The sequence below is a fragment of the Heterodontus francisci genome, chromosome 34 (assembly GCF_036365525.1).
Source record: "Heterodontus francisci isolate sHetFra1 chromosome 34, sHetFra1.hap1, whole genome shotgun sequence".
Lineage (NCBI taxonomy): Eukaryota > Metazoa > Chordata > Chondrichthyes > Heterodontiformes > Heterodontidae > Heterodontus > Heterodontus francisci.
The window spans coordinates 5197890-5481641 of NC_090404.1; the positions used below are offsets into that span (position 1 = coordinate 5197890).

Consider the following 283752-nt stretch of genomic DNA (forward strand, 5'->3'; position numbering starts at 1 on the left):
TTTCCTGCCACAGGGCAATTTTTGTATCCACCTTGCTGCATTTCCCTGGATCCCATGGGATTTTATTTTTTTAACCAGTTTGTCATGTGGGACCTTGTCAAAAGCCTTGCTAAAATCCATGTAGACCACATCAACTGCACTACCCTCATCTATCTTCCTTGTTACCTCTTCAAAAAATTCGGTCAAGTTGGTCAAACAAGATCTCCCCTTAACAAATCCATGCAGATTAGTGTGCCTCTCTAAGTGACAGTTTATCCTGTCTCTCAGAATAGGTTCCAATAATTAGCCCACTACTGAGGTTAGATTGACTGGCCTGTAATTATTCAGTTTATCCTTCGCTCCCCTTTTAAACAGAGGTACAACGTTAGCAGTTCTCCAATCCTCCTTTACCACACCTGTATCCAGCGAGGACTGGAAAATAATGGTCAGACCTTCTGCTATTTCCTCTCTTGCTTCCTTTATGAATTTTGACCCAGTGAGGATGAAGGAATGGCAATATATGTCCAAGTCAGGATGGTGAGTGTCTTGGAGGGGAACTTGGAGCTGATGGTTTCCCATGTACCCACTTTCCTTGTCTTTCTCACTGGTGGAAGTTACGGGTTTGGGAGGTTCTGTCTAAGTACTGGATGAGTTGCAGTCGTATGAAGTCCCTCTTCTTCACTCTTATCCCCCCTCACTCTCTCCCCTCTCATAGAGTCTTTTGTAGGCCCAGGCCGGGTGGCAGGTCCCCTTCCCCGAGGACACTAGTGAACTAGTTGGGTTTTTACGACATTCCAGCAGCTTTCATGGTCACTTGTCCCTCGTGCCGGCCCCACAAATTACCAGATTCATCCAGCTCAATTTCACACCCTGTCTTTGTGTTTATGTGGAATCTCTCTCACTCCCTTTGTTCTGTTTTAAATCAATTTCATAGGGTATTAGAAGGGAAAGATTTGTAGCCAGGAAACTCAAATATCACACCAGGATCTGACAGAGTTGACCAAATTGTCATAACCTGAATATCATTGTTTTTTGAATGTGGAAGCAAAAAGCACCATTCACAGCGGGGAGAAACTGTACACGTGTTCTGTGATTGGACGAAGCTTCAACCATTCATGTCACCTGCTGTAACACAAGTGCAGTCACACCAGGGAGAAATGGTGTAAATGTGGGGACTGTGGGAAGGGATTCGATTTACCCATATGAGCTGGAAACTCATTGACGCAGCCACACAGGGGAGAGATTGTTCACCTGCTCCATGTGTGGGAAGGGATTCACTGATACAGCCAACTTGCTGACACACCAACGAGTTCACACCAAGGACAGGCCATTCACCTGCATTGTCGATGGGAAGGGATTCACTCCGTCATCCCACCTGCTGACACACCAGTGAATGCACACTAAGTTTGAGACCATCCAATCAGCTGCCTCTGTTGCTTCCCTCCCTTCTACTGGTTCACCAAACTGCCTCTAAAGTTTAATAAAAGCAAAATACTGTGGATGCTGGAAATCTGAAATAAAAACAAGAAATGCTGGAACCACTCAGCAGGTCTGGCAGCATCTGTGAAAAGAGAAGCAGAGTTAACGTTTCGGGTCAGTGACCCTTCTTCGGAACTGACAAATATTAGAAAAGTCACAGGTTATAAGTAGGTGAGGTGGGGGTGGGGCAAGAGATAACAAAAGAGGTCGAGATTGGACCAGGCCACATTGCTGACCAAAAGGTCATGGAGCAAAGGCAAACAATATGTTAATGGTGTGTTGAAAGACAAAGCATTAGTACAGATTAGGTGTTCATACACCGAAGCCTCTAAAGTTTCCCTTTGCCCAAGACCTGAACTCACATCTTTCTCTAGTTTCTCTGCTATCTCCCCTCTTTCCATCTCTGAGTTCACCTTGTCCATGAGCCCCACCTCCTGCTCCCTGGACCCTAGTCCCACTAAACTGCTGAACATACAACATCTGCATGGCCACTGATATTGTTAATGGTTGTCTCTCTCTTCAAGTACTGTCCCTCTCTCTAAATCTGCTATCATCACCCCATCCTCAAAAGAACAACCCTTGACCCCACCATTCTTGCAAACTAAAGCCCCATCTCCAACCTCCGTTTCCTCTCCAAAGTCCTTGAAGGTTTTGCGGTCTCCCAAATCCATTCCCATTTCTCCAGAAATTCCATGTTTCAATACCTCCAGTCAGATTTCCGGCCCGTACCACAATCCCAAAACGACTCCGATCAAAGTCACAAATGACTCCTATGTGACTTGGACAAAGGTAAACTATCCCTCCTTATCCTTCTCGACCTGTCTGCAGCCTTTGATGTGATTGACCACACCATCCAACTCCAACACCTTTCCAGTGTTGTCCAGCTGGGTGTGACTTCACTGTCCTGGTTCCTTTCTTATCTACTAATCATAGACAGAGTATCATCTGCAATGACCTCTTCCCACTCCCACACCGTTACCTCTAGTATCGCACAAGGATCTATCCGTGGATCTCTCTTATTTCACATCAACATGCCCCTTGGTGACATCATCTGTCAAACACATCATCAGTTTCCATATATACACTAATGACACCCAGCTTTACCTCACCACCAACTCTCACCTCCTTCGCTTTTGCTGAATTATCAGACTATTTGCCTGATAGTCAGTGGTGCATGAGCATAAATTTCCTTTAATTAAATATTTGGATGACTGAAGCTATTGTTTTCACTCCCTAGTGACCAACTCCATTCCTCTCCCTGGTAACTGTCTGAGACTAAACCAGACTTTTTACAAATTTGGTGTCATATTTGATTCCGAGATGAGCTTCCAACCACTTTGCCATCACTAAGACTGCCTATTTCCACCTCTGTACCATTGCCCAACTCTGCCCCTGCCTCAACTCATCTGCTGCTGAAAACCTCACCTGTGCCTTTGTTACCTCTACACTTGACTATTCCAATGTACTCCTGACCATCCTCCCACATTCTATCCTCTGTAAACTCGAGGTCATCCAAAGTTTTGCTGCTGCGTCCTAAAACACACCAAATCCTGTTCACCTACCGTCCCTGTGCTCGCTGACCTACATTGGCTCCCGGTCAAACAACAGGTTCTCAGCCTTATTTTCAATCACTGCAGGGCCTCACCTCTCCCTGTCTCTGTAATCTCGTCCAGCCCCACAACTCTTGAGATGTCTGCTCTCTTCCAATCTGGACTCTTTTGCATCCTCTATTTTGTTTGCTCCATCATTGGTGGCCGTGCTTTCAGCTGCTTAGTCCCTAAGCTCGGGAGTTCCCTCCCTAAACCTCTCTGCCTCTGTCCCTCTTTCTTCTCTTTTAAGATGCTCCTTAGAATTTACTTTTTTTGACTATGCTTTGATCATCTGCCCAAATTTCCCTTTGTGTGGCTCATTGTCAAATTTTGTTTGATATTTCTCCTTGGGATCTTTTACTAAGGTAGAAGCACTACATGAAAGCAAGTTGTTGTTGCATATGATTAGCAACAGCATTAACAGCAGAATTCAACCCCTGCAGTCACTTGTGAACTCACTGGTGTCTCAGCAGGGTGGATGACTGACTGAATCCCTTCCCACACACGAAGCAGGTGAACGACCCCCTCCCCAGTGTGACTGTGTCGATGTGTTTGGAGTTCTGATTTATAACTGAATTCTTTTCCACAGTCCCCACATTTCCACGGTTTCCCGCTTGGTAAGTGACCAGATTTCACTGAAATTTGGTGCAAAAAGTAAAGAATTGTATTTATATAGTACATTTCATGACCATCAGACGTCTCAAAGTGCTTTACAGCCAGTGAAGTGCTTTTGAAGTGTAGTCACTATTGTAATGTAGGAAGCATGGCAGGCAATTTACGCACAGCAAGCTCCCACAAACAGCAATGTGATAATGGCCAGATAATCTGCTTTTGTGATGTTGATTAAGGAATAAATATTGTCCAAAACACTAGGGATAACACCCCTGCTCTTCTTTAGAATAGTCCCATTAGATCTTTTACATCCGCCGAAGGAGGCAGACAGGCTTCAGTTTAACATCTCATCTGAAAGCCAGCACCTTCAGTAGTGCAGCATTCCCTCAATACTGCACTGCCAGCCTTGATTTTTGTGCTCAAGCCTGGAGTGAGACTTAAGCCCAGAAGTTTATGACTCAGAGGTGAGACTGCTACCAACTGAGCCAAAGTGACACAAGCTGGGGCGCTGCCGAAGAAGGGTCACTGACCCGAAACGTTAACTCTGCTTCTCTTTCCACAGATGCTGTCAGACCTGCTGAGTGATTCCAGCATTTCTTGTTTTTGTTTCAGATTTCCAGCATCCGCAGTATTTTGCTTTTATACAGTATCCGAGGCTTTATTAGGAGGGGATCAGAGTACAAGAGCAAGGACGTTATGTTGAACTTGTATAAGACACTAGTTCGGCCTCAGCTGGAGTATTGCGTCGAGTTCTGTGCGCCGCACTTAAGGAAAGTTGTGAAGGCATTGGAGAGAGTACAGAAAACAATGGTTCCAGAATGAGGAACTTCAGTTACGCAGATAGATTGGGGCTATTTTCTTTGAAAGCTGAGAGGTGATTTGATAGAGGTATTGAAGATCATGAGGAGGGGCTCTGGGCAGAATAGATCGGGTGGCACAGTGGCGTAGTGGTTAGCACTGCAGCCTCACAGCTCCAGCGACCTAGATTCAATTCTGGGTACTGCCTCTGTGGAGTTTGCAAGTTCTCCCTGTGTCTGTGTGGGTTTTCTCTGGGTGCTCCTTCTTTCAATGACCCTTCTGACGTTAACTCTGCTTCTCTTTCCACCGATGTTGCCAGAGCTGCTGAGTGGTTCTAGCATTTCTTGTTTTGATTTCCAGCATCCGCAGTATTTTGCTTTTATTTCTCTCTTTATAAACCCCGCCCCTCCAGGGGTTTAGGAACCAACTCACTCCCACCAGCGACCTTTCACCTGTCAGCTCACAATACCCGGGTGATTGACGGGCGCTCCAGGCCAATAGAAAGAGGAGGCGAAGCTAGAGACCCAATGGGGAACCAACCTAGTCCATGCCGCCAGCCACGCCCCGCGCTCACTCCGATTGGTTGGAGCGTCCTCCTGTCCCGCCCCTCCTCTGACTATTGGTCCAGAGTGGTCGTCAATCACCCGGGCTTGCGGTGTAAGCTGAGCATGCGCAGCCGGCTGTTTTGGGGGGGGGTGGGGGGGATTGGGGCAGAGCGCATTTCCAGCAGGTGGGCTAATAAAAGCAAGATGTATTTTGAAAGGAAGATTGAGGACAGGCAAAATAAACTAAACGGTACAATTTTAAATGGACTGCAGGATCAGGCAGACCTGGAGATGTATGTATACACATCTCTGACTAGCTGCATGTAAATCCCTGGTGGTCTAGTGGTTAGGATTCGGCGCTTTCACCGCCGCGGCCCGGGTTCGATTCCCGGTCAGGGAAATGTGTTTTATGCAATGAGGGAAACTTGAATTTCTCTTTCGGAGAGCCGATGCTGACACAATGGGCCGAGTGTGGCCTTGCTTCTGCTCTGTAACAATTCCCTCATTCTGCAAAGTGATAAAGCTGTTTAAAAAGCAGACACAAGGAGAACAAAAGTTAAACCTTTATAAATCACGGGTTAAATCTCAGCTAGAGTAATGGGCACCAGGCTTTGGCAAGGACATCAAGGCCAGGGAGATGGTGTAGAGGAGATTTACTAGAATGATACCAGCGATGAGGGGTTTCAGTTCTCCTGAGAGCAGAGAAGGTTATTGGGAGATTTAATAGAGGTGTTCAAAATTCTGAGGTTTAATAGAGTAGAGAGGGGCAGAACAGTCGGTCACCAGAGCACAAAGATGTAAATTCATTTTTCAAAATTGGCAGGGGTGGGTTGGGGGTAGGAGAAATGATTTGAGGCAATGAGTTGTTCTGATTTGGAATGCACTGCCTGAAAGGGCAGAGGAATCAGACTCAATAATAACTTTCAAAAGAGAACTAGATAAAAAGAAATTCAAAGTGGAACTTTCCAAGGCTCTGGGGAAAGCCAGGAGGAATGGGACTAGTTGGATTGCTGTTTCAGAGAACCAGCACAGGCAGAATGGACTGAACAACCTCCTTCTGTGCTGTACAATTCTGTCAAATAGTGAGAATCAGGGAGTGTCTGTATAAGAGAGAATGGACAGTGATCAGGGAGAGACCATCCCTATAACTGGGAGATATTACAATAGACAGGGAGGACCACAGTTTTGGAGAAGGGGGAGAAAGCACATACACCCAGCCAGAGTCAGCATCTTCAGGGGAGGATAGAAAAGTTGTCTGACAGGTAAAATGTTAGAGATGGTGCGATGGGTTTGGATTTCAGCATAGGAAAGAGGGAGAGAGTGTGGGATGGGGATTTACAGCTTTAGGAAATGAGAGAGGAAAGAACGTTCCATAAAAATAGAATTCCCTGTTCTGAATTTCTATCCTGTACTTACAGTGCTGACTTTTGTAAACTCCTTTTGCAGGGGATTAGAAAGGGAAGATTTTCAGATGGGAAACTCAAACCAAAGATCACGTCAAGAGCTAACAGGGTCACTCGATTCATCAGGACCTGAATATCACCAGCCTTTGAATGTGGAAGGAGAAATGTTTGTTTGTCTCTTCTGTCCGTGGGAAAAGATTTCAAACATCAATGTGACTGGAAAAGCACCGAGACACACACACCCGAGTGAGAGTGTTCCAGTGAACTGACTGTGGAAAGAGTTTTATCCAGTTACACAGCCTGAGAAATCTTGCCCCCATTCACAGTGGGGAGAAACTGTACACATGTTCTGTGTGCTGACGAGGTTTGAACAGGTCATACTGTGGAAATGAGCAGAAAGACATGGCACTATGCTTAATGGGAAATTTAGCCAAGTTAGGAATAGTAGCTTTGCTGAGCTTTGATAGTATGATTTTAAAGTGGCAGAAACCACAATGAAATAGTTAAAAGTAAAGGCTGAGAGTGTGAGATTGTAAAGACTAGCCGACACCAGTAATTACAAGGACATCTGTTCTTTTATGGCCTGATTGTGTGGCTCCCTGTGGTTTGGAACAAATGGACTCCTGTGAATCAAATGCTGTCCATCCCTGTGTGAGTGAGAATAAGGAATGAAGGGCCCCTCTTATCTTCGTATACGACCACTGCTTGATGTAACTGCAGACTGCATGAAGCACTCAGGAATGCAAACTTGATAAGATAGCAGGATGCGCCGCAATTACCTGTCACAAGGTAGAGACAGAACTCATGATGGATTTAGGGAGTGAGACTAGAATGTTTGTTGCTGACTTCTCTCCTTTCTGCTAAATTATCTTGCTTGTCTGCTTTCTTTTATCTTACTGGTGCAAAACAATATTATGTTAGTAACAAGTAGGTATTAAGAAAGGAGTGTATTGTTAACCTCAATAACAGATGTACTGCATGTTATCTCGTGGTTGAAGTTGAATTGTACTGCACTGATTGGTTAAACAAGGAGGTGTAGCATGAATCTTAATGTATAAACAGTAGTATCTGTATCACGAACAGACACTTACTCTGGTGGATCCGACAGACTCTGGTGGAGTCAGTGCCGCTGTATCAGAGTAAGTCCGCCGGCGACTGCGCAAATAAAGTAATTGATTTTACCTACACATCTGACTCGGTATATTTACTGAACCAGACTGAGGGCAAAAAGAACTCAGATTGTCAATACAACTTGGAGAGTCACTAGGACGCCTGCACCACAGAGAAACAGTGGAAATGTGGGGCCTGTGAGAAGGGATTCATTTCTCCATCCCAGCTGGAAGCTCATCACTGCAGTTACACTGGGGAGAGGCCGTTCACCTGCTCCGTGTGTGGGAAGGGATTCACTGTGTCCTCCAGCATTCAGTTAGACCAGCGAGTTCACATTAACGAATGGCCTTTTAAATGTTCAGACTGTGGGAACCACTTTAAAATCTCACCAGATCTAATTAAACCCCAGCTTGTTCACACTGACGAGAGAGCATTCAGTTGCTCTCACTGTGAGAAGAGCTTCAGACAATCAACTTGCCTGATTGAACACCAGTGAGTTCAGACTGCAGAGAGACCACTTACCTGCTCCATGTGTGGGAAAAGATTCACTCGATCATCTCACTTACTGATTCACCAGCGAGTTCACATGTGACTGCCTGGGTTGGATTCTGCTGTTAATCACATCCTTTGTTTCTGCAGATGTTAATAACCCCTCTAACTGGGCTGGAGTTTAATATTCTGGATCTCTGTCAAATGAAATAGTTTTAGTGGAAATGCAGTGTGTCCTGTTCTATATTTCTCCAGGATAAGAGGAGACAAGTTGACGTCGTGTTAGTGACTGATCCATTTTTGGGTCTTTTCTCCTTTCAAACTCTAGATTATTTCAGTTGACATACCTTTGGGTACTCTTATAGACAAGTCCCAGCTCCCCATACTTTCCAGCGTGCCTCTCCTAGCCTTGGGATCCAGGGAAAGTATCAATATCACAACTTGGAACACTAAACACAAAACCCAGTCTGTTAATCACTTTCAGCTACTGGACTTAGTGTGTGTCCCACTGCATCTCTCTCACCTTTGATGTGTGAATAGAGCATCACACTTGCAAACTTGGTTTAAATTTAAATCCACTATATATTTAACTGGAGCCTGCAGGCTGATGAGACTCTGTTAAGCTGCCAGTGTGCTGCTGGACTGCTCTGTATTTTACCTGTAATGGAAAATAACTGAACTTTGTCCCAGTGTAACCTTTACTGTTATGAAAGGTGCGTATAAATTAATGAGCCTCACATCCTTGCTCATGTCTGCTGCAATTGTGTAGAAAGTGGATGTGTAAAGAGATGTTTTTTTGCGTTGAGATGTGAAACAAGGAAACAGTATCTGTGTCTAATAGTGACACAGACTTGTGCTCACAGTCAAAGCAATGCACAGATATCCTTGTGGTTATGGTTTGATCAGGGTCAGATCACAAATGAAGTGAGCAGGTTAAATATAAATATCACCAGTGTAGCTGCAGCTTGTTCGATCAGATCTGGGGAGAGGAGAGCTCTGAATCCACTGTATTATCTCTGTTCTCCGGATCGGGTAACTATACTCTGTCTGTATTATTGCAGTGCTGTTAATAAAGTCAGTAAAAGACAATCTGTTGATGTGAGCTTGATTATCTGGTGTCTGGAACCACAAGATTCAATATGTAGAGTCAACAAGATAACACATCACAGTCCATTTTTTATCTTCTTTCATGGGATGTGGGTGTTGCTGGCAGGCCAGCATTTGTTGCCCATCCCTGAATGCCCTTGAACTGAGTGACTTGCTAGACCATTTCAGAGGGCAGTTAAGAGTCAATCACGTTGTGGCCTTCTTGCCAATTTCAGGATTCAATTTAATCCAACAAGTGTGACTTGTCTGTCATTACAACAAACCAGTAAGGGTACAGGCATACTTTGGATATAAGTGTAGTAGATTTACCAAGTAGTTTACATTCAGTGCAAAGAAATAATGCTTAACCAAGACAATAGTCACAGTGTGATCCTCAGAACCTCGGCAGCTGCCCTCTGAGTGACTGTGGCTCGGTCTCTTTCTCTTGCTGTGTTCTGTTGACTGATGATTCACTTCTTTCTTTCTCCGGGTTTTTCGTGCTGCTTCTCATGTTCAATATCTATTCTTTTATATCCCTTTTCTCCTTTGAGCCTACGTGGCAACTGATATAACAAGCAGAGTGGATAAAGGGGAACCGGTAGATGTAGTGTATTTGGATTTTCAGAAGGCATTTGATAAGGTGTCACATAAAAGGTTATTGCACAAAATAAAAGCTCAGGGTATTGGGGGTAATGTGTTGGCATGGATTGAGGACTGGCTAACACACAGAAGGCAGAGAGTCGGGATCAATGTGTCTTTTTCAGGTTGGAAAGCCGTAACTAGTGGGGTGCCACAAGGATTGGTCCTAGGGCCTCAACTATTTACTATCTATATTAATGACTTGGAGGAAGGGACAGAGTGTGGTGCATCCAGATTTGCTGACAATACAAAAATAGGTGGGAAGGCATGTTGTGATGAGGACACAAAGGCTCTGCAAAGGGATATAGATAGGTTAAGTGAGTGGGCAAAAACTTGGCAGATGGAGTTCAATGTGGGAAAGTGTGAGGTAATCCACTTTGACAGGAAGAATATAAAGGCAGATTATTATTTAGATGGAGAAAGACTACAAAATATTGCAGTACAGAGGGATCTGGGTGTTCTTGTACATGAAACACAAAAAGTTAGCATGCAGGTGCAGCAAGTAATTAAGAAGGCAAATGGAAGTTTGGCCTTTATTGCTAGGGGGTTAGAGTTTAAAAATAGGGAAGTCTTGTTACAACTGTACAGGGTGTTGGTGAGGCCACACCTGGAGTACTGCGTATAGTTTTGGTCCCTGTCTTTAAGGAAGGATATACTAGCATTGGAGACTGTGTAAATAAAGCGCGATTGGAGAGCTGCAGTCGGGGAATTTTCCATTCGAGAATCTTAAATTCCGATTGACTCCATGTAACCCATGTGGTTAACCAATAGTACACAGCCTTCTTTGACTGGTCGCCCAGGCGTCCCTCCTTTCCGTCAAAGTCAAATAAGTGGAATGTAACAGCTGTATTACAAATAATGAATTATATTCTGTAGCAGATTAAAAAGCAGGACCTCAAAAGGTTGTAATCTCTGGATTACTCCCTGTGCCACCCGAACCGGAAAGGGACCAACATCCTTGCTGGGAGGTTTGCTAGTGCTGTTGGGGGTGGTGGGGGGGGGGGGGGGGGGCGGTTAAACTAATTTGGCAGGGGGATGGGATACAGAGTGGAGGTACAGTAGGGGGTGAGGCACAGCCAAATATAGAAGAGAAACTGAGTCAGTCTGGAAGGCAGAGCAAATATAGACCTGTTAAGTTACAAGTGAAAAATGCAAGGCTGGATTGCATATACTTCAATACTAATAAGGCAGATGAATTGAGGGTATTGATCAGCACATGGGATTATGATATTATTGCTATCACAGAGACATGGCTGAGGGAGGGGCAGGACTAGAAACTCAATATTCCAGGGTATAGAATCTTCAAGCGTGATAGGGGAGGGGATAAAAGAGGAGGTGGTATTGCACTGTTGATCAAGGAGTCAATTACTGCAGTGAGGAGGGATGATATCTTAGAAGGTTCCTCAAATGAGGCCATATGGGTAGAACTACAAAAGGGGGGCAATCACTTGGCTGGGCATGTGCTACAGACCTCCAAATAGTCAGGGAAAGATAGAGGAACAGATATGTAGGCAAATCTCAGGAGAGGTGTAAAAATAATAGGTAATAATAGTAGGGGATTTCAACTTGCCTAATATCAACTGGGATAGTCTTAGTGCAAAAGGCTGAAAGGGGGTGGAATTCTTAAAATGCATACAAGACAACTTTTTGAGCCAGTACGTAGAAAGTCCCACAAGAGAAGGGGCGGTACTGGACCTAATCCTAAGGAATGAAGCTGGACAAATGGTAGCAGTATCAGTGGGGGAGCATTTCAGGGATGGTGACCATGACTCTAAGATTTAAGATAGTTATGGAAAAGGACAAAGACGGGCCAGAAATAAAAGGTACTGAATTGGGGGAAGGCCGATTTCAATTTGATAAAACAGGATCTGGCCAAACTGGACGGCGCAGTGGTTAGCACCGCAGCCTCACAGCTCCAGCGACCCAGGTTCAGCTCTGGGTACTGCCTGTGCGGAGTTTGCAAGTTCTCCCAGTGACCGCCTGGGTTTCCGCCGGGTGCTCCGGTTTCCTCCCGCAGCCAAAGACTTGCAGGGTTGATAGGTAAATTGGCTATTGCAAATTGCCCCTAGTGTAGGTAGGTGGTAGGAGAATTGTGGGGATGTGGTAAGGAATATGGGATTAATGTAGGATTAGTATAAATGGGTGGTTGTTGGTCGGCACAAACTCGGTGGGCCGAAGGGCCTGTTTCAGTGCTGTATCTCTCTATGACAGTTCAGAAAAGGTTCACTTGGCTGATTCCTGGGATGAAGGGGTTGTCTTATCAAGAATGGCTAACCAGGTTAGGCCTATATTCATTGGAGTTTAGAAGAATGAGAGGTGATCTTATTGAAACATATAAGACTTTAAGGGGGCTTGACAGGGTAGACGTTGAGAATGTTTCCAATGGTGGTGGAATCTCGAACTAGGGGTAATAGTTACAGAATAAGGGGTCACACATTTAAAACTGAGATGTGAAGGAATTTCTTCTCTCAGAGGGTGGTGAATCTCTGGAATTCTCTACCTCTGAGAGTTGTGGAGGCTAGATCACTAAATGTATTTAAGGAGGAGGTAGATAGATTTTTGAAATCTCGGGCAGTCGAGGGTTACGCTGAGCAGGCCTGAAAGAGGAGTTGAGGCCTCGGACAGATCAGCCATGATCTTATTGAATCGGGGCAGGCTTGAGGGGCTGAATGGCCTACTCCTGCTCCTATTTCTTATGTTCTTATGATAATCGCCTGGGCTATCTCACTCATTCTGTTTAATCATCATTTTTAAAAACTTTAACATTAAATTTATGCTTAATTTTCTGGTATCACTTTGTCCCATTTTCTTGCAACTTAGTTCTTCCTTATCTAGAAACTTTATACAAACAGTTGTTACACGAATTACAGCAATGTCTTTAATTCTAGTGATAATAGATGTTAGAAGCTTTAAACTTTCTGTTTTAATTGTAACTTAACTAATGTTCTGTTTTTCATTATCTTTTAGTTTCAAACATACCACTACGTTCTTTTCATATTTAACTCAAGGTTTCTTTTTCGCTGCTCCGCCACTTTTTTTCACATAACCTTGGCTTGCTTCTCAGCCTCAAAGCATGTTTAACTGAGCTTACACATATTATAGTTACTTTAACAATTTTTAAAGCAATATTACTTATCATAATCACTTCGAATTAAGCTTATACTTTTTAAGACACTACACCAAGCAGCGATCTATCTTACAAAATTGCCCTGGTCTGTAGTCACATGTAGGCCAGACCAGGCAAGGACAGAGTAATTTCTTTCCCTCAGGGACATTAGTGAACCAGATGGGTTTTTGTAACAATCAATGATAGTTTCATAACACCATTACTGAGACTAGCTTTCAATTCCAGATTTTTTAATTAATTGAATTTAAATTCCACCAGCTGCCATGGTAGGGTTTGAATCCATACCCCCAGGGTATTAGCCAGTGACATACCACCATCTCCTCAACACTGCAGCTCACTGCGCACAGGAGAATGTCTGTTCTTTAACACCTCGAGGGGACAGAACAGAAAACGATCCCAAATGGAAGAAACCCTCCAATCATTTGTAAATATCGTTCAAATGCTGACAAGTTCCAACTGTCAGTTTCCATTACACTGAAGTTCTCTTTCTTAAATGTTGCTGAGGCTGCGTTCATCCCGTTCCATTTCCGGGAGCCGCACCACACATGCTCCGCGTCGATCGGCATCCTCTGGGGGCGGGGCCTTCTGGCGCCTGCGCATTTCCGCCCTTCTGATGGAGATACACAGTGTTCAACCCCGCAGAGCATTCTGGATAGCGCTGTCCGCCACTCTTTCACAACGGCCCGCATAGAGGAAAGCTCTTTGTTAGAATAATTGCATTAGATACCTACCAGTGAGTGTTGAACTGAACCCAGCCAGAGACAGCATCTTCAGTGGTAAAGGAGCCTTCTGTCCTGTGCCCAGGAGCTCTGAACCATGGAAGTGTGAGACTGGGACACATTTCTTACAGGACTCAGGATCAATCTTTCTTTCTTTTGGGCCTCCTTATCTCGAGAGACAACGGATACGCGCCTGGAGGTGGTCAGTGGTTTGTGAAGCAGCGCCTGGAGTGGCTATATGGGGACATTGCTGTCAGTGAAAAGAAATCTCTAATGGACAGAGTTACTTAACAAAAGCAGAAGAATATGTTACACTGACTATTCAGTGATTGACAGTAAATCAGTATTTATGGAATTTATGGATACTGAGTATTAATTACAGCAGGGACCAGAGGTTATAAATTGGTGAGACGAATAGTAATTCCGTTGATAGCTAACAAGTTCACAGCTTTGAACAGCCCATCTAGCAAATGCCTTAAGTCTACTTGTGATTACCAACATTCAGAGCTTACACGGCCTCATCTCAAGTTACAGAACTGACTTTCTCCTGTCAATATCGTGCTGCAGAATTGTCTTGTGATCTGTTTACTTGTTCATCTTTTGTTCAATACAATTGTGACTTGGACTTAAATTTAAAATAATGTCGGCAGAAATGATTGTCTATTCACACATGAATGAGAGATGCTATGGGGCACACGCCAAGTCCGGAGACCAAAGCAGGAGACCATTCAGTCCATCATGTCTGTGCTGGCTCTCTGAAGGAGTAATTAACCTCGTGCCAATCCCCGGCCTTCTCGCTGTAGCACTGCACATTCTTCTTTTTCCGATTATAATCCAGTTCTCTCTTAAATGCCTCGATTGAACCTGCCTCCACCACACTCTCAGGCAGTTCATTCCAGATCCTAATGACCTGCTGCATGTAAAAGCTTTTCCTCGTGTCACCATTGCATCTTTTCCAATTACCTTAAATCTGTGCCCTCTGGTTCGCGATCCTTCCAACAATGGGAACAGTTTCTCCCTATCTACTCTGTCTAGACCTCACACGATTATGAACGCGTCTGTCAAATCTCATTTCAACCCTGTCCAGTCCATGGAAAAGTCCCAATTTCTCCAAACTGTCTATGTAACTGAAGTTCCTGATCCCTAGAACCATTCTCTTGCACCCTCTCTTATGCTTTCACTTCCTTCCTAAAGTGTGGTGCCTGGTACCCCAGTTGAGGCTGATCCAGGGTTTTATACAAGTTTAACATAACTTCTTTGCTTTTGTACTCTGTGCCTCTGTTGATAAAGCCGAGGATGCTGTATGCTTTATTAACCGTTCTCTCAACTTGTCCTGCTACCTTCAATGATTTATGCACACATACACCCTTAATCACATAGACTTGAGATATTTGATAGACAAGCTATTAGCATGTCAAATATTGAAGAAATTACTCAAATTATTCTCACCAATTTATAACCTCAGACTCCGGTCCCTGCTATAATTAATACTCAGCTTCCAATGGTGCTGATTTACGGTGAATCACCGAATAGCCTGTGTAACCTTTGTTCCTTGCTTTGTGAAATAGCTCTCCCCCTTAGTGCTCAACTGCTGGATAATGATTATATTTATATAGCTTTTCTTGGTGCAGCTTCATGTTAAAATACTACATAGAAAATTCTAAGAGTAAACATATATAAGAAGGCTGGTTAGAGACCAAAATGTGGGTATGATTCTTAAGGAATATTTTGCATCTGTTTGCACAAAAGCGAGGGATGAAGCAGACATTTTAGTTAAAGAGGAGACGTGTGAAATATTGAATGGGATAAACACAGTGAGGGAGGAAATATTAAGCTGTTTAGTAGCCTTGAAAGTGGATAAATCACCAGGCCCAGATGAAATGTATCCCAGTTCACTAAGAGAAGGAAGGGAGTAGCTAGCATAGGCTCTGACCATCATTTTCATTCTCCTCCGGCTGCAGATGTGGTGCTAGGGGACTGCTAACGTTGTACAATTGCTTAAAAAGGGAAACGGGTGAGACCGAGAAAATACAGGCCAGTCAGTAATGGGAAATTATTGAAAAATATTTCGTAAAAGTTGTGATTGAACTTTTATTTTCCTGTTTATTGCGAGAACTCTGACAGCAGTAGAAACAATTCCTAATGTCCGAGGGATTTCAGTTTGGTCTATTTTTATTTATTAATTCATTCTCTCGATGTCCCCATTATCCTAACCACTGGATCACAACTACTCAGTCTCAGTCTGTTTCAATGTTGCTCAGTGAGAATTTCAATCATCATCCGCTTTGCAGCATACGGGCACTGAGTCACTAAATAGTCTCCACTGAAGACAATACAGAAAGATGCCATCTCCTCTTGTATCTATTTATCCTGATATTTTCATCCGTAATATTTGAATATGAAACAACATAAATAATAGGAATACAGGCCGAGATGGTAAAAATGTGTTCACCCCTTGGGGGACTGAAAGACATAGAGACACATAGAGCAAAAGACAAAGACACATAGACCAAGAGTGATGGAGGGCTAATGAGAGACAGAATGAGAGAGAAAGCGAGTCGCCCACTTGGCTCATTTTTCTTCCATTTGTGACCGCAAGTTTCATGAAGTCTTGCAGCGAAATGGAAATGAGAAACCCCTGTAGCGGTGGGAAGGCGGAGGATTTTTTTTTTCCCCACACAACTGACGATTTGCTTGTCAAACACCCCGTTAAAATTCGAAATAACCACTCCCCCTTTCGCTTGCTCAAAGACTGTTACATTTCTACCCTTTACCAGTTCTGATGAACTGTCACAGACCTGAAATGGAAACTGTTTTTGTTTCCACTGATGCTGCCAGACCTGTTGAGTATTTCTAGCACTTTGTTTCAATTATAGTCCCATTCCTTTACGCTTTTGCCACAGTATTGGCAAATTTCCTCTTTTTTGAAAGTTATTATTGAGTCTGCTTCCTTCGCCCTTTCAGGCAGTGCAGTCCAGATCAGAACTCACTGGCTAAATTCATTTCTCCGCCCCCATGCACTCCCCCACCCCTGGCGTTTTTGGCCAATTATTTTAAATCTGTGTCCTCTGGTTACTGACCGTCCTGCCAGAGGAAACAGTTTCTCTCTCTCTACTCTATGAAAACCCCTCAGAATTTTGAACACCTCTATTAAATCTCCCATTAACCTTCTCTGCTCTCAGAACAATCCCAGCTTCTCCACAGAACTGAAACCCCTCATCCTGGGTATCATTCTAGTACCCTTTGTACCCTCACCAAGGCCTTGATGTCCTTTCCAAAGATTGGTGCCCGGAACTGGACACAATACTCTACCTGAGATCTAACTAGTGGTTTATAAAGATTTACCATAACCTCCTTACCTTTGTTCTCTCTGCTTCTATTTATAAAGCCAAGGATCAGGTCTGCATTTTAAACAATAATACAAAAGCAAAATACTGCAGATGCTGGAAATCGGAAATAAAAACAAGAAATACTGGAAATACTCAGCAGGTCTGGCAGCATCTGTGGAGGGAGAAGCAGAGTTAACATTTCAGGTCAGTGACCCTTCATCAGAACTGGCAAAGGTTAGAAATGTAATCGGTTTTAAGCAAATAAAGCAGGGGTGGGGCAAGAGATAACAAAAGTAAAGATGTTGATAGGACAGGGTCACAGAGAATAACTGACCAGAAGGTCATGCAGCGAAGGCAAACGGTATGTTAACAGTGTATTGAAAGATAAAGTGTTAGTGCAGAGAGGGTGTTAATGGACAGAAACATTACAGCCCTGGCCCAAAGCACAAACATGAAATAAAAACAGCAGGCAGGCACATGGTAAGAAAAATGAATGATGAAACAAATGAAAACAAAATAAAAAGAAAAAAAAACAAAATAAAAAAGGGGGCCCGCCATGCTCTGAAATTATTGAACTCAATGTTCAGTCCGGCAGGCTGTAGCGTGCCTAATCGGTAAGTGAGATGCTGTTCCTCAAGCTTGCGTTGATGTTCACTGGAACACTGCAGCAATCCCAGAACAGATGGCTGGGTATGAGAGCAGGGGGGAGTGTTGAAATGGCAAGCAACCAGAAGCTCGGGGTCAGGCTTTCGGACTGAGCAGAGGTGTTCCGCAAAGTGGTCACCCACTCCGTGTTTGGTCTCCCCAATGTAGAGGAGACCACATTGTGAGCAGCGAATACAGTATACTACATTGAAAGAAGTACAAGTAAATCGCTGCCTCACCAGAAAGGAGTGTTTGGGACCTTGGATTGTGAGGAGAGAGGAGGTAAAAGTGGAGGTATTACACCTCCTGCAATTGCAGGCTAAGGGGACAAGGTGTTGGGGGTAATGGAGGAATGGACCAGGGTGTCACGGAGGGAATGATCTCTGCGAAATGCTTACAGGGGAGGGGAAGTGGTGGCATCACGCTGGACGTGGCGGAAATGGCGGAGAATGATCCCTTGGATGTGGAGGCTGGTGGGGTGGAAAGTGAGGACAAGGGGGAACCCTGTTGCGGTTCTGGGCGGGAGAGGAAGGGGTGAGGGTAGAGGTGCAGGAAATGGGCCGGACACAAAGAACAAAGATAATTACAGCACAGGAACAGTCCCTTCGGCCCTTCAAGCCTGCGCCGATCCAGATCCTCTCTCTAAACATGTCGCCTATTTTCTAAGGTTCTGTATCTCTTTTCTTCCTACCCATTCATGTATCTGTCTAGATACATCTTAAAAGGCGCCATCGTGCCCGCATCTACCACCTCCGCTGGCAACGCGTTCCAGGCACCCACCACCCTCTGCGTAAAGAACTTTCCACGCATATCCCCCCTAAACTTTTCCCCTTTCACTTTGAACTCGTGTCCTCTAGTAATTGAATCCCCCACAGTTGAGAACCCTGTCAACCACAGTGGGGGGAATCCTCGGTTGAGAAAAAAGGAAGACTTATCAGAAGCGCTGTCGTGGAAAGTAGCATCGTCAGAACAGATGCGTCGGAGACGGAGAATGGAATGGAGTCCTTACAGGAAGCAGGGTGTGAAGAAGTGTAGTCGAGGTAGCTGTGGGAGTTGGTGGGCTTATAATGAATATTAATAGACAGTCTATCCCCAGAGATGGAGACAGAGAAGTCGAGGAAGGGAAGTCAAGTGTCGGAGATGGACCATGTAAAGGTGAGAGAAGGGCGGAAATGGGAAGCAAATTTGATGGGCCGAATAGCCTCCTGCACTGTAACGATTCTGTGAACTAGCTACCTAAGCAACTGTGCAGCTGACACCAGCAGGCAGCTTGTTTACCATTGACTAAGACTGAAAGGAACTACAATTTAATGTTAAAGTCAAGTTAAATGGAAACTTGACCAGATTTTGGAAACAGCTCAACCCTTGAAATGTCCACACTTACCAAATTCTGAATTAAACACACTGTCACATAGCACTCAGCCGTGGTTCTGTTACATTAATCCAGAGGTTGAGAGTTCGACTCCAGCCATGGCAGTTTGAGAATTGAAAGTCAATATCTGGGTAATAAATACCAGCTTTACCAGTGATGCCCACATCCCAAGAATGAATTAGTAAAAACTTGCAGCCAGTCCTTTCCTCAAAGGGACTGGTGGAAAATCTGAAGCCCACTCACTGGAGACACCAAAACCCATCCAAGCTCAGTCATTATCAACCAGGTTTTCTCACACCCATTGCCTCCGCCTCAAAGGCTGTGACATTAAAATCCCCGTGTTTCAGTGTTTTGGGTGGCCCCAGTCAGAGTGGTGTCCTCCCCAGGAGAGAGGCCAGCCCGGGGCCTGCCGGCTGCCGCCTCCCACTCGAGCCCCAGGCTCTCTCCGCGGCCTTGCTCCTGGCCGCTCACCTGCTGCTGCTGCTGCTCAGCTCGAGGGCCCACCTGTGCCAGCACGCGCCATTACCAAGCCCCGCCCCCGCAGCCATGGCAACGCCGGCGACCGTTAAACCGTTTCCCGTTCAAACTTCTCGAAGCGGAAAAAATAACCCGCGCGCCCCCGACAACCGCATGCGCAGCAGCTCCGCCCGGGGAGAAACGTCAAACCCCGCCCCCGTCGCCGCCATCTTTGTTTGGGGCAAATCTGCACGAACGCGATTAAACCAGGCGAAATGAAGCAGCGCAGCCCCGTAGAAAGATGGACGCCATCCCAAAAAGGACATTTCACATTATTACTTGTTCCATTGAAGAAAAGTATTTATCTTTTGCAAGCTGGTGTGGATTTTATTTTCAGTTCTTCTTGGGCGAAATGTTATGCAGGTATATTTTAATTTTATTGTTGATTTACTTGTACCCATTCGTCTCTCTTTACAAAGATGTCTGAAATCTCTGAACCTGCCTTTGGGGTTTTCAATGGCGGGTTGGTTGACATCCTTCCATCTACAGAAAGATGAAGGACTCGCAGCAAACAATACATTTAAGTGAGGTGTCTTCTCTTGGTTCACCTTTGCTGATGCTGTGAAGGCCAGTATTTAAGAGGCAGATTCTGCCACAAGTGCTGCAGGTGAAGCTGCCGAGTGACTCTGAGAGTTGTTGTTTTTGACATTGGCGCCTGTTGTGAAGCTGCTGCAGTAACTGGTCATCGTGGTCATAGAGTCGTACAGCATAGAAACAGGCCCACCGCGTCCATGCCGACCATAATGTCTATCTATACTAATCCCACCTGCCTGCATTAATTCCATATCCCTCTATGCCTTGCTCATTCAAGTACCTGTCCAGATGCCTCTTAAATGTCACTACTGTTCCTGCCTCCACCACCTCCTCAGGCAGCTCATTCCAGATACCCACTATTCTTTGTGTGAAAAATTTACCCCTTTGATCCCCTTTAAACCTCCTCCCTTTCACCTTAAATCTATGCCCTCTAGTTTTGGTCATCGCTTCCATGGGAAACAGACTCTGGCTATCTACGCCTCTCATCATTTTATATACCTCTATCACGTCCCCTCGCAGCCTCCTTCGCTCCGGGGAAAACAGACCCAGCTTATCCAATCTCTCTTTACAACTCAAGCCCTCCAAACCAGGCAACATCCTTGTGAATCTTTTCTGCACCCTCTCTAGCTTAATCACATCTTTCCTGTAGTGCGGCGACCAGAACTGTACACAGTACTCCAAATGCGGCCTAACCAACGTTATGTACAACTCTAACATGACGTCCCAACTCTTGTACTCAATGCCTTGGCTGATGAAGGCAAGCATGTCATACGCCTTCTTCACCACCCTGTCTACCTGTGTTGCCACTTTCAGGGAACAATGTACTTACACCCCAAGGTCTCTCTGCTCAACAACACGCCCCACGGCCCTGCCATTCACTGTATATGTCCTGCCCTAGTTTAACTTCCCAAAATGCATCACTTCGCACTTGTCTGGGTTAAATTCCATTTGCCAATCCCTTACCCACTTTCCCAGTTGGTCTATATCCTGTTGTAACCTCAGACAACCTTCTTCACTGTCCACTATACCACCAATTTTGGTGTCATCTGCAAACGTACTAATCATGCCCCCTACATTCACATCTAAGTCATTAATATATATGACAAACAACAGAGGGCCCAGCACCGATCCCTGCGGCACACCACCGGTCACCAGCCTCCAATCTGAATAACAACCCTCCACTACCACCTCCTAGCTAGCCTCCTAGCACCAAGCCAATTTTGTATCCAATTGGCTCGCTCAACCTGGATCCCATCTTCTGGACCAGCCGACCATGCGGGACCTTTTTAAAGGCCTTGCTAACGTCCATGTAGACAACGTCCATCGCCCTGCTCTCGTCACTCCTCTTGGTCACCTCCTCGAAAAACTCAATCAAATTTGTGAGACATGATTTCCCACACACAAAACCATGCTGACTATCCCTAATCAGACCATGCCTTTCCAAGTGCATAGAAATCCTGTCTCTCAGAATCCTTTCCAATAACTTTCCCACCACTGATGTAAGGCTCACCGGCCTGTAGTTCCCTGGCTTATCCCTGCTGCCCTTCTTAAATAAAGGCACAACATTAGCTAACCTCTAGTCTTCCGGTACCTCACCCGTGGCTAACGATGATACGAAAATCTCTGCCAGGGCCCCAGCCATCTCCTCCCTTGCTTCCCATAGCATCCTAGGATACACCTGGTCAGGCTCTGGGGATTTATCCACCTTAATGCGCTTCAACACCTCCTTTGTAATGTTGATATGCTCCAGGATATCGCTGTTCCCTCCCTTGAACTCACTAGCTTCCATGACTGTCATGGTAAATACAGACGAGAAGTATTCATTTAAGACTTCGCCCATTTCCCGTGTCTCCACACATAGATTACCACACTGATCCTTAATGGAACGTACTCTCTCCCTAGCTACCCTTTTACTCTTAATATACTTATAGAATCTTTTAGGTTTCTCCTTTATCTTATCTGCCAGGGAAATCTCATGGCCCCTTTTTGCCCTCCTAATTTCCTTCTTAAGTGTACTCCTACATCCCCTATACTCCTCGACACCAGTCCACAGGACGTGTCGCCATTTCCCTCTTTCGTCAGCTAGTGACTCCCAGGTGCGATAGTTGACATTTGTCCTTCATGTCATACTTGCAAACAACTTTAAAACGGAGTTTTAGACGCCCACTGGTGATCTGGTCCCAGCCACCTCACCATACAGAAGGTCCTTGATCATGCGACCATCTTCCATGCTGCTGACGTGTCTGATCATTCCCCACAGATGTGAATGTGCCTTATTCACACTACAGGAGCCCCGCGGGCAGGCACAGTGCTGGACTGTATCTGGGGCTTGCACAGTGTCACTTTGATCAAAGCTGAGAGTGTGCTGGAGTCACTTTCACAGCGGCTGAGAGCAGGTACAGACACCAACATGTTGCAGCCACGGACATGGGCAATTAAGCCATATATAAAGTCTATTGCCAATTTAATGCCATCAAAAAACAGTCCTATTTAAAGCACATTTCTCCCTATAAATAAAGTAGCTAAGCATACAAACATCAGTGGAGAGCAGCACAACTGTATTAGCTTGCTCGCAAGCAAAATATTATGCAATGCCAATGCGAATTATTTTTGTTGACAGAATAGAGCTAGCTGCATCATGTCACAGGGTGGCAGATGGACCTTACTGGATGATCTCTGTGGATTCACACTATGTCAGGAGTGCAGATGCATCCAATTAACCAAGATACTCAAGGAGAGGATTGTTATTGTGGTTATTGAGGTAAGGCAGTAGAAAAATTAGCAATAGGAAGATGTATCATTTCTCACCATTGTTGTCACAAGACAATTTAACTCATTGTGGTCTCTGTGCAACATTTCCACCTGCTTGTAATATGTATCTGAAGACAGCCAACAAAAGGGCAGTGATCTCCAAATCAGGAGAATTTTCTCGGATAAAGCAGATTGTACTTCAGAAGAGTCATGTAAAACAGAAAAGCAGAGTGGGACATGAAGGGACAGAGAGATTAACGTTAGGAGGCCAAGGCTAGTTTATTCATCCTGACAGGCTTTGAAACCAGGTTCTGGATTCTAAAATAGAGAAGCAACAGAATCTCTCATGGACAAAATATCATTTGCTCACCAAATCTAGTGACAAAATTAGATAAACACAATTACAAATAAAGAGCACCCTTCAGTTTCTCCAATAAAGCGATTCTCTTAAATTCACATATATCTGTATCTCAGTCTATCACTGTCGATTCATATGCAGCTCTGACAAGATAATTAACAAAAAACTTTTCTGCAAGAAGTTGAGCGGTTGTTACTGCATGTATTATTCAGTTACAAAATGTTTAGTCACTATTTGTAAGATTGTACTCCAGACTCACCAATTTTTGTCCAAGCCAAATCTCTTACCTGCTAGCAAAGGTGCACTTTTAAATGTAATGCAATTATATGATACAGACAACTTTCAAATGACATTGGCTACTCAGGTTATCTGCCCTCAAACTGGATAGTAAATGAAGCACATTGCAGACTCTGAGCTTTGACATACTTGTACAACTTGCTGCAGCAAAAAAACATCAGTTCATTGACTGTTTCCAACTTGGTCACTGAAACATAATAAATTTTTATTTTATGTTCCCAGTTTTTAAACCTGCAAATGCAAAATAGATTTTGTTAAGGAACCATAGCCAGTCCATCATAGATTAAGGTCTATTAAAGCTCCCTGATACATGGTATTTACTAACTATTGTATATGGGTCAGCAGCATCTGTTATTGCCAATATCACTCAGCCCCATTACACTGTATTTATGAGGAACTTACAGTGCTGACTTCTGGAGAGTCCTTGGATTTTCTTGCCTGTTTTCCCCACAATAAGAGTTCTGGAACAATGCAATTCCAAACGAATAGCAGCGGAGTTGCGACATTTATATAGAAGTAGAAGTTTAGCCATGTTCAACATGTCACTGAGCTTGTGTCCCAGGTGAAAGTAATGCGCGCCAGAGCGTCGAAATCGAGACATTCCCTAAGTGACTTTTGCCATTTTAAAATGAGTTTACATAACACAAGCCTTTAAATTTGTCTTTTAAAATAACCTAGCTGGTTAAAGGCTTGAAGCAAGAGTGTCCAACCTATTTGTGTGGGAGCCGTATTACAATTTTTGCCTTGCATTGGGAGCCTGTGAGACAATTTCAGAAAGATAAAGCCATTAAAAATTTATCTTACTATTAATCAAAACACCAACAAATGTGCATTTTTGTCAAGAAGCTTTAAGTGAGTAGACTAATTTATTGAGTTACGCTCTCTGAACTATGCTGGACACTGATGTAGTGAGATACCTGGCATTTGTTTGGCTTGCAGAAGTAGTCAATGTTTTCCCACACACTTGTAGCGATGTGGTGTATTCCGGATAGATGTCCATCTGTCAGGAGCGATCTTGATCACTTTCTCTCCCTCCTTTCTCTGTCTCTCTCCACCTCCCTCTCTGTGTTCCCCCTCTGTCATCTCCCCCTCTCGCTGCCCCCCTCTCTCTGTCCCCCCTTCTCTCTCTCTGTGCCCCCACTTTCTCTAACTGTCCTCCCTCCCTCTCTCTGCCCCACATCTCTCTCTCCTTGCCCCCCCCATCCCTCTCACTGTCCCTCTCAGTCCCCTCTTTTCTTTCTCTCTCCCCCCCCGCCTCATTCTACCTCTCCCTGCCCCTCTGTCTCTCTCCCTCCCCTCTCTCCCTGTTCCCCCCCCACCCCACCCCACCCAATCCTTCTCCCTCCATGTCCCTCTATCTCCATGCCTGACAGTCGCAGAGAGCAGGACCTCTCAGCTGAGCAGCTTCATGGTTGGTCCATTCTTTAAAAAATAAAATCACAGCTGTCAGTTCCACAGCTGACAAGTACTTCAAGCAGAGACTGCGCTTCCAAACCACAAACAGGTTCGGGGTTTACGACAGGCTTTTAAAAAAAATTGGAACCCTCCGGAAAACCATGAAGTTGTCTGAGGTTCGGAAGTGCTATCTCCACTCTAAGCTCGTCAGCTCTGAAACGGACACTTGCATTTTTTTTTTTAAAAAGCTGGTCTGGTTGGAAAGAAGAAGAAAATGGGAAATTTCTCATCCCGGAAATTACCAGTCACAGACCTCAAAAACTTTACCAGACTCTGGTGTCTGTGTACGGACATGTTGCCGACCCCTGGCCACACCTCTCTGAGGGAGCTGCCTGTCTATTCAGAGTCTGGAACATGGTCACCTCCAGTCAGGGCGCTCCCCTGCCGGCAGAGGAGGGGGCTCTGGTTGTCCAGTCAGCCGACTCTGGGGATGAACTGACAGGTGCAGGAGAAGCCAAAGCCTCCGGGATGCCCCTCAGTGCAGGTGCTGAGGGTGTGTGGAGCACTCCAGGCTGAGGTGACCCTTGATCGGCCGGAACTGCTCATTGGAACCAGGCTCCGAAATCCTCCACAGGAGTCGGTCCCACACAACCTGAGCCAGCTCTCGGAAATGCCTTCCGTGCCATTCCATACTGTGCAGCGCAGTTTCCTGTATGGGCTGTACCTGCACACTCTCCATTTCCTCGCTCTAGTCTGCCGCCTGGACATGTCGTGGCAGTCCGTGATGCCATCTGGCAGCGAGGGGAATCCCCGGTGGAGGTCCCTCTACTTGGGTGCCCTCACCCTGGTTGGAGAGTGCTGCACAGGGCAGTCCCATGCAATAGGCTTTTCAGAAGGTTCACAGACTCCCAGGCCGCCTGTAATTTCTGCAGCCTGGATGAGTCCGGATACCATGTGTATGTGGAGAGTGCGAGGTTACAGCCCCTCTGATTATCTAAAGGGGCTGCTCCTTAAGTTTTGGTTGCACTTCAGCTCCATGCTCCTGATCTTTGGGCACCTGCTACAGAGGGGGACAGGCTGGGAGGAGGATCTCCTCATCTGTCTGCTCCTGAGCCTAGCCAAGAGGCAGTCGTCCTTCGGGGGGGTCCATCCGCCCTGATTGACCACTCCACTTCTGAGGTTACATTTGCGGCCAGGTGTCCCTGGAAAGGGAACATGGGGTGTCCACTGGTTCGCTCGAGGCCTTCTACGACCGGTGGGCACTGCAGGGGCTGGAGTGCATCATAGATGTGGAGAATTGTATTTTAATTTGAGTTCAGTTTTATTTATCTATTTTTAAATCAAGTTATTTATTTAAAATGTGTATAAATGGGGCCTGGGGAATAAAGGCCCCTTGACAAAATAAAAGGGGTCTGAGGTATAAAGACTTTCTGAAAAAAATAAATAAAAAGGGTTAGTTACAGAGTAAAGTTACCTCTACACTGTCCCAAATACTCTCAGGACAGGTACAGTACGGGTTAGATAGAGTAGAACTCCCTCTACACTATCCCCATCAAACACTCTCAGGACAGGTACAGCACACATTAGATACAGAGTAAAGCTCCCTCTACACTGTCCCCATCAAACATGCCCAGGGCAGGTACAGCACACGTTAGATACAGAGTAATGCTCCCTCTACACTGTCCCCATCAAACACGCCCAGGGCAGCTACAGCACACGTTAGATACAGAGTAAAGCTCCCTCTACACTATCCCCATCAAACACTCTCAGGACAGGTACAGCATACATTAGATACAGAGTAAAGCTCCCTCTACACTGTCCCCATCAAACACGCCCAGGGCAGGTACAGCGTATGTTAGATACAGAGTAAAGCTCCCTCTACACTGTCCCCATCAAACACGCCCAGGGTAGGTACAGCGTATGTTAGATACAGAGTAAAGCTCCCTCTACACTGTCCCCATCAAATACTCCCAGGGCAGGTACAGCATGGGCTGGACAAAGAGACCAAAAGAAATAGGAGCTGGACTTGGCCATTTGGGGTAAAGCTCCTTCTAAACTTCATCGGCTGTAAAGTGTTTTGAGACGTCCTGATGTCATGAAAGGAGCTACAAAAATACAAGTCTTTCTTTAACAGAAGAGAAAAGGCCCAAAACTGGAACAGTCAACAGCAGCATTTCAATTAGTCTCCTCTTTTCCTGGAAACAAATACTCCACACACTGTGTGTTGGAAACAAAGCTGATTTATTTCACATTTATCCAGAATATTAAATTCCAGCTGAGTTATAGGGGTTGTTTACATCATCAGAAATAAACTCCAATTGTCAGAATGAACATGGTTCCGTCCTGGATGTGATTAACAGCAGCAATAACAGCAGAATCCAGTAACCCTGCAGTTACTTGTGAACTCGCTGGTGTCTCAGCAGGTTTGATGAATTGTTGAATCCCTTCCCACACTCAGAGCAAGTGAACGGCCTCTCTCCGGTGTGAGTGTGTTGGTGTTTCAACAGATGATTTCTACTTTTAAAGCTTTTCTCACAGTCAGAACAGTTAAATGGTCTCTCCCCAGTGTGAACAAGTTGGTGTCTCAACAAGTGGGATGCATTAGTGAATCCCTTCCCACACACGGAGCAGGTGAACGGTCTCTCCCCAGTGTGAGTGCGTTGGTGTTTCAGCAGCTCATTTCTACTTTTAAAGCTCTTCTCACAGTCACAACAGTTAAAAGGTCTCTGATCAGTGTGAACAAGTTGGTGTGTCTGCAGGTTGGATGGATAACTAAATCCCTTCCCACAGTCAGAGCAGGTAAACGGCTTCTCCCCAGTGTGAGTGCGTTGGTGTGCGAGAAGGTTCGAATGCCGAGTGAATCCTTTCCCACACAGAGAACAGGTGAATGGCCTCTCCCCGGTGTGAGTGCGTTGATGTTTCAGCAACTCATTTCTGCTTTTAAAGCTCTTCTCACAGTGAGAACATGGAAAAGGTCTCTCCTCAGTGTGAACTCGTTGGTGTGTCAGCAGCTCATTTCTGCTTTTAAAGCTCTTCCCACAGTCAGAACATTTAAAAGGTCTCTCATCAGTGTGAACCCGCTGGTGAGTCAGCAGATCAGATGACTGAGTGAATCCTTTCCCACACAGGGAGCAGGTGAACGGCCTCTCCCCAGTGTGAACTCGCTGGTGTTTCAGCAGAGAGGATGACCGAGTGAATCCCTTCTCACACACAGAGCAGGTGAACGGTCTCTCCCCAGTGTGAACTCGCTGGTGTGTCAATAGATCTTTTTTTCTTTTAAATGTCTTCTCACAGTCAGAACATTTAAAAGGTCTCTGATCGGAGTGAATAAGTTGGTGTCTCAGAAGGTCGGAAGACTGAGTGAATCCCTTTCCACACATGGAGGGGGTGAACAGCCTCTCCCCAATGTGACTGCACCAATGAGTTTCCAGCTGGGATGGGGAATTGAATCCCTTCACACAGTCTCCACGGTTTCTCCTTGGTGCGGGTATCCTTGTGTCTCTCCAGGTTGGGCGCTCACTTGAAGCCTGTCCACACACAGAACAGGTCTATAGCTTCTTCCTGCTGTGAATGGTGCGACGTTTTTTCAGTCTGTGTAACTGGTCAAAGCTCTTTCCACAGTCAGTTCACTGGAACACTCTCACTCAGTGCGTGTGTCTCAGTACTTTTTCAGTCACACTGATGTTTGAAATCTTTTCCCACAGACTGAATAGACAGACATTTGATATTCAGGTCCTGATGAATTGTGTGACTCTGCACGATCTTGATGTGATGCTTGTTTTGAGTTTCCTGCCTTTAAATCCTCCCCTTCTAATCCCCTGTAAAAGAAGTTTACAAAAGCCATCACCGTCAGTCCAGGATAGAAATTCACAACATTCTCTCCTCTTGCTTCCTGTCCCAGGATGGCCACGCAGGCATCCTGCTGAACTCTGCCTCCTATAAAGATGGCGGCTGTTAAACCGGGCCTGTTACTGGGAGAAGCCCCACAGCTGCCGCTCCACTTGGTGCAAACACGGGACCGGGAGCTTCTTATTCGGAGTTTGAGGCCCACACCAGGTGTCTGTAATTGGATAATGTTCCCTGTTTTATCATGGGGGTCTGGGGCTGCACTCGGTCTGCGTTGCCTCAGAGTTTATTAACCCGCTCCCTCCAGCCTCCTCCTTCCTGTTCCATTCCACTTGTCACACTTTTTCTCTCATCCCTTCCCCACCTCCCAGAAGCACGATAGGGTTCTTCTGTCCTCACCTTCCACCTCACCAGCCTCCACATTCAACACATCATCCTCCATCATTTCCCCCACCTCCAGTGTGATTCCACCACCAAACATATCTTCCCCTCCCTTTCAGCATTCCCCCTGGTTCATACCTCTGCAACCCCCTGGTTTATACCTCTATCACATCCAACACCCACTTTCTTCCCAAGCAAGCACAGGAGATGTAACACTTGCCTTTTAACTCCTCCCTTCTCACTGTCCAAGGCCACAAACACTCCCTCAAGGTGTAACAACAATTTATTTGTATTAATGTCAATATACTGTATTCACTGCCCACAATGCGGTCTCCAATACATGGGGAGACCAAATGCAGATTAGATGACTGCTTTCAGTTCGCAAGCATGACTCTGAGCTTCTGCTCGCCTGTCATTTTTATTCCCTGTTCCACGCCCACTCAAACATCTCTGCCCTCGGCCTGTACACTGTTCTAATAAAGTTCAACAGAAGCTCAAGGAACAGCAGCTCATCTTTCAATTTGGCATTTCAGTCTTCCAGACTCAACGTTGAGTTCAACAATTCAGATCATTTCCATTACAATTCAGTGGAAAGTAAACAGTAACCCTGGCACTTACCAGCACCTTCAGGAGAGATGGTGAGAAATCCCCTGTGTGCAGAGTGAGAATAAAATCATTGTCTGCAGATCCTCCCTTTCTAATACCCTGTAAAAGGAGTTTAGAAAAGTCATCACTGTCAGTACAGGATAGAAATTCTGAACAGACAATTCTAGTTTCTATGGAACATTTTTTCCTCTCTTGTTCCCCCAAAGCTGTAAATCCCCGTCCCACACACTCTCCCTCCTCCCTGTGCTGAAATCCAAACCCATCGCACCATTTCTTTCCTCCATTGCCAGTTTTCTCCCTCCCTCTACTCTGACTGGGTTCAGTTCTCCAACCCGTTTGCAGAGTGAGAATCAAATCAATGAGTCAATGATTTTCTCTCCTGGTCACTGGGAGCCTGAGGCCCCGCCCATTCTCTGTAGCGTCACCAAGATGGTCACGCATGCGCTTTACTCCCCGCTCAACCAACATGGCAGCCATTAACTTGGGCCCGTTCCGGGGAAAAGCCCCGGTGCTGTAAATGCGGGACCTGTAGGTTCTTATTCGGGGCTTGCAGCCTACACCAGGTGTTTCTGAAGCCTCCCCTCCCACCCACCGACCGGCTCCGTTCCTCTCCAGCGCCCTGCCGACTCTCACCTGCTGCAAGCGTGTCTCCAGCACTCGCACAGCTCTGATCAGTGACACTGCGCATGCTCCAGATGCAGTCCAGCACCGCGCCTGCGCACTGGGCTCCTCTGGTGTGACATTCACAGAAAGGTTGGTTGACATCCTTCCATCTCCGAAAGATGATGATCCATTTAGGAGGGGTGTCTTCTCTTGGTTCACCTTTGTTGATAGCTTTGAAGGCCAATCCTTAAGAGGCAGGTTCTTCCACAAGTGCCTCACGTGAAGCTGCCAAGTGACGCTGTGAGTTAATGTCAATGGAAAATAATGCAGATGCTGGAAATCTGAAATAAAAACAGAAGGTGCTGGAAATACTCAGCAACTGGAGAGAGAAGACCAGAAACGTTAACACTGCTTCACAGTTTACACATTCTGTCTGACCTGCTGAGTAGTTCCAGCACTTTCTGTTTTTATTTTATATTGATGCTGTGAGTTGCTGTTTTTGAACTTGTCAAGCTGCTGCAGCAACCGCTCATCGTGGTTGTGCACACCAGTCCACAGGATGTGTCACCATTTCCCTCTTTCACCAGCTAGTGACTCCCAGGTGCCGACATTTAGGGCCTTCATGTCACGCTTGCAAACACCTTTGATGCTGAGCTTTGGGTGCCCCGCGGGTCGTCTCACCCAGCCACCTCACTATACAGAACGTTCTTGGGTATGCGAATGTCTTCCATCCTGCAGACTGCCCAAACCACTGAAGCCACCTCTGTTTAATGAGTGCCAACACATTTGGGAGTTCTGCCTTTGAGAGGACTGTCATGTTTGTGATTTTGTCCTGCCAGGATATACCCATTAATGTACCGCAGACAGCGAAGATGGAAATTATTGAACTTCTTTTCCTGGTAGCTCTAAGTCACCCATGTTTCACAGCCATATAGCAAAGTTTTTTTTATTCATTCGTGGGATGTGGGCGTCACTGACTAGGCCAGCATTTGTTGCCCATCTCTAATTGCCCTTGAGAAGGTGGTGGCGAGCTGCCTTCTTGAACCACTGCAGTCCATGTGAGGTAGGTACACCCACAGTGCTGTTAGGAAGGGAGTTCCAGGATTTTTACCCAGCGATAGTGAAGGAACGCGATATCGTTCCAAGTCAGGATGGTGTGTGACTTGGTGGGGAACCTGTAGGTGGTGGTGTTCCCATGTATTTGCTACCCTTGTCCTTCTAGGTGTTTGAGGTCGCGGGTTTGGAAGGTGCTGTCTAAGGAGCCTTGGTCCATTGCTAAAGTGCATCTTGTAGATAGTACACACTGCTGCCACAGTGCGTCGGTAGTGGAGGGAGTGAATGTTTGTGGATGGGGTGCCAATCAAGTGGGCTGCTTTGTCCTGGTTGTTGTTGAGCTTCTTGAGTGTTGTTGGAGCTGCACCCATCCAGGCAAGTGGATAGTATTTCATCACATTCCTGACTTGTGCCTTGTAGACGGTGGACAGGCTTTGGGGAGTCAGGAGATGCCTTATAAACAATCGGCTTGGTCCTAAGGGTTAGCTTGGTGTTATCCCATGCGCGGTTCCCAAGTCAGCCAAAAGTGGTAGCTATTTTCCCTATGCATACATCAAGGGACAGTTTGTCTGTCACTGTGGACCAAGCTATCATCATTTGCTAACCACTTCCTGTGGGGTGTTATTTTTAATATGATCAGGGCAGTGATGCAACATCTTGACCCATGACCACAGTTTTCTTGACACATAATCAAGGAGAACAAGTTACAGGCATGGGAGAGACAGTCCACAACTCTTTTTAGTTGAAGTTTCATGTGAGTGACTAGCGCAGCATCATCAGCGTAGAGGAGTTCTCTGATCAGGCAGAGACAGGAGAATTTATAATGGCAGAAAAACTAAACAAAGTCTTTGTGTATGTCTTCATGGAGGGAGATACATAAAACCTCCCAGGAATACTAGAGAACCAATTGATTAGCGAGAATGAGGAACTGACAGAAATTAGTGTTAGTAAATACGTAGTACTGTAGAAATTAATTGGACTGAAAATTCATAAATCCCTTCGACCTGATGATCTACATCCCAGAGTGTGAAAGAGGTGGCTGTAGAGATAGTGGATGCATTGGTAGTCATCTTCCAAAATTCTATAGATTCTAGAATGGTTCCTGCAGATTAGAGGCTGGGAATCTTGCGGCAAGTAACCCACCTCCTGACTGCTCAAAGCCTGCTCACCATCTACACAGTACAAGTCAGCAGTGTGTGCCATCTACAAGATGCACTGCAGCAAGGCACCAAGGCTACTCAGGCAGCACCTTCCAAACCCACGACCTCTACCAGCTAGAAGGACAAGGGCAGCCGATGCATGGGAACATCACCAGCTGCAAGTTCCCCTCCAAGCCACACACCATCCTGACTTGGAACTATATCGCTGTTCCTTCACTGTCGCTGGATTAAAATCATGGAACTCCCTTCTTAACAGCACTGTGGGTGTTCCTACCCCACAGAGACTGCAGCGGTTCAAGAAGGCAGCTCACCACCACCTTCAGCAATAAATGCTGGCCGAGCCAGTAACGTCCACATCCCATTAAACGAATTTAAAAGAATGGTAACTTCACAGAAAATGGCCATTTGGCCCATTGAATCTGTGCTGGCTCTCTGCAAGAGCCACTCACATAGTCCCACTCCTATGCCTTGTTCCTGTAGCCCTGCATTTTTTTTTCTGTTCAGGTAATTATCCAATTCACTTTTGAAGGCTTCAATTGAACCTGCCTCCACCACATTCTCAGGAAGTGCATTCCAGATCCGAACCACTTGCTGCATAAAAAAGATTTTCCTCACACTGTCTTTGCTTCTTTTGCCAATCACTTTAAACCCATGTCCTCTGGTTTGTGTCCATTCCACCAACAGGAACAGTTTCTCCCTATCTACTCTGCCCAGACTCTTCATGATTATGAACAGCTTTAACAAATTTCCTCTCCATTTTCTCTTCTCTAAGGAGAACAACCCCAGTTTCTCCACATAACTGAATTCCCTCATCGCTGGAAGCATTCTCGTAAATCCTTTTTGCACCCTCTCCAATGTCTTCACATCCTTCATAAGGTGTGGTGTCCAGATTTGGACACAATATTCCAGTTGAGGCAAAACCAGTGTTTCAGAAAAGTTCACCATAACTTCCTTGTTTTTGTACTCTATGCCTCTATTTGTAAGGCCCAGGACCCCCAATGCGTTATTAATTGCTTTCTCAACCTTTTACTGCCCCTTTTATTCCAAATTGCTATTTGTAAGGTGAAGGTACATCAGGAGCAGGAGTTAGTGAAGAGGGTGACGGTAACAACCAGGCAGACTTACTCACCAGGAAAGCTGCGATGGAGAGGATTCAATGGGATCCACCCAAAGCACAATCAATGTCACCATTATGACAGATTCCAGTTATACCTAATGTGACTATGGTCAAAGAGGCCATACAACACAGGACAGACGTTCCCTCATCTCTCTCACCAAGTAAGGACTCACATGTCCTACTTGATGAGATTTTGCTTCATAAGGTTGGCTCTAACTTGACTTGGGTCACACATTGATGATGCACGAGGATGTCCTGAACCCGAACCTGTGTCTCATCTGTGCCCAAATGAATCCAGACCCTGCCAAACGAAAGGTCTTAATGGTGAATGATAGTCCTGAGAAACATTGCAGATTAATTAGAGAGGTCCACTACCCACAGTAAAAGGAGGGGACCAGTATATCCTGGTAGTTGTTGATATGTTTAACCAGTGGATTGAAGCTTTCCCAGCCTGTAAAAATGCTGGAATAAAAACAGCTAAAATCTTATGGGAACAGATCTTTACCGGATGGGGCTTTCTGAAAAGAATAGCGAGTAATAATGGTTCTCATTTCACAGCAGAAATAATACAACAGCTCTGTCATCTTGTCAGTGTGGAACAATATTTCCACATCCCGACCACCCAGAATCTAGTAGGATGGTCGAGCTCTTTAATCACTCTATAGAAACAGCACTGAAAAAAGCTGATGATCTGGTCAAGGCCTTGCCTGGTGTCTTAATGGCCATTCGCGTCACTCCCGTTCACTCTCCCGGTCACAGCCCATTGCAGCTCATGACAGGTTGGCAAATGAAGATTGTGCCCCCACCGGGGTCCCATTCCCCATTGTTACTCATCAGACTCACGACCAGTTTCTCCAGAACTTCCAACAAATCTTAGCCTGCTCCCTGCTACACGCAGTGGAGATGATGGTGCTGCCCATCTCAACACCACCAGGCAAAACCACCCCACCCTTTACATTGACTGCTCTATGGGAGATGAAGTAACGGGAAAACATTTTTGAAAGGGGTGGGGCTGGGAGGCCAATTGGGAAGGTCCAGATGATGTTCTGGATAAATGGGGAGAAATAAATCTTAAATTGATTAATTGGAAATGAGGAAGGTAGCATAATATCTGTGGGACCAGAAATCAGTGAAAACTGTATAGAATGAAAAGGTCAGGTAACTGGATGGAGAATAAACACTGAATATGATTTTAGCCAAATGGGACAAGATGTGTATGGTCATCACGCTCTTGGGCTGTGTCCAGGCTGAAGTTCTGTTCCCACCGTACCATCCTGACTTGGAGATATATTGTCACTCGTACTGCAGCGATTCAAGAAGAAACGCCATCCTCTCCTTCTCAACAGGCAACTGGGGATTGGTGTCATGTGTAGGTCTTGCTGATGATGCCCATATCCCAAGAAAGAATGGAAAAAATTCAGTATATGTAAAATAGAGTAAAAGGCTCAACATAAATACTTCCTCCTAAAATAATGTGCTTTGTTAAGTAACCTATTCTCCCCTAGAATGTACCTCCTTTAACAGTCTCACATTGGCAAAAATACTCGCGTTAAACCAGCAGCTTCCCCTCCATCCCCACTCCAACTCAAACTGATGCAAAAAACAACACCTGCACAGGAGGACTGACTTTCCCATCCAACATCCACCCTGATACAAATCGGCTCTTAATTGGACCATCTCTGTTCTTCGGCTCAATTCTGTGAGCAATGTCTGCAATCAAACGAAAGCAAAATAGTGCGGATGCTGGAAATCTGAAATGAAAAAGAGAAAATGCTGGGAATATTCAGCAGATCAGACAGCATCTGTGGAGAGAGAAACAGAGTTAATATTTCAGGTCGCTGACGTTCCGTCAGCTTGCAATAAAACACACAGACAGGCTCTGATTAATGGCGGCCGAGGTTCCCACAATTCTCTGCGTCCCAGATATCGCTCTGTGCAACGCACTGATTTCCCTATGCGCTGAGTGCGCATGCTCCCTAGGGCCAGGCGCGGGGCATTCTGGGCGGCCTTGTCCTTTGTTGCGAGTTGAAGTCGGAAGAAACCGGGATGAGAAACCGGGAAGCGGCGGGTAGGATGGGGGAGGTGTTACACCTTCCCGGGGCCCTCTCTGCACGTCAATTCAATCCTGTTTCTCCCAACTCAGATTCATGGCCTCATTTGTTTTCTTCCTCTGAGCCCCTGAACTCTCTCTGACAGGGTCATGTTACCGAGAGCTGATTGATTGTCCTGGGAAGCAACAGGAAGAAGCTCAGAGGCCGGAGGACCAAGGGAGCAGCGGCTTCTGGAAGCAATCGCGGCCTTTGAGGGCTGCAACCTGAGGCTGTCAGTCAGGTGAGTCAGTGTGAACCCCTGGTAAACTATTTATCCTTTCAAAGTGAAATCAGTTGTTTCTTTTATCAACAAAACACTTTAACATTTGTCACTATTTTGTTTTCCTGGAATTCCTATTCTGAGTCTCAGACACTTCGGTGCCAAGTGGACCAGGTGTTTAAGGGTCATTATTTCCCTATTTCCATATCGCTGTTTGGTCAAAATACACAGATCGATTTCACCCTCGTTATCAATCTATTTGTGATATTTAGAGGGACAAACTCTCACCTTTCTGCACATTTATTAGTTAAATAAACATCCTTTTTGTTAGTAGTGAGGCACATTCTGTATTGGCTTCAGCCTTTAAAATTCTTATCCTTTAAAATTCCCTCTATGGCCTCACCCCTCCCCATCTCTGTGAACTCCTCCAACCCCACAACCCTCTTTGTAAGGAGAAACGGTTTCCGGTGGTAGAAGGGTCGGTAAGTAGATGACAGAGATTTCAGGTCATTGACAAAAGAACCAGAGCCAATATGAGGGAAAACATTATCCAGTGAGCAGTGATCTTGAGAAGACAACTTCAAAAAGCAGTGGAAGAAAATTCAATGGGAACTTTCGAAAGTTTATTTCCCTCAAGTGCCTATTGAATTCCCTTTTGAAATGATTGATGATCTCCACTTCCCCCACCCTTGAAGGCAGAGAATTTCAGGTTATTACAACTTGCTACGTCAAAAGTTCTTCACCTTTCCCCAGTATCTTCTGCTCAAAACTTTAATTCTATGTCCCCTAGTCCTGATACCATCAGCTAAACAATTTTTCTTTGTCTACCTTTTCTAAACCTGTCATTATGTTATACATCTCTATCAGATCTTCCCTCAAACACCTTTGCTCTACAGAGAACAACCCCAGCTTCTCCAAACAAATCTTGTCGCTAAATTCCCTCATCCCTGGTAAATCTCCTTTGCATCCTCTCAAGGACCTTCACATCCTTCCTAAAATTTGGTGACAGAAATGGACACAGTACTCTATTGTGGCCTAACCAGAGTTTTATAAAGGTTCTGAAGAATTTAGATTGGGGGCGGCTGTTTGAGGGTAAATCAACATCTGACATGTGGGAGTCTTTCAAACGTCAGTTGATACGAATCTAGGACCGGCATGTTCCTGTGAGGATGAAGGATAAGTATGGCAAGTTATGGGAACCTTGGATAACGAGGGATATTGTGAGCCTAGTCAAAAGACGCATTTGTAAAGGCTAGAAGGCTAGGAACAGACGAAGCCCTAGAATATTATTTAAATGGAGAGAAACTACAAAATGCTGCAGTACGGAGGGATCAGGGTGACTTTGTACATGAATCACACAAAATTAGCATGCAGGTACAGCACGTAGTTAGGAAGGCAAATGAAATGTTGGCCTTTATTGCAAGGGCAATGGAGTATTAAAGTCTGGCAGTCTTGCTGCAACTGTGCAGGGCATTGGTGAGACCACACCTTGAGTAGTGTGTACAGTATTGGCTGCCTTATTTGGGGAGGGATATACTTTCATTGCAGGCAGTTCAGAGAAGGTTCAGTGGGTTGTCTTATGAGGAAAGGTTGGGCCTACACTCTTTGGAGTTTAGAACAATGAGAGGTGATCTTATTATCATCAATTCCCGTGTGTATATTCCCACTCTCCAGTTGCTCTTTGAGAAGCTGATGGTGGGTCTTCATCCTGAACCACTGCAGTCTGTGTGGTGAAGATACACTCACAATGCAAGGATTTAGAGGTTCTTAACCCAGCAACAATGAAGGAACGGTGATAGATGTCCAACTCAGGATGGTGTGTGATATGGAGATGATGGTTTTCCCAAGAGCCTGCTGCTCTTGTCTTCCCAGGTGTTTAAATCTTCTGTCAGAATTCTGGTTGAGTTGCAGCTGCTCAGTTTGATAAGCTGCCTTTGTGTTTTTGTGGGCTCTCTCTCACGTCTCCTTTTTCCTGTTTTAAATTTATTTTAGAGTATCCGAAGGGGAGGATTTACAGACAAACTCAAACCAACCATCAGGTCAAGATCTGACACAGCCACTCGATTCGTCAGGACCTGAATATCCTTTGAACATGGAAACAAAAAGCACTGATGACAGTGGGGAGAAACAGTACAAGTGTCCTGTGTGTGGACGAGGCTTCAGCCGATCATCTGGCCTGTCGAGACACAAGCGCATTCACACAGGGGAGAAGCCATATAAATGTGGGGACTGTGGGAAGGGATTTAATTATCCAGTTGAGCTGGAAAGTCATCGACGCACTCACACTGGGGAGAGGCCGTTCACCTGCTCTGAGTGTGGAAAGGGATTCACTCAGTTATCTGGCTTGTTGACACACCAGCGAGTTCACAGCAAGGAGAGGCTGTTCATCTGCTCCGTATGTGGGAAGGGATTCACTCAGTCATCTGCTCTGCTGATACACCAGCACATTCACACTGGTGAGAGGCCATTCACCTGCTCGGTGTGTGGTAAAGGAAGTACTGATTTCTCTGCCCTGCAGAGACACCAGCGAGTTCACACTGACGTGAGAGAATTTAAATGCTCTGACTGTGAAAAAAGCTTTAAAAGTCCACGTTCACTGAGGGAGCACCAGCGCATTCACACTGGTTCCACACCGTTCAGCTGCTCTCACTGTGGGAGGAGGTTCGGGGCATCATACCACCTTGTGGTACATGAGCGTATTCACACTGGAGAGAGACCATTCACCTGCTCCGAGTGTGGGAAGGGATTTACTCTGTCATCCAACCTGCAGAAACACCAGCTGGTTCACACTGACGAGAGACCTTTTAAATGTCCAGACTGCGGGAAGTGCTTTAAAAGTACCGAGGAACTGCGGGTCCATCGACGTGTTCACACTGACGAGAGACCGTTCAGGTGCTCTCACTGCGGGGCTGGGTTCAAGCGATCAGGTGACCTCACTGTACACCAGCGCATTCACACTGGAGAGAGGCCGTTCACCTGCCCCGTGTGTGGGAAGGGATTCACTTGTTCATCCCATCTCACTGCACACCAACTTGTTCACACTGATAAGAGACCGTTTCAATGTTCGGACTGTGAGAAGAGCTTTAAGAGCAGAAAGCATCTGGAGACACACCAACGTAATCACTCTGGGGAGAGGCAGTTCACCTGCTCAGAGTGTGGGAAGGGTTTCACCCGTTCATCCACCCTGCTGAGGCATCAGCGAGTTCACACTAGGGAGAGACCGTTCACCTGCTCCGAGTGTGGGATGGGATTTGCTGAGTCAAACAATCTGCTGAGACACCAGCGAGTTCACAAGTGACTGCAGGGATTGGATTCTGCTGTTATTGCTGTTGTTAATCTCACGCAGAACTGAACTATGTTTATTCCAACAATTGGAGTTTATTTCTGCTGATGTTAATAAGCCCTAAAACTGGGCTGGGCATTGATTTTCTGCAGAAATATTGAGTAAAGGAGCTTTATTTGGAACATAATGACCAGAATTTTACATTGGGCTGGAGGCCCCGCCCACTGGCCAAACAGTTGGTGGCAAGCCCGCCTCCGCTGGGCCTGGGAGCCTCACAGTGATTTTTTTAATTAGTTTTTGTGAGATATGGGCATTTATTGCCCATCCCTAATTGCCCTTGAACTGAGTGGCTTGCTAGGCCATTTTAGAGGGCAGTTAAGAGTCAACCACATTGCTGTGGGTCTGGAGTTACATGTAGGCCAGATCAGGTAAGGACGGCAGATTTCCGTCCCTTGAGGACATTAGCGAACCAGATGGGTTTTTACAACAATTGACAATGATTTCTTGGTCACCATTAGACTACCTTTTAATTCCAGATTTATTAATTGTATTCAAATTTCAGCATCTGCCGTGGTGGGATTCGAACACATGCCCCCAGAGCATTAGCCTGAGCTCTGGATTATTAGTCTAGTGACATTACCACTACACCACCGCCTCTCCATTTTACGTGGCCCAAGCCCTTAATTAGCCTCGGGCGGGACTTCCGCCCCTCTGAGGCAGGAAGTCCCATCTTCAAGAGCTGCCGCCCGATCAGTGGACTGGCGGCTCTTAGTCCCAGCAGCACCACTGGGAGCAGTGGCCACTGCTGGGACTGCATGCGGGGAGAAGAGCAGCAATGAAGGAGGCCCCGGAATGAAGGTAAGTGTCTCCAGCGAGGCCCCGCACAATCAGCCGGGACCCGGTGAGGCAAGTGGGGTCAGTTGTAGCAGGTGGGGCGGGGGATGTGCTGCAGTGGGGCACAGGGTGCCTGATCAGGAGGGCAACCTTCCCCCTCCCCCCCGCCCCCCCCCCCCCACAGCCCGCAAGGAGTCCACCAGGATTTACTGGGCAGCCTCCTGGGGGTCGTGAGCCGGCTGCAGGAGCAGCAGGAGGAGGCTCTTAAGTGGCAGTTAATTGGCCTGGGGTGCGCGGGGCCATTTCTCCCTGCCGCCGCGGGGGTGGGAAGGCAATGGGAATGGCAACCCTCCCCTCCCCAATTGTACACCCTCCCCCCTTCCTGGCTCCCACTCAATTTTACACCCTCCCCCCACCCCACCTGCAGCCCCCTCCTACGGGGCATGTAAAATTCCTGCCACAGTATGTGGAGTATTTGTTTTCTCCATGATAAGAGAAGACTAATTGATGTTCTGTTACCGACTGTTCCATTTTTGGGCGGTTTCTTACTCTGTGATTTCAGTTGTCCTCTAATTCGCCTTCTACCATATCAAACCCCAAGCTTTCATCATTCCTAGAAATCTGTTGAAGACATTGATAGTTACTGGAATCTACCTGATGTTGGTGTCATTGCCTTTTGGAAGGTTTCCCAGTCTGCTTTTTTGAAATTCCATCGTGTTTCTGGTGTTGATGTAATGACAGGAGTTTCAATGCCAATGGTGATGATCGAGGGCCTGTGTTAACTGTTGGGGAATTTGTCAGGAACAGTTCTGGAGTCGACGATCGGGATTCCTTTGCTATCTTTGGAGAGGCTTATATTCTCTCTGCCAACTTGAGGAATGGAATGGACATCAACCCGAGGCATCAAAAAGGAGAATTTATTCTCTAGTGAAGCCCACTGTACAATTTCTTCTCCATTATCGTTGACATCTACGTTGCCCCACATTGTGTGGTTGATATTAAAGTCTCCGAGATGGATTGATGGATGTTGACGAGGAGGGAACAGTGGGTCACGTCACTGTACGAGTGGTGGTTTGTAAACATTGGAGGTTGTTCACTCTCCTACATGTATTGTTGGGGTGAAAACGCCAGCAATACTGGGTCTGCTTCAGTTCAGTGCAGCCTTTGATGCTTTGTTTGATGTAACAGGTCTGGTCTATTGGGAGGGTCTATCGAAATGCTGTAACCTGCAAGGCTACAGACCAGGTGCTGGAAGGTGGCATTAGATTGGGCGGCTAGATTTTTCAGCTGGCGCAGACATGATGGGCAGAATGGCCTCCTGTGCTGTAGGTTTTCTGTGGTTCTATGATTATATAGTGCCTTTAACAGAACAAAACATCCCAAGGTGCTTCACAGGAGCATTATAAATAAACTCTGACACAGATCCACATCAGGAGATATTAGGTCAGATGACCAAAAGCTTGGTCAGAGAGATAGGTTTTTAATGAGTGTCATAAAGGAGGAAAGTGAGGTAGCGAGGTGGAGAGGTGTTGGCAGGGTAACCTTTGGAGATATTGACATTTTGTGTGAGAGATGCCTTCGATGCTAAGTTGACAGATTCAGGTGGTTGGCCCTACATTTAGTTTTTTATGGTCCTGAAGAGGACTCTTTCATTTGCTTGATTTGCTGCTCTCACCAGGAGGTTGATTTAACAAGTTCAGTGTCCTTTCAGATGATGTTAGTTGTGATCTAAGATGATGGAGCAGGGTGAGCCGCGAGAACGCTGTCACCATCCACCGGAGATCAGCCTCAGACCCAGTCATGGTGACTGCTGCCACCTTCTCCATAGCTGGAAGATTAAAGCATCTCCATCATGGGACTGCGGAGCTCCTAAACAGACCCTGGGGAACATGGTCAAACATAGTCCTCAGAGGAGATTCACAGGCAGCCTACACCATATCCACACTGTTACACCGGAAGCTTTGGCCTGGATTTCTGACTCAGATATTGATATTTAATGTGGTTTTTTTGCTTCGACTGTATGAAAAAATAAGAAACCCCAATCTTGTTTCGTTTGAGTTCACGGTTTGTGGGTGTCATAAACTGAACTGCAGGGTCTCACTTTACAAACATCTGGAGTTCCTTTGAACCACCCTTGTGTCGAACTCTCTTGTATAAGATTTGAAATCTGTTATTTTCTGTATCATTTCACTCTTTTCAGGTCTGATTTAGTAAAACACCTCCACACATACTGTGTATGAGAGCCTTTGAAATGTTCTGATCTTTGTAATTGTTATTGCTAATTTTGATCTTGTTGATTTAATCTCTTGTTACCAACATACCATCCAGTATTTAATCAAGAGAATTGGTTCAAACTCTTCCTTTATCAGCTCTTTCGCTCCTCCAGTGACCCCTATCAATAATCCTTGGTTGGAGTTAGGGGCTGGGGGTCAGGGGTTAGCGTTTGGGACTAGTGGTTAGTGGTTAGGGATTAGGGTTCGAGATTATTGGTTCGGGGGTTAGAGATTGGGGTTAGTCGATAAGATGTTAAATTCAGGAATTAGTGCTTAGGGTTTGAAACGATTATTAACAACACCAGTGTCAGTTGACACATTTTTTTTCATTTCTTGTTTTTTATGCTCACGCAGGCGAGTCACAAAACAGCCTCGTTAATTGTTCATTGAAGGAACTTTCGTTCTGGCTTGAGCCCAATTTCCTCCCTTCTTTCACATCTCGATTTTTTTTTAAGAGAGTTACTGAAACAGGCCCTTCGGCCCACTGAGTCTGTGCCAACCAACAGGCACCCATTTATACTAACCCTGCAGTAATCCCATAATCCCTACCACCTACTTACACTAGGGGCAATTTACAATGGCCAATTTACCTATCAACCTCCAAGTCTTTGGCTGTGGGAAGAAACTGGAGCACCCGGCGAAAACCCACACGGTCACAGGGAGAACTTGCAAACTCCGCACAGGCAGTGCCCAGAATCGAACCCAGGTCCTTGGAGCTGTGAGGCTGCGGTGCTAACCACTGGGCCGCCCACTTTTACATTTCCCACAGAAAAAGACATCAAGGATATTTGACTTGATGTTGCACTGATTACATCCAATCATAGGTTTTCTGATTCCAGATCTGGTGTCTCAGTGTGAGTCCTCCCTGGATTTGGTGTTACAGTTTTAATGGTTCCTGCATTTTATGTCTCAGTGGAGATGGTCTGTGAATATAGTGTCTCTGTGGGAGTGGTTCCTGAATTTAGTGTCTGGCTTTAAGTCTGCCCTGGATTTGGTGCCTCTGTGTGAGTCCTCCCTGGATTTGGTGCCTCTGTGTGAATCCTCCCTGGATTCAGTGCCTCAGTGTCTGCTTGGGATGTGAGCATCGCTGCCAAGGCCAGAATTTGTTGCTCAACCATAATGATGTCAAAGGCATCTCACCTCAACTCTGGAATTCAGTTCTTTTGTCATGTTTAGACCGAGGCTATAATCTCCCCCTGTCTGATGTAAACAAACCCCACAGTAACTGACACCAATCTCCTCCTGTCTGATATAAACCAATCCCACAGTAACTGACACCAATCTCCTCCTGTCTGATATAAACTAACTCCACAGTCACCGACACCAATCTCCTCCTGTCTGATATAAACCAACCCACAGTCACTGACACCATTCTTCACTGTCTGATATAAACCAACCCCACAGTCACTGACGCCAATCTCCTCCTGTTTGATATAAACAAACCCCACAGTCACTGACACCAATCTCCTCCTGTCTGATATAAACCAACCCCCACAGTCACTGACACCAATTTCCTCCTGTCTGATATAAACCAATCCCACAATCACTGACACCAATCTCCTGTCTCGAACACACGAATTAGGAACAGGAGTAGGTCACTCGACCCCTCAAGCCTGCTGCGCTATTCAATAAGTTCATGGCTGAACTGGTTACTCCACATTTCCACCTACCCCTGATAACCTTCCACCCCCTTGTTTATCAAGAAGCTATCTACCTTTGCCTTAAAAATATACAAAGTCTCTGCTTCCATTGCCTTTTGAGGAAGAGAATTCCAAAGTCTCATTTATATCAATCATACAGATGTAGGAGTGAAATAAAAGTTTATAATTGTATTCAATACTAATTGCTGATGCGAGTCCCTGCATTAAGTAAAGATCACAGACAGCGGTTCTTAAAGTGACACTGCAGGTCCAAGAACACAATCAGCTAAATTCCAGAATGTTAAACTCCAGCCCGCTTACAGGTGTTATTAACATCAGCAAAAACAAGCCCCAACGGTCAGAATGAACTGTGTATAAATGGGTGGTTGATGGTCGGCACAGACTAGGTGGGCCGAAGGGCCTGTTTCAGTGCTGTATCTCTAAACTAAACTATCCGCAACTCCACCAACCTTTGTGTCATCTGCAAACCTACTAATCAGACCAGATTCATTTTCCTCCAAATCATTTATATATACTACAAACAGCAAAGGTCCCAGCACTGATCCCTGCGGAACACCACTAGTCACATCCCTCCATTCAGAAAAACACCCATCCACTGTTACCCTCTGTCTTCTGTGACTGAGCCAGTTCTGTATCCATCTTGCCAGCTCACCTCTGATCCAGTGTGACTTCACCTTTTGTACCAGTCTGCCATGAGGGACCTTGTCAAAGGCTTTACTGAAGTCCATATAGATAACATCCACTGCCCTTCCTTCATCAATCATCTTTGTCACTTCCTCAAAAAACTCAATCAAATTAGTGAGACATGACCTCCCTTCACAAAACCATGCTGCCTCTCGCTAATGTTAGTATAGAAAAAGAATTGGAGAAACTTAAGGAATATCTGACAAATCTCCAGGACCTGATGTCCTACAACCTAGGGCTCCAAAAGAAATAGCTGGAGAGATAGTGGATGAACTAGCTGTGATTTTCCAAAATTCCTCAGATTCGGCAACATTACCATCAGATTGGACGTTGGCAAATAGAATCATAGAAAGTTTAAGGCACAGAAAGAGGCCACTTGGCCCATCGTGTTTGTGCTGGCCAAAAAACGATCCACCTATTCTAATTCCACCTTCCAGCATTTGGTCCGTAGCCCTGCAGATTACAGCGCTTGAGGTGCATATCCAGACTCCCTTTCAGGCAGTGAGTTCCAAACCATCAGCACCCTCTGGGTGAAAAGGTTTTTCCCATCTCCCCTCTAAATTTTCCCCTAATCACTTTAAATCTATGCCCCCTCGTCGCTGACCTCTCTGCTAATAGACCCTTCACCTCCACTCTATCCAGGACCTTCAAAATGTTGTACATTTCAATCAGATCTCCCCTCAGCCTTCTCTGTTCCAAGGAGAACAACTTCAGCCGATCCAATATTTCCTCATAGCTGCATTTCCCCAGTCCTGGCAACATCCTCATAATCTCCTCTGTACCCTCTCTAGTGCAATTACATCCTTTCTGTAATGAGGTGACCAGAACTGCATACAGTACTCAAGTTGTGGCCTAAACAATGATTGATACAGTTCCAGCATAACCTTCCTGCTCTTATATTCTATACCACAGTTAATAATGGAAAGGATCCCGTATGCTTTCTCAATCACCCTATCGACCTGTCCTGCTATGTTCAGGGATTTGTGGACATTCATTCCAAGATCCCTCACTTCCTCTACACTTCTCAGTATTTTCCCATTAATCGTGTATTCCTTTGCCTTGTTTGACCTGCCCAGATGCATCACCTCACACTTCTCCAAGTTGAATTCCATTTGCCACTTTTCTGCCCATCTGACCAGACCATCAATATCTTCCTGCAGCCGACAGCTATCCTCCTCGCTATCTACCACACGGCCAATCTTTGTGTCATCTGCAAACTTCTTGATCATGCCCCCGACATTTATGTCCAAATCATTAATATACACCACAAAAAGCAGGGAACCCAGTACTGAGCCCTGCAGAACTCCACAGGAAACAGCCCTCCAGTCACTAAAACAGCCGTCAATAATTACCCTTTGTTTCCTCCCACTGGGTCAATTTTGTATCCACCTTGCTGCATTTCCCTGGATCCCATGGGATTTTATTTTGTTCACCAGTCTGTGATGTGGGACCTCGTCAAAAGCCTTGCTAAAATCCATGTAGGCCACATCAAATGCACTACCCTCATATATTTTCCTTGTTGCTTCTTCAAAATAATTCAATCAAGTCGATCAAACAAATCTTGATCAATCTGTGCCTTTCTATGTGACAGTTTATCCTGTCTCTCAGAATACAAAGAACAAAGATAATTACAGCACAGGAACAGGCCCTTCGGCCCTCCAAGCCTGCGCCGATCCAGATCCTCTCTCTAAACATGTCGCCTATTTTCTAAGGTTCTGTATCTCTTTTCTTCCTGCCCATTCATGTATCTGTCTAGATACATCTTAAAAGACTCCATCGTGCCCGCATCTACCACCTCCGCTGGCAATGCGTTCCAGGTGCCCACCACCCTCTGCGTAAAGAACTTTCCACGCATATCCCCCCTAAACTTTTCCCCTTTCACTTTGAACTCGTGTCCTCTAGTAATTGAAACCCCCACTCTGGGGAAAAAGCCTCTTGCTATCCACCCTGTCTATACCTCTCATGATTTTGTACACCTCAATCAGGTCCCCCCTCAACCTCCGTCTTTCTAATGAAAATAATCCTAATCTGCTCAACCTCTCTTCATAGCTAGCGCCCTCCATACCAGGCAACATCCTGGTGAACCTCCTCTGCACCCTCTCCAAAGCATCCACATCCTTTTGATAATGTGGCGACCAGAACTGTACGCAGTATTCCAAATGTGGCCGAACCAAAGTCCTATACAACTGTAACATGACCTGCCAACTCTTGTACTCAATGCCCCGTCCGATGAAGGAAAGCATGCCGTATGCCTTCTTGACCACTCTATTTACCTGCGTTGCCACCTTCAGGGAACAGTGGACCTGAACACCCAAATCTCTCTGGACATCAATTTTCCCCAGGACTTTTCCATTTACTGTATAGTTCACTCTTGAATTGGATCTTCCAAAATGCATCACCTCGCATTTGCCCTGATTGAACTCCATCTGCCATTTCTCTGCCCAACTCTCCAATCTATCTATATTCTGCTGTATTCTCTGACAGTCCCCTTCACTATCTGCTACTCCACCAATCTTAGTGTCGTCTGCAAATTTGCTAATCAGTCCACCTATACTTTCCTCCAAATCATTAATGTATATCACAAACAACAGTGGTCCCAGCACGGATCCCTGTGGAACACCACTGGTCACACGTCTCCATTTTGAGAAACTCCCTTCTACTGCTACTCTCTGTCTCCTGTTGCCCAGCCAGTTCTTTATCCATCTAGCTAGTACACCTTGGACCCCAAGCGCCTTCACTTTCTCCATCAGCCTGCCATGGGGAACCTTATCAAACGCCTTACTGAAGTCCATGTATATGACATCGACAGCCCTTCCCTCATCAATCAACTTTGTCACTTCCTCAAAGAATTCTATTAAGTTGGTAAGACATGACCTTCCCTGCACAAAACCATGTTGCCTATCACTGATGAGCCCATTTTCTTCCAAATGGGAATAGATCCTATCCCTCAGTATCTTCTCCAGCAGCTTCCCTACCACTGACGTCAGGCTCACCGGTCTATAATTACCTGGATTATCCCTGCTACCCTTCTTAAACAAGGGGACAACATTAGCAATTCTCCAGTCCTCCAGAATAGATTCCAACAATTTGCCCACGACTGAGGTTAGACTGACTGGCCTGTAATTATTCGGTCTATCCTTTGCTCCCTTTTTAAACAGAGGTAGAATGTTAGCAAGTCTCCAATCATCCGGCACCACACCTGTATCCACTGAGAACTGGAAAATGATGGTTAGACCCTTTGCTATTTCCTCTCTTGCTTCTTTTAACAGCCTAGGGTACATTTCATCTGGCCCTGGTGATCTATAAACTTTCAAGGATGCTAATCCCATTAATACATCCAATCTCCCTATGTTTATCACATCCAATACTTCACACTCTTCCTCCTTATGTGCATCATCCCCTCTTTTGTGAAGACAGATGTAAAGTATTCATTAAGAATGGAACCAATGTCCATAGTGATGTCAGCTGTCCAACCACAAAGCTGCTGTGTGGAGTGTTCCCGCTCCCTGCAACTGAGAGAGAGAGAGAGGGCACAGAGAAAGAGAAGGGGCAGAGAGAAAGAGCAAAGAGAGTGGGGGTAGATTGAGAGGGGGCAGAGAGAGAGAAGAGACAGAGAGAGAGAGGGGGCACTGAGAGACAGTGGCAGAGAGAAAGAGAGGGGGCAGAATGATAGAGAGTGGCAGAGAGAGAGGGGTCAGAGAAACAGAGAGAGAGGGATAGAGAGAAGAGGGGCAGAGAGAGAGCTGGGGAGACCGAGAGAGAGAGGGAACAGAAAGAGAGAGTGAGAGAGAGACAGGGGACAGAGAGAGAGAGAGGGGGTGGGGGGGGGGGTGGTCAGATAGAGATAAAGGGGGACAGAGAGAGAAAGGGGACAGAGCAAAAACAGGGGGAACAGAGAGAGGGGAGACACAGAGAGTGAAGACGCCACAAAGAGGGGTTATAAAAACACAGAGGGTGGGAATAACACACAGAGAGGTGACCACCACAGAGAGGGGGGTACACAGGGAGAGAGAGGGACAGAGAGAGAGCGCTCAAGATCACTCCTGCCAGGTGGACATCTATTTGGAATACTCCACATTACTACAGCAAGTGTGCAGGAAAACATTGACTACTTGTGCAAGCAAACAAATGCCAGGTATCTCATTAAATCAGTGTCAAGCATAGTGATGAGAAAGTAAGTCAATAAATTAATCTTCTCATTCAAAGTTTCTTCACAAATGCACATTGGTGTTGTTTTGATTCATAGTAAGATAAATTTTTAATGCATTTATCTTTCCAAAACTGTCTCACCGGCTCTCCTATATAATTAATATTCAGCTTTTTAATCTACAGGAACACATGTCACAGTCTGGTTACTGGACAAATAAAACACAAAGAGATTAAAAATCTAATAACAAAAACACTTGCTGCGGTCAGGTGGGAGTTGTACTGTGGAAAGCGTCCATTCCCCTCTTGGCTGTAACACTGTGTAGATCTGCCCAGTGGTGCTAGTTCCTGGGTGGCCCCGTCCCGTAGTCCTGAGTCCAGGTCCTGAGTATACCTGTCCAGCAGTGCAAATCTCTGTGTATACCTGCCCTGCAGTGCTAGTTCCTGGGTATCCCTATCCCACAGTGCTTCTTGCTGGGTATACCTGCCCTGCAGTGCTGGTTCCTGGGTATACCTGCCCTGCAGTGCTGGTTCCTGGGTATCCCTGCCCCGCAGTGCTGGTTCCTCAGTATACCTGCCCCGCAGTGCTGGTTCCTGGGTATACCTGTCCAGCTTCCCTTGTTAGAGCTGAACCATGTTGAATTTGTCCGTGAATCTCACATCCTGGGAACATTATTTTGGAGAATGTGCGGTGGAGACAACATGAAACCCACCCTATTCCCAGGATTAGAATGGTGTTTCCCGGAGGTGGAGGGCAACCGGATTCCATCCAAGTGGATAATAATGAAAAGGATCTGATTCCAAAGATTCAGGGAAGGAAATTCAGAAGCTCCTGCGGGAGTTTAATGACTTTGTAATGGATATTTTTCCAATGTGCGTTGTGTAGTTTGGAAGTGTGAAATGTTTCTCGGAGTGACTGCAGCCAACTCTGTATTTCACCTGCTTCCTGAACACTTGCTCTGAGCTGAGATGTTTCGGTTGTGTCGCGGATATCAGTTTCACCTGACACGGGAAAGGTCCCTGGTTACTTTGGAAGTATTTCCTTCAGTGTGTAACTGGATGTTGTTGGTTTGTTAACCCTGATGAAAACAATTGCCCTTCATTAAACTGCTTTAGAAGATTGATTTGGCCGGGAATCGAACCCAGGTTGCAACAATTAAACAGCTGGATTCTAACCACTAGACAACCAAGGAACAGTGAGCAAAAACATTCAACATTGCAACCATTGTGGATATAATTGAAGATATCGATATATATTTGGACCTAACTTTCTTTCTGTGCTGGATGTAAATCAATTTAGTGTCTCTGCTGCTTACAGATTTATTTACATGTGTCTCTGTTCTTCATTCACTTTTTCGGCTCAATCTGTCTTCATTCGGAAAGTAATGTCGACCTATTTATTTCTCTCTTACTTTTCATTTACTCCTAAATACATTTACACACAACATCGATACATTCAGAAATAACACACACATTTACTCAGGACCAGCACACTGTTACACCCACAATACATTTACAATTATCACGGCATCAATATTTATATATTTAGAACCTGATGTATATTATAAAATTTAAAGTAAATTTACAACTGACACACATACAAAACATCGCACTCAGAACATAAACACTCACAGTTTATATAGAAACATGACAGCCACACACACACACTCACAGTTTATATTGTCACACTGTCCTGTTTGAAGTTCTGGGAAAAGTCAACACAGCAAAAGTTGAATAGTTTTCACGAGCTGCCTGTCCTGTTGTGTATTTGGAGCAGTTTCCTACTTTCATCAACGCGAGTAAAACTCGGGAGAGATGGAAAGCAGGATCCCGGGTCATTATCACCTGTACAACACCGAGTCCAAATCTCCCCAGTAAGAGGCACTGAGACAGGATCCAGGGAGAAGGATAGATCTGAGTGAGAGAGAAATAAACAGAGAGGGAGGGAGGGAGGAACCAGTGATAGGAGCTGAGAGCAGAAGGCAGAGATATTGACAGAGAGGGAAGGGCTGGAAGAGATGGAGAGAGAGAAAATATAGAGAGGCAGAGATATAAAGGATGTCGAGAGATAGAGATACAGAGATATAAAGAAAGATGTGGAGAGTCTGAGATATGAACAGCCAGGGAGGTGCAGGATAAAGTCGCAGGAAGAGATGCAGAGAGTGAAATATACAGGTTACATTGGGTGCTGTGGAGCAGCGGTTCTCAAACTTTGTATTTCTGGGGGCCGCCTCCCCCTTGGTGTAACAGTATCTCAACACCCGTTTAAAAAATTTCTGTAGATAAGAATGAGTGACACAGAGAAACATATATCTTTATTATTATTCCGCTCTGGAGGAAGCTCTTATCAAAGGGTTCTTTTAACAGGGAGATGAGGAGAAATGTTTTTTCTGAGGGTTGTTAGTCTGTGGAATTCTCTTCCCCAGAAAAAAGTGGAGACTTTGTCATTGAATTTATTCAAGACTGAGTTAGATAGATTTTTGATAAACAAGGGAGTCAAGGGTTTGCGGGGGGAGGGTGCAGACGGGAAAGTGGAACAAAGAACAAAGAAAATTACAGCACAGGAACAGGCCCTTCAGCCCTCCAAGCCTACGCCGATCCAAATCCTCTATCTAAACCTGTCGCCTATTTTCTAAGGGTCTGTATCTCTTTACTTCCTGCCCATTCATGTATCTGTCTAGATACATCTTAAAAGACGCTATCATGCCGGCGTCTACCACCTCCGCTGGCAACGCGTTCCAGGCACCCACCACCCTCTGCGTAAAGAACTTTCCACGCATATCCCCCCTAAACTTTTCTCCTTTGTGGAGTTGAGACCACAACTAGATCAGGGCTCGAAGGGCCGAATGGCCTACTCCTGTTCCTACGTCCGATGTTCAAAACTGTCCATGGCAGCTGCAAGTTATTTATCGATTAATTAATAAGTTCAATTAATTAATAAAATCTGGAATTGAAGCTCGTCTCAGTAATGGTGCCATGAATCTATCATCAATTGTCAGAAACACCCGTCTGCTTCACTAATGTTCTTTTCGGGAAGGAAATCAGCCGTCCTTACCTGGTCTGGCCTACATATGATTCCAGACCCAGAGCAATGTGGTTGACTCTTAACTGCCCTCTGAGATAGCCGAGCAAGACACTCAGTTCAGGCGTATTTAGGAACGGGCCAGCAACGTCCACATCCCATGAAAGAAAGATATTTTTAAACATTGTGCCTTGTCGATGTTGGAGAGGCTTTGGGAGTCAGGAGGTGTGTTACTCGCCACAGAATTCCCAGCCTCTGATCTGCTCTTGCAGCCAGGGTATTTATGTGGTTGCTCCAGTTCAGTTTCTGGTCAATGGTCATCCCCAGGATGTTGTTTGTGGGGGATTCAGCGACTTCATGTCACGTTTGCAGACGTCTTTAAAGCGGAGACATGGACGGCCAGTGGGTCTGATACCAGTGACGAGCTCACTGTACAATGTGTCTTTGGGGATCCTGCCATCTTCCATGTGGCTCATATGACCAAGCCATCTCAAGCGCCGCTGACTCAGTAGTGTGTATAAGCTGGGGATGTTGGCCACCTCGAGGACTTCTGTGTTGGAGATACAATCCTGCCACCTGATGCCAAGTATTCTCCGGAGGCAGCAAAGATGGAATGAATTGCGACATCGCTCTTGGTTGACATACATTGTCCAGGCCTCGCTGCCATAGAGCAAGGTACTGAGGACACAGGCTTGATACACTCGGACTTTTGTGTTCCGTGTCAGTGCGCCATTTTCCCACACTCTCTTGGCTAGTCTGGGCATAGCAGTGGAAGCCTTTCCCATGCGCTTGTTGATTTCTGCATCTAGAGACAGGTTACTGGTGATAGTTGAGCCTAGGTAGGTGAACTCTTGAACCACTTCCAGAGCGTGGTCGCCAATATTGATGGATGGAGCATTTCTGACGTCCTGTCCCATGATGTTCGTTTTCTTGAGGCTGATTGTTAGGCCCACTACCCACAGTAAAAGGAGGGGATCGGTATATCCTGGTAGTTGTTGATATGTTTAACCAGTGGATTGAAGCTTTCCCAGCCTGTACAAATGCTGGAATAAAAACAGCTAAAATCTTATGGGAACAGATCTTTACCAGATGGGGTTTTCTGAAAAGAATAGCGAGTAATAATGGTTCTCATTTCACAGCAGAAATAATACAACAGCTCTGTCATCTTGTCAGTGTGGAACAATATTTCCACATCCCGACCACCCAGAATCTAGTGGGATGGTCGAGCTCTTTAATCACTCTATAGAAACAGCACTGAAAAAAGCTGATGATCTGGTCAAGGCCAGTGACTGGGTCACTGCCTTGCCTGATGTCTTAATGGCCATTCGCGTCACTCCCGTTCACACTCCCGGTCACAGCCCATTGCAGCTCATGACAGGTTGGCAAATGAAGATTGTGCCCCCCACCGGGGTCCCATTCCCCATTGTTACTCATCAGACTCACGACCAGTTTCTCCAGAACTTCCAACAAATCTTAGCTTGCTCCCTGCTACACGCAGTGGAGATGATGGTGCTGCCCATCTCAACACCACCAGGCAAAACCACCCCACCCTTTACATTGACTGCTCTATGGGAGATGAAGTAACGGTAAAACATTTTTGAAAGGGGTGGGGCTGGGACGCCAATTGGGTCCAGATGATGTTCTGGATAAATGGGGAGAAATAAATCTTAAATTGATTAATTGGAAATGAGGAAGGAAGCAGAATATCTGTGAGACCAGAAATCAGTGAAAACTGATCAATGAAAATGTCAGGTAACTGGATGGAGAATAAACACTGAGTTTGATTTTATCCAAATGGGACAAGATGTGTATGGTCATCACGCTCTTGGGCTGTGTCCAGGCTGAAGTTCTGTTCCCACTGTACCATCCTGACTTGGAGATATATTGTCACTCGTACTGCAGCGATTCAAGAAGAAACGCCATCCTCTCCTTCTCAACAGGCAACTGGGGATTGGTGTCATATGTAGGTCTTGCTGATGATGCCCATATCCCAAGAAAGAATGGAAAAAATTCAGTATATGTAAAATAGAGTAAAAGGCTCAACATAAATACTTCCTCCTAAAATAATGCGCTTTGTTAAGTAACCTATTCTCCCCTAGAATGTACCTCCTTTAACAGGCTCACATTGGCAAAAATACTCGCGTTAAACCAGCAGCTTCCCCTCCATCCCCACTCCAACTCAAACTGATGCAAAAAACAACACCTGCACAGGAGGACTGACTTTACCATCCAACATCCACCCTGATACAAATCGGCTCTTAATTGGACCATCTCTGTTCTTCGGCTCAATTCTGTGAGCAATGTCTGCAATCAAACGAAAGCAAAATAGTGCGGATGCTGGAAATCTGAAATGAAAAAGAGAAAATGCTGGGAATATTCAGCAGATCAGACAGCATCTGTGGAGAGAGAAACAGAGTTAATATTTCAGGTCGCTGACGTTCCGTCAGCTTGCAATAAAACACACAGACAGGCTCTGATTAATGGCGGCCGAGGTTCCCACAATTCTCTGCGTCCCAGATATCGCTCTGTGCAACGCACTGATTTCCCTATGCGCTGAGTGCGCATGCTCCCTAGGGCCAGGCGCGGGGCATTCTGGGCGGCCTTGTCCTTTGTTGCGAGTTGAAGTCGGAAGAAACCGGGATGAGAAACCGGGAAGCGGCGGGTAGGATGGGGGAGGTGTTACACCTTCCCGGGGCCCTCTCTGCACGTCAATTCAATCCTGTTTCTCCCAACTCAGATTCATGGCCTCATTTGTTTTCTTCCTCTGAGCCCCTGAACTCTCTCTGACAGGGTCATGTTACCGAGAGCTGATTGATTGTCCAGGGAAGCAACAGGAAGAAGCTCAGAGGCCGGAGGACCAAGGGAGCAGCGGCTTCTGGAAGCAATCGCGGCTTTTGAGGGCTGCAACCTGAGGCTGTCAGTCAGGTGAGTCAGTGTGAACTCCTGGCAAACTATTTATCCTTTCAAAGTGAAATCAGTTGTTTCTTTTATCAACAAAACACTTTAACATTTGTCACTATTTTGTTTTCCTGGAATTCCTATTCTGAGTCTCAGACATTTCAGTGCCAAGTGGACCAGGTGTTTAAGGGTCATTATTTCCCTATTTCCATATCGCTGTTTGGTCAAAATACACAGATCGATTTCACCCTCGTTATCAATCTATTTGTGATATTTAGAGGGACAAACTCTCACCTTTCTGCACATTTATTAGGTAAATAAACATCCTTTTTGTTAGTAGTGAGGCACATTCTGTATTGGCTTCAGCCTTTAAAATTCTTATCCTTTAAAATTCCCTCTATGGCCTCACCCCTCCCCATCTCTGTGAACTCCTCCAACCCCACAACCCTCTTTGTAAGGAGAAACGGTTTCCGGTGGTAGAAGGGTCGGTAAGTAGATGACAGAGATTTCAGGTCATTGACAAAAGAACCAGAGCCAATATGAGGGAAAACATTATCCAGTGAGCAGTGATCTTGAGAAGACAACTTCAAAAAGCAGTGGAAGAAAATTCAATGGGAACTTTCGAAAGTTTATTTCCCTCAAGTGCCTATTGAATTCCCTTTTGAAATGATTGATGATCTCCACTTCCCCCACCCTTGAAGGCAGAGAATTTCAGGTTATTACAACTTGCTACGTCAAAAGTTCTTCACCTTTCCCCAGTATCTTCTGCTCAAAACTTTAATTCTATGTCCCCTAGTCCTGATACCATCAGCTAAACAATTTTTTTTTGTCTACCTTTTCTAAACCTGTCATTGTTATACATCTCTATCAGATCTTCCCTCAAACACCTTTGCTCTACAGAGAACAACCCCAGCTTCTCCAAACAAATCTTGTAGCTAAATTCCCTCATCCCTGGTAAATCTCCTTTGCACCCTCTCAAGGACCTTCACATCCTTCCTAAAATTTGGTGACAGAAATGGACACAGTACTCTATTGTGGCCTAACCAGAGTTTTATAAAGGTTCTGAAGAATTTAGATTGGGGGCGGCTGTTTGAGGGTAAATCAACATCTGACATGTGGGAGTCTTTCAAACGTCAGTTGATACGAATCTAGGACCGGCATGTTCCTGTGAGGATGAAGGATAAGTATGGCAAGTTATGGGAACCTTGGATAACGAGGGATATTGTGAGCCCAGTTAGAAGACGCATTCGTAAGGGCTAGAAGGCTGGGAACAGATGAAGCCCTTGAGGACTATCAAGAAAGTGGGAAGGAACTTAAGCAAGGAGTCAGGATGGCTAAAAGGGGTCATGAAAAGTCATTGGCAAACAGGATTAAGGAGAATCCCAAGGCTTTTTATACGTAGATAAAGTGCAAGAGGGTAACCAGGGAAAGGGTTGGCCCACTCAAGGACAGAGGAGGGAATCTATGCGTGGAGCCAGAGGAAATGGGCGAGGTACTAAATGAGTACTTTGCATCAGTATTCACCAAAGAGAAGGACTTGGTGGATGATGAGTCTAGGGAAGGGAGTGTAGATAGTCTGGGTCATGTTGATATCAAAAAGGAGGAGGTGTTGGGCGTCTTGAAAAACATTAAGGTAGATAACTCTCCAGGGACTGATGGGATCTACCCCAGAATACTGAGGGAGGCAAGGGAGAAAATTGCTGGGGCCTTGACAGAAATCTTTGTATCCTCAGTGGCTACAGGTGAGGTCCCAGAGGACTGGAGAATAGCCAATGTTGTTCCTTTGTTTAAGAAGGGTAGCAAGGATAATCCGGGAAATTACAGGCCGGTGAGCCTTACGTCAATGGTAGGAAAATTATTGGAGAGGATTCTTCGGGGCAGGATTTACTCCCATTTGGAAACAAATGAACTTATTGGCGAGAGGCAGCATGGGTTTGTGAAGGGGAGGTTGTGTCTCACTAACTTGATCGGGTTTTTTGAGGAAGTGACGAAGATGATTTATGAAGGAAGGGCAGTGGATGTTGTCTACATGGACTTCAGTAAAGCCTTTGACAAGGTCCCTCATGGCAGACTGGTACAAAAGGTGAAGTCACACGGGATCAGAGGTGAGCTGGCAAAATGGATGCAGAACTGGCTCGGTCATAGAAGACAGAGGGTAGCAGTGGAAGGGTGCTTTTCTGAATGGAGGGATGTGACTAGTGGTGTTCTGCAGGGATCAGTGGTGGGATCTTTGCTGTTTGTAGTATATATAAATGATTTGGATGAAAATGCAGCTGGTTTGATTAATAAGTTTGCGGACAACACAAAGGTTGGTGGAGTTGCGGATAGTGATGAGGATTGTCAGAGGATACAGCAGGATATAGATCGGTTGGAGACTTGGGCGGAGAAATGGCAGATGGAGTTTAATCCGGACAAATGTGAGGTAATGCATTTTGGAAGGTCTAATATAGGTGGGAAGTATACAGTAAATGGCAGGACCCTTAGGAGTATTGACAGGCAGAGAGATCCGGGCGTACAGGTCCACAGGTCACTGAAAGTGGCAATGCAGGTGGATAAGGTAGTCAAGAAGGCATACGGTCGGGGCATCGAGTATAATAATTAGCTAGTCATGTTGCAGCTGTACAGAACCTCAGTTAGGCCACACTTGGAATATTTCGTACAATTCTGGTCGCCACACTACCAGAAAGATGTGGAGGCTTTGCAGAGGGTACAGAAAAGGTTTACCAGGATGTTGCCTGGTCTGGAGGGTATTCGCTAGAGAGGTTGGATAAACTCGGATTGTTTTCACTGGAACGACAGAGGTGGAGGGGCGACATGATAGCGGTTTACAAAGTTATGAGCGGCATGGACAGAGTGGATAGTCAGAAGCTTTTTCCCAGGGTGGAAGAGTCAGTTACTAGGGGACATAGGATTAAGGTGCGAGGGGCAAAGTTTAGAGGGGATGTGCGAGGCAAGTTATTTACACAGAGGGTGGTGAGTGCCTGGAAATGCTGCCGGGGGAGGTGGTGGAAGCACCAGATGGTGATAGCGACGTTTAAGAGACATCTTGACAAATACATGAATAGGATGGGAATAGAGGAATACGGTCCCCGGAAGTGCAGAAGGTTTTAGTTTAGACAGGCATCAAGATCGGCGCAGGCTTGGAGGGCCGAATGGCCTGTTCCTGTGCTGTACTGTTCTTTGTTCTGTGTAAATTCCCTGCTTTTGTCTCTCCATCACCGATACACAGTGGCAGCAGTGTGTACCATCTGAAAGCTGCAGTAACTCAACAAGGCTCCTTTGACAGCACTTTCCAAACCCGCAACCTCTATCACAGAGAAGGACAAAGGCAGCAGATGCATGGGAACACCTGCAAGTCCCCCTCCAAACCACACACCGTCCTGACGTGGAACTATATTGCCATTCCTTCACTGTCGCTGGGTCAAAATCCTGGAACTCCCTTCCTAACAGCACTGTGGTAGATGGGGTACAATGTGGGAAAATGTGAGGTGGTCCATTTTGGTAGGAAGAACAGAAAAGCAGAATATTATTTAAATGGAGAGAAACTACAAAATGCTGCAGTACGGAGGGATCAGGGTGACTTTGTACATGAATCACACAAAATTAGCATGCAGGTACAGCACGTAGTTAGGAAGGCAAATGAAATGTTGGCCTTTATTGCAAGGGCAATGGAGTATTAAAGTCAGGCAGTCTTGCTGCAACTGTGCAGGGCATTGGTGAGGCCACACCTTGAGTAGTGTGTACAGTGTTGGCTGCCTTATTTGGGGAGGGATATACTTTCATTGCAGGCAGTTTAGAGAAGGTTCAGTGGGGTGTCTTATGAGGAAAGGTTGGGCCTACACTCTTTGGAGTTTAGAACAATGAGAGGTGATCTTATTATCATCAATTCCCGTGTGTATATTCCTACTCTCCAGTTGCTCTTTGAGAAGGTGATGGTGGGTCTTCATCCTGAACCACTGCAGTCTGTGTGGTGAAGATACACCCACAATGCAAGGATTTAGAGGTTCTTAACCCAGCAACAATGAAGGAACGGTGATAGATGTCCAACTCAGGATGGTGTGTGATATGGAGATGATGGTTTTCCCAAGAGCCTGCTGCTCTTGTCTTCCCAGGTGTTTGAATCTTCTGTCAGAATTCTGGTTGAGTTGCAGCTGCTCAGTTTGATAAGCTGCCTTTGTGTTTTTGTGGGCTCGCTCTCACGTCTCCTTTTTCCTGTTTTAAATTTATTTTAGAGTATCCGAAGGGGAGGATTTACAGACAAACTCAAACCAACCATCAGGTCAAGATCTGACACAGCCACTCGATTCGTCAGTACCTGAATATCCTTTGAACATGGAAACAAAAAGCACCGATGACAGTGGGGAGAAACAGTACAAGTGTCCTGTGTGTGGACGAGGCTTCAGCCGATCATCTGGCCTGTCGAGACACAAGCGCATTCACACAGGGGAGAAGCCATATAAATGTGGGGACTGTGGGAAGGGATTTAATTATCCAGTTGAGCTGGAAAGTCATCGACGCACTCACACTGGGGAGAGGCCGTTCACCTGCTCTGAGTGTGGAAAGGGATTCACTCAGTTATCTGGCTTGCTGACACACCAGCGAGTTCACAGCAAGGAGAGGCTGTTCACCTGCTCCGTATGTGGGAAGGGATTCACTCAGTCATCTGCTCTGCTGATACACCAACGCATTCACACTGGTGAGAGGCCATTCACCTGCTCGGTGTGTGGTAAAGGAAGTACTGATTTCTCTGCCCTGCAGAGACACCAGCGAGTTCACACTGACGTGAGAGAATTTAAATGCTCCGACTGTGAAAAAAGCTTTAAAAGTCCACGTTCACTGAGGGAGCACCAGCGCATTCACACTGGTTCCACACCGTTCAGCTGCTCTCACTGTGGGAAGAGGTTCGGGGCATCATACCACCTTGTGGTACATGAGCGTATTCACACTGGAGAGAGACCATTCACCTGCTCCGAGTGTGGGAAGGGATTTACTCTGTCATCCAACCTGCAGAAACACCAGCTGGTTCACACTGACGAAAGACCTTTTAAATGTCCAGACTGCGGGAAGTGCTTTAAAAGTACCGAGGAACTGCGGGTCCATCGACGTGTTCACACTGACGAGAGACCGTTCAGGTGCTCTCACTGCGGGGCTGGGTTCAAGCGATCAGGTGACCTCACTGTACACCGGCGCATTCACACTGGAGAGAGGCCGTTCACCTGCCCCGTGTGTGGGAAGGGATTCACTTGTTTATCCCATCTCACTGCACACCAACTTGTTCACACTGATAAGAGACCGTTTCAATGTTCTGACTGTGAGAAGAGCTTTAAGAGCAGAAAGCATCTGGAGACACACCAACGTAATCACTCTGGGGAGAGGCAGTTCACCTGCTCAGAGTGTGGGAAGGGTTTCACCCGTTCATCCACCCTGCTGAGGCATCAGCGAGTTCACACTGGGGAGAGGCCATTCACCTGCTCCGAGTGTGGGAAGGGATTTGCTGAGTCAAACAATCTGCTGAGACACCAGCGAGTTCACAAGTGACTGCAGGGATTGGATTCTGCTGTTATTGCTGTTGTTAATCTCACGCAGAACTGAACTATGTTTATTCTAACAATTGGAGTTTATTTCTGCTGATGTTAATAAGCCCTAAAACTGGGCTGGGCATTGATATTCTGCAGAAATATTGAGTAAAGGAGCTTTATTTGGAACATAATGACCAGAATTTTACATTGGGCTGGAGGCCCCGCCCACTGGCCAAACAGTTGGTGGCAAGCCCGCCTCCGCTGGGCCTGGGAGCCTCACAGTGATTTTTTTTATTAGCTTTTGTGAGATATGGGCATTTATTGCCCATCCCTAATTGCCCTTGAACTGAGTGGCTTGCTAGGCCATTTTAGAGGGCAGTTAAGAGTCAACCACATTGCTGTGGGTCTGGAGTTACATGTAGGCCAGACCAGGTAAGGACGGCAGATTTCCGTCCCTTGGGGACATTAGCGAACCAGATGGGTTTTTACAACAATTGACAATGATTTCTTGGTCGCCATTAGACTACCTTTTAATTCCAGATTTATTAATTGTATTCAAATTTCAGCATCTGCCGTGGTGGGATTCGAACACATGCCCCCAGAGCATTAGCCTGAGCTCTGGATTATTAGTCTAGTGACATTACCACTACACCACCGCCTCTCCATTTTACGTGGCCCAGCCCCTTAATTAGCCTCGGGCGGGACTTCCGCCCCTCTGAGGCAGGAAGTCCCATCTTCAAGAGCTGCCGCCCGATCAGTGGACCGGCGGCTCTTAGTCCCAGCAGCACCACTGGGAGCAGTGGCCACTGCTGGGACTGCATGCGGGGAGAGGAGCAGCAATGAAGGAGGCCCTGGAATGAAGGTAAGTGTGTGGGGCCTCGCTGGGGACAATCAGCCGGGACCCAGTGAGGCAAGTGGGGTCAGTTGTAGCAGGTGGGGCGGGGGATGTGCTGCATTGGGGGCAGTTAGGCCGTGGGGTAGCCCTCCGGTGGGGCACAGGGTGCCTGATCAGAATTTTCCTTCCCCCCCCGCCCGCAAGGAGTCCACCAGGATTTACTGAGCAGCCTCCTGGGGGTCCTGAGCCGGCTGCAGGAGCAGCAGGAGGAGGCTCTTAAGTGGCGGTTAATTGGCCTGGGGTGCACGGGGCCATTTCTCCCTGCCGCCACGGGGGTGGGAAGGCAATGGGAACGGCAACCCTCCCCCCTCCTTGCCTCCCACTCAATTTTACACCCTCCCCCTACCCCACCTCCAGCCCACTCCTGCGGGGCATGTAAAATTCCTGCCACAGTATGTGGAGTATTTGTTTTCTCCATGATAAGAGAAGATTAATTGATGTTCTGTTACTGACTGTTCCATTTTTGGACGTTTTCTTACTCTGTGATTTCAGTTGTCCTCTAATTCACCTTCTACCATATCAAACCCCAAGCTTTCATCATTCCTAGAAATCTGTTGAAGACATTGATAGTTGCTGGAATCTACCTGATGTTGGTGTCATTGCCTTTTGGAAGGTTTCCCAGTCTTCTTTTTTGAAATTCCATCGTGGTTCTGGTATTGATGTAATGACAGGAGTTTCAATGCCAATGGTGATGATCGAGGGCCTGTGTTAACTGTTGGGGAATTTGTCAGGAACAGTTCTGGAGCAGATGATCGGGATTCCTTTGCTATCTTTGGAGAGGAAACATAGATCTGGCTTATATTCTCTCTGCCAACTTGAGGAATGGAATGGACATCAACCCTTGGCATCAAAAAGGAGAATTTATTCTCTAGTGAAGCCCGCTGTACAATTTCTTCTCCATTATCGTTGACATCTACGTTGCCCCACATTGTGTGGTGGATATTAAAGTCTCCGAGATGTATTGATGGATGTTGATGAGGAGGGAACAGTGGGTCACGTCACTGTACGAGTGGTGGTTTGTAAACATTGGAGATTGTTCACCCTCCTACGTGTATTGTGGTGAAAACGCCAGCAATACTAGGTCTGCTTCAGCTCAGTGCAGCCTTTGATGCTTTGTTTGATGTAACAGGTCTGGTCTATTGGGAGGGTCTATTGAAATGCTGTAACCTGCAAGGCTACAGACCAGGTGCTGGAAGGTGGCATTAGATTGGGCGGCTAGATTTTTCAGCTGGCGCAGACATGATGGGCAGAATGGCCTCCTGTGCTGTAAGTTTTCTGTGGTTCTATGATTATATAGTGCCTTTAACAGAACAAAACATCCCAAGGTGCTTCACAGGAGCATTATAAATAAACTCTGACACAGATCCACATAAGGAGATATTAGGTCAGATGACCAAAAGCTTAGTCAGAGAGATAGGTTTTTAATGAGTGTCATAAAGGAGGAAAGTGAGGTAGCGAGGTGGAGAGGTGTTGGCAGGGTAACCTTTGGAGATATTGACATTTTGTGTGAAAGATGCCTTCGATGCTAAGTTGACAGATTCAGGTGGTTGGCCCTACATTTAGTTTTTTATGGTCCTGAAGAGGACTCTTTCATTTGCTTGATTTGCTGCTCTCACCAGGAGGTTGATTTAACAAGTTCAGTGTCCTTTCAGATGATGTTAGTTGTGATCTAAGATGACGGAACAGGGTGAGCCGCGAGAACGCTGTCACCATCCACCGGAGAACAGCCTCAGACCCAGTCATGGTGACTGCTGCCACCTTCTCCATAGCTGGAAGATTAAAGCATCTCCATCATGGGACTGTGGAGCTCCTGAACAGACCCTGGAGAACATGGTCAAACACTGTCCTCAGAGGAGATTCACAGGCAGCCTACACCATATCCACACTGTTACACCGGAAGCTTTGGCCTGGATTTCTGACTCAGATATTGATATTTAATGTGGTTTTTTGCTTCTACTGTATGAAAAAAATAAGAAACCCCAATCTTGTTTCGTTTGAGTTCACGGTTTGTGGGTGTCATAAACTGAACTGCAGGGTCTCACTTTACAAACATCTGGAGTTCCTTTGAACCACCCTTGTATAGAACTCTCTTGTATAAGATTTGAAATCTGTTATTTTCTGTATCATTTCACTCTTTTCAGGTCTGATTTAGTAAAACACCTCCACACGTACTGTGTATGAGAGCCTTTGAAATGTTCTGATCTTTGTAATTGTTATTGCTAATTTTGATCTTGTTGATTTAATCTCTTGTTACCAACATACCATCCAGTATTTAATCAAGAGAATTGGTTCAAACTCTTGCTTTATCAGCTCTTTCGCTCCTCCAGTGACCCCTATCAATGATCCTTGGTTGGAGTGAGGGGCTGGGTGTTTGGGGTTAGCGTTTGGGACTAGTGGTTATTGGTTAGGGATTGGGGTTAGTCGATAGGATGTTAGATTTAGGAATTAGTGCTTAGGGTTTGAAACGATTATTAACAACACCAGTGTCAGTTGACACATTTTTTTTTTCATTTCTTGTTTTTTATGCTCACGCAGGCGAGTCACAAAACAGCCTCGTTAATTGTTCATTGAAGGAACTTTCGTTCTGGCCCGAACCCAATTTCCTCCCTTCTTTCACATCTCGATTTGTTTTTTAGAGAGATACTGACACAGACCCTTCAGCCCACCAAGTCTGTGCCAACGAACAGGCACCCATTTATACTAACCCTGCAGTAATACCATAATCCCTACCACCTACCTACACTAGGGGCAATTTACAATGGCCAATTTACCGATTAACCTCCAAGTCTTTGGCTGTGGGAAGAAACTGGAGCACCCGGCGAAAACCCACACGGTCACAGGGAGAACTTGCAAACTCCGCACAGGCAGTGCCCAGAATCGAACCCAGGTCCTTGGAGCTGTGAGGCTGCGGTGCTAACCACTGGGCCGCCCACTTCTACATTTCCCACAGAAAAAGACATCAAGGACATTAGACTTGATGTTGCACTGGTTACATCCAATCATAGGCTTTCTGATTCCAGATCTGGTGTCTCAGTGCGAGTTCTCCCTGGATTTGGTGTTACAGTTTTAATGGTTCCTGCATTTGGTGTCTCAGTGGAGATGGTCCCTGAATATAGTGTCTCAGTGGAAGTGGTTCCTGGATTTAGTGTCTGGCTTGAAGTCCGCCCTCGATTTGGTGCCTCTGTGTGAATCCTCCCTGGATTTGGTGCCTCTGTGTGAATCCTCCCTTGACTTGGTGCCTCTGTGTGAATCCTCCCTGGATTCGGTGCCTCAGTGTCAGTGCTTGGGATGTGAGCATCGCTGCCAAGGCCAGAATTAGTTGCTCAACCATATTGATGTCAAAGACGGTCACTCTCACCTCAACTCTGGAATTCAGTTCTTCTGTCATGTTTAGACCAAGGCTGCAATCTCCCCCTTTCTGATGTAAACAAACCCCACAGTCACCGACACCAATCTCCTCCTGTCTGATGTAAACAAACCCCACAGTCACCGACACCAATCTCCTCCTGTCTGATATAAACCAACCCCACAGTCACTGACACCAATCTCCCACTGTCTGATATAAACCAACCCCACAGTCACTGACACCAATCTCCTCCTGTCTGATATAAACCAACCCCACAGTCACTGACACCAATCTCCCACTGTCTGATATAAACCAACCCCACAGTCACTGACACCAATCTCCTCCTGTCTGATATAAACCAACCCCACAGTCACTGACACCAATCTCCCACTGTCTGATATAAACCAACCCCACAGTCACTGACACCAATCTCCCACTGTCTGATATAAACCAACCCCACAGTCACTGACACCAATCTCCTCCTGTCTGATATGAACCAACCCCACAATCACTGACATCAATCTTCTCCTGTCTGATATAAACCAACCCCACAGTCACTGACACCAATCTCCTCCTGTCTGATATAAACCAACCCCACAGTCACTGACACCAATCTCCTCCTGTCTGATATAAACCAACCCCACAGTCACTGATACCAATCTCCTCCTGTCTGATATAAACCAACCGCACAGTCACTGACACCAATCTCCTCCTGTCTGATATGAACCAACCCCACAGTCACTGACATCAATCTCCCACTGTCTGATATAAACCAACCCCACAGTCACTGACACCAATCTCCCACTGTCTGATATAAACCAAACCCACAATCACTGACACCAATCTCCTCCTGTCTGATATAAACCAACCCCACAGTCACTGACACCAATCTCCTCCTGTCTGATATGAACCAACCCCACAATCACTGACATCAATCTCCCACTGTCTGATATAAACCAACCCCACAGTCACTGACACCAATCTCCTCCTGTCTGATATAAACCAACCCCACAGTCACTGACACCAATCTCCTCCTGTCTGATAGAAACCAACCCTACAGTCACTGACACCAATCTCCTCCTGTCTGATATAAACCAACCCCACAGTCACTGACACCAATCTCCTCCTGTCTGATATAAACCAACCCCACAGTCACTGACACCAATCTCCTCCTGTCTGATATAAACCAACCCACAGTCACTGACACCAATCTCCTCCTGTCTGATATAAACCAACCCCACAGTCACTGACACCAATCTCCTCCTGTCTGATATAAACCAACCCCACAGTCACTGACACCAATCTCCTCCTGTCTGATATAAACCAACCCCACAGTCACTGACACCAATCTCCTCCTGTCTGATATAAACCAACCCCACAGTCACTGACACCAATCTCCTCTTGTCTGATATAAACCAACCCCACAGTCACTGACACCAATCTCCATCTGTCTGATATAAACCAACCCCACAGTCACTGACACCAATCTCCTCCTGTCTGATATAAACCAACCCCACAGTCACTGACACCAATCTCCTCCTGTCTGATATAAACAAACCACACAGTCACTGACACCAATCTCCTCCTGTCTGATATAAACCAACCCCACAGTCACTGACACCAATCTCCTCCTGTCTGATATAAACAAACCACACAGTCACTGACACCAATCTCCTCCTGTCTGATATAAACCATCCCCACAATCACTGACACCAATCTCCTCCTGTCTGATATAAACCAACCCCACAGTCACTGACACCAATCTCCTCCTGTCTGATATAAACTAACTCCACAATCACTGACACCAATCTCCTCCTGTCTGATATAAACCAACTCCACAGTCACTGACACCAATCTCCTCCTGTCTGATATAAACCAACCCCACAGTCACTGACACCAATCTCCTCCTGTCTGATATAAACCAATCCCACAGTCACTGACACCAATCTCCTCCTGTCTGATATAAACCAACCCCACAGTCACTGACACCAATCTCCTCCTGTCTGATATAAACCATCCCCACAGTCACTGACACCAATCTCCCTGTCTGATATAAACCAACCCCACAGTCACTGACACCAATCTCCTCCTGTCTGATATAAACCATCCCCACAGTCACTGACACCAATCTCCCTGTCTGATATAAACCATCCCCACAGTCACTGACACCAATCTCCCACTGTCTGATATAAACCAACCCCACAGTCACTGACACCAATCTCCTCCTGTCTGATATAAACCATCCCCACAATCACTGACACCAATCTCCTCCTGTCTGATATAAACCAACCCCACAGTCACTGACACCAATCTCCCACTGTCTGATATAAACCAACCCCACAGTCACTGACACCAATCTCCATCTGTCTGATATAAACCAATCCCACAGTCACTGACACCAATCTCCTCCTGTCTGATATAAACCAACCCCACAGTCACTGACACCAATCTCCTCCTGTCTGATATAAACCAACCCCACAGTCACTGACACCAATCTCCTCCTGTCTGATATAAACCAACCCCACAGTCACTGACACCAATCTCCATCTGTCTGATATAAACCAACCCCACAGTCACTGACACCAATCTCCTCCTGTCTGATATAAACCAACCCCACAGTCACTGACACCAATCTCATCCTGTCTGATATAAACCAACCCCACAGTCACTGACACCAATCTCCATCTGTCTGATATAAACCAACCCCACAATCACTGACACCAATCTCCTTCTGTCTGAAATAAACCAACCCCACAATCACTGACACCAATCTCCTCCTGTCTGATATAAACCCACCCCACAGTCACTGACACCAATCTCCTCCTGTCTGATATAAACCAACCCCACAGTCACTGACACCAATCTCCTTCTGTCTGAAATAAACCAACCCCACAATCATTGACACCAATCTCCATCTGTCTGATATAAACCAAACCCACTGTCACTGACACCAATCTCCTCCTGTCTGATATAAACCAACCCCACAGTCACTGACACCAATATCCTCCTGTCTGATATAAACCAAACCCACTGTCACTGACACCAATCTCCTCCTGTCTGATATAAACCAACCCCACAGTCACTGACACCAATCTCCTCCTGTCTGATATAAACCGACCCCACAGTCACTGACACCAATCTCCTCCTGTCTGATATAAACCAACCCCACAGTCACTGACACCAATCTCCCACTGTCTGATATAAACCAACCCCACAGTCACTGACACCAATCTCCATCTGTCTGATATAAACCAATCCCACAGTCACTGACACCAATCTCCATCTGTCTGATATAAACCAACCCCACAGTCACTGACACCAATCTCCTCCTGTCTGATATAAACCAACCCCACAGTCACTGACACCAATCTCCTCCTGCCTGATATAAACCCACCCCACAATCACTGACACCAATCTCCTCCTGTCTGATATAAACCAACCCCACAGTCACTGACACCAATCTCCTCCTGTCTGATATAAACCAACCCCACAGTCACTGACACCAATCTCCTCCTGCTTGATATAAACCCACCCCACAATCACTGACACCAATCTCCATCTGTCTGATATAAACCATCCCCACAATCACTGACACCAATCTCCATCTGTCTGATATAAACCAACCCCACAGTCACTGACACCAATCTCCTCCTGTCTGATATAAACCAACCCTACAGTCACTGACACCAATCTCCTCCTGTCTGATATAAACCAACCCCACAGTCACTGACACCAATCTCCTCCTGTCAGATATAAACCAAGCCCACAGTCACTGACACCAATCTCCCACAGAGAAAGAGAAGGGGCAGAGAGACAGAGAGAGAGAGAGAAGGAGCAAAGGGAGTGGGGGTAGATTGAGAGGAGGCAGAGAAAGAGAGAGAGAAGAGACAGAGAGAGAGGGGTCAGAGAAACAGAGAGAGAGGGATGGAGAGAGGAGGGGCAGACAGAGGGAGCGGGGGAGACCGAGAGAGAGAGAACAGAGACAGAGAGTGAGAGAGAGACAGGGGACAGAGAGAGAGAGGGGGAGGGGGAGGTGGGGGGGGGGGTGGGGGGGGGGAGCTGATAAAAAAAAATCTTACCAGCTCAGGAAACCACTGTCGATTGTTGTAAAAACCCATCTGTTTCATTAATGTCCTCCAGGGACGGAAATCTGCCATTCTTTCCTGGTCTGGCCTACATGTGACTCCAGGCCCACAGCAATGTGGATGACTCTTAACCGTCCTCCGAAATGTCCGAGCCAGCCTCTCAGTTCAAGGGCAATTAGAGATGGGTAATAAATGCTGGCCTAGCCAGCGACGCCCACATCCCACGAAGGAATAAAAAAGGCAATGGATACAATAATAGTGACATGGACCCGTTCCCACTGCGAGCAGTGGTGATGCAGAGAGAATCCAACAGGAGGGAGATTGGTAAAGCTGTGTGTGTGTGTATGTGTGTGAGAGAGATAGAGAGTGTGATACAGGAATCCTCACTCAGCCTCCACACTGAACAACTTCTGCTCAGTAATTTCAACTCTCCTCCAAGCTTACTATCCTCCACTCCTCCCTAGATTTCCCTCCTGACAAATAAACCCTCTGGGCCATATTTCCACCATATACCAGGTCTTTCCATCTCCCCTTCCTCCCTGTCTCTGAACTCGCTTTAACCTGTTACATCTCTAATCTTTATCCAGTTCTGAGGAAAAGCCACTCGAAATGTTACCTCTCCTTCTCTCTCCAGATTTGATACCAGACCTGCTGAGGAGTTCCAGAATTTTCTGTTTTAAATTCAGATTTCCAGCATCCGCAGCGTATTGACTTTTGAACTCAAATGGTTGAAGGGTCATCTCGAGGTTGCTACCATTAGACCCAGCTCCCCAGGGAGACTGCCAAAAGGCAGAAGATCCATCACCCCTCCCGGATACAGACAGATGTAGCTTGGACTCTCCCATACCTGGGATGGGGCGGGGGTGGAGTGGTGGGTGGGGGGGGGGGGGGGGGGGGGGGAGTTGGTGCAGGTTCTGAGCTATTGAAAGCTACTACCTGGCAGGTGACTCACTCTGGACTGGGTGGAACGTGGTTTGAGTGACAGGCCTTATGCTATATCAGAACTGGTCAGAGCCTTTGGTCCCTCTTTTGCTCCTGGAATCTTTTGGGCCTCCTTATCTCGAGAGACAATGGATACGCGCCTGGAGGTGGTCAGTGGTTTGTGAAGCAGCGCCTGGAGTGGCTATAAAGGCCAATTCTGGAGTGACAGGCTCTTCCACAGGTGCTGCAGAGAAATTTGTTTGTTGGGGCTGTTGCACAGTTGGCTCTCCCCTTGCGCCTCTGTCTTTTTTCCTGCCAACTACTAAGTCTCTTCGACTCGCCACAATTTAGCCCTGTCTTTATGGCTGCCCGCCAGCTCTGGCGAATGCTGGCAACTGACTCCCACGACTTGTGATCAATGTCACACGATTTCATGTCGCGTTTGCAGACGTCTTTATAACGGAGACATGGACGGCCGGTGGGTCTGATACCAGTGGCGAGCTCGCTGTACAATGTGTCTTTGGGGATCCTGCCATCTTCCATGCGGCTCACATGGCCAAGCCATCTCAAGCGCCGCTGACTCAGTAGTGTGTATAAGCTGGGGATGTTGGCCGCTTCAAGGACTTCTGTGTTGGAGATATAGTCCTGCCACCTGATGCCAAGTATTCTCCGAAGGCAGCGAAGATGGAATGAATTGAGACGTCGCTCTTGGCTGGCATACGTTGTCCAGGCCTCGCTGCCGTAGAGCAAGGTACTGAGGACACAGGCCTGATACACTCGGACTTTTGTGTTCCGTGTCAGTGCGCCATTTTCCCACACTCTCTTGGCCAGTCTGAACATAGCAGTGGAAGCCTTACCCATGCGCTTGTTGATTTCTGCATCTAGAGACAGGTTACTGGTGATAGTTGAGCCTAGGTAGGTGAACTCTTGAACCACTTCCAGAGCGTGGTCGCCAATATTGATGGATGGAGCATTTCTGACATCCTGCCAATAGAGAATAGACAGGTAAAATCAGGTTGGTGAAGGTCTCTGGTTTTAAACTCCATCTCACAACAGGTATTTTAAATGTGTTGTGGGACTGTGTGAGTTCGTGTGTGTGTGAACTGTGTTGTGAGACTGTGAGTTTGTGTGCTTGTCTCCGAACCGTGTTGTGGGACTGGATGGGTTTGTGCGTGTGTCTGTGAACCATGTTGTGACACTGTGAGTTTGTGTGCAGGTCTGTAAACCGTGTTGTGGGACTGTGTGAGTTCGTGTGTGCGTGAACTGTGTTGTGAGACTGTGAGTTTGTGTGCTTGTCTCCGAACCGTGTTGTGGGACTGGATGGGTTTGTGCGTGTGTCTGTGAACCATGTTGTGACACTGTGAGTTTGTGTGCAGGTCTGTAAACCGTGTTGTGGGACTGTGTGAGTTCGTGTGTGCGTGAACTGTGTTGTGAGACTGTGAGTTTGTGTGCTTGTCTCCGAACCGTGTTGTGGGACTGGATGGGTTTGTGCGTGTGTCTGTGAACCATGTTGTGACACTGTGAGTTTGTGTGCAGGTCTGTAAACCGTGTTGTGGGACTGTGTGAGTTCGTGTGTGCGTGAACTGTGTTGTGAGACTGTGAGTTTGTGTGCTTGTCTCCGAACCGTGTTGTGGGACGGTGTGAGTTTGTGTGTGTGTCTGTGAACCGTGTTGTGGGACTGTGAGTTTGTGTGCTTGTCTCCGAACCGTGTTGTGGGACGGTGTGAGTTTGTGTGTGTGTCTGTGAACCGCGGGAGATGTGTAAATGGTGTTGGTAAGATTGTCCATGTTAGTGAGTGACAGAGAGAAAAGGAATCCTGGGAACTTGCTGTGCCTTTTATTTTTAAAAATTGCTTTGTTTTCATCAATGTTTCATTTCTCTCTCCTCAGGAGACCTTTTAGAAGCTGCAACATGTCGATGCAGAGAGAGAGAGTATGTTTTGGCAAGAGGAACCCTTTGATAAGAGCTTCCTCCAGAGTGGAATAATAATAAAGATATATGTTTCTCTGTGTCACTCATTCTTATCTACAGAAATTTTTTAAACGGGTGTTAAGATATTATTACACCAAGGGGGAGGGGGAGGGGGAGGCGGCCCTCAGAAATACAAAGGTTGAGAACCGCTGCTCCACAGCACCCAATGTAACCTGTATATTTCACTCTCTGCATCTCTTCCTGTAACTTTATCTCTGCACCTCCCTCTCTGTCAATATCTCTGCATTCTGCTCTCAGCTCCTATCACTGGTTCCTCCCTCCCTCTCTGTTTATTTCTCTCTCACTCAGATCTGTCCTTCTCCCTGGATCCTGTCTCAGTGCCTCTCACTGGGGAGATTTGGACTCGGTGTTGTACAGGTGATAATGACCCGGGATCCTGCTTTCCATCTCTCCCGAGTTTTACTCGCGTTGATGTAATAACAAGGGAGAGATGTGAAACGGGCGGTCGGTTCACAACCACCCAGTTAGCACTGTTGCACCAAGTCACACGTGGAGGATACTTATACGGAGCGGAGCGGGGGTCGGTTTACAGGGGAGGGTAACAAGACTGGTGGGAAATTGGGGTGGAAGCGGGGGTGGATTGCGAGCGGTTGCCATAAAAGCCCCTCACACAGTCCCTCAACACGGTTCAACGACACTAACACAAAGTCACCTACCAGGCAGTGGCTTTCGATGTCTCAGAACCTGCACCAACACCCTCAACCCCCCACACCCGCCCTTTCCCAGGTATGGGAGAGTCCAAGCTGCATCTGTCAGTATCCGGGAGGGGTGATGCCTTGTGGCAGTCTCCATGGGGAGCTGGGTCTAATGGTAGCGACCTCTAGATGACCCTTCAACCATTTGAGCTCAAAAGTCAATACGCTGCGGATACTGAAAATCTGAATTGAAAACAGAAAATTCCGGAAATCCTAAGCTGGTCTGGTATCAAATCTGGAGAGAGAGAGTTAACATTTCAGGTGGCTTTTCCTCAGAACTGGATAAAGATGAGATGTAACAGGTTAAAGCGAGTTCAGAGACAGTGAGAAGGGGGAGAGGGAAAGACCTGGTATATGGTGGAAATGTGGCCCAGAGGGTTTATTTGTCAGGAGAGAAATGTAGGGAGGAGTGGAGGATAGTAAGCTTGGAGGAGAGTTGAAATTACTGAGCAGAAGTTGTTCAGTGTGGAGGCTGAGTGAGGGTCCCTCTTTCACACTCTGTCCTCTCTCTCACACACACACAGCTTTACCAATCTCCCTCCTGTTGGATTCTCTCTGTATCAACGCTGCTCGCAGTGGGAACGGGTCCATGTCACTATTATTGTATCCATTGCCTTTTTTATTCCTTCGTGGGATGTGGGCGTGGCTGGCTCGGCCAGCATTTATTACCCATCCCTAATTGCTCTTGAACTGAGAGGCTGGCTCAGACATTTCGGAGTTAAGAGTCATCCACATTGCTGTGGGCCTGGAGTCACATGTAGGCCAGACCAGGTAAGAACGGCAGATTTCCGTCCCCAGAGGACATCAATGAGACAGATGGGTTTTTACAACATTCGACAGTGGTTTCCTGAGCTGGAAAGATTATTTTTATCAGTCTGGCAATGTTAAATGTGCATCATTCTGTACTAAATACAACTATTTAATTGCCACAAAAGTTTTGCTGTTGTCCCCTTCTGAATGTCTTCCAAAAGCAATGCGTCAACATCGTTCTCCAAATGCAGGGGAAATTCCTGCGGAGCAATTCTGATTTATTCCACCAGATGGCAGCAAAGCCCCCAGGAATCAGCCGGCAGAGAGTGTCTGGAAAAGCTGATCTCTGCCAAGATGATACCCGTCACACTACCTGAATCTTTAATTCACTGATATATTGCTTTGACTTATCTTGTAAAAGATTCTGACATCAGTCTCTGTGGCGCAATCGGTTAGCGCGTTCGGCTGTTAACCGAAAGGTTGGTGGTTCGAGCCCACCCAGGGACGGACGCTTACTCAGCTTTCTTTTTCACCAGTTATTGCCCCGCACCAAGACCTTGCTGGTGTCTGCTTTGGCTGCAAGAAACTATTCCTCAAACATTGCCAGCTCTGCTTCTCTCCAGTCAGATCACACCAAAATGCTTTCATGAATATTCACTTCACTTCAAATAAAGGGAGGCAATATGCAAGAAATAAATAAATGTACCGTGTACCTACATCTAAACTATCAGAAATATATTAACTGATTGCCTTCAAAAAAACGAATCTAAATTGATTCTATCAATAAACAATATGGGTTATTCTACAGCTGGTATTAGGAAAAACAATTCCCAACGCAGTAAAACATTTTAATGATGTTTTACCTGCATCAAATAACTCCATCTCTGTTGATGTAAACTCAGAATCCCTGCCTGTATTTGTTTCAGTCTCGCTGCTAACAGGTGATGAAAGTGGCTGTGGAATTGTCACTGAGAGCTGAACACTGAGCGGTGAATTTCCCTTAGCTTTCAAATCCAATTCCACACACCGAGTCCCAGAATCATCAATCAGAATCACCGCTGGGAAAGTAGGAAACTGCTCCAAATACACAACAGGACAGGCAGCTCGTGAAAAACTATTCAACTTTTGGTGTGTAGACTTTTCTAAATATATAAATATTGATGCTGTGATATTTGTAAATGTATTGTGGGTGTATGAGTGCGCTGGTCCTGAGTAAATGTGTGTGTTATTTCTGAATGTATCTGTGTTGTGTGTAAATGTATTTAGGAGTAAATGAAAAGTAAGAGAGAAATAAATAGGTCGACATTACTTTCCGAATGAAGACAGATTGAGCCGAAAAAGTGAATGAAGAACAGAGACACATGTAAATAAATCTGTAAGCAGCAGAGTCACTAAATTGATTTACATCCAGCACAGAAAGAATGTTACGTCCAAATATATATCGATATCTTCAATTATATCCACAATTGTCACAATGTTTTTGCTCACTGTTCCTTGGTTGTCTAGTGGTGAGAATCCAGCTGTTTAATTGTAGCAACCTGGGTTTGATTCCTGGTCAAAGATATCAATCTTCTAAAGCGGTTTAATGAAGGGCAATTGGTTTCATCAGGGTTAACAAACCAACAACATCCAGTTACACACTGAAGGAAATCCTTCCAAAGTAACCAGGGACCTTTCCCGTGTCAGGTGAAACTGATATCCGCGACACAACCGAAACATCTCAGCTCAGAGCAAGTGTTCAGGAAGCAGATGAAATACAGAGTCGGCTGCACTCACTTCGAGAAACATTTCACACTTCCAAACTACACAACGCACATTGGAAAAATATCCATTACAAAGTCATTAAACTCCCACAGGAGCTTCTGAATTTCCTTCCCTGAATCTTTGGAATCAGATCCTTTTCATTAAGATCCATTTGGATGGAATCCGGCTGCCTTCCGCCTCCGGGTAACACAATTCTAATTCTGGGAATGGGGTGGGTTTCATGTTGTCTCCACCGCACATTCTCCAAAATAATGTTCCCAGGATGTGAGATTCATGGACGGATTCAACATGGTTCAGCTCTAACAAGGGAAGCTGGACAGGTTTACACAGGAACCAGCACTGCGGGGCAGGTATACACAGGAACCACCACTGCAGGGCAGGTATACCCAGGAACCAGCACTGCGGGGCAGGTATACCCAGGAACTAGCACTGTGGGGCAGGTATACCCGGGAACCAGCACTGTGGGGCAGGTATACCCAGGAACCAGCACTGCGGGGCAGGTATACACAGGAACCAGCACTGCGGGGCAGGTATACCGAGGAACTAGCACTGCGGGGCAGGTATACCCGGGAACCAGCACTGCGGGGCAGGTATACCCGGGAACCAGCACTGCGGGGCAGGTATACCCGGGAACCAGCACTGCGGGGCAGGTATACACAGGAACCAGCACTGCGGGGCAGGTATACACAGGAACCACCACTGCAGGGCAGGTATACTGAGGAACCAGCACTGCGGGGCAGGGATACCCAGGAACCAGCACTGCGGGGCAGGTATACACAGGAACCAGCACTGTGGGGCAGGTATACACAGGAACCAGCACTGCGGGGCAGGTATACACAGGAACTAGCACTGCGGGGCAGGTATACACAGGAACCAGCACTGCGGGGCAGGTATACCCAGGACCTAGACTCAGGACTAGAGGACGGGGCCACCCAGGAACTAGCACCACTGGGCAGATTTACTCAGTGTTACAGTCAAGTGTTTTTGTTATTAGATTTTTAACCCCTTTGTGTTTTATTTGTCCAGTAAACAGACTGTCACATGTGTTCCTGTAGATTAAAAAGCTGAATATTAATTACAGAGGAGAGTTGGTGAGACAGTTTTGGAAAGATAAATGCATTAAAAATTTATCTTACTATGAATCAAAACAACAATAATGTGCATTTTTGTGAAGAAACTTTGAATGAGAAGATTAATTTATTGACTTACTTTCTCATCACTATGCTGGACACTGATTTCATGAGATACCTGGCATTTGTTTGCTTGCACAAGTAGTCAAGTTTTCCTGCACACTTGCTGTAGTAATGTGGAGTATTCCAAATAGATGTCCACCTGGCAGGAGTGATCTTGAGTGCTCTCTCTCTGTCCCTCTCTCTCCCTGTGTACCCCCCTCTCTGTGGCGGTCCCTCTCTGTGTGTTATTCCCACCCTCTGTGTTTTTTAACCCCTCTTTGTGGCGTCCTCGCTCTCTGTGTCTCCCCTCTCTCTGTCCCCCGTGTTTTTGCTCTGTCCCCTTTATCTCTATCTGACCGCACCCCCCTCTCTCTCTGTCCCCTGTCGCTCTCTCTGCCCCTCCTCTCTCTATCCCCCTCTCTGTTTCTCTGACCCCTCTCTCTCACTCTACCCCCACTCTCCGCCCCCTCTCTCTTTCTCTGACAGTTGCAGGGAGCGGGAACACTCCACACAGCAGCTTTGTGGTTGGACAGCTGACATCAGTATGGACATTGGTTCCATTCCTAATGAATACTTTACATCTGTCTTCACAAAAGAGGGGATGATGTACTAAGGAGGAAGAGTGTGAAGTGTTGGATGTGATAAACATAGGGAGATTGGATGTATTAATGAGATTAGCATCCTTGAAAGTTTATAGATCACCAGGGCCAGATGAAATGTACCCTAGGCTATTAAAGGAAGCAAGAGAGGAAATAGCAAAGGGTCTGACCATCATTTTCCAGTTCTCAGTGGATACAGGTGTGGTGCCGGATAATTGGAGACTTGCTAACATTCTACCTCTGTTTAAAAAGGGAGCAAAGGATAGACCAAATAATTACAGGCCAGTCAGTCTAACCTCAGTCGTGGGCAAATTGTTGGAATCTATTCTGAGAGACAGGATAAATTGGCACATAGAAAGGCACAGATTGATCAAGATTTTGTTTGATCAACTTGATCTAATTTTTTTGAAGAAGTAACAAGGAAAATAGATGAGGGTAGTGCATTTGATGTGGCCTACATGGATTTTAGCAAGGCTTTTGACGAGGTCCCACATCACAGACTGGTTCACAAAATAAAATCCCATAGGATCCAGGGAAATGCAGCAAGGTGGATACAAAATTGGCTCAGTGGGAGGAAACAAAGGGTAATTATTGACGGCTGTTTTAGCGACTGGAGGGCTGTTTCCTGTGGCGTTCTGCAGGGCTCAGTACTGGGTTCCCTGCTTTTTGTGATGTATATTAATGATTTGGACATAAATGTCAGGGGCATGATCAAGAAGTTTGCGGATGACACAAAGATTGGCTGTGTGGTAGATAGTGAGGAGGATAGCTGTAGGCTGCAGGAAGATATTGATAATCTGGTCAGATGGGCAGAAAAGTGGCAAATGTAATCCAACTTGGAGAAGTGTGAGGTGATGCATTTGGGGAGGTCAAACAAGGCAAAGGAATACACGATTAATGGGAAAATACTGAGAAGTGCAGAGGAAGTGAGGGACCTTGGAGTGAATGTCCACAGATCCCGGAAGGTAGCAGGACAGGTCGATAGGGTGATTAAGAAAGCATACGGGATCCTTTCCATTATTAACTGTGGTATAGAATATAAGAGCAGGAAGGTTATGCTGGAACTGTATCAATCATTGTTTAGGCCACAACTTGAGTACTGTGTGCAGTTCTGGTCACCTCATTACAGAAAGGATGTAATTGCACTAGAGAGGGTACAGAAGAGATTACGAGGATGTTGCCAGGACTGGGGAAATGCAGCTATGAGGAAATATTGGATAGGCTGGGGTTGTTCTCCTTGGAACAGAGAAGGCTGAGGGGAGATCTGATTGAAATGTACAACATTTTGAAGGTCCTGGATAGAGTGGAGGTGAAGGGTCTATTAGCAGAGAGGTCAGTGACGAGGGGGCATAGATTTAAAGTGATTAGTGGAAAATTTAGAGGGGAGATGGGAAAAACCTTTTCACCCAGAGGGTGCTGATGGTTTGGAACTCACTGCCTGAAAGGGAGTCTGGATATGCACCTCAAGCGCTGTAATCTGCAGGGCTACGGACCAAATGCTGGAAGGTGGGATTAGAATAGGTAGATCGTTATTTGGTCAGCACAAACACGATGGGCCAAGTGGCCTCTTTCTGTGCCTTAAACTTTCTATGATTCTATTTTCCAACGCCCAATCTGATGGGAATGTTGCCGAATCTGAGGAATTTTGGAAAATCACAGCTAGTTCATCCACTATCTCTCCAGCTATTTCTTTTGGAGCCCTCGGTTGTAGGACATCAGGTCCTGGAGATTTGTCAGATTTTAATTCCTTAAGTTTCTCCAATACTTTTTCTATACTAACATTAATTTACTCACTCTTTTTAACCCCTAGTTTACTGTCGATCTCTGGTATGAAACTTGTATCTTCTACTGTGAAGACAGGCACAAAGTATTTGTACAACGCCTCTGCCATTTCCTTATTCCCTGTGATAATTTCTCCTGTCTCTGCTTCTAAGGGACCCACGTTTACTTTAACTATCCTCTTCCTTACTGGCCAATTTACACTCATATTCTATTTTTTCCTTTTTTTAAATCAACCTTTTGGTGGCCCTTTGCTGGTTTCTAAAACACTCCCAAACCTTAGACTTGCTACTCTTTTTTTGCAACATTGTTAAGCCTCCTTTTTTATCCTTGACTTCCTGAGTGAGCCACGGATGGATCTTTCTCGCTGAATTTTGGTTTGTCAATGGAATTAATTTTTGTTGAACATTTTGAATTGTTTCTTTAAAGGTTTCCCACTGTTCATTTACTGCCATATCTTTTAGTCTATTTACCCAGTTTACCTTAGCCAGTTCTCTCCTCATACCTACGTAATTTGCTTTGTTTAAGTTTAAGATTCTTGTTTGTGATTGGAGTATGTCACTATCAAATTTGAGATGGAATTGAATGGTATTATGATCACTATTTCCCAGTGGATTTTTACTTTGACATTTACGAATTAACCCTGCTTCATTACACAATACTCGATCTAAGATAGCCTCCCTAGTTGCTTCCACAACATATTGCTGCAAGAGCACCGCAGCCTCACAGCACCAGTGACTCGGGTTCAATTCTGGGTACTGCCTGTGTGGAGTTTGTAAGTTCTCCCTGTGTCTGTGTGGGTTTCCTCCGGGTGCACCGGTTTCCTCCCACATGCCAAAGACTTGCAGGTTGATAGGTAAATTGGCCATTATAAATTGCCCCTAGTATAGGTAGGTGGTTGGGAAATATAGGGACAGGTGGGGATGTGGTAGGAATATGGGATCAGTGTAGGATTAGTATAAATGGGTGGTTGATGGTCGGCACAGACTCGGTGGGCCGAAGGGCCTGTTTCAGTGCTGTATCTCTAAACTAAACTATGGCGCTGCTCAAATAATCACACGATGGCAACCTAAACACATGGCAGCACACAATGGCCGGAGGGAGGGGGGGGGGAGCGAGGGGGTAGGGGCGGACCTATCTGCTACGCGAGCACGTCACCTGCGCTTGCGCCAACCGGTCCTGGCAGTGCGGAACGCACTTTGAAATGAAAAAAATTCCCCAGCAGCCAGTCATGTGACAGTCATTTCTGGCTGCTGAATGGCTTGGTAAAACAGTTCGCCTTGCAATTGCCCCACACAGTTCAGCATGCACATGGAAAAGTCCTGGGGAAAATTGATGTCCAGAGAGATTTGGGTGTTCAGGTCCACTGTTCCCTGAAGGTGGCAACGCAGGTAAATAGAGTGGTCAAGAAGGCATACGGCATGCTTTCCTTCATCGGACGGGGCATTGAGTACAAGAGTTGGCAGGTCATGTTACAGTTGTATAGGACTTTGGTTTGGCCACATTTGGAATACTGCGTACAGTTCTGGTCGCCACATTATCAAAAGGATGTGGATGCTTTGGATAGGGTGCAGAGGAGGTTCACCAGGATGTTGCCTGGTATGGAGGGCGCTAGCTATGAAGAGAGGTTGAGTAGATTAGGATTATTTTCATTAGAAAGACGGAGGTTGAGGGGGGACCTGATCGAGGTGTACAAAATCATGAGAGGTATAGACAGGGTGGACAGCAAGAGGCTTTTTCCCCAGAGTGGGGGTTTCAATTACTAGAGGACACGAGTTCAAAGTGAAAGGGGAAATGTTTAGGGGGGATATGCATGGAAAGTTCTTTACGCAGAGGGTGGTGGGCACCTGGAACGCATTGCCAGCGGAGGTGGTAGACACGGGCACGATGGAGTCTTTTAAGATGTATCTAGACAGATACATGAATGGGCAGGAAGAAAAGAGATACAGAACCTTAGAAAATAGGCGACATGTTTAGAGAGAGGATCTGGATCGGCGTAGGCTTGGAGGGCCGAAGGGCCTGTTCCTGTGCTGTAATTATCTTTGTTCTTTGTTCTTGTACTGTTCCAGATGCATCAAGTTCCTGAAGGCATTCAAGGAGAAAGGGGACCGGGCGCCACTGTCAATCCTCACAGCGGAGCCGCTCTTCACGCTTCCATCACAACGGGACCGGGTGGTGACGATTCACCTCTACAACCCCCATGTTCCGGTGGTGGATGTACTCACCTTTCTCGCCAGGTACGTCGAGGTGGCCGGCAGCAGCACTGATGTCAAGGACCCCTTTGGGATTTGGACCAGCAAGCGGCAGGTCAAGGTGACCTTGAAGGTCGATGCCAGTGGAGCCATCATCCACCCTCCCTCCAGCTTCGCTATCGGGGGAAGTCGAGGCTTCTTGGTCTACGTTGGGCAGCCCAGAGTTTGCCGCACTTGTGGCAAATCTGGTCACATGGCAGCCAACTGCAGCACAGTTGTTTGCAAGAACTGCAAGGAGGAAGGCCATCAGACCAAGGACTGTAAGCAGACTAAGTGTTGCAACTTGTGCGGTGCAGCAGGCCACCTCTACAAAACCTGCCCCAAACACTGCCTCAGTTATGCTTAGGTGGCAAGGTCCAAGGAAAGGCCGGGAGAAGGTTCGATGAAGGCGTCCGGTATTCAAAAGGAGACCAGCAACCTTCTCTGCAGTGAGGAACTTCAACCTGAGAAGGAGAAGAAAGGAGAGGCAGCTGAAACCAGCGACCCAGCACCCGGAAACCCCTCCTCCACAGACAGAATCAATCAATGGAGGAGGAGGCAGCAGATGGACAAACAGGTCAGTGGCAAGTGGTACAAAGGAAAACCACAAAGAAAAAACTTCCAAAAGTGGAACAGGACACCACCCAAACCAGTGGCAAGAGCAGGCTACTGTCTGAGACAGACTACAGCAGCTCCTCTTCACTGGAAGCAAAAAAATGCCAGGTATCTCACTAAATCAGTGTTAAGCATAGTGATGAGAAAGTAAGTCAATAAATTAATCTTCTCATTCAAAGTTTCTTTACAAAAATGCACATTGGTGTTGTTTTGATTCATAGTAAGATAAATTTTTAATGCACTTATCTTTCCAAAACTGTCTCACCGGCTCTCCTGTGTAATTAATATTCAGCTTTTTCATCAACAAGAACACATGTCACAGTCTGTTTACTGGACAAATAAAACACAAAGGGGTTATAAATCTAATAACAAAAACACTTGCTGCCATCAGGTGCGAGTTGAACTGTGGAAAGCGTCCATTCCCCTCTTGACTGTAACACTGAGTAAATCTGCCCAGTGGTGCTAGTTCCTGGGTAGCCCCGTCCTGTAGTCCTGAGTCCAGGTCCTGAGTATACCTGTCCAGCAGTGCAAATCTCTGTGTATACCTGCCCTGTAGTGCTAGTTCCTGTGTATACCTGCCCCCAGTGCTGGTTCCTGGGTATCCCTACCGCACAGTGCTTCTTGCTGGGTATACCTGCCCCGCAGTGCTGGTTTAAAAACAAGAAATGCTGGAACCACTCAGCAGGTCTGGCAGCATCTGTGAAAAGAGAAACAGAGTTAACGTTTCGGGTCAGTGACCCTTCATTGGAACCAGTGCTGGCCCCTGGGTATCCCTGCCCCGCAGTGCTGGCCCCTGGGTATCCCTGTCCCAGGAACGGAGGGACACGATGTTCAAATCTCTGGACAAGGGCGGGAAAAATGTACCCAACATGACCCTCATCCTGATGACTACCTTCGTGTGTGGCTGTATCAAGCTGTGTGTAGATCTCCAGTACGCAAACTCCAAGTGTCACTACGTGCTGAGGTCCTATCTGTCCCCGGTGGTGTGAAGGATGGGCCTGGTCACATTGCCGCAGAACGCTCCATGCAGTTGGACCGTGCCATACCACCTATCCTTCATGGAGCAGTTTCTGCGGGTAAACACCTTTGACCACCGATCCATCAGGCAGTGGTCTGCACAGAATGTCCTCAAGGCCCTAAGGGAAAAGGAGACGGTGGATCCTGTCGGATGGTTCCCCGAGCAGACCGTCAAAGTCATTTGGTGGAATGCCTCATCACCAGAACTTTCAAACAAGCACCAAGATGTAGCTTGGCTGGTGGTGAGAAGAGCCCTCCCCGTCAGAGCCTTCCTGCACGCCCGAAGTCTCGCCCCCTCCGCACAATGCTCTCGCGGTGGCTGTGGTGGGGAAGAGACGGTTGCCCACCTCCTCCTGGAATGTGTCTTTGCAAAGCAGGTGTGGAAAGAGATGCAGTGGTTTTTGTCGAGGTTCATCCCAAGCAGCTCTGTAACACAGGAGTCTGTGCTCCACGGGCTGTTCCCAGGGACGCACACTGAGATAAACATCAACTGCTGCTGGAGGACTATCAATTCAGTGAAAGACGCCCTTTGGTCTGCCCGAAACTTGCTGGTCTTTCAGCGCAAAGAGTTGTCTATGACCGAATGTTGCAGACTGGCACATTCCAAGGTCCAGGACTACGTGCTGAGGGACGCACTAAAGCTTGGGGCATCCGCAGCAAAGGCTCAATGGGGAAAGACCACAGTGTAAGGTCCCCCCACCAAGCTGAACTGAGGGGCTGGATCCATGGGAAACTCCTCGAACTGTATCAGGAAAATTTTCATTTGCTGTAAATGTAAAAATGTTAATGGCATGACAAATGTGAAATGGAACGGTTGTGAGGCAACTCATGATTGTATTGAAGGAAACTGATCTCCCTTGCAATATTTGTATTTTTTGGTGCTGTTTGAAACTGTTTTGCAATGTAATTTTTACAGATTTTTAGGAATAAAGTATATTTTGGAAATTTAAAAAAATGGGCAAGATCTCAGCAACTAATAGCCCCTCTCGCTTTTTAAATCAGTACACACTGCTGCCACTGTGCGTCAGTGGTGGAGGGTGTGAATGTTTGTGGATGGTCTGCGATGTCGGCAGCCGCCAGGATTAAATATGGCGCTGCTCAAATAATCACACGATGGCAACCTAAACACATGGCAGCACACAATGGCCAGAGAGGACGGAGCGAGCGGGCCGGGGTGGGTGCGGACCCATCTGTCCGTGTTGCGCAATCACGTCACCTGCACTTGCGCCAACTGGCCCTGGTAGTGCGGAACGCACTTTGAAACGAAAAAAATTCCCCAGCAGCCAGTCATTTCTCTCTGCTGAATGGCTTGGAAAAACAGTTCGCCTTGCAATTGCCCCACCCAGTTCAGCATTCACTGTTCTCAGAGAAATCCTTTTTCTCAGTCTCGCAGGCACACAGACACTTTTTATGACAAAAGACTGATCAGCTACTCACTGGTTCTTTGTACTGATGACACTTTATTTGATAGGGAGTTAACTCAAATGCTTTATTACCTCTTGTTATCTATATATCTCAGACCTGAATTTACTTAAATATTTAGAACAGCTGATTGTCACTATCCCTTATCCTTGAGATCTGATTGATAAATTGAACACTTAAATCCATTGACCTCTTTTGTCCCCAACTGACCAGTCTATTGATATCTTCTTGCAGTCTGCAGCTTTCCTCTTCATTATCAACTGCAAGACCAATTTTTGTATCATCTGCAAACTTTTTAATCATTTAAGTCTAAAGCATTGATATATACCATGAAAATCAAGCAGCCTAGTGCTGAGCTCTGTGGAAACTCAACGGGAAACAGGCTTCCAGTCAGGATTTAGTTCTGGATCTGATTAACAGCAGAATCCAATCCCTGCAGTCACTTGTGAGCTCGCTGGTGTCTCAGCAGTTGCTTTTTACTTTTAAATCGCTTCTCACAGGTAGCACATTTAAAAGGTCTCTCATCAGTGTGAACAAATTGGTGTTCAGTGAGGGAGTAAGACAAAGCGAATCCCTTTCCACACACGGGGCAGATGAATGGTTTCTCCCCAGTGTGAACTCGCTGGTGTCTCAGAAGTTGGGATGTCTCTGTGAATCCCTTCCCGCACACAGAGCAGGTGAACGGCCGCTCTCCAGTGTGAAGTCGCAGGTGTTTTTGAAGCTCAAATGAATCAATGAATCCCTTCCCACATTCAGAGCAGGTGAAGGGCCTCTCCCCCGTGTGAACTCGCTGGTGCCTCATAAGGTGAGATAATTGAGTGAATCCCTTCCCACATTCGGTGCAGGTGAACGGCCTCTCCCCAGTGTGAACTCGCTGGTGTGCAGTGAGGTAGGATTCCACTGTGTATCCCTTCCAACACACAGAGCAGATGAACGGCTTCTCCCTGGTGTGACTGCGCCGATGAATTTCCAGCTGTGATGGGTAATTGAATCCCTTCCCACAGTCCCCACATTTCCACGGTTTCTCCATGTTGCAGGTGTCCTTGTGTCTCTTCAGGTTGGACAATCAGTTGATGCCTCAGCCACACACACAGAACACTGTTCTGAATGGTATGACGTTCATTTTCAGTCAGTGCACTGGAACACTCTCACTCGGTGTGTGTTTCAGTACTTTTCCCAGTCACACTGATGTTAGAAATCTTTCCCCACAGACAGAACAGATCAATATTTGATATTAAGGTCCTGATGTATGAAGTGATTCTGTCAGATCTTGATGTGATGTTCGGTTTGAATTTCCTGTATGCAAATCCACTCATTCTTTTCCCCTGTAAAAGGAGTTTACAAAACTCATCACTGTCAGTTCGAGACAGAAATTCAGAACATTCTCTCCTCCTGCTTCCTGGCCCAGTTTGACCATGCACATACCCTGATGCACATTGCCTCTGCTTCCATCCCCCTCTTAGGCAGTAGGTTCCAGATCATTCTAACATGTAGTTAGAAGAAAGAGGTTTTTCCTCACATCCCCGATATCTCACCCAAAACCTTAAAGCTGCGTCCAATAGTCCTTGTATCATCAGCTAATTGTCTACCCTGTCCAAGCCGGTCATAATCTTGTACACCTCCATCAAATCTCCCTCAATCTGCTTTGCTCCAAGGAGAACAACCCCAGATTCTCCAATCTAGCCTTGTAGCTAAAATTGCTTATTCCCTGGAACCATTCTGGGAACAAAGTGATTGATGACAATGCTACGTCATCAGGATGCGCCGCGGTGCGCACATGGTCTCGGGCCCTCTGCGCATGCGCTGCGGTCCGGATTGCCAGGACCAGTTTGCGCATGCGCAGATGACGTCATCGCGTAACGTCATCTTCCTCGGGGAACACGCCAGGTTGGCCTTTGCGTATGCGCAAACTGGTCCTGGCAATCCGGACCGCAGCGCATGCGCAGAGGGCCTGAGACCGTGTGCACATGTGCGTCAATCTTCCGAAAGCTTCGGCACGAGTTTTTGAAAATGGAAGGAGAGGTTTCGTCGGGCATTTCATCTCAATTATTTAGTCATTTTGGACATTTGCTTCATTTTTATTAGACAGAGGAGATTGTTCCAAGGTAAGTTGCTCTGAAAATATTTACATTGTCTGGGGCACCGCATGTGCTCCAGTCCCTGTTGTTAAGTTGGTCTGAAAACATTTCAAGGGGGGGGGGGGGGGGGGAAGGGAGGTCGGGGGGGGGGGGGGGGGGGGGGGGGGGGGGGAAGGGAGGCCGGGGGCAAGGAGGCCGGGAGGGAGGGGGAAGGCAGAGCGGAAGGGGAGTGCCTTTTTCTTTGCATGCGCCATAAACGCAAGGATTGGCTGATGAGATGGAGCCAATTAATTTGCCCAACAATTGCCCGGAAGCACCTTCGGATGGAGGTGGCCACGCGCTGGACATCAGTCGCGTGCCACAATCCATGGATCCCGAGCGTTTCACCTCCTGGCCTAATGATCTGATGGACCATACATATGCCTGCCTGTTCAAAGCTCCACTTCCCCCACCTGCGGTACCCTCTCCTTGCTGTTCAGTTACACAGTCACCTGTTCCTGCACCCATCCAAGCAGTGCACATGGACACACAGTCACCTGTTCCTGCACCCATCCAAGCAGTGCACATGGACACACAGCCACATGTTTCCCCATCCGCCCTTGAAACAACCATGCAGAGCCTTGTGAGACTCCGCAATTGCCAGCTGCTGCCTGTCAAGCAGAGAAGGCGTCCAAAGGGGTCAAGCACTTGGGGAACATTCAGCAAGAAGAGACTGAGCACTAAAAGAAACAAGCATGCCGTGTCCAGTGGTAGCACAAATGTGAATGCTCTTGCTGCGTACACAACTGGTGAGGTGAGAGTGCAGCCACACCATTCTCCATCCTCAGTGTTGCTTTAAGGCAAAGGTAGGTAGGAGTGAAAGAAATGGAAGATGATGCTGATAGTAGTAGGCAGGATTAAATGGGAATGGGTGGGAAGACGCACGAGTAGCATAACCACTAGCAGGGAACAGCTGGGCTAAATGGCCTGCTTTATGTTCATAGTCCAAAAGAAATGTGCTTCTTTTTCCAGCACCCTCACATCATTCATGTTTTCCCTGAGAGCAGCATTGAACCATCACGAGATAGGGGCAGTTACACCATCCTGACTCCGACAGCTGAGGTGGGTACTAAGTGATTCATTGGCCTATACTGCAGAGCATAAAGCATGCGCAACAGTAATTTCATTGGAGGGAGGGAAGCTCTGACACTGATGTTCTTTCATTATTTCCTTTCATGCAAAATGTGCCCTTGAGAAAACACTTAAGGACGGCATTCCAGCAAAGGAGGCAGTGCAGGAGATGACACAAGGATGTGATGATTCCTGCATCTGAGGTGGGTAATAAGTGCTTCATTGGCGACGTTATCAATTGGTGCCTTCACTGCAGAACTTTAAAAGGTGTGCGCAACAGTAATTTCAGTGGATGGAGGGAGGCAAGCTCTGACTCTGATTTGCTTTTCTTCTTTTCATGTAAAACATGCCGTCGAGAAAACAATCCTTGAGACTTAAGGTCAGCATTCAAGCAACGAAGGCAACTGGATCATGCTGTGGAGCTCATCACGATGTGGAAAGGAACATTGCATTTATGGATGAATTGGGAATGCACATTGGGATGCGCTTGGGGAGCATTCACCAAGAATAGACTGAGCTCAGACTCTTGTGACTTTGCCTTCTTCACATGGACAATACAGTAGTGGAATAGAGAGCCAAGCGTTCATTCACCACAAGGCTCTCCAGGAACAATCTCTTCAGCTGTGCATAGCAGAGAATCGGCCTGTCTGTCTAACGGGAATGCTGGACACAACACTCATGTATCCATGCACAGCAGTTCCTCGGATACTTAATGAACTTAATAAAACTTTTCAATAATTAAACCCAGAATTGTTGAGGTTTTGTTTTGCATGCTATTTCCCCGACTTTACAACTGCACTTCAGATATTCAACTATGGTGGAGGGGTGGGTGAAGAGGGGGAGGGGTGGGTGAAGAGGGGGCATGCAAAATGCAGGGACCAGACAGTTGCAATGCCTGAAGTACTGTGGAGAAGTAGAGAAAGCAACTGGATTGGGCATCCGCAGCTGGAGGGAACGGCTGAATGGAGAGGGCCGGAAGCGAGAGGCCGTAGGGAGCGAGCGTGCGAAGACCTTGGTGTCACCGGGTCCAGGGACTGGGCGGTAAGTCTTTTGCTGTTGTGTTTATGGCGCATGCACAGAAAAAGGCACTCCTCTTCTGTTCCGCTGCTCCCCCCCCCCCCCCACTCTCTCCCCCTCCCGCCCTCTTTCTTTCTCTCTCTCTCCCCCTCCCTCCTTCCTTCTCTCTCCCTCTTTCTTTCTCTCTCCCCCTCCTTCTCTCTCCCTCTTTCTTTCTTTCTCTCTCCCTCCCTCCTTCCTTCTCTCTCCCTCCCTCCCTCCTTCTCTCTCCCTCCCTCCCTCCTTCTCTCTCCCTCCCTCCCTCCTTCTCTCTCCCTCCCTCCCTCCTTCCCTCCCTCCTTCTCCCTCTCCCCCCCCACCCCGGCACCGCTGCTCTCCCCGCGCTGCTCTCTCACTCCGGCCATTGTATTCTGCCACGTGTTTGTTAGGTTTCATCTCTGTGATTCTTTGAGCAGCGCCATCTTTAGTCCTGGCAGTTGCTGCAGTTGCAAGCTGTGACGTTTTCGTGGCATATGCTGTGTTTGCGCATGTGCCAAAACAGCGCCACCTCCCGATCGCGTTGTCAACAATGGGCTGGCAAGTGACAAGTAACATTCATGTCACACAAGTACCCAGGCAATGGTGATCTATGAGAGAACTTAACCGTCTCCAGTTGATATTCAACTGCATTACCATCGCTGAATCCCCCACAAACAACATCCTGGGGCTGATCATTGACCAGAAACTGAACTGGAGCAACCACATAAATACCCTGGCTGCAAGAGCGGATCAGAGGCTGGGAATTCTGTGGCGAGTAACACACCTCCTGATTCCCAAAGCCTCTCCACCATCTACAAGGCACAATTTTAGTTAAATCTTTCTTTCATGGGATGTGGAGGTTGCTGGCCCGCCCCTAAATGCCCATGAACAGAGTGGCTTGCTAGGCTATCTCAGAGGGCAGTTAAGAGTCAACCACATTGCTCTGGATCTGGAGTCACATGTAGGCCAGACCAGGTAAGGAAGGCTGATTTCCTTCCCTAAAAGAACATTAGTGAAGTAGACGGGTGTTTCTGACAATTGATGATAGATTCATGGCACCATTACTGAGACGAGCTTCAATTCCAGATTTTATTCATTAATTGAACTTATTAATTAATCGACTTGCAGCTGCCAGGGACAGTTTTGAACATCGGACTTAGGAACAGGAGTAGGCCATTCGGCCCTTCGAGCCATGATCTGGCTGTGGTCTCAACTCCACTTTCCTGTCTGGCCCCTCCCCCATAACCCTTGACTCCCTTGTTTATCAAAAATCTATCTAACTCAGTCTTGAGTAAATTCAATGACAAAGTCTCCACTGCTTTCTGGGGAAGAGAATTCCACAGACTAACAATCCTCAGAAAAAACATTTCTCCTCATCTCCCTGTTAAAAAGGGAGACCTCTTATTCTTAAACTGTGGCTCCTACTTCCAGTCTCCCTGGAATGTCTCTGATCAAAGCAGCCACGGTACCTGGATTAACATGACAATGGGCAAGATCTCAGCACCTAATAGCCCCTCTCACATTTTAAATCTGTTCCCTCTTTATCGCGGGGGATGTGTAAATGGTGTTGGTGAGATTGTCCATTTACTGAGTGACAGAGAGAAAAGGAATCCTGGGAACTTGCTGTGCCTTTTATTTTTAAAAATTGCTTTGTTTTCATCAATGTTTCATTTCTCTCTCCTCAGGAAACCTTTTAGAAGCTGCAACATGTCGATGCAGAGAGAGAGAGTATGTTTTGGCAAGAGGAACCCTTTGATAAGAGCTTCCTCCAGAGCGGAATAATAATAAAGATATATGTTTCTCTGTGTCACTCATTCTTATCTGCAGAAATTTTTTTAACGGGTGTTGAGATACTGTTACACCAAGGGGGAGGGGGAGGCGGCCCTCAGAAATACAAAGGTATTTGAATACCTTTGTATACAGCATCCAATGTAACCTGTATATTTCACTCTCTCCATCTCTTCCTGTAACTTTATCCTGCACCTCCCTGCCTCTTCATATCTCAGACTTTCCACATCTTTCGTTATATCTCTATCTCTCGACATCCTTTATATCTCTGCCTCTCTATATTCTCAGCTATCACTGGTTCCTCCCTCCCTCTCTGTTTATTTCTCTCACTCAGATCTGTCCTTCTCCCTGGATCTCTGGTTCCTGTCTCAGTGCCTCTCACTGGGGAGATTTGGACTCGGTGTTGTACAGGTGATAATGACCCGGGATCCTGCTTTCCATCTCTCCCGAGTTTTACTCGCGTTGATGTAATAACAAGGGAGAGATGTGAAACGGGCGGTCGGTTCACAACCACCCAGTTCGCACTGTTGTACCAAGTCACAGGCGGAGGAGACTTATACTGAGGGGGGAGGGGTCGGTTCACAGGGGAGGTCAACAAGACTGGTTGGGGTGGATTGCGAGCAGCTGCCATAAAAGCCCAACCACGAGAGAGGCATTATTATGGTTCAAAGACACACACACAACATCACACAGTCCCACAATACGGTTCAGAGACACACAAACTCACCCAGTCCCACAACACAACTCATAGTTAGGGCGGCACAGTGGTTAGCACTGCAACCTCCCAGCTCCAGCGACCTGGGTTCAATTCTGGGGGCTGCTTGTGTGGAGTTTCCAAGTTCTTTCTGTGTCTGCGTGGGTTTCATCCGGGTGCTCCGGTTTTCTCCCACAAGCCAAAGACTTGCAGGTTGATAGGTAAATTGACCATTATAAATTGCCCCTAGTTTTGATAGGTGGTAGGGAAATATATCGGGACAGGTGGGGATGTGGTAGGAATACGGAACTAGTGTCGGATTAGTACAAATGGGTGGTTGGTGGTCGGCACAGACTCGGTGGGCCGAAGGGCCTGTTTCAGTGCTGGATCAAAAAATAAATAGTTCACACGCACGAACTCACACAGTCCCACATCACATTTAAAATACCTGTTGTGAGACAGAGTTTAAAACCAGCGACCTTCACCACCCTGACTGTCTCTGTCCATTCCAGGAGCAAAAGAGGGTGTAAATGACTCTGACCAGTCCTGATATAGCCTGAGGCTTGTCACTCAAAACACGCTCCACCCAGTCCAGAGTGAGTCACCGGGTAGCAGCTTTCTGTGTCTCTGAACCTGCCCCGCCCCCAACCCCACCCCTCCTCCACATCCCAGGCATGGGAGAGTCCAAGCTGCATCTGTCAGTATCCGGGAGGGGTGATGCCTTGTGGCAGTCTCCCTGGGGAGCTGGGTCTAATGGTAGCGACCTCTAAATGATCCTTCAACCATTTGAGCTCAAAAGTCAATACGCTGCGGATACTGGAAATCTGAATTGAAAACAGAAAATTCCGGAAATCCTAAGCTGGTCTGGTATCAAATCTGGAGAGAGAAAGAGAGTTAACATTTCAGGTGGCTTTTCCTCAGAACTGGATAAAGATGAGAGATGTAACAGGTTAAAGCGAGTTCAGAGACAGGGAGAAAGGGGAGAGGGAAAGACCTGGTAGATGGTGGAAATGTGGCCCAGAGGGTTTATTTGTCAGGAGGGAAATGTAGGGAGGAGTGGAGGATAGTAAGCTTGGAGGAGAGTTGAAATTACTGCGCAGAAGTTGTTCAGTGTGGAGGCTGTATCACACTCTGTTCTCTCTCTCTCACACACACACAGCTTTACCAATCTCCCTCCTGTTGGATTCTCTCTGTATCAACGCTGCTCGCACTGGGAACGGGTCCATGTCACTATTATTGTATCCATTGCCTTTTTTATTCCTTCGTGGGATATGGGCGTCGCTGGCTAGGCCAGCATTTATTACCCATCCCTAATTGCTCTTGAACTGAGAGGCTGGCTCAGACATTTCGGAGTTAAGCGTCATCCACATTGCTGTGGGCCTGGAGTCACATGTAGGCCAGACCAGGTAAGAACGGCAGATTTCCGTCCCTGGAGGACATCAATGAGACAGATGGGTTTTTACAACATTCGACAGTGGTTTCCTGAGCTGGAAAGATTATTTTTATCAGTCTGGCAATGTTAAATGTGCATCATTCTGTGCTAAATACAACTATTTAATTGCCACAAAAGTTTTGCTGTTGTCCCCTTCTGAATGTCTTCCAAAAGCAATGCGTCAACATCATTCTCCAAATGCAGGGGAAATTCCTGCGGAGCAATTCTGATTTATTCCACCAGATGGCAGCAAAACCCCCAGGAATCAGCCGGCAGAGAGTGTCTGGAAAAGCTGATCTCTGCCAAGATGATACCCGTCACACTACCTGAATCTTTAATTCACTGATGTACTGCTTTGACTTATCTTGTAAACGATTCTTACATCAGTCTCTGTGGCGCAATCGGTTAGCGCGTTCGGCTGTTAACCGAAAGGTTGGTGGTTCAAGCCCACCCAGGGACGGACGCTTACTCAGCTTTCTTTTTCACCAGTTATTGCCCCGCACCAAGACCTTGCTGGTGTCTGCTTTGGCTGCAAGAAACTATTCCTCAAACATTGCCAGCTCTGCTTCTCTCCAGTCAGATCACACCAAAATGCTTTCATGAATATTCACTTCACTTCAAATAAAGGGAGGCAATATACAAGAAATAAAGAAATGTACCGTGTACCTACATCGAAACTATCAGAAATATATTAACTGATTGCCTTCAGAAAAACGAATCTAAATTGATTCTATCAATAAACAATATGGGTTATTCTACAGCTGGTATTAGGAAAAACAATTCCCAATGCAGTAAAACATTTTAATGATGTTTTACCTACATCTGTTGATGTAAACTCAGAATCCCTGCCTGTATTTGTTTCAGTCTCGCTGCTAACAGGTGATGAAAGTGGCTGTGGAATTGTCACTGAGAGCTGAACACTGAGCGGTGAATTTCCCTTAGCTTTCAAATCCAATTCCACACACCGAGTCCCAGAATCATCAATCAGAATCACCGCTGGGAAAGTAGGAAACTGCTCCAAATACACAACAGCGCGGGCAGCTCGTGAAAATCTATTCAGCTTTTGGTGTGTAGACTTTTCTAAATATATAAATATTGATGATTGATGCTGTGATATTTGTAAATGTATTGTGGGTGTATGAGTGCACTGGTCCTGAATAAATGTGTGTTATTTCTGAATGTATCTGTGTTGTGTGTAAATGTATTTAGGAGTAAATGAAATGGTCACAATGTTTTTGCTCGCTGTTCCTTGGTTGTCTCGTGGTGAGAATCCAACTGTTTAATTGTTGCAACCTGGGTTTGATTCCTGGTCAAAGATATCAATCTTCTAAAGCGGTTTAATGAAGGGCAATTGGTTTCATCAGGGTTAACAAACCAACAACATCCGGTTAGGCACTGAAGGAAATCCTTCCAAAGTAACCAGTGACCTTTCCCGTGTCAGGTGAAACTGATATCCGCGACACAACCGAAACATCTCAGCTCAGAGCAAGTGTTCAGGAAGCAGGTGAAATACAGAGTCGGCTGCACTCACTTCGAGAAACATTTCACACTTCCAAACGCACAATGGATAAATATCCATTACAAAGTCATTAAACTCCTACAGGAGCTTCTGAATATCCTTCCCTGAATCTTTGGAATCAGATCCCTTTCATTAGGATCCATTTGGATGGAATCTGGCTGCCTTCCGCCTCCGGGTAACACCATTCTAATTCTGGGAATGGGGTGGGTTTCATGTTGTCTCCACCGCACATTCTCCAAAATAATGTTCCCAGGATGTGAGATTCATGGACGGATTCAACATGGTTCAGCTCTGACAAGGGAAGCTGGACAGGTTTACACAGGAACCAGCACTGCGGGGTAGGTATACCCAGGAACCAGCACTGCGGGGCAGGTATACCGAGGAACTAGCACTGCGGGGCAGGTATACCCGGGAACCAGCACTGCGGGGCAGGTATACCCAGGAACCAGCACTGCGGGGCAGGTATACCCAGGAACCAGCACTGCGGGGCAGGTATACACAGGAACCAGCACTGCAGGGCAGGTATACACAGGAACCACCACTGCAGGGCAGGTATACACAGGAACTAGCACTGCGGGGCAGGTATACACAGAGATTTGCACTGCTGGACAGGTATACTCAGGACCTGGACTCAGGACTAGAGGACGGGGCCACCCAGGAACTAGCACCACTGGGCAGATTTACTCAGTGTTACAGTCAAGTGTTTTTGTTATTAGATTTTTAACCCCTTTGTGTTTTATTTGTCCAGTAAACAGACTGTCACATGTGTTCCTGCAGATTAAAAAGCTGAATATTAATTAGAGGAGAGTTGGTGAGACAGTTTTGGAAAGATAAATGCATTAAAAATTTATCTTACTATGAATCAAAACAACACCATTGTGCATTTTTGTGAAGAAACTTTGAATGAGAAGATTAATTTATTGACTTTCTTTCTCGTCACTATGCTTGACACTGATTTAATGAGATACCTGGCATTTGTTTGCTTGCACAAGTAGTCAATGTTTTCCTGCACACTTGCCGTAGTGATGTGGAGTATTCCAAATAGATGTCCACCTGGCAGGAGTGATCTTGAGTGCTCTCTCTCTGTGTCCCTCTCTCTCCCTGTGTACCCCCCTCTCTGTGGTGGTCACCTCTCTGTGTGTTATTCCCACCCTCTGTGTTTTTATAACCCCTCTTTGTGGCGTCCTCGCTCTCTGTGTCTCCCCTCTCTCTGTCCCCCCTGTTTTTGCTCTGTCCCCTTTCTGTCTCTGTCCCCCTTTATCTCTATCTGTCCCCTGTTTCTCTCGCTCTCTCTCTTTGTTCCCTCTCTCTCTGTTTCTCTGACCCCTCTCTCGCTCTCTGCCCCCTCTCTCTCTGTCTCTTATCTCTCTCTCACTCTGCCTCCTCTCAATCTACCCCCACTCTCTCTGCCCCTTCTCTTTCTCTGTGCCCTCTCTCTCTCTCTCAGTTGCAGGGAGCAGGAACACTCCACACAGCAGCTTTGTGGTTGGACAGCTGACATCACTATGGACATTGGTTCCATTCTTAATGAATACTTTACATCTGTCTTCACAAAAGAGGGGATGATGTACTTCAGGAGGAAGAGTGTGAAGTATTGGATGTGATAAAGATAGGGAGATTGGATGTATTAATGGGATTAGCATCCTGGAATGTTTATAGATCACCAGGGCCAGATGAAATGTACCCTAGGCCGTTGAAAGAAGCAAGAGAGGAAATAGCAAAGGGTCTGACCATCATTTTCCAGTTCTCAGTGGATACAGGTATGGTGCCGGATGATTGGAGGCTTGCTAACATTCTACCTCTGTTTAAAAAGGGAGCAAAGGATAGACCGAATAATTACAGGCCAGTCAGTCTAACCTCAGTCGTGGGCAAATTGTTGGAATCTATTCTGAGAGACAGGATAAACTGTCACATAGAAAGGCACAGGTTAATCAAGATTTTGTTTGATCGACTTGATCGAATTTTTTTGAAGAAGTAACAAAGAAAATAGATGAGGGTAGTGCATTTGATGTGGCCTACATGGATTTTAGCAAGGCTTTTGACGAGGTCCCACATCACAGACTGGTTAACAAAATAAAATCCCATAGGATCCAGGGAAATGCAGCAAGGTGGATACAAAATTGGCTCAGTGGGAGGATACAAAGGGTAATTATTGACGGCAGTTTTAGCGACTGGAGGGCTGTTTCCTGTGGAGTTCTGCAGGGCTCAGTACTGGGTTCCCTGCTTTTTGTGATGTATATTAATGATTTGGACATAAATGTCGGGGGCATGATCAAGAAGTTTGCAGATGACACAAAGATTGGCCGTGTGGTAGATAGCGAGGAGGATAGCTGTCGGCCGCAGGAAGATATTGATGGTCTGGTCAGATGGGCAGAAAAGTGGCAAATGGAATTCAACTTGGAGAAGTGTGAGGTGATGCATCTGGGCAGGTCAAACAAGGCAAAGGAATACACGATTAATGGGAAAATACTGAGAAGTGTAGAGGAAGTGAGGGATCTTGGAGTGAATGTCCACAAATCCCTGAACATAGCAGGACAGGTCGATAGGGTGATTGAGAAAGCATACGGGATTCTTTCCATTATTAGCTGTGGTATAGAATATAAGAGCAGGAAGGTTATGCTGGAACTGTATCAATCATTGTTTAGGCCACAACTTGAGTACTGTATGCAGTTCTGGTCACCTCATTACAGAAAGGATGTAATTGCACTAGAGAGGGTACAGAGGAGATTATGAGGATGTTGCCAGGACTGGGGAAATGCAGCTATGAGGAAATATTGGATAGGCTGAAGTTGTTCTCCTTGGAACAGAGAAGGCTGAGGGGAGATCTGATTGAAATGTACAACATTTTGAAGGTCCTGGATAGAGTGGAGGTGAAGGGTCTATTAGCAGAGAGGTCAGTGACGAGGGGGCATAGATTTAAAGTGATTAGTGGAAAATTTAGAGGGGAGATGGGAAAAACCTTTTCACCCAGAGGGTGCTGATGGTTTGGAACTCACTGCCTGAAAGGGAGTCTGGATAGGCACCTCAAGCGCTGTAATCTGCAGGGCTACGGACCAAATGCTGGAAGGTGGAATTAGAATAGGTGGATCGTTTTTTGGCCAGCACAAACACGATGGGCCAAGTGGCCTCTTTCTGTGCCTTAAACTTTCTATGATTCTATTTTCCAACGTCCAATCTGATGGTAATGTTGCCGAATCTGAGGAATTTTGGAAAATCACAGCTAGTTCATCCACTATCTCTCCAGCTATTTCTTTCAGAGCCCTCGGTTGTAGGACATCAGGTCCTGGAGATTTGTCAGATTTTAATCCCTTAAGTTTCTCCAATATTTTTTCTATACTAACATTAATTTACTCACTCTTTTTAGCCCCTAGTTTACTGTCGATTTCTGGTATGAAACTTGTATCTTCTACTGTGAAGACAGGCACAAAGTATTTGTACAACGCCTCTGCCATTTCCTTATTCCCTGTGACAATTTCTCTTGTTTCTGTTTCTAAGGAACCCACGTTTACTTTAACTATCCTCTTCCTTACTGGCCAATTTACTCTCATATTCTATTTTTTCCTTTTTTTAAAATCAACCTTTTGGTGGCCCTTTGCTGGTTTCTAAAACACTCCCAAACCTTAGACTTGCTACTCTTTTTTTGCAACATTGTAAGCCTCCTTTTTTATCCTTGACTTCCTGAGTGAGCCACGGATGGATCTTTCTCGCTGAATTTTGGTTTGTCAATGGAATTAATTTTTGTTGAACATTTTGAAATGTTTCTTTAAAGGTTTCCCACTGTTCATTTACTGCCATATCTTTTAGTCTATTTACCCAGTTTACCTTGGCCAGTTCTCTCCTCATACCTACGTAATTTGCTTTGTTTAAGTTTAAGATTCTTGTTTGTGATTGGAGTATGTCACTATCAAATTTTACATGGAATTCAATGGTATTATGATCACTATTTCCCAGTGGATTTTTACTTTGACATTTACGAATTAACCCTGCTTCATTACACAATACTCGATCTAAGATAGCCTCCCTAGTTGCTTCCACAACATATTGCTGCAAGAAACTGTCCCAAAAACATTCTGCAAACGCATCTTCTAGACCACTCTTGCCAATTAGATTGGTCGAGTCAATATGAAGATTAAATCTCCCATAATTATTACATTGCCTTTGTTACAAGCTCCAATAATTTCTTGTTTAATGTTCTGTCCAACAGTATAACTACTGTTAGGTGGCCCATAAACTACTCCCACCAGTGTTTTCAGATTCTTACTATTCCTAGTTTCCACCCATACTGATTCTACTTCATGATCTTTTGAGGCTAGGTCCTTTTCCACTAATGCTCTTATGTCATCCTTTCCTATCAGTGCGACCCCTCCTCCTTTGCCATTCTGTCTATCTTTCTGAAATATTGTGTATCCTGGAATAGTTATTTCCCGGCCTTGATCATGACATAACCATGTCACTGTCATGGCGATTGGAACTCATTTCCCTCTATTTGTGTCACTAATTCATCTGTCTTATTGCAGATGATTTGCACATTCAGATAAAGGACCTCAAATTTAATTTCTTGCCTCTATTCCCTTCAAAGACCTTATTTGCTGATGTACAATATTTGTTAAAGTCTCTGTCACTTCCTGTCCCATTCTGCTTGTCTTTACCCAGAACGCGAAACTATTTCAGTGCCTTGGGCTTTCATCTGGGATTTCTATATCTCCCTTTACCCAAACCCTTGCCCTACACTGTTAGTTCACAACCTCTAGTTTTATCTGATGGCACACTCTGGAGTTTGTATGCTCTGTCCCTTCCTGCCACAGTCTCACTATCATTGTCTTATTGCTATCTTGCTCTCTTTCCTTTTCCTCTCTTTATAAATTATCACATCTTCCCTCACTTGATCCCCCATCCCCTGCTATTTTGCTTAAAGCCCTCTCTACTGCTCTGATTATACGACTCACCAGAACACTGCTCCCAGCACGGTTCAGCTGAAGACCGTCCCAATGGTACAGCTCCCACTTTCTCCAGTACTGGTGTCCGTGGTCCATGAATGGAAACCTTTTCTCCCACACCAATTCTGGAGCCACGCATTTCACTCTCTAATTTTATTTACCCTACACCAATTTGCTTGTGGCTCAGGTAATAACCCAGAGATTATTGCATTTGAGGTTCTGCTTTTTAATGTAGCCCCTAGCTGTTCATACTCCCTATGCCGAATCTCTTTCCTAGTCTTACCTATGTCATTGGTACCAATGTGGACCACAACAACTGGATCCTCCCCTTCCCACTGCACGTTCCTCTCCAGCCCCGAGCAGATGTCCTGAACCCTGGAAGGCAACACAGCTTTCTGGACTCTCACTCTTGGCTACACAGAACGGTGTCTATCCACCTGACTATACTGTCCCCTACAACCACTACATTCCTATTTACTCCCCAAGTCTCAGGACTTGAGAGACAAGGGACGTTGTAGATGGCATGAGTTTTTGCAAAGATGGTGGGGTCAAGGTTTTTCTTTTGAGAAGCGGGTGATGATAGCAGATTTGAAGGAAAGAGAGAGAACTATGAACAATAGCAGGGAAATGGTGTAGCATAAAAGGGACTGGAATAGCTGAGGAAGACAGCGACACCCGTAGAGTGAGGAATCGGAGAAAGATGTTTTCTGTGACACAGATGTGAGAATCTAACCATTGGAGCAGTAATGGGAATTTGCTGAGAGCGGGAAGTGGAGGCGGTGGGAGAAGTAGGTGCTCAGTAATTTAAACCGAGGGGAAACATTAAATAATAAATCATCGCACCAGAGGATTCAGAAATAGTGCTGTCACAGAGCGAAGTGACAGAACCAAAGCAAATTTAGATAAATATGCCAACAAACATCTAGAGATCTCTTGGTTTGTTTAGTGTTTTTAGTGGTTAGGGTTAAGCTGAGTAAGGGTTTCCAAGAACACAAGAAATAGGAGCCGAATTAGACCATACGGTGGATGGAGCCTGCTCTGCCATTCAATACGATCATAGCTGATCTTGGGCTTCAATTACACTTTCATACCCGCTCCTCATATCCCAGAAAATCTATCTTTCCCAGCCTTAAATATATTCAACGATTGATCATCAACAACTCTCTGGGGTTCACAACCGTACCGGTATCACCCAGAACGCGCCGCGCATGGAATGGACCCTATCAATGCAGCAGGTTCTAGCGCGCAGGCGCAAGAACAGGCGGCAAAAGATTCCGGGGCGGGGCGCAGCGGAAGGAAAGAACCTGCCGGAGGATTGATCGACACCAGTCATAGCTTCCAATGGCGGCGCCGTTACCCAGAACCCCCCGCGGCGCAGAACGTGCCATATCCTCGCTGCAGGGGACCCTTGCGTAGGCGCAGTAGGGTCTGTGATCGGAGCATGCGCACTGCGTTTTCTAGAGCTGCAGGGAGGTGGCGGTCTCGGATCCGCAGCGGGTGAGAAACTACCGAGTACAGGAGAGGGATGGAACCGGCGGGTGGGCGGGGTGGGTTCATGAGTACTCGGTGTAGGCCTCAAGCCCCGAATAAGGAGCTACCGGTCCCGCGTTTGCACTGAGCGGGATTAAAGCTGTGAGACTTACCCGAGTGACAGGCCCGAGTCATCGGCGGCCATCGTTGCAGCACGGCGCATGCGCCGCGAGCCTTATCCCAGCAACAGTGAATGGGCGGGGCTTCAGGTCCCTGTTCCCAACTGCTCCCGTTCTTTGAAGAACGCACAAAGTTAGGTAGGAGTGTGAGCTGCGGGGAGGACACAAAGAAGCTGCAAAGAGATATGGATAGTTTTGGTCTCCCTGTATGAGGATGGATCTACTGCCTTAGAGGCGGTATAGCGAAATTTCACTCAATTGATTCCTGGGATAAGAGCCTTGCCTGATGATGCGAGGCTGAGTAAATTGGGCCGGTATTCTCTGAGGTTTAGAAGAATGAGAGGTGATTGTACAAGATTCTGAAGGAGCTTGACAGGGTAGGCACAGAGAGATTGTTTCCCCTGGCTGGGGAATCTAGAACGGTTTGAGGGGCCAATCCTTCGGACTAAGGAGAAATTTCTTCACTCAAAGTGTTGTGAAATGTTGGAATTCTCTACCCCAGTGGGTTGTGGATGTTTCATCATTGAGTAGATGTAAGATTGAGATAGACAAATTTCTGATCTCAGAGACTGACTGAGTTGTTAAAGCACAGAAGGAGGCCAATTGGTCCATCGTGTCTACACCGGCTCGCTGAATGAACAATTCACTTAGTTCCATTCTCCTGCCTTCTCCCTGTAACTCTGCACATTCTTCCTTTTCAGTCTAATTCCCTCTTAAACGCTTCAATTGAACCTGCCTCCATCACACTCTCAGGCAGCGCATTCCAGACCTTAACCACTCACTGCGTGAGGATGTTTTTCCTCCTGTTGCCATTGCTTCTTTTGCCAATTACTTTAAATCTGTGCCCTCTCGTTCTTGATCCTTTCACAAGTGGGAACAGTTTCTCCCTGTCTTTTTTTATGTGTTCTTAGGATGTGGGCATTGCTGGCTAGACCAGCATTTATTGCCCATACCTAATTGCCCTTGAGAAGGTGGTGGTGAGCTGCCTTCTTGAACCGCTGCAGTCCATGGGGTGTAGGTACACCCACAGTGCTGTTAGGAAGGGAGTTCCAGGATTTTGACCCAGTGACAGTGAAGGAACGGCGATATAGTTCCAAGTCAGGATGGTGAGTGACCTGGAGGGGAACTTGCAGGTGGTGGTGTTCCCATGCATTTGCTGTCCTTGTTCTTCTAAGTGGTAGAGGTCGCAGGATTGCAAGGAGTTGTTTAAGGGGCATTGGTGCATTGCTGCAGTGCATCTTGTAGATGGTGCACACTGCTGCTACTGTGCGTCGGTGTTGGAGGGAGTGAATGTTTGTGGATGGGGTGCCAATCAAGTGGGCTGCTTTGTCCTGGATGTTGTCGAGCTTCTTGAGTGTTGTTGGAGCTGCACCCATCCAGGCAAGTGGAGAGTATTCCATCACACTCCTGACTTGTGCCTTGTAGATGACAAGCTTTGGGCAGTCAGGAGGTGAGTTACTTGCCACAGGATTCCTAGCCTCTGACCTGCTCTTTTAACCACGGTATTTATATGGCTACTCCAGTTCAGTTTCTGGTCAATGGTAGCCCCCAGGATAGTGGGGGATTCACGATGTTAATGCCATTGAATGTCAAGGGGAGATGATTAGATTCTCTCTTGATGTAGATGGTTATTACCTGGCACTTGTGTGGCACGAATGTTACTTGCCACTTATCTGCCCAAGCCTGGATATTGTTCAGGTCTTGCTGCATTTCTACACAGACTGCTTCAGTATCTGAGGAGTCGTGAATGATGCTGAATATTGTGCAATCATCAGCGAACATCCCCACTTCTGACCTTATGATTGAAGGGAGGTCATTGATGAAGCAGCTGAAGATGCCTAGGACACTACCCTGAGGAACTCCTGCAGTGATGTCCTGGAGCTCAGATGATTGACCTCCAACAACCACAATCATCATCCTTTGCGCTCCGTACATCTTCTCTGTCCAGACCCATCATGATTTTTAATACCTCTTATCATATTTCCTCTCAGCCTTCTCTTCAAGGAAAACAGTTCTAACTCATCCAATGTATCCACATGAATGAAGTTCCTACCCTGGAACCATTATCGTGAATCTTTTCTGTACTCACTCCAATGCCCTCACCTCTTTCTAAAGTGCTGTACCCAGAACTGAACACAGTTCTCCAGCTGAGGCCGAACGAGTGTCTTCTACAAGTTCAACATAACCTCCTTGCTCTTGTACTCTATGGCCCTATTAATAAAGTCTAGGATACTGTATACTTTATTAACCGCTGTTTCAACCTGTCCTGCCTCCTTCAATGACTTATGCACATATACACGCAGGTCCCTCTGCTCCTGCACCCCCTTTAGAATTGTACCCTTTATTCTATATTGTCTTTCCTTGTTCTTCCTCCCAAAATGAATCACTTCACATTTCTCTGCTTTGAACTTCATCTGTCACTTGTCCACCCATTGCACCAACTTGTTCTACACTATCCTCCTCCCAGTTCACAATGCTTCCAAGCTTCATATCATTTGCAGATTTTGAAATTGTGCCCTGTACACCAAGGTCTACATTAATATATATCAGAGGAAAGTTCACAAAACTAACCCTTGGGCAACTCCACTGTAAACCTTCCTCCAGTCTGAGAAACGTCCATTAACCACTGCTCTCTGTTTCCTATCACTCAGCCAATTTCACGTCTATGTTGCTACTGATCTTTCAAGGAATTAAGGAATATAGGAGCAGGTGGAAAGTGGAGTTGAGGCAGAAGATCAGCTATGATCTTGATTGGTGGAGCAGGCTTGAGTGGCCGAATGGTCTACTCATGCTTCTGTGTCTTATGTTGTCATGGGCTCTTGGCGTTCCCAGTGTGGCCCCGTAGAGGGATCATGAGGTGTCCACCAGTATACTTGATACCTTCTACAACCGGTGGGCACCTCAGGGTACACAGTATCTCAGACACTGGGAACAACGTCCTGGTTTAGTTGGGAAGGTTCACTTTGCTTTTGTTGGGACTTTGTTGAGGCAATTTTGGCTTCTGTTAGTTTGATTGGCTTACACGTTTGGGAAAACAAGGCAAAGAATGTTCCATAGAAACTAGAATTTTTGTTCTGAATTTCTATCCTGTACTTACAGTGAAGACTTCTGTAATCTCCATTTACAGGGTACTGGAAAGGGAGGATTTGCAGTCGAGAAACTCAAATTAAACATCTCGTCAAGATCTGACAGTCACTTGATTCATCAGGACCTGAATATCATCGTCCTTTGAATGTGGAAGGAGAAGTGTTTGTCTGGTCTGTCTGTGGGGAAGGATTTCAAACGTCAGTGTGACTGGAAAAGCACCGAGACACACACACACCGAGTGAGAGCGTTCCAGTGCATTGACTGTGGAAAGAACTCTTACCAGTTACACTGCCTGAAAAAACATTGCACCATTCACAGTGGAGAGAAACTGTACAAGTTCTGTGTGTAGACAAGGCCTCAACTTATCATCCAGTCTGGAGAATCACAAGGACACCCACACCACCGAGAAACCATGGAAATGTGGGGACTGTGGGAAGGGATTCAATTACCCATCTGAACTGGAAATTCATCGACGCACGCACACTGGGGAGAGGCCGTTCATCTGCTCCGTGTGTGGGAAGGGATTCACTCACTCTTCTCATGTTGCGACACACCAAGTTGTTCACTCTGATAACAAACCTTTTAATTGCTCTGACTGTGAGAAGAGCTTCAAAAGCAGAAAAGATCTGCGAACACACCAATATACACACACTGGGGAGAGGCCGTTCACGTGCTGTGTGTGTGGGAAGGGATTCACACGTTCATCCACCCTGGTGAAACACCAAAGAATTCACACTGGGGAGAGACCATTCACCTGCTCCGTCTGTGGGAAGGGATTCAGTAATTCATCCAACCTTCTGACACACCAGCAGATTCACACTGGGGACAGGCCGTTCACCTGCTCCGTGTGTGGGAAGGGATTCACCCGTTCATCCCACCTGCTGGCACATCAGCGAGTTCACTCTGGGGAGAGGCCATTCACCTGTTCTGAGTGTGGGAAGGCATTCACTCAGTTATCCAACTTGCTGACACACCAGCGAGTTCACACGTAACTGTAGGGTTTGGTTTCTTCTGTTATTAATCACATTGAGACTGAACAATGTTCATTCTGAGAGCTGGGCTTTGTTTCTGATGTTCATGACCCCTATAACTGGGCTGGAGCTCAGAAAGGACAGTGTGCGGGGAGAAAGGACAATCTGGGGGGAGGCTCATACGGCAGGAACAGGACTTCAACCTGGACACAGTCCTTCAGAGGGACGAACGGCACTTTGGTCTTTCTTGTCTCATTCCACTGACAGAAAAGTCCCCGTGTGGGTTAATCCTGAGGCCTGTAAGAAATGTGTTCCAGCCGCTCTCTTCCATGGTTCAGAGCTCCTGGGCACGGAACAGAAGTCTCCTTTACAACTGTGTTTAGAGTCAGGAAGAACAAGTGAATGTGGAAACGTGCTGTCAAATCAGAGATTGGAGTAAAACTGTGATCAGTTCCTGAAAATGAAACGGCAGGTTTAAGTTTCCAGTCTGAAAATGACTGGATTTTATGTGCGTATGTGTCAGTCCTGAGTTTATCTTTTTAAGGCAGGCTTTCACCTGTTTAAACTTGTTTTACAAAATTGGTTAAAGTCTGCATTAATATAGCAGGTGGTGAAGTTCACAGGAGTGTGTGAACTGCTGGTAGAATAATACAATAGATATTTGATCGGTGTGTTTTCAAGAAATTCCCTGTTTTATTGATGTGTGCTTCCTAAACTTTGCCCCTTTAAATCCCATGATAGGACAGTGGCGTAGTGGTAAGGTTACTGCATGAGTAATATTCTGACGACATAAATTCCAATCCCACCACAGCAGCTGGCGGAATTTAAATTAATAAATCTGGAATGAAATGCTAGTCTTACTAGTAATAATCATGAAACTACTGGATTATCATTAAAAAAAAATTCATGTGATTCACTAATGCTCTTCTTCAGAGAAGGAAATCTGCTGCCCTGACCTGATCTGGCCTACATGTCACTCCAGACTCACAGCAATGTGGGTGACTCTGAAATGGCCTAACAAGCCAGCCAGTTGTACAAACCACTACAGAAAGGTCAAATCAGAATAGGACGGGACGGATCATTGGCATTGACTGAGGCACTGGAAATGACAAAGGCACACCCTTCCCAGTTGACGCTGCAAAGTCTTCCCCACCGACACGTGGGGTCGTGTGCCAAAATTGGGAGTGCTGCCCCACAGATTGGTCAAGCAACGTGCTGACATGGCCATACTTGCTCATAGTCATAACTTACAGCCAATGTCCCAGATTCCTCCATTACCAGGGTATGTTGTGTCCCTCCAGAGGAGGTGGCAGAGTGGTATACAGTCACAATGAGTGGCCCTGGGTGTCCTCAAATATTCACTCTGGACCCCATGAACTCTCATGGCATTAGGGCAAGCAGGGGCACCTACAGGCACCTACTGCCACCTCCCCCCTCCCTCCCCACCCAAGCTGATGAACACCATGTGCAAGAAGCACTGAAGGTAGCAAGGACACAGAATGCACTCTCGGTGAGGACTTCATTGTCCATCGTTAAGTGTGGCTCGGTAGCACCACTACTGACTGAGCTGGCCTCGTCCTGAAGGACATATCTGCCAGATTGGGTCTGCAGCAGGTGGTGAGAGAAACAATAAGAGGGGAAAAACCTACTTGACCTTGTCCTTGTCGACAGGTTGTGAGGAGGATGCAAAGGGATATAGATCGGTTAATTGAGTGGGCAAAAATCTGGTAGGTGGAGTATAATGTGGGAAGATGTGAGGTTGTTCACTTTAGAGGTGTGCAAAGGAAACCCGACCCAAGTCTGAATGCTGGAGCCGCAAACCCGACCCGACACGTGCCATCGGATCCCGTCGGGGCCAAGTCGGGTAGCAGGCCTTTACCCATGTACTGATGTAAAGGTCTGCCACCCATCCCGACCACGACCCCGACCGGTCCCGATGATATGTGTTGGGTTTGGGTCGGGTGGGGTCAGACTTCCGGGTTCGGAATTAGGGCTCGCGTCGTGTTTCCTTTGCACACCCCTAGTCCACTTTGGCAGGAAGAATAGAAATGTAGCATATTATTCACATGGAGAGAAACTGCAGAATGCTGCCGTACAGAGGAACCTGGGTGTCCTTGTAAATGAAACACATACAGGGTACAGCAAGTAATGAGGAAGGCAAATGTAATGTTGGCCTTTATTGCAAGGAGGATGGAGTATAAAAGTAGGGAAGTCTTGCTACAATTATGCAGGATGTTGGTGAGACCATACCCAGAGTACTGTGTACAGTTTTGGTCTCCTTGTTTAAGGAGCGACACAGTTGCATTGGAAGCAGGTCAAAGCAGGTTTACTAGGTTGATTCTTGGGATGATGATAGGGTTACCTTATGAAGAAAGGTTGAGACAAAACTCACTGGAGTTTAGCAGAATAGCGGAGATCTTATTGAAACATATAAGATTTTTAGGGGGCTTGAGAGCGTGGATGCAGAGAGGATGTTACCCCTCGTGGGGAAATCTAGAAATGGGGGGCATAGTTTCAAAATAAGGGGTCTCCTATTTAAGACAGAGGTCAGGAGGAATTTCTTCTCTCAGAGGGTGGTTAGCGTTTAGAATTCTCTTCCCCTGAGAGAAGTGGAGGCTGACTCATTGAATATATTCAAGGCTGAGTTAGACAGAATTTTTATTGACAAGGGAGTCAAGGGTTAGGGGGGGCAGACAGGAAAGTGGAATAAGGCCACAATCAGATCAGCCATGATCTTATCAAATGGCGTAGCAGGCTCGAGGGGCCAAATAGTCGACTCCTACTCCTATTTCTTATGTTCTCATACTTGTCATAGATGCATTCGTCCATGACAATATTGGTAGGACTGACCACACAATCCTTGTGGGGACAACCTCCCATCTTCACACTCAGGATATCGTATTGTGTTGCATTACTACTGTGCTGAATGGGATAGACTCAGAACAGATCGAGTAGCTCAAAACTGGACATCTATGAAATGCTGTGGGCTATCAGCAGCAGCAAAATTGTATTCCACCAAAATCTGTAACTTCATGTCCTGGCATATCCCCCACTCTACCATTACCATCAAACTAGGGGACCAACTCAATGAGGAGTGCAGGAGGGCATGCTGGGAGCCACACCAGGCATAACTAGAAATAAGGTGCCAACCTGGTGAAGCTACCACATAGGACTACATGCATGCTAAACAGTGGAAACAGCATGCTGTAGACAGAGCTAAACGATCCCACAACTAATGGATCAGATCAAACCTCTGCAGTCCTGACACATCCAGTTGTGAATGCTGGTGGACAATTAAACAACTAACTGGTGGAGGAGACTCCACAAACATCCCCATCCTCAATGATGGGGGAGCATAGCATGTCAGTGCAAAAGACGGCCATCTTCAACCAGAAGTGCCAAGTGGATGATCCATCTTGGCCTCCTCCTGAGGTCCCCAACATCACAGATGCCAGTCTTGAGACAATTAATTCACTCCACATGATATCAAGAAATGGCTGAAGGCACTGGATAGAGCAAATGCTATGGGCCCTGACACCATGTCACTTGTAGTACTGGAGACTTGTGCTCCAGAACTAGCTGGGCCCCTAGCCAAGCTGTTCCAGTACAGCTTCAACATAGGCATCTACCAACAAAGTGGAAAATTACCCAGGTGTATCCCGTCCACAAAAAGCGGGACAAATTCAATCCAATTACTGTCCTATCAGTCTTAATCATCAGAAAAGTGATGGATGATATTGTCAACAATGCTATCAAGTGGCACTTACTCATCAACAACCTGCTTAGTTTGTTTTTCGTCAGGGCCACTCAGCTGCACACCTCATTACAACCTTGGTCCAAACATGGACAAAAGAGCTGAATTCCAGAGGTGAGAGTGATTGCAGCATTTGACCGAGTATGGCAACAAAAAGCTCTGGCAAAATTGAAGTCAATGGGAATCGGGGGGAAACTCTCGGCTGGTTGGAGTCATACCTAACGCAAAGGAAGATGGTTGTGGTTGTTGGAGGTCAATCATCTCAGCCCCAGGACATCACTGCAGGAGTTCCTCAGGGTAGTGTCTTAGGTCCAACCATCTTCAACTGCTTCATTAATGACCTTCCTTCAATCATAAGGTCAGAAGTGGGGATGTTTGTTGATTATTGCACAGTGCTCAGTATCATTCGTGACTCCTCACATATTGAAGCAGTCCATGTCCGCATGCAGCAAGACCTGGACAATATCCAGGATTGGGATGATAAGTGACATTCGCAGCACACAAGTGCCAGGCAATGACAATCTCTAACAAGAGAGAAACTAACCATTTCCCTTTGACATTCAATATCATTAGAACCAATGGATCCCCCACCAACATCCTGTGGGTTACTATTGACCAGAAACTGAACTAGACTAGCCATGTAAATACTGTAGCTACAAGAGCAGGTCAGAGGCTGGGAAATCTGTGGTGAGTAACTCGCCTCCTGATTTCTCAAAGGCTGTCCACCATCTACAAGGCACAGGTCAGGGGTGTGGTGGAATACTCTCCACTTGCCTGGATGAATGCAGCTCCAACAACACTTGAGAACAGGTGTCAAACCTTTTCATGTGGTTGTGGGGGGGGGGGGGGGGGCGGGCACATTACAATTTTTGTCTTACATTGGGGACCGGTGAGACCATTTTGGAATGAATAAAGACATTAAAAATTTATCTATTAATCAAAACACCAACAAATGTGCATTTTTGTGAAGAAGCTTTAAATGAATAGACTAATTTATTGACTTACTTTCTCTTCACTATGTTAGACACTGATTTAGTGAGATATCTGGCATTTTCTGCTTGCACAAGTAGTCAACGTTTGCCTGCACACCTGTTGTAGTTTTGCAGAATATTCCGGATAGATGTCAATCTATCACATGTGATCTTGATCACTCTGTCTCCCTCTCTCTCCCCGTGTTATTCCCCATTTTCTGTGTTGTTGCCATTTCTCTGTGCCATCCTCGCTCTCTATGTCCTCCTCTCTCAGTCCTTCCTCTCTCTCTGTCCCCTTTTTTCTCTCTCTGACATTTGCAGAGAGTGGGAACGCTCAGCAGATGGTTGATCAGTTTATTTTAAAAAATCACAATGTCAGTTTCACAGCTGACAAGTACTGGGAGCAGGAACAGCAGTTACCCAACTTTGGACAGATTCAGGGTTTTCCAGTGGGTACTGACTTTTTTTAAAAGCCCACTGGAAAACCCTGAATCTGCCCAAAGTTGGGAAACCGCATTTTCCGCTCCCAGCACCCGTCAGCTGTGAAACTGACCGCAGATTTTTTTTTGAAAGCTGGTTTGGAAGCCAATGGGAAATTTGACCACAAGGGTGAGGAACGGCCCGGTACAGTTTACATCCAAGGGTCGGACGGAAACCTTTGGCGGGCCAGATCCTGGTCCACGGGCCATATGATGGATGATGCTGCTCAATAAGCTCAATGTCTTCCAAGACAAAGGAGCCCACTTTATTGGTACCCCATCCACCACCTTAAGCATTCACTCCCTCCAGCACTGGCACACAATGGTACAAGATGCACTGCAGCAATTTGCCAAGGTTCCTTTGACAGCACCTTCCAAACCTGTGATATCTACCATCTGGAAGAACAAGGACAGTAGATGCATGGGAACACCACCACCTGCAAGTTCCCCTCCAAGCCACACACCATCCTGACTTGGAACTATATCGCAGTTCCTTCATTGTCGCTGAGTCAAAACCCTAGAACTCCCCTCCTAATAGCATTGTGGGTGTACCTACCTGGCATGGACTGCAGTGGTTCAAGAAGGTGGCTCACCACCACCTTCTCAAGGGCAGTTAGGGATGGGCAACAAATGCCAGCCTCGCCAGTGATGCCCACATTCCATGAACTAATATATTAAAATTGCTGAGTAGATTTAAATTTAAACTAAATGTTTAGGTGTGATGCTTTATTCACACATCGAAGGTGAGAGAGATGTTGTGGGACACACACTAAGTCCAGTAGCTGAAAGTGATTTACAGACTGGGTTTTGTGTTTAGTGATCCTGGGCGTGTTACTGCTGCGTTCCCTGGATCCCAAGTCTAGGAGAGGCACTCTGGAAAGAATGGAGGGACTTGTCCATGAAAGGAAGTGAAGGTATGAAAACTGAAATAATATAGAGTTAGAAATGAGAAAAGGCCCACAAATGGAACAGTCAGTAACAGGCCATCAGTTTAATCTCTTATCTTGGAGAATTTAAGGACACAACACAGTGTGCTTGAAACAACATTAATTCATTAGACAGGCAGCAAAATATTAAACTCCAGCCTAGTTACAGCGGTTAGTAACAGCAGGACAATTAAACTCTGACTGTCAGAATGAACATGGTTCAGTCCTGGATGTGATTAACAGCAGAATCCAATTCCTGCAGTCATTTGTGAACTCACTGGTGCGTTAGCACGTAATGAACAAATGAATCGCTTCTCACATACGGAGCAGGTGAACGGCCTCTCCCCAGTTTGAATTCACTGGTGTATCAGCAGTTCACTTGTGGTTTTATAGCTTGTTGTGGGACAACTCAACCACCACATGAGGAGACCCAGGCACAGGTTCAATCGATTTATTCAAGTGTACACAGGGAGAGACACCACCTCGGGTATTCCGAGGTAATACTCTGACTTTACATTCAGGAGGACAAACATAAATACTGTTCTTATCATACAATGTGTTCAAACGACAGATGATTGATATGATTGATCATAAAACAATGGTGATTGATTACACATTCCAATGAACACACATCCTCAGCCTTATCAATACACGTACCAGATGACTCCAGTCCGACCTTATTATCTCTTTGTTTCCCATACACCAACCTTCCACGGAAACGGTGGCCTCGAAGTTTTTGCTCCAACCTTCGCTCCCTAATCTTGTCCTTTACCCTAGCAGCATGTTTGTTTCCTTTCTCAACCTGACTGTTAAATTCTGCCGAGATGCTTTTCTAAAACTCAACTTGTTTCTGCTTAACCCCTTCAGTCCCCTCTTTTGTCCTTTGGCCCAGCCCAAGATGACCAACAGACCTGAACAGTGATGTGCTCAACTCTCATTGCTATCTGCCACCCTTAGATACTGGCCAGGTATCGAGCTTAGGGTTACAAAGGCAATTGACTACACCGCCTTTATAGGTCGGCCCTGTAGTAAGGACTCGCAACCTACTTTCCTAATCCCTGAGTTCCCATGTTCCCATACTACTGGCTTCTCCTTGTGTGTCCTCCTGACCCTGTGGACTAAGCACGTCAAATATACAACCATCACTACTTGGGCAATAACCAATATGTGGGAGATGATCCTGAACCGGGAGGTATCTGTATGTTCGAACCCCAATTCCACAGATCCTCCCACTATGTGGTATCACCGACCTCTTCTTCCAGTGCCTTAGTTTGTTGTTGTAGTGTATAATACACCCTCTGTACCTGCTGTAACCCGTCACGGATGCCTGTGACGTGAGTGGGCAGTGGTGGGATAGAGTATGAGAACTGTCTCAAGTCCTGTGTAAGGTTTTCCTTTATGCTCTCGGTGACCTGCTGGTTGACAGTTTCTCTTTTATATATTTCCACCAGCTCTACCTTGCCCACCCTTGCTGGTACCTGTGGGTGTACACACACCGTGTGATTAGTTATTGGACAGGATCGGTTGTGTCCGTACTGATATTCTCATTGTGTCGTAGTCAGACAATATTTCCTTTTCCCACATATGCTACATGGGTCGGTTCCATTACTGGCAGGATAGCTTCCATTGTACAATTGACTGCTGCATTAAACCCACATTGGGACTCCTTGGTCACATATATTGTATGTGGACACACTATGGCAGAGGCTCCGATACTACATCTATCTAAAGTAGTACCCATCATTTCCCTCTCTATTTCTACAGCATATGGCGGTATTCTATGATAACTTATGTAATAACCCTCCCTTATTACCCCAATGTTTTCTACTTCGTATAGGGTTTTACTGTGTATTGATTCTGGTATAACTGGGATTACCAAGACTACACCTATCAATAGGCTGTTATTACCAATACATTTCTCATCAGTTTTATACACACGTGTTAAACCTCTGAGCTGGCAACCAGTCAGGTTCTGGTGATGGGACAAGTTAGATAAGTGGGTATTTGATATCCACAGGAGAACTTCACACTCATGGAGCTGTCTCAAGCTCTCCGAGTCTGTTCAAGTATCCAAGATCCAGAAGTGCTGCAGACATTGTTCCTAACCGGATCCTCTGAGATGTTATGCCCCTCGCCAATTAGTTTGTTAATGGTCCATACGTGACTCTCAAGTACTACAACCAAATCCTGAACTGTCCGTGTCAGGTTTTGACCTGCACGGAACTGTCTGCTCTGGATCAATTGTCCCTGGCTGAGGATTACTTTAAGTTGGGTGCTCAGCGTCCGGACCTTTTGGTCCACTGAAGCCAAGTCAATCGAATTTACGACTGAAGTTCCGTGTTAAATAATGTGGCAGAATCATTCAATAGATTACGTTCCCGTCGGTACCTCCCCTGAGCGAGGGGTGCTTCCCTTGGTTGCCCCCCCAGCATTGAACCAAAATGCCTGCGTTATTACTTGTTTTATCAAAGCCTCATACAATGTCCAGGTTTCCACCGGGCACCACTGAGGTAATTTAATGTCAGAGATGTTTAGGACAACGGGTACCAGCTCTTGGTGTACATTATCATACAAAGTCTTACCAGTTTTGTTAACACTAGCCCATTCTCTGGCCCAGGGTTTAGTGTTGGGCAAGGGTGCGGGTGGGGTGGTGGGGGGGGGGGGGGGTGGTTCTGTTTCTTGTGTCCTTGGTGTCAGTGTTCTGTCTGTCGATCCCTATGGTCTTGAGGTCTGTTGAGCTATTGCGGTATGATCTGGTTGTCGCTTGGCGGGTTGAGCCTTTGCTGATTCCCAGTCCCAGGAGCATCAATATTGCAAATAACATTCCGTAAGATACAATGGGCCTTCCAGTCATCACTGGTCAGCCCTGATTAAATTCTGCAAAACAAAATCAGTAAGTTACATGTTTCAGTCGCATCCAGTGTTTCCAGCATCCCCTCTAATGTCCACACAGGCACAGGTATCGCTGGTCATTATTACCTCGTAGGGTCTTAGCCACCTAGGCACAAATGCTGGTTTCTCAGGCATTACCTTTACCATTACTCTGTCTCCCACAACAGGCACCTTCGCCTGTTTCTCTTTCATGTCCGTTTCTATATCCTGTATGATCTGTTGATCTCTGACACCCCCCACCGTTTTAGCTCATGCAATTGTTTGCACAGCTCTTTTACAAATCTTTTAACCCTTTCTCTCGAAGTGACTTCCTCACTACCTGCTACAGCATACCCTGGCAGATATATCGCCCTTCCTGTCATTAGTTCAGTTGCTCTACATGTAACAAATCACATCTGCACATTTACACCGGCATCACAATATCACGTCACACATTCTCAACTCTCAGGTGATTTTACCGAAAGATCAAATGTCAGGGTGGTGGTGGGGGAAAGAGGGCAGGGCTGGTGGTGTCTGTCTGAGATCTTTACTTACCTCCCCTTGCAGGGTTCTGATGTCTCGGGCCATGGTCAGACTTTCAAATGTAGCTCTCTTTAAAAAATCTGATAGGCAAGGTTACAAATATCTCCAAGAAAAAAACTATTAAAGTACCAGTCTCATCTACACTTTCCAGACTTTCACCGGAAAGTTCGAGGCTTCTTGGAAATTCTACACTATATTCATTTAATGATTTGAATTCTGATTAGCTCCTGCATCAGTCAGATCAAATTGCTAATTCCCATTAATTATAATTCTATTTCTTTCATCAGCCCTGGAGAAACTGTACAGTCTTAATTCTTTAAAACAGAAATCAAACATTCCCATTGATTCCAGGCATTAACATCTTTTGTTTTTTTTTCTCTATCTTAGATGACATTTTAATTTCTTAAAAGTAACTTGCAAAATTACACTGGATTTTCAACATCTCAGATTATTCCAAATTCAAATAACAGTGTTGCTGGAGTGACAGGTTTTACTAATGTTCCATTTAATATCTCCCCAAAAGAAACTTTGTTTTTTATACTTAGGAACCACCTAGACTGTTTTTTCCACTGTTTTCTAAAACTTTGATTGTCCCCTTAAATGCCAGATAAATTTCCCTCTGAGTGCTTTAAATAACCACTCATATCAATTTAATTTTGTTTATCGATTCCAATGTCTTATGCCCAGACTTGATTTTTTTTTAACATTAAAGACAGAAGTGCTTGCAACTTTCTCTTCTTCTCAAGCACTTTGTCTCATTGATAAAGGTGCTGTGACATTTGTTGTCTGCAGTTATGTTCTTAAAGTCTTCAAGCTGCTGGATCTCTTGCTGTGGCCTCAGTTCTCATGTGGCCTTGGAACCTACCGTTACCTACTTAAAAAACACAAAGAATCCACTGTGGCTCTGCCCCTGAGCCCAATGGGTTAATTCGTCAAATTATTTGTCAATTTAGAAATTTAAAATATAATAATGTCCCCAAGCTGCAGCGGGGTTAATCTCTGCTTGTCTCCAAGGGGGCAGATGTAACTTTTAGAACAAACTTTCTTGATTGAAAAAGAACAAAGCTCCATTTTAAACTTTTTTTCCCCAATTCTTTTGATATCCTTCGGGTTTAAAACAACAAAATCTTTAGTAACATTCTCAACTTCAAAGGAAAGCATCTCCATCAGGAAAGACAACATTTTAGATTAAACTCCAATTGTTTCCAAACTTTTAGCATCTTTTGTAATTAAAGACTCCCTCAGCTTGACAAAATAAACTTAAAAGTTCATTGTGGCCACCACAACTTAACAGGTTAGCTAACCTTAATAGTATAAACTTAATTCAGACTTATTAACTTATAATACTTATTAACTACATATAGACAGAATAGCACGTGCTTTTTTTTAAAAAAAGAAAAGGTACATTACGTCAATTTTTTTCTTTCTTCAGGCATCTTTTCAAATGGCAGTAATAAAACCCAAAAACCAAAGAAAAATTGATTTAACATTTTTAAAACAAAAAAGTTCAACACCAGCTTCTTATACAAACTTTAAACATTCCAATCTTTCCCATATCATCTCCTTTGTTTATTCTTCTCTCCCTTAAAGCGATATCCAAATCCTGACATTTACTACTTAAAAACAGTCAATAAGACATGTCCTAAATTTAAACTGCAAAAAACAAGAACATATTTTAAACTTTGGTCCAATTAAAGCAGTGTTTTCAAAGAACAAAGAAAATTACAGCACAGGAACAGGCCCTTCGGCCCTCCAAGCCTGCGCCGATCCAGATCCTCTATCTAAACCTGTCGCCTATTTTCTAAGGGTCTGTATCTCTTTGCTTCCTGCCCATTCATGTATCTGTCTAGATACATCTTAAAAGACGCTATCGTGCCCGCGTCTACCACCTCTGCTGGCAACGCGTTCCAGGCACCCACCACCCTCAAATTGGATTTCTGCCAGACATCCTCAGACTTTGAAGGCTGAAGCTTATCTCTTAGAAAATTGTTCATTGCTTTTCACAGTTGCAAAACCAACCTTTCAAATAAAAATAAAGCCTTAACTTAAAATGTAATTCAATTTTATATCTCATTCTTGGGAGAACAATCTTAAATTGAAATCAACACACTCAACAAACACCTCTCACACTGATGCAATTCCAAACTTAGAAAATTGATTCCTGCAATGGGTTATGAATTCAAAGTACCAAAATCTGTGTTAAATTCCCTGTCCCGATTGAAATGAACACACACTAGTTCGCACCCAAAACATGACTCAAGGTTCCCACAAAAATATACGTATAAAAATAAAACAAGTAACAGACTCATGCTTTCAGTTTTAAAGCCAGGCAACAAAGAGTTAATGACTCAGCTCCACAGTACCACATTCATGCAGGCTTGAACAAAGACATGGTAACTTGTTTTTATTCACTTGAAATTTCATGCGGACCCCAGTCGGTAAACATTTAGCTACTCAACTTCTTATCTGACATTTTGCTAGCTTCGTGACTTCACTCAGCGCAGTCCCCTAAACCCCTATAACTCTCCCGACCAGCGTGACTCTACATTCGGTATACCTTACAGTAAGTGGTTCCGATCTCTGCGCGGCTTCAAACTTACTGTCCCACCAGCGCGGTTCTGCCTCCTTACTTGGCGCGCCTCCTATCCTGAGTCCTCCTGCAGATTCGTTGAATACTCGACCGGACCTTCACTCGGGTAGGCTTACTGCCCTAACTATAGGTGGTAAATAAATATACTCACCTGTTTGCTCCGATGGTCTGATGCAAGTATCCTGCCAACTACGCCAAACTGTTGTGGGACAACTCAACCACCACACGAGGAGACTCAGGTACAGGTTCAATCGATTTATTCAAGCGTACGCAGGGAGAGACACCACCTCGTGTATTCCGAGGTAATACTCGGACTTCACATTCAGGAGCACAAACTTATATACCGTTCTCATCATAAAATGTGTTCAAACGACGGATGATCAATATGATTGATCATAAAACAACGGTGATTGATTACACTTTCCAATGAACACACATCCTCAGCCTTAAAAATACATATACCAGATCGCTCCATCCCAACCTTATTATCTCTTTGTATCCCATTACACCAACCTTCCAGAAACAGTGGCCTCGAGGTTTCGGCTCCAACCTTTGCTCCCTAATCTTGTCCTTTACCCTAGCAGCTTGTTTGTTTCTTTTCTCAACCTGACTGTTAAATTCTGCTGAGATGCTTTTCTAAAACTCAACTTGTTTCTACTTAACCCCTTCAAGCTCTTCTCGCATTCAGAACATTTTAAAAGGTCTGTTATCGGTGTGAACAAGTTGATGTGAAGTGAGGTGCGAGGTGTGAATCCCGTCCCACACATGGAGCAGATGAACAGCCTCTCTCTGGTGTGACTGCAGTGTTATATGAGGTTCAGTGATTGTCCCTGTGTGCAGAGTGAGAATCAAATCAATGATTTTCTGATGAAGGCCACTGACCTTTTTTTTTAAAGAGATACAGCACTGAAACAGGCTCTTCGGCCCACCGAGTCTGTGCCGACCATCAACCACCCATTTATACTAATCCTACACTAATTCCGTATTCCTACCACATCCCCATCTGTCCCTATATTTCCCTACCACCTACCTAGACTAGGGGCAATTTATAATGGCCAATTAACCTATCAACCTGCAAGTCTTTGGCATGTGGGAGGAAACCCACGCAGGCACAGGGAGAACTTACAAACTCAACACAGGCAGTACCCAGAATTGAACCCGGGTCGCTGGAGCTGTGAGGCTGCGGTGCTAACCACTGCGCCACATCACAGACCTGAAATGTTAACTCTGCTTCTCTCTCTCCACAGATGCTGCCAGACCTGCTGAGTATTTCCAACATTTCTTGTTTTTATTTACCGTGATTTTCTCTCCTGGACGCTGAAACCCCGCCCACTGTGTCGTCACCAAGATGGCCGCGCATGCGCTCTGCTCCCCGCTGAACCATGACGGCTGACGCTGACCTGGGCCTGTTTCAGGAAAAAGCCCCGGAGCTGAAAACGCGGGATCTGGAGGTTCTTATTCGGGCTTGTGGCTTACACCAGGTGTTTCTGAAGCCACCCCGCCCAGAGACCAGCTTCATTCCTCCACTGCGCCCCGCCGACTCTCACCTACTGCAAAAGCATCTCCAACACTCGCTCAGCTTTGTTCAAAGTGACAATGCGCATTCTCTGGATGCCGTCCAGCTTCCGCGCCTGCGCACACAGCTCCTGATGGAATGAATAAGGCACCTTCACTTCCGCCTGGAATGCTGGGTAATAGCCCCTCATTGATCTGCTTAGGTCATAAATCGAAATAATTTTCTGCGTTCCGATTGAAGTAACTGTATCCATGGGTTTCCAGCTCAGACGGCAAATGAATATGTTCCCACACTATTAATTCAGGTGGGTGCAGACGTTTCACAGGCCTTACAATTGGTTGAAGGTTTGTTCACATACAGAACATGTGCACTATTTCTCACCTTGTGATTGGTGCTTTTTCCTTCCGTATCCAAAGACCGATGATATTCCGATCCCGATGAATCAAGTGACACTGTCATGATCTTGATGTTTGATTTGAGTTTACTATTTGCAAATCCTTTAAGTCAGAGACGAAGAGAATTTTTTTCTCTCAGAGGGTGGGGCTCTTTTAAACTCTCTTCCTTAAATGGCAGTGGAAGCAGTCTTTGAACACTTTAAAGCCAGAGGTAGATAGATTATTGATAAGCAAGGGGGTGAAAGATTATTGGGGGTAGGTGGGAATGTGCAGTTGGGGTTACGATCAGATCAGCTGAGTGGCCTACTCCTGCTCCTAATTCGTTTGTTCGTATGTCATCTTATAATTCCCATAAAATTATTTTTACATTTGCTGCCTTAAGTATAGGATGAAATTCAAAACAGACGATTCTAGTTTGTATGGATCATTTTGTCCCTTCCTGTTCCTCCTTAGCTGTAAATTCCATTCTACACACTCCCATCTCCATCTTGACCCTCTAAGAACACCATCTGAAAGTTTATTTCTCTCTTTCTCTCCAGAAGGTGCTGTGCTCAGAAGGACACTGTGCTCAGTTCTGAACATTACACCTTAGAAAGAATATGGAGGGAATACTGTCTAGATTCACCAGAATGTTAACTGGACTCCAAAGATTAAATTAGGGCAAGAGATTACACAAACTAGGGGTTTGTATTCCCTGGAATTTAAAGTTTAGGGAGTGATTTGATCAAAGTTTTCCATGTATTAAAGGGAATTGATAGTTTCTCTCTATCTATTTCCACTGGTTGATGAGACTAGGGCTAGGGGAGATAGTCTTGAAATCAGATAGATCTTTCAGGACTGAAGTTAGGAAACACTTCTACACACAAAGGGTGATAGAAGTTTGGAACACTTACTCAAATGGCAGTACCATGCCAATTTTCACACTGAAATATCTTTAATGCTCTCCACCTTCAGCTTCTGCACGAAGTGATTTCTCATCCCTGGTGATTTCAACTCCATCTCAACTCATCCTGCTCTCTCTCCTCTGAGTTTACTACCTTCTAATCCTCCCTTAATTTCTCCCTCCATGTCAACTCCCCTATCCATATTCATGGTCACCCCTTTGACCTTGTCACCTTAAGCAGACTTATTACTCCCATCCTGTCAATCACAGATGCAGTCATTATGTAGAGGCCAATTAGCTCAGTTGGTTCAAGCATGGTGCTAATAACGCCAAGGTCATGGCCCCTACAGGCCAACGCTTTATCTAGGGGTGATGTGAGCTGCAAGTGCCTGATTGGGGTCGAAGATGGTGTTCTGTTGCCACTGCACTTATAATCCACAGGCCCCAGCTGACATCCTGGGGCTGTGAGTTCAAATTGCATCATGGCAACTGCTGCAGTTTAGACTTAATTAACTAATACAAATCTGGACTTTTTGAAACAGAGTGCAGATTGCAAGCTGAGTGTGGAGATACGAGTTTGGAGAGTGGGGATTAGAAGTGTCGATAACTTTCTAAAAATCTGGTCTGCAGTTAACATTTAACTGGGATGTACCCTCGAAAGTAAGGTTAATAAAGTAAGTAGGGTTAAGAAAGTAAAGTAAGTTTCTTCCAGTTTTAGGCAGAGATTAACAGGCTGTACTGCAGAGTAGCTGATCAGTTAAGTAGCTGACCAGTCCAATCTGGTTGTTGCAGTTTCAGCTTCTAAAAGTATAAATACGGAGGTCAGGATGCAGCCTGCAAATGATATGGAGATTGCAAGCTTAGTGTGGAGGTACATAGGAACATAGGAGCATGAGTAGGCCATTCAGCCCATCGAGCCTGCTCCGCCATTCAATACAATCATGGCTGATCATCCACTTCAATGCCTTTTCCCCACACTATCCTCATATCCCTTTATATCATTTGTATTTAGAAATCTGTCAATCTCTGCTTTAAACATACTCTATGACTGAGCTTCCACAGCCCTCTGGAGTAGAGAATTCCAAAGATTCACAAGGGGGTGGAAGGTTATCGGGGGTAGGTAGAAATGTGGAGTAATCAGTTCAGCCATGAATTTATTGATTGGTGGAGCAGGCTCGAAGGGCCGAGTGGCCTACTCCTGCTCCTAATTCCTATGTTTGGATGTATGTTCGTACAACCCTCTGAGTAAAGAAATTTTTCCTCATCTCGGTGCTATGTGGCTTCCCCCTTATTTTGAAATTGTGTTCCCTGGTTATAGACTACCCTGCCGGGGAAACATCTTACCTGCATCTACCCTGTCTACCCCTTTAAGTATTTTGTAGGTTTCAATGAGATCACCTCTCATTCTTTGAAATTCTAGAGAATACAGGCCCAATTTCCCCAATCTCTCTTCATAGGACAGTCCTGCCAATCCCGGAAACAAGTCTGGTGAACCTTTGTTGCACTCCCTCTATGGCGATAATATCCTTCCTAACTGCAGAGTACTCTAAGTGCGGTCTAACCAAGGTTCTATACAATTGAAGCAAGACTTCACTACTCCTGTACTCAAATTCTCATGTGATAAAGGCTAATATACCATTCGCCTTCTTAACTGCTTGTTGCACCTGCAAGTTAGCTTTCAGTGACTTATTGACAAGGACACCCAGGTCCTTGCTGGTTTGGTGAATTGCGAGTTCGGTGAAGGGGGAGAAGGTGCTCTTTTTTTCTATTTTTTCACCCTCCAGTATTTGGTTCTTGCTTCGGTGCAGTGGAAGGAGCTGGTTGGTGAGTAACTGGTAAGCTATTGTACTTATAATAAATAGTCTGTAAAGTTAAGGTATTGCAGGGCAGCTTGGCAGCGTGAAATGTACAGCCGGTGGCATGTGGGAAGACATGGACGCACCATGTGTCCTAGACAAACACATCTGTAGGATATGTCACCGCTGCAGAAGCTTGTACTCCATGTTTTGGAACTTCAGTGGCGCCTGGAGTCACTGTGGTGGATCCGGGAGGCAGAGAACTACCTGGATAGCACGTTTAAGGAGCTGGTCACACCACAGGTTAGGAGCATCCAGGCAGATAGGGAATGGGTCACCGCCAGACAGTCTAAGAGAACCAGGAAGGTAGTGCAGGAGTCCCCTGAGACGATGTCGCTTGCCTATTGGTGTTCAATTTTGGATACTGGTGAGGGTGATGGCTGCTCTGAGGAGTGCAGTCAGAGCCAAGTTTGTGGCACCACATGTGGCTCAGTTGCACAAGAGGGGAGGAAGAAGAGTTGAAGAGCAGTAGTGATAGGGAATTTGTTAGTTAGGGGAACAGACAGGCTTTTCTGTGACTGTAGACGTGACTCCAGGATCGTGTGTTGCCTCCCTGGTGCCAGGGTCAAGGATATCACAGAATGGCTACAGGACATTCTTCTGGGGTAGGGTGAACAGCCAGAGGTCGTGGTTCATGCTGGCAGCAATGACCGACAGGAAGGGGCATGAGGTCCTGAAAGAAGTCTTTAGGGAGCTAGGAAGATGATTAAAAAGCAGGATCTCAAAAGCAGTAATCTCAGGATTACTCCCAGTCCCACATGTGAGTGAGCATAGGAATAGGAGAATTGAGCGATTGAACACATAGCTGGAGAACTGGAGTAGGTGGGAGGCATCAGACTTCTGAGGCATTGGGATCAGTTCTGGGGCAGGTGGGACCTGTACAAGATGGACAGGTTACATATTAGCAGGACTGGGACTAATATCCTTGCAAGGAGATTTGCTAGTACTGTTTGGGAGGGTTTAAACTAGATTGGCAGGGGGATAGGAACCTGAGAGGCAGCTCAAATCGGAGGGAAGAACCAGGAACAAATATCAGCGAGGAATACCAAGGTGCACAGAATACTGGGGGAGATAGATAGCACTAGAGTAGGGAATAGTAAGTTATTAGGTGGGGTCACAGCAAAGAATGACTCAAAGGTTGATAAGGAAGGTAAAATTAGAGTATGAGAGAAAGCTAGCTAGAAATATAAAGACAGATAGTAACAGTTTCTACAGATATTTAAAAAAGAAAAGAGTTAACAAAGTGAGCGTTGGTCCTCTTGAAAGTGAGTCTGGGGAATTAATAATGACTAATAAGGAGATGGCAGATGAATTGATCAGATATTTTGTATCGGTCTTCACTATTGAGGATAGAAGTAACATCCCAATATTCGCTGTAAGTCAGGAAATGGAAGGGAGGGAGGCACTCAAGAAAATTACAATCACCAGGGAAGTGGTACTGAACAAATTGTTGGAGCTGTGAGCTGACAAGTCCCTGGGTCCTGATGGACTTCACCTAGGGTGTTAAAAGAAGTGGCCAGTGAGATAGTTGATGCATTAGTTTTAATTTTCCAAAATTCCCTAGATTCGGGGAAGGTTCCATTTGATTGGAAAATAGTGAATGTAACTCCTTTGTTCAAAAAGGGAGGGAGACAGAAAGCAGGAAACTACAGGCCAGTTAGCTTAACATCTGTCTTAGGGAAAAATGTTAGAAGCTATTACTAAAGATGTTATAGCAGGGCATTTAGAAAAAATCAAGGTAATCAGGCAGAGTCAACATGGTTTTGGGAAAGGGAAATCATGTTTAAACAATTTATTGGAGTTCGTTGAGGGAGTTACATGTGCTGTGGATAAAGGGGATGTATTGTACTTAGATTTCCAAAAGACATTTGATAAGGTGCCACATCAAAGGTTATTGCAGAAAATAAAAGCTTATGGTGTAGGGGATAACATATTGGCTAGAAGATTGGCTAGCAAACAGGAAACAGAGAGTAGGCATAAATGGTTCATTTTCTGGTTGGCAAGATATAACGAGTGGTGTACCACAGGGATCTGTGCTGGTGCATCAACATTTTACAATTTATATCAATGACTTAGATGAAGGGACCGAAGGTATGGTTGCTAAATTTGCTGATGGCACAAAGACAGGTAGGAAAGTAACTTGTGAGGAGGACATAAGGGGGTTACAAAGGGATATAGATAGATTAAGTGAGTGGGCAAGGACCTGGCAAACGAAGTATAAAGTGGGAAAGTATGAAATTATCCACTTTGGCAGGAAGAAAAAAAGCATATTATCTAAATGGTGAGAGATTGCAAAGCTCTGAGATGCAGAGGGATCTGGGTGTCCTAGTGCATGAATCGCAAAAGGTTAGTATGCAGATACAGCATGTAATTAGGAAAGCTAATAGAATGTTATCGTTTATCACGAGGGGAGTTGAATACAAAAGTAGGGAGGTTATGCTTCAGCTATACAAGGCATTGGTGAGACCACTAAAATAAAAGCAAAATACTGAAGATGCTGTAAATCTGAAATAAAAAGAAGAAATGCTGGAAATGCTCAGCAGGTCTGGCAGCATCTGTGGAGAGAGAAGCAGAGCTAACGTTTCAGGTCAGTGACCTTTCATCAGAACCAGTTTTGCTGCCAGACCGAGATCATAGAGAGATACAGCACAGAAACAGGCCCTTCAGCCTACTGAGTCTGTGCCAACCAACAGCCACCATTTAGACTAATCCTACATTAATCCCATATTCCCTACCAAATCCCCACCATTCTCCTACCACCTACCTATACTAGGGGCAATTTATAATGCAAGTTTTTGGCTGTGGGAGGAAACCGGAGCACTCGGCGGAAACCCACACAGTCACAGGGAGAACTTGCAAACTCCGCACAGGCAGTACCCAGGTCGCTGGAGCTTGAAGCTGCGGTGCTAACCACTGCGCCACCCTGCTGAGTATTTCCAGCATTTCTTGTTTTTATTGGTGAGACGACATCTGGCGCACTGTGTACAGTACTGGTCTACTTATTTAAGGAAGGATGTAAATGCATTGGAGGCAGAACAGAGGTTTACTAGACTAATACCTGGAATGGGCGGGCTGTCTTACAAGGAAACATTGGACAGGCTAGGCTTGTATCTATTGGAATTTAGAAAAGAGGTGACTTGATTGAAACATATAAGATCCTGAGGGGTCTTGACAAGGTGGATGTAGAAAGGATGTTTCCCCTTGTGGGAGAATCTAGAACTAGGGATCACTGTTTAAAATAAGGGGTCGCCCATTTAAGACAGAGATGAGGAGAAATTTTTTCTCTCAGAGGGTCATGAGTCTTTGGAATTCTCTTCCTTAAAAGGCAGTGAAAGCAGAGTCTTTGAAATATGTTTCAGGCAGAGGTAGATAGATTCTTGATAAGCAAGGGGCAGAAGGTTATTGGGGGTAGGTGGAAATGTGGAGTAATCAGTTCAGCCATGAACTTATTGAATGATAGAGCAGGCTCGAAGGGCCGAGTGGCCTACTGCTGCTCCTAATTCGTACGTTCGGATGTCACAGTAAGGGAGAAAGCAATAAAGTCTAAACTAGGGTTAATGTGCATGTATGTGAATGCACAGAGTCTGCTTAATAAGATTGGTGAGGTACAGGTGCAGATTGCCATGTGGAAATATGATGTTGTGGCTATAACAGAGACCTGGCTCAAAGAAGGGCAGGACTGGGTGTTAAATACTCCTAGATTTACAAGGTGTTCAGGAAGGACAGGAAAGGGAAAAAAGGGGGAGGGATGGCGGTATTGATTAAGGAGAGCATTGCAGTGCTGGAGGAAAAGCATGCTCCAGAGGGGTCAAGGACAGAATGAATTTGGCTAGAGCTAAGGAACAAAAAAGATAGTTACATTGCTCGGTGTTGTCTATAGGCCACTAGCTAGTGGGAAGGACATGGAGGAACCATTTGCAAGGAAATTACTGAGAGGTGCAAATATTATAGGGTAGTCATAATGGGGGACTTTAATTTTGCAAACATAGATTGGAACAGTAGTAGTGTAAAGGCAGTGAGGGGCAACAGTTCCTAGGGTGTATTTAGGAAAATTTTCTACAACAGTATGTTTGTAATTCAGCGAGAAAGGAGGCACTGCTAGACCTAGTTTTTGGGAATGAGGTGAGCCAAGTGGATTAAACACCAGGAGGAGAGCATTTAGGGGGACAGCGATTATTGTATCATAAGGTTTAGGCTGACTATTGAAAAGGACAAAGAGCAATCCAGAGTATGAATATTTAGCTGGGGGAAAGCCAACTTCAATGGGATAGGAATGGAGCTGGGGTGAATAAATGGGAGTCAAAGGTTGGCAGGAAAACTGGTAACTGAACAAAGAAGAAATACTTCAGCCACATTCAAGGTACGTTCCCTCGAAGGGGAAAGGTAGGGCAAACAGATCCAGAGCTCCCTGGATGACAACAGAGGTAGAGATTAAGATAAAGAAGAAAAAGTGTGCTTATGACAGACGTCAGGTAGAAAATACTATTGAGAACCATGCTAAATATAGAAGGTCCAGAGGGGAAGTGAAAAAGCAAATAAGAGAAGCAAAGAGAGAGCATGAAGAGAGACTGGCAGCTAGCAATTAAAGGAAATCCCGAAGTTTTCCATAGACTTATAAATAGCAAAACCAGAGGGTGGTTGGAATCTGGAACGCACTGCCTGAGAGTGTGGTGGAGGCAGGTTCAATTGAAACATTCAAAAGGGAATTAGACAGTTATATGAAAAGGAAGGGTTACGGGGAGAAGGCGGGGAATGGAACGGAGTGAATTGCTCTTTCGGAGAGCCAATGCAGACACGATGGGCCAAATGGCCTCCTTCTGCACTATAACAATTTTGTGATTCTGTGATTAATTGAACACACTGTGATTATGATAAATTATCAAAGTGGCTTTAGTTTTATGCTAATTAATTGATATAGTCTTGTTTGATAGTTGATTAAATGTAGTGACCAGAACTGTACATCATTTTCTTGCTGCGGGAGGCGGGGGTTGACTGGTGTTTTATACAGTTCCAGCATAATTTTTTTTTAAAATTCATTCATGGGATGTGGGCATTGCTGGCAAGGCCAGTATTTATTGCCCATCCCTAATTGCCCTCGAGAAGGTTGTGTTGAGCCCCCTTCTTGAATTGCTGCAGTCCTTGGGGTGTAGGTACACCAAAACAGTGCTGTTTGGAAGGGAGTTCCTGTGACAGGGAAGGAACGGGAATATCGTTCCCAATCAGGATGATGTGGGGCTTGGACAGGAACTTGCAGGTGGTGCTGTTCCCATGCATCTGCTGCCCTTGTCCTTCTTGCTGGTAGAGGTCGCAGGTTTGGAAGGTGCTGAAGGAGCCTTGGTGCGTTGCTGCAGTGCATCTTGTATATGGTACACACTGCTGCCACTGTGCATCGGTGGTGAAGGGAGTGAATGTTTGTGGATGAAGTGCCAATCAAGCGAGCTGCTCTATCCTGGACGGTGTTAAGCTTCTTGAGTGTTGTTGGAGCTGCACCCATCCAGGCAAGTGAAGAGTATTCCATCACACTCCTGGCTTGGGCATTGATGAGACAGGAGGTGAGTTGGTCGCCGCAGAGCTCCCAGTCTCTGACCTGCTCTTGTAACCACAGTTTTGTGTAGCTGGTCCAGTTCACTTTCTGGTCAATGGGGTAATGGGGGATTCAGCAATGGTAATGCCATTGAACAGGAAGTGGAGATGGTTAGATTTGCTCTTGTTTGAGACAGTCATTACCTGGCACTTGTGTGACACGAATGTTACGCGCCATTTATCTGCCCAACCCTGGATGCTGTCCAGGTATTGCTACATATGGACACGTTGGCTTCAGTATCTGAGGGGTTGCAAATGGTGCTGAATATGGTGCAGTGAACATCCCCACTTCTGACCTTATGATGCAGGGAAGGTAATTGATGAAGCAACTGAGGATGGTTGGGCCTAGGATCTCCCTGCTCTTATACTAAAGCACCGCATATGCCTTCTTGACCACCTTATCTACCTGTCCTGCTACCTTCCCGTATCTGGGGACATGCTCTCCAAGGTTCTTCTGTACCTTTCAGGATCTTACCATTTATTGTGCATTTCCTTGCCCTCCCTCAAATACATTACCTCACACTTCTCTGGGTTGAATTCCATTTGCCTCTTTTCTGCTCACATGACCAGTCCATTGATATCTTCCTGCCGTCTACAACTTTCTGCTTCATTATCAACCACACAACCAATTTATGTATTATCTGCAAACTTTTTAATCGTGACTCCTACATTTAAGTCTAAATCATGGACATACATCATAAAAAGCAAATGGCTTAGTGCTACGCCCTGTGGAAACCCAACAGGAAAAAGGCTTCCAGTTAGGGTTTGGTTCTGGATGTGATTAACAGCAGAATCCAACCCCTGGTGTATTAGCAGATTGTTTGACTGAGCAAATCCTTTTCCACACTCAGAGCAGGCGAACAGCCTCTCGCCAGTGTGAGTGCATTGGTGGCTCAGCAGCTCCTTTTTGCTTTTAAACCTCTTCTCTCAGTCAGAACATTTAAATGGTCTCTGATCAGAGTGAGCTCGCTGGTGTGTCAGCAGACTGCTTTTACTTTTAAATCTCTTCTCACAGTCAGAACATTTAAAAGGTCTCTGATTGGAGTGAACAAGTTGGTGTTGAGTGAGGGAGGATGCTTTTATGAATCCCTTCCCACACACGGAGCAGGTGAACGGTCTCTCCCCTGTGTGAACTCGCTGGTGTATCAGAAGGTTGGATGAATCCGTATATCCCTTCCCACACACAGAGCAGGTGAACGACCTCTCCCCAATGTGAAGTCGTTGGTGTCTCCGAAGGTGGGATGATTGAGTGAATTCCTTCCCACACACAGAGCAGGTGAACGGCCTCTCTCCAGAGTGAGTACGTTGGTGTTTCAGCAACTCATCTTTGCTTTTAAATCTCTTCTCACAGTCAGAACATTTAAAGGGTCTATTATCAGAGTGAACCCGCTGGTGTGTCTGGAGGTTTGATAAAGTATTAAATCTCTTCCCACATTCAAGGCAGATGAACGGCCTCTCTCCGGTGTGAACTCGCTGGTGTGTCAGCAGATTGCTTTTACTTTTAAATCTCTTCTCACAGTCAGGACATTTAAAAGGTCTCTGACTGGAGTGAACAAGTTGGTGTTGAGTGAGGGAGGATGCCTTTGAGAATCCCTTCCCACACATGGAGCAGGTGAATGGTCTCTCTCCGGCGTGAGTGTGCTGGTGTATCAGCAGCTCCTTTTTGCTTTTAAATCTCTTCTCACAGTCAGAAGATTTAAAGGGTCTCTGATCAGAGTGGACTCGCTGGTGTGTCCGGAGGTTTGATAAAGCATTAAATCTCTTACCACATTCAAGGCAGATGAATGGCCTCTCCACAGTGTGAAGTCGTTGGTGTGTTTTGAGGCGGAAGGACTGAATGAATCCCTTCCCACACACACAGCAGGTGAATGGCCTCTCCACAGTGTGAACTTGCTGGTGTGTCAGCAGGAGGGATGAATTAATGAAGCCCTTCCCACACACAGAGCAGGTGAACGGCCTCTCCCCAATGTGAATGCGCTGGTGTCTCAAAAGATTGGCTGAATTAGTGAATCCTTTCCCACACACACAGCATGTGAACGGCCTCTCCCCGGTGTGACTGTGTCGATGAGTTTCCAGCAGTGACGGGTAATTGAATCCCTTCCCACAGTCCCCACATTTCCACGGTTTCTCCATGGTGCAGGTGTCCTCGTGTCTCTCCAGGTTGGATGATCAGTTGATGCCTTGGCCATATATAGAACCCATGTACAGTTTCCCCCCGCTGTGAATGGTGTGATATTTTTTCAGGCTGTGTAACTGGTTAAAGCTCTTTCCACAGTCAATGCACTGAACGCTCTCATTCGGCTGTGTGTGAGTCAGTGCTTTTCCAGTCACACTGATGTCTGAAATCTTTTCCTACAGACAAACCAGACACATATTTCTCCTTCCACATTCAAAGGCCGGTGATATTCTGGTCCTGATGAAATTGAGTGACTGTCAGCTCTTGATGGAATGTTTTGTTTGAGTTTCCCGTCTGCAAATCCTCCCCTTCTAATCCCCTGTTAAAGGAGATTACGTAGATTACATAGGTGGCGGACCGGCAAGGAACCTACTACCGGGGAGCAGATAAAGCAAGACCCAGGCTTGGGGCCTTCACTTACCTGGAGGGAGTCGGAGAGGTGCTAGACCTGCGAGGAACCTTCTATCTCTACTCGCCGAAAAAGAGAAAAAAAATCAAACCACAACAGGAAAATTATGAGTTGATTGGCTGGTGAGCATTTGTTGCTTAGGGACCAAGTCTAAGCAACTGGGAGTTTAAAAATGTTAAAAATATTAAGTATTAATAACAAGAAACAAGTGGGTAGCTGGTGAGTCTTATCTTTTATTCTTAAATAAGGTTTATTGCTATTGATCAGGTTATTACTGCTATTGGTAACATTTTAGAATTGGCAGGGTATATTAATAGTGGTAAGGCAGATTAGTGCTGAAGTTTAGTATTAGCAGTAGTAAGGTTTATTACTATTGGTAGGGTTATTAGTATTACAGTAGCAGGGTTTATTTGTAGTACCAAGGTTTACTATCTAATAGAGAATAGAATGGCCTGCTCCAGCCTCTACAGTGCACATCCTGTGTTACATGGGAACTTCTTGGAACCTGGACAACCGTAGGTGCGGGAAATGTCATCGGTTGCAGCAGCTTGTGCTCATGGTTTTGGAACCTGAGCAGCAGCTGGCGACACTGTGGTGCATCGTTTAGGATAGTACGTTTATAGATGTGATGAGGCATAAACTGTGTGATCACCCCTCAGCTGAACAGTATGCAGGCAGAGAGGGAATACATGACCGCCAGACAGTCAAGAAGAAACAGGCAGGTAGTGCAGGAGACCCCCAAGTGCATCTCACTCTCCAACAGGTATTCAGTTCTGATGCTTCACCTGGCGAGTGCAGCCAGGGCCAAGTCCATGGCACCACATGTGGTTCAGCTGCACAGGGGGGCACAAGGAAGACCGGAAGAGCCATAGTGATTAGTGATTCAATCGTCAGGGAAACAGACAGGTGTTTCTGTGGCTGCAGACATGAATCCAGGATGGTGTGTTGCCTTGCTGGTTCCAGGGTCAAGGATGTCACTGAAAGGCTGCAAAGCACTCTGAGGGGGGAGAGGGTGAACAGCCAGAAGTCACGACCCAAATTGGTACCAACGACATAGGGTGAAAGAGGGATGCGATCCTGCAGAAAGTGTTTACTGAGCTAGGTAAGAAATTAGCAAGCAGGACCTCAAAAGTAGTAATCTCCAGATTACTTCCAGAGGCACGCGCAAGTGAGTATAAAAATAGCAGGATAAGACAGATGAATACATGGTTGGAAAGTTGATGCAAGAGGGAGGGCTTTAGATTCCTGGGACATTGGGACCAGCTATGGGGGAAATGGGGCCTGTACAGACCAGACAGGTTGCACGTGAACAGAGCTGGGACTGAGTTCCTTGCTAGACCTTTCGCTAGTGCAGTTGGGGAGGATTTAAACTAGTTTGACAGGGGGATGGGGACTTGAGGGTTGATTCAGTTGGGACAAAATTAGAAATGAAAATGGAAGGATGAGTCTGTAAGGCAGAGGAAACAAAGGTTAGAAAAAAAAAGATGAGCTGAGGCGACAGACAGATACGTGGCAGTATGATATCACAGCTATTACAGAAACATGGCTTATGGAGGGACAGGAATGGCATCTCAACGTTCCCGGTAACAGGGTTTTCAAACGCAATAGAGAGGGGGATAAAAAAAAACACAAAGCTGTGAGGAAGGCTGATCTGTTAGAAGGATCATCAAATGAGGCCATACGGTGAGCTATGCAACAAGCAAGGGGCAGTCACACTGCTGGGGGTGTACGATAGACCCCCAAATAGTCAGAGGAAGATAAAGCAGATATGTTGGCAAATCTGAGAAGTTTTTTTAAAATCTTTCTTTTAATGGGATTTGGGTGTTGCTGCCCATCCCTAATTGCTCATGAGAAGGTGGTGGTGAGCTGCCTTCTTGAACCGCTGCAGTCCATGTGGGGTAGGTACACCCACAGTGCTGTTAGGAAGGGAGTTCCAGGATTTTGACCCAGCGAAAGCGAAGGAACAGCGATATAGTTCCAAGTCAGGATGGTGTGTGGCTTGGAGGGGAACTTGCAGGTGGTGATGTTCCTATGCATCTGCTGCCCTTGTCCTTCTAGGTGATAGAGGTCGCGGGTTAGGGCAGCACTATCTAAGGAGCTTTGGTGAGTTGCTGCAGTGCATCTTGTAGATGGTGCACACGGCTGCCACTGTGCGTCGGTGTTGGAGGGAGTGAATGGGGTGCCAATCGAGTGGGCTGCTTTGTCCTGGATGGTGTCAAACTTCTTGAGTGTTGTTGGAGCTGCACCCATCTAGGCAAGTGGAGAGTATTCCATCACACTCCTGACTTGTAGTTTGCAGATGGTGGGCAGGCTTTGGGGAGGCAGGTGGTGAGTTACTCGCCTCAGGATTCCTAGCCTCTGACCTGCTCATGTAGCCACGGTATTTATATGGCTACTCCAGTTCAGTTTCTGGTCAATGGTAACCCCTTGGATGTTGATAGTAGGGGATTCAGCGATCATAATGTAGAAATGAGCAGAACGACATGGCACTATGCTTGATGGGAAATATAGCCAAGTTAGGAATAGTAACTTTGCTGAGCTCTGATGAAATGATTTAAAGCTTGAGAAACTGCAATGAAATAGTTAAAAGTAAAGGCTGAAAGTGTGAGATCGAATAAACTTTCAGGCACTGTTAATTGCAAGGACATTTGTTCATTTATGACTTGATTGTGTGACTCCTTGTGGTTTGGAACAAATGGATTCCTGTGAGACATGCTGGCCATCCCTGTGTGAGTGATGATAAGGAATGAAAGGCCCCACTATCACTGTATACTGTTGCTGCTTGGTGTTACTTCATGCTGTGACTTGATAGAGATTACAGGATCCCAGGACTTATGACAATTGTGGGAAGCAAAAGCAGTATCTGTGGGAATCAAAATCAGTATCTTGTTTCTAACCCCTCTTCCTTTGCTAATTGTCTTAATGTCTGTTTTCTTTTAATCTTGCTGATGCAAAACAATATTATGTTAGTAACAAGTATGTATTGAGAATAGAGGGTATTATTAACCTCAGTAACAAATGTACTGCATGTTATCATTTGTTTGAAAGTCAAATTGTACCACACTGATTGGTTAAACAAGGGGGTGTAGCATGAATCTTAATGTATAAACAGTGTAAATCTGAGTTCTTTTTGCCTTCAGTCTGGTTCAGTAAATGTACCGAGTCGGATGTGTAGGTAAAATCAATTACTTTATTTGCGCATTTAGCCGGCTAATTTACTCCAATACAACGATACTGACTCCACCCAGAGTCTGTCTGGTCCACCAGAGTAAGTGAAGTTCATGATACAGATACTACTGTTTATACATTTAAGATTCATGCTACACCCCCTTGTTTCACCAATCAGTGTGGTACAATTTGACTTTCAAACAAATGATAACATGCAGTACATTTGTTACTGAGGTTAATAATACCCTCTATTCTCAATACATACTTGTTACTAACATAATATTGTTTTGCATCAGCAAGATTAAAAGAAAACAGACATTAAGACAATTAGCAAAAGAAGAGGGGTTAGAAACAAGATACTGATTTTGATTCCCACAGATACTGCTTTTGCTTCCCACAATTGTCATAAGTCCTGGGATCCTGTAATCTCTATCAAGTCACAGCATGAAGTAACACCAAGCAGCAACAGTATACAGTGATAGTGGGGCCTTTCATTCCTTCTTATCACTCACACAGGGATGGCCAGCATGTCTCTCAGGAATCCATTTGTTCCAAACCACAAGGAGTCACACAATCAAGTCATAAATGAACAAATGTCCTTGCAATTACCAGTGTCGGCTAGTCTTTACAATCTCACACTTTCTGCCTTTACTTTTAACTATTTCATTGTGGTTTCTGCCACTTAAAATCAAAGCTTAGCAAAGCTACTATTCCTAACTTGGCTATATTTCCCATTAAGCATAGGGCCATGCCTTTCTGCTCACTTCCACATTCCCCCCTTTTATCATTCTATGATAACCTTCTCTCTACTGATCAACTTATATATATGATTATATATATTCACTAGGATTATATGGATCTATTTACTCAAATACAATTAAACAGTATAATATAAAAGCAAATATAAACGAAAAAACTCAGCAACTGCTCAATCAGAAGGGTAGGCTGAGCCACCCTCTAACAAGGGCGTGGGTTGGCCTGGTCATTATGTTATTCCGAACTGTTCCTTAGGATTGTCATATCCGGGTGATAAGAAGAGTGCTGTTGAAGTACAATGTCTCGCGCTCTCGCTGTACCAGCTGCAAGGCCAAGTTGCCTCTGCAGCCCTGAAGCTATGAAGTCATTTCTGATAAGCTGTCCCTCTCTGCAGCACTGAAGCGAGCTTGTTAGCAATACATGATTGATTAATTGTTCCATCTTAAATGTTCCCATGTAATTCTGTTCTTAAAAATTCTAAAATCTAAATTCTGTTCTAACAGTCCCCCCTTTGATTGTTCAAAACATTTTTAAAAATCATTCCCTTGATCCCACCTAGGTGCCTTTTAATGGTCTCTATTTGTCCAGAAACAGCCTTCAACACCCAGAGGGGTTGCATTCAATACGTCGCCTGCTTGTGCCATAATAGGGGCCTGCGGGAACTCTGTAAAGGCATAAGTTTTGCAAGGGCTTCAGTTACTCGTTTACAATATAAAAGGGTGGTACACTTCTACAATTACAATTTCGATTGTACAAACATCTTAGAGTACATTGATCATTCATTAATTCATTTTAACAATATATGAATAGGTTATACATTTACCCTTTTATGGCATAACTAATTGTCCCTCCTTTGACAGAGCAAGTTCGAACACTAATTGCTTTTTCGGGTAGCTGTCCAACCTGTGTTCATACATCCTCTTATATCGCCTAATTAATTTCTAAAGTTGCCAAATTAAGTAGGTCACATACAACACCATGATACCCAAAACCACTATCAGGACATGGGAGATAATTCTAAACCAGGGGTGTATCTGCACGTCTGACCCCCTGTTCCATAAGTCCTCCTGCCAGGTAGAATCATTTATCTCGTCGATCTCATCTTGTTGCATCTTTGACTGTTGTTCCAAATTGTATTACACTACAGCAATGACTTCTAGCTGCTGTCTCTCTTTACCCAAGCGTGTGGGCAATGGCTGAATAGTCAAATCCTCCTTAATACTTTCTGTCACAGTTATTGTTTCTGTCTTTTGCTGATGTATCTGTACCAACTCCATCTTCCCGACTCGGGTTGGTATTTGTGGGTTGAACCAAAATGTACTGTTGCTCACCGGCCAAGTCCGGTTATGTCCATACTGGTACTCCTTCGCTGTGGTGGTTAAGCAATATCTCCCCTTTCCCAAATAGGCCACATGGGTTAGCTCTGACAATGCTTTCCTAGTCTCCATGGTGTAATTTACAGTGGCATTAAACCCACATTTTGTTTCTGCCATTTTATCTATAGGATGAGGACATATGACCACCTGGTTTTCCAGACGACACTCAGACAATGGACAATATTGTTCCAATTACCTCTTTTCCAATTTCCATAACATAGGGTAAAATATCATTGTATTTTATGTAATCTTTTCCCCTTATCACTCCTGTATTTGCTACTTTGTATAATTGCATCCTTAACTTATCCCTCAGAATTACAGGTATTCCAAACACTACTCCAACACTCATAGATCCTGTATTTACACATTCATGATCTTTCCATACTTTTAAGTTTTCTGATTTGGCACCTGGTAATTTTATCATTTGTGTGACTAGTTAAGTACTCCAACTGGGTGTCATTGATCCAAACTGGCACCTGTCTTGCATCAATTTGCCTCGAATTTTCTCGAATTTGTTCTAACATTCACGAACTGTATGTACTACAAACACTCCCATTATTTGCAATGTCACTGTTCACTAATATTATGTGTTACTGGTTACTAAAATAATATTTGTAGATAGATAAATTGTCTCCCTTGCCTTTGCTCTGGTTTTCATCCTCCTTCGCTGCACATATCGCCTGTATGAACGGCAAGCTAGTATGCCCCATATTATGGCCAGTATTAACTGTATTTTACTATGGAGGCACCGGTATTGAATCCGGTCGCAAAGTCATTAACTATCCCTCTCCTTGTCCTATAAAGTTGATTCTGACCTCGAAATCTGACGGCACCCATGGCATTGGCAGCCTGCTGCATTACAATCTTACTTAATACACTATACATATTTCTTGCCTGTTCCGTACAATATCCCGGCATTTGAGATATTGACCAGGACAGGCACAATCTCATGTTTAACATTATCATACAACGCTTCCCCTGGGCTCGATGTCCCCACACACATCCATGTTCCTTTCTACTTTCCTTATCATCTGTTGCCCAATGGGAGGGGCACAAATAATTCCAAAGACACAGCTCTCAGTTACCCCTTCCCCTTTCTGTCTGGTCACGCAGTTAGCACGGTCATCTGTGGAACACCGTACACACTTCCCATCCAACATGTTGTGCAATGCCCCGTAGTTCATATAGTCCATATTAATACTCCTTTCATTAATCCGTTGTGCATCCATTACCGGGTCTTTGTTCTTCCTCTCCGGATATTAGCATCAGGCCCCACAGCTACTGCAGTCCGGTTCTTTCCCATTCGCCACTAGTGGTTATATCTGTAATTTAAACACACTGCCCTTGTGGTCACCAGGTGTTAGTACTTGTCCATGTTGTGAGTATCCTCCAATGAGGGATACATGTCTACCTGTGGGGACTGAACATGTCCTGGGGAATCCAGGAGTTAATTTATATTATCATCTCTACTCTTTTGAAATTATCTATATGGTCCCGTTGTGCTCGGGTTTCGTTCCCCACAATCCTTGCCCAGTTAGTAACCCATCTAATAATAATCCAAATGCCTATCAATACTACCATTATTCCCTTGATTATATTTTTTCAGTTGGGACCATGTATTTCTATCGGCCCTTCCCTTTACCATTACTTTGTCTCCCACAACAGGCACCTTTGTCTGTTCCTCTATCATGTTTCTATAGAACCTCCTGCCTCACCTTGTGCAGTTGTCTGCACAGCTCCTTCACAAATCTTTAACCCTTTCTCTTGCGGGTCCTATATCCTCACTACCTGCTACGACATACCTTGGCAGTCTCATCACCCTTCCTGTCACCGTATTCATCAAGTCCTTTCCTACTTTAGCTATACCACTCTGTCCTTTTTGTTCCTTTTTCAAAATATCCTTTACTAGCTGACTAAGAGTTCTAACATTCTGGTCCACATTTTCCAAATCTATAGTATTGACAATTGAAGTTCCCGTATTAAGGACTGTGGCTGCGTTATTCACTAAGCTATGTTTATGTCTCTTTCCCTTTATTATTCCCTCATTACCAAATTCCTGTCTCAGCAATTGTTACAGTAATACCTTGTACAACTCTCTGGTCTTCTCAGGGCACCAGCCAGGTAGCTGGATATCTGAGATATTCAATATTACCGGTACCAACTCAAGTTTTATGTTATCATATACAATTTTATTAGTTTTCATTATCGCAAGTCCATTTTCTGGTCCTGTAGTCAAGGCCGGGCAAGGGAGACCAGTCACTTGTGGCTGTTGGGTCGTAACCTTACTCGTTAGTAATTAAAATGTGGGGATAATTGTGGTAATTGGAGCTTGTTGTCCGTTTGATAAATTGTGAATGCTGGTTTGATTGTTAGCTCCTTCCCTTGTACACCCCCCACCCCACCCCCCCAATGATTTTGACACAAAAGGTCCCTTGAGGGCCTTTGCTGTCAAAATCTGACACACCTGGTAGATTAACACTAAAATAAAAGCAAAATACTGCAGATGCTGAAAATTGTCTCATTGATAAAGATGCTGTGATATTTGATGTCTGCAATTAAGGTCTTCAATTCTCAAAGCTGCTGGATCTCTTGCTGTGGCATCAATTCTCACATGGCCTGCCGTCACCTGCTTAAAAACAACCCACAAAGAATCCATTGTGGCTCTGCCCCTGAGCCCAATGGGTTAATTTGTCCAATTCTGTCAATTTAGAAATTTAAAATTTAACAATGTCCAATATGTATAAATTTTACTTTCAGCAATTCAAAATTGTGTGGTGGATTAAATGGAAAAACACAGCAGCTGCAGCGGGGTTTTTTTTTTCAAGGGGCGGAGCAAAATCGTCTCAGCTGCGTCACTTTACAAAACCTTTTTCTTCTCTGATCGAAAAAAAAACACACTCCATTTTAATCTATTTTTTAAAAATCCTTTTGGTATCCTTAGGGTTGCTCGCCTTTGAAGTTGAAAATGCCACAAATGCTTCCGTTGCTTTCCAAATAACATCTGCACACTTACACTGGTATTCCACTGTCATGCCACATATTCTGAACTCTCAGGTGATCTTATCAAAAGATCAAATATCAGCGGTGAGGAAAAGAGGGGGGGGGGGGGGGGGGGCTGGTGGTGTCTATCTGAGATCTTTGCTTACCTCCCCCTGCAGAGTCCTGATGTCTCAGGTTATGGCCAGACTTTCAAATGTAGCTCTCTTTAAAAACTCATATCTCCAAGAGAAAACTATCAATTGCTAATCTTATCTACACTTTCCTGACTTTCACTGGACAATTCAAGGCTTCTTGGAAATTAGCTGTTCATTTCACTATTTGTTTATCCCCAGAATTCCTTTATTAGCACTTGCATCAGCCAGATCTGATTGCCAATTCCCATTAATTATAATTCTATTTCATTTTGAGCCCTGGAGAACCTTTACAATTAATATTAATAATTCCTTAAAACAGAAATCAAACATTTCCATTTGATTCCAGACATTAGTGTATATTGTTTATGTTTTTTTTTAACCTTAGATGACATTTTAATTCCTTAAATAACTTGCCAAATTAAACTGGATTTTTGACATCTCAGATTATTCCAAATAACAGTAAATTTCCCTTTGAATGCTTTAAATAACCACTCATATCAATTACATTTTGTCTATTGATTCCAATTTCTTATGCCCAGACTTGGTTGTACTTTTTGTACGTTAAAGACAGAAGTGCTTGCAACTATCTCTCCTTCTCAAGCACTTTGTCTCATTGATAAGGATGGTTGCAGCAGGATTAATTTCTTGCTTGTCTCCAAGGGGGCGGAGCAAAGCATTCTCCGCTGCGCCGCTTTACGTAACCCTTTTTTTTAATGGAAAAGAACTAAACTCCTTTTTAAATGTTTTTTTTTATCCTTAGGATTTTCAAACAACAAAATCTTCAGTAACATTATCAACTTCAAGAAAGGATTATCAACTCCATCAGGAAAGACAGCATTTTAGATTAAACTCCAATTGTTTCCAAACTTATTTTTTTTGCATCTTTTATAAGAGGTTTCTAATCCAAGGATTATTATTTTTTTTAACAAAGATCATTCAAAATTCCAATTCACTGCAATAATATTTAAAAATCAAAACTGCCAATGTTATATGAGTGAGTCCTCTGTCCGGAACTGAAGACTCCTCCAAAACATGACATAATAAACTTGAAAGTTCATTGTGGCAACAATGAAATTTCCAGTTCAACTTAAACAGGTCAATTAACCATAATAGTATTAATTCAATTCAGACTTATTAACTTATACTACTTATTAACTACACACAGAACAGAATAGCATGTGCTTATTTTAAAAGATAGGTAAATTACGTCATTTTCTTGTTCATTCTTCAGGCGCCTTTCAAATGACTGTAATAAAACCAAAAACTAAAGAAAAAGTTATTTAACATTCTTAACACAAAATATTTAACACCAGCTTCTTAAACAAACTTTAAACAGACAGAATCTTTCCTATATCTCCTTTGTTTATCCTTCTCTCCCTTAAACCAATATCCAATTCCTGACATTTGCTACTTAAAAGAGTCAGTAAAACATGTCTTTAATTTAAACTCCAAAAACTAGAACAGATTTTAAACTGTTACTCCAATTAAAGCAGGAGTGGTAAACGTCAAATTGGATTTCTGCCAAACATCTTCAGACCTACAAGGTTGAAGCTTATCCCTTACAAAATTGTTCATTGCCTTTTCACAGTTGCAAAACCAGCTTTTAAAATCAAAATAAAATTTTAACTTAAAATATAACTCAATTTTATATCCCATTCCTGGGTGCACAACACTAAATCGAAATGAACACACTCAACAATGACTTTTCACACTCATTCAATTCCAAACAACTTCGAAAATTGATTTCTGTAATGGGTTACGAATTCAAAATACCAAATCTCTTTCAAAATTCCCTGTCCCGATGTCAAGGAACACACACAGGTTCAACTAATTCACAACCAAAACATGACTCAAGGTTCCCACAAAATATACACTTGTAAAAATAGAAAAAGTAACAGACTCATTCTCTCATCATTAAGGCCAGACAACAAAGAGTTAACGACAGTCAGTTGTACAGAACACAAGCTGTATATCCCAGACATTCAATTAATTCGCGGAAGCTTCCAACATTCTCACATTCAAATCAAAGACACAGTAACTTGTTTTTACTCTAAAACATACCTATCTTTAAAAACACATTTTTACCGTGGTGCTTCTGCGTCTTTCTCGAGTGGGCAAACGGACGTGGGTCGCCTTTCTCCAGAGGACATGATTTACTTGTCCCCGGGGGCAACCCTTCCTCCTTACAAGCCGTCAAGCCCATACTTCCTTCTACTTTCTCAAACCCTAGTTCTTTTCTATGAATCAAGCAGCATTAAAACGAAAGAAAACAAACAAGACACAAGAAAACGAATAGACACAGTAACACAAACAAAGGACGAACCACACACAAGGAGACGAACAGGCACAGTCAATGTTGGGATCAACAGAATTTTTAGAGTCTTTTGGTTTCCCCCTTCACTAATCGGTATTCCTAATTTAAGGGCGTTTTCTTGCCAACTTGATGGGAGGATTCTATTTTTTTTTCTCCTGACAATATTGTATCCATAATCCAATTAATTCTTTGGCCTTATTGCCTTTATTTTGTTTCCAGATTTTTTTTTCTTGGGGTTTTTTCCCCCAATTACTCACAAGTCTTTTGTCCCCCTTAAGGGCCATTGGCCTCCTAATTTCTTATTTAAGGCTGCCGATAATTGTCTGAAGTCTTTCCCTTTATCCGGATATTTATCACACAGTACTTGTAATGGGCAGGATGGATCACTTGTATTATCTAAACAGTTTCCCATATTCACAACTACTATCACAAACTATAATTACAACTATTATTACAAACTATTATTACTTACAAATTATCTAAACAGTTACTCACAAAAAAAAACCTTAATCTCAGTCGTTCCAAAACAACCTCGCATAACCTTCAGTCGCGACCTACTTTAACCTTCAGTCGTAGTCAATAAGACCTACTTTAATTCTACCTCAGTCCCCATCAGCTGTCCTCTAAAGAAACAGACTAAACCTGAGTGTCAGCCGTTCTAAAACAACCGACTCCAACCTTCAGCCGTAGTCAATACGACCTACTTTAACCTTAACCTCAGTTGAACCTACTTCGACTGACCCTTATCTTTTCTAATCCGCCAGACTGATCATTGATCTCGTCCAGACGATCTTACCTGACCATCAGCGAGTGATCAAACTTTTATCGGACTATGAGACAGGGGAAAACCGACATGGTCATATATCAACTACTCACGTCGGGGGCCGATTTCCTCTCTCTCCGTCCAAGACTAGACTGATTCTGATTTCGCTGATGATCGGCAGTCGTCTGTTGAGATCCCACTTCTGACACCAAAATGTAAATCTGAGTTCCATTGGGCCATGCCTTTCTGCTCACTTCCACAACAGTAGTATCTGTATCATGAACTTCACTTACTCTGGTGGACCAGACAGACTCTGGGTGGAGTCAGTGTCGTTGTATTGGAGTAACTCAGCCGGCTAAATGCGCAAATAAAGTAATTGATTTTACCTACACATCCGACTCGGTATATTTACTGAACCAGACTGAAGGCAAAAAGAACTCAGATTTACATTTTGGTGTCAGAAGTGGGATCTCAACAGACGACCGCCGATCATCAGCGAAATCAGAATCAGACTAGTAGAGGACGGAGAGAGAGGAAATGGGCCCCCAACGTGAGTAGTTGATATATGACCATGTCGGTTTTCCCCTGTCTCATAGTCCGATAAAAGTTTGATCACTCGCTGATGGTCAGGTAAGATCGTCTGGACGAGATCAATGATCAGTCTGGCGGATTAGAAAGACAAGGATCAGTCGGTGTAGGTACAACTGAGGGTTAATTTTAGGGTCAGGTTCAGTCTGTTTCTTTAGAGGACGGCTGATGGGACTGAGGTAGAATTAAAGTAGGTCGTATTGACTACGACTGAAGGTTAAAGTAGGTCGCGACTGAAGATATGCGAGGTTGTTTTAGAACGACTGAGATTAAGGCTTTATTTTTTTATTGTGAGTAACTGTTTAGATAATTTGTAAGTAATAATAGTTTGTAATAATAGTTGTAATTATAGTTTGTGATAATAGTAGTGAATATGGGAAACTGTTTAGATAATAAAAGTGATCCATTACAAGTACTGTGTGATAAATATCCGGAAAAAGGGAAAGACTTCAGACAATTATCGGCAGCCTTAAAGAAGAAATTAGGAGGCCAATGGCCCTTAAGGGGGACAAAAGACTTGAGTAATCGGGAAAAAAAACCCCAAGAAAAAAAATCTGGAAACAAAATAAAGGCAATAAGGCCAAAGAATTAATTGGATTATGGATACAATATTGTCAGGAGAAAAAAAAAATAGAATCCTCCCATCAAGTTGGCAAGAAAACGCCCTTAAATTAGGAATACCGATTAGTGAAGGGGGAAACCAAAAGACTCTAAAAAAAATTCTGTTGATCCCAACATTGACTGCGCCTGTTCGTCTCCTTGTGTGTGGCTCGTCCTTTGTTTGTGTTACTGTGTCTATTCGTTTTCTTGTGTCTTGTTTGTTTTCTTTCGTTTTAATGCTGCTTGATTCATAGAAAAGAACTAGGGTTTGAGAAAGTAGAAGGAAGAATGGGCTTGACGGCTTGTAAAGAAGAAGGGTTGCCCCCGGGGACAAGTAAATCATGTCCTCTGGAGAAAGGCGACCCACGTCCGTTTGCCCACTCGAGAAAGACGCAGAAGCACCACGGTAAAAATGTGTTTTAAAGATAGGTATGTTTTAGAGGAAAAACAAGTTACTGTGTCTTTGATTTGAATGTGAGAATGTTGGAAGCTTCCGCGAATTAATTGAATGTCTGGGATGTACAGCTTGTGTTCTGTAAACCTGACTGTCGCTAACTCTTTGTTGTCTGGCCTTAATGATGAGAGAATGAGTCTGTTACTTTTTCTATTTTTACAAGTGTATATTTTGTGGGAACCTTGAGTCATGTTTTGGTTGTGAATTAGTTGAACCTGTGTGTGTTCCTTGACATTGGGACAGGGAATTTTGAAAGAGATTTGGTATTTTGAATTCGTAACCCATTACAGAAATCAATTTTCAAAGTTGTTTGGAATTGAATGAGTGTGAAAAGTGATTGTTGAGTGTGTTCATTTCGATTTAGTGTTGTGCACCCAGGAATGGGATATAAAATTGAATTATATTTTAAGTTAAAATTTTATTTTTATTTTTAATTGGTTTTGCAACTGTGAAAAGGCAATGAACAATTTTCTAAGAGATAAGCTTCAGCCTTGAAGGTCTGAAGATGTTTGGCAGAAATCCAATTTGAAGTGTAACACTCCTGCTTTAATTGGAGTTCCAGTCGAAAATCTGTTCTAGTTTTTTTTGAGTTTAAATTAAAGACATGTTTTACTGACTGTTTTAAGTAGCAAATGTCAGGAATTGGATATTGTTTTAAGGGAGAGAAGGATAAAATAAAAAAGGAGATAATGGGAAAGATTAAAGTTTGTGTAAGGACCTAGTGTTAAGTCTTTTGTTATAAGAATGTTAAATAACTTTTTCTTTAGTTTTTGGTTTTATTACAGTCATTTGAAAGGCGCCTGAAGAATGAACAAGAAAATGACGTAATTTACCTATCTTTTAAAATAAGCACGTGCTATTCTGTTCTGTGTGTAGTTAATAAGTAGTATAAGTTAATAAGTCTGAATTGAATTAATACTGTTAAGGTTAATTGACCTGTTTAAGTTGAAGAACTGGAAATTTCATTGTTGCCACAATGAACTTTCAAGTTTATTATGTCATGTTTTGGAGGAGTCTTCGGTTCCGGACAGAGGACTCACTCATATAACATTGGCAGTTTTGATTTTAAATATTATTGCAGTGAATTGGAATTTGGAATCATCTTTGTTTAAAAAAAAAATAATCCTTGGATTAGAAACCTCTTATAAAGGATGAAAAAATAAGTTTGGAAACAATTGGAGTTTAATCTAAAATGCTGTCTTTCCTGATGGAGTTGATAATCCTTTCTTGAAGTTGATAATGTTACTGAAGATTTTGTTGTTTGAAAATCCTAAGGATACCAAAAACCATTTAAAATGGAGTTTAGTTCTTTTTGATAAAAAAAAGTTAGGTAAAGCGACGCAGTGGAGAATGATTTGCTCCGCCCCCTTGGAGACAAGCAAGAAATTAACCCTGCTGCAACTATCTTTATCAATGAGACAAAGTGCTTGAGAAGGAGAGATAGTTGCAAGCACTTCTGTCTTTAACGTACAAAAAGTACAACCAAGTCTGGGCATAAAAAATTGGAATCAATAAACAAAATGTAATTGATATGAGTGGTTATTTAAAGCATTCAAAGGGAAATTTACTGTTATTTGAATTTTGAATAATCTGAGATGTCAAAAATCCAGTTTAATTTGGCAAGTTATTTAAGGAATTAAAATGTCATCGAAGGTAAAAAAAGAAACATAAACAATATACACTAATGTCTGGAATCAAATGGAAATGTTTGATTTCTGTTTTAAGGAATTATTAATATTAATTGTAAAGGTTCTCCAGGGCTCAAAATGAAATAGAATTATAATAAATGGGAATTGGCAATCAGATCTGGCTGATGCAAGCACTAATAAAGGAATTCTGGGGATAAACAAATAGTGAAATAAACAGCTAATTTCCAAGAAGCCTCGAATTGTCCAGTGACAGTCAGGAAAGTGTAGATAAGATTAGCAATTGATAGTTTTCTCTTGGAGATATGAGTTTTTAAAGAGAGCTACATTTGAAAGTCTGGCCATAACCTGAGACATCAGGACCCTGCAGGGGAAGGTAAGCAAAGATCTCAGATAGACACCACCAGCGCCCCCCACCTTTTCCTCACCGCTGATATTTGATCTTTTGATAACATCACCTGAGAGTTCAGAATATGTGGCATGACAGTGGAATACCAGTGTAAGTGTGCAGACGTAATTGTTATTTGGAAAGCAACGGAAGCATTTGCGGCATTTTCAACTTCAAAGGCGAACAACCCTAAGGATACCAAAAGGATTTTAAAAAATAGATTAAAATGGAGTGTGGGTTTTTTTCCCGATCAGAGAAGAAAAAGGTTTTGTAAAGTGACGCAGCTGAGACGATTTTGCTCCGCCCCTTGAAAAAAACACCCCGCTGCAGCTGCTGTTTTTCCATTTAATCCACCACACAATTTTGCATTGCTGAGAGTAAAATTTATACATATTGGACATTGTTAAATTTTAAATTTCTAAATTGACAGATAGAATTGGACAAATTAACCCATTGGGCTCAGAGGCAGAGCCACAATGGATTCTTTGTGGGTTGTTTTTAAGCAGGTGACGGCAGGCCATGTGAGAATTGATGCCACAGCAAGAGATCCAGCAGCTTTGAGAATTTAAGACCTTAATTGCAGACATCAAATATCACAGTATCTTTATCAATGAGACAATTTTCAGCATCTGCAGTATTTGGCTTTTATTTTAGTGGACAATTTAATCTACCAGGTGTGTCAGATTTTGACAGCAAAGGCCCTCAAGGGACCTTTTGTGTCAAAATCATTGGGGGGGGGGGGGTGTACAAGGGAAGGAGCTAACAATCAAACCAGCATTCAAAATTTATCAAACGGACAACGAGCTCCAATTACCACGATTATCCCCACATTTTAATTACTAACGAGTAAGGTTACGACCCAACAGCCACAAGTGACTGGTCTCCCTTGCCCGGCCTTGACTACAGGACCAGAAAATGGACTTGCGATAATAAAAAACTAATAAAATTGTATATAACATAAAACTTGAGTTGGTACCGGTAATATTGAATATCTCAGATATCCAGCTACCTGGCTGGTGCCCTAAGACCCGAGAGTTGTACAAGGTATTACTGTAACAATTGCTGAGACAGGAATTTGGTAATGAGGGAATAATAAAGGGAAAGAGACATAAACATAGCTTAGTGAATAACGCAGCCACAGTCCTTAATACGGGAACTTCAATTGTCAATACTATAGATTTGGAAAATGTGGACCAGAATGTGAGAACTCTTAGTCAGCTAGTAAAGGATATTTTGAAAAAGGAACAAAAAGGACAGAGTGGTGCAGCTAAAGTAGGAAAAGACTTGATGAATACGGTGACAGGAAGGGCAATGAGGTTGCCAGAGGATGTCATAGCAGGAAATAGGACCCGCAAGAGAAAGGGTTAAAGATTTGTGAAGGAGCTGTGCAGACAACTGCACAAGGTGAGGCAGGAGGTTCTATAGAAACATGAGAGGAACAGACAAAGGTGCCTGTTGTGGGAGACAAAGTAATGGTAAAGGGAAGGGCCGATAGAAATACATGGTCCCAACTGAAAAAATATAATCAAGGGAATAATGGTAGTATTAATAGGCATTTGGATTATTATTTGATGGGTTACTAACTGGGCAAGGATTGTGGGGAACGAAACCTGAGCACAACAGGACCATATAGATAATTTAAAAAGAGTAGAGATGATAAGAATATAAATTAACTCCTGGATTCCCCAGGACATGTTCGGTCCCCACAGGTAGACATGTATCCCTCATCGGAGGATACTCACAACATGGACAAGTACTAACACCTGGTGACCACCAGGGCAGTGTGTTTAAATTACAGATATAATCACTAGTGGCGAATGGGAAAGAACCGGACTGCAGTGGCTGTGGGGCCTGCAGAACAAAGACCCGGTAATGGATGCACAACAGATTAATGAAAGGAATATTAATATGGACTATATGACCTACGGAGCATTGCACAACATGTTGGATGGGAAGTGTGTACGGTGTTCCACAGATGACCGTGCTAACTGCGTGACCAGACAGAAAGGGGAAGGGGTGACTGAGAGCTGTGTCTTTGGAATTGTTTGTGCCCCTCCCATTGGGCAACAGATGATAAGGAAAGTTGAAAGGAACATGGATAGTGTGGGTACATCGAGCCCAGGAGAAGCGTTGTATGATAATGTTAAATATGAGATTGTGCCTGTCCTGGTCAATATTTCAAATGCCGGGATATTGTACGGAACAGGCAAGAAATATGTATAGTGTATTAAGTAAGATTGTAATGTAGCAGGCTGCCAATGCCATGGGTGCCACTAGATTTAGAGGCCAGGATCAGATTTATAGAACAAAGTAGAAAATACAGGAGTGATAAGGGGAAAAGATTACATAAAATACAATGATATTTTACCCTATGTTATGGAAATTGGAAAAGAGGTAATTGGAGCAACATTGTCCATTGTCTGAGTGTAGTCTGAAAAACCAGGTGGTCATACGTCCTCATCCTATAGATAAAATGGCAGAATCAAAATGTGGATTTAATGCCACTGTAAATTACACCATGGAGACTAGGAAAGCATTGTCAGAGCTAACCCCATGTGGCCTATATGGGAAAGGGGAGATATTGCTTAACCACCACAGTGAAGGAGTACCAGTATGGACAGAACCGGACTTGGCCGGTGAGCAACAGTACATTTTGGTTCAACCCACAAATACCAACCCGAGTAGGGAAGATGGAGTTGGTACAGATACATAAGCAAAAGACAGAAACAATAACTGTGACAGAAAGTATTAAGGAGGATTTGACTATTCAGCCATTGCCCACACGCTTGGGTAAGGAGAGACAGCAGCTAGAAGTCATTGCTGTAGTGCAATACAATTTGGAACAACAGTCAAAGATGCAACAAGATGAGATCGACGAGATAAATGATTCTACCTGGCAGGAGGACTTATGGAACTGGAGGTCAGACGTGCAGATACACCCCTGGTTTAGAATTATCTCCCATGTCCTGATAGTGGTTTTTGGGTATCATGGTGTTATATGTGACCTACTTAATTTGGCAACTTTAGAAATTAATTAGGCGATATAAGAGGATGTATGAACACAGGTTGGACAGCTACCCGAAAAGCAATTAGTGTTCGAACTTGCTCTGTCAAAGGAGGGACAATTAGTTATGCCATAAAAGGGTAAATGTATAACCTATTCATATATTGTTAAAATGAATTAGTGAATGATCAGTATACTCTAAGAATGAAATTGCGACTGTATTATGTTCGCACAATTGATTTGATTATGTAATAGTGATGTTTAAATTGTGCTTTCTTCAATATTACACTGCTTATGCTTTTGCTTTGCAAATGAAATTGTAATTGTACAATTTGTACCTTTTATTTTGTAAGCAGATAGTTGAAGCCCCTGCAAAACTTATGCCTTTACAGAGTTCCCGCAGGCCCCTATTATGGCACAAGCAGGCAACATATTGAGTGCGACCACTCTGGGCGTTGAAGGCTGTTTCTAGACAAATAGAGACCATTAAAGGCACCTAGGTGGGATCAAGAGAATGATTTTTACACATGTTTTGAAGAATCAAAGGGGGGACTGAGAACAGAATTTAGATTTTAGAATTTTTAAGAACAGAATTACATGGGAACATTTAAGATGAAACAATTAATCAATCATGTATTGCTGACAAGCTAGCTTCAGTGCTGCAGGGAGGGACAGCTTATCAGAAATGACTTCATAACTTCAGGGCTGCAGAGGCAACTTGGCCTTGCAGCTGGTACGGCGAGAGAGCGAGATATTGTACTTCAACAGCACTCTTCTTATCACCCAGACATGACAATCCTAGGGAACAGTTAGAATGAAAAACATACTGACCAGGCTAATACACGCCCCCTTGTTAGAGGGTGGCTCAGCCTACCCTTCTGATTCAGCAGTTGCTGAGTTTTTTCTTTTATATTTGCTTTTATATTATACTGTTTAAATGTATTTGAGTAAATAGATCCATATAATCCTAGTGAATATATATAATCATATATATAAGTTGATCAGTAGAGAGAAGGTTATCATAGAATGATAAAAGGGGGGGGAATGTAGAAATGAGCAGAACGACATGGCACTATGCTTGATGGGAAATATAGCCAAGTTAGGAATCGTAACTTTGCTGAGCTCTGATGAAATGATTTAAAGCTTGAGAAACTGCAATGAAATAGTTAAAAGTAAAGGCTGAGAGTGTGAGATCGTATAAACTTACAGGCACTGGTAATTGCAAGGACATTTGTTCATTTATGACTTGATTGTGTGACTCCTTGTGGTTTGGAACAAATGGATTCCTGTGAGACATGCTGGCCATCCCTGTGTGAGTGATAAGAAGGAATGAAAGGCCCCACTATCACTGTATACTGTTGCTGCTTGGTGTGACTTCATGCTGTGACTTGATAGAGATTACAGGATCCCAGGACTTATGACAATTGTGGGAAGCAAAAGCAGTATCTGTGGGAATCAAAATCAGTATCTTGTTTCTAACCCCTCTTCCTTTGCTAATTGTCTTAATGTCTGTTTTCTTTTAATCTTGCTGATGCAAAACAATATTATGTTAGTAACAAGTATGTATTGAGAATAGAGGGTATTATTAACCTCAGTAACAAATGTACTGCATGTTATCATTTGTTTGAAAGTCAAATTGTACCACACTGATTGGTTAAACAAGGGGGTGTAGCATGAATCTTAAATGTATAAACAGTTGTATCTGTATCATGAACTTCACTTACTCTGGTGGACCAGACAGACTCTGGGTGGAGTCAGTGTCGTTGTATTGGAGTAAGTCAGCCGGCTAAATGCGCAAATAAAGTAATTGATTTTACCTACACATCCGACTCGGTATATTTACTGAACCAGACTGAAGGCAAAAAGAACTCAGATTTACAATAATAATGGCAAGGGGAGATGGTTAGATTCTCTCTTGTTGGAGATGGTCATTGCCTGGCACTTGGGTGGCGTGAATGTTAACTGCCACTTATAAGCCCAAGCCTGGATATTGTCCAGGTCTGGCTGCATTGCGACACATAAGAACATAAGAACTGGGAGCAGGAGTAGGCAATTCAGCCCCTCGAGCCTGCTCCGCCATTCAATACGATCAGGGCTGATCTCATCTTGGCCTCAACTCCACTTTCCTGCCCATTCTCCATAACCCTTCAACCCATTTCTCATTTAAAAATCTATCTCCTCAAATTTACCTAATGTCCCGGCATCCACTGCACTCTGGGCTAATGAATTCCATAGATTCATGATGCTTTGAGAGAAGTAATTTTTCCTCATCTCTGTTTTAAATCTGCTACCCTTTACCCTAAAACTGTGACCTCTCGTTCTAGATTGCCCCACAAGAGGAAACATCCTTTCAATCCCCTTAATCATCTTATATACCTCAATTAGATCTCCTCTCATTCTTCTAAACTCAGACAGTAAAGGCCTAAACTGCTCAATCTCTCTTCATAAGACAAGCCCCCCGTCTCTGGAATCAATCTAGTGAACCTCCTCTGAACTGCTGTCAATGCAACTCCATCCCTTCTCAAGTAAGGGAACCAAAACTGTATGCAACACTCCAGGTGCGGTCTCACCAAAGACTTGTACAGTTGCAGCAACACTTCCCTACTTTTATACTCTATTCTTTGAGCAATAAATGCCAAAATTCCATTTGCCATAGCACCTGCTGTACCTGCAAACTAGTTTTCTGTGATGCATGCACAAGGACACCCAGATCCCTCTGCACCGAAGCACTCTGAAGTTTCTCTCCGTTTAGATAATAATTTGCCTTTCTATTCTTCTGACCAAAATGGATAACTTCACACTTATCCACATTAAAGTCCATCTGCCAAATTTTGGCCCATTTATCTAATCTATCCATATCCAATTGTAGATTTCTTATTTCTTTATTGCAACTTACTGTCCCACCTATTTTAGTGTCATCCGCAAATTTGGCTATAGTACCTTCTGTCCCTGCATCCAAGCCATTTATATAGATTGTTAATAGTTGGGGCCCGAGGACCGAACCCTGTGGCACCCCACTAGTTACATCTTGCCAACCAGAAAAGGACCCATTTATCCTGACTCTCTGTTTTCTGTTGGTTAGCCAATCCTCTATCCAAGCTAATAAATTGCCCCTAACCCCATGTGAACTTACCTTGTGTATTAACCTTTTGTGCGGCACCTTATCAAATGCCTTCTGGAAGTCCAGATAAACTACATCTAGAGGATCCCCATTATCCACATTGCTTATTACAGCTTCGAAGAACTCTAGTAAATTAACGAAACACAATTTACCCTTCATAAAACCATGCTGACTCTGATGGATTGAGTTTTGACTTTCGAAATGTCCTGTTATTACTTCCTTAATAATGGATTCTAACAATTTCCCAATGACAGATGTTAAACTAAGTGGCCTATAGTTTCCTACTTTCTGCCTCCCTCCCTTTTTGAATTAGGGCGTTATATTAGCTTTTTTCCAATGCACTGGAACCTTTCCCGTATCCAGAGAATTTTGGAAGATTATAACCAATGGATCCACTATCTCCGCTGCCACTTCCTTTAAGACCCTAGGATGTAGGCCATCAGACCCTGGGAACTTCTCTGCCTTCAACCCCAATAGTTTGCTCAATACTCTTTCCCTTGTGATGATGATTGTTCTAAGTTCCTCCCTTTCTATAACCTCTGCATTACCTGGTACTATTGGGATGGTACTCGTGTCCTCCACTGTGAAAACTGAAGCAAAATACTGATTCAGTATCTCCGCCATTTCTGTGTTCCCTATTAACTCCCTATTCTCATCCTCCAACGGACCAACATTCACTTCAGCTACTCTCTTCCCTTTTATAAACTTATAGAAGCTTTTGCTATCCATTTTTATATTTTGCGCTAGTTTTCTTTCATAATTTACCTTTGCTCTTATTACTTTTTTAGTAACCCTTTGTTGATCTTTTAAAAGTTTCCCTATCTTCCAGCCTGCCATTGGCTTTTGCAATATTGTATGCCTTAGTTTTTGTCTTTATGTTATCCTTAACTTCCTTGCTTAGCCATGGATGTTTTTTCCCCCTCCTAGAATCTTTCTTCCTCTCGGGAATATATTATAGTTGGGATAAATTGAATATCTCCTTAAACATCTGCCACTGCTAGTCAACTGTCTGACCTTGTGGTCTTCCTGCCCAGTCCACTCGGGCCAAATCTGTCCTCATGCCTATATAATTACCTTTGTTTAACTCCAGAACGCTCGTGTGGGACTCCAGCTTCTCGCCTTCAAACTGAATTTGAAATTCTAGCATGCTATGATCACTTTTCCCTGGAGGATCCTTAACAATGAGATAATTTTTTAATCCCACCTCATTACACAACACCAAATCTAGAATAGCCTGCTCCCTGCTTCAACATCTGAGGAGTCACGAATGGTGCTGAACATTGTGAATCATCAGCGAACATCCCCACTTCTGACCTTATGACTGAAGGAAGGTCAATGATGGAGCAGCTGAAGATGGTTGGGCCTAGGACACTACCCTGAGGAACTCTTGGATTGTTGTCCTGGAGCTGAGATGATTGACCACCAACAACCACAATTGTCTTCCTTTGCGCTAGGGACGACTCCAACCAGCGGAGAGTTTTCCCCGATTTCCAATTACTCCAGTTTTGCTAGGGCTCCTTGATGCCATAGTTGGTCAAATGATGCCTTGATGTCAAGGGCAGTCACTCTCACCTCACCTCTGGAGTTCAGCTCTTTTGTCCATGTTTGAACCAAGGCTGTAATTAGGTCAGGAGCTGAGAGATCCTGGCAGAACCCAAACTGAGCATCACTGAACAAGTTATTGCTAAGCAAGTGCCACTTGACAGCACTGTTGACGACACCTTCCATCACTCTACTGATGATTGAGAGTAGACTGATGGGGCAATAATTAGCACGGTTGGATTTGTCCTGCTTTTTGTGTACAGGACATAAGTGGGCAATTTTCTACATTGCCGGGTAGATGCCAGTGTTGTATCTGTACTGGAATAGCTTGGCTAGGGGCGCGGCAAGTTCTGGAGCACAGGTCTTCAGGACTATTTCCGGAATGTTGTCAGGACCCATAGCCTTTGCAGTATCCAGTGCCTTCAGTCATTTCTTGATATCATGCAGAGTGCATCAGATTGGCTGAAGACTGGCATCTGTGATGCTGGGGATTTCAGGAGGAGGCCGAGATGGATCATCGACTCGGCACTTCGGGCTGAAGATTGTTGCAAATGCGTCAGCCTTATCTTTTGCACTGATGTGCTGGGCTCCCCTGTCATTGAGGATGGGGATATTTGTTGTGCCACCACCTCCTGTTAGTTGTTTAAATGTCCACCATCATTCACGACTGTGATGTAGCAGGACTGCAGAGCTTAGATCTGATCCGTTGGTTGTGGGATCGCTCAGCTCTGTCTATCACATGCTGCTTATGCTGTTTGGCACGCAAGCAGTCCTGGGTTGGAGCTTCAGCAGGTTGACACCTCATTTTCAGGTATGCCTGGTGCTGCTCCTGGCGTGCCCTCCTGAACTCTTCAATGAACCATGGTTGATCCCCCGGCTTGATGGTAATGGTAGAATGGGGGGATATGCCGGACCTTGAGGTTACAGATTGTGATTGAGTACAATTCTGCTGCTGCTGATGGTCCACAACTCCTCATGGATACCCAGTTTTGCATTGCTAAATCTGTTTGAAATCTACCCCATTTAGCACGATGGTAATGCCACACAACATGATGGAGGGTATCCTCAATATGGAGACGGGACTTCGTCTCCACAAGGACTGCTCGGTGGTCACTCCCACCAATACTGTCATGGACAGATGCATCTGCGACAGACAGATTAGGAATATCGGAGCAGGAATAGGCCATTCAGCCTGCCCCGCCATTCAATATGATCATGGCTGAACATCCACTTCAATGCCTTTTTCCCCACACTATCCTCATATCCCTTTATGTCATTTGTATTTCGAAATCTGTCAATAAGGCTTTAAACATAGATTGGTGAGCATGAGGTCAAGTATGTTTTTCCTTCTTGTTGGTTCTCTCACCGTCTGCCACAGACCCAGTCTAGCAGTTATGTCCTTCAGGACTCGGCCAGCTCAGTCAGTAGTGTGGTGCTCCCAAGCCACTCTTGGTGATGGACATTGAAGTTCCCCACCCTGAGTACATTCTGCGCCCTTGTCACCCTGAGTGCTTCCTCCAAGTGCTGTTCAACGTGGAGGAGTACTGACTCATCAGCTGAGGGGGGGGGGGGCGGCGGGTTGCGGTTGGTGGTAATCAGCAGGATGCTTCCTTGCCCATGTTTGGCCTGATGCCATGAGACTTCATGGGTCCGGAGTCAATGTTGAAGACGACCAGGGCAATTCCCTCCCAACTGTATACCACTGTGCCGCCACCTCTGCCGGTGGAACAGTGGCGCAGTGGTTAGCACTGCAGCCTCACAGCTCCAGGGACCTGGGTTCGATTCCTGGTACTGCCTGTGTGGAGTTTGCAAGTTCTCCCTGTGTCTGCGTGGGTTTTCTCCGGGTGCTCCGGTTTCCTCCCACAAGCCAAAAGACTTGCAAGTTGATAGGTAAATTGGCCATTATAAATTGTCACTAGTATAGGTAGGTGGTAGGGAAATATAGGAACAGGTGGGGATGTTTGGTAGGAATATGGGATTAGTGTAGGATTAGTATAAATGGGTGGTTGATGTTCGGCACAGACTCGGTGGGCCGAAGGGCCTGTTTCAGTGCTGTATCTCTAATCTAATCGGAACAGGACAAACCCAGGGATGGTGATGTCTGGGACATTGTCTGTCTGGAAGGTAAGATTCGGTGAGTATGACTATGTCAGGCTGTTAGGCAGCTCTCCCAATCTTGGCACAAGCCCCCAGATATTAGAAAGGAGGACATTGCAGGGTTAACAGGGCTGGGTTTGCCGTTGCCGTTTCTGGTGCCGAGGTCGATACCGGATGGTCTGTCCGGTTTCATTCCTTACCAACTTTAGAGTCATAGAGTTATACAGCATAGAAACAGGCCCTTTGGCCCATCGTGTCCGTGCCAGCCATCAAGCACCTATCTATTCTAATCACATTTTCCAGCACTCGGCCCGTAGCCTTGTGTGCTGTGGCGTTTCAAGTGCTCATCTAAATATTTTTTAAATGTTAAGTATACTTTGTAGCGGTTAGATACAACTGAGTGGCTTGCTGGGCCATTTCAGAGGGTATTTAGAGTCAACCACATTGCTGTGGGTCTGGAGTCACATGTAGGCCAGACCAGGTAAGGACAGCAGATTTCTTTCCCTAAAGGATATCAGTGAACCAGATGGGTTTCTACAACAATCGATGACAGTTTCATGGCACCATTACTGAGACTAGCTTTCAATTTCACTTTCAGAAGGCTTTCGACAAAGTCCCGCATAAGAGATTAGCGTGTAAAATTAAAACACATGGGATTGGGGGGTAGCGTATTGCGATGGATAGAAAATTGGTTGGCAGACAGGAAACAAAGAGTAGGAATAAACTTGTCTTTTTCCGAATGGCAGGCAGTGACTATGGGGTACTGCAGGGATCGGTGCTAGAACCCCAGCTATTCACAATATATACTAATGATTTAGATGAGGGAACTAAATGTAATATCTCCAAATTTGCAGATGACACAAAACTGGGTGGGAGGGTGAGTCGTGAGGAGGATGCAGAGCGGCGTCAGGGTGATTTGGACAAGATAAGCGAGTGGGCAAATGCATGGCAGATGCAGTATAATGTAGATAAATGTGAGGTTACAAAACAGGAAGGCAGATTATCTGAACGGCTATAAACTGAGAGAGGCGAATATGCAACGAGACCTGGGTGTTCTCGTACACCAGTCGCTGAAGGTAAGCATGCAGATGCAACAAGCGGTAAAAAAGGCAAATGGCATGTTGGCCTTCATAGCGAGAGGATTCAAGCACAGGAGCAGGGATGTCTTGCTGCAATTATACAGGGCCTTGGTGAGGCCACACCTGGAATATTGTGTGCAGTTTTGGTCTCCTTATCTGAGGAAGGATGCTCTTGCTATAGAGGGAGTGCAGCGAAGGTTTACCAGACTGATTCCTGGGATGGTGGGACTTACATATGAGGAGATTGAGTCGGTTGGGATTATAGTCACTGGAGTTCAGAAGAGTGAGGGGGAGGGATCTCATAGAAACCTATAAATTTCTAACAGGACTTGACAGGGTAGATGCAGGAATGATGTTCCCGATGGTGGGGGAGTCCAGAACCAGGAGTCATAGTCTAAGGATATGGGGTGAACCATTCAGGACTGAGATGAGGAGAAACTTCTTCACCCAGAGAGTGGTGAGCCGGTGGAATTCACTACCACAGAAAGCAGTTGAGGCCAAAACATTGTATGTTTTCAAGAAGGAGTTAGATATAGCTCTTGGGGCGAAAAGGATCAAAGGATATGGTGGGAAAGCAGGAACAGGTTGGATGAGTTGGATGATCAGCAATCATCATTATGAATGGTGGAGCAGGCTCGAAGGGCTGAATGGCCTGCTCCTATTTTCTATGTTTCAATTCCAAAATTTTATTAATTAATTGAATTAAAATTCAATTTGATTTGAACCCATGTCCCCAGAGCATTAGCTTAGGCCTTTGCATTATTAGTTCAGTGACATTACCTCTACGCCACTGCCTCCCCCATTCAGCCCATTGAGTCCATGCCAGCTCTCTGTAAAGCCACCCAGTCAGTCCCACTCTCCTGTTCTATTCCTGTAGCCCTGCAAGTTTATTTCCCTCAAGTGCTCATCCAATTTACTTGAAATCTTATCATCGTCTTCGCTTCCACTACCCTCATAGGAAGTAAGTTCCAGATCATTATAACACGCTGTATAAAAAAGTTCTTCCTCACATCCCCCACATCTCTCACCCAAAACCTTAAATCTGTGTTCACTGGTCCTTGTACCATCAGCTACGGGGAACAGCTTTTCTTTGTTTACCCTATCCAAAACAGTCAAATTCTTGTACGCCTCTATCAAATCTCCCCTCAATCTACTTTGCTTCAAGGAGAACAACCCCAACTTCTCCACCCTGACAGTGTAGCGAAAATCACTCATTCTCTGGATCCATTCTGGTAATGGGCTGACAAGTGGCAAGTAACATTCACACCACAAAAATGCCAAACAACGACCATCTCCAACAAGAGAGAATCAAACTATCTCCTCTTGACATTCAACCACATTACCATCGATAAATACCCCACTAACATCATCCTGGGGCTGACCATTGACCAAAAACTGAACAGGAGCAGCCACGTAAACATTGGGGCTCCAAGAGCAGGTCAGAGGCTGGGAATTCTGTGGCGAGTAACTGACCTCCTGACGCTTCAAAGCCTGTCCACAAGACACAAGTTTTTTGTTTATATTATCTTTCATGATATGCAGACGTTGCTGGCTTTTGTTGCCCATCCCTAATTGCCCATGAACTGAGCGGCTTGCTAGGCCATTTCAGAGGGTAGTTAAGAGTCAACCACATTGGCATGGGTCTGGAGTCACATGTAGGCCAGACCAGGCATCCCCAAAGGACATTGGTGAACGTGATGGGTTTTTATAACAATCAATGATAGTTTCATGACACCATACTGATACAAACTTGCAATGCAGTGATCAGATTTGAACACAGGACTTCGGAGCAGGAGTAGGCCATTCAGCCCTTCAAGTCTGCACTGCCTTTCAATAAGATCATGGCTGATCTGCTTGTGGACTCAACTCCACTCTCCTGTCAGCCCACCCACCCCCCCCCCCCCACTTCCCCCATAACCCTTGACTCCTTTGTTTATCAAAAATCTATCTCACTCAGCCTTGAATAAATTCAATGACTCAGCCTCCACTGCTTTCTGGGGAAGAGAATTCCACAGACTAATGAACCTCAGTGAAAAAATTTCTCCTCATCTCTGTCTTAATAGAGAGACCTCATTCTTAAAACTGTGTCCCCTAGTTCTAGTCTTCCCACAAGGGAAAACATCCTCTCAGCATCACTCTGTCAAGTCCCCTCTGGATCTTGCATGCTTCAATAAGATCACCTCTCATTCTTCTAAACTCCAATGGGTAAAGGCCCAATTTGTTCAACCTTTCTTCAAAAGATAAGATCTTCATCCCAGGAATGAGTTGATTGAACCTTCTCTGAACTGCTTCTGATGCAATTCATAGATATCATAGAGAGATACAGCACTGAAACAGGCCCCTTCGGCCCACCGAGTCTATGCGGACCAACAACCACCCATTTATACTAATCCTACATTAATCCCATATTCCCTACCACATCCCCCCCCCATTCTCCTACCACCTACCTACACTAGGGGCAATTTACAATGGCCAATTTACCTATCAACCTGCAAGCCTTTGGCTGTGGGAGGAAACCGGAGCACCCGGCGGAAACCCACGCGGTCACAGGGAGAACTTGCAAACTCCACACAGCCAGTACCCAGAACCGAACCCGCGTCGCTGGAGCTGTGAGACTGCCGTGCTAACCACTGTGCCGCCCTTTCTATTTTTTTTCAAATAAGGAGGCCAAATCAGTACTCCAGTTGTGGTTTCACCAAGGTCCTGTACAGCTGCAGTAAAACTTCCCTACTTTTATATTCCATTCCCTCACAATAATCACCAACATTCCATTTACCTTCCTAACCACTTGTTGCACCTGTATTCTAACATTTTGTGATTCATGTACCAGGACACCCAGATCCCTCTGTGCCACGGAGTTCTGCAATCTCTCTCCGTTTAAATCGTACACTGCTTTTCTATTCCTGCCAAAGTTAACAAATTCACATTTTCCCACATTATATTCCATCTGCCAAAATTTTGCCCATGCACTCAACCTATCCATATCACTTTGTAGACTTTTTACCTCCTCTTAACAAGTTACTTTCCCTTCCTATCTTGGTGTCATCAGCAAATTAAGCTACCATACATTCAGTCCCTTCATTCAAGTCATTGATATAGACTGTAAACAATTGAGGCCCCAGCACTGATCCCTGTGGCACTCCACTGGTTACAGCTTGCCAACCTGAAAAAGACCCATTTATCTCATGTTCCCAAGGCATTACATAGGAACATAAGAACTAGGAGCAGGAGTAGGCAATTCAGCCCCTCGAGCCTGCTCCGCCATTCAATACGATCATGGCTCATCTCATCTCACCTTCACTTTCCTACCCGTTCTCCATAACCCTTCAATCCATTACTAATTAAAAATCTGTCTATCTCCTCCTTAAATTTACTCAATGTCCCGTCCTCCATCGCACTCTGGGGTAGTGAATTCCACAGACTCACTACCCTTTGAGAGAAGTAATTTCTTCTCATCCCTGTTTTAAATCTGCTACCCCTTATCCTAAAACTATGACCTCTCGTTCTAGATTGCCCCACCAGAGCAAACATCCTCTATACGTCTACTTTGTCAATCCCCTTAATCAGCTTATATACCTCAATTAGATCTCCTCTCATTCTTCTAAACTCTAGAGAGTAAAAGGCCTAAACTGCTCAATCTCTCATGTCTGGAATCAATCTATCGAACCTCCGCTGAACTGCCTCCAGTGCAGCTACATCCCTCCTCAAGTAATGGGACCAAAACTGTACGCAATACTCCAGGTGCGGTCTCACTAATGCCTTGTACAGTTGCAGCAACACTTCCCTATTTTTATATTCTATTCCTTTAGCAATAAATGCCAAAATTCCATTTGCCTTCCTTATTACTTACCTGCTGTACCTGCATCCTAGTTTTCTACGATTCATACATGAGGAATCCCTCTGCACCGAAGCACTCTGAAGTTTCTCTCCGTTTAGATAATAATTTGCCTTTCTATTCTTCTGACCAAAATGGATAACCTCACTTATCCACATTAAACTCCATCTGCCAAATTTTGGCCCATTCACCTAACCTATCCATATCCATTTGTAAATGTATTTCTTTATTGCAACTTATCCCTCCTTTTTTAGTCTCATCTGCAAATTTGGCTTTAGTACCTTCTATTGCTGCATCCAAGTCATTAATATAGATTGTAAATAGTTGGGGCCCCCGAGGGCCGAACCCTGTGGCACCCCACTAGTTACATTTTGCTAACCCGAAAAGGACCCATTTATCCCAACTCTCGGTTTTCTGTTGGTTAGCTAACCCCTAACCCCATGTGATCTTACCTTGTGTATTAACCTTTTGTGCGGCACCTTATCAAATGCCTTCTGGAAGTCCAGATATACTACATCTACAGGATCCCCATTATCTGGTTACATCTTCGAAGAACTCTAGCAAATTAGTCAAGCACGATTTACCCTTCATAAAACCATGGATTTTAGCCTGGGCCTCTGGATTACTGGTCCACTGACATTACCACAATGCCACCATCTCCTCCCTACAGGAATGTGATGGAATACTCTCCACTTGCCTGAATGAGTGCAGCTCCAACAACACTCAGGGAGCTCAACACCATCCATGACAAAGCAGCCTGCTTGATCAGCACCCCCATCCACCAACTTAAACATTCACTCCATCAACCACCGACACACAGTAGCTGCTGTATATACCATCTACAAGATACACTGCAGCAACTCACCACGCCTCCTTCGACAGCACCCTCCAAACCAGTGACCTCTTCCACCTGGAAGGATAAGGGCAGCAGATGCATGCAAACACCACCATCTGCAAGATCCCTTCCAAGCCACACACCATTCTGACATGGAAATCACTGTTCCTTCACTGTCACTGGATCAAAATCCTGGAACTCCCTGTGGGTGTACCGCACCAGATGAACTGCAACAGTTCATGGTATTTCACCACCACCATCTCAAGGGCAGGTAGGGATGGGCAACAAATGCTGGCCTTGCGAGCAACACCTACATCCCATGAAAACAAGTAATGAAAATAAATCTCCTCTGCACCCTCTCAAGGACCTTCACATCCTTCCCAACATGTGACCAGGACTGGATTCAATACTCCAGATGGGGCCTAACCAGAGCTTTATCAAGGTTGAGCACAACTTCTCTGCTTTTGCACTCAATGCTTTTATTTCTGAAGCCCAAGATCCCATATGCTTTGCTAAATATTCTCTCAATATGTCCTGCCACCTTCAAAGATCTATGCAAGTTCCCTCTGTCCCTGTACACTCTTTCGAACTGTGCCATTAAGTATATATGACCTCTCCCTATTCCTTCTGCCAAAATGCATCACCTCACACTTCTCTGTATTAAATGCCACCTGCCACTTGTCTGCTCATTCTGCTAGCCTAACTATGTCCTGCTGCAGTGGACTGGTATCATCCTCAGTTTGCCAAACTTCCAAGCTTGCCCCCAGTACACTCTATGCATTCACTGTCCAGGCTAACTTTGCATATTTGATCAGTTCAATCTATATGAAGATTAAAATTGCCAAAAATTATTGCAGTACCTTTCCTAGAAGCCCCCATTATTTCTTGATTTATATTGTGTCTTACAGTGTAGCTACTGTTAGGGACCTATAAACTAGGCCCACCAGTGACTTCATTCCTTTGCTATTTCTTATCTCCATTCAAACTGATTTTACATCTTGATCTTCTGAGCCGAGATCATTTCTCACTACTGTACTGAACTCAGCCTTTATTAACAGAGTTACTCCATCTCCTTTTCTTTTCTTCCTATCCTTTCGAAATGTTAAATACTCTTGAATATTTAATTCCCAACCTTGGTCATTTTGCAACCATGTCACAGAAATGGCTATCACAGCACAAATAGAAATAAATGGATATATCAATTCATCCATCTTGTTGTGAATGCTATGTGCATTCAGATAAGGTGTCTTTAATTTAGTCTTTTTACCATTTTTCCCTACTCTGACCTTATTTGCTGGTGCATTCTTACTCTTGTACGCTCTATCTCTTCCTCTCACACTCTGGTTATCATTGCCTACAATATTGTCTTGTCCTTTTTCTTTAACTTTCTAAATTTCCCCTCATCTGAACCCTTCCCCCCTACTATTTAGTTTGAAGCTCTCTACAGCCCCAGTTATACAATTCGCCAGGACTCTGGTCCCAGCACGGTTCAGGTGAAGGCCGTCCCAATGGTACAGCAGCCTCTTTCCCCAGTACTGGTGCCAGTGCCCCATGTATCGAAACCCATTTCTCCCACACCAATCTTTGAGACATGCATTCAATTCTCTGATCTTATTTACCCTAAGGTAATTTGCTTGTGGCTCAGGTAGTAATCCAGAGATTATCACCTTTGTGGTTCCACTTTTTAATTTAGCCCATAGTTACTCATACTCCCTCAGCAGAACCTTTCTCTTAGTCCTATCTATGTCGTTGGTACCCACATGGACCACGGCAACTGGATCCTTCCCCTCCCACTCCAAGTTCCTTAACCCTGGTACCGGGCAGGCAACACAGTGTTCAGGACTCACGCTCTCCGCTGCAAAGAATAGTATCTATCCCCCTAACTATACTGTCCCCTACTACAACTACATTCTGTTTTACTCCCCCCACTTGAATGGTCCACTGCAGCACAGCACTGTGGCCAGTTTGCTGTCCCTGTTCTTGTCCACACAAGCTGGAAGAACCTTGAACCTGCTGGACAAGTGCAAGTGCTGAGGCTTCTCCAGTGCTACCTTCTGGGTCCCCATACTTGCCTCACTCACAGTCACACCCTCCTGTCCCTGACCATGGACCAAATCTGAAGGACCTAGCTTAAGGGGTGTGGCTGCCTCCTGGAACAAAGCGTCCGGGTGACTTCTCCCTCCCTGATGCATCACAGTGTACGAACCTTGGATTCTAGCGCATCAACACTGAGCTGAAGTTCCTCGAGCTGCAGATATTTATTGCAGATGTGGTTGCAGTGGATCACACTGGTACCCACGAGCTCCCACATGCTACAGCTGCAACACATCACCTACCCTGCCATCTTTATTATGTTTTACTTAACTAATTAGGTTTTAAAATTAGAAATATCACTAATAATTTGTATTAATACTAGTGAACATACAAAGTTAATTATCTTGCCAGTACCAATTTAAACTACTGACCCAGTTTAGAAAAGAAAAAAGAAACCTTAAAATTCACCAACCGATCACCAAGCTGCTCCCTAATTCATGCCTCTGGGCTTCAGCTCTCACTGTCTGCAGCTTCGGCTTGTTCTGTAAATGACCAGAACAGCATCTCCTCCCTCACTGCACCAAATTCCCACACTTAGCAAATTCCCGAGTTCAGCTCTCGGACTCGCAGAGCAGAACCTCCTGAATGTAAACTAGCTAGAATTCCAGAGACTTGAGACAGGCCCTGCTGACTGTGCAGCTGGCACTAACAGGCAGCTTGTTTACCACTGACTAAGACTGAAAGGAACTACAATTTAATGTTAAAATTAAGTTAAATGCTAAATGGAAACTTGACTAGATTTCAGAAAGAGATCAACCCTTGAAATTCCCACACTTACCAAATTCCCCAATTAAGTACTCAGTCGTGGTTCTGTTACGTTAATGCAGAGCCTGTGAGTTCGAATCCTGCCATGGCAGTTTGAGAATTGGAAGTCAAAATCTGGAAATAAAAAAGCTGGTTGTCAACAGAAGTGACCATGAAGCTGCTGGATTGCCTAAGAACGTTCATTTAAACAGCATATTCCCCGACCTCAGGGTGTTCCAAAGCACTTCACAGCCAATTAAGCATCCTAAAATGTGTACTCACTCTTGTAATGTAGGATAACATGGACAGCCCAAACTGTGCACAGCAAGATCCCACAAACAGCAAAGGGATAAAGGACCAAAAACTCCACTTCTTCACAACTGGCAGAAAATTGGTTCATTAATGCCCCTTGAGGGATGGATACCTGCTGTCCTTACCCCGTCTGGGCCTGTATATGTGACTGAAGTCTTACACTAACATGGGTGACTATTAACTGCCCCTGAAGTGGCCGAACGAACCACTCAGTCGTATGAAACCGGTTCAAGGAGGCGACCGCCCACCACCAGCACCTTCTCAAGGGGTGACCAGGGACAGGGTAATAAATACCAGCTTTACCAGCGATGCCCACATCCCAAGAATGAATTAGTAAAAACTTGCAGCCAGTCCTTTCCTCAAAGGGACTGGTGGAAAATCTGAAGCCCACCCACTGGAGACACCAAAACCCATCCAAGCTCAGTAATTATCAACCAGGTTTTCTCACACCCATTGCCTCCCCCTCAAAGGCTGTGATATTAAAATCCCCTTGTTTTGGGTGACGACAGAGTGGTGTCCTCCCCAGGAGAGAAACCAACCCGGGGCCTGCCGGCTGTCGCATCCCACTCGAGTCCCAGGCTCTCTCCGCGGCCTTGCTCCTGGCCGCTCACCTGCTGCTGCTCAGCTCGATGGCCCACCTGTGCCGGCGCGCGCCGTTACCAAGCCCCGCCCCCGCAGCCATGGCAACGCCGGCGACCGTTAAACCGTTCGAATTTCTCGGTGCGCAAAAAATCATCTGATAATCACTGCCACGCAGGTCGCGCACGCGCACGATCTGCGTTCCAGGCTGGATCGTCAGACGTCGTTCTCGCCATCTTTGTTAGGGGCAAAACGCCTCCAACGCCATTAAATTAGGCGAAATGAAGCTCAACTGCCCCACAGAAATATGGACGCCACTCCCTGTGAGTACATTTCTCATACTCGTTTTGTTAAAAAAAAGTATTTATCTTTTGCAAGCCAAGATGGACCTTATTTGCCGTTCTTCTCTGGCAGAATTTTCTTCTTTGGCCTCCTTGTCTCGAGAGACAATGGGTAAGCGCCTGGAGGTGGTCAGTGGTTTGTGAAGCAGCGCCTGGAGTGGCTATAAAGGCCAATACTCGAGTGACAAACTCTTCCACAGGTGTGCAGAGAAATTTGATTGTTGGGGCTGTTACACAGTTGGCTCTCCCCTTGCACTTCTGTCTTTTTTCCTGCCAACTGCTAAGTCTCTTTGACTCGCCACACTTTAGCCCCACCTTTATGGCTGCCCGCCAGCTCTGGCGATCACTGGCAACTGACTCCCACGACTTGTGGTCAATGTCACAGGACTTCATGTTGCATTTGCAGACGTCTTTGAAGTGGAGACATGGACGGCCAGTCGGTCTGATACCACTGACGAGCTCGCTGTACAATGTGTCTTTGGGGATCCTGCCATCTTCCATGCGGCTCACATGGCCAAGCCATCTCAAGCGCCGCTGGCTCAGTAGGGTGAATATGCTGGGGATGTTGGCCACCTCGAGAACTTCTGTGTTGGAGATGCAATCCTGCCACCTGATACCAAGGATTCTCCAGAGGTAGCGAAGATGGAATGAATTGAGACGTCGCTCTTGGCTGACATATGTTGTCCAGGCCTCGCTGCTGTAGAGCAAGGTATGGAGGACACAGGCTTGATACACTCGGACTTCTGTGTTCCGTGTCAGTGCGCATTTTCCCACACTCTCTTGGCCAGTCTGGACATAGCAGTGGAAGCCTTTCCCATGCGCTTGTTGATTTCTGCATCGAGAGACAGGTTACTGGTGATAGTTGAGCCTAGGTACGTGAACTCTTGAACTAATTCCAGAGCGTGGTCGCCAATATTGATGGATGGAGCATTTCTGACGTCCTGTCCCATGATGTTCATTTTCTTGAGGCTGATGGTTAGGCCAAATTCGTTGCAGGCAGCCGCAATCCTGTCGACGAGTCTCCGCAGACACTCTTCAATGTGAGATGTTAATGCAGCATCGTCAGCAAAGAGGAGTTCCCTGATGAGGACTTTCCGTACTTTGGTCTTTGCTCTTAGACGGGCAAGGTTGATCAACCTGCCACCTGGTCGTGTGGAGAAAAATTCCTTCTTCTGAAGACTTGAACGCGTGTGAGAGCAGCAGGGAGAAGATCCCAAACAGAGTAGGTGGGAGAACACAGCCCTGTTCCACACCACTCAGGATAGGAAAGGGGTCTGATGAGGTGCTGCAATGCTGAATTGTGCCTTTCATATTGTCGTGGAATGAAGTTATAATACTTAGTAGCTTTGGTGGACATCCAATCTTTTCTAGTAGTCTGAAGAGACCACATCTGCTGACGAGGTCAAAGGCTTTGGTGAGATCAATGAAAGCAATGTAGAGGAGCATCTGTTCTTTGTGGCATTTCTCCTGTAGCTGGCGAAGAGAGAACAGCATGTCAATGGTCGATCTCTCTGCTCGAAAGCCACACTGTGCCTCAGGGTAGACACGTGCAGCCAGCTTCTGGAGCCTGTTTAAAGCGACTCAAGCGAAGACTTTCCCCACTATGCTGAGCAGGGAGATTCCACAGTCATTGTCGTAGTCACCGCGGTCACCCTTGTTCTTATAGAGAATATTATGCAGGTATATTTTAATTTTAATCTTGGTTCACTTGTAGCCATTTGTCTCCCATTGCAAAGATGGTCAATATCTCTGAGGCAGCCATTCGGACTTTCAATGGCGGGGCTATTACCCACCATTCCACGCGGAAGTGACCGCCCTATTCACATGGCAGCAGTTCAGCGCGCAGGCGCAGTGCTGGACTGTATCTGGAGTATGCACAGTGTCATTTTGATCGGAGTGCTGGCGATGATGCTGCAGCGGGTGAGAGTTGGACTGAGGTGGAACAGGCGGCTCGGGAGGCGGGAGGAGACTGTGGGCGCAGGCGAGGAACTGGAGCCGTGGGTGGGCTGGGAAGCTTCATAAACACCCAGGGTAGGCCACAGGCCCCGGGCTTACCCCGCGGTGACAGGCCCGGGGGAGCGGGGTCACTGGCCGCCATCCTGTACAAGTCTTGGTGAGGGACAGTGATGGATTCAGTAAACTGAGAGATTACAGCGATTGGGAAAGATTGAACAGGGTGGAGCTTTTATATTCCGAAAACAGAAGACTTAGCGGTGACATGATAGAGCTCTTTAAAATTATCAATGGGTTGGACAGAGTAGATGTGGAGAGAATGTTTCCACTTGTGAGCGAATCCAAATCCAGGGGCCATGAATACAGTTACTGATAAATCCAATAGGGAAATAAGGAGAGATTTCTTTACTCACAGAGTGGGTAGAATGTGGAAGTGGTTGAGGCAAATAGTTGAGATGCTTTCAAAAGGAAACTGGATGAAAATATGAGAGAAAAGGGAATAAAAATGTCTGTTGAAAGGCTGAAATGAGGTGGATGGAATGGGAGCAGACACATGAGGTGTATAAGTACCTGTACAGACTAGTTGGACTGAAAGGCCTGTCTATGTACTGAGTATTCTATGTAATTCCCTGTTACAGGGTATTGGAAGGGGGACGATTTGCAGACGGGAAGTTCAAACTAAACTTCACGTCAAGATCTAACAGTCACTCAATTCATCAGGACCAAAATATTGTCTTTTGAATGTGGAATGGGAAAAATCTGCCCGCTGTCTCTGTGGGAATAGATTTCAAACATCAGTGTGACTGGAAAAGCACCGAGACACACACACCCGAGTGAGAGTGTTCCAGTGCACTGACTGTGGAAAGAGCTTTAACCAGTTACACAGCCTGAAAAAACATCACACCATTCACGGTGGGGAGAAACTGTCCACATTCTGTGTGTGGACGAGGCTTCAACTGATTGTCCAACCTGGAGAGACACAAAGACCTCCGCATCACGGAAAACCGTGGAAATGTGGGGAATGTTGGATGGGATTTAATTACCTATTCAAACTGGAAACTGATTGGTGCAGTCACACCGGGGAGAAGTCATTCACCTGTTCCTTGTGTGGGAAAGGATTCACTGAGTTATCCAAGCTCTATGTACACGTACAAATTCAAACTGGGGAAAAGCCATTAACCTGTTCCATCTGTGGGAAGGGATTCACTTAGTTATCCACCCTGCTGACACACCAGCGAGTTCACACTGATAAGCGACCTTTTAAATGTTTTGAGTGTGAGAAAAGCTTTAAAAGCACAAGTGAGGTGCTGACACACCAACGCATGCACACTGCAGAGACCATTCACCTGCTCTGTGTGTGGGAAGGGATTCACTCAGTCATGCATCTTGCAGAAACACCAGCGAGTTCACACTGGGGAGAGGCCATTCACCTGCTCTGTGTATGGGAAGGGATTCACTCAGTCATGCATCTTGCAGAAACACCAGCGAGTTCACACTGGGGAGAGGCCATTCACCTGCTCTGTGTATGGGAAGGGATTCACTCAGTCATGCATCTTGCAGAAACACCAGCGAGTTCACACTGGGGAGAGGCCGTTCACCAGCTCCAGGTGTGGGAAAGGATTCATTCACTCATCAACTGTGCTGAAACACCATCAAATTCACACTAGGGAGAGGCCATTCACTTGCTCTGTGTGTGTGAAGGGATTCAGTCATTTGTCCAACTTGCAGGCACACCGCGAGTTCACACTGGACAGAGACCATTCACCTGCTCCATGTGTGGGAAGGGATTCACTCAGTCACAATAGCCAATGAGACACCAGCGAGTTCACACTGGGGAGAGACCATTCACCTGCTCCATGTGTGGGAAGGGATTCACTCAGTCACAATAGCCAATGAGACACCAGCGAGTTCACACTGGGGAGAGACCATTCACCTGCTCCGTGTGTGGGAAAGGATTTGCTCGATCATCTCGTTTGCTGATGCACCAGTGAGTTCACATTTGACTGCAGGGTTTGGATTCTACTATTAATCACATCCTTTGTTTCTGCTGCTGTTAATAAGCCCTAGAACTGGGCTGGAGTTTAATATTCTGACTATGTCAAATAAATCAGTTTTGGTGGAATCACAAAGTGTGTTGTGTTCTATATTACTCCAGGATACGAGGAGGCTAATGATGTCCTGTTAGTGACTGCTCCATTTTCCGGCCTTTTCTCCTTTCTAACTCTGGATTATTTCAGTTCTCATAACTTTGGTTATTCTCATGGACAAGTCCCAGCTCCCCATACCTTCCAGAGTGCCTCTCCTAGCCTTGGGATCCAGGGAACACACCCGGGATCATTAAAGACAAAACCCAGTCTGTTACTCACTTTCAGCTACTGGACTTAACGTGTGTCTCACAGCATCTCTCTCACCTTCAATGTGTGAATAGAGCATCATGCCTGCAAACCTGGTTTAAATTTAAATCCACTCAGGAAATATATTTCACAGGCCCTGCAGGCTGATGAGACTCTGTTAAGCTGCCAGTGTGCTGCTGTACTGCGTTTCATTTTACCCGTCATGCAAAATAACTGAATCTTTGTCCCAGTGTACTCTTTGCTGTTCTGAAATATGGGTATAGATTAATGAGCCTCACATCCTTGCTCATGTCTGCTGCAATTGTGTAGAAAGGGGATGTGTAAAGAGATGGTCTTCGTATGGAGATGTGAAACAAGGAAACAGTATGTGTGTGTGATAGTGACACAGACTTGTGCTCACAGTCAGAACAATACACAGATATCCTTGTGATTATGGTTTGATCAGGGGCAGATCATGAATGTAGTGAACAAGTTAAATATAAATATCACCAGTGTAGCTGCAGCTTGTTAGATCAGACCTGGGGAGAAGAGAGCTCGCAATATACTGTATTATCTCTGTTCTCTGGATTGGGTAACTATACTCTGTCTGCATTATTGCACTGCTGTTAATAAAGTCAGTAAAAGATAATCTGTTGCTGTGAGCTTGATTATCTGATGACTGGAACCACAAGATTCAATATTTAGAGCCAACAAGATGAACAAGGAAACACATCACAGACCAGTACTCCAGCTCGATATTCACAGGGGAATGTCTGTTATCTAACACCTCGAGTGGATAGAATAGAGAAAGATCGCGACTGTAAGAAATCCTCAGATCATTTGGAAATATCTTTCAAATACTGACAGGTTCTAACTGTTACTTTCCATTACATTGAAGTCAATGGAAGATGACACAGTGGTTATGCTGGAACTGTATAAAACACTAGTTAGATCACAGCTAGAGTACTGGGTACAGTTCTGGTCACTTCATTACAGGAAGTATGCGATCGCACTAGAGCAGAACAGATAGATTCAAATGATGTTGCCAGGACTGTAGAATTATAGCTATGAGGAAAGATTGGATCTGCTGGGGTTGTTTTGAAAGTGGTTATTTTTAATAAATGGGGTTGGGGGAGGGGGGGGGGGGGGGCGGGGGTGGAAGGATTAGAGGGGAGTTGAGGAATGTTTTCACCCAGAGGGTGGTGGTGGTCTGGAACTCACTGCCTGAAAGGGTGATAGAGGCAGAAACCCTCAACACATTTAAAAAAACACTTGGATATGCACTTGAGGCTGTGACCTACAGGGCTATGAGGCATGACTGGAAAGTGGGATGAGATCGAAAAACTCTTTTTCACTAGCACTGATGCGATGGGTTGAATGGCCTCCATAAGTGATGTAAATTTCTATGATTCTGTGATGACAAATGGTCCTTGTGTTTTATCCAAGACAGGCCTCAGCCCAGTCATTTGGTCCAAGTGTTGATGTGATGGTTCAAGCTGAGAGGTGCCAGGTATCGGGAGCAGCAGGATCAGTGAATAAAATCTAAATGTCAGTAAATACCGATATAGTTTATCTGCATCTATTTCTATTTTAATAACTTCTGCTGAATGTGGCTCTCACCCAGTGCCAGGATATCGAATCAGACCCACCATGGAAATTGAGTTTGACAAGACTGAGGTAGGTAATGTCAACCAGATAACAAAACAAAATATTCTCGAAATACTCAGCAGGTCTGGCAGCATCTGTGGAGAGAGAAGCAGAGTTAACGTTTCAGGTAAATGACCCTTCATCAGAACTGGCAAAGGTTAGAAAAGATTTAGGTTTTAAGCAAGTGAAGTGAAGGGGAGGGAGTGGGGAAGAGAACAAAGGGGAAGGTGTTTAATAGGGCAGGAGAGATTAAATAACAAAGCTGTTCTGGGACAAAGGCAAAGCATGGTACAGAGTTATATAGCACAGAAACAGGCCCTTCGGCCCATCGTGTCAGTGCCGGCCATCAAGCACCTATCTTTTCTAATCCCATTTTCCAGCACTTGGCCCGTAGCCTTGTATGCTATGGCATTTCAAGTGCTCATCTAAATACTTCTTAAATGTTTTGAGGGTTCCTGCCTCAAACACCTCTTCAGGCAGTGTGTTTCAGATTCCAGCCACCCTCTGGGTGAATTTTTTTTCCCTCAAATCCCCTCAAACCTCCTGCTCCTTAACTTAAATCTATGCCCTCTGGTCACTGACACCTCCGCTAAGGGAAAAAGTTTCTTCCTATCTACCCTATCTGTGCCCCACATAATTTTTTATACCTCAATCAGGTCCCCCCTCAGCCTTTTCTGCTCTAAGGAAAACAACCCGAGCCTATCCAGTCTCTCTCCATAGCTGAAATGCTCCAGCCCAGGCAACATCCTTGTGAATCTCCACTGCACCCTCTCCAATGCAATCACATCCTTCCTATAGTGTGGTGACCAGAACTGCAGTAGTGGCCTCACTAGCATTTTATACAGCTCCATCATAACTTCCCTGCTGTTGTATTTTATGCATCGGCTAACAAAGGCAAGTATCCCATATGCCTTCCTAACCACCTTATCTACTTTTTCTGCTGCCTTCAGTGATCTATGGACAAGTACACCAAGGTCCCTCTGACCCTCTGTACTTCCTAGGATCCTACCATCCATTGTATATTCCCTTGCCTTGTTAGTCCTCTCAAAATGCATCACCTCACACTTCTCAGGATTAAATTCCATTTGCCACTGCTCTGCCCATCTATATCATCCTGCGTGAGGACAAGGGGAACCCTGTCATGGTTCTGGGAGGGAGGGGAAGGCGTGAGGACAGAAGTGCGGGAAATGGGTCAGACACCGTCAAGGGCCCTCTCAACCACATTGTTGTTGTGGGGGAGGGTCGTGGGGTGGAATCCTTGGTTGAGAAGGAAGGAAGACATATCAGAGGCGCTGTTGTGGAAGGTTGCAGCATCAGTAACGCTGCTTGTTAATGCTTGTGGTGAAAGACAAAGCTTTAGTCCAGAGTGAGTGTTAATAGTGGAACAATGACCAGCTCTGACTGCATGAAAAATAAAATGGTTAAAAAAAATATTAAAAAATGGCCAGACATGCTCTGAAGTTATTGAACTCAATGTTCAGTCCGCAAGGCTGGAGAGTGCCTAATTGAAAGATCAGGTGCTGCTCCTTGAGCTTGTGTTGATGTTCACTGGAACACTGGAGCAGGCCAAAGGCAGAAATGTTGGCATGAAAGCAAGGGGGCGTGTTGAAATGGCAAGCACCCGGAAGCTCGGGGTCATGCTTTCGGACTGAGCGGAGGTGTTCAGCAAAGCAGTCACCCAATCTGCGTTAGGTCTCCCCAGTGTAGGGGAGACCAAATTGTGAGCAGTGAATACAGTATACTAAATTGAAAGAAGTACAATGAAATCGCTGCTTCACCTGAAAAGAGTGTTTGGGGCCTTGGATAATGAGGAGAGGGGAGGTAAAAGGGCAGGTATTACACCTCCTGCGATTGCATGGGAAGGCACCGTGGGACCGGGACGAGGTGTCGAGGGTAATGGAGGAGTGCACCAGGGTGTTGCGGAGGGAACGATCTCTTCGGAATGCTGACAGGAGAGGGGAGAGGAAGATGAGTTTGACAGTGGCATCATGCTGGAGGTGGCGGAAATGATGGAGGATAATCCTTCAGATGTGGAGGCTGGTGGGGTGGAAAGTGAGGACAAGGGAAACCCTGTTGTGGTTCTGGGAGGGAGAAGAAGGGGTGAGGGTAGAGGTGCGGGAAATGGACCAGACATGGTTGAAGGCCCTGTCAACCACAGTGCGGGAAATCCTCGGTTGAGGAAAAAGGAAGACATATCAGAAGCGCTGTCGTGGAAGGTAACATCATCAGAGCAGATCCATCGGAGATGGAGAAACTGGGAGAATGGAATGCAGTCCTTACAGGAGGCAGGGTGTGAGGAAGTGTAGTCAAGGTGTTAATCTGAGTTCTTTTTTTCCTTCAGTCTGGTTCAGTAAATATACCGAGTCGGATGTGTAGGTTAAATCAATTACTTTATTTGCGCAGTCGCCAGCGGACTTACTCTGAACAGCGACACTGACTCCACCAGAGTCTGTCGGGTCCCCCCCCGCCCAGAGTAAGTGAAGTTTGTGATCCAGGTACTACTGTTTATACATTAAGATTCATGCTACACCTCCTTGTTTAACCAATCAGTGCGATACAATTCAACTTCACCCACGTGGTGACATGCAGTACATCTGTTACTGAGGTTACAATACACTCCATTCTCAATACATACTTGTTACTAATAATATATTGTTTTGTACCAGCAAGATAAAACAAAGCGGATAAGCAAGCTAATTAACAAGAGCATAGGAATCATCAATAACCATGCTGGTCTCACTCCCTACATAGATCATGAGTCTGTCTCTACCTTGTGACAAGTAATTGCGGCGCATCCTGCTATCTCTATTAGGTGTACATTCCTGAGTGTTTTGTGCCGTCTGCAGCAACATCAAGTAGTGGCAGTTCACGAAGATAAGAGGGGCCTAGCACTTCTTATCACTCACACAGGGATGGACATCCTTTGATTCATATGAGTCCATCTACTTCAAACCACAGGGAGTCATACACTCAGGGCATAAAGAACAGATGTCTTTGCAATTACCAGTGTCGGCTAGTCTTTACTGTCTCACACACTCTGCCTTTACTTTTAACTATTTCATTGTGGTTTCTGCCACTTAAAATCAAAGCTCAGCAAAGCTACTATTCCTAACTTGGCTATATTTCCCATTAAGCATAGTGCCATACCTTTCTGCTCACTTCCACATTCCCCCCTTTTATCATTCTATGATAACCTTCTCTCTACCGATCAACTTGTATATGATTATATATCGTCACTAGGATTATATGGATCTATTTACTCAAATAACATTTAAACAGTAAAATATAAAAGCAAATAAAGAAAAAACTCAGCAACTGCTGAATCAGAAGGGTAGGCTGAGCCACCCTCTAACAAGGGCGTGGGTTGGCCTGGTCATTATGTTATTCCGAACTGTTCCTTAGGATTGTCATATCCGGGTGATAAGAAGAGTGCTGTTGAAGTACAATGTCTCTCTCTCTCGGTACCAGCTGCAAGGCTCTGCAGCCCTGAAGTTATGAAGTCATTTCTGATAAGCTGTCCCTCCCTGCAGCACTGAAGCTAGCTTGTTAGCAATACATGATTGATTAATTGTTCCATCTTAAATGTTCCCATGTAATTCTGTTCTTAAAAATTCTAAAATCTAAATTCTGTTCTCACAGTTCCCCCCTTTGATTCTTCAAAACATGTGTAAAAATCATTCTCTTGATCCCACCTAGGTGCCTTTAATGGTCTCTATTTGTCTAGAAACAGCCTTCAACACCCAGAGGGGTCGCACTCAATACGTTGCCTGCTTGTGCCATAAGAGGGGCCTGCGGGAACTCTGTAAAGGCATAAGTTTTGCAGGGGCTTCAACTATCTGCTTACAAAATAAAAGGTGGTACACTTGTACAATTACAATTTCATTTGCAAAGCAAAAGCATAAGCAGTGTAATATTGAAGAAAGCACAATTTAAACATCACTGTTACATCATCAATTGTGCGAACATAATACAGTCGCAATTTCATTCTTCGAGTATACTGATCATTCACTAATTCATTTTAACAATATATGAATAGGTTATACATTTACCCTTGTGTGGCATAACTAATTGTCCCTCCTTTTACAGAGCAAGTTCGAACACTAATTGCTTTTTCGGGTAGCTGTCCAACCTGTGTTCATACATCCTCTTATATCGCCTAATTAATTTCTAAAGTTGCCAAATTAAGTAGGTCACATCTAACACCATGATACCAAAAACCACTATCAGGACATGGGAGATAATTCTAAACCGGGGGTGTATCTGCACGTCTGACCCCCTGTTCCATAAGTCCTCCTGCCAGGTAGAATCATTTATCTTGTCAATCTCATCTTGTTGCATCTTCGACTGTTGTTCCAAATTGTATTACACTACAGCAATGACTTCTAGATGCTGTCTCTCTTTACCCAAGCGTGTGGGCAATGGCTGAATAGTCAAATCCTCCTTAAAACTTTCTGTCACAGTTATTGTTTCTGTCTTTTGCTTATGTATCTGTACCAACGCCATCTTCGCTACTCGGGTTGGTATTTGTGGGTTGAACCAAAATGTACTGTTGCTCACCGGACAGGTCCGTTTATGTCCATACTGGTACTCCTTCACTGTGGTGGTTAAGCGATATCTCCCCTTTCCCATATAGGCCACATGGGTTAGCTCTGACAATGCTTTCCTAGTCTCCATGGTGTAATTTACAGTGGCATTAAACCCACATTTTGATTCTGCCGTTTTATATTTAGGATGAGGACATATGACCACCTGGTTTTCCAGACTACACTCAGACAATGGACAATATTGTTCCAATTACCTCTTTTCCAATTTCCATAACATAGGGTAAAATATCATTGTATTTTATGTAATCTTTTCCCCTTATCACTCCTGTATTTTCTACTTTGTATAATTGCATCCCTAACTTATCTCTCAGAATTACAGGTATTCCCAACACTACTCCAACACTCATAGATCCTGTATTTACACATTCCTGATCTTTCCATACTTTAAATTTTCTGATTTGGCCCCTGGTAATTTTATCATTTGTGTCACTAGTTAAGTATTCCAACTGGGTGTCATTGATCCAAACTGGCACCTGTCTTGCATCAATTTGCCTCGAATTTTCTCGAATTTGTTCTAACATTCACGAACTGCATGTACTACAAACACTCTCATTATTTGAAATGTCACTGTTCACTAATATTATGTGTTACTGGTTACTAAAATAATATTTCTAGATAGACAAATTGTCTCCCTTGCCTTTGCTCTGGTTTTCATCCTCCTTCGCTGCACATATCGCCTGTATGAACGGCAAGCTAGTATGCCCCATATTATGGCCAGTATTAACTGTATTTTACTATGGAGGCACCGGTATTGAATCCGGTCGCAAAGTCATTAACTATCCCTCTCCTTGTCCTATAAAGTTGATTCTGACGTCGAAATCTGACGGCACCCATGGCATTGGCAGCCTGCTGCATTACATTCTTACTTAATACACTATACATATTTCTTGCCTGTTCCGTACAATATCCCGGCATTTGCATCCCTGAGATATTGACCAGGACAGGCACAATCTCATATTTAACATTATCATACAACGCTTTCCCTGGGCTCGATGTACCCACACACATCCATGTTCCTTTCAACTTTCCTTATCATCTGTTGCCCAATGGGAGGGGCACAAATAATTCCAAAGACACAGCTCTCAGTTACCCCTTCCCCTTTCTGTCTGGTCACACAGTTAGCACGGTCATCTGTGGAACACCGTACACACTTCCCATCCAACATGTTGTGCAATGCCCCGTAGTTCATATAGTCCATATTAATATTCCTTTCATTAATCCGTTGTGCATCCACAGTCTTTGTTCTGCAGGCCCCACAGCCACTGCAGTCCGGTTCTTTCCCATTCGCCACTAGTGGTTATATCTGTAATTTAAACACACTGCCCTGGTGGTCACCAGGTGTTAGTACTTGTCCATGTTGTGAGTATCCCCCGATGAGGGATACATGTCAACCTGTGGGGACCGAACATGTCCTGGGGAATCCAGGAGTTAATTTATATTCTTATCATCTCTACTCTTTCGAAATTATCTATATGGTCCCGTTGTGCTTGGGTTTCGTTCCCCACAATCCTTGCCCAGTTAGTAACCCATCTAATAATAATCCAAATGCCTATCAATACTACCATTATTCCCTTGATTATATTTTTTCAGTTGGGACCATGTATTTCTATCGGCCCTTCCCTTTACCATTACTTTGTCTCCCACAACAGGCACCTTTGTCTGTTCCTCTATCATGTTTCTATAGAACCTCCTGCCTCACCTTGTGCAGTTGTCTGCACAGCTCCTTCACAAATCTTTTAACCCTTTCTCTTGCGGGTCCTATTTCCTCACTACCTGCTACGTCATACCTTGGCAGTCTCATCACCCTTCCTGTCACCGTATTCATCAAGTCTTTCCTACTTTAGCTACACCACTCTGTCCTTTTTGTTCCTTTTTCAAAATATCCTTTCCTAGCTGACTAAGTGTTCTCACATTCTGGTCCACATTTTCCAAATCTATAGTATTGACAATTGAAGTTCCCTTATTAAGGACTGTGGCTGCGTTATTCACTAAACTATGTTTATGTCTCTTTCCCTTTATTATTCCCTCATTACCAAATTCCTGTCTCAGCAATTGTTACAGTAACACCTTGTACAACTCTCGGGTCTTAGGGCACCAGCCAGGTAGCTGGATATCTGAGATATTCAATATTACCGGTACCAACTCAAGTTTTATGTTATCAGATACAATTTTATTAGCTTTATTATCGCAAGTCCATTTTCTGGTCCTGTAGTCAAGGCCGGGCAAGGGAGACCAGTCACTTGTGGCTGTTGGGTCGTAACTTTACTCGTTAGTAATTAAAATGTGGGGGCAATTGTGGTGATTCCCTTGAGGGCCTTTGCTGTCAAAAGCTGACACACCTGGTAGATTAAATTGTCCACTAAAATAAAAGCAAAATACTGCAGATGCTGAAAATTGTCTCATTGATAAAGATGCTGTGATATTTGATGTCTGCAATTAAGGTCTTAAATTCTCAAAGCTGCTGGATCTCTTGCTGTTGGATCAATTCTCACATGGCCTGTCGTCACCTGCTTAAAAACAACCCACAAAGAATCCATTGTGGCTCTGCCTCTGAGCCCAATGGGTTAATTTGTCCAATTATATCTGTCAATTTAGAAATTTAAAATTTAACAATGTCCAATATGTATAAATTTTACTCTCAGCAATGCAAAATTGTGTGGTGGATTAAATGGAAAAACAGCAGCTGCAGCGGGGGTTTTTTTTCCAAGGGGCGGAGCAAAATCGTCTCAGCTGCGTCACTTTACAAAACCTTTTTCTTCTCTGATCGAAAAAACACACTTCATTTTAATCTATCTTTTTCAATCCTTTTGGTATCCTGAGGGTTGTTCGCCTTTGAAGTTGAAAATGCCACGAATGCTTCCGTTACTTTCCAAATAACAAATCACATCTGCACACTTGCACTGGTATTCCACTGTCATGCCACATATTCTGAACTCTCAGGTGATGTTATCAAAAGATCAAATATCAGCGGTGAGGAAAAGCGGGGGGCCCTGGTGGTGTCTATCTGAGATCTTTGCTTACCTCCCCCTGCAGGGTCCTGATGTCCTAGGCTATGGCCAGACTTTCAAATGTAGCTCTCTTAAAAACTCATATCTCCAAGAGAAAACTATCAATTGCTAATCTTATCTACACTTTCCTGACATTCACTGGAAAATTCGAGGCTTCTGGGAAATTAGCTGTTTATTTCACTATTTGTTTATCCCCAGAATTCCTTTATTAGCACTTGCATCAGCCAGATCTGATTGCCAATTCCCATTAATTATAATTCTCTCTCATTTTGAGCCCTGGAGAACCTTTACAATTAATATTCATAATTCCTTAAAACAGAAATCAAACATTTCCATTTGATTCCAGACATTAGTGTATATTGTTTTTTTTTAACCTTAGATGACATTTTAATTCCTTAAATCACTTGCCAAATTAAACTGGATTTTCAACATTTCAGATTATTCCAAATTCAAATAACAGTAAATTTCCCTTTGAATGCTTTAAATAACCACTCATATCAATTTAATTTTGTTTATTGATTCCAATTTCTTATGCCCAGACTTGGTTGTACTTTTTGTACGTTAAAGACAGAAGTGCTTGCAACTATCTCTCCTTCTCAAGCACTTTGTCTCATTGATAAAGATAGTTGCAGCAGGGTTAATTTCTTGCTTGTCTCCAAGGGGGCGGAGCAAATCATTCTCCACTGCGCCGCTTTACGTAACCCTTTTATTTAATGGAAAAGAACTAAACTCCTTTTTAAATGTTTTTTTTTATCCTTAGGATTTTCAAACAACAAAATCCTTAGTAACATTATCAACTTCAAAGGAAACCATCTCCATCAGGAAAGACAGCATTTTAGATTAAACTCCAATTGTTTCCAAACTTATTTTTTCATCTTTTATAAGAGGTTTCTAATCCAAGGATTATTTATTTTTAACAAAGATGATTCCAAATTCCAATTCACTGCAATAATATTTAAAATCAAAACTGCCAATGTTATATGAGTGAGTCCTCTCTCTGGAACTGAAGACTCCTCCAAAACATGACATAATAAACTTGAAAGTTCATTGTGGCAACAAATGAAATTTCCAGTTCTTCAACTTAAACAGGTCAATTAACCTTAACAGTATTAATTCAATTCAGACTTATTAACTTATACTACTTATTAACTACACACAGAACAGAATAGCACGTGCTTATTTTAAAAGATAGGTAAATTATGGCATTTTCTTGTTCTTTCTTCAGGCGCCTTTCAAATGACTGTAATAAAACCAAAAACTAAAGAAAAAGTTATTTAACATTCTTAACACAAAATATTTAACACCAGCTTCTTAAACAAACTTTAAACAGACAGACTCTTTCCTATATCTCCTTTGTTTTTCCTTCTCTCCCTTAGACCAATATCCAATTCCTAACATTTGCTACTAAAAACAGTCAGTAAAACATGTCTTTAATTTAAACTCCAAAAAAAAAACTAGAACAGATTTTAAACTGGAACTCCAATTAAAGCAGGAGTGGTAAACTTCAAATTGGATTTCTGCCAAACATCTTCAGACCTTCAAGGCTGAAGCTTATCGCTTCGAAAATTTTTCATTGCCTTTTCACAGTTGCAAAACCAACTTTAAAAAAAATGAAATTTTAACTTAAAATATAATTCAATTTTATATCCCATTCCTGGGTGTACAACACTAAATCGAAATGAACACACTCAACAATCACTTTTCACACTCATTCAATTCCAAACAACTTCGAAAATTGATTTCTGTAATGGGTTATGAATTCAAAATACCAAATCTCTTTCAAAATTCCCTGTCCCGATGTCAAGGAACACACACAGGTTCAACTAATTCACAACCAAAACATGACTCAAGGTTCCCACAAAATATACACTTGTAAAAATAGAAAAAGTAACAGACTCATTCTCTCATCATTAAGGCCAGACAACAAAGAGTTAACGACAGTCAGTTGTACAGAACACAAGCTGTACATCCCAGACATTCAATTCATTCGCGGAAGCTTCCAACATTCTCACATTCAAATCAAAGACACAGTAACTTGTTTTTACTCTAAAACATACCTATCTTTAAAACACATTTTTACCGTGGCGCTTCTGCGTCTTTCTCGAGTGGGCAAACAGGCGTGGGTCGCCTTTCTCCAGAGGACATGATTTACTTGTCCCCAGGGGCAACCCTTCTTCCTGACAAGCCGTCGAGCCCATTCTTCCTTCTACTTTCTCAAACCCTAGTTCTTTTCTATGAATCAAGCAGCATTAAAACGAAAGAAAACAAACAAGACACAAGAAAACAAATAGACACAGTAACACAAACAAAGGACGAACCACACACAAGGAGACGAACAGGCACAGTCAATGTTGGGATCAACAGAATTTTTAGAGTCTTTTTGGTTTCCCCCTTCACTAATTTGAGGGCGTTTTCTTGCCAACTTGATAGGAGGATTTTATTTTTTTTCTCCTGACAATATTGTCTCCATAATCCAATTAATTCTTTGGCCCTATTGCCTTTATTTTGTTTCCATATTTTTTCTTGGGTTTTTTTTTAGTCACTTCCAAATCTTTTGTCCCCCCTCAGGGCCATTGATCTCCTAATTTCTTATACAAGGCTGCCGATAATTGTCTGAAGTCTTTCCCTTTATCCGGATATTTATCACACAGTACTTGTAATGGACAGGATGGATCACTTGTATTATCTAAACAGTTTCCCATATTCACAACTTATCACAAACTATAATTACAAACTACAAACTGCGTTGTTCGCCCCTCCAGTCCAAGAGGTAAAATTTACTTACAAATTATCTACACAGTTATTCACAATAAAATAATAAAACCTTAATCTCAGCCGTTCTAAAACGACCTCACATAACCTTCAGTCGCGACCTACTTTAACTTTAACCTCAGTCCCCATCAGCCCTAGTCTAAACTATCCGACTAAACCTGACATAAAACTTTAACCCTCAGTCCCCATCAGCCGTAGTCTAAACTATCCGACTAAACCTGACATAAAACTTTAACCTCAGTCCCCATCAGCCGTAGTCTAAACTATCCGACTAAACCTGACATAAAACTTTAACCATCAGTCCCCATCAGCCGTAGTCTAAACTATCCGACTAAACCTGACATAAAACTTTAACCTCAGTCCCCATCAGCCGTAGTCTAAACTATCCGACTAAACCTGACATAAAACTTTAACCTCAGTCCCCATCAGCCGTAGTCTAAACTATCCGACTAAACCTGACATAAAACTTTAACCCTCAGTCCCCATCAGCCGTAGTCTAAACTATCCAACTGAACCTGACATAAAACTTTAACCTTCAGTCGTACCTACTTCGACTGACCCTTATCTTTTCTAATCCGCCAGACTGATCGTTGATCTCGTCCAGACGATCTTACCTGACCATCAGCGAGTGATCAAACTTTTATCGGACTACGGGACAGAGGAAAACCGACGTGGTCATGTATCAACTACTCACGTCGGGGGCCCATTTCCTCTCTCTCCGTCCAAGACTAGTCTGATTCTGATTTCGCTGATGATCGGCGGTCGTCTGTTGAGATCCCACTTCTGACACCAAAATGTTAATCTGAGTTCTTTTTTTCCTTCAGTCTGGTTCAGTAAATATACCGAGTCGGATGTGTAGGTTAAATCAATTACTTTATTTGCGCAGTCGCCAGCGGACTTACTCTGAGAACAGCGGCACTGACTCCACCAGAGTCTGTCGGGTCCCCCCGCCCCCCAGAGTAAGTGAAGTTTGTGATCCAGGTACTACTGTTTATACATTAAGATTCATGCTACACCTCCTTGTTTAACCAATCAGTGCGATACAATTCAACTTCACCCACGTGGTGACATGCAGTACATCTGTTACTGAGGTTACAATACACTCCATTCTCAATACATACTTGTTACTAATAATATATTGTTTTGTACCAGCAAGATAAAACAAAGCGGATAAGCAAGCTAATTAACAAGAGCATAGGAATCATCAATAACCATGCTGGTCTCACTCCCTACATAGATCATGAGTCTGTCTCTACCTTGTGACAAGTAATTGCGGCGCATCCTGCTATCTCTATTAGGTGTACATTCCTGAGTGTTTCGTGCCGTCTGCAGCAACATCAAGTAGTGGCAGTTCACGAAGATAAGAGGGGCCTAGCACTTCTTATCACTCACACAGGGATGGACATCCTTTGATTCATATGAGTCCATCTACTTCAAACCACAGGGAGTCATACACTCAGGCCATAAAGAACAGATGTCTTTGCAATTACCAGTGTCGGCTAGTCTTTACTGTCTCACACACTCTGCCTTTACTTTTAACTATTTCATTGTGGTTTCTGCTACTTAAAATCAAAGCTCAGCAAAGCTACTATTCCTAACTTGGCTATATTTCCCATTAAGCATAGTGCCATACCTTTCTGCTCACTTCCACAAAGGCAGCTGTGGGAGTCAGTGGGCTTATAATGAATATTAGTGGACAGCCTATCCCCAGAGATGGAGACAGAGATGTCGAGGAAGGGAAGGGAAGTGTCAGAAATAGACCATGTAAAGGTGAGAGAAGGGTGGAAATTGGAAGCAAAGTTGAAGAAGTTTTCCAGTTCAGGGCAGGAGCAGGAAACGGCACCGATACAGTCATCAATGTACCGGAAAAAGAGTTGAGGGAGGGGGCCTGAGTAGGACTGGAACAAGGAATGTTCAACCTATCCCACAAAAAGACAGGCGTAACTAGGACCCATGTGGGTACCCATAGCAACACCTTTTACTTGGAGGAAGTGAGTGGAGTTGAATGAGAAGTTGTTCAATGTGAGAACAAGTTCAGCCAGGTGGTGGTGGTGGATCGGAACTGGTTGTGTCTATGTTCAAGGAAGAAGTGGAGAGCCCTCAAACCATCCTGTTGGGGGATGGAGGTGTGGAGAGACTGGACGTCCATAGTGAAGAGGAGGCAGTTAGGGCCAGGAAACTGGAAATTGTCAAAATGACGTAGGGTGTCAGAAGAGTCACGCATGTAGGTGGCAAGAGACTGGACCAGCGGAGAAAAGATAGTCAAGATAGGAAGAAATAAGTTCAGTGGGGCAGGAACAGGCTGAAATGATGGGTCTGCTGGGACAGTCCTGTTTGTAGATTTTAGAAAGGAGGTAGAAGCGGGCTGTCCTGGGTTGTGGGACTATGAGGTTGGAAGCCGTACAGGGAAGATTTCCAGAGGAGGGGTAGTCTTGTGGACAGTAACTTGATGTTTGGTGGTGGGGGTCATGGTCCAGGGGGAGATAGGAAGCAGTGTCTGAGAGTTGGTGCTGAGCTTCTGCAAGGTAGAGGTCGGTACGCTAGACAACAACAGCACCCCCCTTGTCTGCAGGTTTGATGATAATATCGGGGTTAGACCTGAGAGAACAGAGTGCAGCAAGTTCAGAGGGAGACAGGGTAGGGTGAGTGAGGGGAGCAGAGAAATTGAGATGGCCGATGTCTCGCCGACAGTTCTCGATGAAAAGATCAAGAGCGGGTAAGAGGCCAGAGGGAGGGGTCCAGGTGGAGGGAGAATGCTGGAGGTGAGTGAATGGGTCTGCTGATCGGGGGGAGGAATCCTGGTCAAAGAAGTGAGCATAGAGCCGAAGGCGATGGAAGAAGAGCTCAATGTCATGCCAAGTGCGCAATTGAAGGGGAAGAAGGATCTGGAGGGGCATTAGTCCCCATCAGCTGCTGGAGCTTGCGTTACTTAACAACTAGCCAGCGATGCCCATATTCCACAAACAAATAAAATACACCTTTTATGGAATCATAAAAAGTTTTTTTATTCATTACACTCTTTCTTAACTACAATATCTGGATCGTTCCCCCTCTTTTGTGAAGACAGTCTATGGGTTTCTCGATTTGGCCATCCCACCCTATTTCTTTGTGGGAACATGTTGTCTCTGAACCCGCTCTTGATCTTTTTATTGAAAATTGTTGGCGAGATATCGGCCGTGTCAATTTCTCTGCTCCCCTCATTCAGTCTAACCTGCCTCCCTCTGAACTTGCCGCACTCTGTTCTCTCAGGTCTTACCCCGACATTGTCATCAAACCTGCAGACAAGGGTGGTGCTGTTGTTGTCTGGTGTACCGACCTCTACCTTGCAGAGGCTCAGTGTTAACTCTCAGACACTTCTTCCCACTTCCCCATGGACCATGACCCCACCACTGAACATCGAGCTACTGCCAACAGGATTGTCACTGACCTGATCTCCTCTGGAGATCTTCCCTCTAAAGCTTCCAACCTCATAGTCCCGCAAACCCGACAGCCTGCTTCTACCTCCTTCCCAAAATCCACAAACAGGACTGTCCCGGCAGACCCATTGTTTCAGCCTGTTCCTGTCCATTGAACTTATTTCTTCCTACCTTGACTATCTTTTCTCCCCTGGTCCAATCTCTTCCCAACCTAAATCCGTGACTCCTCTGATGTCCGACGTCATTTTGACAATTTCCAGTTTCCTGGCCCTAACAGCCTCCTCTTCACCATGGATGTCCAATCTGTCTACACTTCTATCCCCCGTCAGGACGGTCTGAGGACTCTCCATTTCACCCTTGATCAGAGGCCCAAACAGTCCCCATCCACCACCACCCTCCTTCGTCTGGCTACAGGCCTGCTACCCGACCCGAAGGGATCTGACGACATGTGTCGGGTTCGGGTTGGGTCGGGTCGGGCCGGACACACTCGGTAAGTGCTCTGCTGGTAAGTATTGAAATTAAAAAACTTACTTGAGCTGGGTGTCTGGGACGAAACGGAGTCTGCGCAGTGAGCGAGTGACGTCACTATGACATCATCACGGATGCGCTGCAGCTTTTTGCAGGTTCGGTGTCAGGAAGCTAAGTAAACGGATGGTCGGGTCAGGGTAGGTTCAGGTAAGGTCGGAGTGAAATCAGAGAAACTCGGGCCAGGCTCAGGTCCGCTGTGGTTCGGTCGGGTTCTGTTTTTTGGACCTGAGCAGGCTTCTACGCCTGGCTGAGTTTTTACATTGAACAACTTCTCCTTCAACTCCACTCACTTCCTTCAAGTAAAAGATGTTGCTATGGGTACCCTCATGGGTCGTAGTTCTGCCTGTCTTTTTGTGGGGTATGTTGGACATTCCTTGTTCCAGTCCTGCTCAGGCCCCCTCCGCCAACTCTTTTTCCGGTACATTGATGACTGTGTTGGTGCAGTTTCCTGCTCCTGCCCAGAACTGGAAAACTTCAACTTCCAATTTCCACCCTTCTCTCACCTTTACATGGTCCATGTCCGACACTTCCCTTCCCTGACTTCTCTTCTCCATCTCTGGAGATAGGCTGTCCACTAATATTCATTATAAGCCCACCGACTCCCATAGCTGCCTTGACTACACTTCCTCACAGCCTGCCTCTTGTAAGGACTCCATGCCATTCTCCCAGTTTCTACATCTCCAACGCATCTGTTCTGATGATTCAACCTTCCACAACAGCGCTTCTGATATGTCTCCCTTTTTTCCTCAATCAAGGGTTCCCCTCCCATCTATGGCTGACAGGTCCTCCAACCGTGTCTAACCCATTTCCCACACTTCAGCCCTCACCCCTTCCCCTCCCTCCCAGAACCTCGACAGGGTTCCCCTTGTCCTCACTTACCACCCCACTGGTCTTCACAGCCAATGGATCATCCTCCACCATTTCTGCCACCTCCAGTGTGATGGCACTGCCAAACACATCTTCCCTTCCCCTCCCCTGTCAGCATTCCGAAGGGATCGCTCCCTCCGCGACACCCTGGTACACTCCCATCACCCCCCGCACCTCGTCCCCTTCCCACACAATCGCAGGAGGTGTAATATCTGCCCTTTTACCTCCTCTCTCCTCACTATCCAAGGCTCCAAACACTCCTTCCAGGTGATGCAGCAATTTACTTGTACTTCCTTCAATTTAGTATACTGTATTCACTGCTCACAATGTGGTCGCGTCTACATTAGGGAGACCAAATGCAGATTGGGTGACCACTTTGCGGAACACTTCCACTCAGTCCAATAGCATGACCCTGAGCTTCTCGTTCCTTGCCATTTCAATTCACCCACCATGCTCTCATACCCACATTTCTGTCCTTGGCTTGCTGCAGTGTTCCAGTGAACATCAATGCAAGCTCGAGAAACAGCTTCTCATCTGCCTTCTGGACTTAGCACTGAGTTCAACAATTTCAGAGCATGACTGGCTTTTTCAAAATATTACTTTATTTTATTATTTTTAAAAACATGTGCCTGTCTTAAACTTAGATTTTCATGTTTCTGCTTTTGGACAGAGCTGTTCACTGTTCTGCCATTAACACTCTCTCTGGATTAATGCTTTGTCTTTCACCACAACTATTAGGACTCCCTTTGTCTTTGATCCATGACATCTTTGTCATTTAATCTCTCCTGCCTTCTTCCCTATCACATACCTTCCCCTTTGATCTTCTTTCTCCCACCACTTCATTTGCTCAAAACCCATTATATTTCAAACCATTGCCACTTTTGGTGAAAAGGTCACTGACCTGAAACGTTAACTCTGCTTCTCTCTCCACAGATGCTGTCAGACCTGCTGAGTTTTCCAGCACTTTCTGTTTTTATTTTAGGCAAGACCAAGAACAGCCACCACAGCCGAGACATCACAAAGTGACTTTCAGACTAACCATCTGTAACGGTAACAAACTCCACACCACTAGCTTTGGGCCTTGTTACAATCACTAGACCTCGACAATAACTCGGCAAGTTCAAGACTGCAAATATTAGGGCCTGCAATTTTTTAAGAAAGACTTTTCTACCCAAGAAGGCTCAATGATCTTCTGTAAACCATGAACACTTACCTCATTTGGGACTTTAAACTAACTCTTAACCTTTCTCTCTATCTTTCTATTCTTGCATATGTATGTGTAGGTGAATGTGTATGAAAGTGCGGTTGCAATCGTTTCAGGATCTGTTTGAAAATAGTGATTATTTTTACCTAGGAGAAAACCTGTCACTTGTCTGTTTATTTGACCCTAAAGACACTCGGGGACTAAATTTTAACAAAATACGATTGCAGTCAGTTGGGAGGTGAACTGTAAAAACCACCCACACCCCTTACCACCTGTCTGGAACAGAAGCTATTTTGAAGAGCAGGGCAATTCTCCCCAGAGTCTTGGCCAATAGTTATCAATCAATTAACATCACAAAAACAGATTATCTGGGCATTATCACGTTGCTGTCCGTGGGAGCTTGCTGTGCGCAAATTAGCTGCCTCATTTCCTACTTTACAATATTGGCTGCTATTTAAAAGAACTTTGTTGGCTGTAGAGTGTTTTGTGACGTCCTGGTGTTATGAAAGGAGCTACAAAAATACAAGTCTTTGTTTAGTAAAGGAGAAAAGGCCCAAAAATGGAACAGTCAACAGCAGCATTTCAATTAGTCTCTTCTTATCCTGGAGAAAACAAATACTTGAAACACAGTGTGTTGGAAACAAAGCTTATTTATACAATATTTATCCAGCCAAGTTATAGAGTTATTAACTTCAGCAGAAACAAATGGCAATCGTCCTAATGAACATGGCCAGTTCTGGATGTGATTAACAGACGAAATAACAGCAGAATCCAATCCTTGCAGTCATTTGTGACCTCGCTGGTGTGTCAGCAGGTTGGATGACTTAGTGAATCCCTTCCCACACACGGAGCAGGTGAATGGCCTCTCCCCATTGTGAACCCGCTGGTGTATCAGCAGGGTGGATGAATGAGTGAATCCCTTCCCACACATGGAGCAGCTGAATGGCCTCTCCCCAGTGTGAGTGCGCTGGTGTTTCAGTAGATCTGTTGAGCTTTTAAAGCTGTTCTCACAGTCAGAACATTTAAACGGTTTCATCTCAGTGTGAACAAGTTGATGTGTCAGCAGAGCCGTTGGCTGAGTGAATCCCTTCCCACAAATGTAGCAGGTGAATGGCCTCTCCCCCTTGTGAACTCGCTGGTGAGTCAGCAGGTTGCCTGACTGAGTGAATCCCTTCCCACAGACAGAGCAGGTGAACGGCTTCTCGCCAGTGTGAGTGCGTTGGTGTCTCACCAGATCCTTTCTCCTTTTAAAGTTCTTCTCACAGTCAGAACATTTAAAAGGTTTGTTATCAGAGTGAACTCGCTGATGAGTCACCAGGGTGGATGACTGAATGAATCCCTTCCCACACATGGAGCAGATGAACGGCCTCTCCCCAGTGTGACTGCGTCGATGAGTTTCCAGTTCGGATGGGCATTTGAAACTCTTCCCACAGTCCCCACATTTCCATGGTTTCTCCATGGCACGAATGTCCTTTTGTCTCTCCAGGTTGAATGATCAATTCAAACCTCATCCACACACAAACACGTGTACAGTTTCTTCCTGTTGTGAATGGTGCAATGTTTTTTCTGGCTGTGGAACTGGTTAAAACTCTTTCACAGTCAGTGCATTGGAACACTTTCACTCGGGTGTCTCGGGGCTTTTCCAGTCACATTGATGTTTGAAATCTTTTCCCCACAGACAGAACAGACAAACATTTCTCCCTCCACATTCAAAGGATGATGATATTCAGGTCCTGATGAATCGAGTCACTGTCTGATCTTGACGTGATGTTTGGTTTGTGTTTCCTGTGTGTAAATCCTCCCCTTAACCCCATGTAAAAGGAGTTTACAAAAGCCAAGGTTTAAAGTATTTGGTAAGAGAAGCAAAAGTGACATGAGGAAAACCTTTTTCAGGCGAGTGGTTAAGGTCTGGAATGCTCTGCCTGAAAACATCGTGGAGGCAGGTTCAATTGAAGCATTCAAGAGGGAATTAGACAGTTAGACAGTTATATGAAAAGGAAGAATGTGCAGGGTTATGGGGGGGGGGGGAAGGCAGGGGAATGGAACTGAGGGAGTTGCTCTTGCACAGAGCTGGTGCAGACACGATGGGCTGAATGGCCACCTCCATCACTGTAACAATTCTGTGATCACTATCAGTCCAGGATAGAAATTCACAACATTCTCTCCTCCCGCTTCCTGGCATAAAATGGTTTCACAAGTGCCCTGCTGCACATTTTCTCCTATAAATATAGCAGCCATTAACCCGGGCCCGTCACTGGGAGAAGCCCAGTGCAAACACAGATCTGGAGTTTGACACTTACACCTGGTGTTTGTAAATTAGATAATGTTCCCTGTTTTATACTGGGGCCTGGGACTGCCCTCGGTGTGTGTGACACCCGCATTGCCACAGGGTTTATCTACCCGCTCCCTCCAGCCTCTCCCTTCCTGTTCCATTCCATTTCCCGCACTTTTGCTCTTACCCCTTCCCCTCTCCCAGAAGCACTATAGGGATCCCCTTGTCTTCACCTTCCAGCCTTCACATTCAACACATCATCCTCTACCATTTCCCCCACGTCCAGTACAATGCAACCACCAATCACATTTTCCCCTCCCCTTTCAACATTCTGCTAGGACTGTTCCCTCTGTGACACCCTGGTCCAAACCTCTATCACATCCAACACCCCCTCCCCATCCAAGCACGGGAGATGCAACACCTGCCTTTTAACTCCTCCCTTCTCATTGTGCAAAACCATAAACGCCTGCCTTAAGGTCAAAAAGTGATTTACTTGTAATTCTTTCAATTAAGTATACTGTATTCACTGCCCACGATGCGGCCTCCTCTACACTGGCGAGACCAAAAATAGATTCGGAGATGGCTTTATGGAACACTTCCATTCAGTTCGCAAGCATGACCCTGAGCTTCTGGTTGCCTGTCATCTGAATTCTCTGTTCCCCTCCCACTCTGCCCTCTCTATCTTTGGCCTCCTACACTGTTCTAATGAAGCTCTCGGAACAGCATCTTTCAATTTGACACTTCAGTCTTCCGGACTCAACACTGAGTTCAACAATTTCAGACAATTTCAGTTACAATTCAGTGGGATGTAAACAGTAACCCCAGTACTTCCCAGCACCTTCAGGAGAGATGGTGAGAAACCCCCTGTGCGCAGAGTGAGAATAAAATCAATGTCAGCAAATCCTCGCCTTCTAAAGCCTGGAAAAGGATTTTTATAAAAATCATCATGGTCATTACTGCATGGAAATTCAGAAGACAATTCTCGTTTCCATGGAACATTTTTTCCTCTCTTGTTCCCCTAAAGCTTTAAATCCCCGTCCCACGCACTCTCCCTCATCCCTGTACTGAAATCCAAACCCATCGCACCATCTCTTTCCTCTACAGCCAGTTTTCTCCCTCTATTCTGGTTGGGTTCAGTTCTCCATCCCGTGTTGCAGAATGAGAATCAAATCAATGATCTCTCCTGGTCACGGGACCATGAAGCCCCGCCCACATTCGGTGTCGTCACCAAGATGGCGGCCATTAACCGGGGCCTCTTCCAAGGAAAAAAAAAAGCCCCGGAGCTGCAAACGCGGGACCTCGAGGTTCTTATTCGGGGCTTGCGGTAAACACCAGGTGTTTCTGAAGTCTCCCTGCCCATTGGCCGGCTTCATTCCTCCCCTGCACCCCGTCGACTCTCACCCGCTGCAAAATCGTCTCCAGCACTCGCACAGCTGAGCAAAGTGACAGTGCGCATACGCACTGGGCCACGGCAGTAAATGCACTGTCACTGTCCATCAGCTATTGCAAACAGCAGCTAAAAACTTGGGGGATTAACACAGTGTAGTGAGAAAGGAAACGTGTAGATAAGGTGTTGGACAGGAGCCTTGTTAATAAAAATTAAGGCTCAGGATATTATTGCACAAGTTCATTTTCGATGGAGTTTGCAATAGCTGATGGACAGCGACAGTGCATTTACTGGTGGAGCCTGTGGACTGAACCTGCAAGGTAAGGCTGACTCAGATAAAACAGGGAACCTCATGGCCCGGCATATCCCCCACTCTACCATTACCATTGAGCTGGGGACCGACCCGGGCTAAATGAAGAATGGCATGCCAGGAGCAGCACCAGGGATACCTCAAAATGAGGTGGCAACCTGGTGAAGCTACAACCCAGGATTACCTGCATGCCAAACAGCGTAATCAGCATGCGATAGACAAAGCTAAATGATCCCATAACCAACGGATCAGATCTAAGCTCTGCAGTCCTGCTACGTCCAGTCGTGAATGGTGGTGGACAATTAAACAACTAACTGGAGAAGGTGGCTCCACAAATATCCCTATCCTCAATGATGGGAGAGCTCAGCACATCCGTGCAAAAGTCTGAAGCATTTGCAACAATCTTCAGCCAGAGGTGCCAAGTGGGTAATCCAGCTCGGCCTCCTCCTGAATTCCCCAGCATAACAGATGCCAGTCTTCAGCCAATCCGATTCACTCCACATCACATCAAGAAAAGACTACAAAGGCTATGGGCCCTGATAACATTCTGGCAATAGTACTGAAGACCTGTGCTCCTGAATCTGTCATGCCCCCAGCCAAACTGTTCCAATACAGCTACAACACTGGCATCTACCTGGCAATGTGGACAATTGCCCAGGTATGTCCTGTACACAAAAGCAGGAGAAGTCCAAATAGGACAAATCCAACCCAGCCAATTACTGGCCCATCAGTCTATTTTCAATCTTCAGGTGTCGTTGACTGTGCTATCAAGTGGCACTTGCTTAGCAATAAGCAGCTCCCTGACACTCAGTGTGGGTTCTATCAGGGCCATTCAGCTCCTGACCTCATTACAGCCTTGGTTCAAACATGGACTAAAGAGTTGAATTCAAGAGGTGAGCTGAGAGTGACTGCCTTTGACATCAAGGCAGCATTTTACTGAGTATGTCATCAAGGAGCCCTAGCAAAACGAGTCAATGGGAATCAGGTGGAAAACACTCTGCTGGTTGGAGTCGTACCAAGCGCAAAGGAAGATGGTTGTGGATTTTGGAGGTCAATCATCTCAGTCCCAGGACATCACTGCAGGAGTTCCTCAGCATAGTGTCCTAGGCCTAACCATCTTCAGCTGCTTCACCAATGACATTCCCTCCATCATAAGGTTAAAAGTGGGGATGTGCGCTGATGATTGCACATGTTCAGCACCAATTACGACTCCTCAGATACTGAAGCAGTCCGTACAGAAATGCAGCAAGAGCTGGACAATATCCAGGCTTGGGCTGATAAGTGGCAAGTAACATTTGTGCCACGTAAGTGCCAGGCAATGACCATCTCCAACAAGAGAGAATCTAACCATCTCCCCTTGACATTCAATGGCACTATGATCAACACCCTGGGGGTTACAATTGACCAGAAACTGAACTGGAGTTGCCATATAAATACTGTGGTTACAAGAGCAGGTCAGAGGCTAAAACTCCTGTGGTGAGTAACTCACTTCCTGACTCCCCAAAGCCTGTCCACCATCTAGAAAGTACAAGTCAGGAGTGTGATGGAATACTCTCCACCTGCCTGGATGGGTGCAGCTCTAACATTGTGGCGCAGTGGTTAGCACCGCAGCCTCACAGCTCCAGCGACCCGGGTTCAATTCTGGGTACTGCCTGTGTGGAGTTTGCAAGTTCTCCGTGTCTGCATGGGTTTTCTCCAGATGCTCCGGTTTCCTCCCACAAGCCAAAAGACTTGCAGGTTGGTAGGTAAATTGGCCATTATAAATTGCCACTAGTATAAGTAGGTGGTAGGGAAATATAGGGAGGTGGGGATGTGGTGGGAATATGGGATTAGTGTAGGATTAGTATAAATGGGTGGTTGATGGTCGGCACAGACTCGGTGGGCCGAAGGGCCCGTTTCAGTGCTGTATCTCTAAACTAAACTAAAAAACTAAACACTCAAGAAGCTCAACACCCACTTGATTGGCACCCCATGCACCACCTTCAACATTCACACCCTCCACCACTGACGCACAGTGGCACCAGAGTCTACCATCTACCAGATGCACTGCAGCAACTCACCAAGGCTCCTTCGACAGCACCTTCCAAACCCATGACTTCTACCATCTAGAAGGACAAGGCCAGCAGATGGGAACACTAACACCTGCAAGTTTCCCTCCAAACCATACGCCTTCTAGACTTGGAACTATATCGCCTTTGGGTCAAAATCCTGGAACTCCATCCCTCATAGCACTGTGGGTGTACCTGCACCACATGGACTGCAGTGGTTCAAGAAGGCAGCTCACCACCACCTTCTCATCGGCAAGTAGGGATGGGTAATAAATCCTGGCTGAGCCAGCGACGCCCATATCCCATGGAACAAATAAAAAAAAGTTGTTTTTAATGTCCCTCGTGAGATGGAAACCTGCTGTCCTTACCCATTCTGGGCCTGTATATGTGACTGAAGTCTTATATTAACATGATTGACTATTAACTGCCCCTGAAGTGGCCGAACGAGCCACTCAGTCGTGTGAAACCGGTTCAAGGAGGCGGCCGCCCACCACCAGCACCTTCTCAAGAGGCGACTCGGGACAGGATAATAAATACCAGCTTTACCAGCGATGCCCACATCCCAAGAATGAATTAGTAAAAACTTGCAGCCAGTCCTTTCCTCAAAGGGACTGGTGGAAAATCTGAAGCCCACCCACTGGAGACACCAAAACCCATCCAAACTCAGTAATTATCAACCAGGTTTTCTCACACCCATTGCCTCCGCCTCAAAGGCGGAGATTAAAACCCCAGTGTTTCAGGTGGCCCCAGTCAGAGTGCTGTCCTCCCCAGGAGAGAGGCCAACCAGGGGACTGCCGGCTGTCGCATCCCACTCGAGCCCCAGGCTCTCTCCGCGGCCTTGCTCCTGGCCGCTCACCTGCTGCTGCTGCTCAGCTCGAGGGCCCACCTGTGCCGGCGCGCACCATTACCAAGCCCCGCCCCCGCAGCCATGGCAACGCCGGCGACCGTTAAACCGTTTCCCGCTCGAATTTCTCGATGCGGAAACAAATCCCCCGCTCGCCCCCCCGACATGCGCACTGGCTGCGGTTGGGGCTGAAACGTCAGACGTCCTCAGATTTGCAAACCCCGCCCCCATCGTCGCTGTCTTTGTTCGGGGCAAGTCTGCTCCAACGGACGTTTAGCCGGGCGAAATGAAGCTGCATTGCCCCACAGAAAGATGTTTACCATGTCCTGTAAGACGTTTGACAATATTACTTATTTTCTACTAACAAAATTGTCTTTATCCTTTCCCAGCTGGTGTGAACCTCATTTTGTAGTCCTTCTTGGGCAAATATTATGCAGGTATATTTTCATTTTACTGTCGGCTTACTTGTCTTCTTTACAAAGATGGCCGAAGTCTCGGAACCTTTCCCTGAGGAACTTGCCCTGTTCACAAGACGAGCCCAGTGCGCAGGCGCGATGCTGGACGATATCTAGAGCATGCGTAGCAGCACTTTGATCGGAGCTGTGCGAGTGCTGGAGTCGCTTTTGCAGCGGGTGAGAGTCGGCGGGGCGCAGGTGAGGAATGGATGAGGAGGGGAGGCTTCAGTAACACCTGGAGTAGGTCGCAAGCCCAGAATAAGAACCTCCAGGTCCCGCGTCTCCAGTTCGGGGCTTTTTCTCGGGAGCAGGCCCATTTATCGAAAAACCATCATCGTGATTGAGCGGAGCAGAGCGCATGCGTTGTGATCTTGGTGACGACACAGTGGGCGGGGCTTCAGGCTCCCAGTATCCAGGAGAAAAAATCATTGACGCATTGATTTGATTTTCCCTCTACACATTGGGGGCTGGAGAACTGAACCCAGCCAGAATAGACGAAGGGAGAAAACTGGCAGTGCAGGAAAAGAGATGGGTTTGGATTTCAGCACAGGGAAGAGGAAGAGTGGGTGGGACAGGGATTTAAAGCTTTGGGGGAATAAGAGAGAAAAAAATGTTCCGCAGAAACTAGAATTGTCTGTTCTGAATTTCTATCCTGTACTGATGACTTTTGTAAACTCCTTTTATAGGGTATTAGAAGGGGAGGATTTCAGAATGGGAAACTCGAACTAAATATCATGCCAAGATAGGACCTGAATATCATCGGCCTTTGAATATGGAAGGAGAAATGTTTTAAGCAGATACACAGCCTGAAAAAAATCTTTGTATTAACACAGCATAGGGGAAAAAAAAGTTCTGTGTTCTGTGCCTGAGCGAGACTTAAACTGATCGCACAATCTGGAGAGAGACAAGGATACCAGAACCACAGAGAAACCATGTAAATGTGGGGATTTAATTACCCATTCCTGCTGGAAATTCATCACACAGTCACACTGGGGAGAAGACATTCACCTGGTCCTTGTGTGGAAAGGGATTCAGTCAACTGCTCTGTTGAGACACCAGCAATTTCACACTGGGGAGAGACCTTTCATCTGTCGTGTCTGTGGAAATGACACATCTGAGCTGCTGGTACACCAATGAGTTCAGACTAGGGAGAAGCCATTCACCTCCTTTGTAGGAAGAGATTCACTTAGTTATCCCAGCTGTTGACACACCAGCAAGTTCGGAGTTGATTCTGCTGACTTGCACATTATTCACAGTGGCACCTCCATTATCCACCAGAAAGAAGAGGAATGAGAATTGATGGCGAATCAAGAGTCCACAAATATTGACCCTCCCATCAGGTACAGCAATCCAATCGAAGTAACTGGCTCACTTTAATATTTCTGGGCCTGTAGGATTGGTTTATATCAGACGGAGGAGATTCAGAATCACAGAATTGTTACAGTGCGGAAAGGGGCCATTCGGCACACTGTGTCCGCACCGACTTTCTGAAAGAGCAATTCACTCGGTTCCGTTTCCCCACCTTCTCCGCAGAACCCTGCATATTCTTCCTTTTCATATAATTGTCTAATTCCCTTTTGAATGCTTCAGTTTAACCTGCACTCTCAGGCAGTGCATTCCAGACCTTAATCATTTGCTGTGTGAAAGTTTTTCCTCGTGTCACTTTTTTGCTTCTTTTACCAAGTACTTTCAATCTGTGCTCTCTCGTTCTCGATCCTTTCATGAGTGGGAACAGTTTCTCTGTCTACTCAGTCCGGACCCCTCATGATTTTGAATACCTCTATCAAATCAGCTCTGAGCCTTCTCTTCTCTAAGAGAAGATGATTGATGAGGGAAGGGCGGTGGATGTTGTCTATATGGACTTTAGTAAAGCCTTTGACAAGGTCCCACATGGCAGACTGGTGCAAAAGGTGAAGTCACACGGGATCAGACGTGAGCTGGCAAGATGGATACAGAACTGGCTCGGTCATAGAAGACAGAGGGTAGCAGTGGAAGGGTGCTTTTCTGAATGGAGGGCTGTGACTAGTGGTGTTCCGCAGGAATCAGTGCTGGGACCTTTGCTGTTTGTAGTGTATATATAAATGATTTGGAGGAAAATGTAGCTGGTCTGATTAGTAAGTTTGTGGACGACACAAAGGTTGGTGGAGTTGCGGATAATGATGAGGATTGTCAGAGGATACAGCAGGATATAGATCGGTTGGAGACTTGGGCGGAGAAATGGCAGATGGAGTTTAATCCAGACAAATGTGAGGTAAAGCATTTTGGAAGGTCTAATGCAGGTGGGAGGTATACAGTAAATGGCAGAACCCTTAGGAGTATTGACAGGCAGAGAGATCTGGGCATACTGGTCCACAGGTCACAAAGTGGCAACGCAGGTGGATAAGGTAGTCAAGAAGGCATTCGGCATGCTTGCCTTCATTGGTCGGGGCATGGAGTATAAAAATTGGCAAGTCATGCTGCAGCTGTACAGAACCTTAGTTAGGCCACACTTAGAATATTGCGTGCAATTCTGGTCGCCAGACTACCAGAAGGATGTGGAGGCTTTGGAGAGGGTACAGAGGAGGTTTACCAGGATGTTGCCTGGTCTGGAGGGCATTAGCTATGAGGAGAGGTTGGAAAAACCAGGATTGTTTTCACTGGAACGACAGAGGTGGAGGGGCGAAATGAGAGAGGTTTACAAAGTTATGAGCGGCATTGACAGAGTAGATAGTCAGAAGCTTTTTCCCAGGGTGGAAGAGTCAGTTACTAGGGGACATAGGTTTAAGGTGCGAGGGGCAAAGTTTAGAGGGGATGTGCGAGGCAAGTTTTTTTACACAGAGGGTGGAGAGTGCCTGGAACTTGCTGCCAGGGGAGGTGGTGGAAGCAGATACGATAGCGACGTTTAAGAGACATCTTGACAAATATATGAATAGGACTGGAATAGAGGGATATGGGCCCCGGAAGTGCAGAAGGTGTTAGTTTCAGCAGGCATCAAGATCGGCGCAGGCTTGGAGGGTCGAATGGCCTGTTCCTGTGCTGTACTGTTCTTTGTTCAAGGAAAACAGACTGGAAAGGTTGGGACTATCTTCATAACTGAAGTTTCTCATCCCTGGAAACATTCTTGTGAATGTTTTCTGTACCCTCTCCAATGCTCTCACGTCTTTCCTAAAGTGCAGTGCCCAGAACTGGATGCAATATTCCAGCTGAGGCCGAACGAGTGCCTTATCCATGTTCAACGTAACTTCCTTGTTCTTGTACTCTATGTTCCTATTAATAAAGCCCAGGATACTGTATGCTCTCTCAACCTGTCCTGCCACCTTCAATGACTTATGCACCTAGGTCCCTCTGCTCCTGCACCCACTTTAGAATTGTACCCTTTATTTTATATTGTCTCGCCATGTTCTTATCAAAATGAATCACTTCATATTTCTCTGCATTGAACTTCATCTGCCACCTGTCTGCCCATTCCATCAACTTGTCTATGTCCTGTTGAAGTTCTACACTATCCTCCTCACAGTTCACAATGCTTCCAATTTTCGTATCATCTGCAAATTTTGAAACTGCCCTGTACACCAAGGTTTGGGCCACTAATATATATCAGGAAAAGCAAGGGTCCCAACACTGACCCCTGAGAAACTCCACTACAAATCTCCAGCCCAAAACATCCATTAGCCCCTATTGTTTGTTTCCTGTTACTCAGCCAATTCCATATACATGTTGCGACTGTCCCTTTTATTCCATGGGCTATAACCTTGCTCACAAGTCTGATGTGTGGCACTGTATCAAACGCCTTTTGAAAGTCTATGTACATCACATTAACAGCATTGCGCTCAACAACCCTCTCTGTTACCTCAAAAAAACTCCAAGATAGTTAAACATGATTTTCCCTTACAAAATCCATGCTGGGCTTTCCTTAATTAACTCGCATTTGTCCATGTGACTATTAATTTTGTTACAAATTATTTCTTGTGGAAGTTTCCCCACCACCGAAGTTAAACTGACTGGCCTGTAGTTGCTGGGCTTATCTTTACACCCTTTTTTTGAACAAGGGTGTAACGTTTGCACCACCACCGAGTCAAAGGAAGACTGAAAAATTATGGCCAATGCCTCTGCGATTTCCACGCTCACTTCCCTCCGTATCATTGGATACATCTCATCTGATCCTAGTGCTTTATCCACTTTTAAGTACAGCCTATCTAATATGTCCTTTTTATCAACTTTAAACCCTTCTAGTTTCTGAATTATCTCCTCTTTCATCATTGCCTGGGTTGCGTCTTCTTCCTTGGTAAAGACAAATGCAAAGTATTCATTTAATACCTCAGCTATGCCCTCTGCCTCCATGCACAAATCCCCTTTCTGGTCCCTAATCAGCCCCACCCCTCCTTTTACCACCTTTTTACTATTTATTTGTCTATAGAAAACTTTGGGATTCCTTTTAATGTTAGCTGCCGGTCTCTTTTCATGCACTCACTTTGCTTCTCTTATTTGCTTTTTCACTTCCCCTCTGGACCCATCGTGTCCGTGCCAGCCATCAAGCGCCTATCTATTCTAATCCCATTTTCCAGCTCTTGGCCCATAGCCTTGCATGCTACGGCGTTTCAAGTGCTCATCTAAATACTTCTTAAATGTTGTGAGGGTTCCTACCTCTACCACCCCTTAAGGCAGTGTGTTCCAGATTCCAACCACCCGCTGGGTGAAATTTTTTTCCTCAAATCCCCTCCAAACCTCCTGCACCTTACCTTAAATCTTTGCACCCTGGTTACTGACACCTCCACTAAGGGAGAAAGATTCTTCCTATCTATGCCCCTCATAATTTTGTATACCTCAATCAGCTCCCCCCTCAGCCTTCTCTGCACTAAGGAAAAGAACCCTTCTCTCTTCATAGCTGAAATGCTCCAGCCCAGGCAACATCCTTGTGAATCTCCTCTGTACCCTCTCCAGTATAATCACATCCTTCCTATAGTGTGGTGCCCAGAACTGTACACAGTACTCCAGCTGTGGCATAACTAGCGTTTTATACAGCTCCATCATAACTTTCCTGCTCTTATATTCTGTGCCTCAGCTAATAAAGGCAAGTATCCCATATGTCTTCCTAACCACCTTATCTACCTGTGCTGCTGCCTTCAGTGATCTGTGGACAAGTACACCAAGGTCCCTCTGACTCTCGTACTTCCTAGGGTCGTACCATCCATTGTATATTCCCTTGCCATGTTAGTCCTCCCTAAATGCATCACCTCACACTTCTCAGGATTAAATTCCATTTGCCACTGCTCTGCCCATCTTACCAGCCCATCTATATCGTCCTGTAATTGAAGGCTTTCCTCCTCACTATTTACGAGACCACCAATTTTCCTATCATTTATTTATCTGCGAACTTACTGGTCATACCTCTTATATTCACGTCTAAATCATGAATGTACACTGCAAACAGCAAGGGTCCCAGCACCGATCCCTGTGGTACACCACTGGTCACAGGCTTCCAATCGCAAAAACAACCCTTGACCATCACCCTCTACCTCCTGCCACTGAGCCCATTTTGGATCCAATTTGCCAAATTGCCCTGGATCCCATGGGCTCTTACCTTCTTAACCATTCTTCCATGCGGGACCTTATCAAAAGCCTACATCAACTGCTTTACCCTCACCTACACACCTAGTCACCTCCTGGAAAAATTCAGTCAAACTTGTTAGACATGATCTCCCCCTGACAAAGCCATGCTGACTATCCTTGATTATCCCTGCCTCTCCAATTGGAGATTAATCCTGTCCCTGGTTCTCAATAGTATTTTCTATCTGGCATCTGTCATAAGCACACTTTTTCTTCTTTATCTCAATCTCTCCCTCTTTTGTCATACAAGGAGCTCTGGAATTGTTTGTCCTACCTTCCCCTTTTAGGGTACATATCTTAACTGTGCCTGAACTATCTCTTCTTTGAAGGTAGCCCATTGTTCAGCTACTGTTTTCCTGCCAACATTTGACTCCAATTTATTTGCTCCAGCTCCATTCTTACCCCATTGAAGTTGGCTTTCCCCCAGTTAATTATTCTTACTCTGGATTGTTCTTTGTATTTTTCCATAGTCAGCCTAAACCTTATGATACAATGATCACTGTCCCCTAAATGCTCTCCTACTGACACTTGATCCACTTGGCCCACCTCGTTCCCAAGAACCAGGTCTAGCAGTGCCTCCTTTCTTGCTGGACTAGAAACATACTGCTGTAGAAAATCTTACTGAACACACTCTAGGAACTCTTGCCCCTCACTGCCCTTTACGCTACTACTACAACAGTCTATGTTTGGATAAATAAATTCCATTATAACTACCAAATAAATTTTGCACTTCTCAGTAATTTCCTTGAAAATAGTTCTTGAATGTCCTTCCCACTAGCTGGTGGCCTATAGCCAACACCAAGCAATGTAACCAAATCTTTTTTTGTTCCTTAGCTCTAGCCAAATTGATTCTGCCCTCGACCCCTCTGGGACATCCTTTTTCTCCTGAATCAATACCACCACCCCTCCACCTTTTTTCCCTTTCCTATCTTTCCTGAACACCTTGTATCCAGGAACATTTAACACCCAGGGAGGCCCTTCTTTGAGCCAGGTCTCTGTTATAGCCACATCATATTTCCACATGGCCTGTACCTCACCAGTATTATTAACCACACTCCATGCATTCACATACATGCACATTAGCCCTGATTTAGACTTTATTACTTTCTCCCTTACTCTGACCCCACCTAATAACTGTGTTCCTTACTCTAGTGCTATCTCTGTCAGTATTTTGTGCACCTTGGTATGCCTCTCTGATATTTCCTCCTGCTTCCCACACCCCTGACAAATTACAAGTTTGATTCCGTCCAATCTGAGCTCCCTCTCAGGTTCCCATCCCCCTGCCAATGACTGTGGGGTTGGTTTATATCAGACAGGAGGAGAATGGTGTCAGTGACTGTGGGGTTGGTTTATATCAGACAGGAGGAGATTGGTGTCAGTGAGTGTGGGGTTGGTTTATATCAGACAGAATAAACGAGTCAATGTTGAGGAGGTGATCAGGAGAATCACAGCCTCTCTCACTTAATTGACGATGGTTGGAATGATAATGATATCTGTAATCAAAAGGTGTAAAAGAATCACATCTAAAACTGAAATTACAATAATGAGGGAAGTGCTGTGAATTTCTATCATGGACTGACAGTGATGGCTTTGTGAACTCCATTTACAGAGGAGTTAAAGGAGAGGATTTACACATAGAAAACTCAAACCAAGAGAAATCTTTGTCTCTTCTGAATTCTATCCTAGACTGAATGATGGCTTTTGTAAACTGATAAATTATAGTTATTGAGAAAGATTGAATAGGGTGGGCCATTTTTCTTTAGAAAAGAGAAGACAGAGATGATCTGATAGACATCTTTAAAATTATGAATGGGTTGGACAGGGTAGATATGGAGAGAATGTTTCCAGTTGCGGGAGAATCCAAACTTAGGGGCAATAAATACAAGGTAGTTAGTTATCAATCCAACAGGAGCGATCTCTTTACTCGTAGAGTGGGTAGAATGTGGAACTCACTACCACAGGAAGTGGTTGAGGCAAATGGCTCAGATGCTTTCAGAATTAAACCAAACAAGATCACAGCAAAGGGAATAGAAAGATATTCTTAAAGGCTGAGATGAGGTAGATGGAATGGGAGGAGACGCATGTCGGGTATGAACACCAGCACAGATTAGCTGGGCTGAATGAATATACAACAAAAAAAAGGCCAATGTAATCATGAGTAAACCTCTTTTCCAGGGTATTAGAAAGGGATGATTTGCAGAAACCAAACCAAACATCCTGTCAAGATTTGTCAATCACTCAATTCATCAGGATCTGAATATCATCAGCCTTTGAATGTGGAAAGAGAAATGTTTTTCTGTTCTGTCTGTGGGAAAAGATTTCAAACATCAGTGTGAGAAAAGCACCGAGATACATACATACACACCTGAGTGAGAGTGTTCCAGTGCAGTGACTGTTGCAAGAGCCTTAACCAGTTACACAGCCTGAAAAAACATTGCACCATTCACAGCGGGGGGAAACTGTACAAGTGTTCTGTGTGTGGATGAGGCTTCAACTGATCGTCCAACCTGGAGAGGCACAAGGACACCCGCATCACGGAGAAACTGTGGAAATGTGGGGACTGTGGGAAGGGATTCAATTACCCGTCTGAACTGGAAACCCATCGACGTAGTCACACTGGGGAGAGGCCATTTACCTGCTGTGTGTGCGGGAAGGGTTTCACTCAGTCATCCACCCTCTATACACATCAGCGAGTTCATACTGGAGAGAGGCCGTTTATCTGCCTTGAATGCGGGAAGGGATTTAATGCTTTATCAACCCTCCGGCATCACAAGTGGGTTCACTCTGATAAGAAGCCATTTAAATGTTCTGACTGTGAAAAGAGCTTTAAAAGCACCAAGTATCTACTGGCACACCAACGCACTCACACTGGGGAGAGGCCATTCACTTGTTCCGTGTGTGGGAAGGGATTCACACAGTCAGCCCACCTCCTGAGACACCAACTTGTTCACTCTGATAACAGACCTTTTCAATGTTTTTACTGTGAGAAGCGTTTTAAAATTAAAAGGGATTTACTGAACCATCAACGCACTCACACTGGAGAGAGGCCGTTCACTTGCTCCATGTGTGGGAAGGGATTCACTCAATCATCCAGCCTCTGTGCACATCAAGTTCATACTGGAGAGAGGTCATTCACCTGTCTAGAATGTGGAAAGGCATTTAATGTTTTATCAAAGCTCTGTGCACACCAGCAGGTTCACTATGATAAGAGAGCCTTTAAATGTTCTTACTGTGAGAAGAGATTTAAATGCACAAAGAATTTACTGAACCACCAATGCAGTCACACCAGGGACAGGCCGTTCACCTCCACTGAGTGTGGGAAGGGATTTACTCATTCATCCACCCTACTGACACACCAACTTGTTCACACTGATAAAAGACCTTCCAAATGTTCTGACTTTGAGAAGTTAAAAAGCAAAAAGGATCTGCAGAAACACCAATGTACTCACACTGGGGAAAGGTCGTTCACCTGCACTGAGTGTGGTCAGGAATTCACTGATTCATCTGAGCTTCTGACACACGAGCGAATTCACTCAGACTGTTCACCTGCTCCATTTCTGGGAAGGGATTCACAAACGCATCCCACCTCACTCAACACCAACTTGTTCATACTGACGAGAGACCGTTAAAATATTCTGACTGTGAGAAGAGATTTAAAAGTAAAAGGACTCTGCTAACACACCAGAGATGTTCACACCAGGGAGAGGCTATTCACCACCAGGTTCACAAGTGACTGCAGGGATTGGATTCTGCTGTTATTGCTGCTGTTAATCACGTCCAGAACTGAATCCTGACTGGAAGCCTGTTTCCAGTCCAGTTTCCACAGTGTTCACAAGAACACAAGAAATAGGAGCAGAAATCGACCATATGGCCCATCAAGCCTGCTGTTCCATTCATTACGATCATGGCTAATCTTGGGCTTCAATTCCACTTTCCTGTCCGCTCTCCATTTCCCTTGATTCTCTGCAAGACCAAAAACCTATCTATCCCGGCCTTAAATGTATTCGATGATGGAGCATCCACAACCCTCTGGGGGAGAGAATTCCAAAGGTTCACAACCCTTTGAGTGAAGTAATTTCTCTTCATCTCAGTCCTGAATGATTGACCCCTTATCCTGAGACTGTGTCCCCGTGTTCTAGACTCCCTGATCAGTGGGAACAATCTCTCAGCTTCTACCCTATCAGGCCCTTTCAGAATCTTGTATGTCTCAATTAGATCACCTCTCATTCTTCTAAACTCCAGAGAATATCGGCCCAATTTACTCAGTCTCTCATCATAGAACAACCCCCTCATCTCAGGGACCAATTTAGTAAATCTTCGCTGCCCTGCCTCCAGTCTAAGTATATCCTTTCTTAAAGTTGGAGACCAAAACTGCGCACAGTATTCCAGGTGCAGTCTCACCAAAGCCCTGTACAATTTTAGTAAGACTTATTTATTTCTATACTCCAATCCCCTTGCAATAAAGGCCAACATGCCATTTGCCTTCCTAATAGCCTGCTGCACCTGCAAGTTAACTTTGTGCATTCCTTGTATGAGTTCCCCCAAGTCTCTCTGATCAACACTTACCAGTTTCACACTTCTTAAAAAAAATATTCTGCTTTTCTATTTTTACGACCAAAGTGAAAAACTTCACACTTCCCTACATTATACTCCATTTGCCATCATGTTGCCCACTCACTTAACCTGTCTATATCTCTTTGCAGCCTCTCTACATCCTCCCCACAGCTTACCTTTCCACTGAGCTTTGTACCATTAGCAAACTTAGATACATTATTCTCTGTCTCTTCATCCAAGTCATTAATATGGAGTGTAACTAGCTGGCTGAGGCCTCAGCACTGATCCTTGCGGCACCCCACTATTCACTGCCTGCCAACTTGATAATGTCCCAATTATGCTCACTCTCTGTTTCCAGTCTGTTAACCAATCCTCTATCCACGCTAATATATTACCCCCAAAAGCATAAGCCCTTATCTTGCCTATTAATCTTTTATGTGGCACCTTATCGAATACCTTTTGAAAATCCAGGTATATTGCATCCACTGATTCCCCTTTATCTACCTTACTAGTTACATCCTCAAAAAACTCGAATAAATTTGTCAAACAGGATCTACCTTTAGTAAAACCATGCTGACTTGTTCTAATCATACTATGCTTTTCTAAGTGCAATGTTAAGACTTCCTTAATAGTTTCCAACATCTTCCCACCAACTGATGTTAGGCTAACTGGCCTATAGTTCCCTGTTTTCTCTCTACCTCCTTTCTTCAAAAGTGATGCAACATTTGCTAACTTCCAATCTGACGGGACTATTCCTGAATCTAAGGAATTCTGAAAAATCATTGCCAGTGCAACCACTATCTCTGCAGCTATCTCTTTTAGAACCCTAGGATGTAGGCCATCTGGTCCCGGGGACTTGTCAGATTTTAGTCCCTCCAGTTTCTCCAATACTTTTTCTTGACTGATATCAATATCCTTAATTGCCTCACTCTGTTTAGCCCTAGGTTACTGCCTATTTTTGGTATGGAACTTGTGTCTGCTACTGTGAACACAGACAAAAACTATTTGTTCAATGCCTCTGCCGTTTCCTCATTCACCATGATGATTTCTCCTGTCTCTAAGGGACCAACATCTAGTTTAGCTACTTTCTTCCTTTTTATGTACTTATAAGAGCTCTTACAATCTGTTTTTATATTGCTGGCTAGTTTACTCTCATTGTATTTTTTCCCTTTTTATCAACTTTTTGGTGGCCCTTTGCTGGTTTCTAAAACACTTCCAATCCTCAGACTTGCTAATATTTTTTTGCAACATTGTAAACCTCTTCTTTTAGTCTAATAATCTCCTTAACTTCCTGAATGAGCCACAGATGGATGGGTCTTTCTGGACGAGTTTTTGTTTCTGAATGGAATGTATTTTTGTTGAACCCTTTGATTTGTTTAAATGTTTCCCACTGTTGATTTACCGCCATACCTTCCAGTCTATTTACCCAATTAACCTTAGCCAGTTCTCCCCTCATACCTTTGGAATTGGTTTTGCTTAAGTTTAACATTCTTGTTTGTGATTGAAATGTGTCACTTTCAAACTTAACACAAAATTCAATGGTATTCTGATCACTATTTCCCACTGGATCTTCTACTATGACATTGCTGATTAACCCTGCTTCATTACACAATACGAGATCTAAGATAGCTTTATCCTTAGTTGGTTTTACAATGTATTGCTCCAAGAAACTGTCACAAAAGCATTCTACAAATTCATCTTCTGGACCACTGTTGCCAATTTGATTGTCCCAGTCTATATGCAGATTAAAGCCCTCCACAATTAATACATTACTTTTTTTACACGCTCCAATAATTTCCCATTTAATGTTCTGCCCAATAATATAAAGACTGTTCGGGGGCCTGTAAATTACTCCCACCAGTGTTCTCTGACTCCTGCTATTCCTAATCTCCACCCAAACTGATTCTACTTCATAATCTTCTGAGGCCAGATCCCTTCTTATTAATGTCCTTATGCCATCCTTTACAAAAAGGGCTACCCCTCCTCGTTTGCTATTCTGTCTGTCTCTCCGAAATGTACCCTGGAATATTTATTTTCCAACCTTGATCTCTTTGTAACCATGTCTCGGTAATGGCAATTAGATCGAAAACATTTAGATCTCTATTCGTGCCATTAGTTCATCTGTCTTGTTACAGATGCTTCGTGCATTCAGATAAAGGAACTTTAATTTCATTCTTTTACCTCTATTCCCTGCAATGATCTTATTTGCCAATGTACCATTTTTGTTAAACTCTGTTCCTTCCTGTTCCATTCTGTTGAGTGTTACCCACATCACTATCCTGCTCCGATGCCCTGACCTATCTCTTTGGATTTCTAAATTTCCCTTTACCCAAACCCTCCCCACCATTAGCTGAAAGCCCTGTCCACAGCCCTAGATATGCGATTGGCCAGGACACTGGTACCAGCCCAGTTCAAGTGAAGCCTATCCCAATGGAATAGCTCCCTCTTCCCCGAGTACTGATGCCGGTGCCCCGAGAATCGAAACCCCTTCTTCCCACGCCACTCTTTGAGCCACGCGTTTAGTTCTGTAATCTGCTTGACCCTGTGCCAATTTGCACGTGGTTCAGGTAACAATCCGGAGATGATTACCTTTGATGTTCTGTGTCTTAGTTTGGACCCCAACTCCTCAAATTCTCTCAGCATATCATAATTTCTGGTTCTACCTCTATTATTGGTTCCCACATGGATCATGAAAACAGGATCCTTCCCCCTTTCACTCCAGGTTCCTCTCCAGCCGCGAGGAGATGCCTTTAACCCTGGCACCGGGCAGGCAACACTGCTGTCGGAGCTCCCGGTCACAGCTACAGAGAACAGTATTTATCCCCCTGACTATACTGTCTCCTATCACTACCACATTCCTCTTCACTCCCCCCAGTGGAATGGCATCTTTCACACGGTGCCATGGTCAGTCCGCTCATCCACCTTGCAATCCTTCTCTTCATCCTGTTGGACAAGGTCAGGAGCTGAGGCTCCTCCATCACTACATGCTGATTCCCCCTACCTGCCTCACTTGCAGTCACACCCTCCTGTCCCTGACCATTGGCCATCTCTAATGTTCTCCCTACTCTAAGGGATGTGACTGCCTCCTGGAACGAAGTGTCCAGGTAATGCTCCCCCTCCCTAATGTTCCACAATGCCTACAACGCAGTCTCCAGCTCAGCAATTCTGAGCTGAAGTCGTGCAAGCTGCAGACATGGTTGTCTGGGATTGCAGTGCATTCCACAGATTCCCACATGCTGCAGTTGCAGCACACCACTGGCCCTGCCATCTCTGTCCAAACTTTTTTTAGTCAATTAGTTCGTAATTCAAGCTGAAGTAATGGAAAGTTGCACTCATCTACCTTGGAGTCAGAGGAAGAAGACTCACCAACTGCTGGAGGCTGAAAAAGATAGGAAAAGGAGCCACTCTTTCCCCCTCTGCTCTGAATTCCCAAATACATTCTGGCAAATGTCTGACTCAAGCCAACTGTCTCTTCTCAAAAGCGTTCCCTCACTTCAGCAGTAAGCCGCTTGCTTTTTGTGATTATAGATTAATGATTTAGACTTAAATGTTGGGGTCTTGATTAAGAAGTTGCAGATGATACAAAAATTTGTCTTGTTATTGATAATGAAGAAGAAAGTTATCGACTGCCGGAAGATATCAATGGACTAGTGAGGTGGGCAGAAAAGAGGCAAATGAATTCATCCCGGATGAGTTCATGCATTTGGGGAAGATCAACAAGGCAAGGGAATACAATATTACTGATGGAATACTGAAAAGTGTAGAGAAACAGAGGGACCTTGGGGTGCATGTCCACTGACCCCTTAAGGTAGCAGCACAGATAGTAAAGGTGGTTAAGAATGCATATGGGATGCTTTCCTTTATTAGCGAGGCATAGACTATAAGAGCAGGAAGTATTTCCAGCATTTTCTGTTGATGAAACATTACAGACCTGAAATGTTAACTCTTTTTCTGTCTCCACAGATGCTGCCAGAGCTGCTCAGTATTCCCAACAATTTCTGTTTTTATTACAAGAGCAGGAAGGTTATGCTGGACCTGAATAAAACACTACTGAGACCACAACTAGAGTACTGCGTAGAGTTCTGGTTTCCGCATTACAGGGTAGGTGTGATCACACCAGAAAGGATACAGAGGAGATTTATGAAGATGTTTGTAGGACTGGAGAATTTTAGCTATGGAGAAAGATTGGATAGCCTGAGGTTGTTTTCTTTGGAATGGAGGATGCTGAGATTTAATTGAGGTGTATAAAATGGTGCAGGGCTAAGGCGGAGTGCATAGGAAGGACCTGTTTCCCTGAGTAGACAGGTTAATAACCAGGATGCACAGATTTAAAGTACTTGGCAGAAGCATTAGAGGGAAGTGGAGAAATCATTTTACCCAGAGGGTACAGAGGCTCTGGAACTCACTGCCTGAAATGGTGTGAGAGGCAGAAACACATCACATTAAAAAGAAACACTTGGATATACACTTGAAGTGCTGTAACCTACGGGTCTACAGACCAAGAGCTGGAAAGTGGGAATAGGTTGGATAGCTTTTATTTCAGCGGACACAGATACAGTGATCTGAATGGCTCCTGTGCTGTAAATTTTCTCTGTTTCTATTCTGACAGTTGGGGTTTGTTTCTGGTGTGGTTAATAAACCCTCTAACTGGGCTGGAGGTTTATATTCTGGATAGATTTGAAATAAATCAGCTTTGGTTTAAGTACATTTTGGTAGATTATTTCTCTTTCCTACCTGAGTGTTTAGCATCACCTGACTGGAGCTCAGAAAGGACAATCTGGGGGGAGGATCGTACGGCAGGAACAGAACTTCAGCCTGGACACAGTCCTTCAGGGTGACACTGAGAGGCTCAAACGGCACTTTGGTCTTTCTCGTCTCTCTTCATGACAGCAGAATCTCTGTGTGGGTTAATCCTGAGGCGTGTAAGAAATGTGTCCCAGCCGCGCTCTTCTACGGTTTAGAGCTCCTAGACACAGAACAGAAGGCTCCTTTACAACTGTGTTTAGAATCAAAAAAGAACAACGGTGAATGCTGGAAATGTGATGTCAAATCAGAGATCGGTGGAAAACTGTGGTCTATTCCTAACTAAAAGTGAAACGGCAGGTTTAAGTTTCCAGTCTGAAAATCACTATTGTAATTACTTTGTGGAGATTGAAGATGTTTGTGTGACCGTCCTCAGACCACCATTTTAGCACAGGTGTTACTTCATTTCAAACAAACCTTTTGAAATGAAATAAATTTTAGTCTGCATTAAAGTAGCAGGTGGAGGAGTTTACAGGAGCCTGTTAACTGCTGGTCCAATTATAAAGAGACATTTGATCTCCAGATAAAGAAGGACCTGCAGCACGTTTCCAAGAATTCCCTGTTTTATTGATGTGTGAGTGTTAGATACCAGAATAACTAAAAATACATGGAACATCTACAGGGGTGCAATCCCCACTGTTACTCTGGGATCACTCCCACTGTTGGAGGCTCAGGGAATAGACTGTAAGAAAGCTGGCTTTCAGAATCCTGACAAATACATGGTGAGGAACCAGAGGAATCCTTACGAAGGAACCATCTGGGGTTTTACCTGCCAGTGTAGGTCTAGGGGTGAATGATGCCTGACTCCCCGAACTTTCTTACACTGAACCCAGTTTGGATCGAGATGGATTCAATTTCCAGGAGAATAGGGACAAATATCACCACAATTGAGGGAGACAAGAGCAGCCATTAGAGAAGCTCCGAGATCTTTGGAAAAGAAGATGCTGCACAATTGTGGTAATAACGGTCAAAGCTTTTGCAGCTTCATCAGGAGTGAGAAGACGGTTAAAGATGGTTTCGAGCCACTGAGAGACAGTTCAAGACAGATTGAAACAGATTGCCAGGCTATGACAGAGCTGTTAAATGACTATTTCACATCAGTCTGTACTCCTGTGGATGATGTTCAGATTCTAGCTGTGGATGTGCTGGCGACAATAACATAAATATTAAAATAGAAAGGGATTGTCATCCTGGATAAAATAGGAAATCTCAAACTAGATGGTGCTCCAGGTCCAGATGATATCCACCCAAAGGTGTTTAAAGAGATGGGACGGGTGCTCTCTGAGCCCCTTGCCCGTATCTTCAACAGCTCAATAGTCAGGGATTGTTCCTGAGATTGGAAGTTCATATAGTTCCCATTTTCCAAATCGAAGACAAATCAGAGCCAGGGAACTACAGGCCCATCAGTGTGAGCTCGATCACAGGGAAGATGCTTGAAGGGATCCTGAGAGATGCTGTTTCTGATCACTGGGGAAAAGAAGGAGCCATTAGAGATACTGAACATGGCTTCCAGAAAAGAAGGTCGCATCTTATAAACTTGTTTGTGTTTTGTGAAGACGTTGCTATGTTGGTGGATGAGGGGAATCCGGTTGATATTGTCAATCTCAGGGTGTAATCCAACAACAACTTGTATTTACATAGAAGGTTGTGTGTCTGGAGGAGGTTACAGAGATACTGAGGATCCGGTTGACATTGTCTATCTCAATCATGTCAAACTCATTTTCCATGGTGGGTCTGATCCGATATCCTGCCACTGGGTGAGGGCCACATTCAGCAGAAGTTATTAAAATAGAACTAGAAGCAGATAAACTATATCGGTATTTACTGACAGATTTTATTCACTGCTCCAGCTGCTCCCGATACCTGGCACCTCTTAGCTTGAACCATCACATCAACACTTGAAGCAAATGACTGGGCTGAGGCCTGTCTTGGATAAAACACAAGGACCACTTGTCATCACAGAAGCATAGAAATTTACAGCACAGAAGGAGGCCATTCAGCCAATCGTATCTGTGCCAGTGAGAAACAATTATTCAGTCTAATGCCACTTTCCAGCTTTTGGTTTTTAGTCCTGTTGGTTGCAGCACCCCAAGTGTATATCCAAGTCATTTTTAAATAGGATGAGGGTTTCTGCCTCTCCCAATCTTTCAGGGAGTGAGTTTCAGACTCCCACTACCCTCTGGGTGAAAAAATCTCAACTCCTACCTAAATCTACCAATTATTTTAAATCTATGCCTCCTGTACATTGACCTCTCTGCTGAGTGAAATAAGTTCTTCCTAACCAATCTATCTGGGACCCTCATAATTTTCTACACCTCTATTAAATCTCCCTTCAGCTTCCTCCATTTCAAAGAAAACAACCCCAGCCTATCCAAACTTCATAACTAAAATTCTCCAGTCCTGGCAACATCATTGTAAATCTCCTCTGTACTGTTTCTAGTGTGATCACATCCTTCCTGTAACAGAGTGACCAGAACTGTACACAGTACTCTATCTGTGGTCTAACTATTGTTTTGTTCCAGCATAACCACTCTCCCATCTTCCATTGACTTCACTGTAATGGAAACTGACAGTTGGAACCTGTCAGCATTTGAACAATATTTACAAATGATTTGAGGGATTTTACAGTTGGGGTCTTTTTCTCTTCTGTGCCCTCGAGGTGTTAGAGAACAGATATTCTCCTGTGCGCAGTGAGCTGCAGTGTTGAGGAGATGGTGGTATGTCACTGGCTAATACCCTGTGGGTATGGGTTCAAACCCTACCATGACAGCTGGTGGAATTTAAATTCAATTAATTCAAAAATCTGGCATTGAAAGCTAGTCTTAGTAATGGTGTTATGAAACTATCATTGTTGTAAAAACCCATCTGGTTCAATCATGTCCCTGAGGGAAAGAAATTCCTCCGTCTGGCCTACATGTGACTGCAGACCCAAGGCAATTTTCTATGTTAGTTCACTGCTTGGTGTACTGTCTTAAAAAGTATAAGCTTGATTAGAAGTGATGATAAATAATAATGCTTTAAATTGTTAAAATAACGATATGTGTAAGCTCAGTTAAACATGGTATGAGGCTGAGCCAAGGTTATGTGAAAAAAAAAAACTGGTAGGACAGCGAAAAAGAAACCTTGAGTTAAATATGAAAAGAACGTAGTGGTATGTTTGAAACTGAAAGATAATGAAAAACAGAACATTAATTAAGTTACAATTAAAACAGAAAGTTGAAAGCTTCGAAGATCTGTTTTCATTAGAGTTAAAGACATTGCTGTAATTCATGCAACAACTGTTTGTATGAAGTTTCTAAATAAGGAATAAGTAAGTTGCAAGAAAATGGGATAAAGTGATCCTAGAAAACTAAGCATAAATTTAATGTTAAAGTTTTCAAAAATGTTGATTAAATAGAATGAGTGAGATAGCCCAGGCGATTATCAGTTACCACCTAGGCTCAAAGGAGAAAAAGGGTTTAAAAGAACAGCTAGTGAACATGAGAAGCAGCACAAAAAACCCAGAGGAAGAAAGAAGAGAATTTTCAGTCAGCTGAACACAGCAAGCGAAAGAGAGACTGTGCCACAGTGACTCGGAGGGTTACCGCCGAGGTTCTGAGGATCAGACTGTGATTATTGTCTTTGTTAAGTATTACTTCTTTGCACTGAATGTAAACTACTTAATAATTCTAACCAACATAAACCTGTACCCGCAGTTCTGACTGTGAGCACAAGGCTGTGTCACTATCACACACAGATACTGTTTAATTGTTTCACACCTCCACAAAAACCATCTCTTTACACATCCATTTTCTACAAAATTGCAGCAGACATGAGCAAGGATGTGAGGCTCATTAATCTACACCCACATTTCAAAACAGCAAAGGTTAAATTGGGACAAAGGTTCAGTTATATTCCATTGCAGGTAAAATACAGAGCAGTACAGCAGCACACCGGCAGCTTAACAGAGTCTCATCACCCTGCAGGCTCCTGTTAAATATATTTCCTGAGTGGATTTAAATTTAAACCAAGTTTGCAGGCGTGATGCTCTATTCACACATCGAAGATGAGAGAGATGCCGTGGGCACAGAATAAGTCCAGTAGCTGAAAGTGATTAAGAGACTGGATTTTGTGTTTGGTGATCCCGGGCATACTACCAACACTTTCCCTGGATCCCAAGGCTAGGAGAAGCACTCTTGTGTAACCAAAGGTAGGAGAACTGAAATAATCTAGAGTTAGAAAGAAGAAAAGGCTCAAAAATGGAGCAGTTATGACAGGATGTCAATTAGTCTCCTCTTATCCTGGAGAAATATAGACCACAACACACATATCTCCAGTAAAACTGATTCATTTGACAGAGATCCAGAATTTTAAACTCCAGCCCAGTTCGAGGGGTTATTATCAGGATTTAGTTCTGGATGTGATTAACAGCAGAATCCAACCCAGGCAGTCACATGTGAACCCGCTGGTGAATCAGCAAGTGAGATGATCGAGTGAATCTTTTCCCACACATGGAGCAGGTAAGTGGTCTCTCAGCAGTCTGAACTCACTGGTGTTGAATCAGGTGAGTTGATTGTCTGAAGCTCTTTTCACAGTGAGAGCAACTGAATGTTCTCTCATCAGTGTGAACAAGCTGGTGTTTAATTAGATCTGGTGAGATTTTAAAGTGGTTCCCACAGTCTGAACATTTAAAAGGCCTCTCATTTGTATGAACTCGCTGGTGTAACTGGAGGTTGAACGACAGAGCAAATCCCTTCCCACACAGGTGAACGGCCTCTCCCTGGTGTGACTGTGCCGATGGGTTTCCAGCTGGGATGGACAACTGAATTCCTTCCCACAGTCCCCACAATTCCATTGTTTCTTCGTGGTGCGGGTGTCCTTGTGTCTCTCCAGGTTAGATAATCAGTTGAAGCCTTGTCCACACACAGAACACATGTACAGTTTCTCACTGCTGTGAATGGTGTGATGTTTTTTCAGCCTGTGTAACTGGTTAAAGCTCTTTCCACAGTCAGTGCACTGGAACACTCTCACTCGGGTGCGTTTGTCTCAGCACTTTTCCAGTCACAATGATGTTTGAAATCTTTTCCCCACAGACAAAACAAACAAACATTTCTCCTTCCACATTCAAAGGATGATGAAATTCAGGTGCTGATGAATCAAGTGACTGTCTGATCTTGACATGATGTTTGTTTTGAGTTTCCCGTCTGCAAATCCTCCCCTTCGAATACCCTGTAAAAGGAGTTAACAAAAGTCATCACTGTCAGTACAGGATAGAAATTCAGAACAGACAATTCTAGTCTCTGGAACATTCTTTCCTCTCTCATTTCTCAAAGCTGTAAATCCCCATCCCACACACTCTCCCTCCTCCCTGTGCTGAAATCCAAACGCATCGCACCATCTCTAACATTTTACCTGTCAGACAATGTTTCTATCCTCCCAAGGTGCTGACTCTGGTTGGGTTCAGTTCTACACTCACTGGTTCTCCTCTCTCTCCCCCTTCCCTGAAGGTGCTGACTCTGTCTGGGTGTATGTGCTCTCTCCCCCTCCTCTAACACTCTGGCCCTCCCTTTCCATTGTAATAGCTCCCAGTTAGGGAGATGGTCTCTCCTTGATCACTCTCCATTTCTCCTTATACAGACACTTCCTGACCCTCACTACTTAATATAATAATACAGCAGAGAAGGAGGCCATTCAGTCCATCGTGCCTGTGCTGGCTCTCTGAAACAGCAATCCAATTAATTTCATTATGCTCAGTCCGCAAGCACACCGATTGTAATTCACCACCCTGCTCTCATGCCCACATTTCTCTCCTCAGCCTGCTGTAGTTTTCCAGTGAAGCTCAATGCAAATTTGCGGAACGGCACCTAATCTGCGGATTGGGAACTCTACAGCCTTCTGGACTCAACAATGAGTTCAACAATTTCAGACCATGACTGCCATTTTTATTGTAGTCTTTCACCATGTGCCAGTCTTAAACTTGTTTTCATGTTATTGTTTTTGAACAGAGCTGTTCATTATTCCGCCATTAACATGCTCTCTGGATGAATGTTTTGTCTTTTACTACAACATGACATGTTCCATGACATCTCTGTCATTTAATCTCTCCTGCCCTCTGCCCTATCATAGACAATCCCTTTTTTTACCCACTCCCGCCTTTCTGTTACATTTCTAACCTTTGCCAGTTCTGATGAACGGTCACAGACTTGAAATGTAAACTGTGTTTCTCTCTCCACAGATGCTGCCAGACCGGCTGAGTATTTCCAGCACTTTGTTTCACTTATAGTCCCATAGTCTTGGAAAATTTCCCCTTTTGAAACTTATTATTGAGTCTGCTTCCTCTGCCCTTTCATGCAGTGCATTCCAGATCAAAACAACTCGCTGCCTAAAATCATTTCTCCCCCTACCACCCCCAGCGTTTTTGGCCAATTATTTTACATCTGTGTCCTCTGGTTACTGACTGTCCTGCCAGAGGAAACAGTTACTCCCTCTCTACTCTATGAAAACCCCTCAGAATTTTGAACACCTCTATTAAATCTCCCACTAACCTTCTCTGCTCTCAGGAGAACAATTCCAGTTTTTCCAGAGAACTGAAACCCCTCATCCCTGCTATCATTCTAGTAAATCTCCTCTGCACCTTCACCAAGCATTGATGTCCTTTCTAAAGACTGGTGCCCGGAACTCTACCTGAGATCTAACTAGTGATTTATAAAGATTAACCATAACCTCCTTGCCTTTGTACTCTCTGCTTCTATATATAAAGACAAGGATTGGGTCTGCTTTTTAAACTGCTTTATCACTTTGGAATTCTGTGCAGAAAAGCAGCTGTCCATAACCAACATTTCTTTCAACAAAATGATCGCTTCAAGACAACCTGGATGCAGCCCTGCTCTAAACACTGGCACCTGATAGATTACATCTTGGTGCATCAGTGTGACCTAAAGGACATCCTGCATACTGGAGTCCTGCCCAGTGCCGACTGTCAATCAGACCATCGGCCTGTTCACTCAGAGCTGAACTTCCATTTCAAGCCCAAGCCCAAGAAATTCTGAGTCAGCAACCTGCAAGCCTCATGTTGCAGAGATAGATATCAAACAATCTTACAGACTAGACTGGAACATCCTGATCTCACTGCTGATTCCACTCCAGAAGAACACTGAGAACACGTCAAAGCTGCAGTGCTGGATACTTCCAACGAAGTCATTGGACCCAGCACCAAGAAGAATAGGGACTGGTTTGAGGAAAATGACAAGGAAATTCAAGAATAGCTAAAAATGAAAAGGTCAGCTCATCAGGCTCAGCCGGCCAGCCAAGAGAAAAAGACAGCTTAGCGTCAAGCATGCAACACCCTCCAACGTAAACTGAGGAACATCCAAAATGACTGTGGGTCGCACTTGCGGGAAAAAATCAACTGGACGCTGATACTGGCAACATTAGAAGTTTCTATGAAGCACTAAAATCTGTCGATGGACCAGCATATTAAACCCAAAACCCTCTGAGGAGCGCCGATGGCAAGACCATACACACTCGCAAGGAGTCAGTCCTGGATCGCTGGTCGGAGCATTTTGAAACGCTCTTCAGTGCCAAGTGCATGATACTGCTATCAACTGCATCCAACAACAGCCCATCAAAGAAGAACTGGATGAGAGTCCAACTCTGGAGGAAACTGCGACCACCATCAACCAAATGAAGAGCAACAAAGCCCCGAGTCGACGGAATTCCACCCGAAGCCTTGAATACACCAATATACACCAAGTTCCACATGATCTTCGTGATGCCGTTATCAACATCTTGTACAAAAACAAAGGAGAAAAATCAGACAGCTCCAAACACCGTGGGATCACCCTCCTTTCTATTGCTGAGAAGATCCTGGTTAGAATACTTCTGAACAGGCTTGTGCCTACCGTTGTGGAAGAAAACCTCCCAAAGAGTCAGTGTGGTTTCAGAACAAACACGGGCATTACAGACATGGCATTTGCACTCAGACAATTACAAGAAAAGTATTGTGAGCAAAACAAAGGCCTGTATGTTACTTTCATTGACCTCACCAAGGCATTCGACACTGTGAGCAGAGATAGACTTTGGAAAATCCTTGAAAAACTCGGATGCCCACCCAAGTTCCTGGCCATGACGAAGCAGTTTCTTGAAAATCAGTATGGACAAGTCAAGCAAAACAGCAAGCTCTTGAGTCTTTTCAGAATCTCCAATGCTGTGAAGCAGGGATGTGTGCTGGCTCTGACCCTTATCACCATCTTTTTCAGCATGATGCTGCAGCATGCAATGGAAGACCTTAAGGAGGGAGTTTATGTACGCTTCAAGACTGATGGACATCTTTTCAACCTCAGCATCTTCAGGCTCACACAAAGACACAAGGAAAACTCATCCGTGAACTTCTTTTTGCTGATGACTGTGCCACATCGCCCATCGCCAGTGGGATGTGCAGGCCATAGATCGTGATGCCTGGAGATGCTACATCAGGAGGGCTACAGACACCTTTGAGACTGAGCGAAGAACCAGCATGAAAGAGATAAGGAGAAGGATAGCACCATTTGCCCCCAGCAGCAACTACACCTTTACTTGTACCCACTGTGGGAGAATCTGCCAGTCACTGATAGGCCTGACCAGCCTATGTGCAGAGATAGACTTTGGAGAATCCTTTAAAAACTTGGGAGTCCACCCAGCGGGCCTCTAGCCAAAAGTACAACCTTCCCAAAATCTTCATCTGCGAAGAAATGCCAAATGCCATACAAATTTAATATAGTACTTTTATAGTACTTTTATCTCACCAGTAACAGTTTAAGCTATTGACCCAGTTTAGAAAAGGAAAAAAAAACTTAAAACTCACCAACCGATCACCTACCTGCTTCCTAATTGATGCTCTCAGTGTCCCCGGCTCCCTCTCTTGGATCACTGCTTGTTCTGTAAAAGACCAGAACAGTACCTCCTCCCTCACTGCACCAAATTCCCACACTGAACAAATTCCCGACTTCAGTTCTCTCACAGTCGAACAGATCTTTGTGCTACTTACTTTGTGTGTTAGCAAAACCTTCTGCATTTATACTAACTAGAATTCCGCAGACCTGAGTCAGGCCCTGCTGACTAGGAAACCAGTTCTAACTAGCTACCTAAGTAACTAACTGTGCAGCTGACACGAGCAGGCATCTTGACTAAGATGGAAAAGAATCACAATTCAATGTGAAAGTCAAGTTTCATGTGAAATGGAAACTTGACTAGATTTTAGAAAGAGATCATCAGCCCTTGAAATTCCCACACTTACCAAATTCCCCAATTAAGCACTCAATTGTGGCTCTGTTACTTGAATCCAGAGGCCAAGAGTTTGAATCCCGCCGTGGCAGTTTGAGAATTGAAAGTCAAAATCTGGAAATAAAAAAGCTGGTTATCAGTGGAAGCCCAAGAATGCTCATTGATACAGCACCTTTCCTGACCACAGGGTGTTCCAAAGTGCTTTTCGGCCAATTAAGCATCTTCAAAATGTACACTCACTCTTGTAATGTAGGATAACGTGGGCAGCCCAAGCTGTGCACAGCAAGATCCCACAAACAGCAAAGGGATAAAGGATCGAAAGCTCCACTTTTTTGTAATTAGCAGAAAATTGATGCATTAATGCCCGTCGAGGGATGGAAACCTGCTGTCCTTACCCGGTCTGGACCTGGATATGTGACTGAAGTCTTACACTAACATGGGTGACTATTAACTGTCCCTGAAGTGGTTGAACGAGCCACTCAGTCGTATGAAACCGGTTCAAGGAGGCGGCCGCCCACCACCAGCACCTTCTCAAGGGGAGACTAGGGACAGGGTAATAAATACCAGCTTTACCAGCGATGCCCACATCCCAAGAATGAATTAGTAAAAACTTGCAGCCAGTCCTTTCCTCAAAGGGACTGGTGGAAAATCTGAAGCCCACCCACTGGAGACACCAAAACCCATCCAAGCTCAGTAATTATCAACCAGGTTTTCTCGCACCCATTGCCTCCACCTCAAAGGCTGTGACATTAAAATCCCCGTGTTTCAGTGTTTTGGGTGGCCCCAGTCAGAGTGGTGTCCTCCCCAGGAGAGAGGCCTGTCGGCTCCCACTCGAACCCCAGGCTCTCTCCGCGGCCTTGCTCCTGGCCGCTCACCTGCTGCTGCTCGAGCGCCCACCTGTGCCGGCGCGCACCGTTACCAAGCCCCGCCCCCGCAGCCATGGCAACGCTGGCGACCGTTAAACCGTCTCCCGTTCAAACTTCTCGATGCGGAAAAAAATCCTCGTCGCGCCTCCGACAAACACTCAGCATCCTTTAACCAATTTATTTCAAATGGATTTACTTTAAGCAAGTTAACATCTAACTTAAATTGGTAGACTCAGAACTGTCTTTGTAGAATATCCACAGATGCTATCAGACCTGCTGAGTATTTCCAGCATTTCCCGTTCTTATTTGTCATTTTCTCTGCTGTAAACATTGTGAAATTCACAGCACAGGAGCCCAGCGCGCAGGCGCGGGGCTGGACTGTATTTGGAGCATGCGCACTGTTGATCAGAGCTGCGCGAATGCTCGAGATGTTTTTGCAGCGGGTGAGAGTCGGCGGGGCGCTGGGGAGGAATGGAGCCGGCGGGTGGTCAGGAAGACTTCCGAAACACTTGGTGCAGGCTGCAAGCCCCGAATAAGAATCTCCACGTTTCGCGGTGCAGCTCTGGGGCTTTTTCCCGGGAACAGGTCCAGGTTAGCAGCCGCCATCGTGTTGAGCGGGGAACAGAGCGCATGCGCGGCCGTTTGGCGACGATATAGTGGGCGGAGCTTCAAGGTCCCCGTGACCAGGAGAGAAAAATCATTGACACATTGATTTGATTCTCACTCTGCACCCAGGGGCTGGAGAACTGAACCCAGTCAGAGTAGAGGGAGGGAGAAAACTGGCAGTGGAGGAAAGAGATGATGCGATGGGTTTGAATTTCAGTGCAGGGAGGAGGGAGAGTGTGTGGGGCGGGGATTTACAGCTTTGGGGTTACAAGAGAGGAAAAAATGTTCCGTAGAAACTAGAATTGTCTGTTCAGAATTTCTATCCTGTATTGACTTTTGTAAACTCCTTTTACAGGATATTAGAAGGGAAAGATTTGCAGACAGGAAACTCAAACCAAACATCACATCAAGATCTGACAATCACTTTATTCATCAGGACCTGATTATGATTGACCTTTGAATGTGGAAGGAGAACTGTTTTAACTATTTTAAGGCCTGACAAAAATCGCACCATTCACAGCGGGGAGAAACTCTACACAGGTTCTCTGTGTGGACAAGGCTTCAACTAATTGTCCAACCTGGAGAGACACAAAGACACCCTCATCATGGAGAAACAATGTAAATGTGGGGACTGTGGGAAGGGATTCAGTTACCCATCTGAACTCGAAATTCATCAACGCAGTCACACTGGGGAGAGGCCATTCAGCTGCTACATTTGTGGGGATGAATTCACTCAGAAATCCAGCCTTTTGACACACCGCCGGGTTCACACAGGGGAAAGACCGTTCATCTGCGCTGCCTGTGGGAAAGGATTCGCTCAGAGTTCCAGCCTTCAGAGACACCAGCGCATTCACACTGGAGAGAAACCATTTACCTGCTCTGAGTGTGGGAAGGGATTCACTCAGTCAGCCAACTTTCTCAGACACCAGCAAGTTCACACTGGAGAGAAGCCATTTACCTGCTCAGTATGTGGGAAGAGATTCATTCAGTCATCTAAGCTTCTGGCACACCAGCGTGTTCATACTAGGGACAGGCCTTTTGAATGCTCTGACTGTCAGAAATGCTTTAAAAGCACAAAGCAGCTTCTAGCCCATCAGCGTAGTCACACTGGGGAGAGGCCATTCACGTGCTCAGTGTGTGAGAAGGGATTCACTCGATCATCCAGCTTGCTGACACACCAGCAAATTCACACTGGGGAGAAGACGTTCATCTGCTCTGTGTGTGGGAAGGGATGCACAACCTCATCCCACCTACTGATTCACCAGCGTGTTCACTCTGGGGAGAGGCCGTTCATGTGCTCCGTCTGTGGGAAGGGATTCATTCAGTCATCACATCTGCAGAAACACAAGCGAGTTCACAAGTGACTGCAGCAGTTGGATTTCGCTGTTTTAGCTGCTGTTAATCAGGTCCAGAACTGAACATGTTTGTTCTGACAGTTGGTGTTTGTTTTTGCTGATGTTAATAACACCTGTAACTGGACTGGAGTTTAATGTTCTGGAATTTAGCTGATTGTGTTTTTGGGCCTGCAGTGTCCCTTTAAGAACTGCTGTCTGTGATCTTTACTTAATTCAGGGACTCGCATCAGGAATTAGTATTGAATACAATTATAAACTTTTACTTCAATCCTATATCTGTGTCACTGATTTAAACGAGACAGGTGGAGATTGGTGTCGGTGACTTTGGGGTAGGTTTATATCAGACAGGAGGAGATTGATGTCACTGACTTAAAGTAAGCAAGTCCAGTAGACAGGCCGGGCAGGGGCAGGACAGGGAGCATGGAAGGTCTGGTAGGCTAAACTGCATTTACTTTAATGCAAGAAGCCTTACAGGTAAGGCAGATGAACTCAAAGCATGGATCGGTACATGGGATCATGATATTATAGCTATTCCAGAAACGTGGTTGAGGGATGGGCAGGACTGGCAGCTCAATGTTCCAGGGTACCGATCCTTCCGGCGTGACAGAGGTGGAGGTAAGAGAGGAGGGGGAGTTGCACTATTGATTAGGGAGGACATCACGGCAGTACTTAGAGAGGATATCCCGGGGGGAATGTCCAGCGAGGCCATGTGGGTAAAACTTAGAAATAAGAAAGGGGTGATCACTTTGATAGGATTATACAACTAGGAAAGTGGGCAAGGGAGTGGCAAATGGAATTTAACGCAGGCAAGTGTGAAGTGATGCATTTGGGAAGTTAAACCAGGGCACGACATATACAGTGAATGGCAGGGCCCTGGGAAGTGTTGTTGAGCAGAGAGACCTTGGGGTGCAAGTACATAGTTCCCTGAAAGTGGCAACACAGGTAGACAGGGTGGTGAAGAAGGCGTATGGCATGCTTGCCTTCATCGGCCGAGGCATTGAGTACAAGAGTTGGGATGTCATGTTACAGTTGAACATAACGTTGGTTAGGCCGCATTTGGAGTACTGTGTGCAGTTCTGTTCGCCGCACTACAGGAAAGATTTGATTAAGCTAGAGAGGGTGCTGAAAAGATTCACAAGGATGTTGCCTGGTTTGGAGGGCTTGAGTTATAAAGAGAGATTGGATAGGCTGGGTCTGTTTTCCCTGGAACGAAGGAGGGTGAGAGGGGACATGATAGAGGTATATAAAATTATGAGAGGCATAGATAGGGTAGATAGCCAGAGTCTGTTTCCCATGGTAGGGGTGACTAAAAGTAGAGGGCATAGATTTAAGGTGAGAGGGAGGAGGTTTAAAGGGGATCCAAGGGGTAAATTTTTCACACAAAGAATAGTGGGTATCTGGAATGAGCTGCCTGAGGAGGTGGTGGAGGCAGGAACAGTAGTGACATTTAAGAGGCATCTGGACAGGTACTTGAATGAGCAAGGCATAGAGGTATATGGAATTAATGCAGGCAGGTGGGATTAGTATAGATAGGCATTATGGTCGGCATAGATGTGGTGGGCCGAAGGGCCTGTTTCTATGTTGTACGACTCTATGACTATGGGGTTGGTTTATATCAAACAGGAGGAGATTGGTGTCACTGACTATGGGGTTGGTTTATATCAGACAGTTGACCGAGTATGGCATCAAGGAGCCCTCACAAAACTGAGGTCAGTGGGAATCGGGGGAAAACCCTCCGCTGGCTGGAGTCATACCTAGCACAAAGGAAGATGGTTGTGGTTGTTGGAGCTCAATCATCTCAGCTCCAGGGTATGTCCTAGGCCCAACCATCTTCAGCTGCTTCATCAATGACCTTCCTTCAATCATAAGGTCAGAAGTGGGGATGTTCGCTGATGATTGCACAATGTTCAGCACCATTCGTGACTCCTCAGATACTGAAGCAGTCCGTGCAGAAATGCAGCAAGACCTGGACAATATCCAGGCTTGGGCTGTTAAGTGGCAAGTAACATTCGCGCCACACAAGTGCCAGGCGATGACCATCTCCAACAAGAGAGAATCTAACCATCTCCCCTTGACATTCAACGGCATTACCATCGCTGAATCCCCCACTATCAACATCCTAGGGGCTACCATTGACCAGAAACTGAACTGGAGTAGCCATATAAATACCGTGGCTACAAGAGCAGGTCAGAGGCTAGGAATCCTGACTCCCCAAAGCCTGTCCACCATCTACAAGGCACAAGTCAGGAGTGTGATGGAATACTCTCCACTTGCCTGGATGGGTGCAGCTCCAACAACACTCAAGAAGCTCGACACCATCCAGGACAAATCAGCCCGCTTGATTGGCACCCCATCTACAAACATTCACTCCCTCCACCACCAACGCACAGTGGCAGCAGTGTGTACCATCTACGAGATGCACTGCAGCAATGCACCAAGGCCCCTCAGACAGCACCTTCCAAACCCGCGACCTCTACCAACTAGATGGACAAGGGCAGCAAATACATGGGAACACCACCACCTGCAAGTTCCCCTCCAAGTCACACACCATCCTCACTTGGAACTATATTGCCGTTCCTTCACTGTCGCTGGGTCAAAATCCTGGAACTCCCTTCCTAACAGCACTGTGGGTGTACCTACTCCACATGGACTGCAGCGGTTCAAGAGGCAGCTCACCACCACCTTCTCAAGGGCAATTAGGGATGGGCAATAAATGCTGGCCTGGCCAGCGATGCCCACACCCCATGGATGAATTAAAAAAAAGACAGTGGAGATTGGTGTCTGTGACTATGGGATTGGTTTATATCAGACAGTGGAGATTGGTGTCAGTGACTGTAGGGTTTGTTTATATCAGACAGGGGGAGATTGCAACCTTGGTCCAAACATGACAAAAGAACTGAATTCCAGAGGTGAGTTGAGAGTGATTGCCTAAACCTAATTGATATCAAAGGCAACAAATTCTGGCCTTGGCAGCGATGCTCACATCCCAAGCATCAATACTGAGGCACCAAATGCAGGGAGGACTTGCACTGTGAAACCAAATCTGGAATCAGAGCGCCTATGACTGGATGTAACCAGTGCAACATCAAATCTAATGTCCTTGATGTCTTTTTGAGTGGGAAATGTAGTGAAAGAAGGGAGGAAATTGGGCTCAGGCCAGAAAGAAGAAACAATTCATGAAGTTTGTGACTCATCTGTACGAAGATAAAAAACAAGAAAACAACGTTTCGAGTGGCACTGGTGTTAATAGTCGTTTCAAACCCTCATCACTAACTCCTAAACCTAACATGTTATTGACTACCCAGATCCACTAACCACTAACCCTGCACCCTAACCTTAACCCCAGCCCCTAACCCGAACTAAGGAATATTGACAGGGATCAATGGAGAAGCTAAAGAGCTGAGAAAGGAAGAGTTTGAAACAATTTTCTCAATTAAAGAAATAGTGCAAGTTATATTAATAGCAGGAGATTAAAATCGACAAGACCATCAACAATGACAATTATAAAGATCAGAACATTTCAAAGGCTCTCATACACAGTATGTGTGGAGGAGTTTTACTAAATCAGACCCGAAAAGAGTTAAATTATATAGAAAATAATAGATTTCAAATCTTAAACAAGAGAGTTCTATACGGGGTGGTTCAAAGGAACTCCACATGTTTGTAAAGTGAGACCCTGAAGTTCAGTCTGTGACACCAACAAGCGGTGCACGAGAAAGGAACGAGCTGGGGGGTTTCTTATTTTTTCATATGGTCGAAGCAAAAACCACATTAAGTATCAATATCTGAGTCAGAAATCCAGGCCAAAGCTTCCGGTGTAACAGTGTGGATATGGTGTAGGCTGCCTGTGAATCTCCTCTGAGGACAGTGTTTGACCATGTTCTCCAGGGTCTGTTTAGGAGCTCCGCAGTCCCATGATGGAGATGCTTTAATCTTCCAGCTATGGAGAAGGTGGCAGCAGTCACCATGACTGGGTCTGAGGCTGTTCTCCGGTGGATGGTGACAGCGTTCTCGCGGCTCACCCTGTTCCGTCATCTTAGATCACAACTAACATCATCTGAAAGGACACTGAACTTGTTAAATCAACCTCCTGGTGAGAGCAGCAAATCAAGCAAATGAAAGAGTCCTCTTCAGGACCATAAAAAACTAAATGTAGGGCCAACCACCTGAATCTGTCAACTTAGCATCGAAGGCATCTCTCACACAAAATGTCAATATCTCCAAAGGTTACCCTGCCAACACCTCTCCACCTCGCTACCTCACTTTCCTCCTTTATGACACTCATTAAAAGCTTTTGGTCATCTGACCTAATATCTCCTTATGTGGATCTGTGTCAGAGTTTATTTATAATGCTCCTGTGAAGCACCTTTGGATGTTTTGTTCTGTTAAAGGTGCTATATAAATATCAGTTGTTGTTGTTTACTCCAGCAGCTCAGGGTTGATGTCCTGGTTCTTCAAGAAACACACATCGAACACATCCACTAGTTCGACACAAGAGGACATATTACAGGTTTTCATCTAATTGGTTGCAATGACCCTCCCAATAGACCAGATCTGTTAAATCAAACCAAGCATCAAAGGCTGCACTGAACTGAAGCAGACCTAGTATTGCTGGGGTTTTCACCACAATACACGTAGGAGAGTGAACAATCTCCAATGTTTACAAACCACCACTCGTACAGTGACGTGACCCACTGTTCCCTCCTCGTCAACATCCATCAATACATCTCGGAGACTTTAATATCCACCACACAATGTGGGGCAACGTAGACTTCAACGATAATGGAGAAGCAATTGTACAGTGGGCTTCAATGGAGAATAAATTCTCCTTTTTGATGCCAAGGGTTGATGTCCATTCCATTCCTCAAGTTGGCAGAGAGAATATAAGCCAGATCTATGTTTCCTCTCCAAAGATAGCAAAGGAATCCCGATCGTCGACTCCAGAACTGTTCCTGACAAATTCCCCAACAGTTAACACAGGCCCTCGATCATCACCATTGGTATTGAAACTCCTGTCATTACATCAACACCAGAAACACGATGGAATTTCAAAAAAGCAGACTGGGAAACCTTCTAAAAGGCAATGACACCAACATCAGGTAGATTCCAGTAACTATCAATGTCTTCAACAGATTTCTAGGAATGATGAAAGCTTGGGGTTTGATATGGTAGAAGGCGAATTAGAGGACAACTGAAATCACAGAGTAAGAAAACGTCCAAAAATGGAACAGTCGGTAACAGAACATCAATTAGTCTTCTCTTTTCATGGAGAAAACAAATACTCCACATACTGTGGCAGGAATTTTACATGCCCTGCAGGAGCGGGCTGGAGGCGGGGTGGGGGGAGGGTGTAAAATTGAGTGGGAGGCGGGGAGGGGGGAGGGTGTACAATTGAGGGGGAGGGGGGAGAGTGTACAATTGAGTGGGAGGCGGGGAGGGGGTGCCGTTCCATTACCTTCCCGCCCTCGCTGCTATTTTATGGGTAGCGGCGACGGTGAGAAGCTGCCTACCCGCCCCGGGCCAATTAAGGCCCTTAGGTGGCCAGTTAATTGCCACTTAAGGGACTCCTCCCTGGTCTTTTCCCAGCGGCAGGCGGCCAACTCGGACCCCAAGAGGCCGCCCATTAAAACCTGGCAGCCTCCTTGCTGGCTGGAGAGGGACCCTCCTGATTGGGCACCCTGTGCCGCACGGTGGGGGCCCCACAGTGGCTCCCCAACTGCACATGCCGCCTCCACTACAGCACATTCCCTCACTGCACCCACCCCCCCACAACCCCCAACCGACCCACCTTGTCTTCTCAGGTCACGGCCGATTGTCTCCAGCGAGGCCCCACACACTTACCTTCATTCTGGGGCTGCCTCCATTGCTGCTCCTCTCCCCGGATGCAGTCCCAGCAGTGGCCACTGATCGGCCGGCAGCTCTTGGAGGAAGGACTTCCTGCCTCAGAGGGGCGGAAGTCCCGCCCGAGGCTAATTAAGGTCCCGAGCCACTTAAAATCACTGTGAGGCTCCCAGGCCCAGCGGAGGCGGACTTGCCACCAACTGTTTGGCCAGTGGGCGGGGCCTCCAGCCCAATGTAAAATTTCGGCCAGTGCGTTCCAAGTAAAGCTCCTTTACTCAATATTTATGCAGAATATCAATGCCCAGCCCAGTTTTAGGGCTTATCAACATTAGCAGAAATAAACTCCAATTGTCAGAATAAACATAGTTCAGTTCTGGATGTGATTAACAACAGCAGAATCCAATCCCTGCAGTCACTTGTGAACTCGCTGGTGTCTCAGCAGATTGTTTGACTCAGCAAATCCCATCCCACACTCGGAACAGGTGAATGGTCTCTCCCCAGTGTGAACCCGCTGATGCCTCAGCAGGGTGGATGAACGGGTGAAACCCTTCCCACACTCTGAGCAGGTGAACTGCCTCTCCCTGGAGTGATTACGTTGGTGTGTCTCCAGATGCTTTCTGCTCTTAAAGCTCTTCTCACAGTCAGAACATTGAAACGGTCTCTTATCAGTGTGAACAAGTTGGCGTGCAGTGAGATGGGATAAACAAGTGAATCTCCAGTGTGAATACGCTCATGTACCACAAGGTGGTATGATGCCCTGAACCTCTTCCAACAGTGAGAGCAGCTGAACGGTGTGGAACCAGTGTGAATGCGCTGGTGCTCCCTCAGTGAACGTGGACTTTTAAAGCTTTTTTCACAGTCGGAGCATTTAAATTCTCTCGCGTCAGTGTGAACTCGCTGGTGTCTCTGCAGGCCAGAGAAATCAGTACTTCCTTTACCACACACCGAGCAGGTGAATGGCCTCTCACCAGTGTGAATGTGCTGGTGCATCAGCAGAGCAGATGACTGAGTGAATCCCTTCCCACATACGGAGCAGGTGAACAGCCTCTCCTTGCTGTGAACTCGCTGGTGTGTCAGCAAGCCAGATAACTGAGTGAATCCCTTTCCACACTCAGAGCAGGTGAACGGCCTCTCCCCAGTGTGAGTGCGTCGATGACTTTCCAGCTCAACTGGATAATTAAATCCCTTCCCACAGTCCCCACATTTATACGGCTTCTCCCCTGTGTGAATGCGCTTGTGTGTCGACAGGCCAGATGATCGGCTGAAGCCTCGTCCACACACAGGACACTTGTACTGTTTCTCCCCACTGTCATCGGTGCTTTTTGTTTCCATGTTCAAAGGATATTCAGGTCCTGACGAATCGAGTGGCTGTGTCAGATCTTGACTTGATGTTTGGTTTGAGTTTCCTGTCTGCAAATTTTAATACCTTGTAGAAGAAGTTTACAAAAGTCATCACTGTCAGTACAGGATAGAAATTCTGAACAGACAATTCTAGTTTATATGGAACATTTTTCCTCTTGTTCCCCCAAAGCTGTAAATCCCCATCCCACACTCCCTCCTCCCTGCACTGAAATCCAAATCCATCGCACTATCTCTTTCCTCCACTGCCAGTTTTCTCCCTCCCTCTACTCTGACTGGGTTCAGTTCTCCAGCCCCTGTGTGCAGAGTGAGAATCAAATCAATGAGTCAATTGAGCTCATTGGGAGCTTGAAGCCCCGCCCACTCTCTGCCGTCACCAAGATGGCCGTGCAAGCACCGTGATCCTACTCCGCTCCCCCAGGCCTGTCATCGCGGGGTAAATATACGGAGCCTCAGGCCTACACCAGGTGGCAGGACATACTGAGAGAGTTGTTAGCAAATCATACAGGATACAGACTTCATAAATGGAGATATTCATTCATGGGATCTGGGTGTTGATGGCAAGGTCAGTATTTATTGCCCATCCCTAACTGCGCTTGAGAAGGTGGTGGTGGTTTCAAAAAGGTGGATCACCATCACCTTCTCAAGCAATTAGGGATGGGCAACAAATATTGGCCTTGCCACCAACACCAGATCCCATGAAAGAATATCAGTAAAGTGATGGAAGGTATTGTCAACAGTGCATCAAGCAGCACTTGCTGAGCAATAACCTGCTCAGTGACGCTCAGTTTGGGTTCTTCCAGGGCCACTCAGCTCCTGACCTCGTTACAGCCTCGGTTCAAACATGGACGAAAGAGCTGAACTCAAGAGGTGAGGTGAGACTGAATGTCCTTGACATCAAGGCAGCATTTGACCGAGTATGGCATCAAAGAGCCCGAGCAAAAGTCAATGGGAATCAGGGGGAAAACTCTCTGCTGGTTGGAGTCATAAGTAGCGCAAAGGAAAATGCTTGTGCTGTTGGAGCTCAATCATCTCAGCTCCAGGGTATGTCCTAGGCTCAACCATCTTCAGCTGCTTCATCAATGACCTTCCTTCAATCATAAGGTCAGAGGTGGGGATGTTCGCTGATGATTGCACAATGTTCAGCACCATTTGCAACTCCTCAGATACTGAAGCTGTATGTGTAGAAATACAGCAAGACCTAGACAATATCCCGCCTGGGGTTGATAAGTGGCAAGTAACATTCATGCCATACAAGTGCCAGGCAATGACCATCTCCAACAAGAGAGGATCTGACCATCTCCCCTTGAAATTCAATGTCATTACCATCGCTGAATCCCCCACTATCAACATCCTTGGGGTTACCATTGACCAGTTTTGAACTGCAGCAGCCATATAAATACCATGGCTACAAGAGCAGGTCAGAGGCTAGGAATCCTGTGGCGAGTAACTCACCTCCTGACTCCCCAAAGCCTGTCCACCATCTACAAGGCACAAGTCATGAGTGTGATGGAATACTCTCTATTTGCCTGGATGAGTGCCGCTCCAACAACACTCAAGAAGCTCGACATCATCCGGGACAAAGTCGCCCACTTGATTGGCACCCCATCCACCACCTTCAACTTTCACTCCCTTCACCACTGACACACAGTGGCAGCAATGTGTACCATCTGCAAGATGCACTGCAGCAACGCACCAAGGCTCCTTAGACAGCACCATCCAAACCCATAACTTCTACCACTAGAAGGACAAGGGCAGCAGATGCATGGGAACACCAACACCTGCAAGTTCCCCACCAAGCCACACACTATCCAGACTTGGAATTATAACACCGTTCCTTCACTGTCGCTGGGTCAAACTCATGGAACTACCTTCTTAACAGCACTGTGGGTGTACCTACCCCACATGGACTGCAGCAGTTCAAGAAGGCAGCTCACCACCTTCTCAAGTGCAATTAGGGATGGGCAATAAATGCTGGCCTTGCCAGTGACGCCCACATACCATGAACCAATAAAACAAACACTGCAGTCAGGCACTGTGGGGTTAGTACACTAGGATTTTGACCCAGTGACAACGAAGGAATGGCAATATAGTTCCAAGTCAGGATGGTGCACAACCTGGAGGGGAACTTGCATCTGCTGCCCCTGTCCTTCTAGGGGATAGATGTCACGGGTTTGGAAGGTACTATCGAAGGATGCTTGATGAGTTGCTGCAGTGCATCTTGTATGTCGTACACACTGCTGCCACTGTGCGCCAGTGGTGGAGGGAGAAAGGCAGGGAAGTTGCGCTGAACCTTTATAAAGCTCTGGTTAGGGTACAAGTAGAGTATTGCATCTAGTTCTGGTCAAACTTAAGGAAGGATGCGAAGGTCCTTGAGAGGGTGTAGAGGAGATTTAACAGAATGGTTCCAGGGTTGAGGGAATTTAGCTACAAGGTTAGGTAGGGGAAGCTGGGATTGTTTTCCTTGGAGCAGAGGAGTTTGAGGCAAGTTCTGATAGAGGTGTGCAAGATAAAGACGGGTTTAGATAAGGTAGACAAAGAAGAGCTGATGCCATTAGCTGATGGTACAAGGAATAGGGGACATAACATTGAAGTTTTGAGCAAAGGACACAGGGGAGATGTGAGGAAGAACTTTTTTTTATGTTGCGAGTGGTAGTGACCTGGAATTCCCTGTCTACAGGGTGGAGGAAGTGGAGATGATTAATGATTTCAAAAGCAAATTCAATAGGCACTTGTGGGAAGTCAATTTTTGGAAGTTACCGTTGAATTTACTTGCAGCACCTTTTCAGTTGGTGTGTTCCAGATCGTAACAGTTCACTGCATAATGTTTTTGGTTCGTGGTTCTTTTATCAATGACCTTAAATCCGTGTCATGTGCTTACCCACCCTTCTGACACTGGAAACAGTTTCTCCTGAAAAGAGGGTTGTGGGGTTGGAGGAGGTCACAGAGATAGGGAGGGGTGAGGCCATGGAAGAGGTTGAACAAAAAGATGAGAATTTTAAAGGCTGAAGCCCTTAGACATCTCCTCCCCATACAGAATGTGCCTCACTACTAACAGGATGTTTATTTAACTAATAAATGTGCAGAAAGGTGAGAGTTTGTCCTTTTAAATATCACGAATCGATACATAATGAGGGGCAAATCAATCTCTGTATCTTGAACTAACAGCGACATGGAATTAGGGAAATAATGACCCTTAAACACCTGATCCACTTGGCATTGAAGTGTCTGAGACTCAGAATAGGAATTCCAGGAAAACAAAATAGTGTTAAATGTTAAAGTGTTTTGTTGATAAAAGAAACATTGATTTCACTTTGAAATGATAAATAGTTTGCCAGGGGTTCACACTGACTCACCTGACTGACAGCCTCAGGTTGCAGCCCTCAAAGGACGCGATTGCTTCCAGAAGACGCTGCTCCCTTGGCCCTCCGGCCTCTGAGCTTCTTCCTGTTGCTTCCCAGGACAATCAATCAGCTCTCGGTAACATGACCCTGTCAGAGGGAGTTCAGGGGCTCAGAGGAAGAAAACAAATGAGGCCATGAATCTGAGTTGGGAAAAACAATGAGAGAAACAGGATTCAATTTATAAACTAAACTATTTCACATCAAATTAAATCAATTATTGTAATTAATATATTCCTCTGGCTTGAGAGTCGCATCTGCAGCCGGGAAGTGATGGAGGGAGCGATGGAGCTGGCGGGAGGGCGGGAAGGCTCCGCAAACCTCGGTTAATAAGCTGCAGCTCCCGGGATTGCACTGAGCGGGGTTTCTCCCGGTAACACGCCCAGGTTAACGGCCGCCACCTTGGGGCAGCAGCGCTGAGTTGGGTGGTTGGGCCAGATATGTTTAAATCTGAGTTCCTTAGACTTGAGGAAGTGAAGATGAGGGAGTGACAAGGGTGGGAGAGAGTCAGGGTTTTATGGAGGGAAAAGGCATCAGAGATTGAGGGAGTTTTTTTTTTTATTTCCAAAATATACTTTATTCATAAAAATCTGTAAAAATTACATTGCCAAACAGTTTCCAAACAGCTCGAAAAAATACAAACATTGCAAAAGAGATCAGTTTCTTTCAATAATGTCATGAGTTTCTTCCCAACCCTTCCGTTTCACAATTGTCATGTCAATTACAGTTTTACATTTACAGCAATTGAGAATATTAACGATAGAGTTCAAGGGGCTTCCCATGGTTCCAGCCCCTCAGTCCAGCTTGGTGGGGGAACCTTACACTGTGGTCTTTCCCCATTGAGCCTTTGCTGCGGCTGCCCCAAGCTTTAGTGCGTCCCTCAGCACGTAGTCCTGGACCTTGGAATGTGCCAGTCTGCAACATTCGGTGGTGGACAACTCTTTGCGCTGGAAGACCAGCAAGTTTCGGGCAGACCAAAGGGCGTCTTTCACCGAATTGATAGTCCTCCAGCAGCAGTTGATGTTTGTCTCGGTGTGCGTCCCTGGGAACAGCCCGTAGAGCACAGATTCCTGTGTTACAGAGCTGCTTGGGATGAACCTCAACAAAAGCCACTGCATCTCTTTCCACACCTGCTTTGCAAAGACACATTCCAGAAGGAGATGGGCAACCATCTCTTCCCCACCACAGCCACCTCGAGGGCATTGTGCAGAGGGGATGAGACTTCGGGCATGCAGGAAGGATCTGACGGGGAGGGCTCTTCTCACCACCAGCCAAGCTACGTCTTGGTGCTTGTTTGAAAGTTCTGGTGATGAGGCATTCCGCCAAATGAGTTTAAGGAGTCAGGTCATTTAACTCATTAGAATATGCTAATTAGCCCATGGGCAGGAGTGTGATTGAAGTGTGGGCATCCTAGCCATTCTGTATTAGCTAATCTGGTAGTTGGAGGTTCAATCTGAGAATTTCCTCGGCCTGCTTTTGTCTTATCCTCACTATCCTTTTCCTTCTGAACAGTCCCGATTACCTGACATACCTGTACTGGCTTATTCTCCTCCCTGCGATAATATTGCTTTAGTATATTTATGTGACACAAACAGTTCTTCCGGCGATCAGGGGTGTCAATCAAGTAATCTACCTTACCTACTCTTTTGGTCACTCGATATGGGCCACTGAACTGTGCTTTTACTGGTTCTCCCTGTAATGGTAACAACACTAATACTTCATCCCCTGGTTGAAAATCACAGGCTTTTGCATTCTTGTCTGCCACTTTTTCATATTGGCTTGGGATGCTTTAAGGTGTTCCTGAGCTATACTGCAAGCTTTCCTGAGCCTTTCCCAGAACACATACATAGTCCAGTATCGAAGATTCATTCTTTTGTTCCAAGATCTGTCTAAGTTTTAGTGAACCTCTTACTTCACGTCCGTAAACCAATTCGAAAGGACTGAAGCGTGTAGTTTCATTCAGTGAGTCTCTGGTGGCAAATAAAAGAAAGTCTAGTCCTTTATCCCAGTCATGTGGATATTCATGACAGTAAGTTCTAATCATTGTTTTGAGAGTTTCGTGAAATCTCTCTAAAGCTCCCTGTGACTGTGGGTGATATGCTGAAGATTTCAATTGTCTAATCCCCAAATTGCCCTTGACTTCTTACATAAGAACATAAGAAATAGAAGCAGGAGTAGGCCATTCATTCCCTCAAGCCTGCCCCACCATTCAATAAGATCATGGCTGATCTGCCCCAGACCTCAACTCCGCTTTCGTGCCAGCTCCTCGTAGCCCTCAACTCCCCGATATTTCAAAAATCTATCTACCTCCTCTTTAAATACTTTGTGATCCAGTCTCCACAACTCTGAGGTAGAGAATTATAGACATTCACTGCCCTCCGAGAGAAGAAATTCCTTGGCATCTCATGTTTAAATGAATGTCTCCTTATTCTGTAACTATATCCCCTAGTTCGAGACTCCCCCACAAGTGGAAATATCTTCTCAACATCTACCCTGTCAAGCCCCCTCAGAATCTTGTATGTTGCAATAAGATCACCCCTCATTCTTCTAAACTCTAATGAATAAAGGCCTAACCTGTTTAGCTGTTCTTGATAAGTCAACCCCTTCATCCCAGGAATCAGCCTAGTGACTCTCTTTTGAACTGCCTCCAATGCCAGTATATCCTTTCTTAAATACAGGGACCAAAACTGTACACAGTACTCTGGGTGTGGCCTCACCAACACCCTGTACAGTTGTAACAAGACTTCCCTATTTTTAAACTCTAACCCCCTAGCAAGAAAGGCCAAAATTCCATGTGCCTTCTTAATTACTCGCTGCACCTGCTTGCTAACTTTTTGTGTTTCATGCACAAGAACACCCAGATCCCTCTTTGCTGCACTTTTTGGAGTCTCTCTCCATTTAAATAATGATCTGTCTTTTGATTCTTCCTACCAAAGTGCATGACCTCACACTTTCCAACATTAAACTCCATCTGCCAAGTTTTTGCCCACTCACTCAACCTATCTATATCCCCTTGCAGATTCCTTATGTCCTTATCACAACATGCCCTCCCACCTATTTTTGTATCAGCAGCAAATTTGGATATTACACTCTGCCCCTCCTCCAAGTCATTAATATAGATAGTAAATAATTGAGGCACTAGGACTGATCCTTGTGACACTCCACTAGTTACGTCTTTCTAATCTGAAAAAGACACATTAATCCCAACTCTCTGTCTTCTGTCTATTCTTGAAATACCCTAGACATGAAATTGAACCTTGATCTGATTGAACTTCACGTGGGAACCCACATCTCATAAATAATTGGATTAACTTTTCTGCTACAATTCTAGCAGTAATTATCCTCAAAGGAATGGCCTCTGGAAATCGAGTAGCCATATCCATGATAATAAGTAGGTATTGATGACCTGCTTTTGTTTTTAGCAAAGGTCCTACAGTCTACTAATACCCTGCTAAATGGTTCCTCCATCACTGGGAACTAGTGGTGCCAGTTTTATGGTAGATTGTCATTTTCTCACAATTTGACATGTATGGCATGTCCGACAAAATTGTCTCACATCCTTTTTAAGACATGGCCAGTAATAATGTTGGTTTATGCGTGATTTGGTCTTCTGAATTCCCCTATGTCCTGCAAAAGGAATGTTGTGTGCTAACCGTAATAATCCTTGGTGATCTTTAAGTTGTACCACTATCTGTTCAACAACTGTCCAGTCTTCATCTGCAGGTCTATGAGGCGGTCTCCATTTCTTCCTCAAAACCCTGTTTGCCATGTAATAGCCTTCCGGAACGCCTTTCACCTCAGCTTCTGTCAGAGCTGTCTGCGTCATTTGGTATATCTCTGGATCAGCTTGCTATGCTGCAATGATAGAAGATCTGTTAAACATCTTTGGACTATCTAAATCCCCAGATAAGGTTTCACATACTTGGCTATCTGTTTGTGGTGCCCCTTTACCTCCGACAATGGATCCTGTTTAGCCATTGCTCAGGTGACTACACATGCAGGAAATATTCCCAGAACTTGTTCCTGTAATTCCTCAGTTTCCTTAATTTCACTTGGTTCCTCTATAATTATAGAGAAACTGATACTTTTGATCCAGCCAAATCATTTCCTAGATTAATTCCCTCTACTGGCAAACACAACATCACTCTCTCGGCGTACTTTGTGTAAAGGTACGGGTATACACTCCCCACCAATTCCATTAACTAAAACTTCAGTGTTCGAGGCTCTCTCCGGTGGAAACGTTATATCTTTCCCCAGCAAGGGTGTTTGGGTTACTCCTGTCTCCCTGAGTATAATGATAGGTTTTCTTGCCTCAGTTACAGGATATGGAGTTACTTTCCCCCTTGACAAAAATTCATTATAACTTTCCGGTATTTTATTCTTAATCTCTACCCTCCTTTTAGTTTTAATATCTGGTTTTAACAACTGTCGTTAAAGCTACAGCTTGATCTGCTTTACTCTCAGTCAGAGTCTTTTCCTCTGCACTAGCTTTGCGTACTCCAACATGTCCTTTGGGCTTACCTTGCAATTTTCAGCATTCTGAATGAAGGTGACCTGTTTTGTAACAATGCCAAAACTGCGGCCTGCGAACCTCACTTCTACCCTCAGCAACTTCCTTTCCTTATTCACAAGCTCGATCATAAGCAAGTTCCGCTGCTTGCCTCGCTTTCAAAACTTTCAGGTTATATACGAGTTCTCACTACTGAAGGAATGGAGTTTTTAAACTCTTCTAAGAGAACCAACTCCCACAGGTTCTCATATGTGGTTTCCATCTTTAATGCCCGTAGCCAACGATCAAAATTAATTTGCTTCACCCTCTCAAATTCTACATATGTCTGCCCAGCTAATCTCTAAGTTCCAAAACTTCTGACAGTAAGCTTCAGGGACTAACTCATATGAAGCGAGAATAGCCATTTTTGCCATTACATAATCTGCAGAAGCCTCTTCAGGAAGCATTGGCATAAACTTCAGCTCTGCCTACCAACCAGCTTTGTATAAACAGTGTCCAACTTTCCTTTCGCCATTTCATCTGTTTGGATATTTTTTCAAAATATATTAAAAATGCCTCCATGTCCTTTTCCTCGAACTTGGGAAGAGCTTGAATAAATATCAACAGCCTTTCGCTAGGTCCTGAGCTAAATTCAGATTCTTCCTGACCCAAATTTTCCCTGGATTCAAGACTACCCCTTTGTCTTAGTTCCATCTCTTTTAGCCCTCTCTTCTCTTTCACTTTCTCTCTGAAGTTCAGGTTTCCTTATTGCTATTGCTTTTTCTTTTTCAGTCTGAAGTATTTTTGTTTCTAACTGAATCCTAGCCAATACCACTGCATTACTCTCTTCTTGTTCCTCATATTCCCCTTCTAATTCCAGATGTTGGGCTATTATGTCAATTATCTCTGCTTTTTTGGCACCTAATTTCAATTTTAACTCCAATTTTACCACCAATTCTTTTAATTTATTCTTGGTTAAAGTTATCAAGTCACTGAGGGAAACATTCGGCATTCCTAAAAACTCTGCTGCAACTGTTAATGCCATTACTATGGTATAGACTGTACCTTATTATACTAGAGACCTGGTTCATTTTATTTCTTCGTTACTGGCGTTAGATTTAGATCCCAACAATCGAGTTTCCAACTGATATGATCCCTGACGCGAAAGCAATTAATATGATGCCAGACGCGAGCTCTCCAAATTAATGATTCTGACCCCAGATGCAAGCTGCCTAATTAAATATGATTCGACTGCGGACAAGCCCTCAATTAAAATATGTTACAACCGCTCAGGACAAAGCCCCCAATCAATATATATATGATTCTAATCACCGTGGGAGCAAAGCCCTGTCAATTCAGTGCCGTTGTTCCACAGGTCACATCATATTTCTTTAAGCTTTCCAAATCGAAGAAAAAAAGCAGCCAAATTGAACGATCTAGTAACCCCCGAATGAAGCAAACCAAACCAGGTATCTTCAGATATCAAGAAATTAATTCTTTATTAAAAAAAACTAAAATCTTAAACACCAATATCTAAAGACCTTCTAACTTATTTAAACATCTAGCTCCCACACTCGCATTCTTATACTCTGTTTTAAATTAACTGACTGAAAAAAAATTGAAAAAAATAAAGTCTTTGCAAATTACGTTCCTGACAAATGGACTTCCAATACAACACAGTCAAAGTTCACTTCCAAAGCCCGATGGAAAAAGGTCCTTCCAAAGATCAGCAAATATCAATAATTTGTAGTGAAAGAGAAAAGCTTTTTTATTTTTTATGGAATTAATTCGGCTTGAAGCTTTGTAGAATTTTGAGAGAGAAATAACACAGCTTTTCTTCCTTCAGTTTAAATTTTCTCAGAGCTCTGCTTTCTTCCTTCAATTGCTGGAACAGTCTCTGCAAACCAGTCTCAGCCAGCCAGTTTTCAAAAGACAAACTGCAACAATGAACCTCCTGTCCTCTCTCTCTTTCTGTGGTTGTTGCTAGGCAACTAGAATGCATCCTGGCTCACTGTGCCTCTGGAGAGTTCTTAAAGCTGCACTGTTCTTTTTATAATCTTGAAGGCGAACCACAATATTTCTGAGGAGAGAAAAAAAAAACACAAGACCATGACACCTTTGTTATTTAACTTTAGCCGCTAGGTCTGATTAATTGAACACTGACTGTAATTGTATGATAAATTCTCAAATTGTCTTTAGCTTTATGCTAATTAATTACCCAGTCTTACTTTATAGTTGATTAAATGTAGTGACAAGATCTGTACTCAGTTCTCTAGGCAGGGGGAGTTCTAACTAGTGTTTTATACAGTTCCAACATAATCTCCCTGCTCTTATGCTCTAGGACTCGGCTAATAAAGGAAAGTATCCCAAATGCCTTCTTGACCACCTTATCTACATGTCCTGCTACATTCAGGTATCTGTGGATGTGCACTCCAAGGTTCTTCTGTTCCTCTACATTTTGCAGAATCCTACCTTTCACTGTGTATTCCCTTGGTTTGTTTGCCCTCCCCAAATGCATTACCTCACACTTCTCTGGATTGAATTCCATTGGCCTCTTTTGTTCCCACCTGACCAGTCCATTGATATCTTCTTGCAGTCTATAACTTTCTTCTTCATTATCAACTACACGACCAATTTTTGTATCATCTGCAAATTTTTAAATTATGACCCCTACATTTAAGTCTAAATTATTGATATACACCATGAAAAGCAAGTGGCCTAGTGCCGAGCCCTGTGGAAACCCAACTAGAAACAGGCTTCCAGTCAGGATTCAGTTCTGGATGTGATTAACAGCAGCAATAACAGCAGAATCCAATCCATGCAGTCACTGGTGAACTCGCTGGTGTTTCAGCAGTCTGTTTGAATTAGCAAATCCCTTCCCACACACAGAGCAGGTGAACGGTCTCTCCCCAGTGTGAACCCACTGGTGGCTCAGCAGATGCCTTTTATTTTTAAATCTCTTCTCACAGTTAGAACACTTCAAAGATCTTGATCAGAGTGAACAAGATGGTGTTCAGTGAGTTGGGATGACTGAGCGAATCCCTTCCCACACACGGAGGTGAACAGTTTCTCCCCATTGTGAATTTGCTGGTGTCTCAGAAGGTGGTACGACAGACTGAATCCCTTCCCACACTCGGAGCAGATGAACGGCCTCTCCCCAGTGTGAATACGTTGGTGTTGCAGCAGCTCGTTTTTACTTTTAAATCTCTTCTCACAGTCAGAACATTTAAAAGGTCTGTCATCAGTGTGAACACGTTGGTGTTGAGTGAGGTGGGACGACTGAGTGAATCCCTTCTCACACACAGAGCAGGTGAACGGCCTCTCCCTACTGTGAACTCGCTGGTGTCTCAGGAGGTGGGACGACCTAGAGAATCCCCTCCCACAGTCAGAGCAGGTGAACGGTCTCTCCCCAGTGTGAGTACGTTGGTGTAGCAGCAGCTCGTTTTTACTTTTAAATCTCTTCTCACAGTCAGAACATTTAAAAGGTCTGTCATCAGTGTGAACAAATTTGTGCCTGAGAAGATGGGATGACCGAGTGAATCCCTTCCCACAGTCAGAGCAGGTGAACGGCCTCTCCCCAGTGTGAGTACGTTGGTGTTGCAGCAGCTCATTTTTACTTTTAAATCTCTTTCCATAGTCAGAACATCTGAAGGGTCTCTTATCAGAGTGAACCCGCTGGTGTGTCTGAAGGTTTGATAAAGTATTAAATCCCTTCCCACATTCAAGGCAGATGAACGGTCTCTCCCCAGTATGAACGCGCTGGTGCACCAGCAGGTTGGATGAATTAATGAATCCCTTCCCACATGCAGAGCAGGTGAACGGCCTCTCCCCAGTGTGAGTGCGTTGGTGTCTCAGAAGGTTGCATGACCGAGTGAAACCCTTCCCACACACGGAGCAGGTGAACGGCCTCTCCCCAGTGTGAGTACGTTGGTGTTGCAGCAGCTCATTTTTACTTTTAAAGTTCTTCTCACACTCAGAACATCTAAAGGGTCTTTTATCAGAGTGAACTCGCTGGTGTGTCTGGAGGGTTGATAAAGTATTAAATCCCTTCCCACATCGAAGGCAGATGAATGGTCTCTCCCCAGTATGAACTGGCTGGTGTGCCAACAGGTTGGATGAATTAATGAATCCCTTCCCACACAAAGAGCAGGTGAACAGCCTCTCCCCAGTGTGAGTGCGGTGATGAGTCTCCAGCTGGGATGGGGAACTGAATCCCTTTGCACAGTCTCCACATTTCCATGGTTTTTCTGTGGTGCGAGTGTCCTTCTGTCCCTCCAGGTTGGACGATCAGTTGAAGTCTCGGCCACACACAGAACCTGTGTACAGTTTCTCCCTGCTGTGAATGGTGTAATGTGTTTCAGGCTCTGTAACTGGTTAAAACTCTTTCCACAGTCAATGTACTGGGACACTCACTTGGGTGAGTCTGTCTCGGTACTTTTCCAGTCACACTGATGTTTGAAATCTTTTCCCACAGACAGAACAGACGAATATTTCTCCTTCCACATTCAAAGGACAATGATATTCAGGTCCCGATTGATCGAGTGACTGCCAGATCTTGACGGGATGTTTGGTTTCAGTTTGTCATCTGCAAATCCTCCCCTTCCAATTCTCTGTAAAAGGAGATTACATAGAATGACATAGAAAACACAGTACACAGACAGGCCATTGAGTCCAACTAGTCTGTACAGGTGCTTATACACCTCATGTGTCTGCTCCCATTCCATCGATCTCCTTTCAGCAGACCTTTTTATTCCCTTTGCTCTCCTGTTTTCATCCAGTTTCCTTTTGAAAGCATCTCAGCTATTTGCCACAACCACTTCCATATTCTGCCCACTCTGAGTAAAGAAATCTCTCATTTACCTGCTAGATTTATCAGTAACTGTATTCAAGGTCAATGGATTTAGATTCACTCACAATTGAAAACATTCTCTCCATGTCATACAATCATAGAATTATAGAAAATTTACGGTACAGAAAGAGGCCACTTGGCCCATCGTATCTGCGCCGACTGAAAAACAAGCCACCGAGCCGAATCCCTCTTTGCAGCCCTGCAAGTTACAGCACTTGAGGTGCATATTCAGACAACTTTTAAATGAGTTGAGGGTTTCTGCCTCTACTATCCTTTTGGGCAGCGAATTCACCACCCTCTGGTTGAAAACATTTTTCCTCTTCTCCCCTCTAATCTTTTACCAATCACTTTATATCTATGTCCCTAGTCAATGACCTCTGCTGAGGTAAACAGGCCCTTCACATCCACTCTATCCAGGCCCCTCACAATTTTGTACATCAATCAAATATCCCCTCAGCCACCTCTGTTCCAAGGAGAACAACCCCAGCCTATTCAGTCCTTCCTCATAGCTACATTTCTCCAGACCGGCAACATCCTTGTATATCTCCTCTGCATCCTCTCTAGCGCAATTACATCCTTTCTGTAATGAGGTGACCAGAACTGCATACAGTACTCAAGTTGTGGCCTAACCAATGAGTTATACAGTTCCAGCATAACCTCCCTGCTCTTGTATTCTATACCTCGGCTAATAAAGGAAAGGATTCCATATGCCTTCTTAACCACCTTATCGATCTGTCCTGCTACCTTCAAGGATCTGTGGACATTCACTCCAAGGTCCCTCACTTCCTCCTGTCTTCTCAGTATTCTCCCATTAATCGTATATTCCTTTGCCTTCTTTGACTTCCCCAAATACATCACCTCACGCTTCTCCCGGTTGAATTCCATTTCTTATTTTTCTGCCCACCTGACCAGTCCATCATCCTGCAGCCTACAGCTATCCTCCTCACTACCTACCACACGGCCAATCTTTGTGTCGTCTGCAAACTTCTTGATCATGCCCCCTATATTTACATCCAAATTGTTAATATATACCACAAAAAGCAGGCAATCTAGTACTGAACCCTGCAGAACGCCACTGGAAATAGTCCTTCAGTCGCAAAAGCACCAGTCAACAATTAACCTTTTTTTCGTGCCACTGAGCTGATTTTGTCTTCACCTTACGACATTTCCCTGGATCCTATGGGCTTTTTTTTAAAACCAGTCTACCACGTGGAACCTTCTCAAAAGCCTTGCTAAAATCCATATAGATCACATCAACTGCACTAGCCTCAATCTTCCTTGTTACTACTTCAGAAAAATTCAAGCAAGTTAGTCAGACAAGTTCTTCCCTTAACAAATCCATGCTGACTGTCCTTGATTAATCTGTGCCTTTCTAAGCGACAGTTTATCATGTCTCAGAATAGATTCCAATAATTTGCCGACTACTGATGTTAGACTGACTGGCCTGTAATTATTGGTCTATCCCTCGCTCCCTCTTTAAACAGAGGTACAACATTAGTAGTTCTCCAATCCTCCGGCATAACACCTGTCTCCAGTGAGGAATGGAAAATGATGGACAGACCTAAAGCTATTTCGTTTTTCGTGGATCTTTTTCGGCCGGCACAGACATGATGGGCCAAGTGGCCTCTTTCTGTGCCTTAAACTTTCTATGATTCTATTTCCTCTCTTGCTTCTTTGAACAGCCTGGAGTACATTTCATCCCGCCCTGGTGAGTTATCAACTTTCAAGGATGCTAATTAATACTTCCTCTCTCCCTATGCATATTACATCCAATACTTCACACCCCTCTTCCTTAACTACAATATCTGCATCGTCCCCCTCTTCTGAGAAGACAGATGCAAAGTATTCATTAAGAACCACACCCACATCTTCGGCCCTGACACATAGGTTGTCTTTTTGGTCTTTTATGGACCCTACTCTTTCCTTAATTAGATTCAGAGTCATACAGCACAGAAACAGGCCCTTCGGCCCATCGTATCTGTGCCGGCCATCAAGCGCCTACCTATTCTAATCCCATTTTCCAGCACTTGGCCCATAGCCTTGTATGCTACGGCGTTTCAAGTGCTCATCTAAATACTACTTAAATGTTGTGAGGCTTCCTGCCTCTACCAGCTCTTCAGGCAGTGCGTTCCAGATTCCAACCACCCTCTGGGTGAAATTTTTTTTCCTCAAATCCCCTCTAAACCTCCTACTCCTTACCTTAAATCTATGCCCCCGGTTATTGACCCCTCTGCTGAGGGAAAAGGATTCTTCCTATCAAATCTATCAATGCCCCTCATAATTTTGTGTACCTCAATCATGTACCCCCTCAGCTTTCTCTGCTCTAAGGAAAACAACCCTCGCCTATCCAGTCTCTCTTCATAGCTGAAATGCTCCAGCCCAGGCAACATCCTGGTGAATCTCCTCTGCACCCTCTCCAGTGCAATCACACCCTTCCTATAGTGTGGTGCCCAGAACTGTACACAGTACTCCAGCTGTGGCCTAACTAGCATTTTATGCAGCTCCATCATAACCTCCCTGCACTTATATTCTATGCCTCGGCTAATAAAGGCAAGTATCCCATATGCCTTCCTAACCACCTTATCTACCTGTGCTGCTGCCTTCAGTGATCTATGGACAAGCACACCAAGATCCCTCTGACCCTCTATACGTCCTAGGGTCCTACCATCCATTGTATATTCCCTGGCCTTGTTAGTCCTCCCAAAATACATCACCTCACACTTCTCAGGATTAAATTCCATTTGCCACCGTTCCGCCCATCTTACCAGCCCATCTATATCATCCTGTAATTTCAAGCTTTCCTCCTCACTATTTACGACACCGCCAATTTTCGTGTCCTCTGCGAATTTACTGATCATACCTCATATATTCACGTCTAAATCATTAATGTCCTCTTAATTATTCCCATAATTATCCTCTTACTCTTAATGTATTCATAAAACATCTTTGGGTTCATCTTAATTTTGCTTGCCAATATTCTTTGATGCCCTCTCTTTGCTTTCCTAATTTCCTTTTCGATTTCACCCCTCCACTTTCTATACTCCTCTCAGCTTTTTATAGTATTGAGTTCTTGGGGTTAGACACAAGCTTTCCTTTTCTGCCTTCTCTTACCCCGTAAGCTCCTTGATATCCATGGGGCTCTAGATTTGGCCGTGTGACCCTTTTTCTTTGTGGGAACATGTTTACTTTGAACCTCCCCTTTGAACACCTCCCAATGCTCTGACACTGATTTGCCTTCAAGTAGCCGTTTCCAGTCCACTTTCGCTAAAACCGCAAAACAGTGTGCAGATTGCAAGATGAGTGTGGAGATTCGAGTTTGGTGAGTGGGGATTTTGTGTGTTATCTTTATGAAGGTCTGGTCTGCAGTTAGCATTTAACTGAGATTTACCCTCTAAATAAAGTAGGGTGAAGAAAGTAAAGTAAGTCTCTTACAGTCATAGACAGGGATTAACAAGGTCTACTGCAGAGCAGCTGATTAGTTAAGCAGTCAACCAGTCAAATCTGGTTGCTGCAGTTTCAGCTTCAAAAGGTATAAATACAGAGGTCTGGGTGCAGCCTGCAAACAGTGTGCAGATTCGAGTTGGTGACTCGCGAGGTCAGTGAAGGGGGGTGGAGGTGCTCCATTTTTCTAGTATTTTTTTAACCCTCCTGTATTTGGTTCTTGCTTCGGTGCAGTAGAAAGAGCTGGTTGATGAGTAACTGGTAATCTATTCTATTTATAAAAAATAGTCTGTAAAGATAAGGTATGGCAGGGCAACTCTGGTGAGTGGAACTTACAGCCTGTGGCATGTGGGAAGTCATGGATGCACCATGTGCCCCAGACAAACATCTGCAGGAAGTGTCACCGGCTGCAGAAACTTGGGCTCCGGGTTTTGGAACTCGAGCGGCAGCTGGAATCACTGTTGTGCATCCACGAGGCGGAGGACTGTGTAGATAGCACATTTTGGGAGGTGGTGATACCACAGGTTAGGAGCAGGCAGGCAGATAGGGAATGGGTGACCGCCAGGCAGTCGAACAGTACCAGGCAGGTAGTGCAGGAGTCCCCTGACATGATCTCTCTCGCTAATCGGTTTTCAATTTTGGATACTTCAAAAAAAAAAAAAAATAATTCATGGGGATGTGGGCGTCGCAGGCTATACCAGCATTTATTGCCCATCCCTAATTGCCCTTGAGAAAATGGTGGTGGCTGCCTTCTTGAACCACTGCAGACCATGTGGGGTAGGTACACCCACAGTGCTGCCAGGAAAGGAGTTACAGGAATTTGATCCAGTGACAGTGAAGGAATGGTGATATCGTTCCAAGTCGGGATGGTGTGTGGCTTGGAAGGGACCTTGCAGGTGGTGGTGTTCCCATGCATTTGCTGCCCTTGTCCTTCTAGGTGGTAGAGGTCATGGCTTTGGAAGGTGCTGTCAAAGGAGCCTTAGTACGTTGCTGCAGTGCATCTTGTAGATGGTACACACTGCTGTCACGGTGCATCGCTGGTGGATGCGGTGCCAATCAAGTTGGCTGCTTTGTCCTGGATGGTGTCGAGCTTCTTGAGTATTGTTGGAGCTGCACCCATCCAGGCAAGTGGAGAGTATTCCATCACACTCCTGACTTGTGCCTTGTGGATGGTGGACAGGCTTTGGGGAGTCAGGAGGTGAGTTACTTGCCGCAGGATTCCTAGCCTCTGACCTGCCCTTGTAGCCACGATATTTATATGGCTACTCTGGTTCAATTTCTGGTAACTGGTAACCCCCAGGATGTTGATAGTGGGGGATTCAGCGATGGTAATGCCACTGAATTTCAAGGGGAGATGGTTAGATTCTCTCTTGTTGGAGATGGTCATTGCCTGGCACTTGTGTGGCACGAATGTTACTTGCCACTTATCAGCCAGAGTTGCGAATGATGCTGAACATTGTGCAATCAGCAGAAACATACCACTTCTGACCTTATGATCGAAGGAAGGTCATTGATGAAGCAGCTGAAGATGGTGGGCCCAGGACACTACTCTGAGGAACTCCACAGTGATGTCCTGGAGCTCAGATGATTGACCTCCAACAACCACAACCATCTTCCTTTGCGCTAGGTATGACACTAACCAGTGGAGACTTTTCCCCCGATTCCCATTGACTTCAGTTTTGCTGGGGCTTCATGCCATACTCAGTCAAATGCTGCCTTGATGTCAAAGGCAGTTACTTTCACCTCACCTCGTGTTCAGCTGTTTTGGCCATGTTTGAACCAAGGCTGTAGTGAGGTCAGGAGCTGAGTGGCCCTGACGGAACCCAAACTGAGCGTCACTGAGCAGGTTCTTGCTGTGCAAGTGCCGCTTGATAGCACTACCGGTGACACCTTCCATCACTTTACTGATGATTGAGAGTAAACTGATGGGCGGTAATTGGCCAGGTTGGACTTGTCCTGCTTTATGTGTAGATACCTGGACAATTTTCCACATTGCCAGGTAGATGCCAGTGCTGTCGCTGTACTGGAACAGCTTGGCTAGGGGCGCAGCAAGTTCTAGAGCACAGGTCTTCAGTACTATTGCCGGAATATTGTCAGGGCCCATAGCCTTTGCAGTATCCAGTGCCTTCAGTCGTTTCTTGATATCATGTGGAGTGAATCGAATTGGCTGAAATCTGGCATCTGTGATGCTGGGGATTTCAGGAGGAGGCTAAGATGGATCATCAACTTGGCACTTCTGGCTGAAGATTGTTGCAAATGCTTCAGCCTCATCTTTGGCACTGATGTGCTGGGCTCCCCCATCATTGAGGATGGGGATATTTGTAGAGCCACCTTCTCCAGTTAGTTGTTTAATTGTCCACCACCATTCACGGCTGGATGTGGCAGGACTGCAGAGCTAGATCTGATCCGTTGGCTATGGGATCGCTTCGCTCTGTCTAACGCATGCTGCTTACACAGTTTGGCACGCAAGTAGTCCTGTGTTGTAGCTTCACCAGGTTGACACTTCATTTTGAGGTATGCCTGGTGCTGCTCCTGGCATGCCCTACTTCGCTCTTCATTGAACCAGGGTTGGTCTCCTAGCTTGATGGTAATGGTAGAGTGGGGGATATGCCGGGCCATGCGGTTACAGATTGTGTTTGAGTACCATTCCGCTGCTGCTGATGGCCCACAGTGCCTCATGGATGCCCAGTTTTGCATTGCTAGATTGGTTCAAAATCGATCCCATTTAGCACGATGGTAGTGCCACACAACGTGATGGAGGGTATCCTCAATGTGAAGGCAGGACTTTGTCTCCACAAGGACTCAGCGATGATCACTCCAACCAATACGGTTATGGACAGATGCATCTGCGGCAGGCAGACTGGTGAGGACGAGGTCAAGTATGTTTTTCCCTCTTGTTGTTTCCCTCACCACCTGCCGCATACCCAGTCTAGCAGCTATGTCCTTTAGGACTCAGCCAGCTCGGTCAGTAGTGGTGCTACCGAGCCACTCTTGGTGATGGACATTGAAGTCCCCCACCCAGAGTACATTCTGCACCCTTGCTTCCTCCAAGTGGTGTTCAACATGGAGGAGTACTGATTCATCAGCTGAGGGAGGGCAGTAGGTGGTAATCAACAGGAGGTTTCCTTGCCCATGTTCGACCTGATGCCATGAGACTTCACGGGGTCCGGAGTCAATGTTGAGGACTCCCAGGGCAACTCCCTCCCGACTGTATTCCACTGTCCCGCCACCTCTGCTGGGTCTGTCCTGCCGGTGGGACAGGATATAACCAGGGATGGTGATGGCGGTGTCTGGGACATTGTCTGTCAGGTACGTTTCTGTGAGTATGACTATGTCAGGCTGTTGCTTTACTAGAAATAACAGAAAATGCTGGAAAAACTCAGCAGGTCTGGCAGCATTTGTGGAGAGAGAAGCAGAGTTAACGTTTCACTGAAGAAGGGTCACTGACCTGAAACGTTAACTCTGCTTCTCTCTCCACAGATGCTGCCAGACCTGCTGAGTTTTTCCAGCATTTTCGGTTTTAATTTCAGATTTCCAGCATCTGCAATATTTTGCTTTTATGTTGCTTTACTAGTCTGTGGGACAGCTCTCCTAACTTTGGCACAAGCCCCCAGATGTTAGTAAGGAAAACCTTGTAGGGTCGACAGGGCTGGGTTTGTCATTGTCGTTTCTGGTGCCGACGTCTATGCTGGGTGGTCCGTCCGGTTTCATTCTTTATTGACTTCGTAGCGGTTAGATACAATGGAGTGGCTTGCTAGGCCATTTCAGAGGGAATTTAAGAGTCAACCACATTGCTGTGGACCTGGAGTCACATGTAGGTCAGACCAGGTAAGGACAGCAGATTTCCTTCCCTAAAGGACATTAGTGAACAGACATTTTACAACAGTTGACAATGGCTTGACGGCCATCATTAGACTAGCTTTTAATTCCAGATTATTTATTAATTGAATTCAAATTCCACCTTTTGCTGTGGTGGGATTCGAACTGGTGAGGGTGATGGTTCTTCAGTGGAGTGTACGGGGCTTTGGTGAGACCGCACCTGGGCTGTTGTGTGCAGTTTTGGTCTCCACATTTAAGAAAGGATATAATTGCACTGGAGGCAGTGCAGCAAGGATTTACTAGATTGATCCCTGGTCTTATGGCGATAGGCTGAGTAAATTGGGCCGATATTCTCTGGAGTTTAGAAGGATGAGAGGCGACCTAATTGAGACTTACAAAATCTGAAAGGGCTTGAGAGGGTAGAAGCTGAGAGAGATTGTTCCCACTGGTCAGGGAATCTAGAACATGGGCACACTGTCTCAGGATAAGGGGTCAATCACTCAAGACTGCGATGAGGAGAAATTACTTTGCTCAAAGGGTTGTGAATCTTTGCAATGGATGCTCCATCACTGAATACATTTACAGCTGGGATAGATAGATTTTTGGTCTTGCAGGGATATGGGGAGTGGGCAGGAAAGTGGAACTAAATCCCAAGATCAGCCATGATCGTATTGAATGGCGGAGCAGGCTCAATGGGCCATACGGTCTACTTCTGCTCCTATTTAGTGTGTTCTTGAGTGTGGTCAGAGCCAGGTTTGAGGCACCACAGATAGCTCAGCTGCACAGGAGGGAAGGAAGAGGAGTGGAAGAGCAGTCGTGATAAGCGACTTGTTAGTTAGGGGAACAGACATGCATTTCTGCAGCAGTAAACCTTGCCTCCCTGGTGCCAGGGTCAAGGATGTCACGGAGCGGCTGCAGGGCATTCTTCTCGGGGAGGGTGAACAGCCAGAGGTTGTGGTCCATGTTGGTACCAATGACATAGGTAAGAAGGGTGATAAGGTCCTGAAAGCAGATTTTAGGGAACTAGGGAAGAGATTAAAAAGCACGACCTCAAAAGCAGTGCCATAGAACCATAGAAAAGTTTTGGCACAGAAGGCGGCCATTCAGTCCGTTGTGTCCGTGCGGGCCGAAAAAACTAGCCGCCCAATTTAATCCCACCTTCCAGCACCTTGTCCGTAGCCTTGCAGGTTACGGCACCCCAGGTGCATGTCCAGGTACCTTGTAAAAGAATTGTGGGTTTCTGCCTCCACCACCGTTCCTGTCAGTGAATTCCAGACACCCACCACCCTCTGGGTAAAAAAGTTTTTCCTCATGTCCCCTCTAATCCTTCTACCAATCACCTTAAATCTGTGCCCCCTGGTAATTGACCTCTCGCCAGGGTAAACAGGTCCTTCCTGTCTACTCTATCTAGGCCCCTCAATTTTGTACACCTCAATTAAGTCACCCCTCAGCCTCCTCTGTTCTAGGGAAAACAACCCTAGGCTATCCAATCTTTCCTCATAGCAGCACTTTCGAGCCCTGGAAACATTCTTGTAAATTTCGTTTCAGTAATCTCAGGATTACCCCCAGTCCCAGGTGCAAGTGAGCATAGGAATAGGAGAACTGAGTGATTGAACACGTGGCTGCAGAACTGGTGTAGGAGGGAGGGCAATAGATTTCTGAGACATTGGGACTGGTTCTGGGGCAGGTGGGACTTGGACAAGATGGATGGGTTGCATCTTAGCAGGACCAGGACAAATATCCTCGCAGGGAGATTTGCTCGTGTTGTCGGGGAGGGTTTAAACTAAATTGTCAGGGGGATGGGAACCTGAGAGGGAGCTCAGATTGGAGGGAAGCAAAACTGGCAACTTGTCAGGGGTATGGGAAGCAGGAGCAGGTATCAGAGAGGAATACCAAGCTGCACAGAATAGAGAGAGAGATAGATAGCACTACAGTAGGGAATAGTAAGTTATTCGGTGGGGTCAAAGTAAGGGAGAAAGTAATAAAGTCTAAATCAGAGTTAATGTGCATGTATGTGAATGCATAGTGTGGTGAATAAGACTGGTGAGGTACAGGCGCAGATTGCCATGTGGAAAAATGACGTTGTGGCTATAACAGAGACCTGGCTCAAAGGAGGGCAGGACTGGGTGTTAAATATTCCTAGATACAAGGTGTTCAGGAAAGATAGGAAAAAGGGAAAACAGGGCGAGAGGTGGTGGTATTGATTATAGAGAACATTGCAGTGCTGGGGAAAAAGGATGCCCTAGAGGGGTCGAGAAAGGAATCAATCTGGCTAGAGCTAAGGAACACAAAAGGTGTGGTTACATTGTTGTCTATAGGCCACCAGCTACTGGGAAGGATGTGGAAGAACCAATTTGCAAGGAAGTTACAGAGAAGTGCAAAAATTATAGGGTAGTTATAATGGGGAACTTCAATTATCCAAATATAGACAGGGATAATAGTAGTGTAAAGGGCAGTGAGGGGCAAGAGTTCCTAGAGTGTGTTCAGGAAAATTTTCTGCAACAGTATGTTGCTAGTCCAATGAGAAAGGAGGCACTGCTAGACCTGGTTTTTGGGAATGAGGTGGGCCAAGTGGATCAAGTATCAGGAGGAGACCATTTAGGGGACAATGGTCATTGTATCATAAGGTGTAGACTCACTATGGAAAAGGACAAAGGGCAATCCAGGGTAAGAGTAATTAACTGGGGGAAAGCCAACTTCAATGGGGGTAAGAATGGAGCAGGGGCGAATAAACTGGAGTCAAAGCTGGCAGGAAAACCGGTAGATGAACAATGGGCTACCTTCAAAGAAGAGATAGTTCAGGCACAGTCAAGGTAGGTTCCCTCGAAAAGGAAAAGTAGGGCAAACAAATCCAGAGCTCTCTGGATGATAACAGAGGTAGAGATTAAGATTAGGAAGAAAAAGTGTGCTTATGACAGATGCCAGGTAGAAAATACCATTGAGAACCAGGCTGAATATAGAAGGTCCAGAGGGGAAGTGAAAAAGCAAATGAGAAGCAAAAAGACAGCATGAAAAGAGACTGGCAGCTATCATTAAAGGAAATCCCAAAGTTATCTATAGGCATATAAATAGGAAAAGGGTGGTAAAAGGAGGAATGGGGCTGATTAGGGTCCAGAAAGAGGATTTACACATGGAGGCAGAGGGCATGAGGCATTAAATGAATATTTTGCATCTGTCTTTACCAAGGAAGCTGATGCAACTCAGGCAATGGTGAAAGAGGAGGTAATTACTAGAGTGGTTTAAAATTGATAAAGAGGATGCATTAGATAGGCTGTCTGCACTTAAAGTGGTTAAAGCACCAGGACCAGATGAGATGCATCCAAAGATACTGAGGGAAGTGAGGGTAGAAATCGCAGAGGCACTGGCCATAATTTTTCAGTCTTCCTTAGACTCGGGGTGGTGTCAGAGAACTGGGGAATTGCAGATGTTACACCCTTGTTCAAAAAAGTGTGTAAAGATAAGCCCAGCAACTACAGACCAGTCAGTTTAACTTCAGTGGTGGGGAAACTTCCACAAGAAATAATTCAGGGCAAAATTAATAGTCACATGGACAAATGTGAGTTAATTAAGGAAAGCCAGCATGGATTTATTAATGGAAAATCATGTTTAACTAACTTGCTGGAGTTTTTTGATGAGGTAACAGAGAGGGTTGATGAGGGCAATGCTGTTCATATGGTACATGGACTTTCAAAAGGCATTTGATACAATGCCACACAACAGACTTGTGAGAAGACTTGTAGCTGATGGAATAAAAGGGACGGTAGCAACATGGATACGAAATGGGTTGAGTGACTGGAAACAAACAGTAGTGGTTAACGGATGTTCTGTGGGCTGGAGGAAGGTTTGTAGCGCAGGTCCCCAGGAGACACTTGCTTTTCTTGATGTATGTTAAATTGCCTAGACCTTGGTGTACAGAACAAAATTTCAAAGTTTTCAGGTGATACAAAGCTTCTAAACATTGTGAACTGTGAGGAGGCTGGTGTAGAACTTCAAAAGGACATAGACAAGTTGGAATGGGCAGAGAGGTGGCAGATGAAGTTCAATGCAGAGAAATGTGAAGTGATTCATTTTGGTAAGAAGAACATGGAGAGACAATATAGAATAAAGGGTACAATTCTAAAGGGGATGCAAGAGCAGAGGGACCCAAGTGTCTATGTGCACAAGTCATTGAAGGTGGCAGAATAGGTTGAGAGAGCGGTTAATAAAGTATACAGTATCCAGCTTTATTAATAGGAGCATAGAGTACAAGAGCTAGGAAGTTAGGTTGAACTTGTATAAGACACGAGATCGGCCTCAGCTGGAGTTCTGGGCACCACACTTTAGGAAAAACGTGAGGGCAGTGGAGAGAGTGCAGAAAAGATTCACAAGAATGGTTCCAGAGATGAGGAATTTCAGTTATGAAGATAGATTGGAGAAGATAGGACTGTTTTCCTTGGAGAAGAGAAGGCTGAGAGGTGATTTGATAGAGGTATTCAAAATCATGAGGGGTCTGGACAGAGCAGATAGAAAGAAACTGTTCCTACATGCGAAAGGATCGAGCACGAGAGGGCACAGATTGAACGTATTTGGTAAGAGAAGCAAAAGTGACATGAGGAAAAACTTTTTCATGCAGCGAGTGATTAAGGTCTGGAATGCGCTGCCGGAGAACGTGGTGGAGGCAGGTTCAATTGAAACATTCAAAATGGAATTAGACAGTTGTATGAAAAGGAATAATGTACAGGGTTATGGGGAGAAGGCAGGGGAATGGAACTCAGTGACTTGCTCTTTCAGAGAGCCAGAGCAGACATGATAGGCCAAATGGCCTCCTTCTGCACTGTAACGATTCTGTGAACTATCTACCTATGTAACTAACTCTGCGGCTGACATCAGTAGGCACTTGTTTACCATTGACCAAGAATGAAAGGAACTACTATTTAATGTACAAGTCAAGTTTAATACTAAATGGAAACTTGACCAGATTTTAGAAAGAGATCGACCCTTGAAATTTCCATGCTTACCAAATTCCCGAATTAAACACTCTGTCACACAGCACTCAGTCGTGGTTCTGTTACATTGATCCAGAGGCAGTGAGTTCAAATCCTGCCATGGCAGTTTGAGAACTGAAAGTCAAAATCTGGAAATAAAAAAGCTGGTTGTCAGTAGAAGTGACTATGAAGCTGCTGGATTGCCCAAGAATGTTCATTTATATAGCACCTTTCCCGACCTCAGGGTGTTCCAAAACGTTTTTCAGCCAAATAAGCACCTTTAAAATGTGTACTCATTCTTGTAATGTAGGATAATGTGGGCAGCCCAAACTGCACTCAGCAAGATCCCACAAACAGCAAAGGGATAAAATACCGGATAGTCCACTTTTTCACAATTAGTGTAAAATTGGTTCATTAATGCCCGTTGAGGGATGGAAACCTGACGTCCTTACCCGGTCTGGACCTGTATATGTGACTGAAGTCTTACACTAACATGGGTGACTATTAACTGCCCCTGAAGTGACCGAACGAACCACTCAGTCGTATGAAACCGGTTCAAGGAGGCGGCCGCCCACCACCAGCACCTTCTCAAGGGGTGACTAGGGACAGGGTAATAAATACCAGCTTTACCAGCGATGCCCACATCCCAAGAATGAATTAGTAAAAACTTGCAGCCAGTCCTTTCCTCAAAGGGACTGGTGGAAAATCTGAAGCCCACCCACTGGAGACACCAAAACCCATCCAAGCTCAGTAATTATCAACCAGGTTTTCTCACACCCATTGCCTCCCCCTCAAAGGCTGTGACATTAAAATCCCCGTGTTTCAGTGTTTTGGGTGGCCCCAGTCAGAGTGGTGTCCTCCCCAGGAGAGAGGCCAGCCCGGGGCCTGCCGGCTCCCACTCGAGCCCCAGGCTCTCTCCGCGGCCTTGTTCCTGACCGCTCACCTGCTGCTGCTGCTCGATGGCCCACCTGTGCCGGCGCGCACCGTTACCAAGCCCCGCCCCCGCAGCCATGGCAACGCCGGCGACCGTTAAACCGTTTTCCGTTCAAACTTATTTGTTGGAAAAAAAATCTTCCACGCGCTCCCGACATTCGCACTTCGCGCAGCTGCTGCGATCAGTCAGAAATTACCCATCAACTGAATCTGCCCTTTTCACAGGACATGATCCCAGTGCGCAGGTGCGTGCTGGATTGTATCGAGAACATGCGCAGTGTCTCTTTGATCAAAGCTCTGCGAGTGCTGGAGACGCTTTCACAGTTGGAAGAGAGTCGGACTTAGGCACAGGGGAGGTTTCAGAAACACCTGGTGTCGTCCGCAGGCCCCGAATAAGAACTTCCATGTCCCGCATTTACAACTCCGAGTTTTCTTTTCCCGAGAACAAACCTTGGCTAACGGCAGCCATCTTGGATGACCGGGGAGCAGAGCGCATGCGCAGCCATCTTGATGACGGCACAGAGAGTGGGCGGGGCTTCAGGCTCCCCGTGACCAGGAGAGAAAATCATTGACTCATTGATTTGATTCTCACTCTGCAAATAGGGGCTGGAGAACTGAACCCAGTCAGAGTAGAGGGAGGGAGAAAACTGGCAGTGGAGGAAAGAAATGGTGCAGATGGTGCGATGAGTACAAGGAGGAGGGAGAGTTTGTGGGACGGGGATTTACAGCTTTTGGGGGAACAAGAGAGGGAAAAATGTTCCATAGAAACTAGAATTGTCTGTTCTGAATTTCTATCCTGTACTTACAATGATGACTTTTGTAAACTGCTTTTGCAGGGTATTAGAAGGGGAGGATTTGCAGACTATGCTTTTATTCTCACACAGCACATTTCCTATCATCTCTCCTGAAGGTGCTGGTAAGTTTCGGGGTTACTGTTTACATCCCACTTAATTGTAACAGAAATGATCTGAAATAGATGAACTGAGTCTGGAAGACTGTTGTTCCAAATTGAACGATGAGATGCTGTTCCTTCACCTTCTGTTGAGTTTCATTGGAACAGTGTAGGAGGCCGAGGATAGAGAGGTTATAGTCGGAAAGCAGCAGAAAATTAAGATGGCAAATGACCAGAAGCTCAGGGTCATCCTTGTGAACTGAACTGAGTCACCTAATCTGTTTCTGTTTTCAGCAGTGTAGAGGAAACCACATCGTGGGCAGTGAATGCAGTATACCAAATTGAAAGAAGTACAAGTAAATCTCTGTTTGACCTTGAGCGAGTGTTTGTGGCCTTGGACAGTGAGAAGGTGGGGGTTAAGAGGGCAGGTGTTATGTCTCATGTGTTTGCATGGGAAGGGGAAAGGGTGTTGGATGTGATAGAGATTTGAACCAGGGTGTCACAGAGGGAACGGTCCCACCAGAATGCTGAAAGGGGAGGGGAAGATGTGTTTGGTGGCATCACACAGGAGGTGAGGGAAATGATGAAGGATGATGTATTAAATGTGGAGGCTGGTGGGGTGGAAGGTGAGGACAAGGGGAACCCTATAGTGTTTCTGGGAGATGGGGAACGGGTGAGTGCAAGAATGTGAGAAATGGAATGGAACAGGAAGAGGAGGCTGGAGGGAGCGGGTTAACAAACCTGGGGCAACGTGGGTTTCACACACACTGAGTGTAGTCCCCAATATAAAACAGGAAACATTATCTGATTTACAAACACCAGGTATAGATCTCAAACCCTGAATAAGAACATTCCAGTCCCGTGTTTGTACTGAGTGGGGAGGCAGCTGCAGGACCTCTCCCAGAGACAGGCCTGGGTTAACGGCCGTCATCTTTATAGGAAGAAATGTGGAACAGGAACATGTGCGGTCATCGTGGGTCAGGAAGCAGGAGGAAAGAATGTTGTGATTTTCTATCCTGGACTGACAGTGATGGCTTTTCTAAACTCCTTTTACAGGGTTTAAAAGAGAAGGATTTACACACAGCAAACTCAAATTAAACATCACATCAAGATCTGACAGCGACTCGATTCATCAGGACCTGAATATCATTGTCCTTGGAATGCAGAAGGAGAAATGTTTGTCTATTCTGTCTGTCAGAAAAGATTTCAAACATCAGAGTGACTGGAAAAGCACTGAGACACACCTGAGTGAGAGTGTTCCAGTGCACTGACTGTGGAAAGAGCTGTAACCAGTTACACAGCCTGAAAAAACATCACATCATTCACAGTGGGGAGAACCTGTACACGTGTTCTGTGTGGACGAGGCTTCAACTGATCATCCACCCTGGAAAGAAACAAGGACACCCGCATCACGGAGAAACCGTGGGGACTGTGGGAAGGGATTCAAATGCCCAGCTAAACTGGAAACTCATCGACGGAGTCACACTGGGGAGAGGCCAGTCACCTGCTCCATCTGTGGGAAGGGATTTGCTCAGTTATCCGGTCTCTACACACCAACGGGTTCACTCTGATAACAAACCTTTTAAATGTGCTGACAGTGAGAAGAACTTTAAAGGGGAAAAGGATCTGCTGAGACATCAATGCACTCACACTGGGGAGAAGCCGTTCACCTGCTCTATGTGTGGGAAGGGATTCACTCGGTCAGGCAACCTGCTGAAGCACCAGCGAGTTCATAAGTGACTGCAGGGGTCGGATTCTGCTGTTATTGCTTCTGTTAATCACATCCAGGACTGAACCGTGTTCATTCTGACAGTCGGGGTTTGTTTCTGCTGATGTTCATAACCCTCTAACTTGGCTCGATAAATATTGAATAAATCAACTTTATTTTCAACACAGTGTGGCGAGTATTTGTTTCCTGGAAAAGAGGAGACTAATTGAAATGCTGCTGTTTACTGTTCCATTTTGGGCCTTTTCTAAACAAAGACTTGTATTTTTGGAGCTCTTTTCAGGACATCAGGACATCACAAAACACTTTACAGCCAATGAAGTTCTTTTAAATTGCAGCCAATGTTGTAAAGTAGGAAATGAGGCAGCGAATTTGCGCACAGCAAGCTCCCACAGACAGCAATTTGACAAGGCTGCAGTTGCAGACAACGCTACCGCTAGGGGGCGCTGATTTGGCACATGCGCAAATGCAGCATGTACCACAAAAACGTCACAGACTGCGACTTTTGGCAGCTGCCAGGGCTAAAGATGGCGCTGCTCAAATAATCACAGGGAGGCAACCTAACAAACACATGTAAGCACACAATGGCGGAGTGAGAGAGCGAACGAGCTGGCCGGACGCGGGCCAGGGCTGGGGAGCGGGCCAGGGAGGGAGCGGAGTGGGCCTGGTAGGAGTGGAGCGGCCAGCGAGTTGGCAAGCGAACGGCCCAGTGACGGAGGGAAGCGGAGCGGCGTGAACCAGTCCAGGCAAGCCGGAACACATCGCATGCACAGAGGGCAGGAGCCCGTCTGCGCATGTGCACACCATGGCGCAGCCTGATGACGTCAAATGGCAGGCTGCATTGTCAGGAATCAATTCTGGATCGTGCTGCGGAGCTTGTCACGATACGGAAAGGAACCTTGCATTTGTGGATGAAGTGGGAGCGCACATTGGGATGCGTTTGTGGAACATTCATTAAGAATAGACTGAGCTCAGACTCTTTGTGACTTTGCCTTCTTCACATGGCCAATGCAGTAGTGGAATAGAGAGCCACACTTTCATTCACCACAAGGCTCTCCAGAAACAATCTCTTTAGTTCTGCATAGCAGAGACACGGCCTGTCTGTCTCACGGGAATGCTGGCAACACAACACTCATGTATCCATGCACAGCAGTGACTTGATTGTTTAATGCACTTAATAAAATTTCTCAATAATTAAACCTGGTTTTTGATGTTATTTTCCCGACTTTGCAACTGCACTTCAGATATTCAACTGCGGTGTGGTCCTTGGGGGCTGGGGGTTATGAGGGGGTTGGGGGGGGGGAGAGGGAAGAGGGAGGGGGTTCTGAAGGGGTGGAGGGAGAGGGGGTTGTGAAGGGGTGGCAGGGATAGGAGGGGTTGTGAGGGGGAATAGTGAGGGGGTTGTGAGGGGGAGGGGTTTGTGAAGTGGTGGGAGGGAGGGGATTGTGAAGGGGTGGGGGGAGAGGGGGTATGAGGGGGAGAGGGGGTATGAGGGGGAGGTGGGGGAAGAGGGGGAAGGTAGAGAGGGGGTGTGGGGGGGTAGTGGGAGGGAGTTAAATTCAGAAGCTCTTGAAGAGAGGGATGCAAAAGACAGGGACCAGAGAGCTGCAATGCCTGAAGTACAGTTGAGAGTAGGGGAGAAAGCGGCTGGATGGGGGATCTGCAGCTGGAGAGAATGGCTGGATGGAGAGGGCCGGAAGCAAGAGGCCGTAGAGAGCCATGGGGAGCGAGCGGCCGATGACCTTGGTGTCGCCGGGTGCGAGTAAGTTTGGTAAGTCTTTTGCTATTGCAAATTTACGGCGCATGCATAGAAAAACGCACCCCCCCCCCGCCCTTCACGCTGCTGTCTCCGGCAGCTCCACTTCACTCCGTCACTGGGCAGTTCTCTCGCCCACTCGCCGGCCGCTCCGCTCCCCCCAGGCCCGCTCCACTCCCCTCCGTCACCGGGCCGTTCACTTGCCCACTCGCCAGCCGCTACGCTCCTACCAGGCCCACTCCGCTCGGCTCCCTCCATCCCTCCCCGGCCCGCTCCCCCCTCCCTCCCTCCCTCCCAGGCCCGCTCCCCCATCCCTCCCTCCCTCCCTCCCCGGCCCCAGCCCGCGCCCCGGCCAGCTCGTTCGCTCTCTCACTTCGCCATTGTGTGCTGACATGTACTTGTTTGGTTGCTTCCATGTGATTATTTGAGCAGCGCCATCTTTAGTCCTGGCAGCTGCCTAAAGTCGCAGTCTGTGACGTTTTTGTGGCACATGCTGCATTTGCGCATGTGCCACACCAGCGCCCCCTAGCGGTAGCGCTATCTGCAACTGCAGCCTAAATTTAACCCGAAAATCCCCTCAATGGCTGACATTGCCGCCTCTATCCCAGCTCGAACAGTCCCCCCGCTCCTTCCTGCCATTGCGCTTCTCGCGGTCGCTCCCCACTGCCTTCCCTTAGCCACTCGCTCCGGCCTTGCTGCTGCCCCCGGCCTGCGGGCGCTCGCTCCCTGGTTCCCCCACAACCCTCCCCGATCTCTGCCACTTGCTCCAAGCAAGCCGATTCCTTCCTCTCAGTCGCCCTCTCACACCTTCGATCGCTCCCCGCTGCAATGCCCGAAGAAGTATTTGACGTGCAAAAATTACGGATCAAGCAGACAGTTTGTGCGTATTCTTCAACCGATGAGAATTAGATTTCGCAGTAGACATTGGGACCCTGCAGCAGCCCATCCGGCGGTCCTGTGAGGTCGATTAAACCCTTGGCTATGTTTGTGCCAGACTGTGCTCTGGAAGTCCCCTTTTGCCCTGAGTAGCCCTATCCCCGTCTCCCTGTCATTATCCCAAAAACCTGGAACGCGGCCTGTTCACAGGGTTTATTTGATCAGAGCGTATTGCTGGCTCAGAGATTGTTTATACACAATAAACAGATTTCACAAGTTAGTGGCTGTGATCTTTCAAACAAACGCCAAGAACAGAGATCCTCCAAAGTCATTTGTCTTTCCGAGTGTAGCTTCAATCTGTCACTGCAACTGGAAACTCTGCCAAAAAGAGTGAGGAAATTAAGAATATTGATATCAGTCCAGAAAGGTATTGGAGAAACATGAAGGACTAATATCTGACAAGTCCCTGGGACCAGATGGCCTACATCCTAGGGTTCGAAAAGAGATAGCTACAGAGATAGTGGTTGCACTGGCTGTGATTCTCCGGAATTCCTTCGATTCAGGAAGTTGGAAAATGTCACACGCCTTTCAAGAAAGGAGGTAGAGAGAAAACGGGTAACTACAGGCCAGTTAGCCTGACATCAGTCGTTGAGAAGATGCTGGAAACTATTTATTAAAGAATTCTTAACATTGCAGTTGGAAAAGCATAGTATGATTAGAACAGGTCAGCATGGTTTTACTGAAGGGAGGTCCAGTTTGACAAGTTAATTAGAGTTTTTGAGGATGTATCTAGTAGGGTAGATAAAGGGGAGCCAGTAGATATAGTATACTTGGATTTTCAAAAGGCATTCGATAAGGTGCCACATAAAAGATTAATAAGCAAGATAAGCGTTTATGGTGTTGGGGGTAATATATCAGCGTGGATAGAGGATTGGTTAGCAGAAAGGAAACAGAGAGTGGGCATAAATGGGTCATTTTCAAGTTGGTAGGCAGTGAATAGTGGGGTGCCACTAGGATCAGTGCTCGGGCCACAGCTGTTTACACTCTATATTAATGAATTGGATAAAGAGACAGAGAGTAATGTTTGCTGATGACACAAAGCTCGGTGGAAAGGTAAGCTGCGGGGAGGATGTAGAGAGGCTGCAAAAAGATATAGACAGGGTAAGTGAGTGGGCAACAAGATGGCAAACGGAGTATAACGTGGGAAAGTGTGAAGTTGTTCACTTTGGTAGCAAAAATAGAAAAACAGAATATTTTTTAAACGTATAAAACTGGTAAGTGTTGATGTTCAGAGAGACTTGGGGGAACTCGTACAAGGAACGCACAAAGGTAACATACAGACACAGCAGGCTATTAGGAAGGCAAATGGCAAGTTGGCCTTTATTGCAAGGGGATTGGAGTACAGAAATAAGTTACAAGTCTTGCTAAAATTGTACAGGGCTTTGGTGAGATCGCTCCTGCAATAATGTGTGCAGTTTTGGTCTCCACATTTAAGAAAGAATATACTTGCACCAGAGGCAGGGCAGCGGAGATTTACTAAATTGGTAATTAAAACAAACAATTCTGGAAATACTCGGCAGATCTGGTCGTCAATGAAATGTCACTGACCTGAAACGTTAACTCTGCTTCTCTCTCCACAGATGCTGCCAGACCTGCTGAGTATTTCCAGCATGTTTTTGTTTTTATTTCAGATTTCCAGCATCTGTCGTATTTTGTTTTTATTTTACTAAATTGGACCCTGGGGTGAGGGGGTTCTCCTTTGATGAGAGGCTGAATAAATTGGGCCGATATTCTCTGGGGTTTAGAAGAATGAGAGGTGATCTAATTGAGACATACAAGATTGTGAAAGGGCTTGATAGGGTAGAAGCTGAGCGATTGTTCCCAGTGGTCAGGGAATCTAAAACACGGGGACACAGTCTCAGGATAATGGGTCAATCATTTAGGACTGAGATGAGGAGGAATTACTACACTCAAAGGGTTGTGAATCTTTGGAATTCTCTCCACAAGAGGGTTCTGGATGCTCCATTACTGAATACTTCTAAGGCTGGGATCGATAGAGTTTTGATCTCGCATGGAATCAAGGGAAATGCGGTGTGGGCAGGAAAGTAAATTTGAAGCCCAAGATCAGCCATGATCGTATTGAGTGGCGAAGCAGGTTCGATGGACCATGTGGTCTACTTCTGCTCCTATTTTTTGTGTTCTTGTAATATTACCGATCTGGAAATCTATCATTACTGAATTGATAAAACATTTTAAACACAAACCACTGTCGGAGAGGGCGCAGGAAGCATTTGTTTAAATGACAGGGAGAGTTCATTCTTTGCGTATATAGTGGATATCTACCTGGATATTGACAATGTCACTGGACTGGCTCATATTGTAACCTGACCCTCAGTTGCTGGACTGAGGGAAGCTACCGGGTCTGAGGCTCCGTCCTTCAATTCAGATGTTTAACTGAGGCCCCGCCAGCCCGTTCAGGGAGATGTTAAAGAATCCCCGGCACTATAGGAATAAGAGCGGGAAGGGAGGATTCTCCCGGTGTCCTGGGCCCACATTCCACCCTCAACAAACACCACCCAACAGAAACACATGCACCGACCTCCCAGCTCATTACTGTGGGTGAAAGGAGGACGGCAGCCTCTGCTGACAGAACAACTCCCCCAGCCCCACCCCCTGTACATCAGACTAATGTGGGAGGGAATTTCACATCGAGTTCATAGACCCAATGAAGCGAGAGAAAACTGCAAGTAACCTTTTTAAACCTGTCTCTCATTCACACAGCACACAGCCAGCCACCCGGGAACCGTGCGGCCCATCAAAGATCTCCGGAACACTGCCCTCTGCAAATCGATCCCCCTGAAGTATTTCAGTCCAGCTCTGAGGTCCAGTCTCCCAGAGCAGTCCAGGACTGCAGTCTCCAGCTCCCCGTCATATAAACCATCAGCTCCAGGCAGCAGAACGATGGGAATCCTCCTTGTTTTCACCCTGTGTGTCTGTTTACCCCGTGAGTACCGATCAAACAAACCGACATTGTGTGGATTTAATATAAAACTGCCCGAGTCCATCCGAATTACAGTCACTTTCTGGGGTTTTAGCCCCGTTATGTGGTTCGGCTCTGATGGCCCATTAAACTCTCTCTGTTTAATTTCCAGGCTCTTTCAGTCAGTCAGTGACACAGACCCCGGCAGCGGTGACCAGGAAGGAGTGTCAGTCTCTCACCATCAACTGTGTTTTCTCTGGTGCTTCATGGGATTATTTCCAAAATGGACATTTCTTCAGACAAACCCAGACCAGCACAGAGCAGGAGCGGATCTCCAGCGGAGGACGATTTGATGTGTCTGTGAATAAGGCAAAAAATACATTTTCGCTAGAAATTCTGGATATGAGAGTTGAAGACACCGCCACCTATTACTGTAAAGCTGAGTACAAAGACACACAGTGATGGGCCTTGGCTTCCCGCGGTACAAAATCTCTCACTGCAGATTATCACAGAAACAAATTATTAAAAAGCGGATTGAATCTGCCGTCAAGCCCCACAGTTCCGTGTCGCACCGTCAGACCACAATCTAGTTTATAATGAGATTGGCATTTTCCAGGTAACATCTGGAGTTATATTAATGCAGAATGTGTGCAGATGATGCCGCCATTGCCGGGATTGGTGTCAGTGAATGGTAATTGGGAATGACTGATCACAGTTACAAATCCCTAACACCAGATGGGATCCTGTTCTAACAGCTGGAACCGGGAACCCTTTAACAATTGTCCCCACATCTCGCCAAGTACAGGGGGATTTGATGCTGACTTGAAGCACAGTGTTTATTGGGCTGGCCACAGTGGGAGAGACCTGAGCAAATACCTCTATACAATTGAAATAGAAATTCCCAGGGCTCGGATGCTAAATTGCAGGTTTGATGTTATTATCGCTGTAATATGGTTTCATTTTATTGTAATTTTCTCCTTTCTATTATCTTTCTCTGAAATTTTTCTCAATTTCTATGAAGCGTCCATCTCTGGCCCGTGTTTCTGGGCCATTTTACCAAGAGCTCAGAGTCTCACAAAGAACAGTTGGTATCGACAGGGAATATGAAACATGGAATATTGTTTATTAGTCTCAAATCCCTCGAATAATTGGGCAGCACCGACTGTCTGGTGATGTGTAACCAGCAGATTGAGGTGTCGGTAGTTCTTGCACAGGGATGACTGAGAGCGGTATCACTGTGTTCCAAGATTAAATACGTGGATGGATCCGGGACAGTGGTGACTGTCACAGCGGGTAAGTGACTGCAAACCCTGCCGTGCAGCTGACTGTCAGACTGAATGTTCACCCTCAGTTTATTATTGCGAACAATATCACCTCAATCTCTTGAAAATAAAACAGAGCAGTTTCCTCATGGACATTTTCCACTGCAGTTTTAGATTCAGGGCAGACTATGAACCGTGAGTCGGGTGCAGGTTTGGGTCTGGAGACATGAGGAGAAATTCCCACAGAGAAGGCAGTCTGTGGGGTGCGGACCTCATCTGGACCATCGCAGGTTTAGCGTGGACTTCGGAGGATCCCCAAAACATCCCAAACTCTTTCTCACTCTGATCCACAGTTGATTTCAATGAGTGCAGATTGTCGAGACTCCGGCCTCCGCTCACCCTCTTCACTGTGACTGAGTAAACTCTGCCTGTCCCTGTGAGCATGGGAGAGGGTGACAGAATATTCCATTCCGGGATGGGCAGTGTGAATGTGGTATCGGGAAACTGAGCCCACCACTGCAGCGGCTCCTTTGACACTTGCAGCCACATGTCTGATGCCGTCAGTTAAATAGGGGACATAGTATATTCCCAATGCTAATTTAGCAAGTTTGAAAAGCTAAGTCAAGGCTGTAGAGCTGAGTACCGATTTGGGTGAAATCCAGCAGTTTGAGTCAGGAAGTGATGGATGGATTAATGAGAGTAATAGGCCCTGGACGACTAAGGCCAGATCAGGGAAAAATAGGAAAACACTAAAATGAAAGACGTTACATCTGAATGCACGAAGCAATTGTAAGACGACAGATTGATTAATGGCATAAATACAGATCAATGTAATTGATCTAGGAGGATTACTAAGACATGGATACAGAATGACAAAAGTTCGGAACTAAATATACAAGAGTACTTGACTTTTGGGGAAAAAACTAGGCAAAATGAAAAAGACAACGGGTAGGCCGGATAATAAAGGATGAGATAAAGGCAGTATTGAGAAAGGATCTAACACCAAAAAGTCAGGATCTAAAATCTGTATGGTGCAGCTAGGAAATAACAAAGCGCAGAAAATATCAGCACATTTAAAGTAATCATGTTGTTAGAGAGAGTATAAATCAGGAAGTTAGAAGAGCATGTACCATGATGAATACAATAATCATGGGGGCCTGTAATCTCTATGTAGAATGAGCAAAGTAAATTGACAAAAGTAGATGGGAGAATAAGTTTCAAGACTGCATTCGAGACACCTTTCTCGAACAATATGTTGCGGAAAGTAACTTTGAAATTGACTATCTCAGATCTAGTGCTTTGACACGAGACTGTATCAATTCATTATCTGAAAGTAAAGGATATTCTGGGGAAGAGTGATCATAAGATGATAGCTGTCATCTTCAATTTGCGCGTAATGTGGTCAAGCCCGAAACTGGGTTCTTATTTTTAAAGGCCAATTACGGAGTTATGAAGGAAGTGCAGGGTGAGCTAGATTGGAAGTCCAGATTAAAATCTATAATGTTCGATGAACAATTGTAAACAATTAAATAAATAATTTACAATTCTCAACGAACATACATTCCATTGCGGAATGGACAACTCCATTGGAAAAATGGTATAGCCATGTATAGTTAGAGAAGTTAAAGATCGTGTAACATTCAAATGAGAACCTTACAATGTTGTCAGAGTAGTAAACCTGAAAATTAGGAGGCTTTTAAAAATCAGCAAAGAATGACCACAAAATGATGAAGAGGGAGTAAATGAAATATGACAGTAAACTAGCATGAAAAATGAAAACAGATTGTAAGAACCTTTGCAATTTTGTTAAAAGGAAGAGAGCAGTGAAAGTAAACGTGGGCTCTTAGAAGCAGAGACAGGAAAAATCTCTTTCGATATTTTGTGTCTGCATTTACAGTAGAGGACATAAAGAACATAATGGAAATTGTGGAGAACCAAGTGAAGAAGTTAAAGCATTTAATATTAATAACAAAGACGCTGAATAAATTAATGGGGCTAGAAGCTACACATCTCCTAGAACTGATTGCCTAGTCCGAGGGTCTCAAAAGGGCGAATGAAATTATTGGTTTGATCTCAGAATTCTCTCGATTCTGGAACGGTGGATTGGAACTGAGAAAAAGTTATCCCGTTGCTCCAGAAAAGAGAGACAGAGACAACAGAGACATATAGGCCAGCTACCATCAGTAATATCCCAAATAATAACAAAAATGGGAGATGGTAATAGGACAACCGGAAAATCATAATAAAATTATGCAGAATCAACATGGCTTTATGAACAAGAAATGATACTTGAGAAATCTATTCGTCTTTTTTGAGGTTTCACTAGAAGGGTAGTTAAAAACGAACCAGTGGATGAAGTATATTTGGATTTTCAGAAGGCATTCGATAAGGTGCCACACAGCAGGCTGTTACACAGGAGTAGAGCTCATGGGATTAGGAGTATTATAATAGCATAGATTTAGGATTTGTTCAGTGACAGGAAACAGAGAGTAGGAATAAATAGACCATTTTGGGGATAACAGGGTGTAACTAGTAACATACGATCGGAGTTTGAGCCTTAGTTATTTCCAATCTATACCAATGACTTCGATGAGGGACCCAATATAGTATATCCAAGTTTGCTGATCATATAAAGCTAGGTGGGAAAATAAGTTGTGAGGAGGGTGCAAGCGTGCTGCAAAGAGACAAAGATAGGTTAAGTGACTGGGAAAGAAAGTGGCAGAAGGAGGATATTGCGGGAAAGTGTGACATTATTACATACATAGGCTTACATAGTTTATGCGTGGGTTTCCTCCGGGTGCTCCGGTTTCCTCCCACAAGCCAAAAGACTTGCAGGTTGGTAGGTAAATTGGCCATTATAAATTGTCCCTAGTATAGGTAGGTGGTAGGGGAATATAGGGACAGGTGGGGATGTGGTAGGAATATGGGATTAGTGTAGGATTAGTATAAATGGGTGGTTGATGGTCGGCACAGACTCGGTGGGCCGAAGGGCCTGTTTCAGTGCTGTATCTCTAAACTAAACAAGAAGCAGGCCTTTCGGCCCAAATAGTTCATGTTGGTGCTCATGCTTCACTCAAGCCTCCTCCCATCTTTCACCATCTAATCTATCATCGTAACTGGCAAATCCCGTCTTCCCCATATGCTTATCTAGCTTCCTGTAAATGCATCTATACTATTCACTTCAACCACGCCCCATGGTAGCAATTTCCACATTCTCCCCATTATCTGAGTAAAGAAGCATCTTCTGAATTGCCTATTGGATTTATTGGTGACTATCTTTTACCGATGGCCTCTAGTTATTCTTCTGCCCACAAGTGGAAACATTCTCTACTTTATGAAAACTTCCATAATTTTGAAGACCTCCATTAGTTCATCCCTCAACCTTCTTTATTGAAGAGCAATAAGACACAGCCTCTTCATCCTTTTCTGATATGTCGACCCACGCATTTCTGTTATCTTGTAAATTTTCTCCGCACCCTTTCCAGTGCCTCCGAATCCTTTTTATAATAAGACGACCTGAACTGCATGCATTACTCTTAGTGTGGTCTAATCAAGGTTCGATACAAGTTCATCAAAGCTTCCCTACTTTTCAATTATATTTCTCTAAAAATAAAGCCTATTGCCTTGTTTGCTTTTTTACGGCCTTGCTAAACTATCGCTTAACTTTTAGCAATTGGTGCATTTGTACTCCGAGATCCCTTTGTTCCTCTACCCCACCGGGACTCGCACCTTCCAAGTGATTAGTGACCTCCTACCAAAAAGTATCATCTCACATTTATCTGTGTTGAATATTATTTGCCAATTATTTGCCCATTCTGCAAGGTCATTAATGTCTTCCTGTAATTTGTTGCAGTCCTCCTCAGTATTGACTACCACCCATCCTCCCAGCACAGCAACAACACCCCCCCCTCCCCCCACCACCGTCAGCCCCACCTCCACCACCCCAGCACCCAAAATTTTCTGTAATCCACACATTTAAAAATTGATGTTTTGATTCTGAAGTTCAAATCGTTAATATAAATTGTGAACAGCAGTGGTCCCAGCTCTAATCCTTGGAGAAAAACAATTCCCAGCGTCTGACATTCTGATTAACTATCCTTTTACTCCTGCTAAAGTTGTTTGCCAGGGTACAGTTGGAGAAAATGTTTTCAGTTATCAGCTGGCCGATAACAAAGAGCCATAAATGTAAGATATTAATTTACTGAACAAATAAAGACATTAGGAAGAATTTATTTACACAAATAGAAGTCAGGACGTGGAACTCGCTGTCACAGTGAGTAGTTGGAGAATATGGCCTTGATGTACTTTAGGGGAGGCTTGTAAAATATATCAGGGAGAAAGGAATAAAGGGACAAAGAGGTCAGGATGGGAAAAGGTTATTAAAGTGTGAGGTGGCTCCTGTGGAGTATAAAATCAGACATAGGCCAGTTGAGCCGAAAGGCCTGTTCCTATTCTGCAGAGTCTGTACAATATTAAAATGAGAGAAACTCTGCTTTGTGAACAGGATAACTACTCAGCCAATGGGTGTACGAATTGAAAATATCAGACAGCCGGAAGAGCTAGTTCCCAGTGAGTAACAGTTAAACCACTGCGGAAACTGCACAGACTGAACCCAACCGACAACTGAGAGAGTTTGGGACAAGTTCTCACGATGACAAAAACCGCAAACAATTGAGTGACCCAGATTTAGAAGTAAAATGAAAATACCAATATGAACTCGCAAGTAAAGGGAAACGGGACAAAACAGTACCCTTATTGTGAAAAACGCAAACAAATAGAGCTTCAGGGAGACAAAAACTCTGTTGAAGAGTGAAACTACAATTAAATTCTGATCTCCTTAAATACAGATGTTAAGCATCACTTGGCTCCACCATGTTCATGAATCTCACTGCTTTCTGTTGGATCTTGCTGTGCTCAGTTAAACATAACAAAACTGGGCGACGATCGATCAAACATTGTGAATGGTGATTGTCTCCGTGAGGCCGAGAATATTCTATTGACTGTTTCGACTGTCTGTCTTTCACAAAGAAATTAGAAACAGAAATGTCATAGAAACTTGAGTCTGATAGAGCACAGAATGAAGTCATTCGGTCCATCTTTCCCGTGCCGGCTCTGTGAAAGAGATAGTCAAATAGTTCCATTGCCCTGCTCGTTCCCCATAGCCCTGATAATTCTTCCATCTCCATTAACAATCCAATTCCCTATTATTGAATCCGCTTCCACTGCCTTTCCAGGCAGCGCATTCCGGGTCATAACAGCACTCTGTGTGAATAATCTTCCCAGTAAAAATTAAGAAAGTTCGAACGGACTTCAAATGAAGAACAGCATTACCGCGGAAGGCGGTGCCCTGTCTGTGATTGACAAGTGTCTCCGGGTAAACAGCAACTAACAACATAATAATATCATCTTTTCATTCTGCAGATTCCAGTTCCCTGGTCTCCCAGAGTCCGCTTCGACAAACCGCTGCTGCCGGGGACACTGCTACTTTCAGCTGCAAATATTCCGGGATCTGTCAGTACACAGTAAACTGGTACAGTCAGTCCACAGGGCAGACTCCGAAATACCTGCTTCAAGTACTCAACTCAGGAGCGCAGAATAAAAAGACTGCAGCCGGGGGACGAATTTCTGCTTCTATCGATCCTGCCGAGAAAATCAGCCGGTTAGAAATCTCCAAATTACAACTGAGCGACTCCGCTGTGTATTACTGTGCACTGAGTCGGCGCATAGCACAGTGATACAGAGCACGGAGAGAGCTGTACAAAAACCTGAACATGGTGTGGATTACAGTCACAGTGATACAGAGCACGGAGAGAGCTGTACAAAAACCTGAACATGGTGGGGTTCACGGACATGGCACAGTGATACAGAGCACGGAAAGAGCTGTACAAAAACCTGAACATGATGGGAATTACAGACACACAGTGATACAGAGCACGGAAAGAGCTGTACAAAAACCTGAACATGGTGGGGTTCACGGACATGGCACAATGATACAGAGCACGGAAAGAGATGTACAAAAACCTGAACATGTTGGCAATTACAGACAAACAGCGACACCGAGCAGGGAGGGAGCTGTACAAAAACCTGAACGTACCAACAATAAATTCATGGCTGAACTGTTTGCTCCACATTCCCTCCTATCCGCGATAACTTTCCACCCCTTCCTTATCAAGAATCGATCTACCTCTGCCTTAAAAATATTCAAAGACTCTGTTTCCACCGTCTTTTGAGAAAGAGAATTCCAAAGACTCACACCCTCTGAGAGAGAAAAAATTCCTCATCTCTGTCTGAAATGGGTGTTCCTTTATTTTTAAACAGTGAACCCTAGTTCTAGATTCTCTCACAAGAGGACACATCCTTTCCACATCCACCCTGTCAAGACCCTTCAGGATCTTATATGTTTCAATCAAGTCGCCTCTTACTCTTCTAAATTCCTGCGGATACAAGCCTAGCCTGTCCAATCTTTCCTTGTAATACACACATTCCAGGTGTTATTCTCTGTACTGCCTCCAACGCATTTACACCCTTCCTTAAATAAGGAACAATACTCCAGATGTGGTCTCACCAATGCCCTCTATAGATGAAAAATAACCTCCCTACTTTATCATTCAATTCTCCTCACAATAAATGATAACATTCCATTCGCTTTCCGAATTACTTGCTGTACCTGCATACTAACCTTTTCTGATTCATGCACTAGGACACCCAGATCCCTCTGCATCTCAGAGCTCTGCAATCACTCACCATTTAGATAATATGCTTCTTTTTTAATCTTCCACCCATAGTGGACAATTCCACACTTGCCCACTTTATACTCCATTTGCCAGGACTTTGCCCACTCACTTAACCTATCTATATCCCTTTGTAGCCCCCCCTGTGTCCTCTTCACAAGATAATCCAGAGATTATTGCCTTTGAGGTTCTACTTTTTTAATTTAGCCCGAGCTGCTCATGATCCCGAAACAGAAACTCTTTCCTGATCCTACCTATGTTATGGGAACTGTCAAGACCGAGGTGGGAGTAATGCACTGTCAATTCAGTGCCACCACTCCACAGGTCGCACCATAGTATTAAAGTTGTCCCACCCACCAGAAAACAGACACATTAAACATTTTATTAATCCCCAGAATAAAATACACTAAAACCTGGAAACTTTAGACGACAACAAATTAGCTATTTATTAATAAACTAAATCTTAAACACTATTGAGATAACTTTATGGCTAAAGACCTTATAACTTCTTTATTGTCATAACCACCCTCCCCCCATGCACACACACATCGGGCTGAATTTTACCAGCACCTCGATGTCATGGGTCATGGAGCGGGGACCGGTAAAATTCTGCAAAGAGAGGCCCGCCTCGACCCGTGACCCGTGACATCGGTGAGGACCCGGAGCCTATTACCGGCAGCGTGGGAACCTTAGTTCAACCACTCACGCACGACCACCGCCACCACCACCCCCCCCCATCCCCTCCCACCGCCACCCCCGCCGCCTGGGTCATCTGCATATGCATATTGTACCAAATGTGATGCAAATAAATTTAACGGCCATCCCACACCGATTTTACGGCCACCGTTCATCTTTCGCGCACCTTCGGAACTGCGCACCGAGTTCTGAGTTGAGAACCTGGGTGGATGAATACAATTTTCAGGGCGGGAGGGGTAGAGAAGCGGGGAGATCAATTTTTATTAGATGTGGGGATGGTTAGAAAGGGTTATAGGCCAAATGTTAGAAGTTGTGGGTAAAGTTCAGGGAGGGGAAAAAAGGCATGTTTTGATTATTCTGTGGAATTGAAATGACCATTGATGGGTTGGGGAAGGGCCTCATATCTTTATTACCTGTTTAATAAAAAATGTCGTGTACTTTGCCTTTAAAAAATAAAACTTCATCTGTGGGCTTAAAGCCCTTTAAAAATGGCGCCGGCGCCTGTGCTGTGGCGCCTGACGCCGTTGCCGCTGGTCCACCCCGCATGTAATATCATGGGAGTTCCTCCGCGGCACCTCTGTGTCGGCGGCCGCCGAGTTGAAAGCATGTCGCCGCGGAAAACGGGCACGTGATTAAAATTCAGTCCAGATATTCAAAACTCAATGGTTAACCGGTTTTAAACATAGTATTTCTTGGGAATAAAATAAGTGGCTGCTTTTTAAGTCCTGCTGGGTTACGTTCCCGGTTGATGAGGTGTCCCAGAGTACAATAAGCAGATGCCACTCGAAGTCTCCAGGCGACAAAACAGTCTTTAATAGATAGGTATTCAAAACATTTCAACTGCAGCAGGTGTCACACAATTCTGTCAACGAGGAATATAGCAACAGGTCTATTTGGATTTAGAAATTGGTAGTTTTTTAGTAGAAACTTTACTGAGAATTCCAGCACACACAAACAGACGAAAGAGAGTCACTCTTGAAGCAAATAATTCCGAAGTGAAAAGGAATTTCTAGCATCAACAATGCAAATGCTTTTTCCAGGGTTTCTTTCTCCTTCGACAATACACAACCTAAACATAAATGTAGATTTTCCTGCTAAGTGTGCATTCTGCACACTTCGCTGATCTCAAGGTTAGTCTGGTTTTTGCTGGTTTTTACACACAGTCAAACGTTGCAGTACAACATGTGACCTCCCACTCCTGCTGTTGCCTAGGAAACATGTACAGCTGCTGGCACACTGTGCCCCTTCGTTTTTAAAAGAACACTGTTTTTAAACAGAGTGTTCAAGGCAGACTGTTTTAAATAGAAGGGGGGAAAGTTCCATGACAGCACCCACATGGACCAGGACAACTGGATCCCCTCCCCCTCCCACTACAAGTTCCTCTCTGGCCACGAGTCGATGTCCTGAACCCTGGCACTAGGCAGGCAGCAGAGCCATGTGGACTGGCACACTCAGCTGCAGGGGTATCTATCTATCCCCTTGACTGTACTGTCCCATACAGACATGCCATTTCTATGTACACCACTCACCACCCACACCCCCCCCCCCCCCCGCCCGCCCCACCACCACCACCACAACTTGAATGGCTCCCTGCACCATGGTGCGATGGTCAGTTAACTCATACAGCTTGCAACCCCTACTCTCGTCCATACAAGCTGCAAAAGCCTCGAACTTGTTGGACCTTCTGAATCCCCATGCCTGCCTTAGTCACAGTTACAATCTCCTATTCCTGGTCACCAACAAAATCAGAGGACCCTAGCCTCCAGGGTGTGACTGCCTTCTGGAACAAAGTGCCCAGGCAACTTTCCCCTTCCCTGATGAATCTCTGTGTCCGAAGTCTAATGGTGACCATGAAACCATTGTTGATTGTTGTATAAACAAACATCTGGTTCACTAATGTTTTTTAGGGAAGGCCTAGTCACTGGGGAGCAGAGGGAGAACGGACCCGGAGGGGCGGAGCATCGAAGCTATGATTATAAATAACGTACCTCGAGGATTTCACGGCCTAGTCACAGGGGACCAGAGGTAGAGCAGACCCGAAGGGGCGGAGCATCAGAGCTGTGAGTATAAATAACTTACCTCGGGAATTTCGCGGCCTAGTCACCGGGGAGTGGATATAGAGCAGACCCGCAGGGGCGGAGCTGCTTTCGCTGCTTCAGTGCTCCAACAGAAACTGAGAAAAATCTGAAATAAGTGACGTCACAGGAAAACTGGTCGGGAATCTGCACTAAATTTGACAAACTATTTGAAAATTTTGAAAGCCTAATTAACTAAAATAAAGAAGAGATGGCAGGGTGGGCGACGTGCCACAGCTGCATGATGTTGGAGCTGGTAGATCCCATTGCGAGCCACAGTGACGACATCTGCAGCAAGTGCTTGCAGCTCAAAGAACTTCAGCTCAGAGTTGATGGGCTAAAGTCCGAGCTTCAGACACCGCGGCACATCAGGGAGGGTGAGAGGTTCCTGGACACTGTGCTTACAGCAGTCTCACCGTGTAGATTAAGCATCTCAAATTCGGCCAGTGGTCAGGGACAGGAGGATGTGACTGCAAGTGAGGCAGGTAGAGGGATCCTGAATTCAGCAATGGAGGTGCCTCAGCTCTTGACCTTGCCTAACAGGTATGAGGTACTTGCTCCCTGTGTGGATGAGGAAAAGGACTGTAGGGATGATGAACAAACTGACCACTGCACCGTGGTACAAGAGGCCATTCATGCGGGGGGAGCAAAAAGAAAAGTGGTAGTGGTAGGGATTCCATAATTAAGAGTACTGATAGCATCCTTTGTAAGCAGGACCGAGAGTCCCGCATGGTATGTTGCCTACCTGGTGCTAGGTGAGGGACAATTCTAACTCGTTTGAAAGGATATTGGAGAGAGAGGGAAAGGATCGAGTTGTTGTGGTCCACGTTGAGACAACCAACATAGGCAAGACTAGGCAAGAGGGCTTGTTTGGGGATTATCAGGAACTAGGAACACAATTAAAAAACAGGTCCTCAAGGGTTATAATCGCTAGATTATTACCCGAACCACGTGCACATTGGCATAGAGATAAGCAAATTAGGGAAGTAACATGTGGCTAAAGGAGTGGTGTGGGAAAGACGGGTTCAATTTCATGGGGCACTGGCATCAGTATTGGGACATGAGGGAACTGTACCGTTGGGACGGGCTCCACCTGACCCGATCTGGGGACAGTGTCCTGGCGGAAAGGATAAATAGGGTGGTCACAAGGACATTAACCTAGTAAATGGGAAGGGGAGGGGGAGGCCTCAGGGGAAGTCAATACACTTTCAAAAGCAAGTAATAAGTCAGAGAGTAAAAAAACAGTCAGGAACCCTACTTCAAGAATTGCAGGTAATGACAAAACTGCAAGAAGTATACTGGATAAATCAGAAGAGAGAAATAATAATAACAGGTGAATAAAGCATCAGTGCTGAGGGACAGTTTAGGGGGTATAGCCCAAATAAGAGTTCTATATACAAATGCAGGAATAAACTAGATGAGCTGCAGGCGCAAATTCAAATGGAAGATTATGATGTGGTGGCCATTGCAGAGATGTGGCTGCAGGATGGTCGGGACTGAGAACTAAATGTACCTGGTTATAAAGTTTACAGGAGGGACGGGGAAAACGGCAGAGGGGGTGGAGTAGCCTTACTGATTAGAAATAATATCACCTCATTGGTGAGGGAGGATATAAAGAGGGGAAAGCATCCAGTGGAGACCTAATGGGTGGAATTGAGGAACAGAAAAGGATCTAAAACTGTAATGGGTGTTGTGTAGCAGTTCTGAGGTGTTAGATTGTATCAATCCAAAAATTAGGCAAGTGTGAAACATAGGAAGAGTAGTATTAATGGTGGATTTTAACTTGCACATAGATTGGGAGAGGCAGACTAACACCTGTCAGAAAGATTGTGAATTTCTGGAATGTGTCCGGGATAGTTTCCGACAGCAATATGTCCCAGATGTAACAAGGGGACAGGCAATATTAGATTTAGTTATGTGTAATTAGCCAAATTTATTTAGTAGCCTAATTGTGCGTGAACATTTATCAAATAGTGATCACAACATGATCGAATTCAAGGTAACGTTTGAAAGTGAAAAGCACAAATCAGCTATTAGAATTTTAGACTTGGGTAAAGCTGACTTTACCGGGAGACAGAGACTGTCCACGGTAAACTGGGTAGATCTGGTAATGGGTCAAACGACTGAAGAACAGTGGAGAATATTTAAAGAAACATTTAATGAAATACAGAGCGAGTATATACCCCTGAGAGGAAAAAGCTCCACTTCACAGAAAAAACAGCCATGGACAACTAAAGAGATTAGGGATAGCATAAAACAAAAAGAAATGGCTTACAAAAATGCAAAACGCAGCACAGATGCGGCCGAATGGGATCGATACAAAGACCAGCAAAGGGTCACAAAGCAGCTTATAAGAGCTGCTAAAAGAGATTATGAAAGGAAACTTGCAAGGGACATCAAAATCAATAAGAAGAAATTTTATAGTTACATAAAGGGAAAACGGGTGGTCAAGAACAATAACAAGAAATGCTGGATTCACTCAGCAGGTCTGGCAGCATCTGTGGAAAGAGAAGCAGAGTTAACGTTTCGGGTCAGTGACCCTTCTTCGGAACTGACAAATATTAGAAAAGTCACAGATTATAAACAAGTGAGGTGGGGGTTGGGCAAGAGATAACAAAGGAGAAGGTGCAGATTGGACCAGGCCACATAGCTGACCAAAAGGTCACGGAGCAAAGGCAAACAATATGTTAATGGTGTGTTGAAAGACAAAGCATTAGTACAGATTAGGTGTGAATATACTGAATATTGAACATCAGCAAGTGCAAACCTGAAGAAAAACAACCTGAAAAAAACAGTGGGTAAGCAAACTGAACAAACTAAGATGAAATGAAATAAATGCAAAAAAAGATTGTAAAAAATGTAAAAGGGAATGCAAAAAAAAAGGAAGAAAAAATAACTAAAAATGACTAAAAATGAAAGTAAAGTGGGGGGCTGTCATGCTCTGAAATTATTGAACTCAATGTTCAGTCCGGCAGGCTGTAGTGTGCCTAATCGGTAGATGAGATGCTGTTCCTCGAGCTTGCGTTGATGTTCACTGGAACACTGCAGAAATCCCAGGACAGAGATGTGAGCATGAGAGCAGGGGGGAGTGTTTAAATGGCAAGCAACCGGAAGCTCAGGGTCCTGCTTGCGGACTGAGCGGAGATGTTCCGCAAAGCGGTCACCTGCGGTTGCTTGCCATTTCAACACTCCCCCCTGCTCTCATGCTTGAAAAGGAGGATAACTCCCGAAAAAATTAATAGCCTATAGGGGACAGGGACTTAATACAATTAACGTAAGTAAAACATCAGTAACAAGGAAATTAATGGAACTAAAGAGTGAGAAATCCACAGGACCTGACGGTTTCCATCCAAGGCTGTTAAAGGAAGTAGGGGAGCACATTGTAGATGCCCTAACTATAGTCTTTCAGAGTTCCCTAGATTCAGGAGTGGTCTCTCTGGATTGGAAAGTTGCACATGTCACTCCACTTTTTAAGAAGGGTGAAAGGGGGAACCAAGGAAATTACAGACCAGTTAGCCTGATATCTCTGGTAGGGAAGTTGCTGGAGTCTATAATCAAGGATAGGGTGACTGAACACCTAGAAAAAATTTTGTTAATCAGGGACAGCCAGCATGGATTCATGATGGGAAGGTCATGCCTGACAAATCTCATTGAATTTTTTGAAGAGTTGACTAAGGTAGTGGACAGGGGAATGTCTATGGATGTTATTTATATTGACTTCCAAAAGGCATTTGATAAAGTCCCACGTAAGACACTGTTAACTGAGGTAGAAGCCCATAGAGATGAGGGCAAATTATTGACATGGTGAGGAAGTTGGTTGAGTGGCAGGCGACAGAGAGTGGGGGTAATGGGTAAGTACTCTGACTGACAGGATGTAACAAGTGGTGTCCCACAGGGATCTGTGTTGGTGCCTCAATTATTCACATTATTCATTAACAACTTGGATGATGACATAGTAAGTCATATATCCAAATTTGCTGATGATACAAAGTTAGGCGGCATTGTAGACAGTCTAGATGATAGCATAAAATTTCAAGGAGATATTGACAGACTAGGTGAATGGGCAAAACTGTGGCAGATGGATTTCAATGCGGGCAAGTGTGAGGTTATCCATTTTAGACCAAAAAAGGATAGAGCAGGGTACTTTCTAAATGGGAAGAGGTTAAGTACAGTGGATGTCCAAAGAGACTTGGGGGTTCAGTTGCATAGATCTTTAAAATGCCGCGAGCAAGTGCAGAAAATAATCAAAAAGGCTAATGGAATGTTCGCCTTTATATCTAGAGGATTGGAGTATAAAGACACAGAGGTTATGCTGCAGCTGTACAAAACCCTGGTTAGACCCCACTTGGAGTACTGTGAGCTGTTCTGGGTACCACACCTTAGGAAGGATATATTGGCCTTGGAGGGAGTGCAACGTAGGTTTACAAGAATGATAGCAGGACTACAGGGATTAAGTTACAAGGAGGGATTACACAAATTAGGCCTGTTTTCACTAGAATTTAGAAGGTTAAGGTGTGATCTGATTGAAGTCTTCAAGATATGAACAGGAAAAGACAGGCTAGATAAAGATAAACTATTTCCACTGGTTGGAGATCCTAAAACTAGGGGACATAGTCTAAACATTAGGGCCAGACCGTTCAGGAGAGATGTTAGGAAGCACTTCTTCACGCAAAAGGTGGTAGAGGTTTGGAACTCGCTCCCACAAACAGCAGTTGACGCTATAACAGTTGTTAATTTTAAATCTGAGATAGATAGATTTTTGTTCAGCAAAGATATTAAGGGATATGGGCCAAAGGCAGGTATATGGAGTTAGGCCGTGGATCAGCCATGATCGTATTGAATGGCGGGACAGGCTCGAGGGGCTGAATGGCCTACTCCTGTTCCTATCTTCCTATGTTCCGATGTTCCTATGAAAGCTGCCGCCCTGACCTGGTCTGGCCTACATGAGACTCCAGCCCCACAGCAATGTGGTTGACTCTTAACTGCTGTCTGAAATGGCCTAACAAGCTACTCAGTTCAAGGGCAATTTGGGATGGGCAATAAATGCTGGTCTAACCAGTGACGCTCACATCCCACGGACGAATGAAAAAAGTTCAGCCTCCAGTCATTAAATTTGAACCATGGTTCCTGGAGCCAGAGACAGTCACTGCAGGTGTGGTTGCAGGAGATCACACTGGTGTTCACCAGCTCCCATGTAGTGCTGGATTGAGGGAAGCTACCGGGTCTGAGGCTCCGTCCTTCAATTCAGATGTTTAACTGAGGCCCCGCCAGCCTGTTCTACAAATTTTAACACCCATTCTGTCAATATTCTCACAATATGGTTTAAGCTGATCCAGTGAGAAGTATGAAATCCACCGCATGGGGCGGCACAGCGGCGCAGTGGTTAGCACCGCAGCCTCACAGCTCCAGCGACCCCGGTTCAATTCTGGGTACTGCCTGTGTGGAGTTTGTAAGTTCTCCCCGTGTCTGTGTGGGTTTCCTCCGGGTGCTCCGGTTTCCTCCCACATGTCAAAGACTTGCAGGTTGATAAGTTAATTGGCCATTGTAAATTGCCCCTAGTATAGGTAGGGAAATATAGGGACAGGTGGGGATGTGGTTGGAATATGGGATTAGTGGAGGATTAGTATAAATGGGTGGTTGATGGTCGGCACAGACTCGGTGGGCCGAAGGGCCTGTTTCAGTGCTGTATCTCTAAACTAACACAAAACATCCTTTGCAGAGTTATATTTCACCTTTGGGTCTGTCTCAGTTATCGCATGCACTCGACATGATCTCTGTTTATAACAAACTGAACCCTGTCTCAGGTATACTGCAGCAGACCATTTCCCTGTTCCTGTTACGCTTGGCACAATCACACTTATTAATGTTTATAACACAGTAGACACTGTCTCTCTTTATATTGCACTAGACCCTGTTTCAGTTATTACTGCACTGGACTATGTCGCTGCTTATTTTACCGTGCCGTGTAAAATACTTTACTAAACCCTGTATCTGCTTATATTATGGGAGGCCCGGCCTCAGTAATTATGCATTAGGCCTGCCTCTGTTTATGCTACATTAAGGATTATCTTTGTTGTGACTAGATTGGGTCATGCCTCTGTTATATTACATTAGACCTTTTCACTTTTATACCACTCTAGGCCCTATCTCAGTTATTACTTCATTAGACCATACCTCTGTTTATATTCCGCAGTACATTATCAATATCTGTATCGTCAGATGGAGAGATAACGATACAGAGACATAAATCAACCTAACTGCAATTCAGTGACTCTAAATTCCCCTCATATAGTAGAGGCTTGTCACTCAGACCCCTTCCTGTCCAAACTAGAACCCCTCACCTACCAAATAACAGCTTTCTGTGTCTCAGACTACGTCCCCCAGGTGCAGAAGAATCCAAGAGGAATTGTCTGTATCCAGGCTGGTTGTAGTGGGGGCCGGGGGAGGCTTATGCCATGTACCAGTGTCCCGACTGCTTCCTTCCTGGACCAGTCTGAGACTTCTGCCGCTGGGATCTGAGTAAAAGGACTGTTCCCTGGGATCATATTTTAACCATTGAGTTCAGACTGGCTCTGAGCTGATCCACTGAGGGAACATTGATCAGATCTTCCTGTTACATATATAATTGTTTATTTTAACCTGCTGTTTGTTTATGCCTGTTAATTCTCTGTTTTTGTTTCAATTTCGCTTTCTAATGATTTTCCCCAACTGTTCATGGCAACCGTGGGGGGGGGGGGGGGGGGGGGGGCTGGGGATGTGAAGCAAATGGGGAAGATAAGGTGAATGCAGAAAAATGAAGAGCAGAATGGATGGGAATAAATAGAGCTAAAAAAAAGATCAAAGCACAGATTTGCTGGTTAAAATTGTGAAAGAGTACAATGAAAGAAAAAGCTGAGCAATGTACCAGTGGAAGTGAGTGAGGCCCCCATGGTTGATCAATCCTATCCCTCTATGTACTCAATGTTTAAAATCTGATCTATGCAGCTGAGTGCGGCTCCCCAGCTCGGTGCCTCTCGACACTCAATCGTTAAAGACCTGAGTAATCCACCTTTCCGGGTGATTGATGCCCCTCACAATGGATCATCTCAGTGCCTGCCAGGTCTCAATGGTTTAAGAATTGAGATTTTTACCTATGGAGGTGAGTGAGGCCATCAACGGCCTATCAGATCAGTGCATGTCTGCTTTCAAAGGTTAAAGATTTAATCAATGGAGTTGTGCAGGTGATTGAGCCCTCTTCCCTCCCGATTAGATCGGCCCAGTGCCTGTCTGTACACTTTCAGAGAGCTGCCCAAATGAATTACGTAGATACAGGTGAGACTGAGTAAATAATAGAGAGACGCCACCAAGAGAAAACCAAACCATCTTCCCTTGCCATTCCACGATATTGCCATCGCTGAACCGCCCCCACCCCACCCCACCCACCCATCCCACCCCACCCACCCACAACCAATCCACATCATGGAGTTACCATTGATCAGAAGCTGAACTGGACCTGCCACATAAATACTATGGCTACAAGAGCAGGTCAGAATCTGGGAATTCTGCGACAAGTAACTCACCTCCTGACTCCCCAAAGCCTGTCCATCATCTACAAGGTAAACGTCAGGAGTGTGATGGAATACTCTCCACTCACCTGGATGGGTGCAGCTCCAATAACACCCAGGAAGCTTGATACCATCCAGGCCAAAGCAGCCCACTTGATCGGCATTCCATCCACCATCTTAGACATTCATGTCCTCCATCACCGATGCACAGTGGCAGTAACATTGGAGCAAGTCGCCAAGGCTCCTTAGACAGCACCTTCCAAATCCACGACCTCTACCAACTAGAAGGACAAGGGCAGCAAATGCATGGGAACACCACCACCTGCAAGTTCTCCTCCAATTCACACACCATCCTGACTTGGAACTATATCTCTGCTTCTTTGCTGTAGCTGGGTCAAAATCCTGGAACCCCCGCCCCCACCCCCACGAACAGCACTGTGGGTGTGCCTGCACCAGATGGACTGCAGCCGTTCAAGAAGGCAGCTCACCATCACCTTCTTAAGGGCAATTAGGGATGGGCAATAAACGTTGGCCTAGCCAGCGACTCTGACATCCCGTGAAATGAATAAAATGAAACAACAAAGGGACATGGATAAAGGTGAGACTGAGTACGAAGAGAGACCCCAACAAAAGAAGATAGATAAAGACTGAGTACGATGACACAACTTGCATTTATGTACCACTGCGTCACCCTCTGTATTAGGTTTACCTAAGTACGGTGAGCAAGCGGTGGTCTAGTGGTAATGACAGGGGACTGGTAGTTTTAGAGCCCAGGCTAGTGCATCCAGGACACAGGTTCGAATTCTTCCACAACACAGGGCGAAATTTAAGTTCGATTAATGATAACCATATTTGATTGTTATAAAAACCCATCAGGTGCAGTAATGTCCTTTAGGGAAGGAAATTTGCCGTGCGTACCTCGTCTAACCTACATGTGACTCCAAACATAAAGCAAAGTGGTTCAATTCCTAACCTTTTACCCCGTGCATATTTCCGATACAGAGATGATACGTTTGCTATATTTGAATGTGCAGCTGATGTAAGAATTCCTTTACACACCTTAATGCGATCCATCCCACGCTGAAATCCACCTTTGAAATATAGCAGTCCAATGAGCTCCCTTTCCTCGACGTGCTCGTTGAGAAATGGCTTGCCGACTACTGTCTATCACAAGCCTACCTTCACTGCTCAATATATGTTCTGGGATTCCTACAGCTCCACACACGATCTCGTAAATAGGGCCTGGGTCATTTACTCACCGTGCAAGCTTGATGCTGAAATAAAGCAGATCAAAGCTATCCTGCAGAATAATGGCTGGACTGATCAGATGATTGTTCATTGTGAATACACATACTTACGAATGGGCCTAAGGCCATCACCTTTGGACCTGAAATGTGCCCAATCTGCCTCATATTACGCTGGAAGTGTCAGGTATCTCAAAAATTTGAGTAACAGGTGAAACTAGTCGTTTCCGACTGCTACTACGTAGGCGCAACACGAGTGGCATTTTCCACCGACAGTATTTTGCCGTCAAGCCAAAGAGACGTTCTGCCTACAACGCAAATGAATAATGTGGTATATGAATTTCAGTGCTTGTGTGATGCCATGTACGTAGGCTGTAAGTCCCAATGACAGGCGGATCATATCAAACAGCACGTCCCTTCGGGTGTTCGCCATAGGCGGAGTACTGACTGTACTTAACCAGCCCGTACTTGCAAAACTCAGAATGCAATGTCTAACATTAAATATAATTCCTCGATTGGACAGCACTTGCCGAACAATCCTGAGTGTACTAAGAATTGCACGAACAACTAACTTAAGACCATCAGTCGGCTTCGCCTTGTGACTCACTAACACATGCTAGCCTGGACCAATCAGCACCCTTTTCTCATGCACTATAAATTGTTGCTCCCTTTGAAATTTGGCATTCTTGCAACTGTCCTGATGAGTGCAAGATGGAAACATTCAATATCATGTCTCTTATACAACAATATTCAAATACCTGTTAATGCACTTATGTTGATCCTGGTTGAAGGGAGGAATGTTGACCAGGATACAATGCGGAAACATGCGAGCCTTTAATGCCCATTTAATCAGACAAGGGGTGGAGGAGGGATTATTGGTTCAGATTGTCCCCAGAAAGATAGTGTCCTTTCAGCATTTGACCGATTGGAAACCTGGTTAATATACCCGGGTTCAGAAGTTGAAGTGGAATCCACAATCTCCTGATTCTGAAATCAGAACCAGGCCACAATAGCCAAGCAACTACAAAAATGCTTAATGAGCTAAGGTGCCATTTTATATCTACAGTTTCACCTTGACATTGGTTAATACCGTTACTGTTGAGCTTCCATATACTGATATCACAAATAGCAATTTCAGGAGAACAATTACGACAGCACAGAAGGAGGCCATTTGTCTCATCGTTGCGGCTCCTTGAACGAGATATCCAATCAGTTTCATTCCCCTGGTCTTTCTCCAAAGCCCCGAAACTCGCAAGCTACAATAAAACCGAACTTCACAAATCCACCTGTGGCGGTGTAATTTACTTTTTTGTCCTTTGTTGCCCTTTCTGCGCCGACCTGCAATATGAAGCAACCCTTTCCCATCTCCCCCTGCCGCTTTTCCCAAGTCTTTGACCGCAGCCTGTTTGCAGGGTTTTTTTGATCAGAGTGTCTGGCTGACGCAGAGACAGTTCATGCACAATGAGCAGATTTACAAGGCAGTGACTGTGATCTTTAAAGCTAGCCCCCCCAAGCACAGAGTTCCCTCAATGTCCATTGTGCTTCTCCTCAGTGCTGGAATATTTTCTGTCACCGTTAATAATCCCGAGCTTGCTGGTGATAATGGCCAGATCGGGGTTTCATTCCCTCCCTGGTCTCTAAAAGTGCAGCCATTTCCCTATCAGGACTCTGACTGGAGCCCAGCTCGAGGTTCATTCACTGACAGGCAGCTCACGACCGAACAGTCTCACAGAACCACTGGAGACACAAGGAAATGATCTGAGAGCAGACTGAGATATGGCAGCAGATTAGTGGGGGTGGTGATAAGAACGGGTGCCTTCAAATATGTTTCTGTGGTGGATGCGAATGCCCGATTGGATTCTGCAGCTTGTTTTCTCGGCCGCTCCTGGAAACAGTTGGGTGACAGTTTGATCCGAGGTTAATTTGGTTTCCTCTCGGTGTGTATTTGAGCGCCTGACAGCGCGCTGCACATTGTGGCTGCATCTGCCCGCGATTCTACACAACCCCCAACAGACAGGAGCTCCCACCCACAGTCCAAAGGCAGTTTTTGTACAGGGGTGAGACTGCTTTCCATCACTGTGAGTCTGAGAGCGCAGTAATACACGGCAGAGTCAGTCAGCTGCAGCCCCGAGACGGTTAAACTGGTGAATTTATTCGCGGTCTGGAGCTTTACAGAGAAACGGGTTTTAGCAAAATCTGCTTTATATTCATAATCATCATAATCCTTCCTAAGAATAAACTCGGGCTGTGTATCTGGGTGTTGTCGGTACCAGTATAAAGAATAGCTGCTCCTTGTAGTATCATAGGTACAGCTTAAAGTCACCGCTTCTCCTTCTGTCTTAACATCTGAGGGCAGGAGCTGAGTGACAGAATCTCCATGACTCCGATCTGAAAAACAAGTTTAAACAGGAAAAGATCAGACTGACGACTGTTTAAAATTCAGATTTAAAACATGTTTGTGAAATGGGAGAAAAGATGAAATGTGTTTAATCCACAATTACCTGTCAGAAATGCTCCCCACACAACCCAGATGCTGAGCAGCCGCATTGTCGCTGTCCGCTCTGTAAAAGGGGAGTTGGATATTTGAAGACACCCGTTCTAATCCCCACCCTCAGTAATCTGCTGTCGAGACTCAGGATTCTCTCACCTCACTTCCTTGCGTCCTCAGTGGTGCTGACAGCTGGCTGTCAGTGAATGGAAACACCCCGAGCTGGGCTGCAGTCACTGTCCTTATATGGGGAAT

General features: G+C 45.1%; 7 protein-coding genes, 5 long non-coding RNA genes and 3 other non-coding genes across 22 annotated transcripts; 8 read left to right on the forward strand and 7 right to left on the reverse strand.

Annotated features, from left to right (window-relative positions):
* The first annotated feature begins 5330 nt into the window (after positions 1-5330).
* trnae-uuc (transfer RNA glutamic acid (anticodon UUC)) lies at positions 5331-5402 on the forward strand. The gene has a single exon. It is a non-coding gene; the product is annotated as a tRNA-Glu (tRNA).
* Positions 5403-13069: 7667 nt separating this feature from the next.
* On the reverse strand, positions 13070-19520 carry LOC137348951 (uncharacterized). Its single transcript, XR_010969149.1, has 2 exons — positions 18934-19520; positions 13070-13809 (listed from the first exon to the last, which is right to left on the reverse strand). It is a non-coding gene; the product is annotated as an uncharacterized lncRNA (long non-coding RNA).
* Positions 19521-27003: 7483 nt separating this feature from the next.
* LOC137348470 (zinc finger protein 271-like) lies at positions 27004-30368 on the reverse strand. Of its 2 annotated transcripts, XM_068013774.1 has the most exons (3): positions 30239-30368; positions 29618-29704; positions 27004-28590 (listed from the first exon to the last, which is right to left on the reverse strand). In XM_068013774.1, the coding sequence occupies exon 3, from the start codon at positions 28150-28152 to the stop codon at positions 27166-27168; it is 987 nt and encodes a 328-aa protein (XP_067869875.1). In that variant the 5' UTR covers positions 28153-28590; positions 29618-29704; positions 30239-30368; the 3' UTR covers positions 27004-27165. The 2 variants fall into 2 exon arrangements, with proteins under 2 accessions (XP_067869875.1, XP_067869876.1); XM_068013775.1 differs by lacking the exon at positions 29618-29704 and having other exon boundaries at positions 30239-30283.
* A 5182-nt stretch (positions 30369-35550) lies between these two features.
* On the forward strand, positions 35551-63244 carry LOC137348536 (zinc finger protein 721-like). Its single transcript, XM_068013840.1, has 7 exons — positions 35551-35869; positions 37841-39142; positions 40707-40892; positions 52891-53285; positions 54326-54413; positions 54575-54676; positions 58882-63244. Exons 2-7 carry the CDS (start codon positions 37941-37943, stop codon positions 60185-60187), a joined length of 3279 nt encoding a protein of 1092 aa, XP_067869941.1. The 5' UTR covers positions 35551-35869; positions 37841-37940; the 3' UTR covers positions 60188-63244.
* Positions 63245-73285: 10041 nt separating this feature from the next.
* Positions 73286-73359, forward strand: trnan-guu (transfer RNA asparagine (anticodon GUU)). The gene has a single exon. It is a non-coding gene; the product is annotated as a tRNA-Asn (tRNA).
* Positions 73360-83137: 9778 nt separating this feature from the next.
* LOC137348537 (zinc finger protein 850-like) lies at positions 83138-192144 on the reverse strand. The gene is made up of 20 exons (XM_068013841.1): positions 186599-192144; positions 180340-180404; positions 179099-179250; positions 176144-176256; positions 171274-171397; positions 169380-169501; positions 168299-168438; positions 140765-140876; positions 140508-140569; positions 138617-138737; positions 127047-128287; positions 124880-124943; positions 121282-121411; positions 117783-117898; positions 106535-106673; positions 104123-104205; positions 99688-99844; positions 99402-99549; positions 88300-88486; positions 83138-84502 (listed from the first exon to the last, which is right to left on the reverse strand). The coding sequence occupies exons 1-20, from the start codon at positions 187262-187264 to the stop codon at positions 83891-83893; spliced, it is 4554 nt and encodes a 1517-aa protein (XP_067869942.1). The 5' UTR covers positions 187265-192144; the 3' UTR covers positions 83138-83890.
* Positions 91975-92048, forward strand: trnan-guu (transfer RNA asparagine (anticodon GUU)). Its single transcript has one exon. It is a non-coding gene; the product is annotated as a tRNA-Asn (tRNA).
* On the reverse strand, positions 110319-117771 carry LOC137348953 (uncharacterized). The gene is made up of 2 exons (XR_010969151.1): positions 117182-117771; positions 110319-112758 (listed from the first exon to the last, which is right to left on the reverse strand). It is a non-coding gene; the product is annotated as an uncharacterized lncRNA (long non-coding RNA).
* LOC137348952 (uncharacterized) lies at positions 148029-163338 on the reverse strand. Its single transcript, XR_010969150.1, has 3 exons — positions 163165-163338; positions 162276-162376; positions 148029-148202 (listed from the first exon to the last, which is right to left on the reverse strand). It is a non-coding gene; the product is annotated as an uncharacterized lncRNA (long non-coding RNA).
* A 742-nt stretch (positions 192145-192886) lies between the features above and the next one.
* LOC137348958 (gastrula zinc finger protein XlCGF7.1-like) lies at positions 192887-210444 on the forward strand. 6 transcript variants are annotated; one of them, XR_010969170.1, is made up of 5 exons: positions 192887-192994; positions 193149-193319; positions 193808-194461; positions 200883-206761; positions 207225-210444. XR_010969170.1 is itself a non-coding variant. In XM_068014197.1 (4 exons), exon 4 carries the CDS (start codon positions 201770-201772, stop codon positions 202334-202336), a length of 567 nt encoding a protein of 188 aa, XP_067870298.1. In that variant the 5' UTR covers positions 192887-192994; positions 193149-193319; positions 193808-194461; positions 200883-201769; the 3' UTR covers positions 202337-210444. The 6 variants fall into 6 exon arrangements, 5 of the variants coding, with proteins under 5 accessions (XP_067870298.1, XP_067870301.1, XP_067870299.1 ...); XM_068014197.1 differs by having other exon boundaries at positions 200883-210444; XM_068014200.1 differs by having other exon boundaries at positions 200891-210444.
* Positions 193242-201725, forward strand: LOC137348538 (zinc finger protein 239-like). The gene is made up of 4 exons (XM_068013843.1): positions 193242-193319; positions 194106-194246; positions 201221-201624; positions 201698-201725. The coding sequence occupies exons 1-4, from the start codon at positions 193242-193244 to the stop codon at positions 201723-201725; spliced, it is 651 nt and encodes a 216-aa protein (XP_067869944.1).
* LOC137348961 (uncharacterized) lies at positions 209898-218722 on the reverse strand. Of its 2 annotated transcripts, none has more exons than XR_010969174.1 (3): positions 218202-218722; positions 217318-217418; positions 209898-213272 (listed from the first exon to the last, which is right to left on the reverse strand). It is a non-coding gene; the product is annotated as an uncharacterized lncRNA (long non-coding RNA). The 2 variants fall into 2 exon arrangements; XR_010969173.1 differs by having other exon boundaries at positions 218180-218722.
* Positions 218723-219049: 327 nt separating this feature from the next.
* Positions 219050-220355, forward strand: LOC137348472 (zinc finger protein 391-like). The gene has a single exon (XM_068013776.1). It carries the CDS (start codon positions 219382-219384, stop codon positions 220138-220140), a length of 759 nt encoding a protein of 252 aa, XP_067869877.1. The 5' UTR covers positions 219050-219381; the 3' UTR covers positions 220141-220355.
* A 17690-nt stretch (positions 220356-238045) lies between these two features.
* LOC137348539 (zinc finger protein 84-like) lies at positions 238046-243026 on the reverse strand. The gene is made up of 3 exons (XM_068013844.1): positions 242993-243026; positions 238253-239468; positions 238046-238163 (listed from the first exon to the last, which is right to left on the reverse strand). Exons 1-3 carry the CDS (start codon positions 243024-243026, stop codon positions 238046-238048), a joined length of 1368 nt encoding a protein of 455 aa, XP_067869945.1.
* A 10810-nt stretch (positions 243027-253836) lies between these two features.
* LOC137348962 (uncharacterized) lies at positions 253837-257044 on the forward strand. Its single transcript, XR_010969175.1, has 2 exons — positions 253837-254143; positions 255176-257044. It is a non-coding gene; the product is annotated as an uncharacterized lncRNA (long non-coding RNA).
* Positions 257045-283752: the final 26708 nt, after the last annotated feature.

Coding starts and splice junctions, on each gene's coding strand:
- LOC137348470 (XM_068013774.1), bottom strand. CDS start 28,152: ATGTGTGGAAAGGGATTCACTCAGTCTTCCGACCTTCTGAGACACCAA.
- LOC137348536 (XM_068013840.1), top strand. CDS start 37,941: ATGGAAACAAAAAGCACTGATGACAGTGGGGAGAAACAGTACAAGTGT. Junction 40,893..52,890: donor AAAGGAGAATTTATTCTCTA/GTGAAGCCCACT, acceptor CTCATTTCACAG/CAGAAATAATACAACAGCTC. Junction 54,414..54,574: donor GAGAAACCGGGAAGCGGCGG/GTAGGATGGGGG, acceptor TTGATTGTCCAG/GGAAGCAACAGGAAGAAGCT.
- LOC137348537 (XM_068013841.1), bottom strand. CDS start 187,264: ATGGAGAAACCATGGAAATGTGGGGACTGTGGGAAGAGTTTCAAATGC. Junction 176,257..179,098: donor AAAGACGCAGAAGCGCCACG/GTAAAAATGTGT, acceptor ACGACCCAACAG/CCACAAGTGACTGGTCTCCC. Junction 124,944..127,046: donor CCATTTAAATGTTCTGACTG/AGAGAAGAGGTT, acceptor GTTGTCATCCAG/GGAGCTCTGGATCTGTTTGC.
- LOC137348538 (XM_068013843.1), top strand. CDS start 193,242: ATGCGTAGCAGCACTTTGATCGGAGCTGTGCGAGTGCTGGAGTCGCTT. Junction 193,320..194,105: donor TGAGAGTCGGCGGGGCGCAG/GTGAGGAATGGA, acceptor TTCATCACACAG/TCACACTGGGGAGAAGACAT. Junction 194,247..201,220: donor ATGACACATCTGAGCTGCTG/GTACACCAATGA, acceptor TCCAACCTGGAG/AGGCACAAGGACACCCGCAT.
- LOC137348958 (XM_068014197.1), top strand. CDS start 201,770: ATGTGTGGGAAGGGATTCACTCAATCATCCAGCCTCTGTGCACATCAA.
- LOC137348472 (XM_068013776.1), top strand. CDS start 219,382: ATGGAGAAACAATGTAAATGTGGGGACTGTGGGAAGGGATTCAGTTAC.
- LOC137348539 (XM_068013844.1), bottom strand. CDS start 243,026: ATGAACCCAAAGATGTTTTATGAATACATTAAGA. Junction 239,469..242,992: donor GTTTTATGAATACATTAAGA/GTAAGAGGATAA, acceptor CTCGCACCACAG/AAAAACCATGGAAATGTGGA. Junction 238,164..238,252: donor TGTGGGAAGGGATTCGCTCA/GTCATCCCAACT, acceptor TAAAAATAAAAG/GCATCTGCTGAGCCACCAGT.